This window comes from Salvelinus alpinus, chromosome 32, assembly GCF_045679555.1.
Source record: "Salvelinus alpinus chromosome 32, SLU_Salpinus.1, whole genome shotgun sequence".
NCBI classification, from domain to species: domain Eukaryota; kingdom Metazoa; phylum Chordata; class Actinopteri; order Salmoniformes; family Salmonidae; genus Salvelinus; species Salvelinus alpinus.
Genome location: NC_092117.1, coordinates 18,886,465 through 19,130,901, shown reverse-complemented (window position 1 = coordinate 19,130,901; position 244,437 = coordinate 18,886,465). Strand labels below are relative to the sequence as shown.

Below are 244,437 nucleotides of genomic sequence, written 5' to 3'. Positions count from 1 at the left end.
CAATAATACACATTACAGGATTGTCCTTTCAGTTCACAGTGATCAGACATCCTTTTAGGAACAGGAGTATTGTGTATGTGTCACACTGAAATAATCCCATTTCCACAATCTTGGGTTTGTCAGAATATGACTTAACCTACAAAGCACTTTGAAGGGCAACGCATTTCATACAATTGCATCACTTACTGAGAGAGCTCTTGAGTCAAGACATCATAGCTACACTTGATCTGTTTCTTGAATAATCTGACTATTCTATAAATACCATTGACACCAAGTCTAACTCAAGGGTATATTTCACAACTCTCAGAACTTTAGATTGAACAATTATGTATCAAATGGACAAAATTATATTTCCTGTGCCATAGAGGGCACACATAGACATCACATTTCAAACAGCAACATAGTGATATGCCCCTCAAGCACTGGTGGGATTGTGCAAATATCGTGTTGATTAGCCTACAGACATAGATAAAATTATTCCAGTTCTAGTCAAGGGTTGAATGAATTAAGAACATTTAAAAAATAGAAATTACAGTTCACTACCTCTTCAGATTGATGTAAACATTTTATTCCTTACTTGAATTAAATGTAATAGTATATTCTGGCATCCTTTTAAAATTATATTTTGAAAAAATGTGTATCTCTAGCCCCTGTTTTGGTCCCTTGGGAATGTGGTTCACTAACCCATTCAGGAAATAATACTACTTAACTCTATTAACTCTGTTAATGAACTCCCACTCTGGGTTGTGTTCTAACCACACGCAAAATATTTTTGTTCTGAGAAATTAAAATGGCTTTGTTGCACAAAAATAGAAATAAGATTGACACAAAAGTTGGCAGAACACAAACACAAAGACATACAAATGACAACAAATCATTGATATGCTCTGGCAACTTTTAGGAGCAATTAATAACATTGACTTACTATACGAACACAGATGCACTCACTCCTACGCAAACACACACAGAAAGTTTAGAGTAGAATTTGGTCTCCAAATGCACCAAACGTAAACATTTCTTACTGCACCAAGGACCTCTAACCTATCGGTTCAAAAGGTGACACACGCACACACACACACTTGGGGAGAGGAAGCAGAGTGGAGTCTCCACGGCGAGGCAGATACGGGGACATATGGGTTGATTTAATGAAAAGCAGAACATTCTCACTGCAGAGTTGTGTGACCCTTCAACTCCCAAAGGCTAGAATGGTTTCAACCCTGCCTGCACACTACACTAAACATGTAGTGCACATACACACACATACTCAGCATCCTCCCACTGAACCCTTACATTCTCTGTAACTATATTTTGACTTTTTTAACAGGGCAATCCCTCTCGTGTAGCATTGACCAGATGTCTTGTGTTATTACTAGAGATCTTATTCATAAACAGTAAGAAATATATATCAGAAACACAAGCATACCTCTTTCTTATGATTGATTACTAAGGGCCTAAATACAATCCCCCAAAACACAATATATTCCACTCAAAAACAATATATTGTTATTTGTTTCATTAGTCCATTGTTGACATAGACCCAAAATGTTTTGCTTGTCAGCAAACAAGTTTTCATGAAGAACTGAGGAAACCCATATTATCTTAGGATAACAACTAGAGAGATAACAGCACAAAAGCGTTTATGAGATCCTACGTCATCCCTGACATGAACTTGACCTCACTCCTTGGCAGAGGGAACCATATAAAAGGCTGATTTATAGAATAAAATGGGTTTACAGTAACACGTCTCGCTGTTCTTCCAAAGGCTTCCAATGAACTTCCAATATGTCCACTCTAACATTATTAACAAGTAGAAGGAGACAAAGGAGATGATCGTGGACTACTGGAAAAAGAGGACCGAGCACGCCCCCATTCTCATCGAAGGGGCTGCAGTGGAGCAGGTTGAGAGCATCAAGTTCCTTGGTGTCCACATCACCAACAAACTAACATGGTCCAAGCACACCAAGACAGTCGTGAAGAGTGCACGACAAAACCTATTCCCCCTTAGGAGACTGAAAAGATTTGGCATGGGTCCTCAGATCCTCAAAAGCTTCTACAGCTGCACCATCGAGAGCATCCTGACTGGTTGCATCACTGCCTGGTATGGCAACTGCTCAGCCTCTGACCGCAAGGCACTACAGAGGATAGTGTGAACGGTCCAGTACATCACTGGGGCCAAGCTCCCTGCCATCCAGGACCTCTATACCAGGCGGTGTCAGAGGAAGGCCCTAAAAATTGTCAAAGACTCCAGCTACCCTAGTCATAGACTGTTCTCTCTGCTACCACACAGCAAGCGGTACCGGAGCGCCAAGTCTAGGTCCAAGAGGCTTCTAAACAGCTTCTACCCCCAAGCCATAAGACTCCTGAACATCTAGTCAAATGGCTACCCAGACTATTTGCAGCCCCCCCCCCCTCCCACTCCCTCTTTACTCCACTGTTACTCTCTGTTGTCATCTATGCATAGTCACTTTAATAACTCTACATACATGTACATACTACCTCAACTAGCCGGTGCCCCCGCACATTGACTCTGTATCGGTACACCCCTGTATATAGTCTCGCTATTGTTATTTTACTGCTGCTCTTTAATTACTTGTTACATTTATCTCTTATTCTTGTCCATATTTTTTTTAACTGCAATGTTGGTTAGGGGCTAATAAGTAAGCATTTCACTGTAAGGTCTACACCTGTTGTATTCGGGGCATGTGACAAATAAAATTTGATTTGTTTTGACTCTAGACTCATCGCAAAGTTATGCATTTACATACAGAGCCACTGATTAAAACTTGTGCGTCAATCTAAGTAACATAATTTAAAACATCCCCATCAAAATCCGTAAATGTAAGCTCGAGATATAAGTTTTTTTGCAATCCACTGCATCCGCCTATGTCGGCTTTCCGCATCTGTGGTGGAAGGTGGCCGAGCTCCAGCGGTGTTTGTCAGACCATGAGACATCCCAAAAATCGGTCTTCTCATGGAAACGTATGTAGCATCCAAACGGTTTGGTGTACAAACTATTATGACCACTCCATGGAAAGGGGAGACTCCCACAAGTGTCCCGGGACTCGTTGAAGGTAACCCATACAAACAAATGGAAGTATGTTTTGTGCCAACAAAAATAAGGGGTTAATTATGTGTCCATAAAAACACATATTTCCTGAGCTTTCTTATATCTCCTAGATACAGGACAGACACTTCAAAACCTTATACCTTATGATTTATTTTTAGACGGTCTTTTTGACCATTTATGAATGTGTTATTCAATGCGTTTCTGTGGGCTATAGTAGTAAATGCCAAATTCAATATTTTATAAAATATTTTTTATATATTTTGGGGGGATACCTAAAGGGGTCCTAAAATTTAAAATTAAATAGCTAACTGATCCATATTAGGACCATGTTAAAACAATTCCATATGTTAGCTTAGTAAACCCCATGCCCCCTCCCCCTTCCACTCAAATGGCTTAGACTTTTAGATTGGTAACATGTGAATGGCACATATCCACTCCAGAAGATGCAATCTGCTGCACGTCTTTTGGGTCAGTTATGTGGTTTGCTCTTTTCTGTTCTCATTGTCAAAATGTGCATAATAACTTCCAACCAATGTTTTTTACAACTCACAAAATAATTGTGAAAGAGAAAGTTTGGCAGGAATTCAATTAGATTTCAGCTTTAATGAATCACTGGATCAGAACTCTGGCAGGCAAGACATACAGTAGTATATCCTAATAAACTGACTGTAATGGCAACTAAAATCATGAATTTATACCTTTCTCTCCATTTGTTTCTTGTCACCATGTGTTCATTTTGCTTTTTGTTTTCTTTAGCTGTTTTTCCCATCAGAGCATCTAAATCAACAGTGGTCAAACAGGAATGTTTTGGCCAGTGTTTTTTTGTTGTTGTTTGTTTTTTAGCTTACTCCGTCAGTAATTGTTTGATTGTCACAAGAACTCTTGATGAAAATGTTTTTTCTATTTCAGTGTTCACATTTTATTTTCATCATTTTCTAACAGACTTTTATTTATCAAGCTATGCTAATAGTTATTACTGTACTAATCTGAAATGTAACACAACATTAACTATCAATGAATCTAATCAAGGAATCTCCTTCACATACTCCGCCAAATGTTTCTAGCTCACAAGACTTCTGGTTCGTTGGAGGCCATTAAAGTTTATAGACATTATTATTATGTCTGTTGCTCAAACTGAGGAAATAATTTCCACGTCATGGTGGCTGTCAACTTAAGTGAGGGGATAATGAGAAAAACGACATGTCTTCACAGGAAGCCTCATGGTGAACTCCGGGCTTCCAGCCAGAAAATCATCTGTTTGTCATCGCAGAGAAAGAAAGAAGTGAGCGAGAATCATAATAATGTAGACCAGCCAGCCCTATCATCCCCCAAACTTCCTTTTTCAATTAATCAATCACATTTTCTTTATAAAGCCATATTTACATCAGCAGTTGTCACAAGTCCTTTTCAGGGGGAGTCTAGGTGTCTTGGAGGTGGAAACATCCTATTCTCATCAGTCAATAATACAGGTCATGTTGCCTTCTTGACTGATTATTCCTGCCGTCAGAGCAAAATGTTAAAGGTCATATCCCCTTATCAGCCATTCGCATTCGCACTCATATCTGTTGATTTTCTTGTGTCTAGTTAATGACTCTTTAAAGATTGAAAGGGCAACTTTTCTCTCTAGGGTCTATGAAATATTTCCAGAGACTTTTACGTCCATGTCTGTCCCCTCCCATACCTCAATTTCTGGTAATTATCCTTTGGCCTCTGTGATGGGGAACACCATATTATATTATCAACAAAAGGACCTTTGACCCTAACCCAACTAATTGATACCAACTGTTGAGAACCAACAGACACCACAGTCCTCTTGGGAGAAAAAGAACATGTGTTGTTTATGAGTTAATTTGATACAGTAAAATATCCCACCGCATAGTTTCAGAGTTTGAGGAAATGGATACCTCATCGAATTTCACCAACAGCGCCTTCAAGTCGGTTCCACTGAGAAAAAATATCCATCAACAACAGTTCTCTCAAGAGAATACCACCATGGACCAATGTTGAACAACTTCACAACTCCCTAGATACAGTATGCATAAACATGAACATTCTTAACCTTTACACATTTGCTTTGAGAGCGTCTTAGCCACTGAATTTGTTACCCACTTCAAGCCTTTTTGTAAGTAATGAAATAGGATTAAGCCTCTGTAATGCTGATTAAATTGATGCCTCACTGTAAATGGGTGGTGCACAGCTTTCTCATATAATGGAAATGTAGATAATTTCCCCCAAGAGCCTTATGTAATAACCAAGTCAGTGTCAAAGGCCTGAGAACCATCTATTTCTGAAACCCTATTTCAGGATATTGAACACTGCATAGCTTAACTGAAGGCTACTCCTTCTGCCTTTGGTCTGAGCTATTGTTCCCCCTTGTAGTGTTCTAAGTTTACTGTCAAATGCACAAACAAGAGAACTACTGTTACAAACATTTACATGTATGCTGAACTCTATAATATGAAGAACATGCTATACGGGAACATAATCATATGGAATTTCTAAATAATATACCCTCTGACTGGAAGTCTATCTTTTCAATACAATCACACTACTTATGAATATGCATTGTACTCTCCACTAGACTTGAACAAGGTTCTGCTATTCACTTTAGCAGTGTGGGTGATAAGCAGCAATATACATGTACAGGCAACTAGGGACCTGGAGCAATTTACATTGCTGCAGTCAGAACAGTATTTTCCACAGCTTTATATAGAATTTAAAACTGACAGATACAACACATAAATAATGACTAGGAGAGAGGATTGAGCTGGATGGGGGAGAATGAGGAGACGGCCAAGCTTTGTTTATTTACAGTACATGGAGGACCTGGCAGAGACTGGACTGGCCTCTATTGCCTCCATCATAGGATGTGGTCTAGGGTGCGGCTGACTATTGGGCTGGAGTAAGGGTCTGGCCAAGTTTAACTCCTGGTGGGTTTATCATATAAAACTAGACCATGGGAAGATGAAGCTGAAAGCTAAAACATATACACTGAGTGTACAAAGGACATAGACTGATCAGGTGAATCCAGGTGAAAGCTATGACTCCTTATTGATGTCACTTGTTAAATCCACTTTAAACAGTGTAGATGAAGGGGAGGAGACAGGCTAAATAATATTTTTTTAAGCCTTGAGACAATTGAGACATAGATTGTGTACGTGTGGCATTCAGAGGGTGAATGAGCAAGACAACAAATTGAAAGGCCTTTGAGCGGGGTGCCGGGCGCATCGGTTTGTGTCAAGAACTGCAACGCTGCTGAGTTTTTCACGCTCAACAGTTTCCCGTGTGTATCAAGAATGATCCACCACCCAAAGCACATCCAGCCAATTTGACACAACTGTGGGAAGCATTGGAGTCAACATGGACCAGCATCCCTGTGGAACGCTTTCGACACCTTGTAAAGTCCATGCCCCGACGAATTGAGGCTCTTCTGAGGGCAAAAGAGGGTGCAACTCAATATTAGGAAGGTGTTAACGTTTTGTGCACTCAGTGTTTACCAAAATAACTTTACTTTTAAGAACATGGCAACTATTTGAGTAAAATTCATGGCTAAAGAGACTTGTGTTGTGTAGAAAATATCCAATATGTTCCAAATTATGTCTTTCTCATTATGATATACTGCATCTGTCCCTCCCACCCCCTATTTTGCCGAAACATTGCTTAAACTTGACAAATTAATTGCTAATGCTCAATTACATGGTTAAAATGGTTTGGGTCACGACCCACTGCATGTGAACTTGATGGGTGTCTGAAAACCTAGATTAAAGGACACAATTAGCTATGAAATCTTGCTTGTCTCAATTCCACTACACACACCTACGCAGTGTATAATATTTCTAGAGAGAGAGACATTCATTGAAACAGCTGTTGGTAACTTAATTAATTCAGCATCTGGAACTGATGAGGTTCTGGTCACAGAAAGACCAGACAAACAATAAAAAATATATCTCGACAAGATTGTAAAAACAGCTTTAACTATAGAGTACATCAGCAAAAAAAAAACATCTAGATGGTTCTTACCTAAGAAGGGGTACTATAGCATCTCTTTGGAAAATCTGACCATAACTCTATCCTCCTGATTCCTGCTTACAGGTAAAAACTCAAACAGAATGTAACAGTGAAGTGCTCAATACGGAACTGGTGCGATGAAGTGGATGCTAAGCTACATTGTGACACCAGCCTACCAGACAAGTTAAATGCCTTCCATGCTCGCTTCGAGGCAAGCAACATTGAACATTGCATGAGCGCACCAGCTGTTCCAGATGACTGAGTGATCTCGCTCTCATTAGCCGATGTGAGTAAGACCTTTAAACAGGTTAACATTCACAAGGCCGCGGGGCCAGATGGATTACCAGGACGAGTACTCAGAGCATACACTGATCAGCTGGAAAGTGTCCTCACTGACATTTTCAACCTCTCCCTGACCCTGTCTGTAATGCCTACATTTTTCAAGCAGACCACCATAGTCCCTGTGCCCAAGAACGCCAAGGTAACCTGTCTAAATGACTATTGCCCCGTAGCACTGACATTCCAGACACCCTAAACCCACTCCAATTCTCATATGATGCAATCTCTATTGCACCCCACACTGTCCTTTCCCACCTGGATAAGAGGAACACCTATGTGAGAATGTTGTTCATTGACTACAGCTCAGCGTTCAACACCATAGTGCATTCCAAGCTCATCACTAAGCTCAGGACCGCAGGACTGAACACCTCCCTCTACAACTGGATCCTGGACTTCCTGAATGGCCGCTCCCAGGTGGTGAGAGTAGGCAACAATACATCGGCAACACCGGCCCACAACACGGGGGTCCCTCAGGGGTGCATTCTTTGTTCCCTACTGTACTCCCTGTTCACCCACGACTGTGTGGCCGTGCATGACTCCAACACCATCATTAAGTTTGCTGACGACACGACGGCGGTAGGCCTGATCACCGACAACGAAAAGAAAGCCAATAAGGATGAGGGCAGTGACCTGGTAGCCAGGACAACAACCTTTCCCTCAACGTCAGCAAGACATAGGAGCTAATCTTGGACTACAGGAAACAGAGGGCCGAGCACATCCCCACATTGACAGGGCTGTAGTGGAGTGGGTTGAGAGCTTCAAGTTCATCGTTGTCCACATTACTAATGAATTAAGATGGTCCACAGAGACATCAACACAGTCATGATGAATGCACGGCAATGTCTCTTCCTCCACAGGAGGCTGAAAAGATTTGGCATTGGCCCTCAGATCCTCAAGTTCTACCGCTGCACTATTGAGAGCATCCTGACTGGCTGCCTCACCGCTTGGTAAGTCAACTGTGTGGCATCTGACCATAAGGCGCTACAGAGGGTAGTGTGTACAACCCAGTACAACACTGGGGCTGAGCTCCCTGCCATCCAGGACCTCAATGCCAGGTGGTGTCAGAGGAAGGTCCTAAAATTGGTCAAAGACTTCAGCCACCCAAGTAATAGACAAGGGGTATTCAACTCTTACCGTACGAGGTTCAGAGCCTGCTGGTTTTCTGTTTTACTTGATAATTAATTGCACACACCTGGTGTCCCAGGTCTAAATCAGTCCCTGGTTAGAGGGGCACAATGAAAAAAGTGCAGTGGATCTGGCTTCAAGGTCCAGAGTTGAGTTTGAAGGTCGTAGATTGTACTCTCTGCTACGACAAGGCAGGAGTACTGATGCGCCAAGTCTGGAACCAACAGGACCCTGAACAGCTTCTACCCCAAACCCATAAGACTGCTAAATAGTTAACCAAATATCTACCTGGGCTATTTGCATTGCCCCCTTTGCACTAACTCTTTTGACTCATCACATACGCTGCTGCTACTGCTTATTATCTATACTGTTGCCTAGCCACTTTACCGCTACCTATACGTACATATCTTCCTCAATAACCTCGTACCCCTGCAGATCAACTCGGGACTGGTACCCCATGTATATAGTCAACTTATCGTTACTCATTGTGTATTTATTCCTTGTGTTATTATCTTTCTGTTATTCTTTTTTTTTTTCTCTCTGCATTACTGGGAAGGGCCGGTAAGTAAGAATTTCACTGTTACTCTACTCTGTTGTTTATGAAGCGTGTGACAAATAACATTTTATTTGATTTACACAGCCTTATGTACACAGTACTACTGTATACATACTATTACTGTATACATACTGTATACAGTTATTACTGTATACATACTGTAAACAGTAATACTGAATAAGATACTGAATAAGATGTCAAACATAAAAGCACAGTTGAAAAATATATGGTACATGAAAACCAAATGAGGGTGGTATACAGTGATAGGTGGGATGGGCTGAGAGTAGCTAAGGGGTGGGATTAAAGAGCTCATGATCGGAAAATATATTATTGAAAACACTACATGTAGTATAATGTATACCGGAGTAAAATCTAATGTTTTTATGTATTTGTGTATGTATATACAGTACCAGACAAAAATCTACTCATTCAAGGGTTTTTCTTTATTTTTACTATTTTTCACATTGTTGAAAAATAGTGAAGACATCAACACTATGAAATAACACAAATGGAATCATGTAGTAACCAAAAAAGTGTTAAACAAATCAAAATATATTTTATATTTGAGATTCTTCAAAGTAGCCACCCTTTGCCTTGATGACAGCTTTGCACACTCTTGGTATTCTCTCAACCAGCTTCATGAGGTAGTCACCTGAAATGCATTTCAATTAACAGGTGTGCCTTGTTAATTTGTGAAATTTATTTCCTTCTTAATGCATTTGAGCCAATCAGTTGTTTTGTGACAAGGTAGGGGTGGTATACAGAAGATAGCCCTATTTGGTAAAAGACCAAGTCCATATTATTGGAAGAACAGCTCAAATAAGCAAAGAAAAATGACAGTTCATCATTACTTTACGACATGAAGGTCAGTCAACCCGGAAAATTTCAAGAACTTTGAAAGTTTCTTCAAGTGCAGTCGCAAAAACCATCAAGCACTATGATGAAATTGGCTCTCATGACGACTGCAACAGGAAAGGAAGACCCATAGTTACCTCTGCTGCAGAGGATAACTTCTTTAGAGTTAACTGCACCTCAGATTGTAGCCCAAATAAATACTTCACAGAGTTCAAGTAACAGACACAGCTCAACATCAACTTCACTGCGTGAATCAGGCCTTCATGGTCGAATTGCTGCAAAGAAACCACTGCTAACGGACACCAATGATAAGAAGAGACTTGCTTGGCCAAGAAACACGAGCAATGGACATTAGACTGGTGGAAATCTCTCCTTTGGTCTGATGAGTCCAAATTTTAGATTTTTGATTCTAACCGCCGTGTCTTTGTGAGACACAGAGTAGATGAACGGATGATCTCCGCATGTGTGGTTCCCACCATGAAGCATGGAGGAGGAGGTGGGATGGTATGGGGGTCCTTTGCTGGTGACACTGTCTGTGATTTATTTAGAATTCAAAGCATGGCTACCACAGCATTCTGCAGCGATACGCCATCCAATCTGGTTTGCCCTTAGTGGGACTCTCATTTCTTCAAAAGAACAATGACCACAAAACACACCTCCAGGCTGTGTAAGGGGTATTTGATGGAGTGCTGCATCAGATGACCTGGCCTCCACAATCACCCGAACTCAACCCAATTGAGATGGTTTGGGATGAGTTGGACCGCAGAGTGAAGGAAAAGCAGCCAACAGGTGCTCAGCATATGTGGGAACTCCTTCAAGACTGTTGGAAAAGCATTCCTCATGAAGCTGGTTGAGAGAATGCCAAGAGTGTGCAAAGCTGTCATCAAGGCAAAGGGTGGCTACTTTGAAGAATCTCAAATATAAAATATATTTTGATTTGTTTAACAGTTTTTTTGTTTACTACATGATTCCATATGTGTTATTTCATAGTTTTGATGTCTTCACTATTATTCTACAATGTAGAATAATAGTAAAAATATAGAAAAACCCTTGAATTAGTAGTTGTGCCTAAAGTTTTGACTGGCACTGTATGTGTATATATACTGTATGTATGTACACATGTACACATATGTACACATATATGTATGCATGTACACATATGTATGTATGTACACTACCGTTCAAAAGTTTGGGGTCACTTAGAAATGTCCTTGTTTTTTAAAGAAAGGCAACTTTTTGTCCATTAAAATAACATCAAATTTATCAGAAATACAGTGTAGACTTTTTATGGAATATCTACATAGGCGTACAGAGGCCCATTATCAACAACCATCACTCTTGTGTTCCGATGGCACATTGTGTTAGCTGATCGAAGTTTATAATTTTAAAAGGCTAATTGATCACTAGAAAACACTTTTGCAATTATGTTACAGGTGAAAACATTTGTACTGATTAAAGAAGCAATAAAACTGTCCTTAGACTAGTTGAGTATCTGGAGCATCAGCATTTGTGGATTCGATTAAAGGCTCAAAATGGCCAGAAACAAAGAAACTCGTCAGTCTATTCTTGTTCTGAGAATTGAAGGCTATTCCATGTGAGAAATTGCCAATAAACTGAAGATCTCGTACAACGCTGTGCACTACTCCCTTCAAAGAACAGAGCAAACAGGCTCTAACCAGAATAGAAAGAGGAGTGGGAGGCCAACTGGTGCACAACTGAGCAAGAGGAGAAGGACACAGGAGGACTCACAAGTCCTCAACTGGCAGCTTCATTAAATAGTACCTGCAAAACACCAGTCTCAACGTCAACAGTGAGACGTCACTGTTGACGTTGAGACTGGTGTCAAAAATATATAAATACAGTGGGGAGAACAAGTATTTGATACACTGCCGATTTTGCAGGTTTTCCTACTTACAAAGCATGTAGAGGTCTGTAATTTTTATCACAGGTACACTTCAACTGTGAGAGACGGAATCTAAAACAAAAATCCAGAAAATCTGATTGTATGATTTTTAAGTAATTCATTTGCATTTTATTGCATGACATAAGTATTTGATACATCAGAAAAGCAGAACTTAATATTTGGTACAGAAACCTTTGTTTGCAATTACAGAGATCATACGTTTCCTGTAGTTCTTGACCAGGTTTGCACACACTGCAGCAGGGATTTTGGCCCACTCCTCCATACAGACCTTCTCCAGATCCTTCAGGTTTCGGGGCTGTCGCTGGGCAATACGGACTTTCAGCTCCCTCCAAAGATTTTCTATTGGGTTCAGGTCTGGAGACTGGCTAGGCCACTCCAGGACCTTGAGATGCTTCTTACGGAGCCACTCCTTAGTTGCCCTGGCTGTGTGTTTCGGGTCGTTGTCATGCTGGAAGACCCAGCCACGACCTATCTTCAATGCTCTTACTGAGGGAAGGAGGTTGTTGGCCAAGATCTCGCGATGCATGGCCCCATCCATCCTCCCCTCAATACGGTGCAGTCGTCCTGTCCCCTTTGCAGAAAAGCATCCCCAAAGAATGATGTTTCCACCTCCAAGCTTCACGGTTAGGATGGTGTTCTTGGGGTTGTACTAATGCTTCTTCTTCCTCCAAACACAGCGAGTGGAGTTTAGACCAAAAAGCTCTATTTTTGTCTCATCAGACCACATGACCTTCTCCAATTCCTCCTCTGGATCATCCAGATGGTCATTGGCAAACTTCAGACGGGCCTGGACATGCGCTGGCTTGAGCAGGGGGACCTTGCGTGCGCTGCAGGATTTTAATCCATGACGGCGTAGTGTGTTACTAATGGTTTTCTTTGAGACTGTGGTCCCAGCTCTCTTCAGGTCATTGACCAGGTCCTGACGTGTAGTTCTGGGCTGATCCCTCACCTTCCTCATGATCATTGATGCCCCACGAGGTGAGATCTTGCATGGAGCCCCAGACCGAGGGTGATTGACCGTCATCTTGAACTTCTTCCATTTTCTAATAATTGCGCCAACAGTTGTTGCCTTCTCACCAAGCTGCTTACCTATTGTCCTGTAGCCCATCCCAGCCTTGTGCAGGTCTACAATTTTATCCCTGATGTCCTTACACAGCTCTCTGGTCTTGGCCATTGTGGAGAGGTTGGAGTCTGTTTGATTGAGTGGGTGGACAGGTGTCTTTTATACAGGTAACGAGTTCAAACAGGTGCAGTTAATACAGGTAATGAGTGGAGAACAGGAGGGCTTCTTAAAGAAAAACTAACAGGTCTGTGAGAGCCGGAATTCTTACTGGTTGGTAGGTGATCAAATACTTATGTCATGCAATAAAATGCAAATGAATTACTTAAAAATCATACAATGTGATTTTTTGGATTTTTGTTTTAGATTCCGTCTCTCACAGTTGAAGTGTACCTATGATAAAAATTACAGACCTCTACATGCTTTGTAAGTAGGAAAACCTGCAAAATCGGCAGTGTATCAAATACTTGTTCTCCCCACTGTATATATTTTTGTCCTCCGAAGAGGGAGGGGGGCTTGTTGGGTTAATAAAAAAATAAGTAAAAAAGACTACTGAATAAGATAACATATCTGGTAAGTGAAAGCCTTATCAGTCCAACGTTTCCTTCTAAACAGACTCACAGGTGATTAATTCCATTCACCCATGATATGGATTGTCATTCTGATCAGTCATTGAGCAAGTCTTTATGGAGTCTATAAAAAGTAATCGTCTTAAAATGAGGAGCTACTTTCAAAACATTTCCTGATTCACAGATATGACATAAAATATCAAATAACTTGCCCTGTTTGCAGTTACAAACTATTATTATAGTTCAATACACTTTTCTCAACAACCACCATTGCAAAAACTTGAATTCTGTTCCACGTACCTCTCTGTGGGGGAATTTGTCACGTCAAACTCCCACAGTTCTGCCAGTTGTCAGTCTGCAGTTTACATTATCACAATGGGAAGGGTAAAAATCTAGCTCCAACTAGGATGAAGGACTGCTGCTTTGCCTGTCATCTCCTATTCCCTCAGTTCCTCACTGACATGTACTGTACATTCTCACAGCTTGCTCGGAAAAACCTCCAAACATGTCAGACGAGGTTGTGGAGATACCAATCTGTTGTATGGGACTGTATTGTGCAAAAGTGGGAGGAGCAATACAGTCACACACCCACCAGATATGTTCTGGCAAAGATGACTAGAACAGGAATATTCAACGTTTTGAGAGTGGGCTTTAAATGACTAAATAGTTCATATCAAATTAAAGAAATGGTAGTAATGGAGTGTTACACAAAGATCTGTGCCATTACAATGATGAATCAGGGATTACCAATGAAATAAATCATTTTATCAATTCATACTTTATTGCTTTTTTCAATTTCTGTTGTCTGGATGAGATATTTTCAACCTGTTTTCTGTGTGCAGCTAGGCTACATGTTGTAAATTGTGCAGCTCGGAGGACAATGCAGAGAGTGCTTGCCCACTATCACCTCATCCTCCCACACAGGAGTGGATGAGTAAAAGAGCACTGCTTCCCTTCTCCACTGGCTGCCTGCCTGAATACATGACATATAGTACATTTTATTCAGTACATTGTGGCCTAGAGCCAAGCATTTGCATAAAGAATCAGTAAAGCAATACAAAGACACTAACACAAAGAAATACAACATGAGAGAGAGAAAGTGTGTGTGTGTGTGTGATAGGGAGAGAGAGAGAGAGAACGAGGCAGAGAGAGAGAGGGGGAGAGAGAGAGGGGGAGAGAGAGAGGGAGAGAGTGCCAGAGAGTGTTTGTGTGGGAGGAAACAGAGAGATGGAGAAGAGGAATATTATTTTTGATATAGGAGATATGAACACCTATCATAGGGGTACTGGGTATTCTCACGATGTTATAGGGGAACCCAGTACTGTAGACATTGTGTGGGACCGACTAACACGTTGTTCTTTTATGTATCTATTACACATTTGATTAGACGACAATCGAATACACACATATAATACACAAGTATAGACAATATAACTTTAACACAAAGAATCAACATTGATAATGAATCATAAACTTTAAGGAAAGAAAAAGGGAAGAGCATCAGTAGTGATTTTAGGGCCTCTTTACACTACACTGCTTTCACAACATAAAGCAGGTTCAGGAGAGATACTTGTAAAATGTATTAAAGAGCCGGATGTAGATTCAAATCTCTCTTTGAAGACATCAACCGGAACTTTGGAGACTACTAAATATTTTTGAAACCTGCATAAAACATGCATAATCTATGAACAGAATTACAGACTTACCTCAATTAGCCATGAAATCCCTAGTTTGAAAGTGACTGTTTTTCTGGAAGCTGTGTGCCATTTTCACTACATTTTCCGCTATGCGGGCCAGCCTCTAGCAATTCGAGCAGGTTGACATAAAGTGTAGTGAACTTTTCTCTAAGGGCAGAAATATTCTGATTGGTTTAGGGCAGAACAAATCCAATTGGTTTCAAAAAGATCAATGGGCGGAGTTTAACAGATAACTTTTTAAAACAAGGGTGGAGTTTTCAACTGAGAATATTGTAAAGAAAACTTTGAGTTACAAGTTGTAATATATCATTATTGTATTACAGTAGTCAGGCAAAAAGTGACAAAATCTCTAAGATACAACTGGTAGAATACAGCAAGCTAGCAGCAACATGCTAAACTACTCAGAGCAAGCAAGCATTTAGCAACCTCTTACCTACCAATGTTGAATTAATAAATAGAGCTAGCTAGCTAGGTGTCAAATATGCAAGAAAGTCAGCTGACATCTGCTTTATTGAAATGTTATGTTGAATAATATATATGAACATAAAAATTAGGGATGAACAGTTATGCTGCCCAAGGGGCAGCAACGTAAAATGCTAAGCTTAGCAGAGCTAGTTGGCTAGCAGATAGCTATCTCTTACTAATGTTGAGTCATAGAATATAACTAGCTCAGTCTCAAATATACCAGTAAGTCATCTCCCACTTACTTTATCAAACTATTTAGTTGAATAAGTAATATAAACTTAAAAATTGTAACGGATTGTTATGCTTCCCTGGGGTTAGAAATGTAAAATGCTACACTAAGCTGAACTACCTATTACTAATGTTGAATTAAAAAGCAGAGCTAGCTAGCTAGCTTTCAAATTTGCCAGTAAATGAGAAAATGATAAGCAAAATGAATTGGTAAGATTAAGCTTAATATACTATAAATTGGAATATTTAGTTTAAATGCTGCTCACCCAAATGTAAGTTTGGGTGATTTAAAAAAAATGTTTAACTTAACCTTTATTTAACTAGGCAAGTCAGTTAAGAACAAATTCTTATTGACAATGGTGGCCTAGGAACAGTGGGCTAACTGCCTTGTTTCAGGGGCAGAACGACAGATGTTTACCTTGGCAGCTTGGGTATTCGATCTAGCAACCTTTCGGTTACTGGCCCAATGCTCTAACCACTAGGCTACCTGCCACCCCTAAGAAGATAACCATATAATATGATTTAGATAAGTCCATGGGCACCAAGTCATCTTAACCCAAACTAACATTACTGGCCCTGGGGAAGTATTTAAACAGTGCATTCAAAAGGCTGCCTCGAAGGCAGTTGACTTTCTTAAATTACCGTTTGTGCTTGAAGTCTGCCCTTATGGCCTCAAGTAATCTTGACCCAAATGAACATGCCCCCAGGGCATCGTAAACAGTCTGTTCCAATATGTTTTGTTTATATCGCTTATTCAACTAAACTTTTAATAAAACAAATGTTAACTGACAAACTGTCAGATTTGAGATCTAGCTTGTTAGCTATTCTATTTTATAATTCGACATTAGTAGGAGGTAGCTCTCTGTTCAGCTAAACTACATTTAGCTTAGCATGTTACATTTCTGCCCCATTGAAGTATACCAGTCTATTCCAATTTTTACGTTTATACAGCTTATTCAAAATATTTTTTATATAGGAAGTGGGAGCTAGGAAGCTAGGAACAGTGGGCTAACTGCCTATGTTCTATGACTCAACATTAGTAAGAGATAGCTATCTGTTAGCCAACTCGTTCTGTTCAACTTAGCATTTACATTGCTGCCCCCGGGGCTGTCCATTCCTGTTGTTTAAGTTCATATAGCTTATTCAACTTAACATTTCAATAAAGCAAATGTTAGCTGACTTACTTGTATATCTGACATCTACTTGCTCTATTTTATATATACAGTGGGGAGAACAAGTATTTGATACACTGCCGATTTTGAAGGTTTTCCTACTTACAAAGCATGTAGAGGTCTGTAATTTTTATCATAGGTACACTTCAACTGTGAGAGACGGAATCTAAAACAAAAATCCAAAAAATCACATTGTATGATTTTTAAGTAATTAATTTGCATTTTATTGCATGACATAAGTATTTGATCACCTACCAACCAGTAAGAATTCCGGCTCTCACAGACCTGTTAGTTTTTCTCTAAGAAGCCCTCCTGTTCTCCACTCATTACCTGTATTAACTGCACCTGTTTGAACTTGTTACCTGTATAAAAGACACCTGTACACACACTCAATCAAACAGACTCCAATCTCTCCACAATGGCCAAGACCAGAGAGCTGTGTAAGGACATCAGGGATAAAATTGTAGACCTGCACAAGGCTGGGATGGGCTACAGGACAATAGGCAAGCAGCTTGGTGAGAAGGCAACAACTGTTGGCGCAATTATTAGAAAATGGAAGAAGTTGAAGATGACGGTCAACCACCCTCGGTCTGGGGCTCCATGCAAGATCTCACCTCGTGGGGCATCAATGATCATGAGAAAGGTGAGGGATCAGCCCATAACTACACGGCAGGACCTGGTCAATGACCTGAAGAGAGCTGGGACCACAGTCTCAAAGAAAACCATTAGTAACACACTACACCGTCATGGATTGAAATCCTGCAGCGCATGCAAGGTCCCCCTGCTCAAGCCAGCGCATTTCCAGGCCCGTCTGAAGTTTGCCAATGACCATCTGGATGATCCAGAGGAGGAATGGGAGAAGGTCATGTGGTCTGATGAGACAAAAATAGAGCTTTTTGGTCTAAACTCCACTCGCCGTGTTTGGAGGAAGAAGAAGGTTGAGTACAACCCCAAGAACACCCTCCCAACCGTGAAGCATGGAGGTGGAAACATCATTCTTTGGGGATGCTTTTCTGCAAAGGGGACAGGACGACTGCACCATATTGAGGGGAGGATGGATGGGGCCATGTATCGCGAGATCTTGGCCAAAAACCTCCTTCCCTCAGTAAGAGCATTGAAGATGGGTCGTGGCTGGATCTTCCAGCATGACAACGACCCGAAACACACAGCCAGGGCAACTAAGGAGTGGCTCCGTAAGAAGCATCTCAAGGTCCTGGAGTGGCCTAGCCAGTCTCCAGACCTGAACCCAATAGAAAATCTTTGGAGGGAGCTGAAAGTCCGTATTGCCCAGCGACAGCCCCGAAACCTGAAGGATCTGGAGAAGGTCTGTATGGAGGAGTGGGCCAAAATCCCTGCTGCAGTGTGTGCAAACCTGGTCAATAACTACAGGAAACGTATGATCTCTGTAATTGCAAACAAAGGTTTCTGTACCAAATATTAAGTTCTGCTTTTCTGATGTATCAAATACTTATGTCATGCAATAAAATGCAAATTAATTACTTAAAAATCATACAATGTGATTTTCTGGATTTTTGTTTTAGATTCCGTCTCTCACAGTTGAAGTGTACCTATGATAAAAATTACAGACCTCTACATGCTTTGTAAGTTGGAAAACCTGCAAAATCGGCAGTGTATCAAATACTTGTTCTCCCCACTGTATATATACTTTTTTAGCACCCCCCCTCTTCAGCTTTTCTGCTACATATACATACATTTTACATATACATTTTACATACACATTTTGCATACATGGTACTTTTTTATAAAGCAATCACATAACAATAATACATTACCAAACATAAAGTATTAATCCCACCCCTCAGTCACTCTCAGCCCATCCCACCTATCACCATAGACTACCATGTTTGGTTTCCATGTGCCATATATTTTTCAATTGTGCTGTGATGTTTTACAAACATTATGAACCTTTCTAATCATATAGTATTCACAGATTGTGAGCTAAAGATGACAACCTTTATATTATTATATTATTTATTGACTGGCTTTCCAAATCGCCCAACACTGCTATTTGTAAGGTAACCATTCCTGAACCTGTGACCAGAAACAAGCTACATAGGGGCAATACCAGAATAAATGATCTAGTGATTCTGTCTCTTCGCAGCAAAATCTACAGAGCTGAGATTGTTGTATGCCCCATATATATAGCATTTTACTCATGGCAATCATTTTGTGCAATAATTTAAATTGAAAACTTGAAGTGTTGAGTCAAGTGTTGTTTTTGGTACCAGTTCATAAACCATGTGCCATGGAATCGGTACATTGTAAATCTCTTCCCATTTATTTTGCAACCTGTATGGCGCAGCTGTTAACATTTTTGTCCTTAAATGAAACTGGTATATTTTTCTATTCATGCCAATTCCTTTCAGCCAATTTGTATCTTTAGTATATGGCAGGCAAACAATTTCCCTACCTTCTCCCTTTTCCACTTGCTTCCTCCATTTTTGTGGTAATGCTGCAATCAGTTGGTTGTAAATTTGGATTGAGCAGACATTCCCATATATTTTCGATAGCTGCACATGTGACATAACTCCACCGTTTATATTCATAATACATTAATAAATATAATACACTTTTTTTTTTTTTCATAAATAATGTTGCTAAGAGGTTACTAAATGCTTAGCTAGCTAGCAACTCTGATTAACTTAGCATGTTGTTGCTAGCTTGCTACATTTTACTCTTTGCAGCAGTTTGCCTAGCAGTTAAGAGCTTCCCGAGGTGGGAAGGTGGGAAAATCTGCCGTTCTGCCCTTGAGCAAGGCAGTTAACACCCAACAACAACTGCTCCCCAGGCGATGATGACGTGGACGTCGATTAAGGCAGCCCCTGCACCTCTCTAAATCAGAGGGTTTGGGTTAAATGCGGAAGACACATTTCAGTTGAATGCATTCAGTTGTGCAACTGACTAGGTACACCCTTTCCCTTCACTGACTCACATTTGTCTGACTACTTTAACACAATGATTTCAAAATGTTAGCTTCAACTTTTAACTCAACGTTTTATTTTCAAGATTCTCAGTTCAAACCAATGGTGTATAAAAACCCTGGATTGCAGATGATGCTATGTATCGGCAATTGAGAGGCTTTGAAGCCACCAGTCGGCCATATTGCCACTCCCCATTCGGAGTAGTCCTTCATAGGAATGAATGTAAATCAAATCAATTTTATTTGTCACATGTGCCGAATACAACAGGTGTAGACCTTACAGTGAAATTTTACTTACAAGCCCTTAACCAACAATGCAGTTCTAAGAAAAATAAGTGTTAAGTAAAAAATATATGAGTAAAAAATTTAAATAACACCAAATAGTGCATTTACAAATAATTGGTTCAATCCTCCACCATGTTTTCATAAATTGTGAATCTCATATAATCCGCCCATTGACCTTTTAGAAATCAATCAGATTTGTTCTGCCCTAAACCAATCAGATTATTTCTGAATTTAAACAAAGTTGACTAATCAAATCAAAATCAAATCAATTTTATTTATATAACCCTTCTTACATCAGCTGATATCTCAAATAATAATAATCACAGTAGTTGTCGAGGGTGCAGCAAGTCAGCACCTCAGGAGTAAATGTCAGTTGGCTTTTCATAGCCGATCATTAAGAGTATCTCTACCGCTCCTGCAGTCTCTAGAGAGTTGAAAACAGCAGGTCTATGACAGGTAGCATGTCCGATGAACAGGTCAGGGTTCCATAGCCGCAGGCAGAACAGTTGAAACTGGAGCAGCAGCATGGCCAGGTGAACTGGGGACAGCAAGGAGTCATCATGCCAGGTAGTCCTGAGGCATGGTCCTAGGGCTCAGGTCCTCCGAGAGAGAAAAAGCAAGATAGAGAGAATTAGAGAGAGCATACTTAAATTCACACAGGACACCGGATAAGACAGGAGAAGTACTCCAGATATAACAGACTGACCCAAGCCCCCTGACACATAAACTACTGTGGCATAAATACTGGAGGCTGAGACAGGAGGGGTCAGGAGACACTGTGGCCCCATCCGATGATACCCCCGGACAGGGCCAAACAGGCAGGATATAACCCCACCCACTTTGCCAAAGCACAGCCCCCACACCACTAGAGGGATATCTTCAACCACCAACTTACCATCCTGAGACAAGGCCGAGTATAGCCCACAAAGATCTCCGCCACGGCACAACCCAAGGGGGGGGCGCCAACCCAGACAGGAAGATCACGTCAGTGACTCAACCCACTCAAGTGACGCACCCCTCCTAGGGACGGATGGCATGAAAGAGCATCAGTAAGCCAGTGACTCAGCCCCTGTAATAAACTCCACTTTATGTCAATCTGCACAATTAGAGTTTTAGCCAATGAGTTTCAGCCCCTTTCCATTTGAGTGACGGCTAGTAAGATGCACACATAGCAGAACGAGATAGAGCAATGATGTGGTGCACATATCTGCACATACAGTGCCTTCAGAATGTATTCGCACCCCTTGAGTGTTTCCATATTTTGTTGTGTTACAGCCTGAATTTAAAACGGATTAAATATAGATTTTGTTTCACTGCCCTACACACAATACCCCATAATGTCAAAGTGGAATCATGATTTTGAGATTTTTTAAAAACAAATTAATTAAAAATGAAAAGCTGAAATGTCTTGAGTCAATAAATATCCAACCCCTTTGTTATGGCAAGCCTAAATAAATGAAGGATAAAACAGTTGCTTAACAAGTCACATAATAAGTTGCATGGACTCACTCTGTGTGCAATAATAGTGTTTAACATTATGTTTAAATGACTACCTCATCTCTGTACCCCACACATAAAATGACCGATAAGGTCCCTCAGTCAAGCAGTGAATTTTAGACACAGATTCAACCACAAAGACCAGGGAGGTTTTCCAATGCACTGCAAAGAATTGCACCTATTGGTAGATGGGTAAGAATAAATAAAATCAGACATTGAATATCCCTTTGGGCATCCCTAAATTAGACTTTGAATGCTGTATCAATACACCTAGTCACAACAAAGATACAGGCATCATTCCTAACTCAGTTGCCAGAGAGAAAGAAAACTGCTCAGGGATTTCACCATGAGGCCAATGAGGACTTTAAAACAGTTACAGAGTTTAGTGGTTGTAACAGGTGAAAACTGAGGATGGATCAACAACATTCTAGTTACTCCACAATACTCCACAATAACGATGGAGTGAAAAGAAGGAAGCCTGTACAGAATACATTCCAAAACATGCATAAAGTAAAACTGAAAAATATGTGGCAAACAAATTAACTTTGTCTTGAACACAAAGTGCTATATTTGGTGCAAATCCAACACAACACATCACTGAGTACCACTCTTCATATTTGTGGCTGCATCATGTTATGGGTATGCTTGTCATCGACAAGGACTAGGGAGCTTTTTAGGAAAAAATAAACAGAATAGAGCTAAGCACAGGCAAACTCCTAGCGGAAAACCTGGTTCTTCTTTCCAACAGACACTGGGAGATAAATTTGCCTTTCAGCAGGACAATAACCTAAAACACAAGGCCAAATACACTAGAGTTGTTTACCAAGACGACATTGAATGTTCCTGAGTGGCCTAGTTACAGTTTTGACTGAAATCGGCTTGAAAATGTCTGTCTAGCAATGACCAAAAATGAACTTCACAGAGCTTGACATTTATTTAAAATAATCATGTGCAAATGTTGTACAATCCAAGTGTGCAAAGATTTTAGAGACTTATTTCTGTATTTTATTTTCAATAAATTTGCAAACATTTCTAAAAACATGTTTTCACTTTGTCAATATGGGGCATGATGTGTAGATGGGAGAACACAATTAATATTTAATTCATTTTGAATGAAGGCTGTAACACAACAAAATGTGGAATAAGTCAACGGGTATGAATATTTCCTGAAGGCATTATATGTGACATAGTATGCATTTTTGGGTAAACCCTTTTTCTCCCACATCACGTCCCTGCAATAATTACCTTCATTACTTTAACAGTAGACAGCATTTTTGTGAATCATTGCATTAATCAAGTGTGCAACCCCATGTGCAATATGGTTTAGATGAGAAGCTCCTGTATAGTATAGTAATAGCTGTACTCACACAAGAAGCAGGAATGTGGCTTGGGCCACAACACATCCAAGGCTAGTGTAAACAGAAAAGTTGCAAATCGGATGTTGAAGAGAGATAGATCTCACTAGACACATTTTACTAATGTAAATCCACCCTTATTTAGATTGGCTGCAGCTTCTCCCACCCACCATGTTGTTGTTGTTTTTAATAGGCTGATAAAACGTTCATTTCCTGAACGTTCTCCAATCAGTAAACCACACCCGCAGGATAACACCCCATCCCAGGAGCACACCCAAAAAGGCCAGTGTCATAAAGTTAGGAGGTGTCATGTGGATTTAAAACTAGGAGTTAAGCATTTGTAAACAAGCCCATGTCAATGGCTAAGATCTCTGCAATACGTGCATGAAAATGTAAGCAACACTTTCTCGTAGGAGGAGTCTAAAAACTCAGTAATACAACACTTGGACTCATACCGTTTTGGATTTTGTGTAGGCCTATTAGCATATTTGGAAATATCTGTAACAACACCAGTGCTTGCTGACACTGCCATCTAGTGAAACAAATATACAGTAATGAAAGGGCTATAGACCTAATACTATTCTCTTTTCAGTTTTACCTCTCTCCTTTTTTTCTACATTTATTACAAAAAAGAAAGACATATACAATGAATGTAAATAAAACCCATCATATGTTTAGCATTTACATGTTTTGTGCTCTTGGAAAACGTTCCATAGGATGAACACATTTGTAGATGGGCCAGAGTAAAATTGTCTACGTGAGACTGGTTAATGCCAAGACCATTTCTATTCAGTCTGGAAAAGAACTGTAGAAGCCAAATTAAATCAATCAAAGAACTCTGTGTACTTCAAGATCAATAGGCCTATAAGATTATTCAATATACGCTCAAATCAGGGAGTGTGTGACAATGAAAGATTCAAAGTCAATATCATTCAGGGCAAGCTAGGGTAAAGACAGCTATTGAAATACATATTTTTAAAGCTTAAAAATCTCTCTCTTCCTAACTCTCTCTATCCATCTCTTTCTCTCTCTTTCTCTCTCTCTCTGCAAAAGCTTTTACTGCACCCCATGTTAATCTAATGGGACTATGGGTCAGGCACTCAGTAAAGGGGACAAGATACAGCCAGGAGACTTCCTCCATGTCCCTATAGAAACCTGCACACAGACATTACCTGATTGCTGCCTTTAATAGGCTGAGCTTATACTCCTGACAATTGTGCTCCTGAAATTTGAGACACAATTGATTCCCACAGTGCGTTAAAGTTTTTTTTCATACTCCTGCTGCAATAAGATTTCAAAATCCTCAAATACTGCATATTGGTGGTCAGTTTATGGTGTGTTTCAATATGGATAAGGAAGATGATAACTCATTCAATCATGGTGATGAATGTTGATATGTTGATATATGATATGTCGATATGCTTACCTGAAATAACTAGATTCAACTGAATCCTGAGATGACCTAGCCATATAACCACTGGGAATCTGGTGTATTTGTTCCACGGCACTACAACCTAGACAGAAATAGGCTGACATTTTCAGACACTGACGAAGACGTCACTCCGAACAATATGAATTAGCCCAGACATGCTCGCTCAAGAAGACATAAGACACTTCTACACACTCCAGCCTAGCCAGTCTTTGAACTCTGTAAAAGGTCCTCATTTCATCATTCACCACCTCAAGAGCTCTTTACTAGAACCTCTCATGTCGACAGAAGTGCCTGTACTGTAGTTCCCTCCCTGTTTCACAGATTGCCAAAGCTAGTTCAGACCAACTGATTTCTCCTGAGGTGACTCGATACCTTAATTACCCTTTAAACAGATGAGAACTTGATGAACATCACAGGCAGTCTCACTGCATTCCCTCAGACTTTCCAAAGGAGGCAATTACAACTTCTGCCAAGTGTTCGGCTTGGCTTTGAAACTAAAAGATAAGAAACAACCATATTCATGATTTAATCATTTTGACGCTCTTTTAAACCTTTGCTAAAACAGTAATGGTTTAGCAGGGGTGTCAAACTCATTTTGCCTCGGAGGCAGCATTCTGTCTTCAAAGAGGTCCTGAAAATTTACACTCAGTGGTGTACAAGAACTCCAGTGTTGGTGTATTAATAACCAGAGTTGAGTGTGATTGTGTCATTTTCACTCTGTGTAGAGTAAAAACACTGGAAACTCATTATCATATTTCCCAGCATGCTCTATTGCAGGTTGATTTTCAGAAATTTTTATTTCAATATCTTGTTTTTTGCATGTGCATTGATTGGTTGATTAACCTTATGCTGCACGAAGATAAATAACATAAATGTTTCTAAACTAATCAATGTGTTAGCAGTTAGACTATAGCACCCGTTAATGAGATGGTTGTTCCAGTTTAGAAAATGTAGGTAATCTCATTACTCAGTAATCCCTACCCTGACACTCATTCTGAATGCAGGTTGCAGGTGGTTCAAATTGTTAGATAACTTCACTCTGACTGGATTCCCATAAGAATCACACATCACTTTGCAAACCAGCATAATGTGACTTGCAGGCCTGATGTGTAAATAAGGCTGGTAGAACTGTTTTGGAGAGTTCTAGGAAGAATGTTCAAAGGGTTGTTGGTAGAATCAGTTTATGGTGTGACGCAGAATGGATAAGGAAGATAATAACTCATTCAATGATGGTGTTAAACCTTTTAGGCCAGAATTGGACTTGTCCAGAGCAGATTGTGGATAAATACTAAAGATATGTATGTAAAATGCGTTTTTGGTTCATTTCTTCCACAAAACTACGACCTAGACAGAAATATGCTGACATTTTCAGACACTTACGAAGAAGGCACCCCAAACAATATGAATTATCCCAGACATGCTCACTCATGTAAACATAAGACACTTCTACACACTCCAGCCTAGCCAGTCTTTGAACTCTGTAAAAGCTCATCGTTTCATCATTCACCACCTCAAGAGCTCTTTACTAGAACCTCTCATGTCGACAGGAGAGCCTAGAGTTACCTCCCTGTTTCACAGATTGCCAAAGCTAGTTCAGACAAACCGATTTCTCCTGAGGTGACCCGATGCCTTAATTACCCTATGAACAGATGAGAACATTGTGGATATCACAGGCAGTCAAACCTCAAACTTTCCACATGAGGCAATTGCAACTTCTGCCAAGTGTTTAGAGTGAAGTTTAGAGTAAGACTGGATACAGGCCAAAATTCAGCAACCTATTCATAATAAATAAGTTCAGATGTGAGAGCCACCTGCATGGGCACCTCAGAGACATAACCCAGTAAACAAAGGTTTAAAATACGTATTTTCCAGACGTTGAAGTTAGGTTCATTTTGGGTTCTGAATGAATGGTGAAAGTACGTATTCTTTGGGACTCGGAAAATATGTATTTTACGGATGCTGAAAACGCTTATTATTATACATTTTTTCTAATATTTGTCTTTCCCTTTTATTTGAGATGTTTACTACATATACAAATGTATATGGGGTGGCAGGTAGCCTAGTGGTTAGAGTGTTGGACTAGTAACTGAATGGTTGCAAGATCGAATCTCCGAGCTGACGAGGTAAAAATCTGTTGTTCTGCCCCTGAACAAGGCAGTTAACCCATTGTTCCTAGGCTACCATTGAAAATAAGAATTTGTTCTTACCTGACTTGCCTAGTTAAATAAAATAAAAATACAAACGAACAACAATTTTCAGACATGCAAACAATGACTACATCTCCTCTGTCCAGACCAACATGCTCACACCCCCAACCCTATTACCTTCATTATTGTTTGCCACATGGCCTCAAATTCTAACAATTCGTTATTCTCGGTCACCCATGCTATTTCAATATTTCAATAATAAATCATTCTATTTTTCCATTGTGTTAATGATTACAGATTGCTTGATTTCCACGTTTTTAGTATACGTTCTTTCAAGATGATTGTTAAGAGAATTTCAACTGCACACGCTGTACATTCTCAATGAAGTAAGTATTATTTTACAATAATTATTTTTTAAACCACTGAATAAGAAAGAGGAGCCAACTGAAGATTGCAACATAGAATATTTAGTATTGCTGTCACACTTTTATATTAGCTTTTTCAAAAGCTTTAAAACTGACAGACGTCCAGACCGGCCAAATCTGAACCAATTATAGACATCTATGTTTGGGCCAAATATAGGCCGTTCTGGATGTCTGTGGGTGTTGAAATCAAGGCCAATCCGGACTAGACCAAATCTGAACAAAACAAAAACGTCTATGATTGGTTCAGCTTTGGTTCAGACCAGATCAAAAAATAAAAATAAAATAAAAGACGTCCAAAAGACGTCAGTGTGAGTCCATGCTTAGTGGGATGAGTTTACGACAGATTATAGCAGTGCTATTGGCAACGAGTTCACTAGAGAAGTTTTTATTTATACAAGTTTATAAATTTTTATATGGCCATGAGTATGTCTGTTGAGGGAGACTGAGGGGACCTCTGCTCTGAGACATATAAGCATGTTTGAGCTACGGTCAGTGTAGGATAGCACCTGTGTGTATCGAGCGGCAATGTGTATGGCATTCTCTCAGATTGGTGCAGCAAGAAGAGTGCCACTGAGTGAGTCACCGAGTTTGTACAAAGAGAATGCGCTGCTGCCTTTGTTAACTATGCTGAACCCAGCAGCAATAGCAGCAGCAAACGCAATAGTGATGGGAGTACCTAACTGAGATGGGTGTAACGTCAACCTCAGAAATGGCAACCCGTTAACGACCAACCACTGGTGCCCCCTCCTCTCCGAGCTAGTTTTTTGATGGAAATGCAGGGTTGCCAGGACATTCAAAACTTTCAAAACAACCACATGCCACACTATCCAAAAAATCACATGCCGTCGTGGGGCAGCCTAATTATGATGCACACCTGGCACTCGCCTTGACCACATGAGCTATTTATTTGATGAAATAGCTATTTAAGAGCTACTTATTTTAATAAATAGAAAAGGTATTCATTTTATTGGTCGTTAGGGTACATGGTTTAAATTGTTTGCATTTTCGCTTGGCTAAACAGCAGTCCGTTTGGGAATTTGTTTGGGAATGCATTACTTATAAAGCAGCAGACCTACTAAACGATCTTGAACGATTTTCTATAGGACACAGCCACAACGGACAATTCACTGAAGCTGTATTTGCCATTGAGGAATGAAATCCATAGCTATTCTACAGCTCTCCAGCTTTCCTTCCATATAAAGTTTTGCTATTCTCCTACTAATCCCTCTCTAGATTGAAAGTGGTCAGCTCAAGAGGTTTAACCATGTATCCAACGCTAAGATACATGCTATCGTGCTTTTATGGTAACCCAAGGATATATACACGCACGGAAACATGCATGCACACGCATGCACACCAACACTGTGTTACAGTATCTGCAGATGTCTGCTTTACTTCACACATAATCTTGAAGTTAACCTTGATGCAGTCTTCAGTGTCCAGTTTATGAGGTTATTCGTGGCACAGTACAAAAAGGCATACACTCAGTGTGACAGAAGCGTTCAGCTCTGTACAGCATTTAGTGACAGGGTCACAGAGAAGAGAGGTTTGTGTACCCTCCATTTGATGTTATCTGTAATGTGCCATTGTTCACCACACAGACAATCGCACATTCACACATCGATACCGACACTGACGGAAGCTCTGCCACCGTGCCACTGATAGGGTATGCTGTTCAAGGGTGTCATGTAGAATGAATCCCATAAAGCATTTCATGTTGAAGCACAACAACTGTTGAATTAAAGGGAAATGGAAACCCTTTAGGAAGTAAAGCTAAGCAAAAAGATGTATTCCATCCACGAATACTCAACATGCCCATTTAATACATAGAAACATCTGTATTTTGGGGATTTTGATATTGAACAAGGTTTATTAGAGGTATGGGTAGCTCCAACTTGAATTGCCATAGTAACGACTGACGCCAATGTTTTGCCAGGGGACTGAAAGTGAATGCTGCCACTGGGAGGTGCCTTGCCTCCACTGGACCTTAATGCTTCGATCACACCGACAGCGTCATCGCATTTTGGTACACCAGAATTACATTCATTTCCAATGAAACACTGCGTTTGCCTTGCAGCATTGCATTGCAGAGGCAGTTGCCGTGCGTTCGGTGTGGTGCATACGTTGGATTTATCAAACATATGCGTCAAACTGTATGCGTAGATGGTAGCAGAAGGTGAATGTTAAACTTTTGTTGCATACATATCCAGATGATGCTGTGTACTATTTTGCACAAATATACTATTGGTGTGATCAAGGCATAAAGGGTTCTCACAACTTTGACAGCTTTGTCATGAGATCAGGACAACGATATTAAAGTAAAAAACTGTATAAACTTCGGTTTTATGTTGGTAATTATAGTATCTGGTCAGATTTATAAGATGAGTCTGTGAAATTAACTTCTCATAACAAGCCGAGTAGACAGTCTGCAGAAACAAGGCAAGGCAGCTGTTTAGCTAGATATCTACGTGATTTACAGTACATTTGTAAGGTATTCAGACCCCTTCCCTTTTTACACATTTTATTACCATACAGCCTTATTGTAAAATGTATACAATAATATTTTTCCCTCATCAATCTACACACAATATCCCATAATGACAAAAAGAAAACAGGTTTTTACACATTTTTGCAAATGTATAAGAAAAACTCAACAGAAATACCTTATTTACATAAGTATTCAGACCTTTTGCTAAGAGACTCGAAATTGAGCATAGGTGCATAATGTTTCCATTGATCATCCTTGAGATGTTTCTACAACTTGATTGGAGCTCACCTGTGGTAAATTCAATTGAATAAACATGATTTGGAAAGGCACGCACCTGTCTATATAAGGTCCCACAGTTGACAGTGCACGTCAAAGCAAAAACCAAGCCATGAGGTCGAAGGAATTGTCCGAAGGGCTCCTATACAGGATTGTGTCGAGGCACAGATCTGGGGAAGGGTACCAAAAACACAGTGGCCTCCATCAATCTTAAATGGAAGAAGTTTGGCACCACCAAGTCTCTTCCTAGAGCTGGCCGGCCGGCCAAACTGAGCAATTGGATGAGAAGGGCCTTGGTCAGGGAGGTGACCAAGAACCTGATGGTCACTCTGATGGAGATCCAGCGTTCCTCTCCAGAAGAACAACCATCTCTGCAGCACTCCACCAATCAGGCCTTTATGGTAGGGTGGCCAGACAGAAACCACCCCTCAGTAAAAGGCACATGACAGGCCACTTCATAAAGGACTCTCAGACCATGAGAAACAAGATTATCTGGTCTGATGAAACCAAGATTACACTCTTTGGCCTGTATGTCAAGCACCACATCTGGAGGAAACCTGGCACCATCCCTACGGTGAAGGGGATGTTGGGGATGTTTGGAGATGTTTTTCAGTGGCATGGACTGGGAGACTAGTGAGGATCGAGGGAAAGATGAATGGAGTAAAGTACAGAGAGATCCTTAATGAAAAGCAGCTCCAGAGCACTCAGGACCTCAGACTGGGGCGAAGGTTCACCTTCCAACAGGACAATGACATTAAACACACAGGCAAGACAACGCAGAAGTGGCTTCGGGACAAGTCTCTGAATGTCCTTGAGTGGCCAAGCCAGAGCCCGGACTTGAACCCGATCAAACATCTCTGGAGAGACCTGAAAATAACTGTGCAGCGACGCTCCCCATCCAACCTGACAGAGCTTGAGAGGATCTGCAGAGAAGAATGGGAGAAACTACCCAAATACAGGTGTGCCAAGCTTGTAACATCATACCCAAGAAGACTCAAGGCTGTAATCGCTGCAAAAGGTCCTTCAACAAAGTACTGAGTAAAGGGTCTGAATACTTATGTAAATGTGATATTTCAGTTTTCTATATTTTATAAATGTGCAACATTTATGTCTTTATATGTCTTTATTTTAGTTTTGGAAAAACAACATAGAATGCCCACCCCAACTCACGCTCTGACCAAACTAAAATAAAGACATAAAAAAGGAACTAAGTCCGGATCTGCCAGAGTCTCCCTCCAGTCCGGATCTGCCAGAGTCTCCCTCCAGTCCAGAGGCGCCCGTCAGTCCAGAGGCGCCCGTCAGTCCAGAGGCGCCCTCTACTAGGGTCTCCAATCCGGGGTCGGTGGCGAGAGGCGCTTATAAGGTGTCACAGAAGTGGGCCGAGACTATGGTGGAGTGGGGTCCTCGTCCCGCTCCAGAGCCACCACCGCGGTAAATGCCCACCCAGTCCCTCCCCTATAGGTTCAGGTTTTGCGGCCGGAGTCCGCACCTTTGGGGGGGGGGGGGGTACTGTCATGTTCTGACCTTAGTTCCTTTTTTATGTCTTTATTTTACTTTGGTCAGAGCGTGAGTTGGGGTGGGCATTCTATGTTGTTTTTCCAAAACTAAAATAAAGACATAAAAAAGGAACTAAGGTCAGAACGTGACAGAGAGAGGTAGGTGAAGTCTCAATGACATGAAAATAGATACAATAGTTCGAAAATATGATTGACTAGGATTTATGACCCGTCATTACGATAGACTTGTATATCATGTAAAACATTACAATAGCTTTTGGTTGATAGACAATCTGAGAGTGCTTGCTTTGAGGTACATCACTTCAGCAGTAATTCACCTCAGAGAGAGTGCTCTCAGTAGGCCTACTTGCAGGGGACTTTGCAATTTGGGGACCTGTTTAAAAAATGCGGTTGGTGGGCTCCACTAACCCTGAATTGGAAATTAAAGAAAAATATGATTGTGGGGGAGGTAGAGGCAATTTATAAGGTAAAGGACATGGGGGAGGTGAGGTAGAGGAGTAAAACGATATGCTGTATTTGTTATGTTCTTCCAGAATGGATTTCTTGAGAAGTATCTTTTTAATTGAATTAAGAGAGAGCGCTATCAAAAGGAGTCATGGGGCAAAGGTGGAGGTGATAGTGGTTGAGACTGAGGTGGAGGAGTTCATCGAAAGCGACATCAGTGACCTTGATGGGCCAAATTTCTGCAAAAGTCAGAATACACAACCCCTTCATTTTTACTGTGGAAAGATGACACGGCAGCCAAATGACACCGGGGCAAACAGCTGTTAGGCCTATGTGGCATTCGACATCAATGATGGGCACACCTCAAAAGTGTATATCATCAGATAGATGCTGGAGCAAAAGGGCCATGAGAATTCATTCTCAGAGAATGTGACAAACTGCATCCACCCAGACATTTATTCAGAGGACTATATACGTATTTTGCAGGCTATAAACTATCGGATTATCACCAAGGACTCAGGAATAACAGACAAAACATTGTGAACACCTGCTCTTTCCATAACATAGACTGACCAGGTAAAGGCTATGATCCCTTATCAATAAGGGTGACATCAATAGATTTCCAAACCTGCCTGCCAATAACAGCACATTTTTAGATTTCCACTCCCCAATCAGACCACTCCCAGACAGGTCTAAAATTATTGCTTCAGAAATTGCTCTTTGTGAATATTTTTGTTTTCTTTCTTTTTGACCATATTCATTAAAAACAATCATAGTAAGGCACTTAATTGTTAACCAGGGTCAGAAATGATTTGATATTGAGATAAAAACGTCCCTCACCCCCTTAACCTAACCTTATTTTAACCAATTCGGGATATAGATCATGGTAGATAATGAATTTACCATTTATCAGCATAAAATATCCCATATCATACACTACGGTCAAAAGTTTTAGAACGCCTGCTCATTCAAGGGTTTTTCTTAATTTTTACTATTTTCTACATCAAAACTATGAAATAACACATATAGAATCATGTAGTAACCAAAAAAGTGTTCAACAAATCAAAATATATTTGAGATTTTTCAAATAGTCACCCTTTGCCTTGATGACAGCTTTGCACACTCTTGGGTATTCACTTTTTTGGTTACTACATGGTTCCATATGTGTTATTTCATAGTTTTGATGTCTTCACTATTATTCTGCAATGTAGAAAATAGTAAAAATAAAGAAAAACCCTTGAACGAGTAGGTGTTCTAAAACTTTTGACTGGTAGTGTACATCTAACTCTCCATTTCATTCTCTTTTACCACATCCAGCTCGGGTTACATATAGGTCTACTCTGCCAACTCCTCCTGCCCCTGCTTTACCTCCCTCCTTTTCACTGACCTCACTCCCACTTGGCCTGTCTACATATAGGGAAACAGAGGACAGAAGTGTTCTTCTTGCTCTTCCATACCAACATGGAAGAGCAATAAGAATGTGTCTTGTACATAAATTGCCTGTGGCGGAGTTAAACAGCACAGTACTGTTGCAGCATTCACGTGACAAATGGATGGAATATTCAAGTTAAGGCTACTGGAAAAACATCATAGCAAAACAGCATGTATAACTAACGTTATTTTCCCAGAGAGAAATGTGTGGTGTCAGATACATCAAGCACAATTTAAAGCTCACATAACAGTGCATTATTACATAAAAAACAGGGTGTGTGTGCACTAGCAAATAAAATACTGTGCATGAGGGTGTAGCCCAGGGGTAGGAAACCCTGTTCCTGGAGTGCCACAGATACTGCAGGATTTTGTCCTCCCAACTAGGCAACACACCAGACCAACTGAGCTAATTGATCAGTTCAATGTTTGACTAAATACAACACACCTGGTCTTCCAGGTTGGTTAAATCAAATACATTAAGTGCCTGCGGCACTCTTGTACCAGGGTTGCCTACCCCTGGTGTAGCCTATTAATAAATGTATCCATAAATCTCAAAATAGGCAGCCAGGGTGCCTAGGAGGACAGAGAGGACAGAGTGCAGCACTCAATAGCCTTATGGAGGCAGGTATAAAGCTAGAAGCCACTTCCACTATCCTGTGCCCCGATTGTAGGAAAGCATACTGAAATTATGTCCTTTCCCTTTTTGTGTGCCTATTCTTGTCTTTGAGGCCGCATAGCTAGCTACCTACTATCTTGAAACTCACTGACAACTTTTTTCACTTACTTTTCCAGCCTGTTATGGTTTGTGACCTGTTACCCAGCACAGTGAGGGGCCAGAAGCATGAGTGGACTTGGCCAGGCAGGACTGGTTCTGAGCCAGGCAGCTGGCAGGTCCTGGCAGCAGGAAAGAAAAAAGACAACATGAAGATACATTCAATGTCGTGTATAGTGTAGTGGCACATACTTAAAAGGACTTCAGTTTGTGCTTAACAATCCAATCTACTGTTATTTTTTGCATATCCCCATGGTATGTGATAAGATTTTACAGAGGAGGTACACAAACACCAAAAAAGTATACTGTTTTTGTTTTAAAGTAAGCTGATCTCCTTCTCATGTAATATCACAGTGTCGGGGCCTCCTGAGTGGCGCAGTGGTCTAAGGCGCTGTGCCACTAGAGATTCTGGGTTAGAGTCCAGGTTCTGTTACAGCCGGCCGCAACCGGGAGACCCATGGGGCGGCGCACAATTGGCCCAGCGTTGTCCGGGTTAGGGGAGGGTTTGACCGGTAGGGATGTCCTTGTCCCATCGCGCACTAGCGACTCCTGTGGCGGGCCGGGAGCAGTGCACGCTGACAAGGTCGCCAGGTGTACAGTGTTTCCTCCGACACATTGGTGCGGCTGGCTTCTGGGTTAAGGGCATTGTGTCAAGAAGCAGTTGGGTTGTGTTTCGGAGGACGCACGGCTCTTGACCTTCGCCTCTCCTGAGTCCGTGCGGGAGTTGCAGCGATGAGACAAGACTGTAACTACCAATTGGATACTATGAAATTGGGGAGAAAAAGGGTTTAACATGTATTTATTTTTTTTATAAAAAAATACCTCAGTGTAATTACTTAACACTTACTTTCCTTGTTAGCTTATCGAGTAGCATCTGAACCTTTGTTGAAGTGTATTTCATATTACTGCCCATATGGATATGCCTTGTTTGACACTGTTTCAGCATATGAATGAGGGAGTTCGATTAAGCTGAACCGGTGTGCACCGGGCTATGGCTCATGACATGAACAGGCGAAAGCAGTGAGGGAGGAGTGTCCTGCTCAAATAGAACCGTAATCTGGGCCACCAGGTCATATTGTCATCAAGGCAGCATGGTGCATTGTTCAGGAACATACAACATGTATTTTCCATAAATAAATGTAAACATTTTCAAACTAGTTTAAGGCAGATAAAGTACATACTGTATGTGTTTTTATCAAGAGCAAGCACTTTGCATGTGTTGTAATCATTACTCCACGTGCATGACTTACGTCACTTTGTTTTGAGCCAACTTTGCCATGTCACCCGGCTCACACCCAAGAGGCAGCCCAGGTTTCAAAAGGAATGCAATCACTTTTCAACCGGTGAAATTTTCACCCAACCTGGCACCTCGACCAGCTAAATCGAATCCCCACATGGGGACTTAAAATCGGGGCACAGAGCTCGGCTGTTTACATAGGCCATATAACTTTTTACATTTTTTTTTTCTTGACGTAAGGACTAAGCCAGGGGCGTTAAAATCAATTCCTGGAGGGGCGAGTGTCTGTTGGTTTATTAGTTTGGACCTCCTCTCACCTGGTCTTCTAGGTCATAACTAAACACAAATTCAAAGGAAATAACTTAGCAGACACGCGGCTCTCTAGGAATTGAATTTGACACCCCTGGACAAAGGTTTTGGACTGACTGTACGAGGGACTCCCAGCCTGGCTACCCATCAAAATGTGCTTTAGTAGGATAGTATGGATATATTCATGGTAGACTAATGATATGCAGACATAGTACACTGAACAAAAATATAAACGCAACATGCAACAATTTCAAAGATTTTACTGAGTTACAGTTCATATAAGGAAATCAGTCAATTGAAATAAATAAATTAGGCCCTAAATAAATGGATTTCACATGACTGGGAATACAGATATGCATCTGTTGGTCACAGATACATTAAAAGGTTATTGGCATGGAACAGAAAACCAGTCAGTATCTGGTATGACCAACATTTGCCTCATGCAGCGCGACACATCTCCTTCACATAGAGTTGATCAGGTTGTTGATTATGGCCTGTGGAATGTTGTCCACTCCTCTTCAATGGGAACTGGAACACGCTGTCTTACACGTCGATCCGGAGTATCCTAAAACATGCTCAATGGGTGACATGTCTGGTGAGTATGCAGGCCATGGTAGAACTGGGATATTTTCAGCTTCCAGGAATTGTGTGCAGATTGTTGCAACATGGGGTCATGCATCGAAGGTGTGCATTGGCACACTGAAGTTGTTTACGACTCCGAACTGCAGTCAGCAGTAGCGTTGCGTGGGTAAAATCACTGAGGAACCCAAGCCAGGGAAAAAAGCCATATTACAACCTAAACTTAGCAAAAAAAAGAAACGTCCTCTCACTGTCAACTGCATTAATTTTCAGCAAACTGTAAATATTTGTATGAACATGACAAGATTCAACAACTGAGACATAAACTGAACAAGTTCCATAGACATGTGACTAACAGAAATTGAATAATGTGTCCCTGAACAAAGGGGGGGTCAAAATCAAAAGTAACAGTCAGTATCTGGTGTGGCCACCAGCTGCATTAAGTACTGCAGTGCATCTCCTCCTCATGGACTGCATCAGATTTGCCAGTTCTTGCCGTGAGATGTTGCCCCACTCTTCCACCAAGGCACCTGCAAGTTCCCAGACATTTCTGGGGGGAATGGCCCTAGCCCTCACCCTCCAATCCAACAGGTCCCAGACGTGCTCAATGGGACTGAGATCCAGGCTCTTCGCTGGCCATGGCAGAACACTGACAGTCTTGCAGGAAATCACGCACAGAACGAGCAGTATGACTAGTGGCATTGTTATGCTGGAGGATCATATCAGGATGAGCCTGCAGGAAGGGTACCACATGAGGGAGGAGGATGTCTCCCTGTAACGCACAATGTTGAGATTGCCTGCAATGACAACAAGCTCAGTCCGATGATGCTGTGGCACACCGCCCCAGACCATGACGGACCCTCCACCTCCAACTCGATCCCGCTCCAGAGTACAGGACTCAGTGTAATGCTCATTCCTTCGACGATAATCACGAATCCGACCATCACTCCTGGTGAGACAAAACCGCGACTCCTCAGTGAAGAGCACTTTTTGCCAGTCCTGTCTGGTCCAGAGATGGTGGGTTTGTGCCCATAGGCGACATTGTGCCAGTGATGTCTGGTGAGGACCTGCCTTACAACAGGCCTACAAGCCCTCAGTCCAGCCTCTCTCAGCCTAACGAGGACAGTCTGAGCACTGATGGAGGGATTATGCGTTCCTGGTGTAACTCGGGCAGTTGTTGTTGCCATCCTGTACCTGTCCCGCAGATGTGATGTTCGGATGTACCGATCCTGTGCAGGTGTTGGTACACGTGGTGTGCCACTGCGAGGATGATCAGCTGTCCGTCCTGTCTCCCTGTAGCGCTGTCTTAGGCGTCTCACAGTACGGATATTTCAATTTATTGCCCTGGCCACATCTGCAGTCCTCATGCCTCCTTGCAGCATGCCTTAGGCACGTTCACGCAGATGAGCAGGGACCCTGGGCATCTTTCTTTTTCTCTTTTTCAGAGTCAGTAGAAAGGCCTCTTTAGTGTCCTAAGTTTTCATAACTGTGATCTTAATTGCCTACCATTTGTAAGCTGTTAGTGTCTTAACGACCGTTCCACAGGTGCATGTTCATTAACTATTTATGGTTCATTGAACATGCATGGGAAACAGTGTTCAAGTTATTTGGATTTTTACGAATTATCTTTGAAAGACAAGGTCCTGAAAAAGGGTTGTTTCTTTTTTTGCTGAGTTTATGTGTTGTGATAATTGCCTTTGCTCTATAACCTGTTAGTTTATATCTCTGCCGCTGTTATATATAGGCCTAAGGCTGAGACAATAAGAAGACACAGTGGCAGAATAAATTCAACCACACCTTTGTTTCATCACAAAACCGGAGAGAAACATATGTCCCGTGATGTCCACAAACAAACAGTTACATGACCTACTATAGCATGGTCAACTATTGATTTAGAACCACGGAGAGTTACTGCAAGTCGCAAAGAAAACAGGAGATGCCTCCACTATTCCAGGACCATTTCAACTTCAATATTTCAACATCATTAAATTATCAATGCTTAGTCTAATACAGTGACAACTAAGATACCAAAAACAATTTAGTCCAATCAAAGTAAGCTAAATAGGGCTGGATGACATGCGAGTTGAGGTATATCAAATATTTTTCGATGTACTCAAAGGTCCATTATTAACATGTTTTAACCACTCCTATAAAAATTGTAGTCTATCAGATACTCAGCAAGGAGGTCTGATTCCACAATTACTGAAACAGGGCCCAGTTGGTAAATATAAAGATCCAGTCCACCTAAAAAACTGGAGAGCCCTTACACTTCAGTGTTGTGATATCAAAGTTCTAGCAAAATGGATAGCGCATAGAATTATAAAGGTATTGTCGGATATTATTCATCCTAATCAGACACGTTTCTTACATGGACGATACATTGGAGATAATATAAACAAGTACTGGAAACGATGGAACACTATGAAAAATCTGGGAAACCAGGCCGGGTATTCAAATCAAATCAAATCGTATTTGTCACATGCGCCGAATACAACACGTGTCGACCTTACAGTGAAATGCATATTTAAAAGCCCATAACCAACAATGCAGTTCAAGAAATAGAGTTAAGAAAATATTTACTATATGAACTTAAGTAAAAAAATAAAATAAACGTAACACAATAAAATAACAATAAAAAGTGACTATAAAAAGTGACTACTATGCATAGACAATAAACAGTGAGTAGCAGCAGTGTGAAAACAAAGGGGGGGGGTCAATGTAAATAGTACGGGTGGCCATTTGATTAATTTATCAGCAGTCTTATGGCTTGGGGGGTAGAAGCTGTTAAGGAGCCTTTTGCACCTAGACTTGACGCTACGGTACCGCTTGCCGTACGGTAGCAGAGAGAACAGTCTATGACTTGGGTGACTGAGTGACTGAGTATTTGACAATTTTTTGGGGCCTTTCTCTGACACCGCCTAGTATATAGGTCCTGGATGGCAGGAAGCTTGGCCACATTGATGTACTGGGCCATACGTACTACCCTCTGTAGTACCTTACGGTCGGATGCCGAGCAGTTGCCATACCAGGCGATGATGCAACCGGTCAGGATGATCTTGATGGTGCAGCTGTAGAACTTTTTGAGGATCTGGGAACCCATGCCAAATCTTTTCGGTCTCCTGAGGGGGAAAAGTGCTGTCGTGCCCTTTTCACGACTGTCTTGATGTGTTTGGACCATGATAGTTTGTTGGTGATGTGGACACCAAGGAACTTGAAACCCTCGACCCACTCCACTACAGCCCAGTCGATGTGAATGGGGGCGTGATCGCTCTTCCTTTTCCTGTAGTCCACGATCAGCTCCTTTGTCTTGCTCATGTTGAGGGAGACGTTGTCCTTCCACCACACTGCCAGGTCTATGACCTCCTCCCTATAGGCTGTCTCATCGTTGTCAGTGATCAGGCCTACCACTGTTGTGTCGTCAGCAAACTTAGTGATGGTGTTGGAGTCGTGCTTGGCCACGCAGTCGTGGGTGAACAGGGAGTACAGAAGGGGACTAAACCCACACCCCTGAGGGGCCCCCGTGTTGAGGATCAGTGTGGCAGATGTGTTGTTGCCTAACCTTACCACCTGGGGGCGGTCTCTCAGGAAGTCCAGCATCCAGTTGCAGAGGGAGGTGTTTAGTCCCAGGGTCCTTAGCTTCGTGATGAGCTTTGTGGGCACTATGGTGTTGAACTCTGAGCTGTAGTCAATGAACAGCATTCTCACATAGATGTTATTTTTCTCCAGGTGGGAAAGGGCAGTGTGGAGTGCGATTGAGATTGCATCATCTGGGGTTCTGTTGGGGCGGTATGCGAATTGGAGTGGGTATACGGTTTCTGAGATTATGGTGTTGATGTGGGCCATGACCAGCCTTTCAAAGCACTTCATGGCCACCGACGTGAGTGCTACGGGGCGGTAGTCATTTATGTAGGTTACCTTCGCTTTCTTGGGCACAGGGAATTTGGTGGTCTGCTTGAAAGGTGTAGGTATTATCTGTGTCTCTGTGTGTGGAATAAAGGTGGTCTAGAGTTTTTTTCCTCTGGTTGCACATGTGACACGCTGGTAGAAATTAGGTAAAATGTATTTAGGTTTGCCTGCATTAAAGTCTCCGGCCACTAGGAGTGCCGCTTCTGGATGAGCATTTTCTTGTTATGTTCTGGCCTTATACAGCTCGTTGAGTGCGGTCTTAGTGCCATTATCGGTTTGTGGTGGTAAATAGACAGCTACAAAAATATAGATGAAAACTCTCTTGGTAGATTGTGTGATCTACAGCTTATCATGAGGTACTCTACCTCAGGCGAGCAATACCTTGAGAGTTTCTTAATATTAGACATCGCGCACCAGCTGTTATTGACAAATAGACACACACCCCCATTCAGCCACGACTCGTTGAAACATAAGATATTACCTTTTTTAATGTCCCGTTGGTAGGATAGTCTCGAATGGAGATCATCCAGTTTATTCTCCAGTGATTGCACGTTGACCAAAAGAACGGATGGTCGAGGCGGGTTACCCACTCACCAACGAATTCTCACAAGGCCCCCTGATCTCCGCCCCCTATATTTCTGTCTTTCCTTCACACGAATGACAGGGATTTGGGCCTGGTCTCGGAGAAGCAGTATATGCTTTGCGTCGGACTCATTAAAGAAATAATCTTTGTCCAGTTCGTGGTGACTAATCGCTGTTCTGATATCCAGAAGCTATTTTCGGTCATAAGTGACAGTAGCAGCAACATTATGTACTAAATAAATTACAAACAATGCAAAAAAACACACAAAATAGTACAGTTGGTTAGGAGCATGTAAAATGGCAGCCATCCCCTCCGGCGCCATTATTTCTATAATTTTTTCTTTCATAGCTGACTTTGAAAAGTTCTTTCATTATGTACGAATGGAATTTATATATTAATTTTCGAGAATCTCTTATACAATGGGTTAAAGTTATATATAGTAACACCAGTTATAAAATAGTAAATAATGGCTACTTTTCAGAAAGTATTGAATTGTCAAGAGGAGTAAGACAAGGGTGTCTACTATCGGCATATATATTTATTATGGACATCGAAATGTTAGCTATTAAAATCAGATCCAACAAAAATATGAAGGGAATAGAAATCCAGGGGTTAAAAACAAAGGTTTCATTGTCCGCTGACGAGTGATTTATTTGTATTTTTTATTTATTAAATTTGAATAGAAAGCTAGCCAAATTAGATAAACTCTTGCTGCCATGAAAAGGACAACACCTGTCTATTTGTGGAAAAATCACCCTGATAAATTTTTTTGTCATATCCCAGTTTACCTATTTATTTATGACTTGCTTTTTTAATTATATGAACAAAACATATTCCAATTTATTTGGAACAGCAAGCCAGACATGTTTAAATGGGTTTATTTATATAATGAATATGAATTCAGAGGGTAGAAAGTATTAAATATTAAAGCATTGGACCTCTCACTTAAGGCTTCAGTCACACAAAAACTATACTTAAATCCGAACTGGTTCTCTAACAGATAAGTAAGAAGGACTCACCCCGTGATCAAGAATGACCTTTTTCCCTTCATTCAGATTACCACCTCTCACTTTCGGTTATTCAAAAATAATCTCCAAAATATCGCTATTCTTTTTTTTCATGGAAAGCTGGTTTGTTTAATCTGCCAAAAAAGACACAACAAACATTATGACAAATATTATTAAATATAGCAATTGATCTAAAAAAATATCTAATGTTGTAGATTTCTTTAAAACGGTATAATCTTTGTAAATTATATCATAAATAGGACTGGTGGAGTTATGTCACACATGCAGTTAACAAAAATATATGTATATTTTTATTTATTTTATTTAACCTTTATTTAATCAACAAAAGCCCATTGAGACCCAGAGTCTCTTTTTCAAGGGAGACCTGGCCAAGAAGGCAGCAACAATCAATACATTACAGAATTAAAACACATAACAATACAATACAACATGACCCAGCCCAAAAAAGTATTTACACTCCTCTGTAACAGAGTCTGCCATAAAAATGTTTAATTAATTCAGTGGCACTAACATTTCTAGATGACGCATGGATTGTAGACTATTCCATGCCTCTGGTGCACAACACGAGAAGGCAGTCTTGCCTAATACTGTAAATGTCCTGGGGACTTTAAGCAGCAACCACCTAGCAGACCGGCTATGGTAACTGCTGGTGGTGAGGGAGACCAGACTACAGAGGTAAAGAGGGAGCTTACCCAAAAGGGCTTCGTAGATGAACAAGTACAAATGTAGCTTTCTGCGCAAATAAAGTGAGGTCCAAACCATAATTTGGTACAACGTACACAGGTGGGTGAGCGACTTCGCATTTGTGATAAAGCGCAAGGATGCATGATAAACAGAGTCCAGTCTCTGTAAGACAGAGGAGGCTGAATGCATGTACAACAAGTGACCATAATCAATTACAGAGAGAAAAGTGGACTGAACAAGCTTCTTTCTAGCCATAAGCGGGAAGCAAGCCTTATTACGAATATAAAAACCCAATTTCAATATAAGCTTCCTCACAAGATTATCCACATGAACTTTAAAGGACAACTTGTCATCCAACCATATACCTAGGTATTTGTAGGATGACACTTTTTCAATGGATAAGCCACCAGATGTGACAATGCTAACCTTCTCTGGCTGAGTGCGAGCTCTAGTAAAGGTCATAAATTTAGTTTTTTTGTACATACAAGACCAGTTTGATACCATAAAGGGAGGCCTGCAGTGACTGAAAATAAGTCTGGAGCTCTTCAACAGCCCGAACCAGAGAAGGAGCACATGAATGTATGTCTGCTCTATCCAAAATTACAACCAACTGATTGCAGCATTACCGCAAAAATGGAGGAGGCAAGTGGAAGAGGGAGAAGGTAAGGAACCTGTCTGTCGGTCATGCATTAAAGACCAAAATTGGCACATGGTTAATGAACTGATACACAAAATGACACCGGATTCAAAACATAGAGTTTTTCAATTTACATTATTATACAAAATTCTTGCAACTAACAGAATGTTATATATATATATTGGGGATACAACCATCCCAGCTCTGCAGATTTTGCTACTTGTTTTGATACTGTCCATATGTAGCTTGGTTTTGGTTGCAGGTTCAGGAATGGCTGAAGAATTGGAACATTTATTTGGAACTCTGCAAATAGTACTGCTGGGTGATTTGAAAAGTAATTGTCAAACGATCAGTAATATAATGATAATCTTAGTAAAACATGTAATCTTTAATTTACAATCTGTGAAAACTATGAGAATTGAACATTTGTGAAACATCACAGCACAGTTGAAAATCAGGATGGTGTTCAAAGATAGATGGGAGGAGTTGAGTGGAGCTGAAGGGACTATAAAGAGCAAGATAACTAATGTAAAATATACTGTGTGCACGCCCTGACCTTAGAGATCCTTTTTATGTCTCTATTTTGGTTTGGTCAGGGCGTGAGTTGGGGTGGGCATTCTATGTTTTGTGTTTCTATGATTTTCTATTTCTATGTTTTGGTCGGGTATGGTTCTCAATCAGGGACAGCTGTCTATCGTTGTCTCTGATTGGGAACCATACTTAGGTAGCTCTTTTTTCCACCTGTGTTTGTGGGAAGTTGACTTTTGTTTAGGGCACATAGCCTGTAGCTTCACGGTTTGTTTTTGTAGTGTTTGTTGTTTTGTTCGGCGTCATTTTTATCAAATAAAGAGAAAATGTACGCTCACTACGCTGCACCTTGGTCCTCTTCTGTTAACGGCCGTGACACTGTGTCCGTAAAATATATATATATAGTGCATTTGCAAAATATTGAGACCCCTTGACTTCTTCCACATACTGTACAGCCTTATTCTAAAATGTATCAAATAAATCAAAATTCTCAGCAATCTACACACAATACCCCATAATGATGTAGCAAAAACAGGTTTATAGAAATGTTTGCAAATTTATTTAAAAAAAAACAGAAATACCTTATTTACATAATTATTCAGACCCTTTCCTATGACTGGAAATTGAGCTCAGGTGCATCCTGTTTCCATTGATCATCCTCGATGTTTCTACAACTTGATTGGAGTCCAGCTGTGGTAAATTCAATTGATTGGACATGATTTGGAAAGGCACACACCTGTCTATATAAGGCCTCACAGTTTACAGTGCATTTCAGAGAAAAAAACAAGCCATGAGGTCGAAGGAATTGTCCGTAGAGCTCTGAGACAAGATTGTGTCGAGACACAGTGTCACGTTCCTGACCTTATTTCCTTTGTTTTGTCTTTGTTTAGTATGGTCAGGGCGTGAGTTGGGGTGGGCATTCTATGTTATGTGTTTCTATGTTGGGTTGTCAACTAGCCTGATATGGTTCTCAATCAGGGGCAGGTGTTTTACGTTTCCTCTGATTGAGAACCATATTAAGGTAGGCTGTTCTCACTGTTTGTTTGTGGGTGATTGTTGCTGTGTCTGTGTTTGTTCACCACACGGTACTGTTTCGTTTCGTTCATTCGTTTGTTCCTGTTCGTGCGTGCATGTTTTATGTTCTCATGTTCAGGTCTGTTCACGTCGTTTTGTTGTTTTGTAGTTTATCAAGTGTTTTTCGTCTTCGTTATTATTATTTTAAAAAGTATGTATTCAAACCCCGCTGCATTTTGGTCCGATCCTTGCTCCTCCTCAGACGAGGAGGAAGACGAGCGTTACACACAGATCTGGGGAAGGGTAGCAAAAAAATTCTGTAGCATTGGTCCCCAAGAAAACAATGGACTCCATCATTCTTAAATGGAAGAAGTTTGGAACCACCAAGACTCTTCCTAGAGCTGGCCGCCAGGCCAAACCTGATGAAAACTTGCTCCAGAGCGCTTAGGACCTCAGACTTGGGCGAAGGTTCACCTTCCACCAGGGCAACGATCCTAAGCACACAGCCAAGACAATGCAGGAGTGGCTTCGGAACAAGTCTCTGAATGTCCTTGAGTGGCTACGCCAGAGCCCGGACTTGAACCTGATCAAACATCTCTGGAGAGACCTGAAAATAACTGTGCAGTGACACTCCCCATCCAACCTGACAGAGCTTGAGAGGATCTGCAGAGAAGAATGGGAGAAACTACCCAAATACAGGTGTGCCAAACTTGTAGCGTCATGCCTTAGAAGACTTGAGGCTGTAATCACTGCCCCAAGATGCTTCAAAAAAGAACTGAGTAAAGCGTCTGAATATGTCAATGTGATATTTCAGTTTTTTGTTTGTTATTTAAATTAGCAAAAATGTCTAAACCTGTTTTTGCTTTGTCATTATGGGGTTTTGTGTGTAGATTGACGAGGGGGAAAAAACAATTTCATACATTTTAGAATAAGGCTGTAATGTAACAAAATGTGGAAAAAGTCAGGGGGTCTGAATACTTTCCGACTGCACTGTAGCTCTTCTCTTGTCTTTTTCATGAAGTGGTCATTGTCTGATTCTACTGACTAGTGTCTGATTCTATAGCAGCAAGCTTGCCAGCCACAACAAGAGGGCTACTGCAAGATTGCTATTTTACCAGTAAAATATACGATACCTATATAATGATTAGTTAGCTAGCTCTGAATCCTTTCCCGAATGCACTGCAGGTTTAGAACTTTTGTGAAACCGCACAGTTGAAAAATACATGGCATATAGAAATCAAAATTGGATGGTCTTCAGAGAGGGTTTGAGGGTAGCTGAACGATGGGACTAAAAAAAAAAAAATATAACTATTGTAAAACATACAGTGTCCGTAAAATGTATATAGTATGTATGAGCTGGAAGTAGAAGCCTAAGTGTTGTTGTCAATTGTGACGACCCTCCCACTCTGTCTGCCAAATGATTTCTCTTTGCGCTTGTTTTCCTTAATAGGATGTCGGTGGGTGGAGCCAGGAGGGTCGTCAGCGAAATGGGACATACCTGAACCCGGGTGTGTCTGGGAGATAAATACACCTTTCCCCCATACATCGAGGAGACTCTCTCTTCGCAGACACACTGTTTTTTTTGGTTGTTGCATTTTGGGGGCTTCTTTGTGTTAATTTATTTTGGCACCTCTCAACACACTTTATTATCACCATCTATGCACGTATCCACTCACTTACACTACTGACTACACATACCATTGTTATTTGTTCATAGTTTACTTTATTTAATAAATGTTTGTTATTTATCTCCCTCTTTGTTACGGTTTACGAGCCGGTTCGTAACACCATCATTTTTTAAAAATTTGTATTTTTTATTATTCTACCCCTCTTTTCTCCCCAATTTCATGGTATCCAATCCCTCCCCTAACACGGACGATGCTGGGCCAATTGTGCGCCGCCCCATAGGTTTCCCGGTTGCAGCCGGCAGCGACAGAGCCTGGCCTCGAACCAGGTTCTCGAGTGGCACAGCTAGCACTGTGATGCGGTGCCATTAGACCACTACGCCACTCTGGAGGCCAACACCATTAGTTTACTCTTAGGGGAGGGGTGGTAGGGTTAGGGGAAAATATATTTTAAAAATATATATTTACACAGGACCTAGTGCTAGGGATGGAGGGCCAACGAGAGCTGAGGACTGAGAACCTAGCGCAGGTAACTTGAGGCCTAGCAGGGCAGGGGGACCTAAGCTTGGTGGGCAAGGGAGCTGTGGGCTGACTGGGTCTGGAAACAGCAAGCCTGGAGCAGAAGCTATGGGCCCAGTAGAACAGGAGGCTCTAGACCTGGCAGGCTAGGCAACTGTGGGCTGACTAAAGCAGGGAGCGTTGATCCTATGTTCAGACAACTAAGCAGTGTTAATACGAAGACAATAGAAACAAACAGGTAATGTTATTTTCCCAAACTCTAGTTATAAATAATGTAGCTGAACAATGTAATATTATACTTCATATTGATATCTTAAATGTTTATGTTAGTACATCCCACCAAAATACAGTTTGTGTAAATAAATGTTCATCAATAACAGTAAATATACCCTACAACAAAATCTCACATCTAAGATGATCAACAAGTAAAGAGCCTTGATCACATTGTTACAACTGAATGAAAACCTTGAAACTATTCAATCATGGATGAATGTAAACATATTTACTTTGTATTGCTTGTTACAGAAGACTAGTGTCATACACTGTGTTCCTTTTCTGTTACAGTTTTTTTCAATCACTTTGGCACATTTTTCAGATGTACAGTAAGTGTCATATTTTCAAAACTCTAAGTACCAAACTCTAAACTGATAACACTTGTAATGCCTCCTATCTTCTGTTCACAACCTTTGATTGTGCATTTATTGGGGTTTCACACATCTTTCACCTCCGAGTCAAGTTTTCATTGAAATACAGTACCATGGAAACATTTTGTTTAGTCACCAATACATCAGATAATAATAGGCTCACCATTTAGTAATTTTAACTATGATTTAATCCAATAGCAAAAATTATACTGAGCAAAAATATAAACCCAACATGTAAAGCGTTGGTCCCCTTGTTTAATGAGCTGAAATTAAAGATCCCAGTAATGTTCCATACGCCCAAAAAAGCTTATTTCTCTCAAGTGTTGTGCACAAATTTGTTTACATCCTTGTTAGTGATCATTTCTCCTTTGCCAAGATAATCCATCCACCTGACTGCAGTTTGATGTTGTAACCGACTGCAATGAGTAAATGCTCACCTTTGATAGCCACTGGCATGCTGGAGAAGTGTGCTCTTCATGGATGAATCCCGGTTTCAACTGTCAAGCAGATAGCTGACAGTGTGTATGACATCGTGTAGGCAAGCGGTTTGCTGACATCAACATTGTGAACAGAGTGCTCCATGGTGGTGGTGGGGTTATGGTATGGGCAGGCAGGCATAAGCTACAGACAAAGAACCCAAAAGCATTTTATCGATGACAATGTGAATGCACAGAGATATCGTGACAAGATCCTGAGGCCCATTGTCGTGCAATTAATCCGCCACCATCACCTCATGTTTCAGCATGATAACGCATGGCCCTATGTCGCAAGCATCTGTACACAATTCCTGGAAGCTGAAGATATCCCAGTCCGTCCATGGCCTGAAACTCAATGTCACCAGTGACTATGTTTGGAATGCTCTGAATCTGTGTTCCCGCCAATATCCAACAACTTCGCACAGCCATTGAAGAGTGGGGCAACATTCCACAGGCCACAATCAACAGCCTGATCAACTCTGTGCGAAGGAGATGTGTCGCGCTGTATGAGGCAAATGGTGTTCAAACCAGATACTGCCTGGTTTTCTGATCCACGCCAATACCGTTTTAAGGTATCTGTGACCAACAGATGCATATCTGTATTCCCAGTCATGTGAAATTCATACATTAGGGCCTAATTTATTTATTTCAATTGACTGATTTCCTTACATGAAATGTAACTTAGTAAAATCTTTGAAATTGTTGCATTTGCATTTACAGTTGAAGTCGGAAGTTTACATACACCTTAGCCAAGTACATTTAAACTCAGTTTTTCACAATTCCTGACATTTAATCCAAGTAAAATTTCCCTGTTTTAGGTCAGTTAAGATCACCACTTTATTTTAAGAATATGAAATGTCAGAATAATAGTAGAGAGAATGATTTCTTTCAGTTTTTATTTCTTTCATCACATTCCCTGTGGGTCAGAAGTTTACATAAGCCTTAGTATTTGGTAGCATTGCCTTTAAACTGTTTAACTTGGGTCAAACATTTCGGGTAGCCTTCCACAAGCTTCCCACAATAAGTTTGGTGAATTTTGGCCCATTCCTCCTGACAGAGTTGATGTAATTGAATCAGGTTTGTAGGCCTCCTTGCTCGCACACGCATTTTCAGTTCTGCCCACAAATTTTCTATGGGATTGAGGTCAGGGCTTTATGATGGCCACTCCAATACCTTGACTTTGTTGTCCTTAAGTCATTTTGCCACAACTTTGGAAGTATGCTTGGGGTCATTGTTCATTTGGAAGACCCATTTGCGACCAAGCTTTAACTTCCTGACTGATGTCTGGAGATGTTGCTTCAATATATCCACATAATTTTCCTTCCTCATGAAGCCATCTATTTTGTGAAGTGCACCAGTCCCTCCTGCAGCAAAGCACCCCCACAACATTATGCTGCCACCCCCATGCTTCACGGTTGGGATGGTGTTCTTAGGCTTGCAAGCATCCTCCTTTTTCCTCCAAACATAACAAGGGTCATTATGGCCAAGCAGTTCTATTTTGGTTTCGTCAGACCAGAGGACATTTCTCCAAAAAGTACGATCTTTGTCGACATGCGCAGTTGCAAACCGTAGTCTGGCTTTTTTATGGCGGTTTTGGAGCAGTGGCTTCTTCCTTGCAAAGCGGCCTTTCAGGTTATGTCGATATAGGACTCGTTTTACTGTAGATATAGATACTTTTGTACCCGTTTCCTCCAGCATCTTCACAAGGTCCTTTGCTGTTGTTCTGGGATTGATTTGCACTTTTCGCACCAAAGTACGTTCATCTCTAGGAGACAGAACGCGTCTCCTTCCTGAGCGGTATGGCGGCTCGTGGTCCCATGGTGTTTATACTCGCGTACTATTGTTTGTACAAATTAACGTGGTACCTTCAGGCATTTTGAAATTTCTCCCAAGGATGAACCAGACTTGTGGAGTTCTACAGTTTGTTTTCTGAGGTCTTGACTAATTTATTTTGATTTTCCCATGATGTCAAGCAAAGAGGCACTGATTTTGAAGGTAGGCCTTGAAATATATCCACAGGTACACCTCCAATTGACTCAAATGATGCAAATTAGCCTATCAGAAGCTTCTAAAGCCATGACATCATTTTCTGGAATTTTCCGAGCTGTTTAAAGGCACAGTCAACTTAGTGTATATAAACTTCTGACCCACTGGAATTGTGATTCAATGAATTATAAGTGAAATTATCTGTCTGTAAACAATTGTTGGAAAATTACTTGTGTCATGCACAAAGTGGATGTCCTAACCAACTTGCTAAAACTATAGTTTGTTAACAAGAAATTTGTGGAATGGTTGAAAAACGAGTTTTCACGACTCCAACCTAAGTGTAGGTAAACTTGCGACTTCAACTGTATATTTTTGTTCAATGTACAAGATACTGTAGAATAGCAGATCCAGAGTAGCCAAGTGAGGTGATAGGTGGGAATGAGGAGGACCCATGATTGTACAAAAACAATACTTTAATTTATTACAGATGCAGGGTCTCAGGATACATGGCTTGTCTCGAAAAACAGTTGTCCATACTCACAAAAACAACAGATGACGGCGAGTCTAAAGCTCAGCCCCTCAAGAGGGTTCAAACTGCAGCTAAGACTAGACTTAAATGCTAAACAACATAACTAGGGATTACTCCTTTTCCAGCTCTAAGCAGAACCTACTCTACCCTTACTGGTACAAAAGAGAGTCTACCAGAACAGCCTAAATAAACTGCCTGTACACACAGGACACAACAAACTGCCATGGAGCACAACGTAAAATTATGTTCAACCCTAAACTGAGAGGACAGCATTTATCCCTTTGCGCCTCAACTCCACCCACACGTATTAAATTGACCAACGAGAATGAGCATTTTATTAGAATAACTTTACTTTGATAATTAGACCATGTAAAATTGGCCAGTGTAAACAAGTATTCATTTTCTTGGTGTCACATTTTTTGTGTTAAGAGGTGTTGATTTAAGAGATGTTTTTACACCCTGTGCTAATATAACTCCCAATTGAGAGTTACTGTACAGAGGTTGGGCAGTGGCACTGAGCAGTGTTGATTGAGTTTCCGGTTTTAACTTGAAACTTCCTTTTCATCTAATTGCCGATGGTGCAAGGGTAGCTGGAATTGTGAAAGGTAAGTAATATGTTCATGTTTTAATATATTTTTTAATAAGTTAGCAGGTGGCCAAACTTGTTATATCAGCTAAGTGAATGGTCAAAATCTTTGTTTGTAAATTTGTCTACATCTGCGATGTTTAGATTTAGAAAGTTGCTAGCTAGCTAATGTGGTTAGTTAATATTTGCGCTAGATTAATTAGCGGGAACTTTGTCTCAACTTAATTGGTTCGCTAAAATTAGCAAACTATTCTATTTAAGAAAATGAATCGAAATCCAAAAGGATCAGAGTTAGGCTGTACAGTTACTGTAGGTGATTTCAATCATGTGCATGTTGAGTTCATGAGGCCAACTAACATTAGTGGTGCAGCAGGAGCATGGTGTGACCTAGTGTGATACATTTGAGCCTTGTTTGGTGCAGTATGTAGCTAGCCTGGAAGTGAAGGAAACAACATGGCTAATATCTGTTCATTTGTTCTTCAAAAACACATACAGTGGGGAGAACAAGTATTTGATACACTGCCGATTTTGCAGGTTTTCCTACTTACAAAGCATGTAGAGGTCTGTAATTTTTATCATAGGTACACTTCAACTGTGAGAGACGGAATCTAAAACAAAAATCCAGAAAATCACATTGTATGATTTTTAAGTAATTAATTTGCATTTTATTGCATGACATAAGTATTTGATCACCTACCAACCAGTAAGAATTCCGGCTCTCACAGACCTGTTAGTTTTTCTTTAAGAAGCCCTCCTGTTCTCCACTCATTACCTGTATTAACTGCACCTGTTTGAACTCGTTACCTGTATAAAAGACACCTGTCCACACACTCAATCAAACAGACTCCAACCTCTCCACAATGGCCAAGACCAGAGAGCTGTGTAAGGACATCAGGGATAAAATTGTAGACCTGCACAAGGCTGGGATGGGCTACAGGACAATAGGTAAGCAGCTTGGTGAGAAGGCAACAACTGTTGGCGCAATTATTAGAAAATGGAAGAAGTTCAAGATGACGGTCAATCACCCTCGGTCTGGGGCTCCATGCAAGATCTCACCTCGTGGGGCATCAATGATCATGAGGAAGGTGAGGGATCAGCCCAGAACTACACGGCAGGACCTGGTTAATGACCTGAAGAGAGCTGGGACCACAGTCTCAAAGAAAACCATTAGTAACACACTACGCCGTCATGGATTAAAATCCTGCAGCGCACGCAAGGTCCCCCTGCTCAAGCCAGCGCATGTCCAGGCCCGTCTGAAGTTTGCCAATGACCATCTGGATGATCCAGAGGAGGAATTGGAGAAGGTCATGTGGTCTGATGAGACAAAAATAGAGCTTTTTGGTCTAAACTCCACTCGCCGTGTTTGGAGGAAGAAGAAGGATTAGTACAACCCCAAGAACACCATCCTAACCGTGAAGCTTGGAGGTGGAAACATCATTCTTTGGGGATGCTTTTCTGCAAAGGGGACAGGATGACTGCACCGTATTGAGGGGAGGATGGATGGGGCCATGCATCGCGAGATCTTGGCCAACAACCTCCTTCCCTCAGTAAGAGCATTGAAGATAGGTCGTGGCTGGGTCTTCCAGCATGACAACGACCCGAAACACACAGCCAGGGCAACTAAGGAGTGGCTCCGTAAGAAGTATCTCAAGGTCCTGGAGTGGCCTAGCCAGTCTCCAGACCTGAACCCAATAGAAAATCTTTGGAGGGAGCTGAAAGTCCGTATTGCCCAGCGACAGCCCCGAAACCTGAAGGATCTGGAGAAGGTCTGTATGGAGGAGTGGGCCAAAATCCCTGCTGCAGTGTGTGCAAACCTGGTCAAGAACTACAGGAAACGTATGATCTCTGTAATTGCAAAGAAAGGTTTCTGTACCAAATATTAAGTTCTGCTTTTCTGATGTATCAAATACTTATGTCATGCAATAAAATGCAAATGAATTACTTAAAAATCATACAATGTGATTTTCTGGATTTTTGTTTTAGATTCCGTCTCTCACAGTTGAAGTGTACCTGTGATAAAAATTACAGACCTCTACATGCTTTGTAAGTAGGAAAACCTGCAAAATCGGCAGTGTATCAAATACTTGTTCTCCCCACTGTATAAATAAGGATGTTTGTCTGGCCAAAAATTGTTAGAAAGCTAGCTAGCTATATATCTAGCTACAACACCAACCTCAACATCTTGTAAATTAGTGCTAACGTTAGCTAGCTATCGCACGTAGCTAGACGTGATAGGGTGTGTGCTTGTTCTTAATCACAGATCAGACATTGTGTTGTTGACAATACGGCTTGAAATTGTTGATAAAACGTTTACTGGAGACAGGAGATCAAGTTGAGACATAGGACGAGGTGGATATTTGTATAATAAGGCAGTTTATTCACAGGTAAAAATATCTTAGCAATCGTGCAGCACGGCCCCTTCTGTCTGACTCGTATGGAATCGTCGGAAAAGAGAGCGCTCTAAACAGTTTGTGCTGGTTATATAGGCAACAAGTAAAGTAGGTTGATCTTGTAGTCTGGCCTTCCGATTGGTCGATCTGGGTCGTGGGTAGTCCTGTCCGGGCCTGATGTCGACGTTCCATTGGCTCTTAACACAGTTCTTTGTCTTAGAGTCTCATCCTCGAGCAGAATGTATGTGCGCTTGTTTTAACAGGGGCCTATTCATGGGGGAGGGGAGTGTGTGTGGGTCTGTGGTTATTATAAGGGTACAAAGTGTGGGGGTATAGTGGGGGATGGGTGCATGTTGTGCCAAGTATAGCTTGTGTTGAGAAGTTGTTAAAACAAGTTACCAGTATCCATTACAATTTCTTACAAAATGTATTGGCCATTTTCTTTCCTATTTATAGGAGTGGTGGTGGTAACTGTTTGTTAGCTTGCTAGTTTGGTTGGTTGATTTCACTGGAATATTGCCTTGCCAAGCCTGGGGTCTGCAGGCAGGCAGACACCTGTTACATCATTAAAGTGGCATTTGGAACAAATGGTTGATCCACTGCAGGGAAGACAAAGGGTATTAGGGGGCATTTTGTGAGATTGTTTCTATATGTACAGCTATACCATCAAATGTTTGCAACCAAATTTTACTTAAATATGACATTATGTGTAATTGCAGTGTAACGTGTTGGAGAAGGTCCAATGAAGTTGCAGCCTGGGTTCCCTTATGGAGATTTCATCAATCAAGTTGAATATATGAACTGTCTGTGTTTTCTTAATTGAACCCTTGGGCTTGATTTGGGTCAGACTCATTCTGTAGCCCCCTAGGTGGCTTATCTCCCTGTATTCTGATTAGTCTCTTTTTATAGACCAAAATAGGTTTGGACTGCCCTTTGCAGCACAAATACACAATTTGATGATTCCCAAACGGAGGTGGAGGATGTCCTGCTGGACCTGATTGAGGCCAATCCAGACCTATGCCTCACAATCAAAGATCTTGAAGTTATCTTTCTACAGTCTCAAATAATGATATCAAATAACATGAATGTTTAGATTGATTGCTTTGATCCATTGCTGGTGCTCAGACTTGTCTCCTACAGCCTGTTCGACACCTAGTTCGACACCTAGTCGTGCACAGACACATTATCCCTCTCGTCAAGTGACTTAGACCTGAGCTCTCCAGAAAGACTGTCTAAAAAGGCCCACACAACATTAGGAGATGAGGCCATCGACTCCGTAGCAGCAAAAGAGGTATAATTACAATTGATATTGGAGGTTGATAATCCCATTTCTGTGTTTGCTCTTCATGGAGATTCTGACAGCATAAACCAACCCTAAATTATTTAACTTTTCTCTTGTCTTAACAGATGGTTCGAGATGCTCTGACTAGTAGACCTGGCGGGAAATGCGTATTAGAAGAGTACCAGACAACCAAAACATTGGACCACAGAACCAGGAGAGAGATGATTGCCATCTTAGTCAGCCGCATGAAAGAGATGCACGAGTAAGCTTCTCATTAGCCAATCTGGCCACAAACAATGGATCAGAACAATCAAACTATACATTCATGTTATTTGGCATCATTATGAGACTGTAGAAAGATACAGTACCTTCATCAACAAAACTATGGTTAAACATATTTGCTGTGTGTATGCTTTATTGTTTTTGAGCCCACTCATAGAGAGAATGTTATGCTCTTGGAATTCAGGAGGCCCAACCCATAGGAGGAAAACTGACCTGGACCACCAGCTTGTTGGTGATGCTTGCAAGGAGGCCATATCATTCCTTGTCCACACGGCCAATGAAAAACAAATCTATCAGAAGATGTAGGAGGTATTCCAGTATCGCCAGGAGCTAGTTTATAGTCCAGACAGAAGCACAGATGTCCTCAGTCTTTCCCAGGTTTCTGGGAAACATAGGATTGGTGAGTTTGTCTTGGAATCAGAACTACAGGCTATTTGTCTGATTGAGAACATGATTTTGTGTTGGTCATAAAGTTGAGTTGATCTACTTTGTTTTGGGTGAATCAGGACTTTTTGCTGATGTTCGACGATGAAACATCCTCTGAGCTCCTTGAAAAGTGGGACACTGTATTGAAGCCTAAAGTCATCAAACTGGCAAAATCCCTGACTACCACCGCTCCTGAAGTCTGCAGAAAAACTGCCGGTAGAATGACAGTGAAACCAGTTAATGGATTCTCTCGTGGGTAGTGCAATATTTCAAATTCGGCGATATTGTTTTATGTGATTTGTGGTTGTTTGCTTTTTCTTTTATGAAAGTGCACTAGTCTGCCCACAGCATCACTGGCACTGAGCTTGGTCCTCTTCCCTCCTGCTGCTTCATCTCCTCCCACCACCAGCAGGAGGGAAGAGGACCAAGCTCAGTGCCAGTGATGCTGTGGGCAGACTAGTGCACTTTCATAAGGTAAGATGATACAGTAATTGTTGTGTAATTTCTTTTTTGGGTTGTCTCTTCATTGTCTTAACATGTGGAGAGTGACTTAAGACCCTTTGTGTGTTGCAGTCATGCTGCAGCATTGAAGACCATCTTGATGGGAGCCATGGTCGACAGCCATACTTCCTTGCCGTCGGAAGAAGACAGAGCAAGATTGACAACTACTACATCGTGGTGGACAAGAGGCTAGTTCCCTGCCAGGCAACTAGTGATCTGTGTGCGTTTGATGAACTGTTCAAAGTCCACTGTCTTTAACCTGACACAAACTCAGTAAAAAAAGAAATGTCAACTGCATTTATTTTCAGCAAACTTAATTAACGTGTGTAAATATTTGTACGAACATAAGATTCAACAACTGAGACATAAACTGAACAAGCTCCACATACATGTGACTAACAGAAATTGAATAATGTTTCTCTGAACAAAGGGGGGGTCAAAATCAAAAGTAACAGTCAGTATCTGGTGTGGCCACCAGCTGCATTAAGTACTGCAGTGCATCTCCTCCTCATGGACAGCATCAGTTTTGCCAGTTCTTGCCGTGAGATGTTGCCCCACTCTTCCACCAAGGCACCTGCAAGTTCCCAGACATTTCTTGGGGGAATGGTCCTAGCCCTCACCCTCCAATCCAACAGGTCCCAGACGTGCTCAATGGGACTGAGATCCGGGCTCTTCACCCACGACATACCCAATGAATATGGCTGCCTAAATATGGTTCCCAATTAGAGACAATGATAAACAGCTGCCTCTAATTGAGAACCAATCTAGGCAGCCATAGACATACAAACACCTAGACTAGACAAAACCCCTAGACATGACAAAAACACCTACATCCCCCATGTCACACCCTGACCTAACTAAAATAATAAAGAAAACAAAGATAACTAAGGCCAGGGCGTGACACCTGTCTGGTCCAGCGATGGTGGGTTTGTGCCCATAGGTGACATTGTGCCAGTGATGTCTGGTGTGGACCTGCCTTACAACAAGCCCTCAGTCCAGCCTAATGAGGACAGTCTGAGCATTGATGGAGGGATTGTGCGTTCCTGGTGTAACTCGGGCAGTTGTTGTTGCCATCCTCTACCTGTCCCGCAGGTGTGATGTTCGGATGTACCGATCCTGTGCAGGTGTTGTTACACATGGTCTGCCACTGCGAGGATGATCAGCTGTCTGTCCTGTCTCCCTATAGCGCTGTCTTAGGCGTCTCACAGTACGGATATTTCAATTTATTGCCCTGGCCACATCTGCAGTACTCATGCCTCCTTGCAGCATGCCTTAGGCACGTTCACGCAGATGAGCAGGGACTCTGGGCATCTTTGTTTTGCTATTTTTCAGAGTCAGTAGAAAGGCCTCTTTAGTGTCCTACGTCTTCATAACTGTGATCTTAATTGCCTACCGTCTAAGCTGTTAGTGTCTTAACGACCGTTCCACAGGTGCATGTTCATTAATTGTTTATGGTTCATTGAACAAGCATGGGAAACAGTGTTTAAACCCTTTACAATGAAGATCTGTGAAGTTGTTTGGATTTCTATGAATTATCTTTTGAAAGACAAGGTCCTGAAAGGGGACTTCTTTTTTTGCTGAGTTTATGATGATTCCTTGTCAACTTCTACACATGTGTGCAGAAATTTGTGCAGACAATCCTTTGTTTGACATGATTGAGTAATAGTCCGAATTTTGCCAACTTTGTCAAGAAAATTGCATAATTAGTCTTAGGAGGACTTCCACTTGTGTTAATTAGTAACTGCAAATACTTGTTCTCATATAATACATGTACTGAGGTGCCTGTGATGCACTGATTTCATTCTGATGAGCCTGCGATGCACTGATTTCATTCTGATGCATCCTCTCTTTGTGGCCTAAATAAATTAAACAAAGCAGAGTCACTACTCTTGTAACAAATCCTTTATTGCTCATGTTTAAATCCCCTACAACTTGCAGTCTTGATTTATGAGTGGGAGAGAACCAGACAAAAAAAAATGTTTTTTCCTAGTGTGAATATTTAGCACTTCCTGGTGTCAATTCAGCTACAGGATGCATTCTCTAGAGTTGATCCTCAACACTGAAAGGTGTTGCTTAATACTGAGGGTGTTGAAAAAACACTCCCACGGGTCATGTGAACAACAGTGTTATATTTTAACACTCCAAGTGTTTCAATATGAACACTACCAAAAGTGTTAAATTAACACTGATGGGAGTGGACCTATATAAACCCTGGACAAGTGTTTAAAATTAACACGCCTGTTGTTAAATTAACACTTTCAAATTTGCTGTGTAGAAAACATGATTTAAGTTAATTGCATTCATTAGTTTAAATTAGGATATTTTGCCATGTTTAAAAGACAGAGCTACATCAAATAGAACATGATTAGAACTACTACTCATGGAGACTGAAACATGATGGGTGAACTACACGCTAATTATCTAACTCACCACAACTGGCTTAAACCTGAGCGACCAACTCTGTAGCAAACGATTAAGGACAAGCACACCTAAACTGGTGCATTCAGAAACTATTCAGACCCCTTGACTTTTTCCACATTTTGTTACGTTACAACCTTATTCTAAAATGTATTAAATCGTTTTTTGCCCTCATCAGTCTACACACCATACCCCATAATGAAAAAAAGAAAGAAAAAATAATGAAATATAACATTTACATAAGTATTCAGACTTTGTTGAAGAACATTTGGCATTGATTACAGCCTTATGCTTTCAGGGGTATGACACTACAAGCTTGGTACACCTGTATTTGGGGAGTTTCTCCCATTATTCTCTGCAGATCCTCTCAAGCTCTGTCTGGTTGGATGGGGAGTGTCGATGCACAGCTATTTTCAGGTCTCTCCAGAGATATTCGATTGGGTTAAAGTCCAGGCTCTGGCTGGGCCACTCAAGGATATTCAGAGACTTGTCCCGAAGCCACTCCTTGCGTTGTCTTGGCTGTGTGCTTAGAAGGTGAACCATCGCCCTAGTCTGAGGCCCTGAGAGCTCTGAAGCAGGTTTTCATCAAGGATCTCTCTTTACTTTGCTCCGTTCATCTTTCCCTTTATCCTGACTAGTCTTCCAGTCCCTGCTGGTGAAAGACATCTCCACAGCATGATGCTGCCACCACCATGCTTCACCGTAGGGATGGTTCCAGGTTTCCTCCAGATGTGACACTTGGCATTCAGGCCAGGCCAAAGGTTTCCTCCAGACGCTTGGAATTCAGGTCAAAGAGTTCAATCTTGGCTTCATCAGACCAAAGAATCTTGTTTCTCATGGTCTGAGAGTCCTTTAGGTGCCTTTTGGCAAACTCCAAGTGGCCTGTCATGTGCCTTTTACTGAGGAGTGGCTTCAGTCTGGCCACTCTACCGTAAAGGCCTGATTGGTGGAGTGCTGCAGAGATGGTTGTCTTTCTGGAAGGCTCTCCCATCTCCACAGAGGAACTGGAGTTCTGTCAGAGTGACCATCGGGATCTTGGTCACCTCCCTGACCAAGGCCTTTCTCCCCCAATTGCTCAGTTTGGCTGGGCGGCCAGCTCAAGGAAGTCTTGGTGGTTCCAAACTTCTTCTATTTAAGAATGATGGAGGCCACTGTGTTCTTGGGGACCTTCAATGCTGCAGACATTTTTTGGTACCCTTCCCCAGATCTGTGTCTCAACACAATCCTGTCTCGGAGCACTACGGACAATTCCTTTGACCTCATGGCTTGGTTTTTGCTCTGACATGCACTGTCAGCTGTGGGACCTTATATACACTGCTCAAAAAAATAAAGGGAACACTAAAATAACACATCCTAGATCTGAATGAATGAAATATTCTTATTAAATACTTTTTTCTTTACATAGTTGAATGTGCTGACAACAAAATCACACAAAAATGATCAATGGAAATCAAATTTATCAACCCATGGAGGTCTGGATTTGGAGTCACACGCAAAATTAAAGTGGAAAACCACACTACAGGCTGATCCAACTTTGATGTAATGTCCTTAAAACAAGTCAAAATGAGGCTTAGTAGTGTGTGTGGCCTCCACGTGCCTGTATGACCTCCCTACAACGCCTGGGCATGCTCCTGATGAGGTGGCGGATGGTCTCCTGAGGGATCTCCTCCCAGACCTGGACTAAAGCATCCGCCAACTCCTGGACAGTCTGTGGTGCAACGTGGCGTTGGTGGATGGAGCGAGACATGATGTCCCAGATGTGCTCAATTGGATTCAGGTCTGGGGAAAGGGCGGGCCAGTCCATAGCATCAATGCCTTCCTCTTGCAGGAACTTCTGACACACTCCAGCCACATGAGGTCTAGCATTGTCTTGCATTAGGAGGAACCCAGGGCCAACCGCACCAGCATATGGTCTCACAAGGGGTCTGAGGATCTCATCTCGGTACCTAATGGCAGTCAGGCTACCTCTGGCGAGCACATGGAGGGCTGTGCGGCCCCCAAAGAAATGCCACCCCACACCATGACTGACCCACCGCCAAACCGGTCATGCTGGAGGATGTTGCAGGCAGCAGAACGTTCTCCACGGCGTCTCCAGACTCTGTCACGTCTGTCACATGTGCTCAGTGTGAACCTGCTTTCATCTGTGAAGAGCACAGGGCGCCAGTGGCAAATTTGCCAATCTCGGTGTTCTCTGGCAAATGCCAAACGTCCTGCACGGTGTTGGGCTGTAAGCACAACCCCCACCTGTGGACGTCGGGCCCTCATACCACCCTCACGGAGTCTGTTTCTGACCGTTTGAGCAGACACATGCACATTTGTGGCCTGCTGGAGGTCATTTTGCAGGGCTCTGGCAGTGCTCCTCCTTGCACAAAGGCGGAGGTAGCGGTCCTGCTGCTGGGTTGTTGCCCTCCTACGGCCTCCTCCACGTCTCCTGATGTACTGGCCTGTCTCCTGGTAGCGCCTCCATGCTCTGGACACTACGCTGACAGACACAGCAAACCTTCTTGCCACAGCTCGCATTGATGTGCCATCCTGGATGAGCTGCACTACCTGAGCCACTTGTGTGGGTTGTAGACTCCGTCTCATGCTACCACTAGAGTGAAAGCACCGCCAGCATTCAAAAGTGACCAAAACATCAGCCAGGAAGCATAGGAACTGAGAAGTGGTCTGTGGTCACCACCTGCAGAACCACTCCTTTATTGGGGGTGTCTTGCTAATTGCCAATAATTTCCACCTGTTGTCTATTCCATTTGCACAACAGCATGTGAAATTTATTGTCAATCAAATCAAATCAAATCAAATCAAATCAAATTTTATTAGTCACATACACATGGTTAGCAGATGTTAATGCGAGTGTAGCGAAATGCTTGTGCTTCTAGTTCCGACAATGCAGTAATAACAACAAGTAATCTAACCTAACAATTCCACAACTACTACCTTATACACACAAGTGTAAAGGGATAAAGAATATGTACATAAAGATATATGAATGAGTGATGGTACAGAACGGCATAGGCAAGATGCAGTAGATGGTATAGAGTACGGTATATACATATGAGATGAGTACTGTAGGGTATGTAAACATAAAGTGGCATAGTTTAAAGTGGCTAGTGGTACATGTATTACATAAAGATGGCAAGATGCAGTAGATGATATAGAGTACAGTATATACATATACATATGAGATGGGTAATGTAGGGTATGTAAACATTATATTAAGTGGCATTGTTTAAAGTGGCTAGTGGTACATTTTTACATAATTTCCATCAATTCCCATTTTTAAAGTGGCTGGAGTTGAGTCAGTATGTTGGCAGCGGCCGCTAAATGTTAGTGTTGTTAACAGTCTGATGGCCTTGAGATAGAAGCTGTTTTTCAGTCTCTCGGTCCCTGCTTTGATGCACCTGTACTGACCTCGCCTTCTGGATGATAGCGGGGTGAACAGGCAGTGGCTTGGGTGGTTGTTGTCCTTGATGATCTTTATGGCCTTCCTGTGACATCGGGTGGTGTAGGTGTCCTGGAGGGCAGGTAGTTTGCCCCCGGTGATGCGTTCTGCAGACCTCACTACCCTCTGGAGAGCCTTACGGTTGTGGGCGGAGCAGTTGCCGTACCAGGCGGTGATACAGCCCGACAGGATGCTCTCGATTGTGCATCTGTAGAGGTTTGTGAGTGCTTTTGGTGACAAGCCGAATTTCTTCAGCCTCCTGAGGTTGAAGAGGCGCTGCTGCGCCTTCTTCACAACGCTGTCTGTGTGGGTGGACCAATTCAGTTTGTCCGTGATGTGTACACCGAGGAACTTAAAACTTTCCACCTTCTCCACTACTGACCCGTCGATGTGGATAGGGGGGTGCTCCCTCTGCTGTTTCCTGAAGTCCACAATCATCTCCTTTGTTTTGTTGACGTTGAGTGTGAGGTTATTTTCCTGACACCACACTCCGAGGGCCCTCACCTCCTCCCTGTAGGCCGTCTCGTCGTTGTTGGTAATCAAGCCTACCACTGTAGTGTCATCCGCAAACTTGATGATTGAGTTGGAGGCGTGCATGGCCACGCAGTCGTGGGTGAACAGGGAGTACAGGAGAGGGCTCAGAACGCACCCTTGTGGGGCCCCAGTGTTGAGGATCAGCGGGGTGGAGATGTTGTTACCTACCCTCACCACCTGGGGGCGGCCCGTCAGGAAGTCCAGGACCCAGTTGCACAGGGCGGGGTCGAGACCCAGGGTCTCGAGCTTGATGACGAGTTTGGAGGGTACTATGGTGTTAAATGCTGAGCTGTAGTCGATGAACAGCATTCTCACATAGGTATTCCTCTTGTCCAGATGGGTTAGGGCAGTGTGCAGTGTGGTTGCGATTGCGTCGTCTGTGGACCTATTGGGTCGGTAAGCAAATTGGAGTGGGTCTAGGGTGTCCGGTAGGGTGGAGGTGATATGGTCCTTGACTAGTCTCTCAAAGCACTTCATGATGACGGAAGTGAGTGCTACGGGGCGGTAGTCGTTTAGCTCAGTTACCTTAGCTTTCTTGGGAACAGGAACAATGGTGGCCCTCTTGAAGCATGTGGGAACAGCAGACTGGGATAAGGATTGATTGAATATGTCCGTAAACACACCAGCCAGCTGGTCTGCGCATGCTCTGAGGACGCGGCTGGGAATGCCGTCTGGGCCTGCAGCCTTGCGAGGGTTAACACGTTTAAATGTTTTACTCACCTCGGCTGCAGTGAAGGAGAGCCCGCAGGTTTTGGTAGAATTTAGGGAGTTTTGTTTTTAGATTAGCCTTGTTAAAATCCCCAGCTACGATGAATGCAGCCTCAGGGTGTGTGGTTTCCAGTTTACAAAGAGTCAGATAAAGTTCGTTCAGGGCCATCGATGTGTCTGCTTGGGGGGAATATATACGGCTGTGATTATGATCGAAGAGAATTCCCTTGGTAGATAATGCGGTCAGTGTTGCTTCCTAAGTGGACAGTTTGATTTCACAGAAGTGTGATTGACTTGGAGTTACATTGTGTTGTTTAAGTGTTCCCTTTATTTTTTTTAGCAGTGTACAATAGACAGGAGTGTGCCTTTCCAAATCATGTCCAATCAAATGAAATGACCACAGGTGGACTCCAACCAAGTTGAAGAGCTCAATTTCGAGTCGCTGAGCTCAATTTCGAGTCTCAGCCAAAGGGTCTGAATTCTTAAGTAAATAAGTTATTACTGTTTTTGTTTTTAATTAGATGTCCACGGAGACAGATCTGTGGTCATAAGTCACAACTCCCGGGTCAGTTTCTACCTGACACTGCATAATTTGTCATAAACAGACATCAATGACAGACAACCCCCACACATATCTCATTCACTCTAACTTATAGTCTTAATGAACATAATTAAAGCCCACAGCCACATGAGAACAAATCCCTACCTAATTACCAACCCCCGACATCAGTCCCCCCTCAAACTGGATGTTTACAACCATGGGTGAAACCATGTGGATGAAAAAAAAAAACATTCTATTACCTCCTGCCAACCCCCCCTCATAAATCATGAGGTGTGAAGAAGAGTTTGACAGATTAAACCCTACTGATATGTTTCAGATGAACATCTCCACATGGTCTACCTTCCCTATAGGCCTGGGCCAATATTAAAATACAATCAAAGGGCAAACAATACAGTTCAATTTTCTTTTATAGTTTTTGTTTACATCGTAGTTTGTTTGTTTTGTCTCGATCGCCCACTGGAGTTTATATTGACCCATTAGCTACTTTTTTTACCACTACATCACTGATTTTGATACGGAATAGTAAGTCGTATTCTAATAATTCATGTGAATGTGATAATACAATCATCTGTGGGCTCCATCGATGTCTGTTTGTGCAGAGCTTGATTAATAATGCCTAAGAATACAAATATGAACGCTATGTAATTTGATTTTTTAATTTTTATGTAAAGAGTTCATGATTTTATGAAATTCATCATTACAACTGACTGAACAGTCACTGATGCTATGTATCAGTGTGAATCATTTCTCATATTTCCCCCCATTCAGGGGTATAATATTACAATTGTATAGATATTCGCTATGTGTTTGTAGATCGACTGAGGTGAATGAATCTACAGCAGCCAAGGTAATCAAGGCTGGGGTCATTTTTGCCTGTTTTTGCTGATCTCCGAATAGCATTTTAAAGTTTTTTTATTGTATAGTAATGCAGTAAATGAGCTTTAATATAAAACAAATTGTGGACCTCACTAAAACTCAAATCCTGGTTACGGCCCTGCATTGAACCATTAAAAATGAAAGTTGACAAACCTGAGAGGGAGTCAATGACCTTCCGGTTTGAAAAATGAAGCCAATGAAAACTGTGTGGCAAACATCAGTCTCCTGAGTTTGAACTACACTTAACTTTGGCCGCTGCAGATGATTTGGATGCACAGAAACAAGTTATTTTTGGCAATATAGTTCCGCACACACCCAGGGTGAACTAGAAAATAGCCTTAATGACTTTGGGGCTATGAAAGGATTGTCTAGTCAAGTGTTAATCCAATGTGAAGATTCTGGATACATCCATTATTTAACAGGCAATTGTTGTTGCAGTTAAGTTGTCCATGGACAGAACATCCCAGCTAGCACATTTGGTTCCTTGGAAGTTGTGGGAATGCATGTTTTTGGCTTCACATTAGTTGTTGGAACGAAGCCATACGTTTCTGAACGGTAAAAGGGAACGTTTTTTAAATGTTCTGAGAACAGAAGTGAAAATGTTGCTTGTTCTGCAAACAATTATTTTTAGGTTGCAGGGATGTTCTGAGAATGTTTTACTCTGCTTCCTTGAAAGTTTTCCTGGGAGGTTTTATTAACGCTCTGAGAACAGAAATCATAGGTTAATAGGAGGTTTTTGAATAACTTCCTTAAAACTTTTACTGAATATTTCAATAAGATTTTCAAGCTGATTTAAGTCAAAACTGTAACTAGGCCACTCAGGAACATTCAATGTCGTTTTGGTAAGCAACTCTGGTGTAGATTTTGCCTTGTGTTTTAGGTTATTGTCCTGCTGAAAGGTGAATTAATCTCCCAGTGTTGTAAGGAAGTCTGTGTGTAGCTGGCGTATAGGAGTCAGGCGCAGGACAGCAGATATGAGTAAATAAACGTATTTTACTCAACATAATAATAAATGCAATACAAAAACAGAGCCCACAATAACGGACCTTCCTACATAGAAACAATCACTCACAAACAAACATGGGGGAACAGAGGGTTAAATAATGAACAGGTAATTGGGGGATTGAAACCAGGTGTGTAAGACAAAGACAAAACAAATGGAAAATTAAAAGTGGATCGGCGATGGCTAGAAGGCCGTTGACGTCGACCGCCGAACGCCACCTGAACAAGGAGAGACTTCGGCGGAAGTGGTGACAAGTGTCTGATGGAAAGCAGACTGAACCAGGTATTCCTCTAGGATTTTTCCTGTGCTTAGCTCCATTCTATTTATTTTTTATCCCGAACAACTCTCCAGTCCTTAACTATTACAAGCATACCCATAACATGATGCAGAAACCACTATTTTTGAAAATATGAAGAGTGGTACTCAGTAATGTATTGGATTTGCCTCACACATAACACTTTGTAATCAGGATAAAAAGTGAATTGCTTTGCCACATGTTTTACAGTATTACTTTAGTGCCTTGTTGCAAACAGGATTCATATTCTGTCCAGGTTTCCTTCTTTTCACTCTGTCAATTAGGTTACTATTGTGGAGTAACTACAATATTGTTGATCCATCCTCAGTTTTCTCCTATCACAGCCATTAAACTCTGTAACTGTTTTCTTAAAGTCACCATTGGCCTCATTGTAAAATCCCTGAGTTGTTTCCTTCCTCTCCAGCAACTGAGTTAGGAAGGACACCTGTATCTTTGTAGTGACTGGGTGTATTGACACACCATCCAAAGTGTAATTTATAACTTCATCATTCTCAAAGGGATATTCAATATCTGCTTGTTTTATTGTTAACCCTCTACCAATAGGTGCCCTTCTTTGCGAGGCATGATAACCTCCCTGGTCTTTGTGGTTGAATCTGCATTTGAAATTCATTGCTCGACTGAGGGACTTTACAGATAATTGTATGTGTGGGGTACAGAGATGAGGTAGTCATTCTAAAATCATGTTAAACACTATACAACTTATGTGACTTGCAACTTGTTATGTGACTTGTTAAGTGAATGTATACTCCTGAACTTATTTAAGCTTGCCAGAACAAAGGGGTTGAATACTTACAGACTCAAGACATTTCAGCAACAAAACAAAATAGTAATAAAATAAAGCAAAAAGATAATTCTACTTTAACATTATGGGGTGTTGTGTGTAGGCCAGTGGCACAACATCTCAACTTAATCCATTTTAAATTCAGGCTGTAATACAACAAAATGTGAAAAAAGTAAAGTGTTGTGAATACTTTCTTAAGGAAAAGTGTGTGCTAGCTGAGCATGTCCTTGCATTACTACTATAACATAGGACCTAAGTAATCTCATACAGAGACAGAAATAAACTTTGATGACAACACATAATAAATGACATATGGAGCAAAGAGCATTAACAACGCCTCTAAGTTGAATCTAGTTTTGTAGTAATTTTCATTTACTTTCTCCAGACTGTTTTTGTCTTTCTCTAATGAGTTATTTGTCTCATAGCCTTCTCTTGCCCTGTGGGTTTCTATTCAAGTGTGTCTGCTAATGTTGTTTTGGAGTTACCTGAGGGTATGCTATTGCCAAATCTATTCTCTCTTTCTGTGCCCTAGATAGGTTGTGACGTACTCAAGGGTTGCATCGCAATAGTTTAAAATGGCTTTCTCGCCATTCTTCTCTAGACAATGCACTTTAGATTGTTGAACTTTATTGGGAAGTGTTTGTAGGGTCATTGTAACACTTTATTTTAACACTTGATTCAAAGCACATTCATTCCACGGAGGGACGAGTGTCTGCGGGTTTTTCCTCCTCCCTTGTACTTGATTGATGAATTAAGGTCACTAATTACTAAGGAACTCCCCTCACCTGCTTGTCTAGGTCTTAATTGAAAGTAAAAACCAGACACTCAGCGGAGAGATTTTCACAACGCTGATTCAAAGCATACTGCTCAATGACATCAACAAGGTGTAATTTTAGCAGACACTCTTATCCAGAACAACTTATAGTAGTGCATACATTTTCTTACTGGTTCCCTGGGACACAAACCCACAACCTTAGAGTTGCAAGCGCTGTGCTCTACCAGCTGAACCACACAGGACCCGATTTGAGAAATAAGGGGATGCAACCTCAGTGTCTTGGCTACCTATCCCATACAACCCTCATCCCTGGGCCATTTAATGATAGTAATTTAGCCCATTGAGACAAAATGGCTGCCTTCAATCATCCTAATGAGAGCCTCCCATTGTGGGTGGATGAGATGTGATTGAGATCTGATGACAGGAGCTGTAGACATGCAATTCATCATGGTAATTATTGATTTGTCCCTTTTTGTCTTGCATTTGATTTAAGTGAACTGAGTCTATGGTATATTATAAACTGGCTAGTTTGAGCCCTGAATGCTGATTAGCTGGTAGCCTAAGAACAGCCCATAGCTGTGGTATATTGACTATATACCACACCTCCTCAGGCCTTATTGCTTAAGTATATCACACAGGCAATTACATGCCGTTTTAAGATCATTCAGGAAGTTTTAAAAGCAGTTAGCAGATTTCTGATGAGAGCAAACTTTTTTTTGCTAAACTCAGTACTTTGTTTATGACACGTTTCATTTGCATTAGCAGCGGTTGGATATCCATTTCAATATTGGCATGGCTATTGCCATAATTGTGACATTTTTATGAAAATAATTAATGACATGCCCACCAGCTTTGGATGGCTTTATCAATTACAGACCTATCTAGCAAACAGAGAAATGAATTCTGACTGCATTATAGGTCAATCAAGTCATTTGGCATCCAATTCACAGCCAAACACACAGTCATCTCGGAAACTTCACTTTTGATTGATGTCAGAGCAATTTTATGAGGAAGTCTTGACCACTCTAGGGAATGTAATCATATGAGAATTTAGCTGTTTGCATTTATTAAAATAAAAAATAATCCTAAACTAAAGCTCCATTTTAAATCATTGACAGCTTCTCTTTTTGTTGTTTAAGCAGACCCATGTGAGGGCCATATTTTATTCATAAGTCTGGAAAGTGTGCCACAGAGAAGGCTAGAGCTTGTATACTCAATGGGTGGATGGCGCTCATAAAAGATTTACCAGCTCCTCTCAGAAAGAAGAGTTCCGACATGTTGTTTTTAATTATTTCATTTCACCTCGGAAGTTTGGGAAAAATGCACTTTGTATCCCAGAAATTGATTTTTATGGTGCACTCCACTGACCTGTATCTCCATTTATTAAATATATGAGCTAAGAGACGGTTTGTCTTATCTAACCTGGTCTGACTGGTTTGCCTCTGCAAGACTCCTACCTGACATATTTTTGGACAGCATCCTAGGTAGCTGAAGGGAGAGAATCCCTGTGTCTTTCAATATGCCAGCAGCTTCAGAAACGTTGCTTATAGGAACTATTATCTTCACATTGGTTAGAAAAAACATGTCAGTGTTTAAACATCAGGGGCAAAAATGGAGTCAGAAACATTTGGGGTTGGCACTACTGATAACGTTCTCTCAGAAATGATCATGAATCTCTCCTAATATTCATATCAGAATATCCAATAGTTTAAAAGGTGACTAGTAAGGTATAAAGCAGATAGGAATTTTGAATTATACATCAAATTAAAACATTTCTTATTTAAATCTCATCCCACAGCATCAGGGACATGTTATTTAAGTGGTACCTCATTATTGTTGCACCATGACAAGCATATATTTTTTGCATATAGTATTTTTTTCAATCAGAGTTTCCAAGTTGTCACTTTTTGGAGTCTGAAATGAATGGTATTAGTTTTTGGTTTTGATCTTCACAAAAATACATTTAAAAAAGTGTTACCTTTGATGTTAGCAATAATTCCAATGCAGTCACATCTAAAATATACAACATAGTATTAAGACTCTCTATACTTCCTCTGTTTTAGTGTGCCACCATAGGAAATAGCTGAGGCTATGACTCATAATCAACATCTCAGAAACAATGTTTTAAGTATACATTATATCAATGCTTTTATCTTCATTTGTATCTCTTCTGTTATGATCTGATTAAATCCTGGGCAAATAGAGATGCTATATTAATTATATTGTAACAATAATGTCTGTGAATGACACAAAACATAGAGCTAATTCGAATCATATGCAAGATTTTAGACTGCTATATTCTCATTGTCTTGACAACTGTATTTTTTCCAGAGGCCAAAAAAGCTAACAGGAATCTAAGCTCCTTTATATACAGTACTTTTCACAACACCAATTATCTAAGGAGAAGCAACTCTTAGTATCTCTCTCTGTCTCTCTGTCTCTCTGTCTCTCTGTCTCTCTGTCTCTCTGTCTCTCTCTCTCTGTCTCTCTCTCTGTCTCTCTCTCTCTTCTCAAAACAAGCAAAGACCTTCCAATTCAGGAGGGCTTTTGTGACAGCGACAGAATACATTTTACAATTCACTGCAAAATTATTGACAATTCAGTCACTGCTAAATTATTAGTGTGCCGAATTATAATCCACTCAATTTGAGGTAAGCAGAAGTGATGATTGAGGTGACATTGGCAGGTCAAAGGTGGCCTCATCTAGTGAGAGCATCTGTCCACAGCACAATGGAAATTCAGCGGAAATGGTTGCCATGGTGCCAGGGATGTGTTGCAGTCATGAAACACAGGTGGCCATCGAAGGCTGGGCGAAAACCTCTCCAGCTTGGCAGTGGGCTGGACGGATGGGGGTATGGAGAGGTAAAGTGAAAGTGGTACTCTCCAAAGCTGCAGCGGCCTCCAGGATTTTGGTGTTCAAACATGTGCACTTGGCAGAAAGAATGAATCAGCCTACCAAGTACATTAAAAAAACATATTTCTGTACCGTATGAGTCATCCAGTTGAGTTCCCTTCAGTTTCACATATTCAGCATCAGTTTATTGATTACCGTAAATCAATATGAGTCACACTGTGAAGGAATCGTTTACTTTTATCTTATTCAGAAACCTCAGGACACCAGTTTTGATTGAATAGGGCCCTAAATAAAAAATAATTCATTGTACCTCACAGCCAGTGGCGTTGGTAGAAAAATAAGCATTGATTTCTTATAGTAGCTTTAATCTGAAAGGACTTCCCTATATGAGAGCCATTATGTTGAGGCTATACCAACGGACTCCATTGATTCATTCCGGCTTTTGAAACGGCAGCTCATGCTTTTCATCTATGCCGAAACGCTCAGTCAATTTGATAGCTTCTGCCACTGTTCCAGGTTTTATACTTGTTTTTTTCGTTCTGTCTGAGTGACGCCAATGGAACACTGCCTGAATGTCCGTCAGATGAATGTACAGTGACATGTTCTCAATACTATCACGTCCTTTCTCTCTCAGTATGGGATTGAAACTGTCCCATCTTATTTTCTCTGTTTCACTGAAGACTCAAGAAAGACAACTTGTTTACTTGATCCTGCTGTATTCTGATAAAGGCAATGAAGTATTCTGATAGATACAAGCACATAGCTACATATTATATACGTTATTTTATATATTCAGTGTAACATTCATACTAACGGAGGGTGATCACAGGCTAAAAGTAGCTCTGTTGTGTAAAACAAATCTTTCAACAATAAAGCGTTTAAAACCTTCATAACTGAAGATTGACACTTAGCCCTCACTGGCTATTGGCAGTGGTGTGTTCTGGCATCCTTGCAGCCTACTGCTGAGTCTCTGTCCCTGAGCTGCAGTACAGGGTCAGAGCTGGAGATGGCCACCTGAGCTGTGTGTAAAGTGGGCTGTAAATCACAGAGGTGTGTGTGTGTCTGTCTGTTTGTGTGTCTGTGTATTTATGTTTTGGCTGTAAATCACAGAAGATGATATGTATGTGTGTGTGCATTGGTTTCTCCATGTATGTGGGGAGGCACTTCCTTGGTGTGTATGCAGCTTTGTGTATTCTACATTATGTGTATGTGTGAGTAGGTATGGACCTGTACGCATAACTTTGCATGTGTTAGGGGCGATGTATGCGCACTTGCTTTAGCGTGTGTTTGTGTGTGTGTGTGTGTGTGTGTGTGTGTGTGTGTGTGTGTGTGTGTGTGTGTGTGTGTGTGTGTGTGTGTGTGTGTGTGCGTGTGTGCACAGGTCACCCTGGAGCTGCCAGACCAGATGTGCAGGAGACTGGATTGGGTGGAGTGATGAGTGGCTCCCTCGCTGACTCTGCAGACTTGGAACAATGCACACAGGTCTCTCCGACTAATGAGCTCCTATAAAGAGAGTAGCCACTCTGACTAGATTTTCAATCAGGACCCCCATCATATCATGGGGCCAAGGCTTTTTATCCTCTTACTGGCATCGGACCAAAGAACCTGACATAAAATGCAAAACAGAATAGAGTACCGTGGGCGTCTGCAGCAGTGTTTGTGTCACAGGGTGAGAAGTGACAGGTTCCTTGGATCTTGGTGGAGCAGGCATTGTGAGGTAGAAGCCAGACAAAAGGAGCAGTTTGATCTATGCATGGATTTGAAGAATAGGCTATTCATTTTCAGATTTCCATGAGACATTTCAAGGAGCAAGAGAATTATATAATTGTTTGAATTAGTTCACTGTTTTGGAAAGCCCTGTTCCCGCACGACCTACTGAAGTTCACTCAACACATTAAACATAGGATACTGAAACAGCTCACATACCTCTAAGAGCAAGGTACATAATCTGCGTTATTCCTTTCGCTACAACATTTTGAGTCTAAACAAAAACCATGCTTATCGCAACATGGACCAAAAATATAAGAGACAGCATCACTAGCTGTGGATGGTAGCCAATACTTAATCACAGGGAGTTACATTGGATGTTTATTTAATCATCCAGTTAAGCATAAATTAACAAGAATAGACTGACGAGGTTCAGAAGAAAGGTCTTTGTTTCTGATCATTTTGAGCCTGTAATCAAACCCACAAATGCTGATGCTCCAGATACTCAACTAGTCTAAAGAAGGACAGTTTTATTGCTTCTTTAATCAGTACAACTGTTTTCAGCGGTGCTAACATAATTGCAAAAGGGTTTTCTAATGATCAATTAGCCTTTTAAAATGATAAACTTGGATTAGCTAACACAACGTGCCATTGGAACACAGGAGTGATGGTTGCTGATAATGGGCCTCTGTACGCCTATGTAGATATTCCATAAAAATCTGCTGTTTCCAGCTACAATAGTCATTTACAACATTAACAATGTCTACACTGTAGTTCTGATCAATTTGTTGTTATTTTAATGGACATTTTTTTTTGCTTTTCTTTCAAAAACAAGGACATTTCTAAGTGACCCCAAACTTGTGAACAGTAGTGTATATGGAGCTTGCCCACAGCACAATCACTACCATTTTTGAACATGGCGGAACATCACACCCCTGAACAGCAGCTTCATGCTCGTGGAAGAGAAATAAGAAGATGTGTAAGAATGTGTGGTGGTGGTGGTGTTAGGGGAAGACATAATAGAGGAAGAGGTAGAAGACAAAGAATAAGAGTCCCCATGGTCTTACAATGGAAGAGGCTGGTCGGAGGGTGCAGGTCCACAGTGTCATCAATTGTGCAATCCGTAGGGAAAACAGGTAAATAGATACTCGTTCTTTACTTTTGTTACAGCATTTCATTCACAACAATACAGCAACTATTGTAAAGGTTTATGCAAGTCTGAAAATCACAATGTACCGTAAGATATGTATGAGGAATATACAGTAACATAGTACAATTTGAAAATAATCTGTAACATGATCTATTTGTGAATTCTACAGTACATGTCATATATAGGACTGCACAACAACCTCATGCTGGTGGCAGAGAAGCAGTATTCAGCCATCAGAAAGAACAAGACGTTTGCAACATGGTCATAGCCAACAATTCCATCAGGTTAAGGGAGATCCAAAGTGATATCATAAATGACAACAATATCTTCGCAAATATCAATTCTGTCAGCATTTCCACTATGGACAAAGTTCGGGGGAAAAAATCAAATGACTATGAAACAACTCTACAAGGTGCTATTTGAGAGGAATAGTGACAGAGTGAAGGAGCTTCGGTACCAGTATGTCCAGGTAAAGCATTTGTGTGCACATGGTATATTGTACAGGGAGTTTTACTGTACTTCAATGATGCCTGTATGTACTTCTTGAAGTCGTAGATACCCGTAAGAACATAAAACATTTCTACTTTACTAAACTGTTTGATTCTAGAATAGGCTATGTAAAACTGACTTTATATTTTGTTTCTGTGTTACTACATAGAGAATAATGGAGCTGGAAGGAAGGACATGAAATGACCCACATTCTTGTTTTTGTGGAGAAGGCTGGGTTCAATCTGGCCAAAGGCAAGAGGCGTGGCTGCAATCTCATTGGACACCGAGCCACAATTGGCACACCAGACCAACGTGGGGGCAATATTACAATGTGTGCTGCCATTTCTGAGAATGCTGTGAGCACGCATGTTCCACACATTGGGCCCTATAACACCCAACTTCTCCTGGCCTTCCTAAATACACTTTACAGAGATCTAATACCAGAACACGAAAGAGGTTTAGTTAGACCAGATTTGCCAAATTATGTAATTGTGTGGGATAATGTCAGCTTCCACCAAACCAACATTTTTAGGGAATGGTTTGCTGCGCATGAAAGGATAACAATGGAGTTCCTTCCACCATCCTCCCCATTCCTGAATCCGATAGAAGAGGTTTGTTCAGCATGGAGGTGGAAAGTATATGACTATCGGGCACAAGATCAGATGTCTCTGTTAGATGCCATGAATGCTGCTTGTGAGGACATCACAGGCGATCATTGCAGGATATTTTTCCCCCCAGTGCATCGCAAGGGAAACATCAGATGTGATGTTGAGGAAAATCTCTGGCCAGACCAACAAGAGTGACACGATGTCCACCAAGAAGATGGGAACTTGTAGTGTTACGTACTGTGAGAAGGTACAATTTATTGTTTTTTACAGAACTAGGTTTTTTCATTGCTGCGTTTTTTTTATTTTTTTTGTTGCATGGATGTAATTTTGTGGCAAATTTTCTCGTCACTATATATGACTTTACATGTAAGAAATATGTAAAAATGAACATGCAAATGTGAATTTTCTGTTTACATGCTACAAAAATAAATCTACTGTATACATACAAATGTGCATATCCTTTAACTGTGTACTGCAGTATTGTACAGTACTGACTTTTCCCAGTAAACTTTTACCTACTGTTGACATTGGGATCTAAAAAGCTCTGTGTGATACACAATAGCATTCAGCTCGACACAACTGACATTCTGGTATAGTACAGTAAGCAGTCAGTGTCAACAAAAAAGTAGAACAAAACTGACATTTGTATATAACAAACATTCCCAGGGTTGACTGACATGGTGAAAAAACATCTTAACTTTTTGACCAGTACAGCTCATACGATGACAAAAAAAACATTTCCTTTTGGTGGCATTGGCCAATTTACTGACACAATAACTAGGTTTTGAAGCATGAATTATATGTTTTGGGTGAGTTACTACATTTTGTGGACATGCAGTAGAGTTGTGATGTCCTATAAAACAGTTGTGACAATTGCACTTACAGTTTAGAGAATGTTAAGACTGTTTAAAAATTGCCAAAGCGATTGAGAAACTGTAAAAGAGGGTCAATATTTTTTTACCTGCCTTGTCGTTTTCAACCCCAGGAAGACAGTAACATGCTATTCTACAGCCCCTAGGAGCAGCGTAGGCATTAACGCTGGCTGTTAAACTTAAAGGTTGATAATGATGAAAGTTCTGCTCAAGAGGCGGTTATGAATGCTAATCCGCTCATGCTTCCAATCATAGCCTGCTAGCAATATCATCAAATATTCATTTTCACAGGAACCCTATTATGTGTGTTGGTGCAAAATCCTCAGCCTCTTGGAGAGGTACAAAGATAGATTCATATACCCTACAGTGCTCCTCTGCCATATTGTGTACCTGTCAGGGAAATTACAAAGGCTCTGTGCTTGTGTCAGATTTCAAACATCTAACCTTTCCATTTTAGATTTGTTTTGCACTTTGCAGTGCTAAATATCAGAGTTGCCCCCCTGTATCTTACAAGCATGCTGTTTTGATCTCAAAGGTTGTGATATATGCTTTGTTTAATAATTTATGAATAGGAGGATGTTTCTCTCAAGCCCTGTTCACAAGGCTAAAAAACGACAGTCCTGAAAATTTCAGGGGTCTCCTGGAAGATGAGATATTTTCCTTTGTGAATGACTGATGCATTGTGTGGGAGTTTTCCCCTTGTACTTGTGCAAACCTCAGTGGTTTAACTGTTGCCATGGCCTTTTGACTGCTCAGGATAAACTAGAATTACCTCATTAGAGGTCTAGCATATGGAGCTAGCAACCTGCAGGACTTTTACAGAAGAATCAACAAGAGTGACCTTCTCACTGTTTATATGTCTCGTCATGACTAATTAGGCAGGCAAAAAAGTCTGGAAACCTCAACTTAGCCATGAGGAACCTTCTTACACCGGAGCTACACAAAACACTGAAACTACCGTAAACCTGATTCTAGGCCAGGCTAGAATTACTTCAGCTCCACAAGAAGCCCCCACCATAGTAGAATAGACAGAGCAACAGCAACACAAGCCCCGTGGCTGTTGATTTAAAGAATGGGACCCAGAGAGAGCAGAGACGCTGGCGTACATCACACTATCATCATATTGAACTCCCACAGCTGCTACTACTGGGACACTGAGAGGGAGGGGAGAGAGTGACTGTGTTCTACCCAGAAAGAAGAGAATAGAGGGAGGACAGAGAGATGAGAGGACTCCGTCTAATCTGCGGAAGGCAACAGACCAAACACTCGAAGACAGCATATGTGCGAAAGGCCACAATGAGACTGTTAGTTTTTCTTGCATTACACTATCTCTAAAATAAGCTTCTCAGAAGTTCATATCATATTCCCTTTTAAATGTTACTGTATGTGCTGTGAAATTCATCCACCTGTCTGTTATCTATTGATCCTAAACTGGTTCGACATTGATGTTTATATCTGTACAAACTGTATATCAACACATTTATAATTAATTGATCTCTTTGTGCATAGACTATCATCTCTCTGGTTTGTGATACCAACATCATAGCAGCCACTGAACCTGAAAGGCTTGCATTGTATATCCTTCTTCTTCAGCTAAATAGACCAGAGGATTTGTGCCGTCAATAGATATGGCCTATAGCATTCCACAAGGGTCAAAACACTTAACCCGCTGCCTGTATTGTCTTGCAATTTATCTCTTAGTAATGTATTTGGAAGTATTAGTTGAAAAGGCGATCGTCTCTTCAGCTGCCCCAGAGGTGTGGTGGGTACTAATTGAAGTGTAAGTCTCAAGTGTCCATCACTAAAATGAGCTAGCTGAAAAAACCCATCAACTCAACACTGATAGTAGTACAGTGCACGGCTGACCAAAACAGAATCAATCAACCCACACCGCAGATGGACTTTCTTTTCGTTTTCAATCCTCTAACAGAAAAGACAGGATTAGATAAGTAATAATCTGCGATCAAAAGGATTATCTTCCTATGGGAGTGATATCTGTGAGTTTTGGAGGTGATGCTGAGTCTGATCCATTGCCACAGATCCTACTGCAGTAAAGGCAGATGTTTGTTGGAGCAGAGGGGAGGCGGGGTGGACACTGTGCATAACTAATGCCCTGGCATTTCATCCTTCATTGCCTTTTTGTCTTGTCATCTTCTGTTTGGACGAATGCTATGTTTCTTTTCTCCTCTTTTGCATCGCCTTTGTTACAGAAAGGTGTAAGAGGGAAGCTAACAATTGAAGCTATTTCTAGACAGAGGAAGAGACCTTGAATATAGGCTACAATTCTACAAAGGATGTTCAATTTAACTAACAGGGGAAATCAACAGCTGGGATCCATCTTTTCTCCTAAGAGTGCATTCTGCAGGGCATGCTCACAAGTCTGCAAATTAACAATTTAAGATAAAATAAAATAAAATAGTGTCAGTCATATGCTTCACAAACAACAGGTGTAGACTAACAGTAAAATGCTTACTTACGGGCATTTCCAACAATGCAGAGAGAAAGACAATGGAGAAATAATAGAAAAGTAAGCCGTTCTCCCCTCAGCAGCCTCCACTGATATGTACATATAACTAGGAGGCATAGAGTGACTAGGCAACAGGATAGATAATTCCTCTGACACCGCCTGGTATAGAGGTACTAGATGTCAGGGAGCTCGACCCCAGTGATGTACTGGGCTGTACGCATTACACTCTCTAGTGCCTTGCGGTTGGATGCCAAGCAGTTGACATACCAAGCAGTCATGCAGCCAGTCAAAATGCTCTCAATGGTGCAGCTGAATAACCTTTTGAGGATATGTAGGCCCAGGCCAAATCTTTTCAACCTCCTGAGGGGGAAGAGACGTTGTTGTGCCCTCTTCACGGCTGTGTTGGTGTGTGTGGACCATGATAGATCCTTAGTGATGTGGACACCGAGGAACTTGAAGCTCTCGACCCGTTCCATTATAGCCCTGGCAAATGTGAATGGGGGTATGCTCAGCCCTCCATTTTCTGTAGTACACAATCAGCTCCTTTGTCTTGCTGACATTGAGGGAGAGGTTGTTTTCCTGGCACCACACTGCAAGGTCTCTGACCTCCTCCCTGTAGGCTGTCTCACCGGTTTCAGTGGTCAGAAAACGTAATAATGGTGTTGTAGTAGTGTGCGGCCACACAGTCGTAGGTGAACAGGGAGTACAGGAGGGGACTAAGCACACACCCCTGAGTGGCACCAGTGTGGAGAGCATTTCATGGCTACAGATGTGAGTGATATGGGGCGACAGTCATTTAGACAGGTTACTTTGATGTTCTTGGGCATAGGGACTATGGTGGTCTGCTTGAAACATGTAGGTATTACAGACTGGGTCAGGGAGAGTTCGATAATGTCAGTGAAGACACTTGCCAGCTGGTCAGCGCATGCTCTGAGTACACATCCTTGTAATCAGGCCTTGTGGATGTTAACCTGTTATAGTGCTTACTCACATTGGCTGCGGAGAGCATGATCACACAGTTGTCTGGAACAAATGGTGCTCTCATGCATTGTCCAGTGTTGCTTGCCTCGAAGCAAGCATAGAAGGCATTTAGCTCGTCTGGTAGGTTTGAGTCACTGGGCAGCTCACGACTAAGTTTCCCTTTGTAATTCATGATAGTTTGCAAGCCCTGCCACATCCGAAGAGCATCAGAGCCGGCGTAATAGGACTCCATCTTAGTTCTGTATTGATGCTTTGCCTGTTTGATGGCTTGTCGTTTGGTCAAAGTGGGATTTCTTATAGGTATCTGGATTAATTGTAATTACTTCGCCACTATGGCCTATTTATTGCCTTACCTCCTTACTCCATTTGCACACACTGTATACAGGTTTTCTATTGTGCTATTGACTGCACGTTTGTTTATCCCATGTGTAACTCTGTGTTGTTGTTTTTGTCACACTGCTTTACTTTATCTTGGCCAGGTCGCAGTTGTAAATGAGAACTTGTTCTCAACTGGCCTACCTGGTAAAATAAAGGTGAAATAAATAAATTAAATAGTGTCCCGCTCCTTGAAATCGGCAGCTCTAGCCTTTAGTGCAGATATTGCCTGTAATCCATTGCTTCTGGTTGGGATATGTACGTACGGTCACTGTGGGGATGATGTCGTAGATGCACTTATTAATGAAGCTGGAGACTGGTGTGGTAAACTCCTCAATGCTACCCCCAATGCCAAGGAGAATTATGCAGTTTGTATTCAGTCTGTGTGTGTGACAGAAAGCCAGCCAAAGCTAGAGCGATCCTCTCTCTTGAAAGACAATCATACATTTTGCCACGGTGTGTGCACACCCACAGGTAGGCCTAATATGTAAGCAGTTATTAAAGCTTACACCCATATATGATAATGACACGATAAACCGAGATCGCAGTTAAATTCATGTTTCTTTTCATGTTCCCTTCAACTGCCCTTGGAACATAACATTTAATCTCCTATTATGTATTCTTCTGTAAATACTGCCAGTCTACATTATTTCACGACTTTTTATCATATATTTAAAAATACTTAAACACATGTGAAACCTTTAATACACTGATTAATGTTCTGTGGTATATTTCCGCCCCAAAAATAGTAGTGGATCAGTGGATCAAATGTGTTTTGTATACACACAGGCCTACGCGTGATTGAAATTCCCAATCAACCATTCATCTGCATTAGGCAGGTTTCCTTCTTGTCTGATGCAGGATAACTGAAACAGATTGAGAGAGCTAGTGCACACTGCATTGCTAATGGCTCTGAATGAAAGACGGCCCTGTGCTGCTGACCCTTCCATGTAACAGGAACACGTCCCGGCTCAAGCAAAGCGATGGGGAGGACAGATCAATATAGAGACTCTCTAAGGCATCAGTCAAGACCAACCTCCTCCTATTGACTAAATGTTACCCAGGAATAGAATCAAATAGCTAGCATGGTGAGGATGGCTTCCACATCTAATGGAGTTCTAATGGTTTGCACCAATGTTGCATTCAATCCAATTAGCTTATTGCACAGTATGAAGGATTTCATATATTGTATGCTATGGCCAATGTATTGCCATCATTTAGCATATTTTCTGCAGCTTCACGTGTTACTATTCTGCTAATAAAGTGAATGATGTTGTATTACTTTCCCAGAATTGGAGGCTGGCAAAATGATTGGCCACACCTCCATTGCAACCCACTGAGATTCAGGTGAATACCAATATGCCAGCCTGAAGATAAAATTATAATATTAGCACCCCACACCGTTAGACAATTGTAACTCACAGCATGAAGGTTCTTAGAGTCTGACCTGCTCATTATTTTAGCTGTGTTGGTACAATGACAGTGCATTGTTGTAGGTCCCTGGACACTCAATTAGATTGGCAAAAGGGACATTTTCCAAAGATGACAACAGGTCATGGGCCAATTTTGAAATGGCAACACAACAAACACACTTTTCTGTGAGCTCCCCACTGTATTTCACAGCAATATTTAAAACCTGTAATTCCTGATGGCAATAACTAAGGTGAAGGTTCAGAGAAAATGTCACGGTGAGGGCAGGATAATGTCCCAGAGTCATGATCTACATATCGCTGTCTGAAGAAATGTTGCTGCTGAATATCTGATGCTCTTTGCTCTAAGTTAACTCGGGCGCTTAGGCACGGGTGTGCCTGGGTGGGCCTGGACCCACCTACTGGGGAGCTAGAACCACCCAATCAGATTGAGCAAAGAAATAAATTATGTATGCTCTCAACTTGTCAGTGTTCCAAATTGGACATTATTTTTCTTTTTGCCTAAACATGCAAACACCATCAGATAGAATTCATACTGTAGCTAGCAGTGCACTGGAATCACATTCACTCCCATGGGATGGGTAGTCAGAAATAAGCAACTGAAAGCCACACCCCCAATAAGCCACGAATATGACTGCATTGAGGCATATGCCACTATGCTTCTATGGCTATATGCACCATGCCACTGCCTACTTCATTTGTTCTTTTAGCAAACAAGGCAGGTCATAATCCAGTGCCTTCAGCTTTAATTAGCTTTAAAAATGCAAAATGTTCTCTCAGCCTCAGGGCAAAATGTGTAGAATAGAATGAGATTAGCTATAAAACTGCACATTTTCCTCTCTGCACCATGGCAAAATGTGTACAATTGTAGGAAATACAATTGAAAACAGTAAAAGTTTTGCTCAGCCTCATGGCAAGATATGTAGAATAGCATGAGGTTAGCTATAAAACTGCAAATTCTTCTCTTTGCCCCATGGCAAAATGTGTAGAATTTCAGGACGTTACCCAGCTAACACGGTGGATCTGGGCTGATTCCGGCTGAGAGTCGGGAACTCGGCTGATAGTCAGACTCGGCCGACGTCATGTGGAGTGAGTCTGGGCTGCCTTCGATAGTATTACTAATTGCTAGGATGCGGGGATTGAGCTCGGGCCAATTCCGGGGAGAGTTATCTGGCCCAAATGTACATATTACTTGGGGTTCGGGCCGATTCCGGTGTGAGTTATCACGCCCAAATGTATTACTTGGGGCTCGGGCTGATTCCGGGGAGAGTTATCTGGCCCAAATGTATTATAAACCCAGGGTCGTTACCAGTGTAATGAAACAGGCAGGGAGCAGGTCTCGAACCCTCGACCTCCTAGCCCGAGGTCCGGCGCGCTATCGACTGTGCCGCAAAAGCATGCTCGAGCGGCAGAGTCGATTTCCGCGCTTATAAACCCAGGGTCGTTACACTATATATTACTTGGTGCTCGGGCCGATTCCGGTGTGAGTTATCTGGCCCAAATGTATTGCTTGGGGCTCGGGCTGATTCCGGTGTGAGTTATCTGGCCCAAATGTATATATTACTTGGGGCTCGTGCCGATTCTGGTGAGAGTTATCTGGCCCAAATGTATTACTTGGGGCTCGGGCCGATTGGAGCTACTCTCTGGCAGATGATTGTATGGGCTGCTTTATAAAATTAACATTTCATTATTTATTTTTCTATATTTTCTCATTGTTTCTGTGAGCAAAAAAATACAATTAACATTTAAATTCTTTAATGAGCGACCTGTGTAGTATTTTAGTATTTTGATACTTTGTGCACGCCAATTGATAAGCATGAAAAACTGGTTGCTTGAGCATCCCCGGCGGCGCAACGGTCTAAGGCACTGACTGCATTGTAGTGCAAACTGCGTTGCAACAGACGCTGGTTCGAGACCCATGCTAATGATTAGTAAATCGATTTGTAAGAATGACATTGATCGAATGATGTTGAACAGCAGTTTTAATATGTCATGTGAAAATCGTTATTATTTATAAATTATATACTGTTAATTAAGATATGCCTTATAAATGATATGTTATAACTCTTACCCGTTCTTTATAGCTTACTTGCGTTTGAAAATGTAATGGGGTAATAATAAATACGAAATCATGAACACATGCCTTATAATTGGTATATTATTGACTTATTAATGACAATATAAAGTGTTACTCATTATTGACATAGTTAAAGTCCCAAAGACAGAAATGTGCAAAAATAAATTCAAAAATTGCTTTGAAAACGTGGGCAACATTCATTCAGCCTATGTGCATCAATTGGTCCTATTGCGGGCATTATTTACAATGCATATATCAGTATGTTTTATAGGCTACTCCTTACTGAAAATATGACTGAAATAATACTCAATGTGTCATTTTCCATGTTATCCAGAGAATAAATTCCCCTAAACAGTAAGACCACTTTAATATCAGGGTTGCTATCATGTTAAAGTACAGGGGATAGCTCCCCTTTCTCCTCTCTCCAAATGAACGTCTAGTCGGATTCTGGCTATCCTCTCTCCTAACATGACCGAATCCAACCCCCAGCTCCTCCTCCGGTGCATCGTTTGCATCACTACTTCTGTGAGCGCTTCTTCGCACACTGTAGCAACCTCCGTTCCCGAAGCAATTCAGCAGATAATAATCAAACTCTAAAAAGTAGTCTATTTATCTTCAGGTTACAATTCAAATCGGACTAACCTAAACGAGGGATGGGAACAACCGTCGGCTGCTGCCCTCATTGGCTCATTGCTATGTGGATGTGTCTTTTTACCTTAACTTCCACCCTGGACATGACGAAAACGAATATAAGGCGCATTCCATCAAGCCAACTCTCTGTTATCAAGCCGGCTCCCCGGGAACTCTCTAAAGTGGGATTTGATCCATTTGGAAAGGGACCTAAGGATGAAGTTGTGGGGGTTGCAGAGAAGTCACCAGGTTGTCACCCCTTTAAAAGCAGCTGTAAAAAAGCCAATGTTGCGGAATATTTAGCGCGCGTCTCCGGTGATGGCGAGGGAAGAAGAAGTTCCGTCCCTGAATCCGAGCAGCCGTTTGTAAATAAATCATACAGCCGTGGATTAGAAGAACGTCGGCTCGTGGACAGTTCTGAAGTGCTCTATCAACATCAAAGTGGCTCGGGCAACACCTCCAAACTCACAGATAGGCCTATGCCGCCACCTGCCACCCTCAATAAAGTAACCGTCAATAACACTAGACATAATACAATTAATAGTTTTGGAAGAGAAAATAGACTTAAACGACATGAGTTATCAAAAAACAAGGCTGGGTCAAGTTTGAGGAACCTTCGCCGTCGACGAAAGCGTAGCTTCCAAACGGCGGAGAGCAAAACATCTTGGTCCGGATTCCGATGGAACAGTGAAGATGCGTCAACCTCCGGGCAACATGAGTTGAAACTCAGTAGTTCTACATTCGCACTCACGGGGGATTCAGCTCATAACCAAGCCATGGTGCATTGGTCCGGCCAAAATAGCAGCGTAAGTGAAATTTGGCAATGATGAATGCATCCTTGCATTATAGCGCATGGCATAATCATTTTGAATGTATAACAGTTAGCCTATAATGTTTTTGCCTCTTAAAATGTCATTTTAGGTGGTGGACTTGGTCTTCTGAAGAGTCTGATATGTAATTAATTAGTTGTGTGTAGGCCTCTAGTGTAAATCCTGCCACTTGGAAAACATTGGGAGGCATTGGTAGAGCAGTGGGCAGTGCAGACCAGTGCACCAGGCGGTTCAATGAGAGGATGCTGAAGAGCTAGATTGTCGAAATTGGAAACACACATGCGCGCACACACACACACACACACACACACACACACACACACACACACACACACACACACACACACACACACACACACACACACACACACACACACACACACACACACACACACACACACACTTACTCACACATACACGTTCACACACAAACACTCTCACTCACGATCAGTGTGTTTCTTTTAGTCTGTCTGTCTTTGTGTGGGTGGAGGTTTTGCGTGACCCAGGAATTAAGGGTAGATGTGAGGATTAAGGCACGGTCCAATGATTTTTGTTATTTTACCTCTGCTGTACATGTTCAAGCAATCCATTGTTAGCCTATTTACATGACACTTCTCACAAATCCATTTGTCAAAAGAAATGCTTAACAGCAACCCGAACCTTTATCCTCAAAATATCAGGCTAATGGGAGTTAATCCCTCATTAGATTGGCATCAAATGCAGCAGACCATTGTGGATTTCTCTTCAAAGACCGCATTTGTAGTGGAACAGTCTATTTCTTAAGGTGATGCTAAAACTGAAGCAGTGCTGTGGCCCTGGGTGTGTTATATAATTCAGTACACATCTCATTTATATCATTTCTATTTTGGATAATTTTGTACATACTTTATTGTTCTAATACGTGTATGCTTTTCATCTTCATTTCGCATTGGATTAGAATCATACAGAATGAGTGAGATCACACTCTACCTCCCATCAACTTTCCTTAATTGTCATGTGGATGTTACAACCAATGCATCACTATACAAGGGAGGCTATGCAAGCTTTGCTAGTTCACCAGATCTGATCACGAACAGATGGCTATCATTTACATTTGACATTTTAGTCATTTAACAGATGGTCTTATCCAGAGCGACTTACAGGAACAATTAGGGGTAGGTGCTTTGCTCAAGGGCACATCGACAGATTTTTCATCTAGTCAGCTCAGGGATTCGAACCAGCAACCTTTCAGTTACTGGTCCAACGCTCAAAAAGGGGTATGGCATTAGGTGTGATCCCAAAATGCATTTCAAGGTGTAAATGGGATGTTATATTGCATATTATATTGACAGAAGCTAGGGCAACATTTGCACCTTTTTATGTCTTTTCCACCAGTCTTTACTTTCGCCTTTGCATTAGATGCATCATCCTCTTTATATTAGCTATTATAAGTCATCACCATTATTACACGATCAACCTGCATCAGCACTCATTCTTGCCTTTTCTCTTGCAACATCAATCTACCAGTCTCAACATTACATTAGCAACACCAGAGTTGTTCAGTTGACATCTTCAATGTATTACTGTGACTCATATTTTGGAGACTTCTGTTGGACCTCAGTCCTGCACTGAGTGTGCTGCAGAGAGGGAACGTAGGCTTTTAGACCTCAGCATGTCGCCTAAGGGTCACTAGTAGGGTTGCAAAATTGAGGACATTATACAAGAGTCATTCTGACTACTACATTTGTTGTCACACAAGACCACGTGCTGACACAGAGTTTTCGCAGGCTGGCAGGCTATGAGGTTAAGGTTGACTTAAGGTTGACTTTCTCAGGCAGGATGAAAACGACTACATCAACCATGATCCATTGCTAGTTACGACCACTTTCACCATGATCCTTAACGATTTTTTTGGTGCCATTCAGCCCCATTCAGCAATATGGCGTACTTTAAATTCAAATACCTCCGGCTTCATGCGCTATCGGGAGTTTTCCATAGGAATACATGGATGCTATTGTATCACTGTCTACTGGTTTTAATGTCTATGGTCATGGCTCATGTCCTAACCTCAAAACAAATTACCGAAGTAGATTTATAGCAGAGGTATTTCATGGACATTTGCTTTGGTTGCAGCTCTAACAAAATGTGCATCTAATTAGCATGAATTATATCAAAGTTAAACAAATGTCATTGCTGGTGATGTAGCTTAGACTTTGTCAACAGAACACACACAACCCTGCACCTTTATCTCTGAGCACCCACATTTCAGAAGGCATTTATATGAGTTAAAAGTATTTTTTAAAGCATCCTCTGCTCAGCTGGTGCTACTTTTGGGCTGGGTAGAAAACAAACCCACTCGATGTCTAATCTTGCCAGCATTGATCAGAGTTCCCTCATGCACGATGAAGTTTCTAGGCTCAGCAGGCTGCCATAGTCTGGCTGGAGATACAGCTGCACTTCGCTCTTTTAAAGGAGGAGTTACTACGGCAAAAGCATACATTCAAAGAAGAAGTGAGGGGCTTCTGATGATTTATCACGTCAAGAATCAACAACAACAAAAATGTCCGCCATAGGGGTGTTTGTAATGCCTCTTTAATTTCGGCTTTTCTTAATAGTATGATAGCATCAGCGTATCCCTAACATGGTGGCTAACTATATATTCTTGGTACCCAATTAACATTATATGGTTCACTGAGATTCAGGGAAACAGAGATCAAAATGGATATTCAATTGCAGATGCAGGATCTTAATTTGATCACCGTGTTGCAGGAGAACTTTCCCGCAACGCAGGAAATTGAAAACTTGTTGTGTTTGAGGTTTAAAAAGGCTTCTGAATTTTGTAATTTCCTCTTTCACAATTCAGACTTGATTTTCCCTCATGAAAACACAAGTCCATTACAATCCACATTATACTTCACATTTCCTGTTGCCGCAGGATTATGTTCCTGCTGTGGCAAACTGGCTCAAATGAAGATCCTACATCTGTTGTGGTTTCAAATGTAATGATCGGTCATTTGGATTTTGGTGTTTAACATTATTGTTACATGTAATACATGTTTAGGGTAGATGTTTTCTTTTTATGTTAAGGCCAGTTTGAAGGGGTTTTACATGTACAGTGGGCAGAACAAGTATTTGATACACTACTGATTTTCCTACTTACAAAGCATGTAGAGGTCTGTAATTGTTATCATAGGTACACTTCATCGGTGAGAGACGGAATCTAAAACAAAAATCCAGAAAATCACATTTTATGATTTTTAAGTAATTAATTTGCATTTTATTGCATGACATAAGTATTTGATACATCAGAAAAGCAGTACTTAATATTTGGTACAGAAACCTTTGTTTGCAATTACAGAGATCATACGTTTCCTGTAGTTCTTGATCAGTTTTGCACACACTGCAGCAGGGATTTTGGCCCACTCCTCCATACAGACCTTCTCCAGATCCTTCAGGTTTCGGGGCTGTCGCTGGGCAATACGGACTTTCAGCTCCCTCCAAAGATTTTCTATTGGGTTCAGGTCTGGAGACTGGCTAGGCCACTCCAGGACCTTGAGATGCTTCTTACGGAGCCACTCCTTAGTTGCCCTGGCTGTGTGTTTCGGGTCGTTGTCATGCTGGAAGACCCAGCCACGACCCATCTTCAATGCTCTTACTGAGGGAAGGAGGTTGTTGGCCAAGATCTCGCGATACATGGCCCCATCCATCCTCCCCTCAATATGGTGCAGTCGTCCTGTCCCCTTTGCAGAAAAGCATCCCCAAAGAATGATGTTTCCACCTCCATGCTTCACGGTTGGGATGGTGTTCTTGGGGTTGTACTCATCCTTCTTCTTCCTCCAAACACGGCGAGTGGAGTTTAGACCAAAAAGCTCTAATTTTGTCTCATCAGACCACATGACCTTCTCCCATTCTTCCTCTGGATCATCCAGATGGTCATTGGCAAACTTCAGACGGGCCTGGACATGCGCTGGCTTGAGCAGGGGGACCTTGCGTGCTCTGTAGGATTTTAATCCATGACGGCGTAGTGTGTTACTAATGGTTTTCTTTGAGACTGTGGTCCCAGCTCTCTTCAGGTCATTGACCAGGTCCTGCCGTGTAGTTCTGGGCTGATCCCTCACCTTCCTCATGATCATTGATGCCCCACGAGGTGAGATCTTGCATGGAGCCCCAGACCGAGGGTGATTGACCGTCATCTTGAACTTCTTCCATTTTCTAATAATTGCGCAAACAGTTGTTGCCTTCTCACCAAGCTGCTTGCCTATTGTCCTGTAGCCCATCCCAGCCTTGTGCAGGTCTACAATTTTATCCCTGATGTCCTTACACAGATCTCTGGTCTTGGCCATTGTGGAGAGGTTGGAGTCTGTTTGATTGAGTGTGTGGACAGGTGTCTTTTATACAGGTAACGAGTTCAAACAGGTGCAGTTAATACAGGTAATGAGTGGAGAACAGGAGGGCTTCTTAAAGAAAAACTAACAGGTCTGTGAGAGCCGGAATTCTTACTGGTTGGTAGGTGATCAAATACTTATGTCATGCAATAAAATGCTAATTAATTACTTAAAAATCATACAATGTGATTTTCTGGATTTTTGTTTTAGATTCCGTCTCTCACAGTTGAAGTGTACCTATGATAAAAATTACAGACCTCTACATGCTTTGTAAGTAGGATAACCTGCAAAATCGGCAGTGTGTCAAATACTTGTTCTCCCCACTGTATGTGCTGAATAAATATGTTAATGTCAGAAATCCAGAGAGTTTTACTGTATCCTGAGTAGCTACTCTCATATTTACAGATATTCAAATATCCTTTTGTTCATGATAAAGCTCACAGTTGACAGTAGTGAATGTCAGAAGATACTAATGTGGTTGGAGGAGGCAGATATGACCGTGATCTAGAGTATTCTGTTGTTGTCGAGTAATCTTACCTTTAGCAGTCATGGTATGGCATGCTTTGAAAATCCTGGTGGTTATGAGAGTCATGCGAGGACATTAAATCATTTATCTTTGCAATATACTACTTGCTTGTACCAACAGACATAGCTGGAAACAGAAAGTATTGTTTATGTATTTTATTCTTACAAAAGGAGGTTCACCCAGTAAAACACAGTAAATAAGTCAGATTTTCACATATAGCTGTATGAATAGCTGACGATACGAAACTCTGTACTTTCAAAATTCATAGCTTTTAATGTTAATATCATTATGAACCAGCAGAAACATCTGTTTGAAAGTTAACACCTGCTCCGCTCCCAGGGAATCTGTCACAATTCTTTAGACTTATTGTGTTGGACCGCAAATGCTAATTTAAATCTTATATTAATTTTCCAAAATGTACTGTACATTTCTAAGAATGTGGGTTTCTACTCAATTGCAATTAAGCACTAAATTGTATTGTGACTGCAGTGTAACAATTCACATCTGTACAGTAAGGGTTAACATGAGGGAGAGACTTGAGCTGGCTTGTTTCATCAGCATCATTAGTGTTGTAGTAGTGGAAATAGTTTGTGAGATAAACTCTTAAAAGCCAAAAAGGGTAATGTGTTAGTTGTGCTTTTCCATTTATAGGGTACAAATAGAAAACTACCCTATTAATATTCTGATCAGTTACTTGGGTAACAATTGCTTTTATGGAGTCATCCATCTATTTAATTGCAGTGGGTAAATATGTCGACAGTTTTATTGATGAGGTAACTTAATTCCTGAAGCTGATAAGGCTGGATCAGGGAGTCACTGAGTCTGGGAATGAATCGTAATGTATAGTCTGTCTTGCATTTAATTTGTCTCTTTCAGGTGCTCCTCATCCTTCACTAATAGAAAGTTCCCATCTCCACCCTCTATCCCTCCAACCGTCTTAATACAATGCCTTCATTCCACCGCGGTAATCTCCTCATACTAAGCTCTTTTAACTCACTATAAAACCCCTTTCATGCCTCAATAATGATCAGATTCATACCAATGCATTCACTCTCCAAGGGTTGAGATTTACACAGGGCTTGGAAATCATTTTTCTTATTCTCCTATGTCACATGATTTTTTGGGAGACCTTTGTCGCTAACATGGCATGATGAGTGTTCGACATGTTAAAAGCTTTCTAACATCTCATCTTTGTCAAGATGTGGAAGGGATGGATCTGTGCACTTATTTAGCAAACTGATAAAGTATCATTCCTGCCATGCCCTTTTTTATCTAGGAATTTGTAATGTATCTTTACCCCAACCAAATCCCTCATCTACACATTTTAGCTTCAGAGCATTGGTGATTTTAATAGGTTTGTATTGCTCTTGGGGGGGTTCAGAGTTTCTTCATGACTCTCTCTAACACTAATGTTTATGGCTACAGTAAGATAGCAAGTAAGTACCCAGCCCATACCCTCTGTATAACACAGAACAATCTACAAAATTAAGTATCTATGTATATTGATGCCTGGTACATTAAATATTGACAACATTTAGAGAGCTTCAGCGTGTACTTTCAACACTAGCCGAACACCTCAAGTTTTACAGCTGGCACTTGAGGGGGTGCAAATGATTTGAGACTTCCACTGGACCTTCTCCAAGTAAATGATTAAATTAATGACTATCCAGGAGACAGGAAGTAATTGGCTCTACTTTCCAAACTGCTCTAGGTCATTTATTGTGTATGACAATGTCCAACAGATTGGGACTTTTGAAAGTTATAAAGGCCATGTTATTGGTAGACCATTAATCTCTACTTCCCAATCCGCAGGGTTCTATATTGCTGCTGTGTTTACAAGGCACTGAGATTATTCCTCACCACACTTTGGCCAACCACAATATATACACGTTTTTATGAAAAGAACCACATTTCTTGATTCATTGTATCAACTAAAAGGCCAAATAACAAAGAAAATAAATGGGTACAATTGGGAAGAAAAATGGTCCCAGAAGAGAGGTCGTCTCCAAGGAGTAGAAGACCTTTACACTGGTTTCTTATGCAATGAACCATTGACACTGTTGCATCATTTTGCATGTTTTCAAATGGTATTTTTCCTTATTGTCTTGTCAAGTATCTAGTGCGGAGGGAAAGAGAAATATCAATCTGTTAACATTGGCTTATATCATTTTAATGAAGTGATACACAGACTTTGATTTAGGTTCAAACAAACGCTGAATAGGAAAATAGTTTATCCTTTCAAATTACAATGGGGAAAATAGACCTGTCCACAGAGAGCCATGCGTTAACATCTGGAACAATTTACGTGACACCTCGCAATTTATGTGTCTTAATACCTATTAAGTAAAGGCTTGTATAACAGCCATATAACAATGGTGTTCTTTACGATCTCCTCAAAAATGATGTCCATGATATTTACGAGGAGAGCCTTGCTGTGCCTAGGATGAACGATAGATGCATTGTTTACTTATTCATTCATTTATTTATAGACCACCGTTGGTAGTGTTTGCCATGGAAGAAACCCACTGAGCCCTAAAAAAGCACAACATAGTGCATTTTCCCTGATTTACCTTTGTACAGAAGATGCACCATCCTCATGCAAAATTATGCCTTGACAAGTCCTCAGAAGTTTATTTGGGATCTGTTTATGTGTGTGGCTGTTGACACAAGCGTCCATATTAAGGCTGATGTGTTGCTAGCTGCTGTTGTAAAATGTCTGATACACACCTCCTAAGGCCATCCTGCTCAAACCACTTCCAATGATAAAAATAACAACATTTGTAAGTTTGAAGATGAGGTTGTCAAAAGTTAATTTTCTCCCTTCTTTTGTATTTTAGGCTTATTTACCACCTCAATAGGGAAAGAATGCAAAATAGGCAACTCCCCACTGGGCACAGATGTCAATTCAACATTTATTCCATGTTGGCTCAATGTAATTTCATTGAAATAATGTGGAAACAACGTGGATTTAACCAGTGTGTGCCCATTCACCCATTACTTCAAGTGCCACCATAGTGCCAGATGAAATGATGCACAGACGTGTTACCTTAAAACCTGTTAGGGCTGCAAGCCCGAGGTCGGTACACTTATGACAACATCCAGCTCAAGTGCAGGGCGCGAAATTCAAAATCTATTTTTTTTTTTTATATTTAACTTTCACACATTAACAAGTTCAATACAGCATTTGAAAGATAAACATCTTGTGAATCCAGCCAACGTGTCCGATTTTTAAAATGTTTTACAGCGAAAACACCACGTATATTTATGTTAGTTCACCACCAAATACAAAAGAGGACAGACATTTTTCACAGCACAGGTAGCATGCACAAAGCCAACCTAACTAACCAAGATCCAACCAAACAAACCTAGAAACAACTTCCTCAGATGACAGTCCTATAACATGTTACACAATAAATCTATGTTTTGTTCGAAAAATGTGCATATTTGAGCTATAAATCAGTTTTACATTACTGCTACCATCATAGCTACAGTCAGAAATAGCACGGGAGTAGCCAGAGTAAATACAGACACCAACGTCAACTACCTAATTACTCATCATAAAACATTTCAGAAAAATATATGGTGTATAGCAAATGAAAGACAAAGATCTTGTGAATACAGCCAATATTTCCGATTTTTTAAGTGTTTTACAGCGAAAACACAATATAGCGTTATATTAGCTTACTGCAATAGCTAACACACAACAGCATTGATTCCAAGTAATCGGTAGCGATAGCACAGTTCGACAGATATATGAAATAGCATCCCAAATTGGGTCCTTATCTTTGTTGATCTTCCATCAGAATGTTGTACAAGGGGTCCTTTGTCCAGAACCGTCTTTGTTTGGATCCAGAACTAACTATTTCCCTCTTGAATTAGCAAGCACACTGGCCGTGCGGCGCTAACCTCTCCTTCTTGAACAAATTCTTCCAACGCATCACGCCTAAAGTCCCGAATAAATTTCAATAATATAATTAAACTATATTGAAAAAACATACTTTAGGATGATATTGTGACATGTATCAAATAAAATCTAAGCCGGAGATCATATTCACCCATAACGACGGTTTTCCAGGAGGCGATTCCAGGTCCAACTTCGCGCCTTCGAAAAAAATAATAATGGCGGACCTCTCATTCCAAGAGGATGTATTCAATCCCAGAACAAGATAATCAAGTCATTTCTGCTCTCACTTCCGCTTGACACCCAGGGGAAGGTGTATGACGTGTTTCTATAGTCCCAAGTGACATGCCCTTTTATAGACAAGCTCTTGAACAAAGACCTCGCTTTTGGAAATCTCACTTCCGGATAGGAAATGGGCTGCAGAAAGAGTTCTGGTTCACTTAGAGAAATAATTCAAACGGTTTTAGAAACTAGAGAGTGTTTTCTATCCAATAGTAATAATAATATGCATATTGTACGAGCAAGAATTGAGTACGAGGCCGTTTGAAATGGCCACCTCTTTCCAGGTTACTCAATGCTGCCCCTTCAGCCATAACAGGTTTTAACAGAGGGTTGTCTATTACTAGTATTTTCTAAAACTGTACGCTGAGATGGGAACTTTGTTCTGTTTTGTAGGTGATTCTAATGCTGACGAAGTACTTTGACTTCAGCCTTGGCAGTGTCACAGAGAGCTCTCTATGGAGGTAAGGAGGGGTTCAATTCATCTCGGTCTGGCTTCCGTGTTCATGTTCAGGACCAAGAGTTGCTCTTGATCATGTGACCATTTAATCTGATTGTCATAAGGTTCCATGACTTTGTCCACTGTCACGATCGTTGAAATGAGTCGACCAAGGCGCATCGTGAATAGAGTCCCACATATTTTTAATAAACTGAAACTCACCAAAACAATAAAGCATAAACGAAACGTGAAGCTATAGGTGTGCACTCAGGCAACTCAATGTAGATAAGATCCCACGAATACCAATGGGGAAATGGCTACCTAAATATGATCCCCAATCAGAGACAACGATAAACAGCTGCCTCTGATTGGGAACCATATCAGGCCACCATAGAAATACAAAAAACACCTAGATGACCACCCAAGTCACTATCATGCCCCAACCAACACAGAGAAAAAAACAGCTTACTATGGTCAGGGCGTGACATCCACACAGGGCATCTGAACATTTTGATGATTTTCATTCAATTTTGGGTGTTTTATTTTACTTTTGTACACCTGGGTTGTTCCCGGTCAAAAATGACCGGTCATTAGAAATGAATGGGTGAGACTACAATTAGTGTATAAAATTGAGTTCAGGCACATGCCCATTCATCAGATGGACACACTTCCTCTCCCAGACCCCAACATGCATTTGTGTTTGAGCACACACCTCACTCCCCTTCTTGGCTTCCATGGCAACCCCCACCGGAACCTTTCCCCAATAGAATCTTTCCCCCACGGGAACCACACCTGTTGGCATTCTCACAAACAATCGCAACATTGTTTCAATAATATAAATAATTTTTCTAACAGCTCTGGTATATAAAGCTTTTTTGAGGTCTTGATCACAATTCATTCTGACCAAACGATATAATGTATGTGAGGCTCTTGATCATATCTTTGATCATGACACTGGTGAGAAGGAGAGTCCTTGTTAAACTTTGACACAAAGTAGTCTGTGATAAATAACAATAATATGTTTCATCTGAGTATTTGTTGTAGTCAAAATAATCCATACATTATGCTTTTTTTACTCAAAAACAAGTTGTATGAGCTCAGGTCAATGAGTCCTACAGGCCATAAATAGCAAATAGAAGTTCAAAACTTGTAATGTTCACAAGAACTTAAGTTGATAAAAAGATCTAACACAACATTAGGTGATAATATATGTATTATTATGGATTTATAATCAGCTATAATGGGGCAGTCATTTTGGACTGGGAACACAGAATAAATTAACATGAAACGAACACAACAGGAGGGTTAAACTTGAAATATTTCTGACATCCAGAATATACCAGATGGCAATGTGAAATACACATGCTTCTGGAGTAGCTTTTCTAATATTATTACGTAACTGTCTCCAACTCCAACACAGTTGTTATCAAGCTTGGTTTTGAATGTTAGTGAGAAACAGGGTAGACATTTGTAATGTATATTGTGGTGTCAATGTTTTAGGACACATGTTTTAGATGAACTACAAATCATATAATTCCCTTGCGTAGTCTGTCATACATATATCCGTGTTTATTATTATAATTGAACAATTCTCCATTCAACTAGCAAATTGCGTCGTTCCAGTTCCAATTTTCTGCTTGCCTGCGAAAGCCTAATGATACCGTCACTGTACTAAACCATAGGTATTATTATTGATATTGCTCTGTGCTCTCAGACTCACGCTTTAACAGTAGAATAACTCATTTAGTTAATCCCCTAATTGAATTCTAGGTCAACAGACTATGGAACCACGTATGAGAAACTTGATGAAAAGGTCGGGCCAAAAACCATACTAAGCTACTTGTACGTGAGTCCGAATAACAAACGAAAGGTACGTCCTCATACATGTACCTTACCATAACCATATCTGTCATGTCCTTAAAACTCTTAACAATAGTAGAATTATCAAGTTTAATCATTACGAACATGAATGGATAATAATAATAATCTTTGCTAAATGTTGTGATTTATAAAACACATACATACATGCCTGTTAGATTTTGGAGCTAATATCAATCTTATTCATACTCTCTTGTGCGGCAGCATTTTTATTTGAATTACTACTAACATCATCTCCGTTTATATAAAATGGTTTGCACCCTCAGAATATACAGCAGACCTAATAGACAGCACACCTAATGCCTTTTGGATGCTGTCATAGCAGGAGGATAACTCTCCCTCCTCATCTCCTGACCTGTCCTCTCTCATCTCAGATCATGTTACTGACCGACCCTGAGGTGGAGAGCAGCCTGCTCATTAGCTTTGACGAGGGCGCATCCTATCAGAGGTACCACTTAGCCTTCGACATCCTCAGCCTCCTCTTCCACCCCGAGCAGGAGGACTGGATCCTGGCTTACAGCCACGACCAGAAGGTAAGAGACTCCTGTCAATTAGAACTGAGGAGTGAGGAGGGGCGAGAAAGCACATACACAAATTGATTGATTGTGCCAAGGGTCTTGTTAATGTCAGTGAGTCTATTGACTTTAACAAGATGTTTACTTCAATGGTAGCTGTGTGCTCTACATGTATGCTTGTTCTTGTTCTTGCATTAGCATTACCTTCTCCCAGAGGGGAAAGCACCAATTTCTATTTTTACATACATTGAGTTGTTTGCTGTATTGTACAGTGCAATAGTACTGTAGAAAATGATTGTATTGTAAAATAGTATGTGTGATGTGCTCTCAGATGATGTAGAAGTCTTATCATTATGAATTAGGCTGAACTCTAAAAAGAGTTGCCTGTTATAACAGGATGGATGACATGTCTTTCGAGAGCTTGGATAACAGCCCTACTCTGCTAAAAGAGGGAGCTCAATAGCATAATGCAAAGGGATTATACTGATGGTTAAGTGTGTCGCTGTCAATTAGGAACAAATCCTATGGAGGTAGAGAGGTACCACTGGGAGAAGCTGATCCAAACGAGCCTGTCATAATAGAAACTCTTTGAAAGTGTATTTCAAATATAAAGTACTATTTTCAAATCTTCTTCAAAGCTTCAACTGTACAGCACTCAACAAAAACATTCAAACAAAGTGCTCTAAATTGCAAAAAGGGGGAAAAAACATGTCAATATAATTAACATTTTGTATGGGCCTCCATTCGACTTACATGACAGTCCCTAAAATAGAGGGAAAGAGAATTCTCCAGGTCTGACATTTTCTTCATTTTAACTCTTAGTTTGAACTCTGGAATATTATTACATGTTTTCTCTTCAGATTTTCTCAAACTCTTGGATGTTCTTTTCTTTCAGCTCTACGTCTCTGTTGAATTTGGAAGACGATGGCAGCTCGTACATGACAGTGTGGTCCCCAACAGATTTTACTGGTGAGAGTATAAATCAGTCTTTTCCACCATCTTTGGACACATTCTTCAAGTAGTAGTACTAAAATTTCATTAAAAGTACCATTCCTTCCTCTACTGACAGTATTCTGAACTGATAGCCTATCAGAATTGTCGTATTGCATTTAGTCTTCTGCCGGTACCTGAGTTGAACTCAATACATGGCATATAGTATGTACAATTATGGTCCTGATGAACACATGAATAGTTTAAATAGATATTCTTACACTCTTTTATTAAGGTCCAACAGTTGTGCTTAAGAAATACTGTATTTAGTACTTGTCACTAATCTACATTATTTGCCATGACATACAGTAGCTTAATGCAGTAGTCCCTGTTGCCAGATAACGATACTATGAATATGTGTAATCACAAAATAATTTATATTTAAAAGGGGGCAAGGGAGATCAATACTTATTGGGTGATCGGGCAGCTTTTAACATTTTGATAAATAATGCCATTAGGACAACGTCATCTCTTAAAGTGGAAGAGTCAATTAAAATACATGAATTAGGTCATATTTCACATTTACTAATATTGGGCCAAAACTTGACTAAAACTTTTTTCACAAACTGTATCACTTGGGAACAAATGATGATCAAGTGCTTTTTAGCCCAAGACAGGAGCCAAAGAAAGATACAGTGGAAGCAATGTATCATCGAAGTAAAGTCATTATTGGTCTCTTGTTCTGAACAGTTCATATATTTGCCCTAAGTTTTCCTGATGGAGTTGATACCAGAGTAGAGCTGGATGCAATATTGAGTAACACATTAGCTTTTTAATTAGTTACAGGTATACGATGAATTGATACCAGTTTGCATGGAGGATTCTGTACAGGTTGTACTGTATGGATTATTTAGAAAATTGTTGCTTTCAATTCCATTCATCAAATGTAAAAAAAATTAACAGAGTGTTATCCAATTGGTAGTTATAGTCTTGTTCCACATCGCTGCAACTCCCGTACGGACTCGAGAGAGGTGAAGGTTGAGAGCCGTCTGTCCTCCGAAACACAACCCAGCCAAGCCGCACTGCTTCTTGACACAATGCCCGCTTAACCCGGAAGCCAGCTGCACCAATGTGTCGGAGGAAACACTGTACACCTGGCGACCTTGTCAGCGTGCATTGCGCCCGACAGGAGTCGCTAGTGCGCGATGGGACAAGAACATCCCTGCTGGCCAAACCCTCCCATAACCCGGATGACGGGCCAATTGTGCGCCGCCCCATGGGTCTCCCGGTCACGGCCGGCTGCGACAGACCCTGGACTCAAAGCAGGATCTCTTGTGGCACAGCTAGTACCACTCGGGAGGCCCTCCTTTTTATATTATTGATGAAATGTTTGATTTAGAGGTTTACTTTAGATGGCTTGGGTTTAATCTATTCTATATTTCTTTGTTGTTTAGAACTTCTATGATCCTGCTATTATTGCCATCAATTATAAAACTGTCCTCTCTGAGGCAAACAAAGGTGTACACCCTCCTACCAAACATATATCTGTTTTGTTTGTGGTATGAATATTACATTCAGGTAGGGCATGCATATTTCAGCAAGGAGAAAATACAGCTCATATCTTCAGTTCATTTAACTTTTCATATGTTTTGCTGCTCCACATAACTGCAGTTTATCTACTGTTAACAGTAGACTCGCATTGGCAGATTTACACCATCAACCTGTTAACAAGCCTTATAGATCACACAATGCAAGCATGTAGTCCATACAGTCCATAGTGGTAGAGGAACATATAAGGAACCTGTTTAAGAACATGGGGCTGCTGTTCTCCAATAGAAGAGGATGAAGTATTTGACAGAAAGTCCATTAAAATAGATGGAGCAGCAAGGCAATTACAGAGTGCTGAGGGAAGCAGGATGGGACCTTTTTTATTATGGCTCAGACACTGACACAGTATAGAAAATGAGGAGAAACCCATTTTCTTCCACAATAGCTGCTATTTATACAACAAGTGGTCACTCTTGTCACTCCGCACTTAACCGCTGCCTCCCAGTTGAGGCTCTATTGAAAAAGGATGAAATGGCTCTGAGGCACCTTCCCTCTGAATTACCCCACAGGCCAAGTGATTGACAGGGCCATGTTTACGGGAAATTTTTGTTGTCGCTGTTATTTTTTTCAGCCATTTCAAGCAGCTAGGTTCCCTATTATAATTTAATTGAATCAAAATGGAAATCCCAAATATTGTCATCCGTCAAATGTCTTCCGACATGACTTTGTCCTCTCAAGGAAGCTGACGTTTTAATAGAAAGGTAGAACTAGCATGATTGAACAGAGGGGTTGACATTTGTAAATTAATATCTCTGTTCTGAGTTCTGTTTTTGATTAATTTCTCTGTATCTCACTTTTTATGACTGTGAAGTGCTGTTTTTGTTCACAGGATCCTTTTGGAATAGATGAGAACCAACAGAATGATTATTCATGTTTCCCGTACAGTTTGATGTCAGCGTGCCTTTCTTCATCTTGTTGAACTGATTATTTATTTAGGCACACCTATGCTCTTCAATGAACCGATCATATCTAGATCATGAGCTAAATGTACATGTCATTGATGAAAATGTTGATTCTATCATAAATTAACTGATACTATTATAAATCCAAACATAAGGTATTACCATATAATGCAAATATCTTATTTGAAAAAATGTTCTGAATTGCAATGTTCCTCAGTTGTCTCTCCTCTCCCCACAGGTCAAAACTGGGTTTGGACAAAGAACCAGGAATGATTCACTTGGAGACAAGTGTTTCTGACAGACGTGAGTCATCATCATATCTAGGACATCACATTCAGGGATTTTATTATTGGGAATCTAGGGATCATTTACACACACAAGTGACATCTTCCATCTGCGAAACAGCCTTTACAGGGGGCAAAATTGCAGAGACCTTACCTATAACCATCGTATTTCAAACAGACAGGAGGGAACTTAACACAAAATGAGTTTGGAATACGGCAGCATACATTTGCAGGTATTGTTTTCAGAAGGGAATAGAATACCAAAAAACAAAGCATAAAACCCGCTTATCTATATTTACACTTACACTTATCAAATTAAATCAAAATGTATTTGTCACATGCACCGAATACTTACAAGTCCTTAACCAACAATGCAGTTCAAGAAATAGAGGTAAGACAATATTTACAAATAAACTAAAGTAAAAAATAAAATATGAAGTAACATAATAAAATAACGAGGCTATATACAGGCGGTACCGGTACTGAGTCAATGTGTGGGGGTACAGGTTAGTTGAGGTAATTTGTACATATAGGTAGGGGTAAAGTGACTATGCATAGATAATAAACAGCAGTAGCAGCAGTATTTACTTACAAGGTGGTGCAAAGCCCTAAGCAGTCCTCTTTTATACAATAGTAGTCATCATGTTGAGAGGAAACTGATCTTCAAGTACACATAACTCTCACCCATGCAAATTGGAACTCTCACCCATGCAAATTGGCTGGATCTAGACACACTCACTACTTTACAATTAAGTTTATTAATTTACTAAGGGGCAGTTGGTCTGACTGGGCTCTTAAGTTGGATGGAGTGTTTAGAATTTGTAAGTCGCTCTGGATAAGAGCGTCTGCTAAATGACTTAAATGTAATGTAATGTCTGTTCCATAAGGGCTCCAGTGTTAATGTCTTGTCCCTGTGGAGAATGGCTCATTTGGCTAGAGCTAACACAGAGGGACACATTCAATCTCTGTTAATAGTGGAAATAGAAATTGGCCTCCCTGCTCTTCTGCTTTCTACTATCAATGACATTAAATGCTAGTCTCTGATTGAATAGTCACAGAGCACTTCTTTTCTCCTGTTACATTGTAGCAATTATTTAACTTCTGTTATAGGATCCCAGTATATAACATGTAAGCTGCAGAACTGCACAGAGGCCAACAAAGGCAGGCCTTTCCCTGGGTTTATCAGCCCGGATTCCCTGGTGGTTCAGGACCAGTATGTATTCATTCAGGTGGGAATTTCAAATGTTTCTGAGGTAATAAAAAGGCACTAAAACTGTTGTGTAAAATACTATCTTAATGTACAGTAACCTTGTAAGGAATAATGACCATAAATCAACAGAGAATGGTATAAAAACTTAAAACTAAGACTGTTACATAATTAGTAGTCTGTCAGCCCAATTTACAGTGATTTACTGTAATACTTTTGTTTCTCTAGGTACCAATGGGTGGCCGGCCTGTCCATTATGTGTCATACAAAAGAAATGCTTTCTTCCCCATGAAGCTGCCTAAGTACACATTTCCAAAGGTGGGTATTACTTGTATTACTACTATCCTGTTATGAATCCAGTGAGCAACAGTGTCTTACCCTTTTGAACAGTTTTGATATCACAACACTGATAAAAAATGTTGTTGCTTTTCCTGCTTTCCCAAGGCCAACTTTAATGAAATAATCAGAAAAACATTTCATAGAAAGTATATATACACAGAAAGAAAATATAATGCAACATGTAATGTGTTGGTCCCTTGTTTCATGAGCTAAAATAAAAAATCCCAGGAATGTTCCATACGCACAAAAAGCGTTTTTCTCAAAAATGTGGTGCTCAAATTTGGTTACATCCGTTAGTGAGCATTTCTCCTTTGCCCAGATAATCCATCCACCTGACAGGTGTGGCAAATCAAGAAGCTGAATGAACAGCATGATCATCACACAGATGCACCTTGTGCTGGGGACAATAAAAAGCCACTCTAAAATGTGCACACAACACAACGCTACAGATGTTTTGAGGGAACGTGCAATTGGCATGCTGACTGCAGAAATGTCCAGAAATGTCCACCAGAGTTGTTGCCAGAGAATTGAATGTTCGTTTCTCTACCATAAGCCACCTCTAACATCATAAAAAAATAAAATCATCATGTCCAACCAGCCTTACAACCACAGACCATGTGTATGGCGTCGTGTCGGTGAGCGGTTTGCTGATGTCAACGTTGTGAACAGAGTGCCCCATAGGGCGGTGCGGTTATTGAATGTGCAGGCATAAGCTATAGACAGTGAACTCAGTTGCGTTTTATCCATGGTAATTTCAATGAAACATGAGGCCCGTTGTCGTGCCATTCATCTGCCGCTATCACCTCATGTTTCAGCATGATGATGGACGGCCCCATGTCGCAAGGATATGTACACAATTCCTGGAAGATGATAATGTCCGTGTTCTTCCATGGCCTGCATACTCACCAGACATGCCACCCATTGAGCATGTTTGGGTAGTCTGGATCGACGTGTAAGACACACAGGGTGTTGCAGTTCCCACCAATATCCAGCAACTTCGAACAGCCATTGAAGAGGAGTGGGACAACATTCCACAAGGCCACAATCAACAGCCTGATCTATGTGAAGGAGATGTGTTGTGCTGCATGAGGCAAATGGTGGTCACACCAGATACTGACTGATTTTCTCATCCACGCCCCTACCTGTTTTTTAAGGTATCTGTGACCAGCAGATGCATATCTGTATTCCCAGTCATGTGAAATCCATGGATTAGTGCCTAATTAATTAATTTAAATGATTTCCTTATATGAACTTTTAACTCATTCAAATCTTTTAAATGGTTGCATGTTGTATTTATATTTTCGCTTTATTTTCTTAGTACAAAACATTAAGAACATAGACTGACCAGGTGAAAGCAATGATCCCTTACTGATGTCACTTGTTAAATCCATTTCAATCAGTGAAAATTAAGGGTAGGGTTGGGGAGAATTGAAGGACCATGAATGTAATAAGAAACCTTAGGTGCTGACTTAAGGCCTGTAGCAACCACTATATATAATAGAAAATAGCCTTACACCATACATGAGTAATACTAATAAACGGCTAATCGCTAACAGTCATAACAAAAAGCTCATGCATTCTAATGCTAACGGTAATGCTGATGCTAGCGGGAGCGCGAGTTAGCTAACAACTAGCTAACAACTCAACACACAGTAATTATGCACAATAGACCAAAAAACGTAGCTCCACATAATATGACAAGATGCACGCACAATAAACATCAGACATACAGGTATCCAGTCCACAGGAGGAAAAGTTCAGCAGGAGGGAAACTGTGGAAGAGCTCATCAGATTAGGGAAAGCCTGTTTCTGACCACACAGCATGCTGAGGTCATAGACTAACTGAATCTGAAGTCCTGGGAACCAAGGCTATTGATAGGCTGAACGAGATGTGGTGATACGTTTTTAGCGTGACCTTGACCAATAAGAAATTAACAAAACTGGGGGTCGTCTGAATAGGAGATTAAGTTGACCGACTAGAACTAATTTGAAGGGACGGCTATAATCAGCCGATTGAAACTGACCATTTTAACATTCAGTGTAGATGAAGGGGAGGAGACAGATTAAAATAGGATTTTTAAGCCTTGAGACAATTGAGATATGGATTGTGAATGTGTGCCATTTGGAGGGTGAATGCGCAAGACAAAATATTGACGTGCCTTTTAAAGGGGTATGGTAGTAGGTGCCAGATGCACCGGTTTGTGTCAAGAACTGCAACACTGCTGGGTTTTTCACACACATCAGTTTCCTGTGTGTTTCAAGAATGGTCCACCACCCAAAGGACATCCAGCCAACTTGACACAACTGTGGGAAGCATTGGAGTCAACATGGGCCAATATCCCTGTGGAACACTTTCAACACCTCCATGCTCCGACGAATTGAGGCTGTTCAGAGGGCAAAAGGGGGGTTGCAACTCAATACTAGGAGGATTTTCCTAATGTTTAGTATACTCAGTGTGTATAGAGAGAGAGAGAGAGAGAGAGAGAGAGAGAGAGAGAGAGAGAGAGAGAGAGAGAGAGAGAGAGAGAGAGAGAGAGAGAGAGAGAGAGAGAGAGAGAGAGAGAACATCAGTCAAAAGTTTGGACACACCTACTCATTCAAGGGTTTTTCTTTATTTTTACTATTTTCTACATTGTATAATATTACTGAAGACATCAAAACTAAGAAATAACACATGTGGAGTCATGTAGTAAACAAATATATTTTAGATTCTTCAAAAAGTAGCCACCTTTTGCCTTGATGACAGCTTTGCACACTCTTGGCATTCCCTCAACCAGTTTTGAAGGAGTTCCCACATATTCTGAGCACTTGTTGGCTGCTTGTCCTTCCCTCTGCAGTCCAACTCATCCCAAACCATCTCAATTGGAGGTTGACTGATTGTGGAAGGCAGGTCATCTGATGCAGCACTCCATCACTCTCCTTCTTGGTCAAATAGTCATTACTCAGTTTGGCCGGCGGCCAGCTCTAGGAAGAGCCTTGGTGGTTCCAAACTTCTTCCATTTAAGAACGATGGAGGCCACTGTATTCTTGGGGACCTTCAATGCTGCAGAAATGTTTTGGTACCCTTCCCCAGATCTGTGCCTCGACACAATCCTGTCTCGGAGCTCTACGGACAATTCCTTCGATCTCATGGCTTGGTTTTTGCTCTGACATGCATTGTCAACTGTGGGACCTTACATAGACAGCTGTGTGCCTTTCCAAATCATGTCCAATCAAATGAATTTACCACAGGTGGACCACAGGTGGACTCATCTCAAGGATGGTCAATGGAAACAGGATGCACCTGAGCTCAATTTCAAGTCTCATAGCAAAGGGTCTGAATACTTATGTAAATAAGGTATTTCTGTTTTTTTTCTGTCTAAAAACCTGTTTTCGCTTTGTCATGTTGAAAATGTAGTGGTAATATTTCATTCAGTACAGAAATGTGCAGGTGGCTTAACTTACCCTGTCCCGCAGCTCAACTTACCCCGTAACTAGGGTAAGTTGTGCCAAGAGACCACTTTTTTTGGACAAGCTATGTTTTCAAAACTGTAATGTTCACATGAATTCTGATTATTTCCAGCGATACATAACATCCTGAAATATACAGTACCAGTCAAAAGTTTGTCTACATTGGAATATTGAAGACATCAAAACTATGACATAACACATACGGAATCATGTAGTAACCAAAAAGTGTTAAATAAATCAAAATATATGTTATATTTGAGATTCTTCTAAGTAGCCACCTTTTGCCTTGATGACAGATTTGCACACTCTTGGCATTCTCTCAACCAGCTTCATGAGGTAGTCACCTGGAATGCATTTCAATTAACAGTTGTGCCTTGTTAAAAGTTCATTTGTGGAATTTATTTAGTTCTTAATGCGTTTGAGCCAATCAGTTGTGTTGTGACAAGGTAACGGTGGTATACACAAGACATCCCTATTTGGTAAAAGACCAAGTCCATAGAACAGCTCAAATAAGGAAAGAGAAATGACAGTCCATCACTTTAAGACATGAAGGTCTGTCAATACGGAACATTTCAAGAACTTTGAAAGTTTCTTTAAGTGCAGTCCAAAAACCATCAGGCGCTGTGATGAAACTGACTTTTATGAGGACTGCCACAGGAAAGGAAGACCCAGTTACCTCTGCTGCAGAGGATACGTTCATTAGAGTTATCTGCATCTGAGATTACAGCCCAAATAAATGCTTCACAGAGTTCAAGTAACAGACACATCTCAACATAAACTGTTCAGAGAAGACTGCGTGAATGAGGCCTTCATGGTCGATTTGCTGCAACAAAAAAAACTACTAAAGGACACCAATAATAATAAGAGACTTGCTTGGGCCAAGAAACACGAGCAATTGACATTAGACCGGTGGAAATCTGTCCTTTGAGATTTTTGGTTCCACAGAGTAGGTGAATGGATGATCTCTGCATGTGTGGTTCCCACCGTGAAGCATGGAGGAGGAGGAGGTGTGATGGTGTGGGGGTGCTTTGCTGGTGACACTGTCAGTGATTTATTTAGAATTCAAGGCATACTTAACCGGTATGGCTCCCACAGCATTCTGCAGCGATACGCCATCCAATCTAGTTTGACCGAGAATGAGAGTGATGGAGTGCTCCATCAGATGACTTGGCCACCACAATCACCCAAACTCAACCCTATTGAGATGGTTTGGGATGAGTTGGACCACGGAGTGAAGGAAAAGCATCCAACAAGTGCTCAACATATGTGGGAACTCCTTCAAGACGTATACTGTATACTGTACGTATACATTTTTATTTATTTTATTTCACCTTTATTTAACCAGGTAGGCAAGTTGAGAATCAAATCAAATGTATTTATATAGCCCTTCTTACATCAGCTGATATCTCAAAGTGCTGTACAGAAACCCAGCCTAAAACCCCAAACAGCAAGCAATGCAGGTTTAGAAGCACGGTGGCTAGGAAAAACTCTCTAGAAAGGCCAAAACCTAGGAAGAAACCTAGAGAGGAACCAGGCTATGAGGGGTGGCCAGTCCTCTTCTAGCTGTGCCGGGTGGAGATTATAACAGAACATGGCTAAGATGTTCAAATGTTCATAAATGACCAGCAAAGTCAAATGATAATAATCACAGTAGTTGTCGAGGGTGCAACAAGTCAGCACATCAGGAGTAAATGTCAGTTGACTTTTCATAGCCGTTCATTAAGAGTATCTCTACCGCTCCTGCTGTCTCTAGAGAGTTGAAAACAGCAGGTCTGGGACAGGTAGCATGTCCGGTGAACAGGTCAGGGTTCCATAGCCGCAGGCAGAACAGTTGAAACTGGAGCAGCAGCACGGCCAGGTGGACTGGGGACAGCAAGGAGTCATCATGCCAGGTAGTCCTGAGGCATGGTCCTAGGGCTCAGGTCCTCCGAGAGAGAAAAAGCAAGATAGAGAGAAAGAGAGAATTAGAGAGAGCATACTTAAATTCACACAGGACACCGGATAAGACGGGAGAAGTACTCCAGATATAACAGACTGACCCTAGCCACCTGACACATAAACTACTGCAGCATAAATACTGGAGGCTGAGACAGGAGGGGTCAGGAGACACTGTGGCCCCATCCGATGATACCCCCGGACAGGGCCAAACAGGCAGGATATAACCCCACCCACTTTGCCAAAGCACAGCCCCCACACCACTAGAGGGATATCTTCAACCACCAACTTACCATCCTGAGACAAGGCCGAGTATAGCCCACAAAGATCTCTGCCACGGCACAACCCAAGGGGGGGCGCCAACCCAGACAGGAAGATCATGTCAGTGACTCAACCCACTCAAGTGACGCACCCCTCCTAGGGATGGCATGGAAGAGCACCAGTAAGCCAGTGACTCAGCACCTGTAATAAATTTAGAGGCAGAGAATCCCAGTGGAGAGAGGGGAACCGCCCAGGCAGAGACAGCAACGGTGGTTCGTTGCTCCAGAGACTTTCCGTTCACCTTCACACTCCTGGGCCAGACTACACTCAATCATATGACCCACTGAAGAGATGAGTCTTCAGTAAAGACTTAAAGGTTGAGACCGAGTCTGCGTATTTCACATGGGTAGGCAGACCATTCCATAAAAATTGAGTTCTATAGGAGAAAGCCCTGCCTCCAGCTGTTTGCTTTGAAATTCTAGGGACAATTAGGAGGCCTGCGTCTTGTGACCGTAGCGTACGTGTAGGTATGTACGGCAGAACCAAATCGGAAAGATAGGTAGGAGCAAGCCCATGTAATGCTTTGTATGTTAGCAGTAAAACCTTGAAATCAGCCCTTGCCTTAACAGGAAGCCAGTGTAGGGAGGCTAGCACTGGAGTAATATGATACCATTTTTTAGTTCTAGTCAGGATTCTAGCAGCCGTATTTAGCACTAACTGAAGTTTAAATAGTGCTTTATCCGGGTAGCCGGAAAGTAGAGCATTGTAGTCTAACCTAGAAGTAACAAAGCATGGATACATTTTTTTGAGCAGTGTACAACAACACAGAGTTACACATGGAGTAAAACAAACATACATTAAATAATACAGTAGAAAAATAAGTCTATATACAATGTGAGCAAATGAGGTGAGATAAGGGAGGTAAAGGCAAAAAAAGGCCATGGTGGCGAAGTAAATACAATATAGCAAGTAAAACACTGGAATGGTAGATTTGCAGTGGAAGAATGTGCAAAGTAGAAATAGAAATAATGGGGTGCAAAAATAGATAAATACAGTCGGGGAAGAGGTCGTTGATTGGGCTAAATTATAGATGGGCTATGTACAGGTGCAGTAATCTGTGAGCTGCTCTGACAGCTGGTGCTTAAAGCTAGTGAGGGAGATAAGTGTTTCCAGTTTCAGAGATTTTTGTAGTTTGTTCCAGTCATTGGCAGCAGAGAACTGGAAGGAGAGGTGGCCAAAGGAGGAATTGGCTTTGGGGGTGACCAGAGAGATATACCTGCTGGAGCGCGTGCTACAGGTAGGTGCTGCTATGGTGACCAGCGAGCTGAGATAAGGGGGGACATTACCTAGCAGGGTCTTGAAGATGACCTGGAGCCAGTGGGTTTGGTGACGAGTATGAAGCGAGGGCCAGCCAACGGGAGCGTACAGGTCGCAGTGGTGGGTAGTATATGGGGCTTTGGTGACAAAACGGATGGCACTGTGATAGACTGCATCCAATTTATTGAGTAGGGAATTGGAGGCTATTTTGTAAATGACAACGCCAAAGTCGAGGATCGGTAGGATGGTCAGTTTTACGAGGGTATGTTTGGCAGCATGAGTGAAGGATGCTTTGTTGCGAAATAGGAAGCCAATTCTAAATCTAACTTTGGATTGGAGATGTTTGATGTGAGTCTGGAAGGAGAGTTTACAGTCTAACCAGACACCTAGGTACATATACATATACGTATGTATACTCCTTCTTATGTATATACTGTATTGTATTCTATACTACACCATTGACTGTTAAACAGCCATCTCCAGCACATCAGAGGCTGCTGCCTATAGACATAGATTAGGAATCACTGGCCACTTTAAGGAAATTTAACACTCGCCACTTTAATAATGTATCTTGCATTACTCATCTCATATGTGTAAACTGTACTCTATACTATTCTACGGTATCTTAGTCACTTTAATTGTTTGTAAATATTGCATCACTCAATCAATCAATCAATCAATGAAATGTATTTATAAAGCCCTTTTTACATCAGCCAATGTCACAAAGTGTTGTACAGAAATCCAGCCTAAAACCCCAAACAGCAAGCAATGCAGATGTAGAAGCACAGTGGCTAGGAAAAACTTCCTAGAAAGGCCAGAACCTAGGAAGAAACCTAGAGAAGAACCAGGCTCTGAGGAGTGGCCAGTCTGGCTGTGCCGGCTGGAGATTATAACAGAACATGGCTAATCACCCATCTCATTTAAACTCAGCAAAAAAAGAAACAACCCTTTTTCAGGACCCTGTCTTTCAAAGATGATTCGTAAAAATCCAAATAACTTCACAGATCTTCATTGTAAAGGGTTTAAACACTGTTTCCCTTGCTTGTTCAATGAACCATAAACAATTAATGAACATGCACCTGTGGAACGATCGCTAAAACACTAACAGCTTACAGACAGTAGGCAATTAACGTCACAGTTATGAAAACTTAGGACACTAAAGAGGCCTTTCTACTGACTCTGAAAAACACCAAAAGAAAGATGCCCAGGGTCCCTGCTCATCTGCGTGAACGTGGCTTAGACATGCTGCAAGGAGGCATGAGGACTGCAGATGTGGCCAGGGCAATAAATTGCAATGTCCGTACTGTGAGACACCTAAGACAGTGCTACAGGAAGACAGGACGGACAGCTGATCGTCCTCACAGTGGCAGACCATGTGTAACAACACCTGCACAGGATCGGTACATCCGAACATCACACCTGCGGGACAGGTACAGGATGGCAACAACAACTGCCCGAGTTACACCAGGAACGCACAATCCCTCCATCAGTGCTCAGACTGTCCGCAATAGGCTGAGAGAGGCTGGACTCAGGGCTTGTAGACCTGTTGTAAGGCAGGTCCTCACCCGACATCACCGGCAACAACATCGCCTATGGGCACAAACCCACCGTTGCTGGACCAGACAGGACTGGCAAAAAGTGCTCTTCACTGACGAGTCATGGTTTAGTCTCACCAGGGGTGATGGTCAGATTCGCATTTATCGTCGAAGGAATGAGTGTTACACCGAGGCCTGTTCTCTGGAGCGGGATTGATTTGGAAGTGGAGGGTCCGTCTTGGTCTGGGGCGGTGTGTCACAGCATCATCGGACTGAGCTTGTTGTCGTTGCAGGCAGTCATTGCAATGCCACCAGCCATACTGCTCGTTCTGAGCGTGATTTCCTGCAGGACAGGAATGTCAGTGTTCTACCATTGCCAGCGAAGAGCCCGGATCTCAATCCCATTGAGCACATCTAGGACCTGTTGGATCGGAGGGTGAGGGCTAGGGCCGTTCCCCCAAGAAATGTCTTTGAACTTACGGATGCCTTGGTGGAATAGTGGGGTAACATCTCACAGCAAGAACTGGCAAATCTGGTGCAGTCCATGAGGAGGAGATGCACTGCAGTACTTAATGCAGCTGGTGGCCACACCAGATTTTGACTGTTACTTTTGATTTTGACCCCCCCTTTGTTCAGGGACACATTATTCCATTTCTGTTAGTCACATGTCTGTGGAACTTGTTCAGTTTATGTCTCAGTTGTTGAATCTTGTTATGTTCATACAAATATTTACACATGTTAAGTTTGCTGAAAATAAATGCAGTTGACAGTGAGAGGACGTTTCTTTTTTTGCTGAGTTTATATATACTGTACTCTATACTATGCCACTGTTTCTTAGTCCAATTCCACTCTGACATATACAGTGGGGAGAACAAGTATTTGATACACTGACGATTTTGCAGGTTTTCCTACTTACAAAGCATGTAGAGGTCTGTAATTTTTATCATAGGTACACTTCAACTGTGAGAGAAGGAATCTAAAACAAAAATCCAGAAAATCACATTGTATGATTTTTAAGTAATTAATTTGCATTTTATTGCATGACATAAGTATTTGATACATCAGAAAAGCAGAACTGAATATTTGGTACAGAAACCTTAGTTTGCAATTACAGAGATCATACGTTTCCTGTAGTTCTTGACCAGGTTTGCACACACTGCAGCAGGGATTTTGGCCCACTCCTCCATACAGACCTTCTCCAGATCCTTCAGGTTTCGGGGCTGTCGCTGGGCAATACGGACTTTCGGCTCCCTCCAAAGATTTTCTATTGGGTTCAGGTCTGGAGACTGGCTAGGCCACTCCAGGACCTTGAGATGCTTCTTACGGAGCCACTCCTTAGTTGCCCTGGCTGTGTGTTTCGGGTCGTTGTCATGCTGGAAGACCCAGCCACGACCCATCTTCAATGCTCTTACTGAGGGAAGGAGGTTGTTGGTCAAGATCTCGCGATACATGGCCCCATCCATCCTCCCCTCAATACGGTGCAGTCGTCCTGTCCCCTTTGCAGAAAAGCATCCCCAAAGAATGATGTTTCCACCTCCATGCTTCACGGTTGGGATGGTGTTCTTGGGGTTGTACTCATCCTTCTAGTCCTCCAAACACGGCGAGTGGAGTTTAGAGCAAAAAGCTCTATTTTTGTCTCATCAGACCACATGACCTTCTCCCATTCCTCCTCTGGATCATCCAGATGGTCATTGGCAAACTTCAGACGGGCCTGGACATGCGCTGGCTTGAGCAGGGGGACCTTGCGTGCGCTGCAGGATTTTAATCCATGACGGCGTAGTGTGTTATTAATGGTTTTCTTTGAGACTGTGGTCCCAGCTCTCTTCAGGTCATTGACCAGGTCCTGCCGTGTAGTTCTGGGCTGATCCCTCACATTCCTCATGATCATTGATGCCCCACGAGGTGAGATCTTGCATGGAGCCCCAGACCGAGGGTGATTGACCGTCATCTTGAACTTCTTCCATTTTCTAATAATTGTGCCAACAGGTGTTGCCTTCTCACCAAGCTGCTTGCCTATTGTCCTGTAGCCCATCCCAGCCTTGTACAGGTCTACAATTTATCCCTGATGTCCTTACACAGCTCTCTGGTCTTGGCCATTGTGGAGAGGTTGGAGTCTGTTTGATTGAGTGTGTGGACAGGTGTCTTTTATACAGGTAACGAGTTCAAACAGGTGCAGTTAATACAGGTAATGAGTGGAGAACAGGAGGACTTCTTAAAGAAAAACTAACAGGTCTGTGAGAGCCGGAATTCTTACTGGTTGGTAGGTGATCAAATACTTATGTCATGCAATAAAATGCAAATTAATTACTTAAAAATCATACAATGTGATTTTCTGGATTTTTGTCTTAGATTCCGTCTCTCACAGTTGAAGTGTACCTATGATAAAAATGACAGACCTCTACATGCTTTGTAAGTAGGAAAATCTGCAAAATCGGCAGTGTATCAAATACTTGTTCTCCCCACTGTATGTATGTATATTCTTAATCTATGTTTTTTGTGGTATATGTTGTGAAACTGTTAGATATTACTTTTTAGATATTACTGCACTGTCAGAGCTAGAAGCACAAGCATTTCGCTACACCCGCAATAACATCTGCTAAACATGTGTATTTGACAAATAAAATTGATTTGATTTGATTGATTTGATATGTGGGAACTCCTTCAAGACGATTGGAAAAGCATTCTTCATGAAACTGGTTGAGAGAATGCCAAGAGTTTGCAAAGCTGTCATCAAGGCAAAGGATGGCTACTTTGAAGAATCTCAAATATAAAATATATTTTTTATTTGTTTCACACTTTTTTGGTTACTACATGATTACATATGTGTTATTTCATAGTTTTGATGTCTACACTATTATTCTACAATGTAGAAAATAGTACAAATAAATAAAAAGCCTTGAATGAGTAGGTGTGTCAACCTTTGACAGGTACTGTATGTAGAGACTGCATGTTTGTTAATATAAAAAAAATGGCTTAACTTGCCCCACTCTCCCCTACAGTTGTGTGCAGAATTACGCCACTGGACACTAACGGGAATTCAACGTAAAAAAAACAACAAAAAAACATGTCGTTTGATTTAAGTTAAAACTTGGGTGAAAAAAAGACAAACATCACAGAAATTCCCTTAAGTTGATGAATTTTTGCAAATCCGATCAGTTTTCAACGTTGATTCAAAATCATCACATTGCATTTTCTAAATGAAATAACATGGAAACAACGTTAATTCAACCCGTTTGTGGTCATTGGGTTCCACTGCAGTCCTGAAACAAAATCCCTAAGGAAAATAATGTTTGTATTGTATGGTATAGGATCCTAACTAATAATTCATTTCCAGGACTTGCAGATAATCAGTACAGATGATAACCAGGTGGTGGCAGCAGTGCAGGATTGGCACCAGAATGACTCCTACAACTTGTACATGTCAGAGGCCCGCGGTCTCTTCTTCACTCTGGCCCTGGAGAACGTAGTGAGCAGTGGGGGACCAGAGGGCAACGTTATGATAGACCTCTATGAGGTATGTAGCAACGGCTTAGTTAGAGTGCCATCCCTGTTTGTATGCACACTACCACTTCTGACAAGAGGTCTCAACCTTTATGGCACAGATGGTACTGGAGTGCCCTTGCCTTGTAACAGCTGGGCATCTTTTTGAAGCATCGATCCCGGCTGTTCCCCCTTATTTCATATGTTAGTAACTTAAGCGAACACATACTGTACATCAATCATGAAGACCTGCCATATCCAAGTATGCAGCGTTATTAGAATATATTAGCATACATTTACTCATACAATATCAGATCGTTATAATCTACATCTATGAAGTGTAGAGTTTTGTTAGCCATTAACTAGCAGGTCCATGCGTAACCAAGATGATCTCATTTTATAAGGTACAGTATGTATCATTGTTACGTTAGCACATTTCCAGGTCTACACACAATAATTCTTGATTCACTTCTACTATATTAACTTCAGCTACTGTAGAACCTGCACCCATATCTGTCTTCACTGACCGCTAGGTATAGCGCTACTGACGACCCTACAAAGCAATGCCTACCCGCACATGTAATCAGCACTGATTACCTTCATCCTGAACTAGCAGTAAAAGCTACTCATGTAATTACGTTAATACAACCATACAGCCTAGATAGCTATCAGCAACGATTACTCTCATTGCTCATTGTCTCCATTAAAACCAGAATACGTGTTGAAGCTCACAGGACCAAACACACTGACTGTGAACCCTTTTTGTAAAGGCACTCTGAATATGTATAGGAAATGGCTTATCCAGTAATGCTACGAAAAGGTCATAGACATTTCTTGATACAGAATGTGTGCACTCTGCATTGAGGAGCAGGATGTACTGGAGTGAGTGCTGTGTGAGTGCAGTGCATGCATCTCCGTTTGTAAATACAAAGAAATAGAAATGTCTTTGGGCTCCGCCATATGTTGTTTTCACTCTGCAGAGACCCACAGATGGTCCAAAGTAGTGCTCCCTGTCAGAAATGCTATCGCGTTCCACCTCAAAACTAAGGCTTCAGCTTTACTTATGTTTGAATCATTTACAGTTGTAGCTTTTGACCCTCAATATTTTTTTCATGTCTCTGTTTCTCACGTGTTCCTAGGTAGCAGGGATAAAAGGGTTGTTCTTGTCAAATAAAGTTGTCGAGAACGAAGTGAAAACATTTATCACTTACAATAAGGGGCGAGACTGGCGTCTTCTACATGCTCCTACCACTGATCTGAGCGGTACCAGACTCTACTGTGTACAGGTGAGTCTGCATTTGCAAGTGAGCAATATCTGAAAACGTGTAACAGTTGTGGTCTATAAACCACCTTATGTCTTTTTGTTTTGGTATTTTTTAGCCCTATTGTTCATTGCACCTGCATCTCCATGTGTCTGACAACCCGTACACGTCTGGAAACATAGTCAGCAAAGAATCAGCTCCAGGAATTATAGTGGCATCAGGTAAGCACTATTTGATAACTTTAGTTTTCTTTTTTTTAGCAATGCCCACAAGGACCTCTGCTCTCCCTCAGAGGGGTATAGAACAAAGCAGGATCAATTACTTAGCCAGCTAACTTTGATAAACAACCAGAAATAACTATAGATTTTCTTGTTCATTAAGAAAGATAAACTTAGATATGTATTTTAGGTTATTGAGTCAATTTGACCATGCCAATTTCAAGGTTATCTTTCCAATTTTTTAAAATGTATTTCCAAATAATTAGGCAAGTTAACTGGCTAACTCCTTGATCCTGCTTTGTAGTATAGCCCTATGGTTCCCAATTTGCAGTTTTTATACAACTCTTGCACTTTGCTATTTTTCCACTGTTAAAGACCCCTGTTATCTTGCTGGCATTCTGCCTTAAAACCATTTGGTCAGATCTGTTTGCATTGTGAAATTGATCACAGTATGCCTGCACATCTATACTCACAGATGGTTGACAAAAACAGATATTGAAGAAAAGATTGGAATGTCTGAATGTCTCAGTAAATACTCACTTTTCAGGAGAGCTGTAGCCTGATGCAGTGTGTATGCATCTTTATTTTGATTTAATTGTTCATTAAATATTTTGTAATGTGGGATGAGAAAGCATAAAATGAAAGTTCATAATTGTTCAATGTGTTTACACTGTAACTATGCTATACCTTCTACATCAAGGTACCATTGGGCCTGAGCTGACCGCCAATAATGTCAGCATTTTCATCACCTCAGATGCTGGCAACACTTGGAGAGAGGTACTGTGATTGAAAGAGACAGGCGCCACTGAAGTGTGACACAAAATCAAGACGACAGACACATAGAAGAAAAGATCAATCGGCTTATGACTCAATCATTTGGAGGAGGGAGCAATCTCTGAATGAATGATGCATGATATAGATTGACATTACCCTTGATCACACGCCATGGGCAGTTATTATTATTTTCCTATACAGCTTCTTAGGAGCGGTTTTTATTTGATGAGCCCTCTTTAAAAAAATGTATATATGATATGTTGCATGTGCTATGTTGCTGTGTTTCATGTGCTATGTAGCTGTGTTGCATGATATAGTAGAATAGCAGTATAGTCATGAAATATTATGGTATATTACTCATCAAAAGTGTACATGAAGGTTATGTACATCTCTGACCTCTGTGAAAATGTGATGAAATCCTGTCCCTGTTTGTAGGTATTTGAGGAGGAGTATAGCATCCTCTTTCTTAACCAGGGCGGTGCCCTAGTGGCCATTCGACACACACCTCTCCCCATCAGACACATTTGGTATTGTTTCCTTTAACATTCAACTTCGTGCACACTGTTAAATTATCAACATTGATTTACGTTTGTCTATTTAAATGTTTTATGGACTGTATTATGTACAGATGTTGGATCTTAATTTGAGCCAGTTTACTACAGCAGGAAAATAATCCTGCAGCAACATGAAATGTGAATTATTATGTGGATTGTACTGAACTGACATTTTTTGTAGGGATTGATACATTTTCCGTAAGGGAATATCAAGTCAGAAATGTTTAAATGGAAATTACAAACTTCAGAAGCCTTTTTAAACCTCAAATACACTGCATTGCAGAAATGTTCTCCTGCAACAGGGTGATCAAATGAATTACAGTATAATCTATGCACTACAGTATAATTCTATGCACAGTGAGGGATCCACATGTATGAGAGACAACATGTTGTTTCTCCATCCAGGTTGAGTTTTGATGAGGGAAGACACTGGAAGAAATTCAGCTTTACCTCCTCTCCTCTCTATGTAGACGGAGTCTTAGGAGAGCCAGGGGAGGACACCCTCATCATGACGTAAGAATCAAAACAAATGCCATATGGATATAGTATGTATTATGCAATGCACTGAAAGTTTATTGGATGCTTAGAGAAGAAAAAAAGTTTGTTTCTATTTTCTCTTTGTAATCACAAACATCCCTTGTGCCCAGCTCCTTTTTTACTTGCACTTCTACAGTCGTGGCCAAAAGTTTTGAGAATGACGCAAATATACATTTTCACAAAGTCTGCTACCTCAGTTTGTATGATGGCAATTTGCATATACTCCAGAATGTTATGAAGAGTGATCAGATGAATTGCAATTAATTGCAAAGTCCCTCTTTGCCATGCAAATTAACTGAATCCCCAAAAAACATTTCCACTGCATTTCAGCCCTGCCAAAAAAGGACTAGCTGACATCATGTCAGTGATTCTCTCGTTAACACAGGTGTGAGTGTTGACGAGGACAAGGCTGGAGATCACTCTGTCATGCTTATTGAGTTCGAATAACAGACTGGAAGCTTCAAAAGAAGGGTGGTGCATGGAATCATTGTTCTTCCTCTGTCAATCATGGTTACCTGCAAGGAAACACGTGCCGTCATCATTGCTTTGCATAAAAAGGGCTTCACAGGCAAGGATATTGCTGCCAATAAGATTGCACCTATATCAACCATTTATCGGATCATCAAGAACTTCAAGGAGAGCGGTTCAATTGTTGTGAAGAAGGCTTCAAGGCGCCCAAGAAAGTCCAGCAAGCGCCAGGACTGTCTCCTAAAGTTGATTCAGCTGCAGGATCGGGGCACCACCAGTACAGAGCTTGCTCAGGAATGGCAGCAGGCAGGTGTGAATGCATCTGCATGCACAGTGAGGCAAAGACTTTTGGAGGATGGCCTGGTGTCAAGAAGGGCAGCAAAGAAGCCACTTCTCTCCAGGAAAAACATCAGGGACAGACTGATATTCTGCAAAAGGTACAGGGATTGGACTGCTGAGGACTGGGGTAAAGTCAATTTCTCTGATGAATCCCCTTTCCGATTGTTTGGGGCATCCGGAAAAAAGCTTCTCCGGAGAAGACAAGTTGAGCGCTACCATCAGTCCCGTGTCTTGCCAACAGTATAGCATCCTAAGACCATTCATGTGTGGGGTTGCATCTCAGCCAAGGGATTGGGCTCACTCACAATTTTCCTAAGAGCACAGCCATGAATAAAGAATGGTACCAACACATCCTCCGAGAGCAACTTCTCCCAACCATCCAGGAACAGTTTGGTGACGAACAATGCCTTTCCCATTGAGAACTTGTGGTCAATCCTCAAGAGGCGGGTGGACAAACAAAACCCCACAAATTCTGACAACCTCCAAGCATTGATTATGCAAGAATGGGCTGCCATCAGTCAGGATGTGGCCCAGAAGTTAATTGACAGCATGCCAGGGCGGATTGCAGAGGTCTTGAAAAAGAAGGGTCAACACTGCAAATATTGACTCTTTGCATCAACTTCATGTACTTGTCAATAAAAGCCTTTGACACATATTAAATGCTTGTAATTATACTTCAGTATTCCATAGTAACATCTGACAAAAAATATCTAAAGACACTGAAGCAGCAAACTTTGTGAAAATTAATATTTGTGTCATTCTCCCAACTTTTGGCCATGACTGTATGCTAAAAAATAGTTTTTTGCTAATAACCCTTTTTTCCTCCCTTTTTTCTCATGCCTGACTTTTTGTGTTTGCAGAATATTTGGCCATTTCAGCCATCGTTCTGAATGGCAGCTCGTCAAGATTGACTTCAGGCCCATCTTCAACAGAAGGTGCACCACAGACGACTATCAGACATGGCAGTTACACAATGACGTAAGAGCAACCATTTTGATACATTTATAATGGCTTTGGGGACCTTGGTTCGATGGAATACATCTGCTCAAGCTTATTCTTCTACATGGATACAATGAAGATAAACATGTCCTATCTCACCCAATAGTCTATCTCAAATTTGTCTGAATATTATGGCTATTTTCTGTGTATTAACTTCCAGATAACAAAGTATAAGTTATACACATTTTCATGTACTGTAATGAATTTTTTAACTCCATCAATCAGTGTCTTTCCTTTGAAGCCGTTAAATAAAAAATAAAGTAAATTCTGAAATGTTTTAGTTAATTATTCAAATAATGCATTATTTCTCACAGGGTAAAGTCTGCATCATGGGAGTGAAGAGAATCTTCCAGAATCTGAAGCCCGACGCCAGATGTGTCAAAACCAAAGATCAGTACATCTCCCATATGTCAGACTCCTGTCCATGCACTGAGGCTGACTTTGAGTGGTGAGGAGCCTACTGCCTGCTACTGTCGCTTATTTAACATTCAATTCAATTCACTACAGTCTTTATTAATCCTTTTAGCTGCAATTTAAAAAGGCGCCATTGGAGCACAATAACACAATTGCAGACTGTTTGTAACCATTTATCTCCATTGTGAAGGAGAAGTTTCACAACCTTCATCATACATTTCTGTGATCTGTTGGGTCTGTCCAGGTACATTTTTGTAGTAGGGACACTCCCCATAAGAACGCTCTTCTGGTTTTGCTGGATGGAATCGTGAAAGATCGTTAGGTGCTGCTAGTTGCATGGCTGGGTTGTTCGAGGGTGCAAGCATCAGGTTTATGGGGTTGTCCACATTTCCAGCACCGTTGTTTATCCTTTATCCATTTAACGATCTGTCCTGTGTTGAACTTCCTGAACTCTGGACATGAGTTGAGATTTTGTTATGTGTTGTCACAGTGATGAGAGAATAGCTAGGGTTTGGAAGGGGTCTTGGCTTGAGCAGGCTCCTAGGAGCTTGGATATTCACTGATGTTAAGGATTGAAGCGGCTCTCTCCTTTGGTCTAGTGGAGGCACGTTGGTCATTCTTAACTGTCACATTGGTAGAGGGCCACATCTCTGCTTGATATATGCTTAGCCTTGGACTTCTTCTGGATCCTGGCTGTCAAGTCAGGTAAAGCGTACATTTGGCCTGTCCGACACCGTGGTCAAAACTGTACTCCACAAATTAATCTCGGTAGTCCTGTGGCATCTTGCTCAAGAGCGGGTTGACATGGGAAACAAATCTGAGCTCGTAGCTGTTCTGAGTCACTCTCTCTTCCGCTCTCAAAATGGGGCAACGATGACTTTGAGATGCTGTATAATGAGGCAATTAGCTGTTTCATACCAGGTCGTGGGGCAGGTTGCGGAACCATGCTGGAGCGGGGTGAGTAACCAGTTGCTGGTCCAGGGTACCATGGATAGACAGGGAGAAGTGGAGGTGAGTCAACGTAGGCTCAACTTTCCTCAAGGTTGCTGTCTCGCTGTGCAACCTGTGGTGCCTGTTCTGCCTGAGGTGCCTGTGCTGCCTGTGGTGCCTGTTCTGCCTGTGGGAAAGGCACAAAGGTGTCACAAGGTGTGCGGAGGGACCCGTCAGATAGTGCTGGGGAGGTGCTCCTGGAGGTATCATCATCTTCCTCTTCATCGTTAAGGAAAGATGTGGTGAGCTTGAATAGCTCCAGCTCATTCTCTATTTTATTTATGCTTTCTCCTGTAGCCGCAGATTTTGTTCCCTTTCCTGCTGAGCTTTTCTGGCCTGGGAGTCTAAACCTTCACAATCCATGTCGGCACTGTAATTTTCATCCAGCTGACGCTCCATGAGCTTTATTTTCTCCTCCAACATAGCTGCTTGGAGGTTAGAAAGGCCTGGGAATTGGCTCACCGAGTGGGCACTAGATCTGGAGCTGGGCACACTGCTCTTTGTTAGTATATCTGCTCGACTACTCCATCGTCCTTGTCAGAGCAGTGCCTGTGTTGAGGCTAGGCATTGATCTTGGGGAGCGAGCTATTCAACTGCGTAGTCAGTCAGGTGTATTTTTGTAGGGGTTGATACATTTTTTGTTAGGGTAAATCAAGTCTGAAATGTCAAAGTGTAAATTACAAACTTTAAAAGCCTTTTTAAAAATCAAATACACTACAAGTTTGCATTTCAGTAACAAAAGAGGGATCAAATTAAGATCCTACATCTGTAGATATGTAGATTGTGTAAGAGAGCGTTAGCAGTTCCTCAGTTAATAAAGCTCTATAACCTTGCAGGTTAACGTAAATGTTCAGACGTCTTTGCCATATCATTCAGCCGTGATTATCCAATTAAACTGTGTTTTATCTATACAAGCTCCATATCCATACTGTGTGTCAGGAAAAAATAAACAAGAATGGTATCAATACATGACAGGTTAGAATAAGACACTAATTAGGAATAACAGACAAGATAAACAGTTCCCAATAATACAAATGACTCAAATGAGATACAGATAGCTAGCAAGATGAAGCTAAACAGGGGCATCAGTTGAGTATGGCAGGGTATGGCAGTCGACTCAAGACCAAAAATGTAAAAGGAGGCTTCAAAAAAAGCAGTTTAAATTTGTTCCAATCCCGATCAAAATTCAACGTCTGTTTAGCGTATTGGCTGGCTGGCTTTAGGACCATGCGGAGCATCGCTCAGAGAGAAGCTGCCAGCCTGTGCCTTTCTATTACTTTAAGAAAGCAGTGAGCAGAGACAGTGCAAACAGTATGCTTTGCCGATCAGCCGTTTAGGCAGTGCGCTAATTGTTTTGATTTTGATGTTGACATTTGAACTTGGCCTTAAAGGAAAGGTTCACCCATTTTGAATGTTATATTGTTTTTGTGCATTTCTGAGTGATGTTCTATTGATTCCCTGGGTCATTTCATGTTTTCATGTGTATCTGAGTTATTGGTGTTCAAGCAGGCAAAAATCTGCCCGGTATGACGTAGCACTGTGATAAAGTCGCTCTCACTACACTGGAGGTTAATAGGAATACAACTTTTAGGTCGCGAAAACTTCTATCATAAATGTCAGATTTCAATACTGGCCGATGTCATAACTCGGGAGGTTGTCTTCTCTCGAATGAGCCATTGATCATATTTTTGTGATATTCCTACCTTGAGAATAGTGCAATTTAACAGAGGGTATAGCACATTTTTCCTATTTGTCTGCCTTTTTAGTCCAGGGTGCATTGCATGGTGCCATTGCCTGAGATATTATAGAAAGGAGATAGGAATCCAATGAATTTAGGAACGTATAACGCCCCACCCAGCAGACTGTCGACCAATCACGTTCATGTTGTCCTGCGGTTGCTAAGCTAATCATCAAGCAATCCCTTCTCAAAGACAGTGTACATATAGAGAAACGTGCCTATTTTCCTCAAAAGTACGTAATGTTACGATTCCCAAAGCTATACGATATTACAGATAGCAAGTTATCTCACATCTCAGAAAAGACTTGTAATGTTGTACTTCTTATTGACGAAAGTCTTGCTAATGTTGGGTTTTTGAGCTAGCGCACAATAGACTTGTATTCGCTATTTGAAGGAGAGCACTCCTTGTCCCAGAATCACCCAGAATGAACCGCATGGCCCATTGACATAGCATGGACAACGTTTCCCATCTCCTCAAAAGTATATCTGCCATTGCGAATGTCAGACTCCACTCTGTGAGGCACATCGATCTGCAGGTGGAACATGGTAAGATTGTAGACTCCTAAATTGATTGTGCAGTTTGTTTAGGTGAATTCACAGCTAACTAGCTACTTTACATGCTGATTGTATTTGGTATTATTGTATGTAGCTACATTTGCTAGCTAGCTACCTTCCCGTAAAGTAAATTGAATTATATTTGACAAAAATTGCTATATAATTACTCATGCATATACAGAAATAAATAAAATAATTTAAAATACTACACCAGAGAGCATGATTTGGCCCCAGAGGATCATTAGAAATTTGGGCAGAACGTGCGGCAAATAGCCTATTAAATAGCTTATGAGTAGCAGCTGTCAGTGAAAAGTAGTTAAATAGGCCTATCGCAAAATTTCCAAATGCAATCGTAGGAAAACATTTGTTTAGAAAGTAAATGGCTATTGCTAAAAAGAGAAGACTCTAATTTGTCTCTAGAATTCTCAACACCCAATTGAGCGAACAGTAACCTATCTTATTGGCACCAGCGGAGAGCATCGGCCATATCCCCGGTGAGTGCTGGCATATTCATTGTCTTTATCATTGGATCAGTACAACTGGTCACTGGGAAGTTTTTTTGGGGACAATAATTTCCTCCTCCAGGCTAGATGGACGTCATATTGTACAATTTGTGTCTCCCCTTTTCTTAGGCCAAGATTAGAAGGTTGTATTCAAGAACATGTTGTTTTTACTGTTTGTCAGTGTCACCAGAGTAGCCTACTAATTTGTGTCGTATTAAAAGAGATGTTGCTTGTGTCTCCAGTCATATTAAGCAGGGTTTCACAACCCTCTCCTCGGGGCCCCCCCAGACATTTCACATTTTTGTTTTAACCTTAAACTGGCACATCTGAAAACATTTCGTCAAAGGTTTGATGGTTAGTTGACTAATTGAATTTGGTGTGCCAGTTTAGGATTAAATCAAACATTTGAAACGTCTGGGGGGGCTGAGGAGAGGGTTGGGAAACCCTGATATAAACCCTGATTAGGCCTACTCTGTCACTACGCGCTAACACATTCATTGTTCAAAACGGTCTGTTTTGCTAACAGTGATTGAGTCACATTATTAGCCTAAATTCTGACTAAGCAATCTACTCATCACATTAGGAATAGTAGCCTACCTTACATTAGTCTGCAAATGCGACGATAGATGCATGTAATCCTTTATTATTAAGGTGCAGTTTTATGGTGTCAAAATAGCTTCCCCAAACTTGAAACTCACTTGCCGCCTATTGATGTCAGCATCTGAAGTCAGCCTTTTTGTGACTCGATAGCGTGTATTATGCATCTATTTTATGTTGCGCTGTATGCAGCTTTCCACAAGTAAATTTGTGAATTTATGATGAGGTTGAGCAGTGGTTGACATTGTATATGCCATTCCACAGACCTTTAAACCTAATATTGCCGTGATATAAGTAATGGCTGGGGTCAGTTTTGTTTTCGCTGTTCTCCAAATAGCATTTTAGGTTTTTAAAATGTGTAGAAATGCAGTAAATTAGCTTAAATTTCCAAAGAATGCCATACCCTAGGTTTAGCTGAAATAACGCCACTGACGCTAATCAGCTAATAATGGCAGTAAAAATGTATCTAACAATAGTAACAGAGATGGCATAAAAATGAGCTGCATAAATGCTGTATAATGACGAAAATAGGACCAAATGAATAACAACTTCATCAGTAATCTTTGAGGAACATATGCTGTACTCACCAGAGACAGATTTCTGTCCACAGCAGCAGGTCGCGAGCTGAAGAGTAAACACTGGAAGTTTGTGACTTCCTTCATTACAGTGCCTTCGGAAAGTATTCAGACCCCTTGACTTGTTTCACATTTTGTTAAGTTACAGCCTTATTCTAAAATGGATTAAATAAAAAAATCCTCAGCAATCTACACAAAATACACCATAATGACAAAGCAAAAACATGTTTTTAGAAATGTTAGCAAATTTATTAAACATAAAAAACAGAAATACCTTATTTACATAAGTATTCAGACCCTTTGCTATGAGATTCGAAATTGAGCTCAGGTGCATCCTGTTTCCATTGATCATCCTTGAGATGTTTCTTCAACTTGATTGAAGTCCACCTGTGGTAAATTGAATTGGACATGATTTGGAAAGGCACACACCTGTCTATGTAAGGTCCCACAGTTGACAGTGAATGTCAGAGCAAAAACCAAGCCATGAGGTTGTAGGAATTGTCTGTAGAGTTCCGAGACAGCATTGTGTCAAGGCACAGATCTGGGGAAGGGTACCAAAACATTTCAGCAGCATTGAAGGTCCCCAAGAACGTAGTGGCCTCCATCATTCTTAAATGGAAGAAGTTTGGAACCACCAAGGCTCTTCCTAGAGCTGGCCTCCTGGGCAAACTGAGCAATCGGGGGAGAAGGGCCTTGGTCAGGGAGTTTACCAAGAACCTGATGGTCACGCTCACAGAACTCTAAAGTTTGTCTGTGGAGATGGGAGCACCTTCCAGAAATACAACCATCTCTGCAGCACTCCTCCAATCAGGCCTATATGGTAGAGTGGCCAGACGGAAGCCATTCCTCAGTAAAAGTCACATGACAGCCCGCTTGGAGTTTGCCTAAAGACTCTCAGACCATGAGAAACAAGATTCTCTGGTCTGATGAAACCAAGATTGAACTCTTTGGCCTGGCCTGAACGCCAAGTGTCACATCTGGAGGAAACCTGGCACCATCCCTAAGGTGAAGCATGTTGATGGGAGCATCATGCAGTGGGGATGTTTTTCAGTGGCAGGGACTGGAAGACTAGTCAGGATCGAGGAAAAGATGAACAGAGCAAAGTACAGAGAGATCCTTGATGAAAACATGCTCCAGAGCGCTCAGGTCCTCAGACTGGGGTAAACTCCCCAAATACAGGTGTGCCAAGCTTGTAGTGTCATACCCAAGAAGAATCTATGCTGTAATTGCCGCCAAAGGTGCTTCAACAAACTACTGAGTAAAGGGTCTGAATACTTATGTAAATGCAATATTTCCATTATAAAAAAATATAAAAAATAGCAAAAAAACTAAAATTACGATTTTGCTTTGTCATTATGAGGTATTGTGTGTATAGAATGATGAGGAAAATAGAATAAGGCTGTAATGTAACAACATTTGGAAAAAGTCAAGGGGTCTGAATAACCGTATAATCTAAAAGGGAGTGGAGTGGAGTGGAGTCGAGGACCACTTTATGTGTACAGTAGCCCCGTTTACACTTGGTGCTACCATGCGTCCTTAGTCCTGATCTTGTCCACATTCTGATTGTGCCTCAATTCATCGGGGCATGGACTCTACAAGGTGTCAAAAGCATTCCACAGGGATGTTGGCCCATTTTGACTCCAATGCTTCCCACAGTTGTGTCAAGTTGGCTGGAAGTCCCTTGGGTGGTGGACCAATCTTGATACAAATGGTAAGCTGTTGAGTTTGAAAAACCCAGCAGCGTTGCAGTTCTTGACACACTCTTGACATACTCTTTTGTCTTGCCCATTTATCCTCTGATCGGCACACATACACAATCCATATCTCAAAAAATCTGTAATTAATTACCTGTTTCTTCCCCTTCATCTATACTGATTGAAGTGTATATTTAACAAGTTACATCAATAAGATATTCATGTAATGTTCACCTGGATTCACTTGGTCAGTCTGTCATGGAAAGAGCAGGTGTTCTTAATGTTTTGTTCACTCAGTGTAAGTGTAAACAGACAAGATAAGGACAAGATCAGGACGCATTTAGCTCCAGGTATAAACAGGTTTTCAGATACAAACAATGCACCTCCTGTGTTATTACCTGATGATGGTCTCAGTGAGCTCATACTCCGTAAAGTAGAATCCATTCCACCCACCAAATTGGGGAGGCGTATGCATGTAGAAAGGTCTCAGGATGTTGAGTGTGCTTGAATGTCAGTATTTGAAGAGGTGTATGTGTGTGTGTTTTGTGTGTGTGTGTGTGTGTTTGTGGGTCTTAATGAAGGGTATGCACTCCACTCATCAATATGCTGTCATTTGTTTACTGGAGCATACCTTTTAATTCCAGCTAACATACTTTGAAAGGTTCACTGACATCTGCCCATCAATCAAGTTTATACGATATTTGTTTATATAACATTTTCTTACAGAGTTCCAAAGCCAGTAAACATACACTATATATACTGTTCAAAAGTTGGTGGATTCGGCTATTTCAGCCACCCCTGTTGCTGACAGGTGTATAAAATCGAGCACACAGCCATGCAATCTCCATAGACAAACATTGGCAGTGGAATGGCCTTACTGTGACTCAGTGACTCAGAAATGTCTAGGAGCAACAACAGCTCAGCTGCGAAGTGGTAGGCCACACAAGCTCACAGAACGGGACCGCCGAGTGCTGTAGCGCGTAGCGTGTAAAAATCATCTGTCTTCAGTTGTAACACTCACTACCGACTTCCAAACTGCCTCTGGAAGCAAAGTCAGCACAACAAGTGTTCGTCGGGAGCTTCATGAAATAGGCTTCCATGGCCGAGCAGCCGCACACAAGCCTAAGTTCACCATGCACAATGCCAAGTGTCGGCTGAAGTGGTGTAAAGCTCGCTGCCATTGGACTCTGGAGCAGTGGAAACGGGTTCTCTGGAGTGATGAGTCACGCTTCACCATCTGGCAGTCCGACAGATGAATCTGGGTTTGGCGTTGCCAATAGAACACTACAATTCCCCCATGCACAAAGCGAGGTCCATACAGAAATGGTTTGTTGAGATCGGTGTGGAAGAATTTGACTGGCCTGCACAGAGCTCTGACATCAACCCCATCGAACACACTTGGGATGAATTGGAACGCCGACTGCAAGCCAGGCCTAATCGCCCAACATCAGTGCCTGACATCACTAATGCTCTTGTGGCTGAATTGAAGCATATCCCCGCGGCAATGTTCCAACATCTAGTGGAGAGTCTTCCCAGAAGAGTGGAGGCTGTTATATCAGCAAAGGGAGGACCATCTCCATGTTAATGCCCATGAGATGTTTGCAATGAGATGTTTGACAAGCAGGTGTCCACATACTTTTTCATGTAGTGTATTTAGACATTTTAATTTCTAATGGTGATATTGATGTTGAACACGTCAAACAGAATAGTATATCAAGCTAAGTAATGATTGGTGTTAAAAATCAAGGAAATAAAACAAATGAACTTTGAAAACAGACATCCACTTTCTATAGTTCATCCATATTACTGACCTCGACCTGTAGCTTATTGATTTTTCTCACCCACCCCAAACAGTGATTATGGCTTTGAGAGGCAGAGTGATGGAGGATGCACTGCTGCCTTCTGGTTTGTTCCATCCTCCGTGTCCAGAGACTGCACCACCGGGGACAGCTTCCTAAACACTACAGGGTATGGTAAATCCTTCTCCATTTAAAGTAATTCAGTGAAGTAGACAGAGTATTTCCTTGTTTTATTTCTTCATATGTATTTAAGGTGGAGTACTGGTTGTCTAGTTATTTATGTCTGTATGTGTGTATGTTGTAGATACCGTAAGGCTCTGTCCAATAACTGCACTGTGGGAACTCTTGGGAAGTACCGCCTTAGGAGACAGAGGTGTCCCCACCGGGCCCCCAGAGGTCTGCAGCTGGTCACCAGTGAGGGAACACTCACAGCCACCCAGGAGGACAGCGTGACCTTCCTGGTGTTTCTGGAGGAGGTAATGGTCTGGCATATTTCTTAGAGATCTTATCAAACTACTGAAAGCTACACTCATAGAAGAAAGGTTCCAAGAGGCTTCTTCAGCTGTCCCAATAGGAGAACCCTTTTTGGTTCCAGAAATGGTTCTTCAAAGGTTCTCCTATGGGAACAGCCAAAGAACCCTTTTAGGTTCTATACTGAACAAAAATATAAACGCAACATGCAACAATGTCAAAAATGTTACTGAGTTACAGTTCATATGTGGTAGTCAGTCTATTGAAATAAATTCATTAGGCCCTAATCTATGGATTTCACATGACTGGGAATACAGATATGCATCTGTTGGTCACAGATACCGTAACAAAAAAAGGTAGGGGTGTGGATCAGAAAAAAAGTCAGTGTCTGGTGTGACCACCATTTACTTCATGCAGCGCAAAACGTCTCCTTCGCATAGAGTTGATCAGGTTGTTGTTTGTGGCCTGTTGAATGTTCTCCCACTCCTCTTCAATGGCTGTGCAAGGTTGCTGGATATTGGCGAGAACTGGTAAACACTGTCGTACATGTCGATCCAGAGCATCCCAAACATGCTCAATGGGTGACATGTCTTGCGAGTAGGCAGGCCATGGAAGAACTGGGACACTTTCTGCTTCCAGGAATTGTGTACAGATGCTTGCGACATGGGACTGTGCATTATCATGCTGAAACATGAGGTGATGGCGGCGGATGAATGGCACGACAACGGGCCTCAGGATCTCCTGACGGTATCTCTGTGCATTCAAATTGCCATCGATAAAATGTGATTGTGTTCGTTGTCCGTAGTTTATGCCTGCCCGTACCATAACCCCACATGGGGCACTGTGTTCACAACTTTGACAACAGCAAACTGCACGTCCACATGACACCACGGTCTGCGGTAGTGAGGCCGGTGGAACGTACTGCCAAATTCTCTACAACGACGTTGGAGGTGGCTTATAGTAGAGCAATGTACATTCAATTCTCTGGCAACAGCTCTGGTGGACATTCCTGCTGTCAGCGTGCCAATTGCATGCTCGCTCAAAACTTGAAACATCTGTGTCATTGTATTGTGTGACAAAACTGCACATTTTAGAGTGGCCTTTTAATGTCCCCAGCACAAGGTGCACCTGTGTAATGATCATGCTGTTTAATCAGCTTCTTGATATGCCATACCTGTCAGGTGGATGGATTATCTTGGTAAAGGACATATGCTCACTAACAGGGTTGTAAACAAATTTGCATTTGCACAAAATACATTTACGTTCACATTGATCTACACTCATTCGTCGACCAATGGATTGAGATGAGCAGCAGTTCATCATGTTTCACATTTTGTTGGTTCATAGGCCTTATCTAAGAGCCTTGATGTTTGTTGTGTAACACTTGTAGCCATTGTCATACAACAGTTATTACATACTGTACAGATGTAGGATCTTAATATGATCTGCCTGTTGCAGGAGAACTTTCCTGCAATGCAGGACATTTAAACTTGTAATGCATTTGAGGTTTAAAAAGGCTTCTGAAGTTTGTAATTTCCACCTTGATATTTCAAACTCGATTTTCCCAAAAATGGCCATTAATTATGATCCAACTAATAATTCAAATTTCTTGTTCCTGCATGAATATTTTCCTGCTGTAGCAATCTGGCTGAAATGAAGATCCTACATCTGTATAACAATGTATTGCTACAGGTAGAATATGTGTAGGGTATAGAAATCAATATACTGTAAATAGTGCATTTAAATTATTATGTTAAACATGCACACTGTATCTTGCCATAAACATGCGTTTCCATTGGTAGGGTGATGGCTCCACAACAAGTATAACAGTGGACTTTGGAGATGGGACGGCCATATCCTACGCTAACATCAGCTCCATAGAAGATGGGGTCAAACATACCTACAGTAAAGTCGGCATTTACCAAGTGGCTGCCATGGCACTCAACAGCCTGGGCTCTGAGAGAGTCTTACTATACCTACATGTTACCTGTAAGTGAAACAAAAATGAATGACGGATAGAATTACTTTGCTGTAGAGTTACAGTACAGGTGCTCTTTGCAGCATTTCTACCTGAAAATAACTTTCTGTAAATGATGTGTCTGCAGTAGGAAAAGACTACAATTCCATGAAAGAAAACACATTTTTTGTTGTTGTTTGGTGTTGTAGGTACACTTGAGCAAGTGCAGCTTTCAGCTCCCTCTGTGGTTGTTAGGAATAAAGCAGTGAATCTGTCAACAGTCCTAAAGCCAAGTTACGTTGGAACAGTCACCTACTACTGGTGGTTCAACAACCACACCGAGGTCAGTCAATCAACATTTCCACTATATCTTCAAACTTTTTAGATTTACAGAACTTTACTCGCCTCATTTACAGTATGAATTGTAATATTGTGTGTTGTATGGACAAACCTACCTATTGTGACACAGATTGAGGTGTGATACAAAAAAACGTACATAGTCAAACATGCTACAGGCATCATTGATAATATCATCTATACACATATAAAGACTATACCCCCCCCAAAAAATGACACAAATAAAATGCGCTTGTCTTTTCCTCCTACCACTGACTTTGCTGATAACTACTTTATTGTAGGAAAATGTACTTGCTACCATTGTGGTTGTCTCACCTAGCTAGCTTAAGATGAATGCACAAATTCTAAGTCGCTCCGGATAAACATGTCTGCTGAATGACTAAAATGGAAATGTATTAAATATGTATGCATTCCATTTCTATGTCTGTAAGCCTGTCGTGACTTTAGTGGGAGGAATGTCCTTCACCTTCTACAAGGAGGGAACTCATACTGTCACCGTGCAAGTGTCAGTAGGCAACACCGTCCTTCAAGACAAAATAACTGTTGCAGTCTATGGTGAGGTCTTTGAAATGACTCTTCTCTGTATTACTGAGGTGTTATAGCTGGGTTTCTAACAACCAGGTGGTAAATGATCTGTGATATAAAATATTGATTATGATGTTCATCCACTTGATCATTATAATAATATAGATGTTTAATGTTTAATTAAGCAATAAGGCACGAGGGGGCTGTTCTTACACACGACGCAACGCAGAGTGCCTGGTTACAGCCCTTAGCTGTGGTATATTGGCCATATATCACAAACCCCCGAGGTGGCTTATTGCTATTATAAACTGGTTACCAATGTAATTAGAGCAGTAAAAATGTATGTTTTGTCTTACCCTTGGTATACGATCTGATATACCACAGCTGTCAGCCAATCAGCATTCAGAGCTCAAACCACCCAGTTTATAATCATTTATAATCTCTTATGATCTATTAACAGTTTCTTTCTTATTATCTAGTATCCATTAGCAATTAACATGTCTTGTATTTTCCTGTAGAATATTTCCGGTCACACGTTTTAGCATTCTCCTCTAATCTGGACGCCTTCAATCCTGCTGTGGCTGAATGGAGACAGGACATCAGTAGAGTGGTCAAGGACTCCATGGTCCAAGTGAGTCCTTCTTTAAATATTCTACAGTGCTACTACTGCACTTTTTACCAGTGAATTACTGGGATTACAGTGACTAATTGGTGATCTCTAATGATTCATTCATAAGTAATTTTAACAGCATTGCGAACAATTTGGTAGCAAATGGTACACTCTTAGACAAATCTAGAACCTTAAAGGGTTTTTTGGCTGTCCCCATAGGAGAACCCTTTGAAGAACCCTTTTTGGTTGCAGGTAGAACCCTTTTGGGTTCCATGTAGAACCATTTCTGCTGAGGGTTCTATATGGAACTGAAAAGGATTCTACTCTGAACCAAAAATGTTTCATGTTTCATTACTAGCAGTATACCATTTCTAAGTGCCACAAATCAGGTTATTTCCCTATAAGTATTTGGCCTATTGTAAATAACAGGTAGAGTACACCATATAAGGAAAAGTGCTTCCAGTCAGTCCCCTTCGTCTCTCTCAGGATGTCAAGAAGCGCATTGGGTTACATAACGGACACTGAGCTATATATACCCCTCACAGTGGGAAACATTCACTTTGACCTTCTGTCTTGTCAGATATTCCCACGTTTTATACCAGGAAAGTGACAGGGGACCTCTGGTTACAGCGCAAATGCACTTAAAAGGCCTGCCCTTTACCAAAGACTGTCAAATGGAACTTGCATGTTTGGGCTGATTTGTGCATTATATCTTGACAGTGACTGGTACTTAGTCAAATGAGATCTAAAGCAGAAAACTGGGTGGATGTAGCCTTTTCCATGCTTAATTACAGTGCAATGCTATACAGTATAACACAACCTTATGTAAATAAAGAAGAAACTGAGATCCCAGAATTGTATTTATTTTTCATTACTTTTTAATTGAAGGTCACAGGGATCAATGGAGAGCAGCTTCTGGTGTCAGTGCTCCCAGGGTTGCCAACAGCAGCAGAGTTGTTTATCATCCCAGAGAAAAGGTCAGCAGAGGGGACGATGAATAGAAAAGGGACACATTTAGAGCAGGTAATGTGTCACCCGGCTTCATAGTCAAACACATCCACATTTTGAGTTTTTAATGAATTATTTTTGATTATTATTGTTATTCTCATTTACATAGTTCCATTACTTGAATCATGCCAAAGTTAGGCCAACCTCAACATTCAATACAAGCAAGTAATATCAGCATCACTAGCAGCACAATGTAGAAACACATTTCCTCTTGATTATATTATTCATATCATGGTGGCGTCATGATTTGCTCATAATGAGTTTTTCTCTCTTTGCTGCTTTAATCACACGTGCATGTGGAGCCTACTGTTATTTTATTAGAAATATAAGCTCAACAAAATGACTTTTCAGGACACATTTCCACCACTAGAGGGCAATGTCTTCACATCAAAATAATAGAACCTCAGCCTTGAAAACCTGCATTCATCTCAATACAGCATTGTAATCTGCATCACAATTTATTTCACATAACTCAATTCTAACCATGAGAGGTGGATAGTTCTAATACACACTATACTTTACCATTCACTCCAATATCGAAGGGTTTGTTTCGAATAGAACCACATTGAATAGAATGACTAAGATGTTGGCACTGCGCTCTAATTGTTTAACAGCTCTATAATTCTTGGCATTCTATAGAACTGATAAAACACACCACGTTTTCATCCGCATTTCAGCAGCTCAAGCTTATAGTAAAATGGATATCCATTTCAGTCCGTCATCAGACACTCTTATTCTGCATCATCTGTTACAATCCCAGATCCACGTATTTGCATAGGACATATTTGCATATGTTGCAACAAGTAAACACAATTCCAGTGGATCAGTTAGCCTTGAACTGAGTTAATAGGTATTTAACAATGATGCATCATGTAGTAGGACACATGTAGTGTGGAGACTAGTGGTGGGGCACCCTGAGTTGGGAATTAGGTGGATGTATTTATCTACAGCCTGTCTGATTACCTGGCAAGACCTTACAGACAATGGGGTAATAAATCTTAGTTCACTGTTGCACGTATTCTTGTGTCGTGAGTGGCATGGCGTGTGTGCGCATGTTTGTGTGTCCATGCGTGTGTGCATGAGTGCTTGCGTGATGTCTGGTGCAGCTTATTAAAATGTGTAATAGATTTACTGACCCTGATATGCCACTAGAATAAAAAGTAATTATTCATACAGAGTAGAGTAGTCTAATTTTAACCAATGGGAAGAGTTTAGAAAGAACGAGATGGAATACGTGAGCCATGGCTAAGGACTCAAATGGGCTTTGGGAAGGCTTTCTGGTCTCTTGTTAAATGACTGCTTCATCTAGGTGTGAAAAGCAGGGGAAATCATAGAGTATTGGAAAGAAAAGGAGGAGAAGGTTACTTAAGGCAATGTATTTTATAGTGGCCTACCATATTATTAATCAGAAAAAACATCCAAAGCAAAAAAAGTATTGGAAAAGCGACATACTGTTGTACAGTATACATTTTTCAAATGTCACTCACTCTTGCCTCATAAGGCAATTTTTCCTGATAAGATTTCAATTGCTATGATTGGTCTGTCAGCCTTTCGACAGGAATTGAATTACAGTAGGCCTTTCCATGTCATATCAGCACGTGCCCAACTTTAAAACAAAGCAGTATTTACTATTCATGACTGAAGTTTAAATATTGATGAGTGTGAAATGGTGCTGGTAACCAGAGCTGTGTTTTATTCCTCCACAGCTTTCTCAGGTCCTGCTAAGTGCCCTGAACCAAGACCTCATCCAGTTTACTCTGCGGCCCGGGGTTCAGGTTAACGTTTACCCCACACGACCGTCTCCAGGTCAGCCAGTCTGCTGCTGTGTTCACAGTATAGTCTGATGTCTGGTCATAGGGCAGTTACAGATATAAGGTCCTACCTACAGTACTACTATGTAATTAGAATTAAGAGTTATGGATGTTGGCCATTTTGGAATGATGCTATCATATAGTAGAATATTCAGTAGGTATTCATATTTGTTGAAACAGTCTCAACACCCCCAAGACAACACACGCACACACACACACACACACACACACACACACACACACACACACACACACACACACACACACACACACACACACACACACACACACACACACACACACACACACACACACACACACACACACACACACACATATACTTGAGAGGTTGTTAGCACAGGGTCAGCCAAAGAGCAATACACCTGAGCAAATCTTTAAGTTAAAGGGATACTTCAGGATTTTGGCAATGAGGCCCATTATCTACTTCACCAGAGTCAGATGAACTCTCTGTGCTAGCACGCTAGTAGATATAAAAATGGCATCCAAGAGTTCATCTGACTCTGGGGAAGTAGATAAAAGACCTCATTGCCAAAATCCTGAAGTATCCCTTTCATATGATGCTCCAAAGGTTTTGTATAATTTCAGCCAGTAGTTTTGAAAGTAGTGCTCACGAGCCAAAACGTGTCCCTGAAAATTGTACACAATTGTATAGTACGTCATCCATTTCGTATATGTTACAAATTGCACACACAAAAAAAATTTATTTATTTATTTTTCGCAATTTGTATGACATTTTACAAATTCTAATTCTTATGATATGTTACGAATTCTAATTCATACGATATGTTACGAATTTTTGAGAGCTTAACATCCTGGACTGCATCTTTAAGTGCTTTGCTCAAGGCCAAAACAGCAGGATATTGCACCTGGGATTTGAACCAGCAACCCAGAGAAGTCTACTGCCACAATATCTTCATGAGAATGATATAAGAAAGACATAACTCATGTTGTTTTTGATTGTTAAGGTCAAATTCAGTTACACTATGGTGGTGAAAATGTAAAAAACTTGGACCAGATATCACCCCTGGTGAAAAGCCTCACATCACCTGGGAGTTTGATGCCAGAAGTAAAAGACTGAACCCTGTATGTCTCTCTTTGTCTGATGTCTATATCCTTTTCTCTCCTTTATTCTTTTCAAAGCTCCTCTCGTGGACACCAGTGAGAGTGGGCACAATGGTGCTGCAGTCATTATGCTAGTGTCTGTAGTATTTGTGGGTTTGGCAGTTTTCGTTATCTACAAGTTCAAAAGGTAAGGTATCCCGGACTTCATTTTAATGAAGCTGATTCAAATGAGAGTGATATTGTCAATTCAGGCCATTCTCACACACCAATCCTTAAGCAAATTCATCTGTACATCTTACTCCTCAAATCCAATAGCTAAAACGAGCCAAAATATAATTAACTATCTTTAGAGTAATCCTAACAATTGAACTTCTTCGAAGCCACTCTTCTCTTTCCTATCCTCTTGAATATTCCTGGGAATTACAGTTTAATCAATTCTCTAAGTTCTGAATGGGTGTCAGTATTCTGCAGTTTATCAATATTAATCTATCTGACAATGTGAAAGTTGACCTTTCTGAAATGCTAAATAGAGCCAGTCAGGGTGAGGCATTCAACAGAATGGCAGCAATGGTTGAAAAGTTAAGACCTGAGACAACATACAATGCCATATGAAATGGATAGTATCCTCTGCTTCCATTACATTGCAAAAGAGCACACTCTCCCACAAGTTAAAGGTGCATTATGCAGAAATCGCACCACTATTTCCTAAAATTCGAATAGCTCGCCTAATTTCAGTTTGTGACAAAACAAGAAGTCATTGGGTAGAGAGAGAATCATTGTGCCATCTAAACCGCTGTAAAAGATGCAAAAACAAAACGTAAGAACGGGAGGCATAGAAATAGCGCACATAGAACAGATCTACAGCTTCTTAGACTTGCTTTCATTGACAATGACAGATCTATAACTCACTATGTAACTATGTGAATTTGGTCGGGTCACCCAAAAAGTTCAATATTGCAGCTATAAAATGATGTTAAGTGTGTGAATCTGTCACTTTTCAAGACATAATGAGGGTAGTACATAGTTTAACATTTATCACCAGAATGAAAAGGGACTGTAACTACCCCATGAAACCCAGAATTATCAGAAAACTTTACAGGGAGTGTTACTCCATTTTCCCTCATTGGTGGTAAATACAGTATATTTTATGAGATATATTACAGAAGGGATTAAGTAGATAACGATGTATTTACTATTCCTTTGCTGTTCCTCTTAACTCTTTTGTACAATGTATATTTCCTATAGGAAGATCCCTGGCATCAACATATACACAGAGGAGAGGTCAGAGAAACAACAGGAAGTGATCCCTACGGTGGCGTCCATAGCTGTCCCAAATCCTGAGGGAGACATGGTGACCTCTTTGGAGCACTTGGACACAGGGCCAGATGCACGTGGCATAGGTAAGGTATCCTTCATAAAGGGCAATTACTGATAAGTAATCAAGAATAACTCATGCCAAGGGATAGTGCGACATTTTGGCAATCAAGTCCTTTTTTTCTACTTACCCAGAGTCAGCTGAACTCATAGATACCATTGTTATATCTCTGCTTAGAGTTTGAAGTCAGTTGAAGGTCGTTTCTGGAGCCATTGCTAACAGCTAACATGATACCAGAAACTACCTTCAACTTTCTTCAAACTGCACGCAGAGACATACCAATGGTATCCATGAGTTCATCTGACTCTGGGGAAGTAGAAACAAGGCCAACATTAATTGCCAACATGTTGCACTATCCTTTTATTGCTTGGCTTATTTAAAAAAAAAAAAAAAGGTTTCACAGGTAGATCAAATCAATGAATTGAAATTAAAATGTCCTTACGTTCATCATTTAAGTTAATACGTTCCCATAGGTTTGCATTGGTACTGTAAGACGGCCTTACCATGCCAATACACCTCATTAAATTGAATTGTGTACAGCAGTTATGTTTATGTTTATGAATAAATGAGTGTCCTGAATAATGTAGCAGTGCGGTGATAAGCGACTCTGTAGAGCTCTAGTGGTTGATATACTCCTTTCCATTGTCAAGCAAGATTTGTTGGTATCGAAGATGGATATGCTTGCATGCTAAAATACATATGCTAGCGTGCTAATGCTGATATATCATTTCTGCTCTGTCTCTTGTGTCACTTCTCTCTGGCTAGGATACCTGCCATCTCTCACTGACATCAAACTCTCAGATGAAACTCCCCATGTGTTTTAATTCTCAGAGTCTACAGCCGACTTGTAATACATCTTTTTGGCAGTTACTTCCAGCAAACTCTGAAGTCATGGAACCAATGGATGGTCTCGGGTGTTTTCTACCCATGCATGGACAGACCAGCTTACACTATTTTGCCTGGACTCTGGGGGGGGGGAACTGTACAGATTTTTACATGCGTCTTCAAAAAGGAAATTTTTGATCGAAATACTTGTATTTTTGCCAGAACAATGAAGTTGTTTATGGAAATAGTGTAAATACAGAATTGCTGAACTAAAGATTATTTGACTCAGATGGTTACAGTTGTGTATATGACCTCAAGACATAAATCAGTAATGTACAGTAATCTATTTAATTTGAGTGTTCCATTTATAGTTCATCTCTAGTGGTAGGTGTGTGGAGGATATGTAAGTGAAGTGTACTTAGTGACTAACTACATGGAAATGCTGTATTTGAATGAGATGTGAAAGAAATGTTTGAATGTTTGGTTTTATCACGTTGGCCTGAGTTCTAACTTGAGATTCATGCACAAACTCTGCACTTGTTTCTTGTTTCAGCCCATAAGAAATGCGCTAGTTTAATCAGTGACCTGAGACCTGTCATATCTATGACTGTGTTATGCCATTCTTATGACAACGTTATGACAGAACCTATGTTATATCTGCTGGTTGTAAGAGGATGGAACTTTTCACTTAGTACATATCAATATCAGACGAGATCTTTCCCACTGGGCAAACACTGGTTGAATCAACGCTGTTTCCACGTCATTTCAACTCAAAAATTGTGATGACGTTGAATCAACGTGGAAAACTGATTGGATTTGCAAATGGTCACCAACGTAAGGGCATTTCACCCAACTTTAAACCTAAATCCAATGATATGGTGTCATTTGTTGTTGATTTCTCGTTGAATGCATGTTAGTTGACAACAAATGTAAATCCAAACTAGACGTTGAACTGAAAGCCTGTGCTCAGTGGGTTGGCTCTGCTGGATTCTGCCTGAATCAGAAGTTGAGGCCACACTGAAATTGGAGCGCTGTCCTTGCAGAAAGAGACTGGTAGACCCCAGGGGCTTGCATGAGAAGGTTATAGTTTAGGACTTACCATGCAGACTCCATGTCTTGCAAAGCTTGGATTTTCTGAAGAGGTTTTGCACATAAGAAAGAGACATACAGTATCTGCATGCTCTTTTTTTTCTTTACGTTTATTCTCACACTGGATATGTGTCATGGTATTAACTCTGGATGCTACCACTCAACTTACAGTATTGTTGCACACATTGCCATCGGAACTTCTTTACTTGGGCAAAATGCTGTAGGGGAAAGATTCACTTCCAATCTCCTTGTTTCCCGAATTGGGACTGAGGAATGGAAGAATATTCCTTCTTGTCGACAGTCTGCTAGCCTGACATGACTGACGGTTTTCGGTTGGTTGGCTGTCTCTTTGGGAGAGGCACAGAAGTTCTGAATCAAACTCTCTTTTAATGTATTGTCAGCATAACATGTCAGTTAGACAAATTAACTAGAAGCTATCCACTTGCCTCCACACTCCTTCAATACAGACTAACACATAAATGAACTCAACAACTCAAACCATACATCAGCAATTCCGTTTTTATTCATAGCTTGGCATTTCTAAAACAACACTTTGTTACGCTTTGTTAAGCATACTGTGCAAGAAAACTGTACATATTTGTTGTCATGTTATTTGTTTTTCACTTCACATAGAGTTACAGCTAATATGTATTTGGATAAATGTAAAGTACTTTCCATTTGCAAACAGGCTATAGCTACAGTAGGTGTTGTGAGTCCTCTACAGCCCCGTTTATACCTGGTGCTAACATATGTCCTTTGTCCTGATCTTATCCACATTCTGATTGTGCCCTTATTGTAGCCATTGTGTAACCTTTATTTAACTAGGCAAGTCAGTTAAGAACAAAATCTTATTTACAATGACGGCCTACACTGGCCAATCCCGGACAACGCTGGGCCAATTGTGTGCCGCACTATGGGACTCCCAATCACGGGCGGTTGTGATACAGCCTGGAATCGAACCAAGGTGTCTGTAGTGACGCCTCAAGCACGGAGATGCAGTGCCTTAGACCGCTGCGCCATTGCATTTACACATGGTAGTAAAATGTGTCTTGTACACATCCACTGTGTACCTATTGTGACCAGATATCCTGGTCTGTCCCTGTATGCAAATTATTTAACAGATATTCTTTCAAAATAATATTTACTTATTGTAGGACACATATATATTCCATAAGTCAATGATGTCACCTGTCAAGGACTTTAGTGGGTGGGATAGTGATGATTTCACAGTCCAGATCCATCTACACTTGAAAGATCCAGACACAATGCATTTCAGACTACCTCCGGAGTTGGTTTCTGTTAATCAACTACACCTGTTTAAAAATGTGGGCACAATCAGAACGTGGACAATATCAGGACAAAGGACACATGTTAGAATCAAGTATAAACGGAACTTATGGTTCATCAATTCAGATGTGTTTTTGGGTGATATCCTTCCATACCAGACAAAGTGAGTTGAAAGAATACATGTAAAAAATACTGGCAATATTAAGATCTAGAGGGTCAAACATAATGAACATGATCTTTTTTGGTTCAAGATTATCTGCAACTACATTTTTATTTGTATTTGTTTAACCTTTATTTTATCAGGGAGTCATAGTGAGACCAAGGTCTCTTTTACAGAAAATGCACACATCAATATAAATACTAAATATAAGCTGGAAGAAAAACACAGTCATAAAAAACAAACACATTCATCAGTAATAAGATCCTCAATCAGCTTTCTAAACTTGCCCTAAAGGGACCAGAACATCACATTTAAGAACATTTTGAAGACTGTCACACAAATAACGTGCAAGAAAACTTAAAGCTGATTTAGCTAACTCAGTAGAGACCAAAGGAATTTCCAGAGTTAGCCATCCCTGAGACCGGGTGTGGTAACTCATATGTGTAAAGTTTAGTAATGATGTTCTGTATAGTGGTACATTTTGTAAAAGTGTTTTATAAATGAAAACATAGCAGTGCATCAATTTATGTGACGTCAAAGAGGGCCAACCAACTTTCTGGTAGAGAATGCAGTGATGAGTTCTAAAATTGTCGCCCGTAATAAAGCGCAGTGCGCATCTAACGGTTTTAATGAAGTGGCAGCTGCGTTCATAAAGATGTCGCTATAGTCTAGGACCGATAGGAACGTTGACTGAATAATCTGCTTTCTACTATTTAGCGAGAGGCAGGACCTATTTCTATAGATATTCTGTTTTGATTAGTTCATGAAAATAATTATTCCAACTGCCCCTAACAGTTGGTTGGATAACAGTTTGATTTAGATGCTGATAAACCTGAGTTAGTTACAGTAGATCTGAGATCTTATTAAGATGAGTAGGAGGAGAACCGATCTTGGAGAAAACGGACTGGGATTAGCTCATGATAAGGATCTTTAAGATAACCATCCACAGTTTTGTTTTTAACTGTAACAAGTGTTATTTAGCATACAATGTGTTCTAAGGTTTCATTTGCATATACTTGGGGGCCGACTGGGAGGACAATGAAGCCTGGAGTGTATCTAATGGACTAGTTTCACATTTTCCCCGCTGCTCAACAAATTAATTATCCCCTCTCCAGGATATCAACACACAGTCAAGCAGGATTTCCATAAGTGGAATAGCGCCTTGAATGAAAATATCCTACAACAATAGCTTGCAGCAATATTGTGTTAGACCCAGTGTAAAATTGACGAGCGTGTTTCCTTTCATTGAGTACTGCATTATAGTATCTGCCTCTGCTACAGGAATGCAGTGCCAATAATTTGGAATGAGAAACCGAGGTAGAGTGAGACTCCCAGGGTCATGGAGCTGTTTGGCAATGATGGAGGTTGGTGACTGACATCATGGTGTTGAAATAGTGACACAAAAAGTAAAGAGAGAGAAATAGAGACAGGGGGTGGTGGGAGAGAAAGTAATGCACTGGTTCAGAGCCAAACATTACTTCAATGTCAGGGGAATGAAATCTCACACAAACGTATCATACTTCTGGCAAAAATAAATAACTTCAGGGCCTATGATGAATAACAAGGAAGTGTTTGTTTGTGTGTGTGTGCATGTCCATGTGCGTGTGCGTGTGTGCATGTCTAGCCTTAGTTGGCAGATATAAGGAATATGTGTTCCAGCCAGGATTCACTCTGCAATACCTTTGGGGGTAATAGTGAAACAAAGATTCAGGAAGCTGGGGGGTGTTTGTGTTAGAGGCTGTCCCCATGACAGTACAGACAGACAACTCCTCTGACAGAGGACATGCATACATTATTTAATGGAAATAGCTTTGTTTCTCTATCACTTCTGTGGCAAATAGTTATTATAAGGTAGACTATCCCCGAACCATGATGAATAACATGAAGCATTGGTCATGATAACTATGCTGGTTTCGTTAAAGTCTTGCGAACCCAGACACTTAATTCTCAGAATCCGTGCTTATGGAGAATGTAAAGCTTGGAACTTAAGGTTAGTTTCCTTTAAATATTTGTTTTCATCTCCATCAATATATGTAAAAAAAAAACAACAACACACTTTCATAGAAAAATACATTTATTTTGAACAATTTGAAAATTGTATTTTGTTTACAGTAAGAAATGTGAAGTAAAAACTAAAATATTAGCTCCGCTAACAAAATGAACAATACAGTACAGCTCATGCGCTACAGCAACGTTTGCTACATGTTCAACAAGACCATCAGACAAATGTTTTATAAACAGTTTAATACTTTGACTAATCTTAAAATCACCATGATCAACACTACTTCTTCGTATTATCTTACATGTTACTGCTAAAAAGTGAATTATGACATGCTAGAAAAGGTGAACAATAGTATTGTACTTATTGTAAAATGAGCAGTAGGCTAATAAATAATACAAACTCTGTTCAATGTACCAAGCTTTTTGAATGGTCAGTTTAAGAAAAAATGTAGGCCTACATGTTTTGTATCGACCTGTACACATCCTAACAGCCTCAACTGTAGTCCAGAGATTGTTTACCAAGCAGGCATACTGATTTGTACACCAAACAAAAATATAAACACAACATATAAAGTATGTTTATATCCCAGAAATGTTCCATAAGCACAAAAAGCTTATTTCTCTCACATTCTGTTCACAAATTTGTTTATATTCCTGTTACTGAGCATTTCTCCTTTGCCGAGATAATCCATCCACCTGACAGGTGTGGCATATCAAGAAGCTGATTAAACAGCATGATTATTACATAGGTGCACCTTGTGCTGGGGACAATAAAAGGCCACTTTAAAATGTGCAGTTTTTCACACAACACAATGCCACAGTCTCAGTTTTAAAGGAAGCGTGCAACTGGCACGCTGACTGCAGGGATGTCCACCAGAGCTGTTGCCAAATAATTTAATGTTAATTTCTCTACCATAAGCTGCCGCCAACGTTGTTTAGAGAATTTGTCAGTCTGTCCATCGGCCTCACAACTGCAGACCACCTGTAACCATGCCAGCACAGGACCTCCACATCCGGCATCTTCACCTGTGCTGAGAAGTGTCTGGAATAAAGCCCTTTGTGGGGAAAAACTAATTCTGATGGGCTGGGCCTGGCTCCCCAGTGGGTCGGCCTATGCCCTCCCAGGCCCACCCATGGCTGCACCCCTGCCCAGTCATGTGAAATCCACATATTAGGGCCTAATGAATTCTTTCAATTGACTGATTTCCTTACATGAACTGTAACTCCTTATGTGAACTGTAATTCCTTATATGTACTGTAATTTATTGAACTGCATTATTGGTTAAGGGCTTGTAAGTAAGCATTTCACCTGTTGTATTTGGCGCATGTGACAAATAACATTTGATTTGAAACTGTTGCGTGTTGCATTTATATTTTTGTTCAGTATAGTATGCCTTTTGTCTTATTACCTACATTCCACCTCCCCTGTGCAATAGAACAATAGATGCAGTTGTCATTATCAAGAGAACATCTGTGAGATAATCATGTTGAGCTAAATAATTAATTAGCAATACAATCTGAGACTTAAGAACACAATATTTTTTTTTCAACAATGGCATTTTCTAATGCCAAATACAACATCCACAGATGTCAAATTACACTTCTTCAATACTGAAATGATGTATATACACTAAATAATAATATAAATCTATATAGTAGATTTCTAAAGTCTTGTGAAATACATATTTAGTAGCAGTTTTCAGCGACCAAAGGAAATGGTGAAAACAAAGATTTTTTAAGTTGGCACATTGAAACACCATAATCTGTACTTACAGTACTCAGAATCTAATTTCTTAGACATTAGTACAAGTAGGAAATTCTCTTGTGATCACTCTCTCCCCATTTCTTCCATATTCTCCTGGTGATAGAATACATAAATCAAAGTAGAATTATTATGAATAGTGCCCCCAAAAACACTATTGTCACCAACCCCCCAATAATAGAATGTTTTGATGCTGGCAGCATTTTGTGGATCTTTGTGTCGCCTACCAACTAAACTAGCATAGGAACCACTGCAGGCATCAGAGTAATCATGGAATCTTAGCAGACAGACAACAGGTGGTCAATTCATTGAATCTAATGGTACAAATAACATTTCCTGTATTGCTCTGCCCATTGAAAATAAAAAGTTGGAAGGCAACAGAAGAGAAATCAATCTGTCTCAGATCACCAAGGTCTGCTGGAGGAGAGACCTGCTGTGAGATGAAGATTGGCCAAAGTGCTGACCTCCCAAAAAGCCTCCAGCCCAAATGTCTATCAGGACCACTGCAGTGCCACAATTGTCAAAAACAGTTAGCAGTCCCCTGCTTTAACAACCCAAAGTGGTTTCCCTATGTCAACCTTTATGCTTCATGCTTACAGAAGCTTATGGTGCAGATTGAATTGGAAAGTAGGCCTATACCGTAAATCTTTCTGTATCTTGTAGTGGCTTATGATGACACTTGAGATGTACACAATGCTTGCCATTGCAATCCATAATTCTGACAGAACTCATATCTGACACAAACCTATTCTGATAGAATATAAGGTAAAATGGATTTCTAGAGAGTGCTTCACTGTGGTTTTTATTGCAGCTCGCTTGATGCATTAGCCATTTCTTAGAAAATGTGTGAGTTAGCTAACTAGATAATTATGGCTTTTTAACTTGCTGTCCAAGCAAAGATGAAAACATAATACAATGTTTCAATTATACTTTTTGTTTTACCCAACGCATTAGGCGTGATTAATTGATAAAATTGCGTGCTTGACTGGGTACGAACGAGATATGGCATTTTCTTTGCAACTCTGCTGGTGACACTTTGCTGGTGACACTGTCTGTGATTTATTTAGAATTCAAGGCACACTTAACCAGCATGGCTACCACAGCATTCTGCAGCGATATGCCATCCCATCTGGTTGCGCTTAGTGGGACTATCATTTGTTTTTCAACAGGACAATGACCCAAAACACCTCCAGGCTGTGTAAGGGCTATTTGTCCAAGAAGGAGAGTGATGGAGCAATGCATCAGATGATCTGGCCTCCACAATCACCCGGCCTCAACCCAAATGAGATGGTTTGGGATGAGTTGGACCACAGAGTGAAGGAAAAGCAGCCAACAAGTGCTCAGCATATGTGGGAACTCCTTCAAGACTGTTGGAAAAGCATTCCAGGTGACTACCTCATGAAGCTGGTTGAGAGAATGCCAAGAGTGTGCAAAGGGTGGCTTCTTCAAATAACACTTTTTTGCTTAACACTTTTTTGGTTACTTCATGATTCCATGTGTGTTATTTCATAGTGTTGATGTCTTCACTATTATTCTATAATGTAGAAAAGAGTAAAAATAAAGAAAAACCCTGGAATGAGTAGGTGTGTCCAAACGTTGACTGGTACTGTAGGCTACGACATGTGATAATTTTCTTGGGAGCCTGGCTCTGAAGGCCTAGATCCAATAGGCAGGTCTGTTACTGTTCTAGACGCTAAGTCAAACTTACCTATGCTCCTGATCTTCAGTTCTTTCTCCATGAGTTCCTTCTCTGTGGGGAACTCACTGAGCTTCATCTTGGACATGGTATTGTTCTGCCCGACTGTGCCAATCATCTCCGGCTCCTTTTCCTGGTTCTCCTCAGCCTGGACATGGATCCAGGGGATTTTCCTAACAAGCCAGACACCACTCGACTGACGTCATGCAAACTTAACCTGCAGCACTGTAAGAACTTCACTTATGTGTTAATAGTTGAGAGTATAATGTGGCTTCCGAATGACACTAAGACAAAATAAGACAAAATAGGTTGACTATAACCAACCAATCAATATCATAATGAGAACATACCTTTTCAACTTGAAGATGAAGAACGCAGCTAAACCAACAAATGCCACAGATAGCAACATCAGCATGACTGAGCTACTGTGAATAGGGTTGGTGTAAACCAGAGGTGCTGGGGAAAGACAGAGAAAGACCAGTTTCTGCTTTAGCCAATTCCTTTGTTGATATCATTTATTTAATGTAGTATTGTCTTTGTGTTACTCTTGTCTATAACTGTTCTGTACTGTGTCATGTACGTTTTGCGTGGACCCCAGGAAGAGTAGCTGCTGCATAAGGGATCCTAATAAACTAAAAAAATCATGCCAAACACAAAAAAGACTTGGAGAAAAACAAGAGGAGAAACCAGCAAATATTCAAACATTTTCACGTAGTATGAGCCCATTAGGTCTGAGCGGTTCAGAAGGAGCGGTATCTATCATGTGCCATTTTAAGACGGCATACAAAGGGCCTCCATACATGAGGTCGCACTCTATCTCCCCATGCATCTGAAAGGTTTGTGCTTAGTCATGGCTTTAAGTGCTGAGGCGTATTATTCTGAGTATGTATTAGCCCACCCCTCCCAAACCATATTTCTCTCTTCCAAGATGAGACCAGTGAAGTTGATGACCTTTCCATAGCATTTTAAAGGCTTCTCAGACCTTTCCATGCAGACACAAGTGAAGACAGATCAATCGCTGGATGAAAAGGGTAAAGTAATGTGTGCTTGATCGACACGTTTTGGTGATATGCTAATATCCAAATGACCCCACTGATTTCCAAGGTGCATACTAAAGATACACGTTGTTAATCGTATTATTGATCGCAATGACTCCAAGACACTCTACTGTAATAAGATAGTTATAAAAGGGATTCAATGGAAAATGTCCATCAATATCTGCTGTTGACATTAGTTGACATTGGCTGGTGAATTGAGTGTCAGTACAGTGCTTATTATAGTATTTTGAATTGTTTATGTATTGTTATTTTGCACTTTATACTGTGAAAGAGACAAAGAAAAACTGCAACTTACCCAAAGTTAGCTGTGTGATGTAAATAATTATTTGAGTGTCAGCTTTCAACTCAAACTGGACCAATCCTTGGTTCAGGGCATTTATAACAAGGTTTGATATCTGTTTGACATAATAGACAAATTACTTGGCACCCCAAAATGTGCATTTGCAAAGATTATTCTTTTTCAAATTTGAATAAAGGTTTATGATAACATTCTCTTGGAAAACCAATTAAGTCAGTTAAACCCCATTGTTTATACAAATGTGGATTTTGAGCAGATTAATTAGACGATTAGATCTGTTCTAGAAGATTTACAAAAAGACAAACTCTTGTAAGATGTCAAGCAAAATATGCTTACACTCACTAAGTCCTCTTTGTTCCGCTTCCCATGTTCAGGCAACTGTGTCTCAGGCACGATAAATAGTTCTGCTGTTGTTGGAACACCTGGAAACAACGATACCAATAGCCGTTCCTCTGGAAATCCAGAAACCTGTAATAACAGTCTTACAGTCAAACATACACACTGCTATTGTGGGAAAACACATGATACTAAACATCTATGTTTACTTTACTTCCTTAATATGTCACATTGAATGAAGTAATCCGCTTAATGTCTCATGTTTTGAAATTGTTAAGACCATAAAATACATTGCTTGACAAACTCATGTCGACTGTTGTCCCAGAGGGAACTTCTTCCTGTACCTGTGATACAGCTGTCCTCACCACGCGGCCCACGTCCTCTCTCCACTCCGGGATGTCAGGGTTGTGCTCGTCCAAAGCCGGAGAGAACGATAACAGCAGGGATTTGAAGAAATCTGTTATACATGGAGGATGCTGCATGAACCCTCTACCACAAAGTGTTTCCGTGTGGCAATGTACCATTAAGAATTCTTCAGTTTGCTCAGAATTGCTTTTGATCTGACATGAATTTACAATTTCTTCTTGTTCCTCATGGCATGGAGATGACTAGCTGGGAGTAGAGGTGACTAGCTGGGAGTAGAGGTGACTAGCTGGGAGTAGAGATGACTAGCTGGGAATAGACGTGACTAGCTGGGAGTAGAGGTGACTAGCTGGGAGTAGAGGTGACTAGCTGGGAGTAGAGATGACTAGCTGGGAGTAGAGGTTACGAGCTGGGAGTAGAGGTGACTAGCTGGGAGTAGACGTGACTAGCTGGGAGTAGAGGTGACTAGCTGGGAGTAGAGGTGACTAGCTGGGAGTAGAGGTGACTAGCTGGGAGTAGAGGTGACTAGCTGGGAGTAGAGGTTACTAGCTGGGAGTAGAGGTGACTAGCTGGGAGTAGAGGTGACTAGCTGGGAGTAGACGTGACTAGCTGGGAGTAGAGGTGACTAGCTGGGAGTAGAGGTGACTAGCTGGGTGTAGAGGTGACTAGCTGGGAGTATAGATTACTAGCTGGGAGTAGAGGTGACTAGCTGGGAGTAGAGGTGACTAGCTGGGAGTATAGATTACTAGCTGGGAGTAGACGTGACTAGCTGGGAGTAGAGAAGACTAGCTGGGAGTAGAGGTGACTAGCTGGGAGTAGAGGTTACTAGCTGGGAGTAGAGGTGACTAGCTGGGAGTAGAGGTGACTAGCTGGGAGTAGAGGTGACTAGCTGGGAGTAGAGGTGACTAGCTGGGAGTAGAGGTTACTAGCTGGGAGTAGAGGTGACTAGCTGGGAGTAGAGGTGACTAGCTGGGAGTAGAGGTGACTAGCTGGGAGTATAGATTACTAGCTGGGAGTAGAGGTGACTAGCTGGGAGTAGAGGTGACTAGCTGGGAGTAGAGGTGACATCCACATTGTCACTAACAAGGAGGCAGTGTTTACATGAACATAGAAGATGGGTGATTAAAATGTTGCATACCTACGTTACATTCATATTACCAATAAAGACATTCGAAGGACTCCTTCCCACTCACCTTTGACAATGATGACCTTGGTATCCTGCAGTATGTTGCACCCAGAAGACACTTGGACCATGATCCTGTTCATGCCCTCCTTCCAAAACGTGTACGAGATGCTTCCATCCAAGGTTATTAAGGGCTGGGTTTCGCAAGATAAAGAGAATGGCATAGAAAACTGCACAACCTTGTCTTTTCCAGCACACATGAAAAACACAAAGGACCAAAATAACTTTCTGCAAATAAACTCAAGGTCAGAGTAATTGGGTGAAGGAACCTCACCTCGGAGCTGTTTTCAAACCACCAGAAGAAGGTGAGTGTTCTGTGGTGGACAGGCCAGACCACAGCCGTTAGGTTAGCTTCTTTCTTCCTGATGGCAACAATAGGAGCTGAGAGATACACACGCTCCACTGGGCCTGAGACACACCAAAGCACACAAGAGAAGCACATTGGCCAATACAAACTGAAAGCAGTCTTTTTGGGAACAGTAAATTGGTTAGTTGACCAAAACAACGAAATCAAACAGCTTCATAAGCACTTAACATTCAATCCATTAAATGTTGTTGTAGGTCAATCTATAGTTGGTGACATATGATCATCCGTAATCTATGCTGGTGTCAGTAGTTTACTGTGGTAACATGCTTGGGCAGGAAAAGTAATTAAACCACATTAGACATAAGAGAACCAGAGTTTCTCATTGACATACTGGTGATGTGTAGAAACATGGAGCTAATGTCATAACCCTGGCTGTTCTCTGCATGTGCTGTCACTCTGAAGATCCCATCTTCTCTATAGCTGTGTTTGATTCCATCGCCTCTCCGGCTCAGGTTGTACATGAACGTGATGCCGTCCCCAAAGTCTAGCTGGATATAAGTCCACAATGAGTTTCCCTGGAGACAAGAAGTAAGACAGGCATCATTAGTCAAAACAGATTATGTTATGACACTGCATTATCTTTCACATGGAAGAGCTGTCTATGGAAATACTTGGGGTGAGATTTGAGATTAGACATTGGAGAAGTACAGGGACCAGTTATTCTAAACTTTTAAATCATAATCAGAATGAGCCGGATTCTGTAATCCTCTTTTTTTGCTATCCAGGATCAGATCAATCTGGCCATTTCTTTGCAATTTTTTTCAGAAAATAATCGAATAGGATCTTTCTGATCCAGATACCACAATATCAAGATCACAGAATCAGGATATTCAGTGGTTTGAACAGGCCTACACCTTGCCATCTACTGGGCAGGTTATGGGACTACTTCTACACTGTCATAGGGAAACAGAGATGAGTAAACTACATGAACAAATGTACCTAGATTACAAATAATAGAGCCTGCATATCACTTATAAGTAAGTACATTTATTTGAAACTTCTCAATATAACAACATATCTATACTGCGATCAATTAAACAAAATTCAACGTTGGTTATCAGATGTAAGAACGTTTTTAAAAACCTTGTCACCTTAGTTACATTGACATTTCTTTTTTATAGAGCTTTCACCTTTCTAAATCCACCCTGAATCCACCCTTCATGTGGTGTCAAGATAATCCAGATTTTGGGCATCAAAACTATCCCAATCACTATTTTTTAAAAACACAAACACTTAATTCAACCCTGTTTAAAGGTGAGATTGGATTACCAAATCTGTATCCCTATCAGAATCACCTTTTTCAGTTTTGTAAAAACCCAATTCTAACATTTAGTCCTATTCGATTGCCGAAATATGATCAGATAACTTTGGAAAAATTGGGCCCTAAATTTTCTATAAAGATAGAAAGCCAAACAGACACAGACAAATGTAGTGAGTCATAGTGCTTTCATCCCAAAACCAGACGAGAACAATTCAGGCTCTGGGGACGTCACGTCAACCAACACTTCAAAAGCACAAGATAATCCAGGACAAACATCCACAGTTTACTGATGAAATAATAATAATATGGCTAGTAATGGCACAGTTTCAGTTAGTGGTGGGAGAGGAAACTCACATCGTCCAGATACACCAGGAAGGTGACATTACTGCCCACGGTGGCGGTGAGCTCTCCCTGGCTGGTAGTCAGTCTGAGGCCTCTGGGAGGCCTGGGGGAACAATGCTGTTTCCTGGGCGAGTACACATCCTTCCCTCCCTCTTTGCAATTATTGGACAAAACCTTTCTGTACCTGAACATTCACAGCATAGATGTACTTTTAGAATGGAGAGTGAGACTAGGTTTAATGTGATCTCACAATGCAGAGAGAGTAATTTGCTGAACAAAGGGCCCTATCAAATCACAGCACAGAGTGTTATTTTGCCCAAGGAAGGAAGGAATTAGGGACAGTACTACAAGTTACCTACCCTGTGCTGTTGAGGTAGTTATGGCTAGTGCTACAGCTTCTTGGCACAGTGCTTGGGTTGAACCAAAAAGCAGGGGTACACTTTCCATCGGCTTGACGTTCATACCCATAATCACTGTAAAACATGAGACATTTCAGTCTCCTTTCCCCTATCTGTCACGAAAAAGTATTTTCAGTTGAACAATAGGTAAGACTTAGTGCTAGTATGACTACATGGTTTAAAATCATAACTAGAGACATGACTATTGTCAGACAGGTAGGATCAAAGAGAATTTCAGACAGAAAGATAAGACATTTAGAATTCATTTAGCAATTACTTACTTATTAATTGGATGATGATAAATCATTTGACATTATGTAAATTAGACCAGCCTGTTAGTCATATTCACAATTTTCAAACTATAATTGGATTGTGTGTATGCATGAACAGTGGCTATATGCAATAAACTAGAGAACATGTTGGGAATTGAAGAGGTATAAAGTTGAGCAAACTAATATTTGTGGTGGTTAGATGTGTGATTGGGAGGGCTGTTAAGTCTGTCAGGCTCCAATAATTAAGAAACAATTACATTTAATGTCCAGCAGAGTGTTGGGTCAATGGGTTACACTTACAATGCCCTTGCCTATTCACTGACGTAACAAATGAGGAAGTCTACCATTACTTGCCATTCAAAATCATATGTCCTGCAGATGCATGGTTCTGAGGATATGACTCGGGAGTAGTCCTGGGCCAGCATACAGCGGTTACCCGGCCTCCGTTTCATAAAGGTCTGCTTCTCTCCCATCACACAGGGCTCTCCCTATCAAACAACATGACATGTCATTCCCTGTGGGGAATTTCATTACATTGATTCAATGTTTTTTAGTGCTCAACAGTCTGAAATTATACTGTATGAATATACAATGTGATTCAGCGTGTGTGTGTGTGTGTGTGTGTGTGTGTGTGTGTGTGTGTGTGTGTGTGTGTGTGTGTGTGTGTGTGTGTGTGTGTGTGTGTGTGTGTGTGTGTGTGTGTGTGTGTGTGTGTGTGTGTGTGTGTGTGCATTCGTGTGCTGTGTTTACAGTTACAATAAACGAACATGCCCATCTTGATGTTGGCATCAAATCAATAACTTTCAATATGTCTTTTACCTTGTTATGTAGGTGCCAAGTCTGATAATCTCCATCCATGCATCTCCTGCTAAAGATGGCTTTGTAGTCAATCTTTATCAGCTGCCATTCTGAAACACGGCTTAAGTGTCCAGTGAAACTTAAATCAACAAAACAAAACATTAGGTAAGTTGTTAGCCTTATTGTCTTTGTCGCTTGTAAAATTAACTTCTTATTGCTGCAATCCCGTTAACGGGATCGATATGACAACAGCCAGTGAAAGTGCAGGGCGCCAAATTCAAACAACAGAAATCTCATAATTAAAATTCCTCAAACATACATGTATTTTATACCATTTTAAAGGTAATCTTGTTGTTAATCCCACCAAAGTGTCCGATTTCAAATAGGCTTTACAGTGAAAGCACCACAAACGATTATGTTAGGTCACCGCAAAATCACAGAAAAACACAGCCATTTATACAGCCAAAGACAGGAGTCACAAAAAGCAGAAATAGAGATAAAATGAATCACTAACCTTTGATGATCTTCATCAGATGACACTCATAGGACTTCATGTTACGCAATACATATATGTTTTATTCGATAAAGTTTATATTTATATCCAAAAACCTCAGTTTACATAGGGGCCATGTTCAGAAATGCCTCCAAAATATCTGGAGAAATTGCAGAGAGCCACGTCAAATAACATAAATACTCATCATAAACTTTGATGAAAGATACATGTTTAACATAGAATTAAAGATACACTTGTTCTTAATGCAACCGCTGTGTCAGATTTCAAAAAGCTTTACGGCAAAAGCACAATATTCAATAATCTGAGAACAGCGTTCAACCACAAAAGGAAGCCATACAGTTACCCGCCAAATTATGCAGTCAACAAAACTCATAAAAAGCATTATAAGTCTTCACTTACCTTTGCTGATCTTCATCGGAATGCACTCCCAGGACTTCCACTTCCACAAGAAATGTTTGTTTTGTTCGGTAAGGTCCATCATTTATGTCCAAATAGCTATTTTTGTTAGCGTGTTTGGTAAACAAATCCAAAGTCAGGAAGCGCGTTCACTAAAAGCAGACGAAATGTCAAAAAGTTCCATAACAGTCAGTAGAAATATGTCAAACGATGTATTGAATCAATCTTTAGAATGTTTTTAACATAAATCTTCAAAAATGTTCCAACCGGAGAATTACATTGACTTCAGATGTGCGATGGAACAGAGCTCCCTCTCATGTGATCTCGCATGGTCAGAGCATGGTCAGGTCATGGTAGACTTGACTAATTCCTGTGTCCTTCAGCCCCACTTCACAGTAGAGGCATCAGAAAGGTTCTACAGACTGTTGACATCTAGTGGAAGCCGTAGGAAGTGCAAACTCATCCATATCCCACTGTGTATTCAATAGGGGCTGGGTTGAAAATCGACCAACCTCAGATTTCCCACTTCCTGTTTGGATTTTTTCTCAGGTTTTTGCCTGCCATATGAGTTCTGTTATACTCACAGACATCATTCAAACAGTTTTAGAAACTTCAGAGTGTTTTCTATCCAATAGTAATAATAATATGCATATATTAGCAACTGGGACTGAGGACGAGGCAGTTTACTATGGGCACCTCTGGGCACCATTCATCCAAGCTACTCAATACTGCCCCTGCAGCCATAAGAAGTTTTAAGTTGCTGGGTCTGCTCAGACCAGTATATTGCTGCTGTGGCTGAGACGCACAAACTAAACACAAACAAAAATAATATATATGCAAACACAATTACGTGTATCGCACCTCTGGGCAAACAAAACATTGTAAATTGAGAAATTAAGTGTAAACGCTATTTACCCATTCATGCATAATAACAACACTATTTTACTCTCATAACCAGATGAGCTGGAATCTAGAATATGAGGTCTGTGTTTACTTAATGTTGGCCAAATCCCGACTCCACTTACGTGATGATGTGATTCTCTGGCTGCATGAGAACTCCATCCAGAAACAAAGGAGCCAGAGAGAAACTGTGGCGATCCCATTTCTTACCCTCGTCCAGACTTACCCTGTTTCACAACACAGGACAACAACTATTAACATCTGATTGAATACATAATGTAGTTATTAGTTTCAAGTTTCAAGTTTTAATGTCACATGCACAAGTACAGTGACATGCCTTTCTTGCAAACTCAAAACAAGGACTATGTTAGCAATGGTATAATTACAATTATAAACTGGGTGGTTTGAGCCCTGAATTCTGATTGGCTGACAGCCATGGCATATCAGACCGTATACCACGGGTATGACAAAACATTTAGTTTCACTGCTCTAATTACGTTGGTAACCAGTTTATAATAGCTATAAGGCTCCTTGAGGGTTTGTGATATATGGCCAATATACCACGGCTAAAGGCTGTGTCCAGGCACTCTGCGTTGCGTCGTGCTTAAGAACAGCCCTTCGCCGTGGTATATTGGCCGTATACCACACCTCTGGCCTTATTGCTTAAGTACACGACAATTCCAAAAGACGTAACTCTAGGGCATCTTTGTAATCTTTGTAAGGTGTGACAATGAAAAGAGTTTAACAGAAAATATTTCTGACCATTTCTACAAACAGAGGTCAACAAAATGTGTCCAAATTCCTAGTGTTACTGTTCTTAAGACAGTAAGATACATTCTCACCATGACGTAGATGAAAAATGAAGTACTCTTATCAGCTTGTTCTCTATGTGGGAAATGATCCCAACTACGCACTCAACAATGGAACTAATGTTTCCCGGGTCTAGGTAAATGTCGAAGGCAACAAAACATAAAAAAATTGATATGGCTCACGCTCTAACAATTGAGGGACTTAAATCACCTTTCACAGATCTTAATTGATTGTGACACTGTTTCAGTGCGGGGGACATCAAAGTATCTGGTGTGACAGAGTTCCAAAAACACAAGGACCCAGGCCAACAAAGTCCCTCGGTACTTCAAACCTGTACTTGGCTACATTTGCATAAAAGCTCTCGAAAATACCCACGAACAGTACAAAGCGGTAACAGCCATTTTTTGGTTGAAAGGATTCTGACAGTTTTGATGTGGTGAGAGAAACAGTTGCAATTGCTGGAGATAGTCATCCCATGCAAACGTACCTTGCCAATCAGCATTTCAAAGGCTAAATATAATCGTATGCAACAACAACACCAAAACTGAAATCAGAATGAAATTAATTGTGTCCTGAAATAGGAACTTCAGCATTAGTCTCAATGTTTTGCACACCAGTTTCTGAAATCAACTGGTAAGTTACAGTATAACGCATCTTTACATACAGTGAATATCATTATTATACTCCCATACGCTGTAGTAGAATTACAGTGAACGTACCATACGTGCCGGATGGGTACTGTTGCAACTAAAGAAACTGCAACTAAAGCACCTCCATTGTCAAGAAACCAAACACCGAGTTCTTCTTCAAAAATCTAAAGAAGGTAGAAGACAATAAACATGATTTACATCAGAAGTTGTTCACATTCAAAATGCAAATTTTAGACAAAACTAACTGAAGTTGGAGCCCATTTTGAGGCACAGATTGGTCTCACCTGTCTCCAGCTATTTCCAGCATCAGATGTTATAAACATTCCAAGGTTAGTGGAGGACAGCTCTGTACCAATGTTGCCTGAAAACAAAAACAAATATATGAATTCATATACCGATATATTTGCATAGTAAAGACACATATTTTCAAAGAAAACAAACCTGCATAACATCATCACAGCTATGCAGCTTTTAATTTTTTATAAATTGAAGGACCTGATCTCATTATAAACACATTTATTGATCTGTATTCCGTTTACAGATTTTTTACATTTCTACCATATATAAAAGTTTGCACAACGTTTTCTTTTAACAGCTGTGCCTACCTTTACTAATTTGTTGGTTGAACACAGAAACAGGCATTATCAACCTATTTCCACTTCTGTACTACCTGTAGCTACAATGATCCCAGGTGCTGAGTCCATGCTGAAGATGCGTCCAGGCAGGTAAGGGTTCACTGGCGTATCCAGGTGCAGATGCAGAGAACAAAATGGCTGCCAAAACAAACACAATGGATTCAATTTAGATATAGACGTAAACCAAGACACCAAATCAAACATCTTATTCGGATCCATATCTGACTCATTTATATTTGACTCTGTATTCAAACTGCGCAAACTAATCTCTATTTAAAAAGGAGGTTTACAAAGACCATTTATGGAACAAATACACTTTTTTAATCTTTTCCACCAACAGATTGAAACTGCCTGCAGAGGACATTGGAGCTGGCATTTCCATTTTAAAGCCATGTAATTAAAAAATCCTCAAGATGCAAAGATAAATCTGACAAACTTGTTTCATTTACTGATAAATCTGAATCACTCATCTCTCTGATTCAGCCACTTTGTGAAACATTAATAGAAGCTTTTACAAACCCAGAAGGGAGGCCAGAGTACAACGGGCATTTGAACGACACAGACAAAAACAGTGTTATATCAATAATTCCTCTCATTCTTTCCTAAATGCATAATATGTGCATATTATGTTATTAACTCGCTTTTAACATTTCAAATGATTGTATCATTTAAATTAATATCAAACATATCTAACCCAGAACACCACTAACTGTCATTAACTGTAATGTATCTGCACAGTGATTACTGGAGGCAAATTGAAATAGTTGAGGTTAATGGAGATTTTGACACACTTTGTGGACTAGCAACTGCCATGAACAACTACAACTCTTAAATCAATGAGCTTTGGTTGGATTGGAACATTTGATGAATGAATTTGTTCAGAAGCCGAATGAATTTGGTCATCATCCACCACGCCATCCATAACTTCAACTCACCAGGATGCAGTGCAGACTGTTTCCAGCCACATCAGTGTTGGGGGCTTGCAGCAGGGCCCAGGTCTGACCCTTGTTATAGGTGATGGATGTCTTCACTTCATGGCCCACCAATTTGTTTGCTAGAAATATGCCATTTATTCCTTCTACCTAGAATGACAATAAGCCAAATGGATAAAACAAAAGAGGTATCGCATTGAGAGAGAGAGTGTATGTCATTATTTTAAACAATAACTTCATGGTTATGAAAATTCCTTGGACTGCGCAAAACTACAGTGGAGATGAAATCATACACAGGAAGTATGCCTTTCAGAGGTACTAAACAAACGTTACTTAACATAGTAATATGGTACACCTAAGAGCACCTTATGGAGGTTGTTCCACAGGCTGAGTGTCTTACATACACATACAATAGATGTACCTTATACAGGTCGACCAGTAAATTTCCGCCTGGCTCTCTTCTGGTCCGGAGGTTCTCTAGAGACAGAGTGAAGTAGACCCCTGGAGAGTCTGAGATATACAGGCTGTAGGTGTCATTCTGGTTCCACTCCTGTACAGCAGAAAACACCTGCTTCTCATTTGTACTGATGATGTGCATGTCCTGTTAGAGGAGCGAGAGATGGTGAAAGGATGAACATACGGGCAGGTAGGTAGAGACAAATAGATAGACACACAGACAGATGGAGAGAAATATACTGTAGAGAGAGCGAAATAACAAGTGTGCTTCAAGATGAGCAGCTTACAGCCTCCACAACATGACAGCATTCTAAGTAAAGTGAGGCTTCAGAAATGAAAATTGTCTCATGTTCCTCAAACTGTAGCTGCATCTGTTGCAAGGTGTATTTGGGTAGTTTGATGCTTACCTTAGGAAGACAGTATTTGGGTAGCTGAATTCGTTTAAATGATTCCCTCATATAGGACACAAAGTAACTCGCCTGCCCTGACTTGGTAACCTGTGGAAGAAAAAAACGTCTTGCTTCAAGAGCTCTTGTGGGCTAATAAGCATAACGCTAGCTTGTCAAGTTCATATTTTATTGAGTATGTTAAACTCATCGATGTTTCAGGCATGCTGGCCTTCATTAGAATGAATCAATTTGAAATGTCAATGATTTTAACACACTCATTTTTTACTGCACCTTGACTTGAGGTCGTGGAAGGACTGACTTACCCCACAGAAGAACTCTATTATTTTTCAAACCTACACCATTGGAATGAAACTATATTCTTGAAGTGAAAATGTAGGTACAACTTAAATCCAGTTTTGGTAAATCGAGTTGAGCCATTTCAATACAAGAATTTACAAAAATTATAATGAAGAAATACATTTAAAATCAGAATTGTTTTTGTATAATTTAGGGACTTGATGCTACAGCACGGTAAGCAATACAAGATTATACACCAACATCCCAATTAAATACTACTGTATTTACAGTTAGTGAACAAATGGTTTTGTTCTTCTCTACATGTCTTAGATGTACCACTACCACCCCTCCACTCTATGGCCCACACCACTTGATTTCTTATTTTCTAATCAACTAGAGGGATGGCGATTGTCTCCAAACAGACTACATTAGAGCTCTAATGGAATAATCTATCGAAAATCAATGGGCTACATTTTCACAGGCCAGATTTCTGAGGATGTTGCACTTGGCTGTTCCTTCTCCCCCAAGAGACATTCGAGAGGTGTTGAAGACTGCTTATTTCGTTGTAGCCCAATCGATAACCTCATTACTCTTTGTCAAGTTAAATCCAACTGCCCGAAGCAATGAAAGTCACAAGAAAGTCATCTGTACCGCCACAGCTCCCTGCACAACCTGGTCTCAGAGCATTTCATATTATTCTGTACAGAAATCCAAGACACTCCATTTAGTATGATATGTTACGTTTCGAATGGTATGTATTAATTTGTGGATGTCCATCACCCATTTTGTATGATATGTTACGAATTACAATTTGAATTATATGTTACGAATTTGCTAAATGTATGATAGTTACGAATTGTACCTAGGTGGCTAGGTGGCTAACGTTAGCTAGGCTAGGGGTTAGGGGTTAGGGTTAAGTTTAGGAGTTAGGTTAAAAGGTTGAGGTTAGGGTTAGGGTTAGGGGAAGGGTTAGCTAACATGCTAAGTAGTTGCAAAGTATCTAAAATGTAGTAAGCAGTTGAAAAGTTGCTAATTAGCTAAAATGTTAAAGTTGCCCGTAATGAGATTAACGTTATACACCCACCATCCACCCCGACCAACCAACCTACTTTAGTTTTTGCCTCAAGTAACCATCTGTCTTATGTAACCATACCCAGCATAACATATCATACAAATTTGAGTGTCCGGAATTCCATTTACTATGTTACGCCTAGTCTATGAGACAAGCCAGCTGTGTCCAACTGGGCTATTTTCGCCTAAATCTATGATGGGGTCAATTCCATCTCAACTCCAATTCGATTCAGACATTGTATTGGATCATCATTTATGACCCAGACAGTTACTAATTATTTAGAATGAGAATTATTTTGTTCATTAATCGCATTTTCAATTAAATCCCTGAATTGACATAGTTGAAACAAATCAATTTACCACTGTACAATCCTACCATTTATCTACATACTCACAAATGTGATTTTTATAGGCAAGACGCAGCCCCACATAACCATAAACCCCACATTACATATCTGTCTCATTCTAAACCAAAAGAGAACACTTGAAGAGCACTTACTGTATGTCGTGTAAGTCTTAGCAAACCATTTCTACATCATATTATTAAATACTGTTACACAATAGGTGAACCTAAACCCTCATTAGTGCTGCAAAACTGTGTAAATGGAGGAAGAGCAAAGCTGACAGAGAAAGACAGACATCTTCAGCTGTAAATGGAAATCAATGGCAACAGGAGGCAGTAGAAATCAACTCAGTCATAATGACACACAATGCCATTGCCTAATGCGAGCCAATGTCATGTCAACCTAGTTGGCAATAACAACCTCAAACGCCATACAGATTCCTTGCCCAATTATAAGAAAAGCCTTTCAGCAGATGTGATGAAAAAAACACCTATTTTTTTCAGCAGTCACAGAATCCTTCAACATCATAGGCAGCCTGGACAATAGATAATCAAGATCTAAGTGTAGCAGGTATTTGGAAAGAAAGCCATTTTGAAGACTTCAACGGTACAACACTGATTGGCCGCAACAGAAGAACAGAGTTCACAGAAAAACACAAGCCTTTTGTGAACGTATAAAAAGTACCGGAGAAATAGACAGATACAGTACACACCTGAACAAACACATAGTTGTCCTGAACAACCAGAGAATTTTTGTCTATGTATCCCGGGAACAGGTATTGTCTGTTTGATTCTGTGCATCGTTGAGCTCTGCACTTAACATACTGAGCACCTAACACAGAAGAGAACTAGATTAGTTGTCAGTAACAATCCTAGAAAAAACAACCAATGAGGAGAAATCACAAACGAATGGACTTCCGTCTATCTTTAGTGGGCACTACTCTTTCCAAACCAATTCTAAATGTTCTGGGGACAGGATAAAAATAGCATTCCTCTTGCACTGTGACAAAAACAAAAAAAGTGTTGATAATTCAATCATTGTCTCTCACATCACACAAGTAATACTATTTTGTCCCACCCAGGAATCTCAGTAACTGGTTTGATTGAATAAAGTCTATAGTGTTAGTGTTTTTGGAGAATCAAGGTTCTGATATGGGGCACAAGGGACCGATTAAAGGGAAAAAACTCTATCAATCTATTATATAAAGCTCTATATTTGTCAAGAGACTCCTACTCTGCTTTACAGTGCTTCTGGGACCTATCCTGCAGCCCAGAATGAGCCTTATCTTCCAGTGACCTCGCTCTAAATGGGAGGCAAGGGGTCCTTGGGGTCCTGCTACTGTGGGGGAGGGAGGCAAGCTACAGAGCAGCACTCACGTCCTTTGGCGATGTGGGTCTCCATGTGGACCACATCTGCCTCTCTGTCTAGCCCAGTTTGTGCCCTGCAACATAGGAGAGAGAGTTGATGGAAAACAGAGACGAAAGAGGACAAGAGTGGGGGAGGAAGGTGCAAGGTGGAGGAAGAGGAGTTAGAGGAGGAGAATGAAAAGGGGGAAGAGGAGGACAGCAATTTAGAGGAGGACTAAGAAGAAGAAGAAGATGGGGAAGAGGGGGTGGAGGTGATGGAGGAAAAAGAGAATGGGGAAGGGGAGGAGGAAGAGGAGGAAGAGGAGGATGAGGAAGAGGAGGAGGAAGAGGAGGGGGAAGCGGAGGAGGATGATGAGGAAGAGGAGGGGAGGAGGATTAGGAAGAAGAGGGGGCGGAGAGGATGAGGAAGAGGAGGGGGAGGAGGGTGAGGAAGAGGAGGGGGCAGACAAGCGATTTAGAAGTAGGGGGATGGCCTTAAGAGGACAGTGGTAGCCTGTGATGGACAGCCTTATTCTGTGTTTCGCTTTACAGCACAGACAACACATCTCCATTTCCTGTACGCCAACTTCCAATTTGCGCCAGCCTCAGCAATTCATCTTAATTTGTGATAGCGTAAACAAAGAGAGACAGAAGCGGGAAAGCCTCCACACTACACAATTACTTAGGTTTGTGGTGCTCTCTTTCTCTCTCTCTCTCTCTCTCTCTCTTTCTCATTTTTAACATGGCATAAAGGAAAGGTAAACTCTATTATATGTTACTATTCTAAAAACATTATATAGAGGCAAAAACATGTAATGCATTTAGTAAATACAAGCAGTTAAACAATTCATCCGTGAAACCATACATTTTCCAAACACATTATAGTCTTGTGTGGGGTGCTATTAGTCCATTCATGCTGTCCTTATTCATCAATTGTTTTGCTGTTCATGTGGGGAGGGTGTCCTCCAAACAATGTCCTTTCTTTTTCAGCCTGAGAGGCACTTGGGTTTGACACATAACGTGACTGACTGGGATAAACTGCATCACATCAATATGCCTTGTGTACGTGCACTTGAAATTACAGAATGACAACTAGCAAAAACAACATGTTATTCTTGGGCTTTAGAAAGAGGAGTCCATTATTCCCAGCTACGTGATATGGGTTCAAGTACTGTAGGTTGGTTGTCATAATCTGTCAAGACCTGTTTTGACAGACACTAGTAAATCCATCTGACAGAGTTCAGTAGGGATCCATACATAACCTCCATTTACTAATTAGGAGAATTACTTTTGACCACACACTGAAGTTGGTCATTCAATTTCCATTATGATTTAGTTTCTGTTTTTATCTTCACCAATTCGGGGCTAAAAGACAATGTGCTTTACATAATATTTTTCAAGATAGCTGCAAGATAGCATTTCTAATTTGCATATGAGATTCTATATAAGATACAAATGCTAAAGGAGTGTTTTCCCGAAAGGACTGTTTCTAAATGAATATTGACAAACATGGGCAGGAATGAAATCATACCAGAAGAACCGGCCAGGAGTTACATTCTCACTAACCAACTGCCATTTTCTTCCAAAATCCATTGTGCTGTACACCTGACAAAACATGAATTTGATCAAACATTGTTACATCATGTCTGTATATTCCACCTTTACAATTATGTTATGCAGAACAAGTGATGAAAGAGCAAAATACAAAAACAGAATTTCTATCTTTCAACTTTGGACTTCTTTCAACTTGAAAGACTTATTTTCCATTCAACATGGAAATAAAAGTCCTACCGCTTAGCCTACCTTGTTGTCAGGACTGCTAGCCAGCAGCCAGTTTTCCTGAGTTGGATGAAACAGCAGACCGTCCATGTAGAAGTTAATGGGATACTTCTCGAAGCTGGCACCTTCATCCGAGCTGATGAGTACACTTTGCTCCAGCTCTGGGTCGCTAAGCATCATTATCTAAAGTACAAAAGGAAGAGAAACAGAGTATAGATTATAGTGCTCAACGGAGGATATGATTGCATGATGTCATTGTGCAGCATTAGGAATAAACAGCAGCATTAAAGCATTTTTGATTAAAGTAAAAGCGACATGATGTACCAACATCCTTTTCAATAATAAACTGATCAACAAAACATTACAGCTTGTTGTAAACTATCTTAGTGTTTTTTTAGTATGGTAGTTTTAGTGAGGTAGTTAGTCATTGTGGGGTAGTTATAGTAGGGTAGTGTGGGGTATAGTAGAATAGTGTGAGTGTGGGGGAGTTAGTAAGGTGAGGTAGCAGAAATCTGTATAAACTGGTGTCTGGGTAGGATTATCGATTGGCACTAGGAACTAACCTGGGTGTTCTGTGTTCTTCAATGTGAATATACCAAGAATGACAATGTTGAAATATACCAAGAATGACAATGTTGAAATATACCAAGAATGATGCTGATAATAAATGTTGAAATGTTCTTTGGAGTCCTTGTCCTGGTCCCTCTAACTGGAGTTAACATCATTCCAGAAACTTCAGTCTTTACTCAACAATACTCTATAAACTTTACTTTAAGATGGTCCTACAAGCCACCATCAGTTTACTTATTTCACTGGATGCCAGAGTATTTCTGGTTTAGCCAACGCTACTGAGACAACAAAGGAGTTTACTAAAGCAGAGAGAGAGACCCAGGCTAAGGAACAGCTGAATAAACATGTAACATTCTGGTTTTCACTGGAGTCCTTCACCATGGAGATGTGATACAAACCTTTCTCTTGTTGGTTGGGCAGACGTATAGGCAAGCCAAGGTTGACCCAACCTTTTTATTCAGTTTAATATAAGTGCTCCCATAGTCCACTGATCTGTGAACAGTAAAGAAGACCATGTAAGGAACACAGTATGAGTTGTTCTCCATTGATATGGCTGGAGTAAGTCTAATACTTAGATATCTTTTGAAGTGCAGAGCCTGTGGTTTAACAGAAACGTGCCCGGCTGCTGCTCTTACCACATACAGTGCATTCAGAAAGTATTCAGACAGGATTCAAACAGGATCCACCTGAGCTCAATTTCAAGTCTCATAGCAAAGGGTCTGAATACTTATATAATACTTAAATAAGGTATTTATGCTTTTGCTTTAATACATTTGCAAATATTTCTACAAACCTATTTTTTCTTTGTCATTATGAGGTTTTGTGTGTATATTTATAGGGATTTTTTCAAATGTAATCTATTTTAGAATAAGGCTGTAATGTAACAAAATGTGGAAAAAGTCAAGGATCTGAATACTTTCCGAATGCACTGTACTTACCCCATCGGAGACCAGAGTTCAATCCCTGCATTTTCCCTTCTGACTCTCTCTCCAACTTACCTGTTTCCCCCTCTGTTACATTGCTGTCTAAATCAGGGATGGGCAACTTTGATCGGGGCCACAAAAAAGTGCGTCAGCATACCCACATCCACACATGCAGCCATTTTAGCGGCCATCTTCTTGACAGCAGAGAGAAAAACTTTTTCAATTTCCTGCAATTTTACACATTTTGCCATGGGGAGGAGAGACGATTTTGCAATTTTATAACAAATGTCATGTAATTCTACTCATTTTGCCATGGTTTCTATCCACAGTTTTATGCGAAAAAAGTAATAGCATATGAAAAAAATCACAACAGCTGTGATGAAAACGGGAAGTTTCGGTACAATTTTATAAAACCCGACAGATGGACCAGTGGCGCAGTGGTCACTACAGATCCTGGTTTGATCCCAGGCATGTCGCAGCCGGCAGCGACCGGGGACCCATGAGGCGGCGCACAATTGGCCAAGCGTCGTCCGGGTTAGAGGAAGGTCCATATGGGAGTTGCAGTGATGGGACAATACACCTTTATGCGCCAATATTGATAATAACCATCCCCCAAAGGTGCGGACTCCGACCGCAAAACCTAACTTTGAGTTTGGCGAGGATATGGTGTGTGGTCCTCCCACTACGACTTGGGAAACAATGTGGTTTATTAGGCTGAAGAACATTTTCATTATGATGAACTTCACAGGGTGGTGAAAGTGCACAGTGATCTTGATGCTCCTTTCCAATACATATTGAAGGTGTAATTCTGGTGACAAGATTATCGATGCTTGACTGCTGCTGACAAAAAATATATATTCCATATATATTATTATCCATAATGATCCCATAATGTAGAGTAGCCTAGCCACACAGCCTCTCTTTACTATATCTGCCAGCTGTTGAGCGCACATGCTGTCACGGGCGTTAAAAGAAGAGGACCAAGGTGCAGCGTGGTGAGCGTACATTTTCTTTTTATTCATAAAAATGATGCCGAACAAAACAATAAACACTACAAAAACAAACCGTAAAGCTAAAGGCTATGTGCCCTAAACAAAGTGAACTGCCCACAAACACAGGTGGGAAAAAGGGCAGCCTAAGTATGGTTCTCAATCAGAGACAACGATAGACAGCTGTCCCTGATTGAGAACCCTACCTGGCCAAAACATAGAACTACAAAACATAGAATACCCACCCCAACTCACGCCCTGACCAAACCAAAATAGAGACATAAAAAGGATCTCTAAGGTCAGGGCATGACAGTACCCATCCCCCAAAGGTGCGGACTCCGACCTCAAAACCTAAACCTATAGGGGAGGGTCTGGGTGGGCATCTATCCGCGGTGGCGGCTCAGGTGCGGGACGCAGACCCCGCTCCACCACTGGCTCACCCTACTTTGGTGGCACCTCTGGTGCGGGGACCCTCGTCGTCGACCCCGGACTGGGGACCCTCGTTGCGGGCCCCGGCCTGGGGACCCTCATAGCGGGCACCGGACTGGGGACCCTCGCTGGAGTCTCCGGACTGGAGAACGTCGCTGGAGGCTCCGGACTGGAGGCCATCGCTGGAGGCTCCGGACTGGAGAACGTCGCTGAAGGCTCCGGACTGGAGGCCTTCGTTGGAGGCTTCGTGCCATGACTCCTCACTGGAGGCTTCGTGCCATGGATCATCACTGGAGGCATCTTGCCATGGCTTCTTGCCATGGATCATCACTGGAGGCTTTGTGCCATGGATCATCACTGGAGGCTTCTTGCCATGGATCATCACTGGAGGCTTCGTGCCGTGGATCATCACTGGAGGGAGGAGACGTATGGGCAGTCTGGTACGTTGAGCTGCCACAGGGCTCACCAGGCTGGGGACACATACAGGAGGATCAGTTCTAGGCGCAGACACAGGACTCACCAGGCTGGAGAGACATACAAGAGGCCCTGTCCTTCTGGGGACAGGCACAGGATACACTGGGCCATGGAGGCGCACTGGAGGTCTTGAGCGTAGAGCCTGCACAACCCGTCCTGGCTGGATGGTTATTTTTGCCCTGCAGATGCGAGGCGCTGGCACAGGACGCACTGGGCTGTGCAGACGCACCGGAGACACAGTGCGCAGAGCCGGCGCAGGATATCCTGGGCCGTAGAGACGTACTGGCGGCTAGATGCGCTGAGCCGGCATCCTCCGACCTGGCTGGATGCCCACTCTAGCCCTGCCCATTCGGGGAGCTGGAAGGTAGCGCACCGGGCTGTGCATGAGCACTGGAGACACCGTGCGCTCCACCGCATAACACGGTGCCTGACCAGTACGACGCTCGCCACGGTCAGCACGGGGAGTTGGCTCAGGTCTCCAACCGGACTCAGCCACACTCCCCGTGTGCCCCCTCCCAATTGTTTTTGTTGAGCTGCCTCTCGGGCTTCCTTGCTAGCCGTGTCCCTTCGGAACGCTGCCGCTCTGCTCTTGCTGCCTCCAGTTCCTCCCGTGGACAGCGATACTCCCCAGCCTGCCTCCAGGGTCCCTTACCGTCCAGGATCTCCTCCCAAGTCCATGAATCCTGGACACGCTGCTCCTCCTTACCAAGCTGCTTGGTCCGTTGTTGGTGGTAAGTTCTGTCACGGCCGTTAAAAGAAGAGGACCAGGGTGCAGCGTGGTGAGCGTACATTTTCCTTTTATTAATAAAAATGACGCCGAACAAAACAATAAACACTACAAAAACAAACCGTGAAGCTAAAGGCTATGTGCCCTAAACAAAGTCAACTTCCCACAAACACAGGTGGGAAAAAGGGCAGCCTAAGTATGGTTCTCAATCAGAGACAACAATAGACAGCTGTCCCTGATTGAGAACCCTACCCGGCCAAAACATAGAACTACAAAACATAAAACATAGAATACCCACCCCAACTCACGCCCTGACCAAACCAAAATAGAGACATAAAAAGGATCTCTAAGGTCAGGGCGTGACACATACCCAGACCAGAGTAGGCACATTTGCTATTTAACGCAACAGTTTTTGTGACAAAGCTATTGGTAAATGTTGAAAATGCGATGGAAACACATTGCATTTTACATTTGTATTCGGTACATGAAAACGTACACGAAAAAGTACATTTTGTGTGCATTAGTCATCACGCAGTCATTTTTATCTGCAACAAGTCAGTTTGGTGGAAACACACCACAGGTGGGAAAATGTGAATTTTTTCTTCATGCACATTTTAGAATATTCACATGAAAATCTGTTGCCAATTGGATGTGACTAGCTAGTGACTGAAATAACAAGAGAACAACTGCTGATGCACAACCAAATTTCTAAATTGCGCCTTGTGTGCTAAAAAAAGATGTAAGGACAGTCTCTTTACATTTGATTACATTACATTCTTTCATATAATGAAGTACCTTTCAGAATTCAGTTAAACTCTGTTGTGCTTCAACTTGGTGAATGAAGTGTATTTTGTCTGGTAAGTTATTTAATTGAATGAGTGTACGATTGACCTAAATTCCTGAAGCGCTTTATGAGATAACATATTTAAGCTTCTATGTCCACACAGTAGGCTATGCTGAATTGCCCCCCAGAAACAAACAAATGAAAGACATTAAAAGACATTTGCTTCTCTGAACGTTCTCTGTCCCTTATCTACAACTCCTAGTGTTGTTCCATAACAAGGGTAAATATGTCTCCCTCCCTCTCTATTCTACATAGTTATATTACACTCACCAAACACACAACCCACTCGTCTCTCTCAGTTCTACCTGAGCGCCCCCAAATGTAATTTCATTGCATAATTGGATAGAAACCCAGGGTCTGCTATCGCTGCTTTTGCATTAAGCTGGATCATTCCATTGGCTGTTGAGACCATTTGCAAAGGTTTCCTCCTCAACTCTTTTGTATTTGTGTCTTAGAGCTCTTCATTGCGGTTGACAAATATCCCCAACTGTATTTGGAAAGACGACGTCGTAAATGACGTTATTACAGTGGGAAGTTCCTTCACTAAGGGAAGCAGTCATTACTTTAAAACATGTACTGCAGGAGATGCTTGTTAAGATACCTTTCGTGAGGCACCAATTGATCTTCCCATTGCCATCCAGAGTGCCCCGGGGCTATATCCATAAATCCTTTATCGTATTATTACAGATATCATTTACTCTGTTTCTTTTCATAACATTCAAATGCTTTCCTTTTTTAATATCATACTAAGAGCCTTGCCGCATCCCCTGAGGTAGAGTCTAATTTACTGGCGGTGCTATTGTTAACCAGACACCTTGATGATGGAAGACCTGTACACAATATGGGCCTTCAAAACGTGTCAAGTCGGGTGTAAATCTTAGCGGTGCCTCTAGTGAAACAGAAATTAATTTGAGTCTCTCTGCTTGGTGAACTGATGGTCTTTTTGTCAGGTGTATTTTCAAAATGAAATGAGTTTCCTGTGGGCTTAGGAAAAGGTGAGAGGAAAAAATACAAGAGACCGTATCAGCCTCCATATAATCCTTAATGAATTCCATTCTTATTTATGATGTGACAGCATACAGTAACTCAACATACGATATAGGGTGAATGGATTGGTAGGCCTGCAGTTATTGCATGTACTGTGTGTATTGGCTCTGCAACAAATGGTTAGGGGCATTATTCAATCAAAACCAACATCAGGGAATTTCCTGGATGAGGAAAATCAACATTGACCAATAGCAAGGTAGTTGAGATAAGGCAGGTAGCCTAGTGGTTAGAGAGTCGATTTGAATCCCGGATCCGATGGGAAAAATCTGAGGGGAAGTGAGCTAGCAGCCGGAGGGTTGCTGGTATCTAATCCTTGATGCCGTTGTGCCCTTGAAGAAGGCACTTAACCCCCCACAACAGCTCCCCGGGGCACCCAACAGTGGTGTAGTGGAGGATAAACACAAAACACAGTTCATCCACTTTTCCCCCCAATAGTTTACCCACCTTTTGTGGAAAAATGCATTGAAAGAATAGGAAGAGTTACTTTTTTCACCTGGACTGGCGATCACAGTTTATCCAGCTATTTTATTACCGCTGCTTCACTGGCGCCCAGGGTGGCAGACCCCTGCCCCCCCGCACCTCTCCAAAACTTGTACAGTGCATTCGGAAAGTATTCAGACCGCTTGACTTTTTCCACATTTTGTTACGTTACAGCCTTATTCTAAAATGTATTAAATTAAATGTTTTCTTCATCAATCTACACACATTACCCCATAATGAAAAAGAAAATCAGGTTTTTAGAAATGTTTGCAAATGTATTAAAAATAAAAACATAAATACTTTATTTACATAAGCTGTCAGGAGGGGTCAGTGGAAGCAGGTAGCTGACTAGTGGTGACTATTCAGCTTGATGGTCTGGGGGTAGAAGCTATTGGCTAATCTGTTAGTTTTAGGCATGATACTCCTGTACCACCCACTTCTGAGTGATTTAAGCGGGGAGAACAGGCCATGACTTGGGAGGTCCCTGATGATCTTCTTGGCCTTCCTGCAACACCTGCTGTTGTAGGTGTCCTGGAGGGCAGGCAGTGTGCACCCAATGGTGCGTTTGGCTGAGCGTACCACCCTCTGTAGTGCCTTATGGTCAGCGACGGTGGAGATGCCGTACCATGCTGTGATACAGCCCGACAGTATGCTCTCAGTGGTGCTCCTGTAAATCACTGTGAGGGCTCTCGGGGACAGAAGACATTTCTTTAGCCTCCGGAGGTTAAAGCGTCGCTGTCGTGCCTTCTTCACCATGGTGTCCGTGTGGTTTGAACATTTCAGCTCCTTGGAGATGTGTATGCTGAGGAACTTGAAGTTTTTGACCGCCTCCACGGCGGCCCCGTGGATGAGGATGGGGACGTGCCCAGCCTGATTCCTCCTGAAGTCCATAAACAGCTCCTTTGTTTTGCTGATGTTGAGAGAGAGGTTGTTTACCTGGCACCACACCATCAGAGTGCTAACCTCCTCCCTGTAGACCACCTCGTTGTTGTTAGTAATCAGGCCTACTACTGTCGTTAGCAAACTTAATGATGGAGTTGGAACTGTGTGAGACCACGCAGTCGTGGGTATACAGGAGTACAGGAGGGGACGCACGCTTGTGGGGCCCTGTGTTGAGGATCAGTGTGGAGGAGGTAATGTTGCATACCACCGGGGGGCGGCCCGTCACAAAGTCCAGGACCCAGTTGCATAGGGAAGAGTTCAGTCCCAGGGCCGTGAGCTTTGTGGTGAGCTTAGAGGGCACTATGGTATTGAAGGCCGAGCTGTAGTCGATGAACAGCATCCTTACATATGCATTCCTCTTGTCCAGGGGGGTGAGGGCAGTGTGCAGTGCAATGGGACAGTAGGCAAATTGGAGAGGTCGAGTGTGTCAGTGAGGAAGGAGTTGATATGGTCTTTGACTAGCCTCTCGAAGCACTTCATGATGACGGAAGGGAATGCTAATGGTTGGTTGTCATTCAGTTCAGTTACTTTCCCTTTCTTGGTCACAGGGATGTAAGTGAACATCTTGAAGCAGGTGCGGATAACGGCCTTAGCTAGCGAGTGATTAAAAAAGTCAGAAAACACAACAGCTAGCTGGTTTGCACACGTGGCTAGGGTGCTGTCTGGGCCGACAGCCTTGCAAGGGTTAACACATTTGAATGACTTACATATGTCTTCCATGGAAACCGTAAGCACGTAGTCCTCGTTGTCCTCAGGGACTCTCCTCGGAAGCTCAGAATGTTCTTGCTCGAAGCGTGAGAAAAAGGTATGTAGCTTGTCCGGTAGGGCGGTGTTGGTGTCTGTGACGTGCCTGGCTTTCTTTTTGTAATCAGTGATTGTTAGGAGCCCCTGCCACATACGCCTCGCATCCAACCAGCTGAATTGCTCCTCCACTTTGACCCTATACTTGTTTCTCGCCATCTTGATAGATCTGCGTAGGTCGTATTTGTACTATTTAACCATACAATCGCCCACGTTCACCTTGCCGTGTTCATAAGCAGCATCTCTCTCCTTCAGTTTCCCGACAAGGCTGCCATCAATCCACAGTTCTTGATTCAAATACATTTTGAAAGACAGCATCGGTATCACATCATCTATGCATTTTTGATGAATCCAGTGACGGAGTTGGCATATTCATTGATGTTATCCCCAGAGGCAACCCGGAACATATTCCAGTCCACGTAATCAAAGCAGTCTTGGAGCATGGATTCTGATTGGTCAGACCAGCATTGTACAGACCTGAACACCAGAAATTCCCTCTTGAGTCTTTGTTTGTAGGCAGGGAGAAGCAAAATGGAGTCATGGTCAGATTTGCTGAAAGGAGGATGGGAGATTATACCCATGTCAAAAAGGCATGTAGCAGTGGACCAGCATAGAATCTCTGTGAGGTGGACAGTAACAGCACGGTTCTTAAATTACTTTTGTTAAAGTCCCCCACAATAATGAACGCTGCCTCCGTGTACACGGTCTCCAGTTTTTTCAGGGTCCAATGAAGATCTTTGAGAACATTTTTGTTGTAGGCTTGTGGCGGAATGTACACAGCCATGGCGATAATACTGAGAGCTCTCTTGGAAGGTAAAAAGGGCGACATTTGATGACCAAGTATTCCATGTCGGGAGAGCAAAAGCTCTCAAGTTCCTGCACGTTTCCCCCGTCGCACCACTTGTTATTGGTCATAAAGCAGAGCCCTCCGCCTTTGTTCTTGCCAGAGAGCCCTTTTCCTATCCGCTCGATGAACTGTAAAACCAGCTGGTTGTATATAATTCATTTGGATGTTGGAGGAAAGACAGCTCTTTGAAAAACAGAGTATGTTAAAGAATCTGATGTCCCTCTAGAAGGAGATCCTCGCTCTGAGTTTGGCAAGTTTATTTCCCAATGATTAAACATTGGCGAGTAGTATGCTCAGTAATGAAGGACGGGTTGCCCAGTGTCTCAATCTCACTAAGCCGCCCCCCTCCCCCCGTCTCCCTCTCCGACAGCGTCTTCGTTTCCTACTCTCCGGTAGGACTCCCAGGCAACCCGGGGCCTCACAGGAGAACCATTGTTCCACTGTCTCCGGGAATTTGGGAAGGTCGGGGTAGATGGTGAGTACCGAGCTGTGTGCTAGTCGTTTGAACAGACAGCTTGGTACTTTCAACATGTCAATACCTCTCTCAAAGACAAGTAGTGATGCAGTCAATCTCTCCTCTTCTTTGAGCCAGGAGAGATTGGCGTGCATGTCATTGATGTTAGCTCTCTGTGTACATTTAAGGGCTAGCTGTGCAGCTCTGTTATGGGCCAAATGTAATGTGCCTATGTTCCTCTTTGTGTCACTTGACCATATGACTGGGCAGTAGTCCAGGTGCGACAAAACTAGGGCCTGTAAGAATTGTTTTGTTGATAGCAATATCAAGAAAGCAGGGCAACACTTTATTACAGACAGACCTCTACCCATCTTAGCTACCATTGCATCAATATGTTTTGACCATGACAGTTTACAATCCAGGGTTATTCCAAGAAGTTTGTAGCCTTATCACATGTAAAATATATAAAATAATCAATTGAAATGAAATAATTTTTCAAATAGAATGATAAAGCTGTCAAACATTATCCTAAATATAAACCATCAACTTAGTGAATAACATTGGTGTTTAATATGAGGGTTTCAGCAAACAATCTCCTTTATTTAATATTTTTTACACTCTTTCATTTATTTTACTATGTCAGTATGTCTTTTTTGTAAATGTTTCGGCTCCAAACTGGTGGCAGGTCTGAAAAAAGTAAATAGTTGGAAGAGATGCAGTCAATTGAAAATAATGCCATTGATGATTACATGCTTTTTAAATTAATTACACGACTTTATCTTGAACCATATGGTCTATCCACTAAAAAGGTATGGACAATATGGACACAGATATAACAAATAGTAATATTATATGTGAATATTTTTTTTTAAAGTTATTCAAGCATAAATTACAAAATCTACCATAGATTACCTGTTAATTACCAAAATTAGAGAACAGAGCCCTACAGTAGGTTCAGCACATATGAATTACAACATGTTCATGAAGTCTTACCTCCACAGAGAACTCTCAGTGAAAGCACCCAAGTTAAAGTCATACTGCTTCGTCAAGGTCAGGATCACCTAAAAATAACAACAAAAGCACTTTAATTATATGCAATTGCAGGCACATCTACTGTACGTCTGCAATCAAGTTCACTTACAACATGTATTACCTGTGTCTAACAGCATGGAATATCCACTATGATTGCTACATTAGCATAAAATATCATCTTCGTAAGACAGCACAATGACAAATGATCCACAAGTTGTCTAGATCTGCCAGTCTGTTGGATGCAATGATCTGAACAGCCATGCAAGCTGTCAAGTCGTGTGACAGTCCCTCAGCGGATTCAGAAAATTGTTCAGTGAACAACAAAATGAAGTACAGCCAGTCCTCCCACCTTTCTTTCTCTCATTCGCTCAATCTCTAACTCCCCTCTCTTTCTCCTTCTCTCTCTATCCTTCAAATATATAAAATCAGATAACTTTTCATAGTGCAGACTTCAACTTAAAAATGTGAACAGTCAGTATTCAACCAATAATGTGTTGATTTAGGTTTTCTAGTTCTACAAGCATTCAATTGCTGTAGTACTAGTTATGGTTGCACTGTACAAGTACATTATTTTGCTCTTATGTTGTTTTGTCTTCACAGTGGATGGGCACACAAAGTGTTTGTGGGAAGGGAAATATTGGCCATAAATGTCTACACATTCACAGAGGGCAGTGTGAAATGGTGTTCAAATGCATTATTGTCACTCCAATGGCATTATAAAGTTATTTTGGGAATGCTTAAGGTGCATGACAGATGATAGAGGGGTCAGACAGGAGAGAGGAGAAGGACTATACAACGGCAATTACTAAAATCATACAAACGCGTGTTTTCTACTAGAAATGAGGTGTTTGAATTAAAATTATATGGTTTTTAGTACTTCACAGTATCTGAAATTATGTTTTCTTGAAAGAAGAAATCATTCTGGCCATTTTACAAAAATACATTTAAATAGATCATAGTAGTAGTCATGCCAAAATGACTGAAAAATTACAGAAAATGATGCCTTCATTGTCTCTTGCCTATGACTTTCAGGCCCCTCCCAATTGAATTGTAGTTTCACAGTTGAGCAATTTACTAAAAACAAATTCCATGAACATTTGGTTTAATGCTGAATAAAACTCTTAATTTACCAGAGATTGAGTTTCCATTTTTTATTGAAGGAGAAATGTACAGATTATTTAATGACTTTCTGAGCATTTAAGTAGCTAGCTCTTAGCTAGCTATACTGCATGTGAGGGAAAGGGATCCACACAGAGGAGTTGCATGTGATGTGACTTCACCAAAGCACATCATTGGCTCCTCTAAGGACCCCCCTTCTGTAAAAAGTCATGGTGTTTTGTATTTTTCCATTTAGAAAAGCATGGATGTCTCAACATTTTCTGATAAAGGTATATTATATTTAATAAATATATATGTATGTTTAATAGAGGTATATTATATAACTCAAAATAAATATTTATATTGTAGTACCAGTCAGAAGTTTGGACACACATTCCAGGGTTTTCCTTTATTTGTACTATTTTCTACATTGAAATAACACACATGGAATGATGTACTGCAGTTAATCCACTGTTCATAGGCCGTCATTGAAAATAAGATTTTGTTCCCACCTGGACAAAAGGAACATCTATGTGAGAATGCTATTCATTGACTACAGCTCAGCGTTCAACACCATAGTGCCCTCAAAGCTCATCATTAAGCTAAGGACCCTGGGACTAAACACCTCCCTCTGCAACTGGATCCTGGACTTCCTGACGGGCCGCCCCCAGGTGGTGAGGGTAGGTAGCAACACATCTGCCACACTGATCCTCAACACTGGAGCTCCCCAGGGGTGCGTGCTCAGTCCCCTCCTGTACTCCCTGTTCACCCACGACTGCATGGCCAGGCACGACTCCAACACTATCATTAAGTTTGCAGATGACACAACAGTGGTAGGCCTGATCACCGACAACGATGAGACAGCCTATAGGGAGGAAGTCAGAGACCTGGACTGGTGGTGCCAGAATAACAACCTATCCCTCAACGTAACCAAGACTAAGGAGAATATATTGGACTACATGAAAAGGAGCACCGAGCACGCCCCCATTCTCATCGACGGGGCTGTAGTGGAGCAGGTTGAGAGCTTCAAGTTCCTTGGTGTCCACATCAACAACAAACTAGAATGGTCCAAACACACCAAGACAGTTGTGAAGAGGGCACGACAAAGCCTATTCCCCCTCAGGATCTAAAAATATTTGGCATGGGTCCTGAGCTCCTCAAAAGGTTCTACAGCTGCAACATCGAGAGCATCCTGACCGGTTGCATCACTGCCTGGTACGGCAATTGCTCGGCCTCCGACCGCAAGGCACTTCAGAGGGTAGTGCGTACGGCCCAGTACATCACTGGGGCAAAGCTGCCTGACATCTAGGACCTCTACACCAGGCGGTGTCAGAGTAAGGCCCTAAAAATTGACAAAGACCCCAGCCACCCCAGTCATAGACTGTTCTCTCTACTACCGCATGGCAAGCGGTACCAGAGTGCCAAGTCTAGGACAAAAAGGCTTCTCAACAGTTTTTACCCCAAAGCCATAAGACTCCTGAACAGGTAACCAAAGGGTTACGCGGACTATTTGCATTGTATGCCCCCCCCCAACCCCTCTTTTACGCTGCTGCTACTCTCTATTTATCATATATGCATAGTCCCTTTAACTATACATTCATGTACATACTACCTCAATTGGCCCGACCAACCAGTGCTCCCGCACATTGGCTAACCGGGCTATATGCATTGTGTCCCACCACCCGCAAACCCCTCTTTTTACGCTACTGCTACTCTCTGTTCATCATATATGCATAGTCACTTTAACCATACCTACATGTACATACTACCTCAATACGCCTGACTAACCGGTGTCTGTATACAGCCTTGCTACTGTTATTTTCAAATGTCTTTTTACAGTTGTTTTATTTCTTTACTTACCTACACACACACATACCTTTTTTCCCGCACTATTGGTTAGAGCCTGTAAGTAAGCATTTCACTGTAAGGTCTACACCTGTTGTATTCGGCGCACGTGACAAATAAACTTTGATTTGATTTGATTTGATTTAGACCGGTGGAAATCTGTCCTTTGGTCTGATGAGTCCAAATTTGAGATTTTGGGTTCCAACCGCTGTGTCTTCGTGAGACGCAGAGTAGGTGAATGGATGATCTCTGCATGTGTGGTTCCCACCGCGAAGCATGGAAAAGGAGGTGTGATGGTGTGGACGTGCTTTGCTGGTGAGTCTGTGATTTATTTAGAATTCAAGGCACACTTAACCAGCATGGCTACCACAGCATTCTGCAGCGACACGTCATCCCATCTGGTTTGTGCTTAGTGGTACTATCATTTGTTTTTCAACAGGATAATGACCCAACACACCTCCAGGCTGTGTAAGGACTATTTGACCAAGAAGGAGAGTGATAGAGTGCTGCATCAGATGACCTGGCCTCCACAATCACCTAACCTCAACCCAATTGAGATGGTTTGGGATGAGATGCACTGCAGAGGGAAGGAAAAGCAGACTGTTGGAAAAGAATTCCAGGTGAAGCTGGTTGAGAGAAAGCCAAGAGTGTGCAAAGCTGTCATCAAGGCAAATGGTGGCTATGACGCCGTTGACCTTAACAAGGGCCCCAGGATCAGTGGAAGAAAAATAGCCCAATAACATCAAAGCTCCACCGGCACACCAGTATTTTCTGCATATGCATTGTTCTTTCTAAGGCCAAACCCACCATTTGTGTGCAGGGTCAAATAGGCCAACGGCCAATGGTGTAAAGTACTTAAGTAAATGTTGTGGGTGTTTCAGGGGAAGGGGGTATATCTGACCTCCATCATCTAGAACGTGACTATGGTTAATCAAATCTCCCCATTTCTGCCCATTTTTTTGCTCGGTTTTGCAGGCCTTCTCATACAGCTGCAACTATATATGCATTCGTAAATCGAGACCTTTCTTGAGTTGGCCTCTGGGATGGTGCAACTGTTAAGAATCTGAGTCTATGGTTGTTGTGGGGGAAAGGGGTTGAGTGTGTATGTGGGTGTGTGTGTATCCCAACTGTTGCGAGGGAGTAAAAGATGTTAGGGACAATATACGATGATTCACAATAATTGTTTGCTAATATAATAATTCCTTGCCATAATGTAATTTTGGTAATGGCGAGACTGGTGAGAGGTAAAATCTTTTGCATAAATTGCCCACATTACTACAAATATGAATAGCTAATTATGGAAAATAAGATAAACAGGATTTTAAAAATATACACATATATATATACAGTACACACATATATTTTTTAATGGCTATATGTAATACAAATCAAGGTGAGGGCGATGGAAATGCATTTGGCGGTTGATCTGCTTCTGTTCTGTGGGTGACACTGTGTGCTCTTTCCAAAGGATGTGTCCCGGTCTATCCGGGGCTATGGGATCCGGGGTGGTCTGCCGGGCTGACAACCCAACTCGGGATGAGGGGGGCTTTTAGCGGGTGGAATAGTGGGGACCAATTGGACGTTTACTTAGTAGCAATGCAAATATCATGGTACAGCTATAGACACTCAATCATCATGTTACTTTTTAATGGTACGTTTACAAACATATATTTTGATAAACATAATTGAATCTTGTGTCTCATTATTGTAAGTGGTGAAATAAGTATAGCCAGTTATAATTGTAATGGCTTAGCAGATAATAAGAAAAGACAATCAGTATTTACCTGGCTAAAAGAGAAGGAATATAATATTTATTGTTTACAGGAAACTCATTCAACAATTTAAGATGAAGTTTTGTGGAAAAAGGACTTGGGGGGGGGTGATGATATTAATTAACATTAATTTTGATCCAAATTTTTAAATTGTCCAAACAGATCATCAAAGTAGATGGATTATTTTAAATATGTTATTGGACAATAAACAGATATGGCTTATTAACCTATACGGTCCAAATAATGATGATCCAAGCTTCTTTGAAAAATATATATAAGAATTTATCAACTCTACACTATGGTGGGGGATGTTAATACCTCTATGGACCGTAAAGGAAATCACACTACAAACTATCACCCTCAGGCACTTAAGGAAATCAGGAATGTCATGGATATATTGGAATTAGTGGATATGTAGGCTTAAATATCCTGACCTAGTGAGATATACATGGCGGAGGCTTAATCAAGCTAGTCGTCTTGATTACCTTCTTATGTCATTCTCTCTGGCACCAAAAGTTAAAGTGTTGATAGGGGACAGAATGCGGTCGGATCATTACATAATTGGCATATACAGTGGGGAGAACAAGTATTTGATACACTGCCGATTTTGAAGGTTTTCCTAATTACAAAGCATGTAGAGGTCTGTAATTTTTATCATATGTACACTTCAACTGTGAGAGACGGAATCTAAAACAAAAATCCAAAAAATCACATTGTATGATTTTTAAGTAATTAATTTGCATTTTATTGCATGACATAAGTATTTGATCACCTACCAACCAGTAAGAATTCCGGCTCTCACAGACCTGTTAGTTTGTCTTTAAGAAGCCCTCCTGTTCTCCACTCATTACCTGTATTAACTGCACCTGTTTGAACTTGTTACCTGTATAAAAGACACCTGTACACACACTCAATCAAACAGACTCCAATCTCTCCACAATGGCCAAGACCAGAGAGCTGTGTAAGGACATCAGGGATAAAATTGTAGACCTGCACAAGGCTGGGATGGGCTACAGGACAATAGGCAAGCAGCTTGGTGAGAAGGCAACAACTGTTGGCGCAATTATTAGAAAATGGAAGAAGTTGAAGATGACGGTCAACCACCCTCGGTCTGGGGCTCCATGCAAGATCTCACCTCGTGGGGCATCAATGATCATGAGAAAGGTGAGGGATCAGCCCATAACTACACGGCAGGACCTGGTCAATGACCTGAAGAGAGCTGGGACCACAGTCTCAAAGAAAACCATTAGTAACACACTACGCCGTCATGGATTAAAATCCTGCAGCGCACGCAAGGTCCCCCTGCTTAAGCCAGTGCATGTCCAGGCCTGTCTGAAGTTTGCCAATGACCATCTGGATGATCCAGAGGAGGAATGGGAGAAGGTCATGTGGTCTGATGAGACAAAAATAGAGCTTTTTGGTCTAACTCCACTCGCCGTGTTTGGAGGAAGAAGAAGTATGAGTACAACCCCAAGAACACCATCCCAACCGTGAAGCATGGAGGTGGAAACATCATTCTTTGGGGATGCTTTTCTGCAAAGGGGACAGGACGACTGCACCGTATTGAGGGGAGGATGGATGGGGCCATGTATCGCGAGATCTTGGCCAACAACCTCCTTCCCTCAGTAAGAGCATTGAAGATGGGTCGTGGCTGGGTCTTCCAGCATGACAACGACACGAAGCACACAGCCATGGCAACTAAGGAGTGGCTCCGTAAGAAGCATCTCAAGGTCCTGGAGTGGCCTAGCCAGTCTCCAGACCTGAACCCAATAGAAAATCTTTGGAGGGAGCTGAAAGTCCGTATTGCCCAGCGACAGCCCCGAAACCTGAAGGATCTGGAGAAGATCTGTAGGGAGGAGTGGGCCAAAATCCCTGCTGCAGTGTGTGCAAACCTAGTCAAGAACTACAGGAAACGTATGATCTCTGTAATTGCAAACAAAGGTTTCTGTACCAAATATTAAGTTCTGCTTTTCTGATGTATCAAATACTTATGTCATGCAATAAAATGCAAATTAATTACTTATAAATCATACAATGTGATTTTCTGGATTTTTGTTTTAGATTCCGTCTCTCATAGTTGAAGTGTACCTATGATAATAATTACAGACCTCTACATGCTTTGTAAGTAGGAAAACCTGCAAAATCGGCAGTGTATCAAATACTTGTTCTCCCCACTGTATATTACTCTTACAGAATTTCCACGTGGGTGAGGATATTGGAAATGTAATCAAAGCCTACTGGATGATAACTTGTTTATAACTAGGACAGAATAATTTGTAACTTACTCTTTCTGACATAATATAGGTACAGCAGATCCCCTTATTGTATGGTACACTTTTAAATGTGCCTTTAGAGGCCATGCAATTCAGTACTCATCTATAAAACAAAAGCAATTTAGATAAAAATAGTCCATATTAACAAAGGAAATTGAAGGACTAACAGTCCAGTTAGAATAAGAATAAGTCAGAGGAAAAACAAAAATAAATGGAGGAACTTATTCAAGATCCAGTGTAATATTATAAAAATAAAGCAAACTGGATGGAATATGGGGAAAAATGCACCAAATTCTTTTTCAATCTTCAACATAGAAATGCTACCAAAATGTATTGAAACTTGTTACGAACAGTGCAAACTGTCTCGAACCTGAATAGAAAGAGTGGGAGGGATAAATACACTGGGGAAAACAAGCAACACCTGGAGGGGGTGGAGACAATTACGAGGACAGGTGAAAACAGATCAGGGTGTGACAGAGCCAGTTTGCGCTGTTCTGTGAAGGGAGTAGTACAACAAGATCTTCAGTTTCTTGTCAATTTCTCGCACGGAATAGCCTTCATTTCTCAAGAACAAGAATAGACTGACGAGTTTCAGAAGAAAGGTCTTTGTTTCTGGCCATTTTGAGCCTATAATCGAACCCATAAATGCTGATGCTCATGATACTCAACTAGACTAAAGAAGGCAAATTGTATTGCTTCTTTAACCAGAACAACAGTTTTCAGCTGTGCTAACATAATTGCAAAAGGGTTTTCTGATCATTAGACTTTTAAAATTATAAAAGTGGATTAACTAACACAACGTGCCATTGGAACACAGGAGTGATGGTTGCTGATAGTGGGCCTCTGCACGCCTATGTAGATATTCCATAAGAAATAGTCATTTACAACATTCACTGTATTTCTGATCAATTTGATGTTATTTTAATGGACCAAAATGTGCTTTTCTTTCAAAAACAAGGACATTTCGAAGTGACCCCAAACTTTTGAACGGTAGTGTATATGGGGGTGTCACACCCTGGCCTTAGTTATCTTTGTTTTCATTATTATTTTAGTTAGGTCAGGGTGTGAAATGGGGAATGTATGTGTTTTGGTTTGTCTAGGGGTTTGTACGTTTAATGGGTCAGTGTCTTGTCTAGGTGTTTGTATGTCTATGGCTGCCTAGATTGGTTCTCAATTAGAGGCAGCTGTGGTTTATTGTCTCTGATTGAGAGACATATTTAAGGCAGCCATAGGCATTTGGGTTTTGTGGGTAATTGTCTATGTTGTACGTTTGTAGCTTGTGTGTGCACTTACGTTTATAGCTTCACGATCGTTTGTTGTTTTGTTTAGGTTTATTATAGTGTTCGTTTCGTGTTTTTCTTTATTCTCAAATAAAAGAGAATGTATTTTCCACACGCTGCGCCTTGGTCCACTTCTTCCGCTCAAGACGATCGTGACAGGGGGATACAACCTTCCCAGCTCTGCAGATTTTGCTGCGAGGAGGCAGAGCCATTAGATCATTTATTTTGGTACTGTCCATATGTAGCTCGTTTTTGGTCACAGGTCCAGGAATGGCTGAAGAATTGCAACATTTACCTTGAACTAACATTGCAGATAGCAATACTGGGTGATTTGAAAAGTCATAGTCAATCAATAATATAATAATTATTTTAGCAAAAAATGTTTATCTTTAATTTACAATAGAGCTATGAGAATAGAAAGGTTCAGTACTTTTGTGAAGCATCACAGCACAGTTGAAAAATATATGGCAAATAGAAATCCAAAATGGATGGTGTTAAGAGGTTGAATGGAGCTGAAGGGTGGGACTAATAACAACAACATAACCAATGCAAAATGTATAAAGGTTCAGACATTTTGTGAAATAGCACAGCAGCAAATAGAAATCAAACTGGATGGACATCAGAAATAGAGGAAGGACTAAAAACAAACAAAATATAACTATTGCAAAATAGACTGTGTCTGTAAAATGTGTATAAACTGAAGGTAGAAGCCTAAGTGTTATTGTTTATTAGTTTACTCCAATTGGGGGAGGGGTGGTAGGGTTTGCAGGGAAAGTGAAGGTGTATTCTAAAAAATCTGTGGGTATGTACGTATCTATGTATATGGATATATATATTTACCCCCCCAAAAAATGGGGGATTGGAAATGATGCAGACAATTACATTGATGGAAGAAACAATCTATCCGCAATATTAAAACTGATCCACCCCATTAAAAAAATTATAATAATAATAATTAAGTACTTATTTAAGTACTACTAAGTAGTTTTTGGGGGTATCTGTACTTTACTATTTATATTTTTTATTACTTTTGTTTTTACTTCACTACATTCCTGAAGAAAATAGTTTACTTTTTACCCCGTACATTTTCCCTGACACCCAAAAGTTACACATTACATTTTGAATGCTTAGCAGGACAGTAAAATGGTTAAATTCACTCACTTATCAAGAGAACATCCTTGGTCAGCCCTACTGCCTCTGATCTGGCGGACCCACAAACACAAATGCTTTGTTTGTAAGTTATGTCTGAGTGTTGGAGTGTGCCTCTGGTGATCCCTATATTGAAAACACAAACAAATGGTGTCGTCTGGTTTTCTTAATATAAGGAACACTTTTACTTTTGATACTTAAGTATATTTTAGCAATTATTTTTTATTTGACCTTAATTTAACCAGGCAAGTCAGTTCAGAACAAATTCTTATTTACAACGATTTACATGTACTTTTGATACTTAAGTATACTTAAAACCAAATATGTTTAGACTTTTACTCAAGTAGTATTTTACTGGGTGACTTTCACTTAAACTTGAGTCATTTTCTAATAAGGTATCTTTACTTTTACTCAAGTATGACAATTAGTTACTTTTTCCACCACTGCCAACGGCATCATGAAATTTCCCAAGTACCAAGACATTTGAGTCAAAAACCGGGAGTCTGAAACTTGGCCGGAAGTGGATCTTACAGAGAGAGAGGGATCAAACCAGGGTCTGTAATGACGCCTTGAGCACTGAGATGCAGTATCTTAGACCGCTGCGCCACTCGGGAGCCCTAAATAGATGAGTGAGTGAGTGAGTGAGTGAGTGAGTGAGTGAGTGAGTGAGACAGAGAGCGAGAGAAGTGGGGGATAGAGAGTGAAGTGGGATAGAGAGAGGAAGAGAGGAAGAGAGGGTAAAAGGGGGGATAGAGAAAGAGAGAGTGAAGGGGGAGATCGAGAGAGAGGGAGAGAGATAGAGAGAGTAGAAGATAAATATCAAGAGAGGAGCAACAATGTGCCGTAGCATCATGAATAAAAAATGGGGACTGAAAGAGAGGTCGAAAGCTCAATTACAGTGAGTTTAAACACATTAACCTTATGGGACCCATAGAACGAGTCATTAAACCAAAGAAGCCACACAAGAGTTAAAGAACAATGCCATGCCTCCAGCCCGACTCCAAAATGCTAAAAACCCAATTGACCCACAATTTACCCATCAAACGACGGCTCTGCTAGGCATGGACTATCTCCATTCCAGGTTAATTAACCAATCAAGGAGAAAGATAACCATTTGCATAACTAAATGCGCCATGTCTGCAAGGACCAACACCAGAGTCAGAATCAATTTGGAATATAGATTTAGTTAAATGGCTCTGATGTTCGAACTAATTGCCTCTTTGAAAAACACGAGGAGGAAAAAATGTCCACCAAACAGTGTAGCCTACACTCTTTGAAAAAAAGGTTCCAAAAGGGCTCTTCGGCTGTCCCTATAGGATAACCCTTTTTGGTTCTAGAATGGATAGTACATGAACCCAAAAGGGTTCTACCTGGAACCAAAAGTGTTCTACCTAGAACCAAAAAGGCTTATTCAAAGGGTTCTCCTATGGGGACAACCGAACAACCCTCATCCCAAAAATGCTAGGAGTGTAGTATTCGTTTCTTCATGTTTTGCTGGTTATGATGGGTCAGTGGCAAGGGAGCCTGATACTTCGCATGGTAAATTACATCTGTCTGTAATAAGATTTCAACTGCCAACTAAACCTCTTTCTGGAGGGAATATAATGACGCCATATCATTTCACACCAAAAGGCATTGGTTGTCCTTCATTTTAACAGCTTAAGTGACGCCAGAGGCATGTGTGGTGACAATTACATTGTGACATCATTGTCATAAGTTTCATGATTTCACCCACCATTAGCCTAATGAAGAACAAATCATACAATTCCATGTGAGATGATCTGTTGATTTGGGGGTAATTGACCCTAACACAAGTGTCAGGCCAAGATTTGGGTTCAGGCTAAGCATCCATTACCAAGTCAATGCTGTCTAAATTGTGAGAGCATTTTCCACATACAGTATCTGTTGTTTCTCCCCATTGGCTTCATGACTGTTAACTATACTGACCCATAGAATTAGGTCAACAGCAATCCACCGCAGGGCAGCATGCTGCCCAGGCAGATAACTAGAAGGAGAAATTGTCCCTAAGTGGATTCATCACGGGTACATCATTGGAGACAAAATGTTCCTACGTCTCTCTCATTATTGGTAGGCAGCGCAACTGCAGCTCATGTCAATCGAGAACAACTACTATACATGCAAATACTGCAGCCACCAGGGACCGAGCAGCAATGAACCTCTAACATACTGTATCTGCAATGCTTGACTATTGATGTCGCAAAAGGCACATTCCAAATTCAAGAGTTTTTATGATGCATTATTGCATTTATGTAAATATCCAAAACAAAACAAACAATAATGGCAAGTAAAATTATTTTGAGCCTTCTAGGTAAATACACATTTCAATGCATATCATCACTCACTTGCATACATGAAATTAAGTAAGGACCCAGGAAAGGCCCGAAAGCAGTGCATTTATTCATGTTTATGTTTTATTGATGTGGGGAGAACTTTGCCCCAGGAAAGTCAACCAATCATTTTCAGATTGGCTCCCACTCTCTGTGGAGATCAGTCATTCCTTTATCTTAACATTCTATTCTTGTTTTTTGTTTTGTTTTAATTGGCTTATCCAAGTGCCTGGTTTTGTTATGGAACCATGAATTCCAATCCTGTATCTTTTGTGGAACGTGAAAGCAGACAGAGACATAAAAGGTATACCAAAGGAAAGAGCTGTTTGCAGAGATTTAGATTCTTTGGAGATGCTTGAATGGACAGACTCCATGGCAACAGAGGTGTTCTAGCCATAATTTCATTTTGATATACATTGTGATACCAGCTGGACACATCTCTCTCTCGCTCTCGCTCTCTCGCTCTCTCTCTCTCTCTCTCTCCCTCTCTCTCTCTCCATCTCACACACACACACATATGGACAAGCACACTCCTGACAAAATCAATTCTCTGTGCTACTAGATCACTATTGGTTTCCAGCCAAGGACGGAAACTCTGAAATTCAAAGTGTTCTCTTTTCTTGGATGAGGCAACACAAAGCTGCAGAGGGCAAATTGAGATTATTATTTGGTCTCACAGAATACCCCAGCCTATACACTGATTTCTTACATCTTACAACACTTCACATCATCAAAAACAGAACAGAACATTTCCATATTGGCCGATTACAGTTACATCGGCTCTTAACTTGTATTTGCGTTTTTATGACAGACACTTTCCTTTAAAACGATTTGAATCACTACATTCATTGCTAATGGAGAAACATCCTGGTCCTGGAGATCTAAAGGATGCCGGGTATTTGTTCCAGCCCAGCGCTAACACACCTAATCAGGGGCATAATGATTGATTGAAGAAATGCTGGTCAATAGTATTCTCGCCCACCAGCTGGCTCTCTATCTGTTGAACTGGTATGTGCAAGAGCAACTTTCCTGGGGATGAGGTTAAGTCAAGAGTAACTCATGTAGCTAGAGTTGGCCAAGCAGCAGTCAAGCATGGACTGCACCAGTAAATACCAGGGTATTTCATTTACAGATACAGGATCTTCATTTGAGCATCCTGTTGCAGGAGAACTAAACATTTGTGTGTATTTGAGATTTAAAAAGGCTTCAGAAGTTTGTAATTTCCACTTTGCAATTTCAGACTTGATTTTGTCTTACTAAGCATTTATCCACCGTCACAAAAATGACCATTAATTATAATCCACAAAATAATAAAAACAATTGTGCTGTAGCAAACTGGTTCAAATTATGATCCTACTTCTGTAACAGAGGTAGAGAGGACAGCTTGTTTCCTGCTATTTCATTAAAACTAGAAACAATATGAGTGATAGATCCAGGTCCTAGACATTCTCACTCCCTAAGGATCATATAGGACTTGTCATGCTTTCCAACTACATGCCTCCAATCATACTTAGTTTATCCTTCTCTCTCCCACTGGACCGTACTGTAAGAAGATTGCATCCCTCAAATATCACTTCATTCTAATGGGGTAGGTAGGGGAGCGATATGATCATTCATCTTAAAAAGGGCATTTTGTATGAGAAATGTGGAACACTGTGATAGAAGACTGCAGACACTTTTCTGTTGGACTCAGAGTATCCTGAGGGGCCAAACATACAATTTAAATTAACTTCCAGGGACACCCAGTTAATATCAGTGAACTATCAGAAGGTTCTTTGTAATATACTTCACAAAAAATCCACTTCAGAAGCAATACCACATGTAAGTTACCTTTCAAGTTCCCTGAAAAGTTCAACGTAATATGAGCTAGTGTACTGCTACTCTGCATACTCATGAATATGTACAGGATTTCACATATCATAACAAATACATAAGCCATATCTTGGGAAAAAAGAGTCCACTGGGCCACCGTGCTGTGTGTTTACCCACCTCCACTAGCATACTCCACTAGTAAAAAGAGTCCACTGGGCCACCGTGCTGTGTGTTTACCCACCTCCACTAGCATACTCCACTAGTAAAAAGAGTCCACTGGGCCACCGTGCTGTGTGTTTACCCACCTCCACTAGCATACTCCACTAGTAAAAAGAGTCCACTGGGCCACTGTGCTATGTGTTTACCCACCTCCACTAGCATACTCCACTAGTAAAAAGAGTCCACTGGGCCACCGTGCTGTGTGTTTACCCACCTCCACTAGCATACTCCACTAGTAAAAAGAGTCCACTGGGCCACCGTGCTGTGTGTTTACCCACCTCCACTAGCATACTCCACTAGTAAAAAGAGTCCACTGGGCCACCGTGCTGTGTGTTTACCCACCTCCACTAGCATACTCCACTAGTAAAAAGAGTCCACTGGGCCACCGTGCTGTGTGTTTACCCACCTCCACTAGCATACTCCACTAGTAAAAAGAGTCCACTGGGCCACCGTGCTGTGTGTTTACCCACCTCCACTAGTATATTCATTCCTGGTAATAATTATTGATTTGTTTCTTTATTACCTTTAAATATCCAAGTTGGTAAATGTTGAAAAGGTCTGAAAGACTATCTGGTGTACAGTGCCTAAATGTCCCGATTTCACATATAGTAGCTTTCCCAGCAGGCATAGCCTTGTTTCACTGTAATAGGTTAATTCATTAACAATTAAATCAATCCATTAACGTACACCAGCTAATGGCAAGGTTTTAAACACCACCGCATTTTCCCCAAACTACGCTTTACTCTATAGCCATCAACATCTCCACTAAAGAAAAAAAGACTTGATCGTGAGCGAGGCCAGTCGTGCCCTGATTCCTTAAAAGATGAGGTAGGGAGGGGTCTGAATGCATCAAAAGATTGAAAACAATATGGCTCATAGGTCTAGACCAGGGGTGTCCAACCTTGTTCCTGGAGAGCAGAGGAGGCTGCTGAGGGGAGGACAACTCAAAATAATGGCCAGAATGGAGTGAATGGAATGCGTTTGATACCATTCCTTTCACTCCATTCCAGCCATTATTATGAACCATCCTCCCCTTAGCAGCCTCCACTACGGGAGATCTACCCTCCTGTAGGTTTTCACTCCAGCCGCAGTTGTAACTAACCAGGTTCAGCTTATCAACAAGCTAATTATTAGAATCTGGTGTGCTAGATTAGGGTTGGAATGAAAACTTACAGGACGGTAGTTCTGCGGGAACAGGGTAGGAGAGCCCTGCTCTAGACATCGTGGCAAACACATTCATTTAATTGGGCCCCTGATGCACAACACACTAGTTGGATCTGCAGTGCCACTGAGAAAGACTTGTCAAACAGCACAAAGCTGGCAGGTAGCAGGAGAAGAAAGACTGTGACTGTGCCTCTGTTGTTCTCTCCAGATTGCAACCCATTTCACTGCACTGGGAAGCACAGGCAATTCAGAGGCCACTGAAATACATCTCAAGTTGATTCATTGTTAAAACTGGTACATTGCCTTCTCGGATTGGAATAGCATAAAAAGAGATACTGAAAATAAGTAATTTAGAAAAGCTGTATTTTCATTAGCTGAACACATTTGGTGATGCTCACTCTGATTACTGTTGCTGTTTCGAGGCACCCCTCAAACTTTTCAGAGATTTGAATTTTGTGGTAACCTAATAATCAGGCACACATTAATAACAGACTGTGAAAGCAAGTTGTGCAATCACTAAGATAAACACATATGACAGAACAATATGTGACAAGTTTTGCTCTCATGAATAAGGATTAATGTATTCATATATTCATAAGAAATAATTTTCATCAAACACCTGCAGTGAAATATTGATTGGTTACATTTAGTTAGCTAAAAGCCCACCATCTTGATTGTAATCAAAAGGACATCTACAAAAGGACATCTACAAAAAAAACACTTAGTAGCAAATGACAAACAAAAAATATATTGCTTAGCTATAGAAAGACCTTGGTCTTTCCTAATCACAAATATGGATTGAATTGATTGTTTGTCTTTGTGAGTGATGACAAGTTATTCTGTGAAGTACCAATTTCATCCAAGCATAACTCTGGTGAAAGCCCTTATGCATTGATTGAGCTTGGCGAACAACATTAGTCTTTAAATGCTTGCTGTAGGCCAACACTCCATTATCCCCAATCCACACAGCCATGCTTGCTATGTTTAAAACGTCAAAGTGTATGAGGATTCCTTACTCCATAATAAGTCCTTTGCATTCCAAGCACCTGAGAAATATTGGATGTATGAATGGCACTACGAGACATCGGCTGAGTAGTGTTTCACGACCTCGCTCAGCTTAGAACATGATAGCATTATCTGTTTTGCTTCAGGCAGGTGCCTGTGTGTGGCTCATGCACCATTGTAAGGGATGACACATGACAACATTATATTTTAGTTAACAAGGTTCTGTAGATTCTGGCATCCATAAGGTGTGAGTACAAGAATTTGGTATATACAGTACCTGTACATTCAAACAGTTACATTTTGAGATTATATAATGTCAAAACCTCTGCAATTTTATGTTGAAAGGGTCATGATTTAACTAAAGGTGAGATTTGAGTGAAAAAAAGATGGGGAACATCATAATATCTCCTGCCAATGAAAATAAATAGATAAACAATAACAGCAAATCAGTCTATACTCCTCAATATTACTATGCTGTGACAGTTATTCATAATTCATTATATGCAAGCTTGTCAAATTTGATTCACCGCCTGCTTCATCTCTGATTAAGTCCATGACATAATGTGTGTGTGTGTGTGCCTATGTACATGTGTGTGTGTGTGTGTGTGTGCGTGCGTGCGCGTGTGCGTACGTGTGTGCGTACGTGTGTGTGTGTGTGTGTGTGTGTGTGTGTGTGTGTGTGTGTGTGTGTGTGCGTGCGTGCGTGCGTGCGTGCGTGCGTGCGTGCGTGCGTGTGTGTGTGTGTGTGCGTACGTGCAACAGAAGTGCAGCATTGACTTTAAATGCACTTTGTGAAGCCAAATGAATCTGAGTGCTGTGGAAGTGCTGAGGCCCCACAGTGATGTTCTGCATTATGGTCCCTTCACACAAATCATTCATGATAAAGGCAAATAGAAGTGTCATTTGGAGGAGTACAAATATAGTTATAGGAGTGGAAGGCTAACACTCTAAGTGCCCTTATTACTGTATAAGTATTCCTGTAAGTACAGTGTAAAAAGTATTGTAATTACAAATGGTTATACTGCACTTACAACTGTAATCCTTACCCTTGTCCTTACCCTTACCCTTGTCCTTACCCTAACTCTAATCTTCACTCTAACCCTAAACACATGGCAAGTGCAATGTAACAATGAGTAATCACAATATTTGTTACACTGTACTGACAGGAATAATTACACTAACACTATTCAATAACCGCAAATCATTCTGTCATCAACCCCACATACGTATAATACTATGTCATTAAGACATTGTGGGGGAACATTCACAGAGTAATATGGTCTTCATTACAGCCTTCCACGGTGGTGTATGATGTAATCAATCAGGTATCCAACCCCCGGTTGTATGTGCGCCTCAATACCACGGTAGCCCACTGAGCTATGGTTAAGCAATATCCCTGAGCTCTAACATGAGTCTTCAGCTCTCTGGCAAAGTTACCCAGGCACAGTGTAGTTCACTGAACTACATCTGCAACACATAGTCCCCATCAGCAAGAGTGAATTAGCGGATCTCATAGAAGCATGAGACTACAGAAAGTGAAACGTTCCAATAGACCCCTAAACAGTTTGGACTACAGTGTCAATGACTGCTACACTTACACACTGCGGTAACCTATTATACACTGAGTAGACTTAAGCAATAAGGCACGAGGGGGTGTAGTATATGTCCAATATACCATCGCTAAGAGCTGTTCTTAGGCAAGACGCGACGCCATTAACTGTGGTATATTGGCCATATACCACAAACCCCCAAGGTGCCTTATTGCTATTATAAACTGGTTACCAACGTAATTAGAGCAGTAAAAATGAATGTTTTGTCATACCCGTGGTATACTGATATACCACGGCTGTCAGCCAATCAGCATTAAGGGCTCGAACCACACAGTTTAAAAAAAAACATTAAAACATCTTAGATGTAATGTCCCGTTTTGGGAACCTGCATGGTTCTGGTACCGGTTCTGGTACCGGTTCCGACCGGCATCTTTGCTTATAAATCGCCATAGATCTAAATGGATTGCATTGAGCGATAGCCCTGATTCTCACGGACACAGGAGTATGTATATTTGGCCTGTGTGAAGCAGGATGTGAAATCTGACACCACTTGAACCTGGGATGTCCCTTCTACAATTGAATTCGCTCTTCCGACTGTCCATCAACTGCTGGCTGAACACTACTCACATGCTCTATTTAACCTTTATTTAAATAGGCAAGTTAGTTAAAAACAAATTCTTATTTACAATGATGGCCTACCCCAGTCAAACCCTAACCCGGACGACGCTGTGCCAACTGTGCGCCGCCCTATGGGACTCCCAATCACGGCCGGTGGTGATACAGCCTGGAATCGAACCAGGGTCTGTAGTGACGCCTCTAGCACTGAGATGCAGTGCCTTAGACTGCTGCACCACTTGGGAGCCCACTAGCAAAGTATTGCAGCAGGAGAGAGTGGTTTCGTCGCAGTAGCACATTCAGAGATCAATTTATAGCCAGTAATCTAAGATAATTAATATATTTTAAACAAAAAACACTTTCTGTTTGTCATAGAGCTAACGAGTTCAGGAAGCCAAGCTACAGCTATGTGAGACGTTCACAGCGATGGGGGCAGACGTTTTCATCAAGAGAGATCTTTAGCAAATATGCACATTTTCTCTAACACTAAACATACAAATATGTATTTTATAAGGAAGGTGATATATTTAGAAAGCATATGTCATTTCAGGCCTTAATCATACAGTTTTATTGAATAGGAAATACATCATATCAAATATTTCATATTTTTATCATATTTTTACTGTGTATTTGAGCGTGTGTCCTCAAAAGTGACTACACCCCAAAAAAAATTACCAGAAAGGTGAAATTTTAACCTTTCTTGGAGTATGCAGCATTACTAATTATTGTTTATGGCCCTCTCAAGATAAATAATTACTTTGGGGGACTATGTAGATTACATTTTTGATTACATTTAGTTACATTAAACTGGTTTTAAGAACAACATCCTAATTTTGAGTTGCACCCCTTTTGCCCTCAGAACAGCCTCAATTCGTCGGGGCATGGACTTTACAAGGTGTCAAAAGTGTTCCACAGGGATGCTGACCCATGTTGACTCCAACTTCCCACAGTTGTGTCAAGTTGGCAGGGTGTCCTTTGGGTGGTAGACCATTCTTGATACACATGGGAAACTATTGAGCATAAAAAACCCAGCAGCGTTGCAGTTCTTGACACAAACATGTGCGCCAGGCACCTACTACCATATCCCATTCAAAGTCACTTAAATATTTTGTCTTGCCCATTCACTCTCTGAATGGCACACATACACAATTCATGTCTCAATTGTCTCAAGGCTTAAACATCCTTCTTTTATACTGTCTCCTTCCCTTCATCTACACTGATTGAAGTGGATTTAACAAGTGACATCAATAAGGGATCTTAGCTTTCACCTGGATTCACCTGGTCAGTCTATGTCATGGAAAGAGCAGCTGTTATTCATGTTTTATACACTCAGTGTAGATTAGACCACACCTATTACTGCTACTATTGCCATACCTTACTGATGTTGGTACTTTTACTAATTTTGAACTTACAACAGTGGGCCAAATGCCATGGACAAAGGAGGTATTCAATTAATTGTAAAAAGCTGAAAATGCTCCGCAGAGTATACCCTGGGTAGCCTACAGCCCAGGAGTGAACTGGTCATTTGGCATTTTGGGCAAATGCCAGATGGGCTGCTTCATTTTTAGCCCAGTGGGCCTGTGTAAATTGGATTTTTTTGCACAAAATGATTGTTTGTTGTCTGTGCAGATTGTTGTGTAGAAGAGTATTTCATCTATTATGAATATGTTTTTCTCTATAATGGAATGAGATAGAATAGTCATATCAGTGCAATACATTTTCTTCATACCTTTTTCACGGAAATACCAATACTTCACAGACAACATCGACAAAAAGTCTACCCATTTAGTCCACTCCAACAGGTACGCTCACATTTGCTGATTCTAACCCCTCTCCTATAATTACGCACTAACATGGTCGGATTGGCCATTTGGAAATACTGGCAAATTCCAGAAGCGCCGAACCATCTTTTTGTTGGGTGGGTTGGTCGAAATTGACACAAAAAAAAGGGACACAGCCGGCAGCCCATGGGCCTGTTAAGATTTTTTATTTAAAAAATTGCCAATTTTTCTGTTGTCATAATAATATATTTGAGCATTTGCCTGATCAATGGGATATGGCTGCCTTCCCCTACCAAGATGGGCCCTTCTGGTTTTCTGATTGGCTGAGGTGAGGTCGTGCAAAAATTCACATTAGCAATGAGACCCGATCTGACTTTCTGTCATCAGTCATCCCAGATCATGAATCGTATAAAACAGAAAGGTGGTGCCGAAAAAATTAGAGACCAAAAAAAGGATCTTGAGGCGGACGCTGCTAAATGTATGAAATTAACCAACTTATTTTCTTAAGGTTCTGGTTCTGCTGGTCCAAGTACTGTGACTGTGTCTGTGATGAGAAATGATGCTATGCTTAACGCCAACAGATCAGCTGCTGCTACAGTGCAGTCAAGGTAAGGAGAAAACAGAGAAGGACACACACTGACACAGATTAAGCCTAGTGCTATCAGTTAACATTTTGGCTGAATATTGTATGAAATAGTAGGCTAATTAACACTTAGGCCTAATTAGAGAATGGGGGATTCGGGGAACAAATATGACAGGCACTAACTTGCAATAACCTAAAAAGTCATTAGACTTGCTTTTATAACACATAACCCAATAGCCATCTACTGTATAAGACATTACATACAGTGCTACTGCTTTTTATTAAATAGAAGTCATTATGTATTACAATGAAACACTGAATTAATGCACAATAATTGCTAAATAATCCTCTGTTAAAGGTAAATTCGGGGACAATCTGTGTATTTTAATTGTTTTATTAAAGTTTATTCGCTTCTAAATCTCAGTCTCTTCAGCCAGCGAGTGGGTCTTAGTTTAGGAGCTGTAGTAACAAGTGACTCTGTTGTTGAATTACAGAGCATAGCCACCGCCACTGGAGGCTGGAAAGTCCTGCATATTTCCCGCCTATTTCATTCGCTGAAAGGCCTGTAACTTCTTTGCAGAAAGATACTCATACACGGGAAATCTATCCGCATCCACATAAACTAGTTCCGGCATCATTCTATGACAAACACAGAAGGTTTTATATTGAATTCAATATAATAAAATAGATAAAGAGGGAGCGAGAGAGACAGCCAGTTCCTTAATGTAGCCATTGGCTGCAGCCAAAGCATTAAGGAACTGGCTGTCTCTCTCTCTCTCCTCGCTCTCGCTCTGTTTTCTTCTATTGAATGATATGTAGCCTAATATTTAAACACTTAGCAAAGTAAGCAGGGGGGAACATGTCAGGCACTAATTTGAAATATGTATTTATACTGTTAAAAGGTATTAAATAAGCCAATGGTGATCTATAAGGTATTCATTCAGTGATTTTGTTCTTTGTCTAATATATGTGTTTATTCATTCACAACTAGGATGGGTAACACTTTATTTTAAGAGTCCATAATAAAGCATTTATAAGGCATTTATAAATTGTGTGTTCATCATTTGTTAATCATTATTACCACATTAATATACAATTTACTAATAATTAGTAAAATATTTTTGCAGCCCCTAATCTAAAGTGAGTGCTATTTACACTGCTTTGAGTGACAAGTGTAATTTCTCCCCCAAAAAGTTGTGCATGCCATTGGTAGACATTCCTGCAGTACTTGGTAAAAGAATAAGCACAAAACACAGGATGTTTAAGGGAATATATATACATGTGTGAATAACTAGCTTGCTAACATTTACAAATGTGGGAGTAATGATTAAAGAATGATGAGCAAACGGTTTGTAAATGCCTTATAATGCCTTATAAATGGTTTAATATGGACCTTAAAATAAAGTGTTGTCCCCTGGTCTTCTGGTCCCAGTGATGCTAGGCTTAGCAGCACAGACATCTCAGCTGCCGCTGCAGCAGTCATGTGTCGTGGAGGTATGGAGAACAGAGAGAGAAACACACACTCTGACACAGATGTCCTGCCAGTTTATTGATAGTTTGGCTCTGTATTATATATGTAATAGTAATTAACCCTTAGCATGGGGGGGGGGGGGGGTATGCTTTCATAAGGTATTATGGGCCAATGGTCATCTATTAGGCATTTATTCAGTAATTGTTCGTCTTTATCTAATAAATATGTTTATTAATTCACAACTAGGATGTTGCTGGGCCCAGTACAGCCAGTGTGGTCCCCTGGTCTTCTGGTACCAGTGATGTGAGAAAGGATGCTAGCCTTAGCAGAGACAGCTCAGAGGTGAGTGCAGTGGAGGTAGGAAGAAAACAGAGAGACACAGATGTACTGCCAGTTTCTTAATATGTTGGCTCTATATGTAATAGCCATTAACACTTAGGAGTGACAGACAGAGTACAAGGTGAAGCACAGACAGATAGAGAGCGAAAGAGAGAGAGACAGACAAACAGACAGACAGACAGACAGACAGACAGACAGACAGACAGACAGACAGAACAGACAGACAGACAGACAGACAGAACAGACAGACAGCAGAGAAGATGCAGAGACAGACGCACAACAGGGAGGCAACAGAGGCCCAATTATAGTGGTGAGTTGTATCACCAGCAGAGTTTTTACATGTTGTATTTGTCTTAGACATGAGCTGCTGAAAAGAGAAAAGGAGGAGGACTATGTTTCACAGGTCACTGTCTGCCCCTGTGCACTAATAATTAATTAGCCATAAAGCAAAGTAACCTCAATCATGAGACAGACATGTTATACATGAATAATCTCATGTCTTTAAATAATTCAGAGAAATGCTCCCTCTGAGTTTAATTGACAATAAAACCATGCATTATTTCGCGCGGGGTGAGAAAGCTGTGAGTAATGATGCGCAACTTGAATGCAAGGCTTTTGAAATATACTGCAGGTGATACATTGAGTAAAAGACTAAAAGGTTGAGTTAAACATCGTCTTTAGAAATGCACACCATTTGAAATACAGTGATTATGTACATTATTAACTTTAATTTGAACTCACGCTGCTGTTTTCTCCAACCCAGTGCCCCATTGCCTGGTTGTGCGCAGAGTCTCCGGACAGAGGGAATGTGGAGGTAACCAGAAGCGGCTCACTTTGCCTCGGGCTAGTTCTTGCGTCCTCCCCAGTTCGTCGGTATTCTGTCCTCGGACTGTAAACGCCTTGTAAAGGCTCCACAAGCTTCTCGGCTGAAAATGCGTCACCAGGACCTCCAATTTGACTCCTGTCCGAATATTCGCCAAATGATGTGCTTCGCTTTGTCCTCGTACGGTTACTTGAAGCAAGTGTAGCGTCTTTAACTTCAAAGGAACTGTCAGACTTTTTGCTGTCAGCAGTAAAATGCTTGGAACGGTTTGGCGCCTTTTTATCTCTGACAGTAGATACAGCGTCTGGTGGCACTTTCCCAATAACTCCGACCAAGTCCTTTGGCAATTTCTCCTCACCTTTTGGAACTACGGCTTTTCCATCAATTGGTTCCATTCTAAAAGCTCTGGAAAATGTGGAGTCCTTGTCGATATACTTTGGGACTTTGACCCATGCGGATTTTAGGTTTGCGCTCAGCTCCAAAGGCAATTTATCCATACGGTTAAACCAAACGTTCGTCGTCGTGGAACTCGCTGGCCAACTTATTTCAGCGTATGCCGTCATCATATTGTAAAAAGAGATTAAAATGCAAGTCAAAAGAGCCCAACACCAAACTGACCCCGAGACGCCCATGGTTTTCAACTCACTGTTGCCAAATATGTTAAAAATAAAAATACGTTTGACGGTGGTAGTAGATTGATCAACTTGTGAAATATTCACTGCGTTACCGTTACAATCAAGAGTCGCTTAAGCTGATCTGCTCACGTCCAGGAATTTGTCAAAGTGACCAACAACCAGTTGGGGAGGCGCTGCACAGCAGACAAAATGCGCCCGACAGAAAGTGATTGTGGCAATTGGAGGGGTGTGTAGGACATGAATTACGTTAAAAACGCATTCAATATCTAAACTTGTTTATTTATTTTTAATCAACATGAATTTGTGGCAGTATCATTATTTGCCAAATCCATATGGAATAGTTACCCAGCCAACTGGAGAGTTTCAAAATAGCCTCCTCCAGTGCGTCATTGGTTCATCGACAAAACATGAATCTCAGTATAGGCAATCTTTACCATTGGATTTCCTTCTGCAGAACAGGTGAGTGTACAGCTTTAATAGACAACCAATAAGCCATGTGGATATGCACATAATAGGCACATTTTGGATATGTTTTGTAGATTTGAAGGAAGAAACATCTAGAGTATGTTGCCAATTTTCTGACATGTATGTGTATTTAGGCCTACATTTGGAAGAGTTCAACCAAAATACAAAAGTACATGATTTTCTTCTAACCTTGACTTAGACAGTTTATATGTTGTAAATATTTAGGTTATTTCATTCATTTCAGCAGCCTCTGGCTGGCATTAGCTTCATCGGACCTCTAATAAATGGCTCTCAACAGGGTATATCCTAGCATGGAAGTTCCTTCCAAACCTCTGCAACATAAATTGAGTAGAAAATCATGTAAATGTTTATTTTGGGTGAACTATCCCAGGAAAACAATAGGAACGACTTGTGTTAAGAAGTATTCAAGAATGACAGTATTGTCATTGGCTCAAACCAGCTCAGAACATGGCAGTCTAGCTGTTTTTCAGAGGTGGTGCGGAGTCATGGAAAACTCGCATTGCTGTGTATCACTGTGCTACAGAAAACGTCTAACTGAAAAAATAAAAAAAACAGCAGTTTATCTTTATCCAACAAATCTGTGCATATTTGGATGTACAATTTTTTTTAATAGGCCAAACAAACAATGTGCTTTGAAATCATATTGAGTCTGTATGGTTGCTGTATTTTTCAAGAATTTCTATGCCTTCTAGCAATACTATATCCTGTTCTGGTGTTCTAAATGTTCTGTTTGTAAGTCCAGCCATATAGCCTGTTTTTGAAAAGTATGCTAATGTGCATACACTTTCCTTATCAAGTAAACAATGTATTTATACCTACTTACATGCATTTGAGGAGAAGTAGCATTCTTTATAATGATATGCTAATTGAAAATTATTAAGTTCAATTAGAGGTGCACAGCAAATCAAGAGGCATTTCCTTTTGTCAGTGTCTGTCAGCGCTCCCTATAATTGCATCTCAATCTTTGAGGATATGGCAGAGTTGATTTGAGAAGCAGGAGAACAAAGTGGGGAGGAGGTCTATGAAGAACATAATTATGCAGGAGATAGTGAGTGAAATGTATGTGATATTTACATCACCTGTCAATCGCGCTCTGATAGAAAAATTAGAACAAAGATTTCCATTTCCTTCAAGGCCAAAGTGTCTTTGCATCAAAGGAAGGAGACAAAGCATTTTGCTGCATCAAAAGAGAGGGCAATCGTTACATAGAATAATTAGGCTATGCAATTACTCCCACTTTATCAAACTTGGATCTCTTATGACTTCTTTTTACAATTATGTTTCTATCCTATTCTTGCTAATGAATGACAATAATGTAGCAAAACCTGCAATATAAACTGTAATATGCTAGTTATGAAACTCACGTAAGAAACAACTCTTGCCACTTACATGTACACTGAGTGTACAAAACATTAAGAACACCTGCTCTTTCCATGACATAGACTGACCAGGTGAATCCAGGTGAAAGCTATGATCCCTTATTGATGTCACTTGTTAAATCCACTTCAATCAGCATAGATGAAGGGGATGAGACCGGTTAAATAAGGATTTTTAAGCCTTGAGACAACTGAGCCATGGATTGTGCATGTGTGCAGTTCAGAGAGTGAATGGGCAATACAAAAGATTTAAGTGACTTTGAACGCGGTATGTAGTAGGTGCCAGGCACACCGTTTTGTGGCGAGAACTGCAATGCTGATGGGCTTTTCACTCTCAACAGTTTCCCATGTGTATCAAGAATGGTCCACTATCCAAAGGACATCCAGCCAACATGTCACAACAGGGAAGGATTGGAATCAACATTGGCCAGCATCCCTGGGGAACGCTTTCGACACCTTGTAGAGTCCATGCCCTGGCAAACAATATCAGGAAGGTGTTCCTAATCTTTTGTACACTCAGTGTATATCATGATTGTTCTGTAGTTACTGTATATGACCAACTTGCTATGAAATACACTCTGTATAAGCAGCTCAAGGCATGTTTTAAATCACATGTAACACTCACTCAGTGTCCTTGAAGGTTTAATTTAAAATCACAACACACATGAGTTGTTGACATAATGGATGAAAGCGACAGCAAATCAATTTGTGGCTGATACAACCTATGACAGTGCCACAGTAGATCCCTATAGAGTGTAATGTACAAAAAAGCAAAAGAGAATCCAGTGACTCCGTGTCTCAGGAGTTTTGCATTTGGCCACTCCTTTCTGCACGGCTGTATAAACAAATTGAGATTCATGCAACTGGAAGCTTGGGCAGCAGGTGCTACTGTTGTGGCTCTCAAACTCAGCCCCATGCAGACGCCATACACGCGCAAGCAAGCATGCACGCCACACACACCGCACACTCACACTCACACACAGAACCACACACACACTATGTGGGCCAATCCTGCCACCACAACCCCTCTGACATGGAAGTCTAATTGGACTGATGAGACTCTGTTTACCTATTATTCACCTGAAATGAAGTGGCCAGTTCCCAAACTGACCATGGCAGACCAGTAAGGGAAACCACCTCCATCAATGACATATCTTTTAATCTATTCTAACCTTGAGCCATTCCAAGCATGTGTGTGTGTGTGTGTGTGTGTGTGTGTGTGTGTGTGTGTGTGTGTGTGTGTGTGTGTGTGTGTGTGTGTGTGTGTGTGTGTGTGTGTGTGTGTGTGTGTGTGTGTGTGTGTGTGTGTGTGTGTAGGAGGGGGGACTGAGAGAGAGAGAGAGAGAGAGAGAGAGAGAGAGAGAGAGACAGAAGGAAAGAATAAGGGGGAGCAGAAGTGTGTGCGAGCGCGTGTGCATGTGTCTGCGTGCGAGACAAAGAGAGAGATGGAGAAAAAGAGAGTCTCCCAGACTCCAACTCTGCGTGTGTGTATCTGCGCTTTTCACTCCCCTCCCCTGATTAGATGATTAATTCGATTATCAGATCAAATCCTCTCATTCTAACGGGGGGCAGAACTTTAAGTAGGTTTGCCGAGTCGAGCCCTGAAAACAGCAGCTCCTCCTCAGCCTACAGCCTCTCAGCCTCCAGCCAACCGAGCCTAGACAAGGAGGAGCAGCCCAGAAGCTCTCAGGATAAAATCACATTTGTGCATCCACTGTCTGCATTCCAAGCTTGCTAGCTTCAACACTTCCTTGATCCTGACAGAGCAGACACACTGGAAGTAACAGTAACAGTAATGGCCGTCACACAGACAACTCACAGTCCGGCACTGGAGATGAACAACAAGGTGCACTCTCCCCATGCCATTAACCCTTAAAAATCTAAAGTCTTCGTTATGCTTTGGTTCGGCTGGTGCTGACATGGAATTGTTTAAAGATGGTCATACCATGGATCCTTTAGCTAATTGATTTTGAATTTTAGGACCCCTGTAGGTATCAAAAAAGCATATCCAAAAATGATTTGATGTCCTTTACTACTATAGTCCATAGAAATACACTGAATAACACATTAAAAAATGGCAAAACCGACAGTCAAAATTACATTTGGATTAAACATTTAAAAAAATCCTCAGCAACCTACACACAATACCTCATAATGACAAAGTGAATAAAGGTTTATCGAAATGTTAGTAAATGTATAAAATACAAACATTATTTGCATAGGTATTATTTCCTTTGCTATGAGACTCGGAATTGAACTCAGGTGCATCCTATTTCCATTAATCATCCTTGAGATGTTTCTACAACTTGATTGGAGTCCACCTGTGGTAAATTCAATTGATTGGACATGATTTGGAAAGGCACACACATATCTATATAAGGTCCCACAGTTTAGATTGCATATCAGAGCAAAAAGCATGTAATTATGAGGTCGAAGGAATTGTCTGTAGAGCTCCGAGACAGGATTGTGTCAAGGCACAGATCTAGGGAAGGGTAGAAAAATATTTCTGCTGGTTTGAAGATCCTCAAGAAGACAGTGGCCTCCATCATTCTTAAATGGAAGAAGTTTGGAACCACCAAGCTCTGGACGCCCAGAGCTCTGGAGTTCCTCTGTGGAGATGGGAGAACCTTCCAGAAGGACAACCATCTCTGCAAAACTCCACCAATCAGGCTTTTATGGTAGAGTGGCCAGATGGAAGCCACTCCTCAGTAAAAGGCACATGACAGCCCGCTTGAAAATAAAGGTGTGCCAAGCTTATAGCGTCATACCCAAGAAGATTCAAGGCTGTAATTGCTGCCGAAGGTGCTTCAACAAAGTACTGAGTAAAGGGTCTGAATACTTATGTAAATGTGATATTTCTGTTTTTAATTTTTAATAAATTAGCAAACATTTCTAAAACCTGTCTTTCCTTTGTCATCATGGGGTATTGTGTGTCGATTGATGAGGGGGAAAAACAATTAAATCAATTTTAGAATAAGGCTGTAACCTAACAAAATGTGAAAAAAAGTCAAGGGGTCTGAATACTTTCTGAAGGCGCTGTATATAAATTTTTGGGACATACTGTATATTTAACCCCAGTACCGGGTTACCTTCAGACGAGTCCCGTGACACTAGTGGGGGACGTAGAGCAAAACGGAGAACACCATGTTTTTGTTCATATTAGTCTGAAGGCCAAACCGTTATGACGCTACAGACATTTTTGTAAGAAGACCGATTTTCGGGATGTCTCCTGGTCTGACAAACAGCGCTGTAGCTCTGCCACTTTCCAACGTTGATGTGGAAGGTGGACATAGGCCGATGATTGAGCCCATACAAAAGAGATACAAAAAAAAACTTAAACAGACGGATTTTGATGCAGATTTTGTTATTTGGTTAATTAGATGGACAGACGTGAGTCAATCGATTAAAGACAAAAAACCTACCTACTGCGGATGGCAAAAAAACATGGTGGGAGAAACAGTTGAAGAGATCTTCCAAATGAGTCATGACCTGGTTTTAGAGGGTTTCCTTGTTGACTGCGCACTTTACCACTATATCTCCGATTTGTATAGTATCATGTTTCTGCATCATTTTGTGTATGAACAGTAGTGTAAATCTTTGTTTCTGTAACTTGTACCTGGCTCTATTGATAATAAATTCCTCTGTAAGATCATTGAAGTCTATCTTTCTATGTCCTTACTGTCCTCCTCTCAGTTTACATGGGCGGGCACTATATTGTAACTCCTCTATCCATGCTGAGTATTCAAGAAGCTTCTTCTTGTTCCGAGAAAATGTTTGTCGTTTTTCTTTCCAGCATACATCATACAATTTTAGAAGAGGAGGACCCTGTTGTGATTGATCAAAATGCCTGTATATGAGACGTAGATCAAAGTATAAGATTCCTCCTTCATTATAATCTGTCTTCCAGAGTGAACCTACAGTATGTATTTCCTTGAAATAAAGTCTAGATATTTTTCTATTAGTTTTATCATTTCTAATCAGGGAGGATTATCATGATTAGCAGGGGACCACCCATGCATAATACCACTACTGTAGGGCAGGAGTATGTGTCTCTACATAACACATTTGTTTATTGCGACTGGAAAGCGAACACCATCCGTTATCAAAGGAAATCTCTTTGACCCACTTAGAAAAATACACTTCAAGACAGAACTTCAGCTTTATCCTTCTTTAATGGGTTAGATAAAGTATGTCTATAGGTCTACCTATTGATTCCAAAACCAAACCAAACACTACTAGGCCCTATTCAACCAAAAGGTTGTGGCTGGGAGTTTCCAAGATGAGACTAAAAACATAATAAATCCATGTTTACTGTGCAAAGCAAAACAGCTATAAAATGGAAATTGGAATTACCAAAAACAGACAAAAGAAATTCCCTTTAATGGTTCAGAATACCTACCCGTTTGACTGTACAACAGCTCAGTTCTACAGTGCCTTTTCCTGTGTCTTTCCTTTCAACACAAACTGAAAGGAAAAATCGATACTTTTTAAACCTCTGGCAACTGTTTCAGATTTTTTTTAATGGGTACTTTAGTACTGGTCAAAAGGTGATGTGTTATCTCTGCTCTCTTGGTTCTCTGGTCTAACAGATGCTTTGCCTTTTCTTTCTCTCTCCCTTTCTCTCTGCAGTTGTACAAAACATGAAAACACAATCACATCTTTTGATCAACCATGGGTGCCCAAATTGTAAAATGGGCCAAATTTCAATTGTAGTTGTTAATCAAATATATTGTGCTAAAGCTACGTAGCGTGACATGTTGTAAAAAAATGACTTTGCATTAAATCTGTCACTGCTGGCTTATTTATGCACGCTTCTATATGAAGATATACTGTCCACATTTCTCTATGAATAATATGTAGTAGGGCATTTGGAAACAAACACCAAAGGACATGCAGAATGAATAACAAACCATAATGTAACTCCAGCTCATGGAAACACTAGCTTTGCATTAGTTGACTTAAAACCGAAGCCACAATAGAAATGGATGTCTTCTTCTGGGCAAATATCATATTACTGTATATTATGTTATGTAAAACAGTAGCAGGACTGATGCATTTAGGCAAAATTGTCTGTCATTACGAATCAACTGTTGGTCATGGAATCAGAACTCCTTGATCATGGAATCAGAGACACTTGTATGGGCAGATGGGCAGAATAATTTATTTGTAGCAACGGACCCAATTCCTTTGAGAAAAAGATTGTTCAAAGGTCTTGTTCGCACCTTGTTCAGGGTAAGAAAGGGCACTGTCTTGTAATTCTCTGAGGGGAAAAGCATGCATGGAAGTTTAATGCCTTGCTACAGACAGTCTCAGAAAGAGGGGCTGGCCATGTCTCTCATCATCCATCCTATAGTGCCCTGTGGTACCATGATGACTGGAACGCAGCTCTCCCGAAACGGACACAGCATTTCCCACCGATGGACCTTGCTCCAGACAGCTAGCTCTGTAACTGGGGTCAACGCAGGGCCTTGTAGTGGCAAGAGAAGGTGGAGGAGGGTATGAGAGACTGGATGAATACATTTGAGATAGACACATCAAAATTGGATATGCAAAAACATGCCGAGTACCAGCACGAGGCTGGAAGTTTCCCTTTTATGTTGGGTTTCCATACTTAGATTAGAAATGTAAATGCTGTTTCAGAGTAATATATTCCCGGTTGGTGAGGGTAATTGATTATTAAAATGGAAACAAAGGATAACTGTGTGGCAGATGTATGTAGGCCTACTACTCTGAGTGTACAAAACATGAATAACATCTTCCTAATATTGAGTTGCACCCCCCTTTGCCCTCAGAACAGCCTCAATTCATCAGGGCATAGACTACAAGGTGTCGAACGTGTTCCACAGGGATGCTGGCCAATGTTGACTGGTGGACCAGTCTTGATACACACGGGAAACTGTTGAGCGTGAAAACCCCAGCAGCATTGCAGTTCTTGACACACTCAAACTGGTGCGTCTGGCACCTACTACCATACCCCTTTCAAAGGCTCTTAAATATTTTGTCATGCCTATTCACCCTTTGAATGGCACACATACAAAATCCATGTCTCAATTGTCTCAAGGCTTAAACATCCGTCTTTAACCTGTCTCTTCCCCTTTATCTACACTGACTAAAGTGGATTGAACAGGTGACATCAATAAGGGATCATAGCTTTCACCTGGATTCAGCTGGTCAGTCTATGTCATGGAAAGACCAGGTGTTTATAATGTTTAATTCTATGGCAGATAGTGTTTTCAACAGCTCAGCCTATTTGTAATTTCACATTAGCACCTGGTGTGGTAAAGTTATGGATGGTAACAACAGTGACTGAAAAGGCAGCTGATTAAAAAGCCACGTCTATACCATCACCACGTAGTATTAATAGCATCTCAACAATTTTTGCCAGCAAATACTATAAATAAATTAGGAAGAAACACTTTTAAGTCTGTATTCAACAACAAACAGTACCCCCAAAGTACAAAGTACAAGCAACTGTAGTAGATATCAGATCATGGAATAATATATAGCGAAGGGCTTTTTTGAAGTGGAGTCAGACATGGCCTTAAGAGTCTGGCCATTTATAATTACTAAAACTTAAACTGACTCATGTAGAGGCTGAGAGGCTGAGTCTAATCCAGAATGACATGAGTTGCAGTATACTCCCTGAATCCCTGAACTACTCACCGTTACTCTCATGCAGTGAGGATACTCCTCTGTGTCCGATAGGGAGGGAAACAAACCAGTGGCACAATACAGCTAGCGTAACAACATCAACAGCAAAACATGATTTATTCACACTCATGAACAGTCAGTCCCCATCATAGGATAACATGGATGTGATTTGAGTAAACACTTTCAGGTGACGGGGTGGTTCATGATGCTATTCTTCCCTGCTAAGATGGAGGCTGAGACAATTCCTGGGAGACTAAATTAAAGGCTGCTCCTCTCTGCGCCCGGATTTACTCGGCTCCTCTTCCTCGATGCAGGGTGGCTTACAACAGCGCCATGGCAGTGTAACAGACTTGCACAGACTCCTGACTGTGCTCTAAACAGAGTGAAGGAGGTGTGACACATTTCACAGCGACTCCTAGCTGTTCCCAGAGCAGATGATGAGGACTGTCGTGACAGCTCTCCACAGAGAGGACGAGGAATCTTCCTACCACAGCAACTTCCATCTCATTTTATGTCAACATTCTTCTTCTTTTTTAAAGCTTTTCACTTGGTTGTCAGTTGGCAGTCTAGATCACATTTGTGATGCTGTGAAGGATTGAGCATGTTTTTTTTTAACAGCATATGCCAAAAATAATTGATATTTTCCAAGAACTAGTATCAGGAAGCATGGTCCCTGAATGTTCTTACTAGCTTCGCCTAGATATGTGAGAAATGCTCTTTGATCTGTCATAATCCCTATCCATCTTTTCATGTAACTTTGACAGCACTTTCTATTCAAGGTAGTGCCTTTGGACACAGCTGGGATCAGATAGAGATATATTAAAGCAAAAGGACTGCAGCAGACAGTGTAATTGCCTTGTGATTTCCTATTTTCTTTAGTCGGAGTACTCTAGTTAATTTAAAAGGCAAGGGGGAGGAATAGCTTTAGTACTTTACCTGAACTCTGGAAGAATCAGGGTAATTTCCACTCAGAGTGTCATGGTTAACTCATTCTTTAAATGGACAGCTGTTTTCCAGCCCCCAAGGTGGGCTATATTCAGAGACAATCTTCATATAACAGCATTTAACAAATTCTGCTAGAAACAGAGTTTTTTTTTGTTCCCACAAATTTAAAAACAATTGCAAAGGATCCCCTCTGTGTTTCCTGTTAGCCATGTTAAAGACAAGCGGCATACTTTTTTTATCTCTTTGAAACAGACGACTTTCATGTTGCGCTGATACTGTCTAGCTCTGGGTAACACAGTTGAAATATTCATATGCTGTTGCATATATATATGAGTGCAGATGAATGAGAAACTAAAAAACAAAACAGTCAACTATCAAAATAACAGTCAGTCCTGAGTGGCTTTTTCTCTGTCTTTAGTCGCTTCTATATTTCCACCACTTTGTTTTGTGCCTCCATGCCTCACAGCACAAGCGAGCCAGCCTCTCTCTCCCCTGCACGCACCAGCAGGATTTAGATACCCCATGTATTATGGATGGGAAAAATAAACGAAATGCACAAACCATTTATATGAAACACTACAGGATCACAAGACAGAGAGATTAAAATGGTCAAATAAAGCTTCTTGCTGCATTGGAAAATAAAGCAAGCAAAACAAAGCACTATAAATTTGGTTCATTTTTCTTGACGCCTCCCTGCGTGTTGCCCTGTAACCAATTACATAAAGCTACCACTCCCCCACTTGCTGGGAGTCTATTAAAATGGGCCTTAATCTAATAGAAGGCTTATGAATGTGTTGTTGTGATAATCATTCCTCTCATTCAGGGTGATAGCGCCTTAATCAAACAGAGGCATGCTGAGGAGAACCTCCCTTTGCAACACTAAATGAAACTAACTGTGCATGCAGAGTTGTTATGCACTGCAGTTTTATTCTTATATGAATAATTACACCAAGGTTACAAAGGGGCAAACTGTTAACTTTTTTATTAAATGTTTTCTAACTATTTAAATCTGGTTTTATTGATGTCAGAAACCCACGGGGCATTCAGTGTGGTAATCGTCATAGAAAGCCTACAGAAACCCACGGGGCATTGAGGGTGGTAATTGTCATACATAGCCTACAGAAACCCACGGGGCATTGAGGGTGGTAATCGTCATAGAAAGCCTACAGAAACCCACGGGGCATTGAGGGTGGTAATCGTCATAGAAAGCCTACAGAAACCCACGGGGCATTGAGGGTGGTAATCGTCATAGAAAGCCTACAGAAACCCACGGGACATTGAGGGTGGTAATCGTCATAGAAAGCCTACAGAAACCCACGGGGCATTGAGGGTGGTAATCGTCATAGAAAGCCTACAGAAACCCACGGGGCATTGAGGGTGGTAATCGTCATAGAAAGCCTACAGAAACCCACGGGGCATTGAGGGTGGTAATTGTCATACATAGCCTACAGAAACCCACGGGGCATTGAGGGTGGTAATCGTCATACATAGCCTACAGAAACCCACGGGGCATTGAGGGTGGTAATTGTCATACATAGCCTACAGAAACCCACGGGGCATTGAGGGTGGAAATTGTCATACATAGCCTACAGAAACCCACGGGGCATTGAGGGTGGTAATTGTCATACATAGCCTACAGAAATCCATGGGGCATTGAGGGTGGTAATTGTCATACATAGCCTACAGAAACCCACGTGGCATTGAGGGTGGTAATCGTCATACATAGCCTACAGAAACCCACGGGGCATTGAGGGTGGTAATTGTCATACATAGCCTACAGAAACCCACGGGGCATTGAGGGTGGTAATTGTCATACATAGCCTACAGAAACCCACGGGGCATTGAGGGTGGTAATTGTCATACATAGCCTACAGAAACCCACGGGGCATTGAGGGTGGTAATTGTCATACATAGCCTACAGAAACCCACGGGGCATTGAGGGTGGTAATTGTCATACATAGCCTACAGAAACCCACGGGGCATTGAGGGTGGTAATTGTCATACATAGCCTACAGAAACCCACAGGGCATTGAGGGTGGTAATTGTCATACATAGCCTACAGAAACCCACGGGGCATTGAGGGTGGTAATTGTCATACATAGCCTACAGAAACCCACGGGGCATTGAGGGTGGTAATTGTCATACATAGCCTACAGAAATCCACGGGGCATTGAGGGTGGTAATTGTCATACATAGCCTACAGAAATCCACGGGGCATTGAGGGTGGTAATTGTCATACATAGCCTACAGAAACCCACGGGGCATTGAGGGTGGTAATGGTCATACAAAGTGCTATCTATAACCTAAAAGTGTTCTTCGGCTGTCCCCATGAAGAACCCTTTTTAGTTCCAGGTATAACCCTTTTGGTTCCAGGTAGAATCCTTTTGTGTCCCATGTAAAACCTTTTCCACAAAAGATTCTACATAGAACCCAAAAGGGTTTTCCTATGGAGACAGCCAAAGAACACTTTTGGAACCCTTTTTTCTAAGTGTACAAACCAGTGTCACTGTATACTGCAACAGGATAAGTCCAGATACATAGAATGTAAAATTCTGAGACAAATTAACCATGTATTTTCTCTTGTTCAAATTTTCAACCTACTCTGTTTCTCAACCTACTCTGCATTTTAGTTAGTCATAGAAACTATAAGCGTACTAACAATGCATATTTAATGTTCTTCTTTGTCTCATTTGGGTTAACCTGGTCTAGCTATGCCTGGGGTATGCACATGACAAGCAATGAAGAAGCTTGAACTAGCATGAACACTAGAAGTCAGTTTGTTTGTGGCCTTCATATAAAGTTTAATGCTGATTGCAAGCGGGACAAGCGTCATTATTTCATGCATGATGCATCTAACTTTCTATCTAATAGCAACAACATATCTAAAGTACGCCTAAAATAACGCAAAGTAATCACAACTTATTGATCCGCCAAACCTTTTATTAATAGTAAATGTGAAAATGCCATATGCTACACTAATAGAAAAATGGGTTCCAAAAGGGATCTTTGACTGTCCCCATAGGAGAACCCTTTTTAGTTCCAGGTAGAACCCTTTTGGGTTCCAGGTAGAACCCTTTTGGGTTCCAGGTAGAACCCTTTTGGGTCCAAAAGGTTCTAAATGCAACCCAAAAGGGTTTACCTGTAACCAAAAAGTGTTCTTCAAAGGGTTATGGAGACAGCCAAATAACCCTTTTAGGTTCTAGATAGCACCTTTTTTTTCTAAGAGTGTACTTGAAATTGTCTCTAAATTGAGTGAACATGTGACTTACACCATCAAAGACTGAAATAAACTCTGGGAAGCCCATTTCATCTGCTTAATGGAGGTTTGATCATACAGTGGCAAGTAAAAGTATGTGAACCTTTTGGAATTACTGGGATTTCTGCATATATTGGTCATCAAATTTGATCTGATCTTCATCTAAGTCACAACAATAGACAAACATAGTGTGCTTAAACTAATAACACACAAATTATTGTATTTATCTTGTCTATATTGAACACATCATTCACAGTGTAAGTTGGAAAAAGTATGTGAACCCCTAGAGTAATGACTTCTCTAAAAGCTAATTGGAGTCAGGAGTCAACTAACCTGGAGTCCAATCAATGAGACGAAATTGGAGATGTTGGTTATAACTGCCTTGCCCTATAAAACACTCTCATAAAATTTGAGTTTGCTATTCACAAGAAACATTGCCTGATGTGAACCATGCCTCGAACAAAAGAGATCTCAGAAGACCTAAGATTAAGAATTGTTGACTTGCATAAAGCTGGAAAGGGTTACAAAAGTATCTTTGAAAGCCTTGATGTTCATCAGTCCACGGTAAAAAAAAATTGTCTACAAATGGAGAAAGTTCAGCACTGTCGCTACTCTCCCTAGGAGTGGCCGTCCTGAAAAGATGACTGCAAGAGTACAGCGCAGAATAAATAACATGCTAACATCTCTGTTGACGAGTCTACGATACGTAAAACACGAAATAAGAATGGTGTTCATGGGAGGACACCATGGAAGAAACCACTGCTGTACATCTGAAGTTTGCGAAAGTGCACCTGGATGTTCCACAGCGCTACTGGCAAAATATTCTGTGGACAGATGAAACTACAGTTGAGTTGTTTGGGAGGAACACAACACTATGTGAGGTGAAAAAAAGGCACAGCACACCAACATCAAAACCTTCTCTGTAAAGTATGGTGGAGGAAGAATCATGGTTTGGGGCTGCTTTGCTGCCTCAGGGCCTGGACAGCTTGCTATCATCGACGGATAGCAAGCTAACATTTTGCAGGTGAATGTTAGACTATCTGTCCGCCAGTTGAAGCTCAACAGAAGTTGGGTGATGCAACAGGACAACAACCCAAAACACAGAAGTAAATCAACAACAGAATGGCTTCAACGGCAGAAAATAAGCCTTCTGGAGTGGCCCAATCAGAGTCCTGACCTCAACCCAATTGAGATGCTGTGGCATGACCTCAAGAGAGCAGTTCACACCGGACATCATAAAAATATTGCTGAACTGAAACAGTTTTGTAAAGAGGAATGGTCCAAAATTCCTCCTGACCGTTGTGCAGGTCTGATCCGCAACTACAGAAAACGTTTGGTTGAGGTTATTGCTGCCAAAGGAGGGACAACCAGTTATTAAATCCACGGGTTCACATACTTTTCCCACCCTGCACTGTGAATGTTTACACGGTGTGTTCAATAAAGACATGAAAACGTATAATTGTTTGTGTGTTATTAGTTTAAGCAGACTGCATTTGTTTATTGTTGTGACTTAGATGAAGATCAGATCAAATTTGATGACCAATTTATGCAGAAATCCAGTTCATTCCAAAGGGTTCACACACTTTTTCTTGCCACTCTATGTCCTTCAGAACTCAGTAGAATTAAGATGAGTGGAAGTGACAGTAGATCCTTCCCACTTGGCTCAATGTTCATACTGCTGAATGACCTCAGTATGACATGATCGAAAGGAAATTCAAGTCCTATGGAGAAAATTGCATGTCACTGAACAGAAATATCATGGTGAAAACGAAAGTGGTATCTCTGTAACTTATGTGTAAATAAAGCTATGAATATATCAGCATGTTAGGTTGCAATTTCACAATTGTCCAGGTAGATCTCAACTATAGTCTCTATACATTATTGATATGAACATCTTTGAATGCAAGTCAGCAGCAGACTTTATTTACCTAATGGGGTTTGAATGCAATGATCCAAAAGACCTTTAAAAACAACAGCAATCAGAGATTCACTACACTGCTGTGTCTGACCAGCATGGCAATCCACACGGTCTATGGGACTCTTACGTGTGGGGTAATCGCTGTATCTATATGCCACAGAGAGACATACCAGACAAACCAAGCTGTTTTACAGTGCATTATGGCGTCTTGTAAGGCACAGGGCCTCTCTGATGGCAAAGTCATCGAAGTACAAACCTGAGAGTGAGTATAAAGCCCACAGACAAAGAACAGGCAAATTGGTACTTTTGTTGCTTTTGCTGAACCACTCACAATGCTTTGCTTTAGTATTCTGTTTGGTCAGCACACATTCAACAGTCTCTATGTGCTTTATTTTTGTAACCCAGGTTCAAATTGTCATCTTCCATTTTCTGACTGAGTGGAAAGTTACAACCACTACTTTTTGAACTCATGAAAAATATCACTCAAATTGTCAACTTTCTAAAGTTTTAAACAAATAAATATGAAGTCAAGGCAAGTTATCATGTGTGCATATTTCATTATCATTCCTTTCCTATAGTCCTTCTATCCTGTCACGCAGCAAAGTATTTCAATTCACTAGCAAAGATGAAACAGAAGCATAAAGAGTCATTGTTAGGGCTGTCGCTCTCCTCATCCTCGGACGAGGAGAGGAGAGAAGGATCATCAGACCAATATGCAGCATTCGGGAAATAAGCCATCTTTTATTTGAACCCGATGGCAACACGAAACAAAACACTTACAAATTTACAAAACAAGAAAACGACGTTGACGAAACCTGAACATAAACTTACATAACTAAACGTAAACTCACGGACAGGAAACAGACGACATCAAAAGAAACGAACAGCCAAACAGTCCCGTATGGTACATACATTCGACGACACAGGAGACAATCACCCACAAACAAACAGTGAGAACACCCTACCTAAATATGACTCTTAATTAGAGGAAAACGCAAACCACCTGCCTCTAATTAAGAGCCATACCAGGCAACCCAAAACCAACATAGAAACAGAAAACATAGACTGCCCACCCAAAACACACGCCCTGACCATAAACACATACAAAAACAACAGAAAACAGGTCAGGACCGTTACAGAACCCCCCCCTCAAGGTGCGAACGCCGGGCGCACCAGCACAAAGTCCAGGGGAGGGTCTGGGTGGGCAGTTGACCACGGTGGTGGCTCAGGCTCTGGACGCTGTCCCCACACCACCATTGTCACTCCCCGCTTCTGTCTTCCCCTCCCAATGACCACCCTAAAACTCACATCCCCTAAATGAACGGCCAGCACCGGGAGAAGGGGAAGCACCGGGACAAGGGGCAGCACCGGGACAAGGGGCAGCACCGGGACAAGGGGCAGCACCGGGACAAGGGGCAGCACCGGGACAAGGGGCAGCACCAGGATAAGGGGCAGCACCCGGATAAGGGGCAGCACCCGGATAAGGACCAGCACCGGGATAAGGGGCAGCACCGGGACAAGGGGCAGGTCCCGGCTGAGGGACTCTGGCAGATCCTGGCTGAGGGACTCTGGCAGATCCTGGCTGAGGGACTCTGGCAGATCCTGGCTGAGGGACTCTGGCAGATCCTGGCTGAGGGACTCTGGCAGATCCTGGCTGGACGGCTCTGGCAGGTCCTGGCTGGACGGCTCTGGCAGGTCCTGGCTGGACGGCTCTGGCAGGTCCTGGCTGGACGGCTCTGGCAGATCCTGGCTGGACGGCTCTGGCAGGTCCTGGCTGGACGGCTCTGGCAGGTCCTGGCTGGACGGCTCTGGCAGGTCATAGCAGGACGGCTCTGGCAGGTCATGGCAGGACGGCTCTGGCAGGTCATGGCAGGACGGCTCTGGCAGGTCATGGCAGGACGGCTCTGGCTGGTCATGGCAGGACGGCTCTGGCTGATCATGGCAGGACGGCTCTGGCTGGTCATGGCAGGACGGCTCTGTAGGGAGGAGAAGGAGAGACAGCCTGGTGCGTGGTCTAGGCACTGGCTGCGCTGGAGAGGAGGAAACAGCTGGAGAGAGAACCCGGAGAGACAGCCTGGTACGGGGGGCTGCCACCGGAGGACTGGTACATGGATGTGGCACCGGGTATACCGGACCGTGAAGGAGGACACGTGCTCTTGAGCACCGAGCCTCCCCAACCTTACCAGGTTGAATGGTCCCCGTAGCCCTGCCAGTGCGGCGAGGTGGAATAGCCCGCACTGGGCTATGCAGGCGAACCGGGGACACCACCTGTAAGGCTGGTGCCATGTACGCCGGCCCGAGGAGACGTACTGGAGACCAGATACGTTGGGCCGGCTTCATGGCACTCGGCTCGATGCCCAACTTAGCCCTCCCAGTGCGGCAAGGTGGAATAGCCCGCACTGGGCTAAGCACGCGTACTGGGGACACCGTGCGCTTTACCGCATAACACGGTGTCTTACCAGTACGACGCCTTCTACCTCCACGGTAAGCACGGGGAGTTGGCTCGGGTATCCTACCCGGCTTTGCCACACTCCTCGTGTGCCCCCCCCCCCAAGAAATTTTTGGGTCTGACTCACGGGCTCCCAACCGCGTCGACGCGCTGCCTCCTCATACCAGCGCCTCTCAGCCTTCGCTGCTTCCAACTCCTCCTTGGGACGGCGATATTCCCCTGGCTGAGCCCAAGGTCCTCTACCATCCAGGATCTCCTCCCAAGAAATTTTTGGGAATTACTTACGGGCTTTTTGGGCTTCCGTGCCAGACGCGTTCCCTCATAGCTCCGGTTCCTCTCTCCGGTAGCCTCTGCTCTCCCCAGTGCCTCCAGCTGCTCCCATGGCTTTTCGGGCTTCCAGCCACGTCTCCCTGCTGCCTCCTCAAACCACCGCTCCTGGGCTTTAGCTGCCTCCCTCTCTTCCTGAGAGCGGCGATTCTCTCCTGCCTTAGCCCAGGGACCTTCTCCATTCAATATCTGTTCCCAAGTCCAGAAGTCCTTGTTGCCCTGTCGAGCTTTCCCTTGCCGCTTGGTCCTAATTTGGTGGGTGATTCTGTTAGGGCTGTCGCTCTCCTCATCCTCGGACGAGGAGAGGAGAGAAGGATCATCAGACCAATATGCAGCATTCGGGAAATAAGCCATCTTTTATTTGAACCCGATGGCAACACGAAACAAAACACTTACAAATTTACAAAACAAGAAAACGACGTTGACGAAACCTGAACATAAACTTACATAACTAAACGTAAACTCACGGACAGGAAACAGACGACATCAAAAGAAACGAACAGCCAAACAGTCCCGTATGGTACATACATTCGACGACACAGGAGACAATCACCCACAAACAAACAGTGAGAACACCCTACCTAAATATGACTCTTAATTAGAGGAAAACGCAAACCACCTGCCTCTAATTAAGAGCCATACCAGGCAACCCAAAACCAACATAGAAACAGAAAACATAGACTGCCCACCCAAAACACACGCCCTGACCATAAACACATACAAAAACAACAGAAAACAGGTCAGGACCGTTACAGTCATTGGTGAAATGGTGTTATATCTCTGCCTTAAAGTTGATTTCACTTTGTCACTGAGTCACTACACAAGGCCAGCTCTGTCAGACTATTCAATTACTCTGCATAGTGTGTGTGTGTGTGTGTGTGTGTGTGTGTGTGTGTGTGTGTGTGTGTGTGTGTGTGTGTGTGTGTGTGTGTGTGTGTGCGTGTGCGTGTGCGTGTGAGTGTGAGTGTGCGTGTGCGTGTGCGTGTGCGTGTGCGTGTGCGTGTGTGTTTGTGAAACCCTCTTTGCTGCCAGTACTTTTGTTTTTTTTAGAATAAGAGAGGAGACTCAACAATTAGGCAAAAATGTCACGGCTGAAACTAGACCAATAGTAGATGTTCATCACTTTGTCAGTTGAACCACATATCCATTTTATAATGGCTTTTCACAATTATTTTGCAGTTTAGCATTTTTCATCATGAATCTTGTTCTGGAGGCAGCACTGCTGAGTGGTCACCAGCTGGCACAGCCACAAAGTCATAAAATCGGATTTTAAACCGAACCCTGACCTTAACCACACTGCTATTCATAATGCCTAACCCTAACCTTAAATTAAGATCCAAAATATATTTTTAGTTTTTCATGAATTTTAACAATATAGCTAATTTTGACTTTGCAGCTGGCCCTTCTAGTAGAAATCACTCAGTTCTGCCTCCAGGACAAGACCCATCTCAATAAACGTCAACCTGCAATTATTTCATTGCTTTAACCCAAAGTCAATTGATTACACGCTATCATCGCATTCCCATCTACAGTACAATGTGGCTATGCAAACAAGGAGAAATGTATATGTTTCATGAATCCAAAGATGTGAGGTGCTTAGTGTAACAGTGAGGTGCTTAGTGATTTTTCACTGATGTCCCACTCACAGTAAAAACAAGTAATGGAGAGAACAAAGACTTAATTCATTGTCTCAACATTGTGGGAGACAAATTGTTGACTTGTAAGTATACAATGTTATAGAAAGCAAGTAGTGAAACGTATCAGTGGAATGGATCTTTTGTGTTCAGGAAATGATAAAAAGAAAGAAGTTTACACAATGGGATATAGGAAATGACAAAAGGCTGTGTGTCAAAATTGACATCTCTTAGTTCAAGTTAAACTTCTTCCAAAGCTACTTGTAACAGGTGGTTAGTGAAATCTATGGTTGAATTTTGGTTCAGTATTTTTTTTTAAATTGAAATCACAGTCTGTGTGGGCTCATAAGTTTGAAGCATGTGTCTTAATGTTTGACAGTATAAACATTGATACAAGCTTAAACAAAAAAATATACATAAAGCTGGCCAGGCGTCATTTCTAAGTCCTTACAAGAAACATCTGCTTTTCAAGTACAGTTAAATTAATGGGTATGTTTTGTCCGGCTCGGATGCTAATCTATATGCACAGTGGCTCTCTATTATATACTTTGGAGATGGCTTAATGGGAAGTCACCACGCCTGACAGAGAAACATCCCTATCATTTCCCTTTCAAAGCAGTCTCCCCAAACACAACACAACACAAACAAGCCAAGACATTACCATATATTGGCTGTCATGGGGAAAGGAAATTATGTTCCCTTTGACGAGTCCTATTCAGACAGTGTGTACCACAACACATTAGGGCCTTTATTCAGCATCTATCACAGCATTAGATTCACTTTGTGGCCAGAGCACAGATCTATCTTACTTTGATGTGTGTTTAAGATTCTGGGCTGTGGCTAGGTTCACTTTTCATTTCAAACGACGAGATTGCCAATTTGGGGCTACACGTGTAAACAAATTGATTCTAATCTTCGGTAACACATTATCAAATATTTCACGTCATAGGTGTTCAACCCCTCAATAAAGATCACTGATTATGAAATTGTTGCGTTGGGAATTTAATCAGGCGTGAAACCTCCCCCAGTCCTCAAAGGGGAGAAGAATTGTTCATGAGACAGTTCCCACGCTGCTTTGTTACAGTCATTTAATGTAAAGTACAGCCTTCTAAATGGAAAGCAAATAATCCACTGCATGAACAGTAGATTTAGCAGTGGCACATTCTGAAATAGATAGTGTGAGGTATTTAATCATTGGCCGGGAGGATAATGAGAACGGACAACTATCTTGGGGTCCATAATAGCATCATTCTCCCCATCCACAAGATAGGAGTTCAACAGGGCAAAGGTGAGTCCTCCTATGTTATCAGTATGGCGCCCATAATCTCTACCAGACTGCCTGCAGAATACAAAAGTACCTGGATTTAATGGCCTTGGCATCGGCCCAATATCTGTCCCTCTCACCCACTATGAGCTGTGAGTTATCTGACTGGCGCCCTCTTCTCTGTACCTGAGTCAATCTGTATCTGATGTCAGGTCCTTTTACACATCAAGCCGTTTGATCTGGAGATGTCTGCCCCCCCTTCCTGCTCCTCTCTGTTTCTCTCCTGTTACTCTCCTGTCTCAGGGCAGCTCAGTTCTATTGACTCAGTCAAATGATTCAGGCTAGCATCAGTCTGGCCTTAGAGCTCATTTACTATTTCCATTCGCTTCCATTCCTGAGATGGTTGAAGCTAATGCATGGGAAGTAAGACAATGACAACATTAATTCACTTGGGTACCTAGAGCTAGCTCCCTGTATAGCAGCGTAGTGGATGGATTGCAAAATGGCTGTAAGTGAATAGAGCCCACCTTGATTGGTGACAGGGCACTCTTGCACTCCTCTCCAGTTCAGCACCTCTGGTGTATTAAATCCCAGACTCTCTGCCACCAGTCAATAAACACAGAGAACCTGGAGCTAATCGTCTCTCTAAACATCAAACATTAGGAGCTGATAGATCCAGTGCATTGACAGCTATCAGTAGTTCAGTTTAGTTTATTAGGATGCCCATTAGCCACTGCACATGCAGAAGCTACTCTTCTTGGGGTCCACATAAAACATACAAAAATACATGACAAAGTACAGAACAGTTATAGACAAGTTATTACATTCAATTGAAAATAAAAAATAATATAAAAGATACAGTGCCGGAAGTATTCGTACCCGTTGACATATTACACATTTTGTTTTGTTACAGCCTGCATTCAAAATGGATTAAATAAATAAAACATCTCACCCATCTACACACAATACCCCATAACAACAAAGCGAAAACATGTTTTTAGAAATGTTTGCAAATGTATTGAAAATTAAATACAGAAATATCTAATTCACATAATTATTCACATCCATGAGTCAATACTTTGAAGAAGCACCTTTTGCAGCGATTACAGCTGTGAGTCTTTCTGGGTAAGTGTCTAAGAGCTTTCCACACCTAGATTGTGCAACATTTGCCCATTATTCTTAAAGAATTATTCAAGCTCTGTCAAATCGGTTGTTGATCATTGCTAGACAACCTTTTTCAGGTCTTGCCATGGATTTTCAAGTGGATTTAAGTCAAAACTGTAACTCGACCACTCAAGGACATTCTCTGTCTTCTTGGTAAGCAACTTCAGTGTAGATTTGGCCTTGTATTTTAGGTTATTGTTCTGCTGGAAGGTGAATTCATCTTCCAGTGTCTGGTGGAAAGCAGACTGAACTAGGTTTTCCTCTAGGATTTTCCTTCTGCTTAGCTCCATTCCGTCTCTTTTTTTTATCCTAAAAAACTCCCCAGTCCTTAACTATTACAAGCAGACCCATAACATGATGCAGCCACCAATATGCTTCAAAATATGGAAAGTAGTACTCAGTAATGTGTTGTATTGGATTTGCCCCGAACATAACACTTTGTATTCAGGACAAAACGTTAAATGCTTTGCCACAATTTTTTTCAGTGTTACTTTAGTGCCTTGTTGCAAACAGGATGCATGTTTTAGAATATTTTTATTCTGTACAGTCTTCCTTCTTTTCACTCTGTCAATTAGGTTAGTATTGTGGAGTATTGTGGAGTAACTACAATGTTGATCCATCCTCAGTTTTGTCTTATGACAGCCACTAAACTATGTAACTGTTTTAAAGTCACCATTGGCCTCATGGTGAAATCCCTGAGCGGTTTCCTTTCTCTCTGGCAATTGAGTTAGGAACGATGCCTGTATCTTTGTAGTGACTGGGTGCATTGATACACCAACCAAAGTGTAATTAATAACTTCACTATGCTCGAAGGGATATTCAATGTCTGCCAGTAAGTGCTCTTTTTTGCGAGCCATTGGATAATCTCTCTGGTCTTTGGGGTTGAATCTGTGTTTGAAATTCTCTACTCGACTGATGGACCTTACAGAAAATTGTATGTGTGGGGTACAGAGATGAGGAAGTAATTCAAAAATCATGTTGAACACTATTATTGCGGTCCATTTAACATATTATGTGACTTGTTTAGCACATTTTTACACCTGAACTTACACTATATATTGAAAAGTATGTGGACACTCCTTCAAATTAGGGGATTTGGCTATTTCAGCCACACCAGTTGCTCACATGTGAATAAAACTGAACACACAGCCATGCAACCTCAATAGAAAACAGTAGAATGGCTTTACTGAAGAGCTCAGTGACTTTCAACGTGGCAACATCATAGGATGCCACTTTTCCAACAAGTCAGTTTGTCAAATTTCTGACCTGCTAGAGCTTCCCCGGTTAACTGTAAGTTCTGTTATTGTGAAGTGGTAACCTCTAGGAGCAACAACGGCACAGCCGCGATGTGGTAGGCCACACAAGCTCACAGAGCCCGACTGCCGAGTATCGAAGTGCATAAAAAACGTCAGTCCTTGGTTCCAAATTGCCTGTGGAAGCAACGTCAGCAACGTCCATGGCCGAGCAGACTAAGATCACAATGCGCAATGCCAAGCACCTGCTGGAGGGGTGTAAAGTTTACCGACTTTGGACTGGAGCATTCCAGGTGAGGCTGGTTGAGAGAATGCCAAGAGTGTTCAAAGCTGTCATCAAGGCAAAAGGTGGCTATTCGAAGAATATCAAATATAACATTTATTTTGATTTGTTTAACATTTGTTGGTTAGTATATGATTCCATATGTGTTATTTCATAGTTTTGACATCTTCACTATTATTCTACAATGTATAAAATAGTCAAAATAAAGAAAAACCGTTGAATGAGTTGGTGTTCTAAAACTTTTGACCGGTAGTGTATATATATATATTGGAAAGACACCAAGAGACAACAAAAATCGTTTTTAGGGGCGACATGTAGCATAGTGGTTAGAGCGTTGGGCCAGTAACCGAAAGGTTGCTGGATTGAATCCCTGAGCTGACAAGGTAAAATTCTGTTGTTCTGCTCCTGAGCAAGGTAGTTAACCCACTGTTCACCGGGCAGAAAAGTTGTGGATGTTGATTAAGGCAGCCACCCGCACCTCTCTGATTCAGAGGGGTTGGGTTTATTGCAGAAGACACATTTCAGTTGAAGGCATTCAGTTGTAAAACTGTCTCGGTCTTTACCTTTTACAACAAAAAATACTAAACTCAGCAAAAAAAGAAACGTCCTTTTTTCAGGACCCTGTCTTTTAAAGATAATTTGTAAAAATCCAAATAACTTCACAGATCTTCATTGTAAAGGGTTTGAACACTGGTTCCCATGCTTGTTTATTGAACCATAAACAATTAATGAACATGCACCTGTGGAACAGTCATTAAGACACTAACAGCTTACAGCTGGTAGGCAATTAAGATCACAGTTATGAAAACTTAGGACACGAAAGAGGCCTTTCTACTGACTCTGAAAAACACCAAAAGAAAGATGCCCAGGGTCCCTGCTCATCTGCGTGAACGTGCCTAAGGCATGCTGCAAGGAGGCATGAGGACTGCAGATGTGGCCAGGGCAATACATTGCAATGTCCGTACTGTGAGACGCCTAAGACAGCGCTACAGGGAGACAGGACGGACAGCTGATCGTCCTCGCAGTGGCGGACCACGTGTAACAACACCTGCACAGGATCGGTACATCCGAACATCACACCTGCGGGACAGGTACAGGATGGAAACAACTGCCCGAGTTACACCAGGAACGCACAATCCCTCCATCAGTGCTCAGACTGTCCGCAATAGGCTGAGAGAGGCTGGACTGAGGGATGGTAGGCCTGTTGTAAGGTAGGTCCTCATCAGACATCACCGGCAACAACGTCGCCTATGGGCACAAACCCACCGTTCGCTGGACCAGACAGGACTGGCAAAAAGTGCTCTTCACTGTCGTGGTTATGTCTCACCAGGGGTGATGGTCGGATTCGCGTTTATCGTCGAAGGAATGAGCGTTACACCGAGGCCTGTACTCTGGAGCGGGATTGATTTGGAGGTGGAGGGTCCGTCATGGTCTGGGGCAGTGTGTCACAGCATCATCGGACTGAGCTTGTTGTCATTGCAGGCAATCTCAACCCTGTGCGTTACAGGGAAGACATCCTCCTCCCTCATGTGGTACCCTTCCTGCAGGCTCATCCTGACATGACCTTCCAGCATTTGATTTTTTTGCTGAATTTATTTACACTATTTAGTAGTAGTGGGGCTAGCACTTCCCTCATTACAGCTTTCATCAACTTCAAGCAAGCTTTAATGCAGTTCACAACCAGAGCATTTTGCCTTTAGACTTCCGTCTTCAGTACAGTGAGTCCACATCTGTCATCTTATTTTAACACTTTTTGTATCATCTCAAAGAAACCGAGTGACTTGCTCTTCACAAATAACATCACATCTATGTAAACCTTTGACAATGTGCATGATTTAACAGTTGTTAAATAGAGATTCATACTTTTCCGGGAACTGTAATCTGAAAATAACAAAACTTTCACATCTGTCACATCAATAGAATGGGAACATTCCCACTGAGAAAATTCAATTGGTGGCCGTCAATGCTGCAAATCTAAGGATTTGATGCCTCAGCAAGCTGGCTGAATGAAGCTTATTGTAAGTAGACAACTGAGTGTTAGAAAATGTAATATAAAATATCACAGTCAGATGATTAGATCAATGTAGGCCGTCTTCAAACATGAAAATTAAACAATCAGAAGAAACATGCCTTTGTCACTGCAGTTGAAAGAAGTGGACCAAAGTGCAGCGTGGTGAGCGTACATTTTCCTTTTTATTTAAAATGTTGCCAACAAAACAACAAACGAACGCAACAACTGTGAAGCTTACAGGGCTATAGTGCCACAAACAAAGTTAACTACCCACACTGAAAGGAGGGAAAAAGGGCTACCTAAGTATGATTCCCAATCAGAGACAACGATAGATAGCTGTCCCTGATTGAGAACCATACCCGGCCAAAACATAGAAATAAAGAAACATAGAAAACAAAACATAGAATGCCCACCCCAAATCACACCCTGACCAAACCAACTAGAGACATAAAAAGGCTCCCTAAGGTCAAGGCGTGACAGCCTTTTTTGTTTTAAATCCTCGGTCAAATGTATAATATCAAGAACAGACTAATTCATTGATAAACATCTCGTCAATATGATTTAAATGTAGATTATGCTTAATGGAATATGTATTTCAGATTGGATAAAAAATTTGACATGGTTTACAATTAATTACAGTGGCTGTAGTTACAGTTTGGCTGTAGTTTAATTTTATTTAAAACTTATGGCTGCAATCCCGCTAACGGGATGATATGACAACAGCCAGTGAAAGTGCAGGGCGCCAAATTCAAAAAACAGAAATCTCATAATTAAACTTCCTCAGACATACATGTGTTTTATACCATTTTAAAGGTAATCTTGTTGTTAATCCCACCAAAGTGTCCGATTTCAAATATGCTTTTCAGCGAAAGCACTACAAACGATTATGTTAGGTCACACCAAACCACAATAAGCACAGCCATTTTTCCAGCGAAAGATAGCAGTCACAAAAAGCAGAAATATAGCTAAAATGAATCACTAACCTTTGATGATCTTCATCAGATGACACTCATAGGACTTCATGTTACACAATACATGCATGTTTTGTTTGATAAAGTTCATATTTATATAAAAAAATCTGAGTTTACATTGGCGCGTTACATTCACTAGTTCCAAAAACATCCAGTGATAGTGCATAGCCACATCGTTTCAACAGAAAAACTCATCATAAATGTAGATGATAATACAAGTTATACACATGGAATTATAGATATACCTCTCCTTAATGCAACCGCTGTGTCAGATTTCAAAAAACCTTTACAGAAAAAGCAAACCATGCAATAATCTGAGACGGAGCTCAGAACAATAGTAAAATTAGCCGCCATGTTGGAGTCAACAGAAACCAGAAAATACATGATAAATGTTTCCTTACCTTTGATGAACTTCATCAGAATGCAGTCCTAGGAATCCCAGGTCCACAATAAATGCTTGATTTGTTCGATAATGTCCGTTATTTATGTCCAATTAGCTACTTTGGTTAGCGCGTTTGGTAAACAATTCCAAAGTCACAAAGCGCGTCCACAATAACGTGACGAAATGTCCAAAAGTTCCGTAACAGTCAGTAGAAACATGTCAAACGATGTATTGAATCAATCTTTAGAATGTTGTTAACATACATCTTGAATAACGTTCCAACCGGAGAATTACATTGACTTCAGTTGAGCGATGGAACGGAGCTGCCTCTCACGTGAACGCGCATGTTCAATGCGTGGTCACCTCATGGCAGTGGTGAATCATTCCTGTCTCCTTCAGCCCCCCTTCACATTAGAGTCACCAGACAAAGTTCTATTGACTGTTGACATCTAGTGGAAGCCGTAGGAAGTGAAAACTCATCCATATCTCGCTATAATTTCAATGGGATCTTGGTTGAAAATCTACCAGCCTCAGAAAAAATCCAAATAGGAAGTGGAACTTCTCAGGTTTTTGCCTGCCATATGAGTTCTGTTATACTCACAGACATAATTCAAACAGTTTTAGAAACTTCAGAGTGTTTTCTATCCAATACTACTACTAATATGCATATATTAGCAACTATGACTGAGGAGCAGGCCGTTTACTCTGGGCACCTCTGTGCACCTTTCATCCAAGCTACTCAATACTGCCCCTGCAGACATAAGAAGTTAAAATGTATTTGGGTACATCATCTCATTCTGAATTAAAGTATACTGAACAAAAATATAAACACAACATGCAATCATTTCAAAGATTTTACTGAGTTACAGTAAATCAATCAATTGAAATAAATCCATTAGGCCCTAATCTATGGATTTCACATGAATGGGCAGCCCACCCACTGGGGAGCCAGGCCCAGCCAATAATAATTATTTTTTCTTCCCGACAAAAGGGCTTTATTACAGAGAAATACTCCTCAGTTTCATCAGCTGTCCAGGTGGCTGGTCTCAGACGATCCCGCATGTGAAGAAGCCAGATGTGGACATCCTGGGCTGGTGTGATATGGCTCATCATTTTGCTCACAGTGTAATTTTCCTGAGTAACACCAAGGACCGTTTTGAATTTAGACACCAAATTATCATGGAATCCTCAAATTTATGACACACTAAAAGGGTGTGATTAGCTAATACATTTCTTTAATATAGACCCCTCCCCGATTACAGTTTGCCACTGGAGGGAATGTTCAAGGTCTGTGTATATCTTTGTAATTAGTGATTCTCATGGCGGTACCACCAATGACATAATACTAAGGCACACATACAGTATTAAATAACAAAAAAAGTATTTTAATAGTATTCTTTGTTTTTGTGGATCTATACAATATATTTACTGCTTTTGTTTACTTTCTAGCATTCAAAGTAATAGATAGATATCTCTAAATCCCCACAACATGTCACTACAACTCTACGCAGCACTACTGCAACAAGACAAATGGCTTGCCATTAGTACTTTATAGGTTTTACCATATGAAGGACTTGCGTTAAATTTTATTAATCATAAACAGTTCAATATAAACCAAAACATGTACAGCAAATTCTCCAGTGTTAAAACATAATACAAAAATAACACTGAGAGTGATGAATCAACACTGAAAGTGTGGAGTTTGTGGACCCATATACTCACAGGAAACAGTGCTAAATTAACACACTGCTTAGTGTAAAGCCTTGTTAAAATATATGTTATAGTATAATATGTTATATATCTTTGTGTAAAATAAGATTAATTAATCAATGTACATGCACAAACATAGATATTGAAACAGACAATAGAACAAAATCTAGATGCAATAGTGTATGCTGGGAAATATGATAATGATGGGTGGTTTTGGTTCAAAGTGATGTATAAGAGTTTCAGGCCCCTGTATTCGGGTAAAACTAGGCCCTCAAAATAAGGCCTTATGAAATACATATGGTATTATGTTAAATAGATATATTAAACATATTCGCTTAGGATCTGACTTGCTGAAGTCCATTGGACTTGGATGAATGCAACAACCATGTCTCTGTCACTTACAAATACAGTCATGGGTGGTAACTCTACACTCTACTCGAAAGGTAAGGCTCTCTGGGAAACATGTGAATAAGGCTTTACACTAAGCAGTGTGTTAATTTAATACTGTTCCAGTGTGTATATGGGTCCACAGATTCCACACTTTCAGTGTTGATTCAACACTCTCGGTGTTATATATATATATATATTTGTATTTTTAACACTGGAGAATTTGCTGTGTGTATGATGTGTAACTGTCATTATAAAGTGCTTTTTAATGGTTGCAAAGCAAACATTAAACATGCCTCCACAATTCAATAATGATCCAAATGCCATTTAAATACACTTCAAATGCCATAATCCAAAACGTTCAATGATTCTGTTTCGATTTATGGTAAAATGTCAATGCAGTTCAATCAGGTATTGAAAATAGGCCTACGGTACATTGAGTAAATGTTTATAGAATTACAAGGTGGAAGGCTCCAGTACTAGTCTGTCCATGGCAGACTGACATTTAGATTTCTTTGTACAAGTTTGATGTTAATGATTTGGCTTTCTAGAGGGGGACCTTCATATCGTCTGAGCAGTGTGAGTGCAATATCCGGCCTTGGGATGAAAGCACATTGATTGCCCTCCTCTGAAGGTTTTTATGAGGTCCTGCTTTCATCAAGACCAGGCCATTATTGAGCTGTACTCAATAACTTAAACTTCATTGATGATGGTATTATGGTCCATGCATGGTCTGAGAACTGATCTAAAAGCCAACCTTTATAAATGCAATTTACTATCGTAAAAGACATCAAAACATACATTATTCTAAATGATTTAATAATCTGGCAGAAAAACTAAGGGGATAATGGCCACCACTTACTAAATGAAAAATCGGGGAACTCTTGAAGAATCAGGGAACTCAGGGAACTCTTGAAGAATCAGGGAACTCAGGGAACTCTTGAAGAATCAGGGAACTCAGGGAACTATTGAAGACAATGAGAACCTTATACCAAGTCTCTACGGTCTTACAGTTTTTGCCCATTTGAGTGTACCAGGACATAGTTTTTTTTCTCTGAATTGAATCTTCTCTTTTTAAAAAGGACATTATACTTACGTAATGAATCTTAAATCAACTGTTTTGTAGATTTATACAATATGTTACCTCAATAAACAATAATGCATAAAGTAGCCTACTTCGCAGAGTAACAAGGGATGTCAGGGAATAGGCATTATATTGTTACGTAATAGCTAAACAATGAGCTTGCTAACTGCATACTATTGAATCAGGAAACTTGCAGTCCCTAGACATTTTATTTTGTGCATTCATAAAAATGGACTTGTCAAACCTGTAATTGATTAACAATTCAATCAGACTTTGTAATTTGGAAGCCCCTTAGTTTCACATTAGGCAGTATTAGCGCCTCTGCTTTCACATTAGAAAGTATTGAAGTAGGAAGTGAAGTTAGTCTGTCTTTATGACAGTCTAAGTGTCCATTTGGATCTATTGTTCTAATGTGGTTTCCGATTGGGTTAAATGCTGAAATGAGTTTGAGTGATTTCGTTAAAGCTTGAACCTTGCTGCCATAATACAGACAGAAAGAGGCATGGAGATTGCGTTTCTACAATGTCTACATATTTCTTGATTGAAAATGCTTTGAGAGGCAATGACGGAAATACAATCTATGCTCATTTCATTTATTGCATGATCTGTTAATGACGGCAATTGCACTTAATGTAAACTGGCCACATCACAGACACACTCTCTAGAATAAGACCCTACAATTCCTATTTACATACCAACAATATTTAATCAGCAACAACTGATACGGGTAAAATGTTGTTACTATTTTCACTGCTGTTCAAAAACCTAAAAGTTTCCAAACTGAGGGAATGTATGGTGGGGGCCTTGACTGGCTAGTGACATTTAGCCTACAAAACTGCATATTTAGCATATTTGTCTGTGAGAAATACATTGACCTCTGCTCTTTTCACTTCATTTGCTGTCAAAATATAAATATTGAACACCAAGGCTTCACCTTTGCTCTCCAAATTGGCATTGGAATATGTGATGTGGATGGCAGGGTTGATTTCATATGTCAGTCGTGTTCACATTAGCATCAAGACTCTTGAGTAAACACAAACCCAAGTCAAGAGGTTCAATTTAGACCTCAATTTCATACTTTATACACAAAGCCATACTGTAACTCATGGACACTCCCTATTTAGGATAACTCACCTAGAATTATAATACACAGCGGACAATAACTCAAGGCAGAGGTTGATCCTACAACTGATTTAAGATCACTATCCCCTTCCCAAATACTAATTGTAAATGATAGAAGGTTAGGAAAGCAAAACAGACTCTAGATCAGCACTTTGGAACCTCGACATACAATATAGTACACCCAGAAGCCACAGGCATCTCATCCAATTTGTAGCCTAGCCCCATTCCTGCTGCCTGTTCAATTCTCTTTGTTTTTTTCTCTCTGCTAAGACCCACAATCTCTTTAGATCTCAAGAGGCTTAATCAGGGTCTGTGTTAGACTACTTCACAGCAGCCTTTGGCCACAACGGATATTATCCATCTTTCTCTCCAACAAAGCTGTCAATCCACCCAACGGGAAATGAAACTTGCCGAGAAGCTTTTGTCTGGAACACCCTGGCAGCAAAAAAACATGAATTCCTAATTTAATACTAGCACAGGTGATCTCTGATTATCTACAGTAGTAGTGTAGTAGCTACACCACACAGCAATATCAGGCACAGTTTCAGTCACAAATTCCTCTCTTGTGCAATGGAACCAGCCAAGGGAATGCTTGCTTTGATTTGGCTTCATTTGCATAAACCCTCCCAACTATTCTTTTAATAAGTGATCCACACCCAGGGAGTTGACAGTGCATGACAGATTTGCATATTCCAGACAACATAACCTTTGATTCCAACCTATCAACCAGACCTTTTTATCATTAATTTCATTTGGATTATTTTTATTTTCTGAAAAGAAGATGGATATCAGATACAAAGACTGTTGTGAAAATGACAGCTGTTAAAATGACAAAGACCTACAATGCCTAATACCTGCAACTGTGTGGCTTTACAGTGCCCCCTGATGGTATTACTGTGACTTCTTTATGTCTTAATTGTCAGATTGTTTTCTCTTGCTCTGAAACCTTGAGGTTAGAAATTCAGGGAATGGTTGCCATGTTCGCAGAATGTAAGAAATATATTAATGAACTAGACATGTTTCATGGGAACATTGCAAGAACATTTCTGTGTATCAGTTGTCAAGAAGTCGCCTGACGGTCCCAAAGAAACGTTCTCAACAACCCAAAAAATGTCATGCATGTTCATTTGTACAGCAATTATTATTCAACATATCTTCAGCTGGGATTTAACTTCACAACCTCTTGGTTCACGTCATTTAGATATTCCTGCTACGCCACCATGTCTGTGTCCATTATCAGTTAATTTTACTACTCTCTCACATAATTCAACAATTTAAGGGCTTTCAGTATAGTTGTCTAATGTTTGTGGGGCACATTAAGTTTTTCTTGAGTGTACTTTATTAAAAAAATATATATTTTACTCTGCATCGTTGGGAAGGGCTCGTATGCATCTGTAACGGCCGTCGTTGCATGAAGGAGGATCGGACCAAAGCGCAGCGTGGTAAGTGTTCATGATATTTATTCAATCAACAAACACTCGAACAAAATAAACAAAGTGAGAAACGAAACCGAAACAGTCCTGTCAGGTGCAGAACACTAAACAGAAAACAAGTACCCACAAAACACAGGAAAATGCTACCTAAGTATGGTTCCCAATCAGAGACAATGATAGACAGCTGTTCCTGATTGAGAACCATACCCGGACAAAACAAAATACCAAAACATAGAAAAATGAACATAGAATGCCCACCCAAATCACACCCTGACCAAACCAAAATAGAGACATAAAAAGCTCTCTAAGGTCAGGGCGTGACAGCATCGTTGGGAAGGGCACGTAAACAAGCATTTCAAGGTAAGTCTACACCCGTTGTTTCTACACCTGCATTGCTTGCTGTTTGGGGTTTTAGGCTGGGTTTCTGTACAGCACTTTGTGACATCAGCTGAAGTAAGAAGGGCTTTATAAATACATTTGATTGAATTTGATTGATTTGACAAAGAAAATATGATTTGATTTAACAGAGCTGACATTCACCCTATTGCTCACACTTAACTTTACTGGCCCAATAAGCACATGCCCTAGAAATATTCCCTATTGGGACAGTGGTTAGGGTGTTCGTTATTGGTGCTGGTGGCCAGAATCCGAGAGCCGCTAGAGGACTCTCTCGACTCTCACATTCTTAGCAATATACAGTTGAAGTCGGAGTTTACATACACTTATGTTGGAGTCATTAAAACTCATTTTTCAACCACACCACCAATTTCGTGTTAACTATAGTTTTGGCAAGTCGGTTAGGACATCTCCTTTGTGCATGACACAAGTAATTTTTTCAACAATTCTTTACAGACAGAATATTTCACTTATAATTCACTGTATCACAATTCCAGTGGGTCAGAAGTTTACATACACTAAGTTGACTGTGCCTTTAAACAGCTTGGAAAATTCCAGAAAATTATGTCATGGTTTTAGAAGCTTCTGATAGGTTAATTGACATAATTTGAGTAAATTTGAGGTGTACCTGTGTATGTATTTCAAGGCCTACCTTCAAACTCAGTATCTCTTTGCTTGACATCATGAGAAAATCAAAAGAAATCAGCCAAGACCTCAGAAAAAAATGTAGACCTCCACAAGTCTAGTTCATCCTTGGGAGCAATTTCTAAATGCCTGAAGGTACCACATTCATCTGTACAAACAATAGTTCGCAAGTATAAACATCATGGGACCACGCAGCTGTCATACCGCTCAGGAAGGAGACGGGATATGTCTCCTAGAGATGAACATACTTTGGTGCGAAAAGTGCAAATCAATCACAGAACAACAGCAAAGGACCTTGTGAAGATGCTGGAGGAAACAGGTACAAAAGTATCTATATCCACAGTAAAACGAGTCCTATATCGACATAACCTGAAAGGCCGCTCAGCGAGGAAGAATCCACTGCTCCAAAACCGCCATAAAAAAGCCAGACTACGGTTTGCAACTGAACATGGGGACAAAGATCGTACTTTTTGGAGAAATGTCCTCTGGTCTGACAAAACAAAAATAGAACTGTTTGACCATAATGACCATCATTATGTTTGGAGGAAAAAGGGGGAGGCTTGCAAGCCGAAGAACACCATCCCAACCGTGAAGCACGGCAGCATCATGTTGTGGGGGTGCTTTGCTGCAAGAGGGACTGGTGCACTTCACAAAATAGATGGCATCATGAGGCAGTAAAATTATGTGGATATATTGAAGCAACATCTCAAGACATCAGTCAGGAAGTTTAAGCTTGGTCGCAAATGGGTCTTCCAAATGGACAATGACCCCAAGCATACTTCCAAAGTTGTGGCAAAATGGCTTAAGAACAACAGTCAAGGTATTGGAGTGGCCATCACAAAGCCCTGACCTCAATCCTATAGAAAATTTGTGGGCAGAACTGAAAAAGCGTGTGCAAGCAAGGAGGCCTACAAACCTGACTCAGTTACACCAGCTCTGTCAGGAGGAATGGGCCAAAATTCACCCAACTTATTGTGGGAAGCTTGTGGAAGGCTACCTGAAACGTTTGACCCAAGTTAAACAATTTAAAGGCAATGCTACCAAATACGAATTGAGTGTATGTAAACTTCTGACCCACTGGGAATGTGATGAAAGAAATAAAAGCTGAACTAAATCATTCTCTCTAGTATTATTCTGACATTTCACATTCTTAAAATAAAGTGGTGATCCTAACTGACCTAAGACAGGGAATTTTTACTCTGATTAAATGTCAGGAATTGTGATAAACTGAGTTTAATTAAATGTATTTTGCTAAGGTGTATGTAAACTTCAGACCTCAACTGTATGTGAATGTAATTATTTGGCAACAGTTACAGAACACCTATCTTATCTAATTGAAATGAGTTTATCTTTGAAAGATGGGAATCAGTAGAATTCTAGATAGCTGAGCATCTCTCTCTCGTCTTTTTGAAATCCACACCACAGTATACCATGTAAAACAAATGTGTCTCAGATAAGGAATCACATTAGCTCTCATCATTGCATTTCTATGTGTAAAACGGCCCAGGTGGTAGTGTTGCTTCTGATAGAAACATACCCAGAACATGGTTGCCATATTCTCAGAATATCTGAAATGTGTATATTTACAATAGCCTGTATGTCCTTTCTCACATTTACCATTTAAGCAATGATGATACCAGCGATACCAAAACAATACACAACACAGAGTTCAATCTCCAAGTTTTAATGTGAAAAATAGACAAATTGCAACAGAATGACTTGGGACCAGTGTTGAGGGTAATATATTACTTACAGTAACGGAGTAATATAAAGAGTTGCTGTCTTCAAATACTGTAATATTATTAAAGTTACTTTTTCAAGTAATCCTTTATATTAATATCAGAAGCATATCTCTACCAGCGTGTCATTTATATTTATAAACTGGGTGGTTCGAGTCCTGAATGCTGATCGGCTGACAGCCGTGGTATATCATACCGTATAGCACTGGTATGACAAAATATGTATTTTTACCACTCTAATTACGTTGGTAACCAGTTTATAATAGCAATAAGGCACCTCGGGGATTTGTGGTATATGGCCAATATACTACGGCTAAGGGCTGTGTCCAGGCACTCCGCGATGTGTCGTGCATAAGAACAGCCCTTAGCTGTGGTATACTGACCATATACCACACCCACTCGTGCATTTTTGCTTAAATATACAGTACCAGTCAAAAGTTTGGACACACCTACTCATTCGACGGTTTTTCTTTATTTTTTACTATTTTCTACATTGTAGAACAATAGTGAAGACATCAACACTACGAAATAACACATATGGAATCAAATAGTAACCAAACAAATGTAAAACAAATCAAAACATATTTAATATTTGAGATTCTTAAAAGTAGCCACCATTTGCCTTGATGACAGCTTGCACACTCTTGGCATTCAACCATGTTCACCTGGAATGCTTTTCCAACAGTCTTGAAGGAGTTCCCACACTTGTTGGCTGCTTTTCCTTCACTCTGCGGTCGAACTCAACTCAAACCATCTCAGTTGGGTTGAGGTTGGGTGATTGTGGAGGCCAGGTCATCTGATGCAGCACTTAATCACTCTCATTCTTGGTCAAATAGCCCTTACACAGCCTGGAGGTGTGTTAGGTCATTGTCATGTTGAAAAAAAATTGATAGTCCTACTAAGTGCAAACCAGATGGGATGGCAGAGTTGCAAAGAAAAAGCTATATCTCAGACTGGCCAGTTGTACACCGGGGCCTCCCACTCCTCTTTCTATTCTGGTTAGAGCCAGTTTGCTCTGTCGTGTGAAGGGAGTAGTACACAGCATTGTACGAGATCTTCAGTTTCTTGGCAATTTCTCGCATGGAATAGCCTTCATTTCGCAGAACAAGAATAAAATGACGAGTTTCAGAAGAAAGCTTTTCGTTTCTAGCCATTTTGAGCCTGTAATCGAACCCACAAATGCTGATGCTCCAGATACTCAACTAGTCTAAAGAAGGCCAGTTTTATTGCTTCTTTATTGTTCTAACGATACCTAAATCTGCCACAGTGGGCCAGTATTATGCCCTGTCCAGAAGAAACCCGAACCCTCCTCTCTAGGCACTTGTGTAGATCTGAAACTTGATAGGTGGAAGCAATAGGGTGAATGCACTTTGAAGTAAATTTCAGCTATGTTAAAAGTACACTCAAAAAAATATTTTATTGATCATAGTGATTCAGGAGTATCATCCAACATTAGACAACTATACAGAAAGCCCTTCAATTGCTGAAATAAGCAAATACAATCAATGATGTGAGAATAGTCAGATTAACTGATAACTGACACAGACATGGTGGCGTATCAGGACGATCGGAGTACCGTGAACCAAGAGATTGTGTGTTCAAATCCCAGGTGAGGACATGTTGAATAATAATTACAGTATAAAGTACATTTGTAAAGTATTCAGACTCCTTGAATTTCTCATTTTGTTACGTTACAGCCTTATTCTAAAATGTATTAAATTGTTTTTTGCCCTCATCAATCTACACACAATACCCCATAATGACAAACCAAAAAAAGGTTTTAAGAAATGTTTTATAATTTAATACCACATAAGTATTCGGACTCTTTACTCTGTACTTTGTAGAAGCACCTTTGACAGCGATTACAGCCTCGAGTCTTCTTGGGTATGACGCTACAAGCATGGCACACCTGTATTTGGGGATTTGCGGAAGCCACTCTTACATTGTCTTGGCTGTGTGCTTAGGTTTGTTGTCCTGTTGGAAGGTGAACCTTTGACCCAGTCTGAGGTCCTGAGTGCTCTGTACTTTGCTCCATTATTTTCCCCTTGATTCTGACTAGTCTCACAGTCCCTACTGCTGAAAAACATCCCCACGGCATGATGCTGCCACCACCATGCTTCACCATAGGGCTGGCGCCAGGTTTCCACCAGACATGACGCTTGTCATTCAGGCCAAATATCTCAATCTTGGTTTCATCAGACCAGAGAATCTTGTTTCCCATGGTCTGAGAGTCCTTTATGTGACTTTTGGCAAACTCCAAGGGGGTTGCCATATGCCTTTTATTGAGGAGTGGCTTCCGTCTGGCCACTCTACCATAAATGCCTGATTGGTGGAGTGCTGCAGAGATGGTTATCATTCTGGAAGGTTCTCCCATCGCCACAGAGGACCTCTGGAGCTCTGTCAGAGTGACCATCGGGTTCTTTGTCACCTCCCTGACCAAGGCCCTTCCCTCCCGATTGCTCAGTTTGGCCAGCTCTAGGAAGAGTGTTGATGGTTCCAAACTTCTTCTATTTAAGACTGATGGAGACCACTGTGTTCTTGGGGACCTACAATGCTGCAAAAAAAATGTGGTACCCTTCCCCAGATCTGTGCAACGACACAATCCTGTCTCAGAGCTCTAAGGACAATTCCTTCGACCTCATAGCTTGTTTATTGCCCTGACATGCACTGTTAACTGTGGAACCTTATATAGACAGCTGTGTTCCTTTCTAAATAATGTCCACTCAATTGAATTGACCACAGGTGGACTCCAATCTAGTTGTAGAAACATCTCAAGGATGATCAAAGGAAACAGGATGCACCTGAGCTCAATTTCGAGTCTCATAGCAAATGGTCTGAATACTTATGTAAATAAGGTATTTCTGTTTTTATATTTAATACATTTGCAAACATTTCTAATAACCTGTTTTTGCTTTGTCATTATGGGGTATGGTATGTAGATTGATGAGGAAATGTTTGTATTTAATCCATTTTAGAATAAGGCTGTAACATAACAAAATGTGGAAAAGAGAAGGGGTCTAAAAACTTTCAGAATGCACTGTAAATGAACACTCAAGTTTGTCAAATATTACGTTTTAGAAGCACTGTGTGAGTATCCCTAACCTTGCCAACAAACAAAGAGTTCTGAATGGATCAATGGTTCACCAATCAGGGCCTTGATTGACTCGGGAACAGTAACAAGGGTTGATTTGTAATTACATTTTTTGGGGACACATAAATGTTCTTTCATCGTTACCATTAAATGTGTCTGTAACATTAATATTCTATGTTCTGAGAACATGGCAACCATGTGCTGTGTGTGTTTGGTGGGACGTTGATGGAATATTCTCCTAACCCCTCAGAAAACTGGACACATTAATATTCTTGCAACGTTCACAATAAGCGTGTCTAGAACTTTAATGTCTTATATTCTGAGAACATGGCAACCATGTTCTGTTTTGGAGTGACGTTGGTAGAATATTATCCCAACCCTCAGAAAACAGGATACGTGAATGTTCTTGCAACCTTAACATGAAACCTGTCTAGAACATTAATATTGCACAGACAAAAAGGGAAAAAGAAGGAAGGGAAGCGCTGCTAAGGTACACAAAAGTCGGTTTTGCTAGACAGAAGGTGCTCTTTGGTAAAAGGGGTAAATTGGTCATGGAACAGAAAGGAGGACCAAGGCACTCAATTAATTGAAATGCCTTTATTTGTATGGCATGATCAATGGAAAAAAAGCTGAAAAACTCTGATGCGTTTCGGCTACATGGCCTTGGTCAGGGAGTATATGATAATACAATGTCCTCTTTTGAACAGCTTTTTCCAATCAACCCTATTTTGAAGAGGGAGTGGTTACAGATTTCATTGGACAACACCTAGTATGCAATACTAGACACATTAAAAAGTGAAATACTGTAGTTATATTATTAAAAATGCATATCAACGCTAGAAGCATAAGAACACCTAGAAAGGTACTTCTAACCTTGAATATGACTGGCAAATTGGTAAGAAAAGGAGAGCCATCTATTTTATAGTATACTAGATCATAGCAAACATGGGCTCCCGAGTGATGCAGCGGTCTAAGGCACTGTATCTCAGTGCTTGAGGCTTCACTACAGACACCCTGGTTCGATTACAAGCTGTATCACAACCGGCCGTGATTGGGAGTCCCATAGGGCGGCGCACAATTGGCCCAGAGTCGTCCGGGTTTGGCCGGTGTAGGCCGTCATTGTAAATAAGAATTTGTTCTTAACTGGCTTGCTTAGTTAAATAAAGGTTAAATTAAAAATAAATTAAAAATAAACATGGACCACAAAAGTCTAAACATGGCTGAGGGCAATAGAGCAATATGTCCACTAGATGACAGCAAAGGGACTTCTCACGACCCTACAGGAAAGGTGAGAAATCCATATCTTCATTTAAACCAGGATACTTTGTGTTCTGTAGTTTGTAAGTCCCAAAACGTTCCCTTTGGTTTAGCTGTTTAAGATGGTCCCCTGATCTAATTGAGGCCTGAACATGATCAAAACCCATAGCTTGTAGGGAGGCTGGGATGCCATTGTTTAAGGACTGCCTTGCCATAGTGTAGTCTTCATTGCCTACCCATATGGTATACTTGTGTTCCGCTAAGCGTTCTCGGAGGCGTCTCTTTGTTCATCCAATGTAGAACACCTTGCACTGTGGACATTCCAATCTGTAGATGACATGAGTGGATTTACAGTTAATGAAATGCTTGACTTGAAACTACATTTTAGAAGCTGTCAACAAAATACTTTTTCTGTTCAATATTTCTACAGTGTTTGCACTGGGTTTGTGGTCTAGCCAAGTTTTTTGAGAGTCACCAGGAAGATAGCTGTGGACTAAATGATCATTTAGGGTTGGACATCTCATAAAGCTTATGACTGGTGGCTCTGGGAAGACTTTGCGCAGTAGCGTATCACTTTGGATGATTCCCCAATTATTTTGAATGATTATTTTAATGTTCTCTGCTTCAATGCTGTATTTTGTAACAAAGTACACTCTCTCTGGTGCATCACGAAGTGCTTCCCTTTTCAACATGTCCTCTCTGTCAAGTGCAGTAGCGATTTCAGCATGAACATCTTGGTGGGGGAATTTTTTTTAAATAAATGTGGGATGCATGCCAGTAAAGCCACTACACAACACTAAACAATACATTAATTGCACTATAACGGTGGCAAACAGTGCCCACAAACTGTTAGGGTGTACATAAAGCTATCCCAACAGCAGTCCCAACATCTTGCCACTGTTCCACCTGGCTATCAGCGGAGCCTTGTCTGGCAGCGAAACAGTTAATCCAGCCTCATTTACTGCCTTTAAAAAAAATATAGCTGATATGGCTGACTTGCTTAAACAAACGTGGTTTCTAATGACAATTGAGATGTACAAACTATGGCATAGGGGGACGACAAGCAGATAAGAGGCTATCCGTAATTTCGATTAAGACATTAATGAGCGAGCTAGGACGGAGGTAGTCAATATAACTATTTGTTTAGCACTTTTGAAATGTACAGCGACAGAATTCAGAACACTAGCTGTTCTTACAGTGTTTTCCCTGTACACCAAGTCAGAACCGTTGGATAAATAAAGGGGGCATAAAAGCAGACAATGAAAGCCTTACAAATGTCGATGATTACATTTCTAAAACAGGTTATAGGCTACATGTGCACCACCAAGTCAGAACAGTAGGCGAAATTAAGAAGGGTAAATAGACCAAATGATTAGGGTGAGGCATATGGGCAACTATCAGCTTACTAGGTAAGCTTACTATCAGCTTACTAGGACTAGGTATCCCCTCCCTCCCATTTCTGTCTTTTCTGTAAATGTTACATAGGTATTGTCTAAGTGAGTGTCAGAGATAGTCAGAATATTAATGTCATCTGTTATTAATTTCATTAACCTTGTTTCTTAAACTACATATATAAATTTGACTATTTTGAGCACTTTTCTGGGATGATTGCTTGTTTCATTGCTGAAGCTTACTAGGGCACACCGCCTCAGTGCTAACAGCATAAATCTGGTTCATAGGCACATGATTGTGCATATAATAGCTGTAGGATCAGCAGAGGCATTAAGGGAAGTTAGAGGGACATAAAATAGGTTACTTACATTGTGTCTACCAATGCCTCTGGTATAATGTACATTTGTTAAAGCTTGCAGTTAGCCACTGATTCATTCCAAACCACTCATTGTTGAATTTGCAATTTCCAAGTTGTTGTGTAATATTTATGTCCAATGGCCGATGAACACCAATATGTTTTATCTATAATTTCTCTTCATTATTTATCTTCATATGACAAGGACTAAAAATTATTTGCCAGTAGATTGTCGACTTGATTCATTATGATGACTGCTAGCTAAGTTTGGAAAGTATTATGTTGATATGATCAGTCCAATCAAAGCTACTGTAGATATAACGTGACTTGACGCCGTTGATTTGACCTTGGTCTTCTTGGATGGGCACTTCTAATGTAACTCTAAGGGGCTTGAATTGAATAACTCAAGCCAAGGGGCTTGAATTTTCGAGGTATACCCTTAGACTTGGCGGTGACATACTGTCCCCATGAGTGGCAGAACACTGAGCTAATCATGGCGCAACTAGAGAAGATTACCAACACCTACGCTCCGTATTTTCCGCTGGCTGCCCCACCACCACAGAAACACTGAGCTACACTGAAACGCCTGCATTTTAGAGCTGCCTTACTCAAGAAAGCAAAAAAGAGACCATGTTTGTATGCAGCTTTATTAACTCAATATATATATTTTTTTTTACATTGTTTGCAAACTGATATGTGACATGTATTAATACCAAAATAACATGAAAAACAGGTAAGCCCATGCGGGACTCAAATGTGGGGCTCAAAACAGGTGGAGCTCTGCCCCACCTGCCCTGAATGACTGGTCGCCATTGGTCAAGTCGTCCGGCCCTTATACCTTCATCTTTCAGGACCTGAGCGCTGTATCCCCGATTCTAGAAGCGATTCTCCAATTCAGCAGATTTCACACTGTAATCTGTTTCCTGATCACAAATTCTGCGGACTCTTTGGATTTGGTCATATGGAATGTTCTCTTTTAGCCTTGTGGGGTGGAAGCTATCTGCCCTCAGAATGGTATTCCCATCTGTAAGCTTCCTAAAGATCGATGTGTGCAAACAACCTTTGTTATTTTTACTGATGTCGAGGTCCAAAAAATTTATGTTATCCTTGTTGTACTCCATAGTTAGTTTGATGTTAGGGTTAATGCTGTTAAGTTATTGGTGGAAGGAAATACATTCATCTTCTGGGCCAGTCCAGAGCAGGCAAACATCATCAATATAGCGTCCCCACCATATAATCCGGTCAAAGAACTGGTTTTTAGAAGGATCCAAAAATAAGTCATTTTCCAATACTGCTTCTGCTAACAGATCCCTCTGTGCATATTACATTATAGTTTTTCATTCTGTTGCTGAGTTAATAGTAGTTAATGTATGGAGGCTAATTGTAAAGCTAATAGGCTATATTTTTGAAGATTGACTGAGGTGAATGAAGATACAGCAACCAATGTGAGAATAGCGGGATAATTTTTGCTTGTTTTTGCTATTCTCCAAATTTGCTGTTTTAGTGGACCTCACTAAACTCAGACCCTGGCAATCCCAGTTAGTCTCGTGGGTTTTTTAGACTACAAGGCTGTGATTTGTATATGACACACAAGGTGGGGTTAGATCATTGGCAACCAGCTGTGCCTTGTTGAGATGTTGTTTACTTCACCACTAAGCCATGAGCAGAATGGGTGTAGCAGTAATAGTTATTTTAATAAATTAAAGCATAAATAACTTTGTTTTTTATAAGACTAATATATTGCATGTAAATGGGTTGTGAATAATCAAGGGTTTCACACTTTCAGTTATTGGTATAAAATTGGGTGTGAAATTGGTAAAACATGTTATGGATTAAAAAAATATTAGAAGATTGTTTATGTTTTACTGTGGTTATAGCAAATGACCTAATTGATACCTAGGTTTATGTAGTGCATTATGAGGTAAACATTTGGCAGATGCAGACCTGCCCTTTCTAAATATCTGGAATGTGAACGTGACAGAAAAATAGCTAAGACATGGTTGGAGAGAGCTGACAGACATATGGTGGACGTTGAAACAGAAAGAGAATAACTTCAGCAGGCAGGGATGAGGATTAGCTCGGCTGCAAATTCATTCTCCGCCAATTTAATTTTGTTAATGGGATTTATCTGTTAATTGAATGATTAGAATATTCCACCCTGAAACCATATAATTGTATGGAATTGATTAGAATGTATGAAATTATAATAAATAAATGTGTAGTTCTAGTCAGAATTAGGGTAAAACAATATAGCTAATGTTTGTCTTTATGGTATTTTAAAGACAGACTGTCTGAGCAAAATTCGTCGCCGACCTGACTAGAGATTTGGGAGAGAACGGGGAGTACGGCTCAAGGTCTCCCTAATCTCTGTCGGCTGGGTAGTGAGACAGTGTGTGCGTAGCAGGACATTGTGTGAGTATGTTTGTGTGAATGTGTGTGTGTATGGTTGTGTGAATGTGTGTGCGTGAGAAGTCAGTATAAAATTAATTGTTTTGTATTCTTGACTTTAGAACGTTCCCGTGAATAAACCTTTTTGACTATTTTAGCTGGGCCTCCATCTGTTTCTTTCGACCAGGATCTTACAAATTCTGGTTTGCAGACTGAGTAATTTAATTAAATTGGGTTATGTACCTTGAGAACATAATTCTCTTATCAAATTTGCATGAATTTCTCAAAAAGCAGAAAATATTTGCCGTTAGATGACTGTGTTGATAGGGGATATAAAGTGTAATATTGGGATGCAAACTCAAAATTTAAAACATTTCAACTCTATATGTGACATGGTACAGGTGTCTTATTTTTCTTGAGCCCATAACCATGTGTGTGAAGTGTATACTTTTGTTTCAAAGTAAATTTGTTTAAGACTACCAAGAAACAGTTGGTGTGACCATGATTTAGCCCACAGCAGTAAATTAAACAAACAAACAGTTTTAAGCAGGACTCAGTCTTCAGCTATGGTCCAACAAGAATAAGCAGTGAGTGTGAGCCACCATTGGGTTCTGTTGTTGTTGGTGGTGCTGAAGGACAGCTCCTGGTACAGAGGTCACACACAGAACTCATCAAGGACACAATTCAAGAGGCCAACCAATGGAAACCAATACCCACACATTCCGAACTGAATACTGTATTATAGCAACTAAATATTTTGCTGCATTTAAAAATATACCAATTAGCAACATTTTAATTTGCAGCATTTTAATTTGCAGGCAGCAGATGTTTGGGAAAAAAATATAAGTGAATGCAACAGATGGCCAGAGGTACACAGTGCACATTATATCCAAGGCCACCAGACCCCATTCAGCTAAGTTTCCTTGACAACCAAGGATGACACGTCAATGGTCTTCTCAACCGTTCCTGTCTCCCTGGTGATTACCGCTCTCTGCTATTAGTGGCCTACATTTAAGCATAATAACAGAAAGGGGCAATTGCATGGAGTTGGAATTACGCTGAGACTCATATTGTTAACAAAATGTTGCCAAACAAAAAACATAGATTTTAACAATTTAACTGAACATTTTACAAAAACACATTTACTGGAGGAACTGTGCATATGCAAAGCTTGGTAACAGAATTTTGGTCAAATCACCCTCAGTTTTTTATGTGACCATGTTTTCCAAAAAGATTCAAAGATCTCTACAGAAAGAATCAGGTGTCAGCTATGACAATGACACCTTGACTTTGAAAAAAATTAAGTGAAGTGGACTTACGTACATCCGGTAACAAAATGACGCATGATTTTATTTATATATATATATATATACAGTGGGGAGAACAAGTATTTGATACACTGCCGATTTTGCAGGTTTTCCTACGTACAAAGCATGTAGAGGTCATGATGTAAAAATCCAGAAAGTAATTAATTTGCATTTTATTGACTCTTAGTTTTTATTTGACACAGTTTGACATACATGCTCCTATGAACTTCACATGTTGGTGCTCATGGGTCCTTTTACATGGAAATGCCCAAAGCACAACGATGAAAATTTGAGTTATTTGCTCGTATCCAAAAAGCAAAAGAGAAATGTTCCATTTTCGATCTTGACCTTCCTTGAATGAGCACTTTAGGACAGCTTCCTGGCTTCTGTCAGGCTTTTCAAACAGTTGCCCGTTTTTGATTTTTATTTATTTATTCAAGTCCCCCTGCAAAAGTGCAGCCTGGAGGGTCCATAGCTCTGCTGTGAGGATGATGTCACAGTTACAGTGTGAGTAGAGACAGATGTGTTGAAGACAGAGTCTGTCATGAATGTGGACACGGTCAGAGAAAAAGACTGTACTGTACTGCAGCACTGAAAGCCTCCTCAGTCCCATCATACCCATCATACATACGCTTTCACATCTCAAAGTGTATGTATATACAAAGAGCATGATGTCTGAGGGTGTTGTAGGGTGGTGTGTTATATTACTGTAATTGTGTTATGATGTTGTTCAGCGTAAACGTAACATAGTAAATGTAAATCCGAGACACTCAAATTAGTATGATATGTTACATTTGGTATGGTTGCATAAGACAGAAGGCTAATTAAGGCAAACACGAAAGTGGTTGGTTGGGATGGATAAATAGGCATATACCGCAAACGTCTAGCAATCCAAAGGTTGCGTGTTAGAATATCATCAGGGACAATTTTAGCATTTTAGCAACTTTGCAACTACACTATATATACAAAAGTATGTGAACACTTTCAAATGAATGGATTTGGCTATTTTAGCCACACCCATTGCTGAAAGGTGTATAACATTGAGCACACAGCCATGCAATCGCCATAGACAAACATTGGCAGTAGAATGGCCTAACTGAAGAGCCCAGTGACTTTCAACGTGGCACTGTCATAGGATGCCACCTTTACAACAAGTCAGTTTGTCAAATTTCTGCCCTGCTAGAGCTGCCCCGGTCAACTGTAAGTGCTGTTATTGTGAAGTGGAAACCTCTAGGAGAAACAATGGCTCAGCTGGGAAGTAGCCCACACAAGCTCACAGAATGGGACCGCCAAGTGCTGAAGTGCGTAGCGTGTAAAAATCCTCTGTCCTCGCTTGCAACACTCACTACCGAGTTACAAACTGACTCCGGAAGCAACATCAGCACAAGAACTGTTCGTAGGGAGCTTCATGAAATGGGTTTCCATGGCCGAGCAGCCACACACAAGCCTAATATCACCATGTGTATTGCCAAGCGTTGGCTGGAGTGGTGTAAAGCTCACCGCCATTGGACTCTGGAGCGGTGGAAATTAGTTCTCTGGATTGATGAATCACACTTCACCATCTGGCAGTCCGAATCAAGGTTTGGCGGATGCCAGGAGGACGCTACCTGCCCCAATGCATTGTGGCTGACTGGAAGCAAGTCCCCGCAGCAATGTTCCAACATCTAGTGGAAAGCATTCCCAGAAGAGTGGAGGCTGTTATAGCAGCAATGGGGAGACCAACCATATTAATGCCCATGATTTTGGAATGAGATGTTTGACGAGCAGGTGTCCACATACTTTTGGTCATGTAGTGTACGTACTGCTTTTTAGCTACTTTGCAACTATTAGCATGTTAGCTAACCCTTCCCTTAACTCTATCCTTAACCCTATCCTTAACCCTAACCCTAACCCTAACCCCTAGCCTAGCTAACCTTACACACCTAGCTAACGTTAGCAAAAAAACGAGTTGGAATTCGTAACATATCATACGTTTTCAATTCTCAATATATTTTACGAATTAGCATTTCGTAACATATCATTCAAATTGTAATTAGTAAACGTATCATACAAAATGGATGATGGACATAACAAATTGGAGTGTCCAGAGAGTTTTCCTACATCACAGGTTTGAGGAGTTAGCGAGGTAACTTTGGCCAGCTCTGAGTTTAAAAAAAAGTGTCTCACCTTTAAGCCAGGTAAATTTCAATGGCAACGAATCTTTCAGAACTAACCTGGGCCGGTGCAGGCTAACTCCACATATTCTGAATGAAATGACTGAGCATCAAGTAAAGGACCAATTAAATCAGGTTCCCTCCTTCTTGCAAAGATTGCTTCACCATCCCCTTCATTTGAGGAAGTAGACTGATTTATTCCCCCCAAAAATGGTGTAAAATGAAAGTTATGTTAAAATATATCACATTACACATTTAGTAATGACAGAATGCATTTTAAACTTCAGGTATTGTAACACATTTGTGTGACTTAATAAAAAAATATTGATGGAGTGGGGGATAAAAGGTGCTTGTGCATTGATAAGCACACCAGAGACGACATTAACGATAAGTAATACACTAAAGACGGCATTTCTAAAAGCCTATTTCACACCATAGCCTGCTGAATTTGCAAGATAACTTTTCTTTCATTTTGATTCAACATGGAAAACTGAAAACTCAACATAAGATTATTTCTTATTTTTTTCACCCAACTTTTAACCTAAATCCAGTGACATGGTGGTTTTTTGTTGATTTTCCCGTTGAATTCAGATTAGTTGACAAATCAACCAACTAAACATTGAGCTGACGTCTTTGATCAGTGGGATAATACTAGCATTGCCATGAGTATCATTCAATCAACCAATGTATGTCTCCTGCTAATGTGACAGGTTAAAGGAAATACTAATAGCCTGTTATACATTAAAAAGTATTAGTAAATTCATAGTATGTGAGGATCTTAAAACATCTAAGGTTAAGAAGATCATGCAGTCAGTATTAGTTGATAGATTGATAACATTTATATAATTCTGTTAAAATCCGTCAAGCATACAAAGGGTACGAATTGTGAGAGGAATGTGTAAACGTTATGTTGATTCCTTTATGTTGTCGTGGATAAAAGTGCTAATCTGTGATCTACTAAATGCTCTTAATCTATGAGCCTGAGATCGATTGCTCTGGTCTCCACTCAAGTTCACGGAGAATTCGCGGTCTTTTTCTCATTGCACTAAACGTTCAATGAGTAAACATTCCGTATCACTATCGTGATTCTTTCTCCCCTTTTTCAGGGGTGTAACATTTTTGGAGGCTCCGCTGAGATGGCTGCTCAGATGTCCAGTTTCCACATCCTGGTTGCTGAATTCCGAGCCAGCTAAATCCC

The 244,437-nt window shown here is 41.1% G+C and overlaps 2 protein-coding genes and 1 long non-coding RNA gene across 6 annotated transcripts; 2 read left to right on the top strand and 1 right to left on the bottom strand.

The window, feature by feature from the left end:
* The first annotated feature begins 53,807 nt into the window (after positions 1–53,807).
* Positions 53,808–57,663, top strand: LOC139562495 (uncharacterized). 2 transcript variants are annotated; one of them, XR_011672372.1, is made up of 5 exons: positions 53,808–54,626; positions 54,743–54,879; positions 55,084–55,299; positions 55,406–55,577; positions 55,899–57,663. It is a non-coding gene; the product is annotated as an uncharacterized lncRNA (long non-coding RNA). The 2 variants fall into 2 exon arrangements; XR_011672371.1 differs by having other exon boundaries at positions 55,406–55,581.
* A 25,046-nt stretch (positions 57,664–82,709) lies between these two features.
* On the top strand, positions 82,710–140,061 carry LOC139562083 (VPS10 domain-containing receptor SorCS1-like). Its single transcript, XM_071379405.1, has 27 exons — positions 82,710–83,687; positions 93,178–93,245; positions 94,991–95,090; positions 95,473–95,631; positions 96,509–96,582; positions 99,292–99,356; positions 100,448–100,566; positions 100,773–100,862; positions 112,716–112,895; positions 114,001–114,147; positions 114,242–114,344; positions 115,042–115,118; positions 115,551–115,642; positions 116,075–116,182; positions 117,874–117,991; positions 118,327–118,460; positions 126,933–127,046; positions 127,182–127,353; positions 129,151–129,337; positions 129,515–129,648; positions 130,094–130,217; positions 130,706–130,818; positions 131,686–131,820; positions 133,512–133,611; positions 134,778–134,886; positions 135,945–136,099; positions 136,840–140,061. Exons 1-27 carry the CDS (start codon positions 82,905–82,907, stop codon positions 136,896–136,898), a joined length of 3,819 nt encoding a protein of 1,272 aa, XP_071235506.1. The 5' UTR covers positions 82,710–82,904; the 3' UTR covers positions 136,899–140,061.
* Positions 140,062–141,529: 1,468 nt separating this feature from the next.
* LOC139562084 (VPS10 domain-containing receptor SorCS3-like) lies at positions 141,530–196,589 on the bottom strand. 3 transcript variants are annotated; one of them, XM_071379407.1, is made up of 27 exons: positions 195,694–196,588; positions 172,610–172,677; positions 163,058–163,151; positions 162,114–162,272; positions 161,842–161,915; positions 160,341–160,405; positions 159,677–159,795; positions 157,271–157,360; positions 156,829–157,008; positions 156,411–156,557; positions 155,511–155,613; positions 155,125–155,201; positions 154,910–155,004; positions 153,506–153,607; positions 151,592–151,709; positions 151,127–151,260; positions 150,462–150,575; positions 150,115–150,286; positions 148,831–149,014; positions 148,407–148,540; positions 148,143–148,266; positions 146,931–147,043; positions 146,593–146,718; positions 146,248–146,347; positions 145,245–145,350; positions 144,907–145,067; positions 141,530–143,294 (listed from the first exon to the last, which is right to left on the bottom strand). In XM_071379407.1, exons 1-27 carry the CDS (start codon positions 196,405–196,407, stop codon positions 143,230–143,232), a joined length of 3,738 nt encoding a protein of 1,245 aa, XP_071235508.1. In that variant the 5' UTR covers positions 196,408–196,588; the 3' UTR covers positions 141,530–143,229. The 3 variants fall into 3 exon arrangements, with proteins under 3 accessions (XP_071235508.1, XP_071235509.1, XP_071235507.1); XM_071379406.1 differs by having other exon boundaries at positions 141,531–143,294; positions 146,587–146,718; XM_071379408.1 differs by lacking the exon at positions 153,506–153,607 and having other exon boundaries at positions 146,587–146,718; positions 195,694–196,589.
* Positions 196,590–244,437: the final 47,848 nt, after the last annotated feature.

Bases quoted from the DNA above. Each gene is read 5' to 3' on its own strand.
- LOC139562083 (XM_071379405.1), top strand. From the start codon at position 82,905: ATGGGAACAACCGTCGGCTGCTGCCCTCATTGGCTCATTGCTATGTGG. The intron at 95,091-95,472 runs GTACGTCCTCAT...CTCTCATCTCAG, and splicing joins GTCCGAATAACAAACGAAAG to ATCATGTTACTGACCGACCC. The intron at 127,354-129,150 runs GTAATGGTCTGG...TTCCATTGGTAG, and splicing joins TCCTGGTGTTTCTGGAGGAG to GGTGATGGCTCCACAACAAG.
- LOC139562084 (XM_071379406.1), bottom strand. From the start codon at position 196,407: ATGGGCGTCTCGGGGTCAGTTTGGTGTTGGGCTCTTTTGACTTGCATT. The intron at 155,202-155,510 runs GTAGTACAGAAG...TTTTGTTTTCAG, and splicing joins TGGGATCATTGTAGCTACAG to GCAACATTGGTACAGAGCTG. The intron at 143,295-144,906 runs GTAAGTTTGACT...TTCTATCACCAG, and splicing joins ACTGAAGATCAGGAGCATAG to GAGAATATGGAAGAAATGGG.